The 288,358-nt window shown below is 40.3% G+C and overlaps 2 protein-coding genes across 8 annotated transcripts in view; both read left to right on the forward strand.

Moving 5' to 3' along the window:
* The first annotated feature begins 50,934 nt into the window (after positions 1-50,934).
* On the forward strand, positions 50,935-227,168 carry CHST8 (carbohydrate sulfotransferase 8). Of its 3 annotated transcripts, none has more exons than XM_057400180.1 (4): positions 50,935-51,336; positions 94,510-94,733; positions 223,466-223,503; positions 225,764-227,168. In XM_057400180.1, the coding sequence occupies exons 2-4, from the start codon at positions 94,625-94,627 to the stop codon at positions 226,910-226,912; spliced, it is 1,296 nt and encodes a 431-aa protein (XP_057256163.1). In that variant the 5' UTR covers positions 50,935-51,336; positions 94,510-94,624; the 3' UTR covers positions 226,913-227,168. The 3 variants fall into 3 exon arrangements, with proteins under 3 accessions (XP_057256163.1, XP_057256165.1, XP_057256164.1); XM_057400181.1 differs by lacking the exon at positions 50,935-51,336 and adding an exon at positions 51,558-51,611; XM_057400182.1 differs by lacking the exon at positions 94,510-94,733 and having other exon boundaries at positions 50,936-51,336.
* Positions 227,169-263,719: 36,551 nt separating this feature from the next.
* Positions 263,720-288,358, forward strand: part of KCTD15 (potassium channel tetramerization domain containing 15) — a 42,672-nt gene continuing 18,033 nt past the window's right edge. Inside the window, exons 1-3 of one of the 5 annotated variants that reach the window (XM_057400185.1) lie at positions 263,721-263,862; positions 264,198-264,324; positions 269,596-269,771. In XM_057400185.1, the coding sequence (XP_057256168.1) occupies positions 264,322-264,324; positions 269,596-269,771 (179 nt within the window). In that variant the 5' untranslated portion in view covers positions 263,721-263,862; positions 264,198-264,321. Of the gene's footprint in view, positions 263,863-264,092; positions 264,325-265,245; positions 265,324-265,995; positions 266,021-269,595; positions 269,772-288,358 lie in introns of those variants that run through there. The other 4 variants (XM_057400186.1, XM_057400184.1, XM_057400187.1 and 1 more) reach the window with 4 other exon arrangements.

Below are 288,358 nucleotides of genomic sequence, written 5' to 3' on the forward strand. Positions count from 1 at the left end.
TACCTAAGTGCTCCCTTCTTGGAACAAAAGCCCCAGTCGTTGCTCTACTGCTGGTGAGCAATGCCACTTATTTATTGTTCTGGCACTCTTTTCAAAAGAAAGTACTGTGATACCACAGAATATTTGCTAATGCACCTGGAGGGTCTACTTCTACTACAAGTGCTTGGGAAAAGAGAGGATTGCAGAGCAGGGAGAAGAGGTGGCAGAAGGAGGATCATAAAATAGATGGAGCTTCAAGTTTGTCATAACAAACTAGTGCACTGGTGTCAAGAAACGAGCGTGATTAAAACCATTTCTTGATTGGCCAAATCATCCACTAGAAGTTGGGAGAAAACTGCAGCTACTCGTGCACAGCTGGCTGTGAAGTGGTGTGTGAAGGCTGCAATTACAGGGAAAGTCTGACATCAGGAAGTCTGCAGAGGAGTGTGTAAATTAGGAAAACTAGAACAGGCAAGTAGTCATCCTTTAGCTCTTTATGTTTTTATGCCCAAGGGTCACAGACCTTTACTACAAAATATATAATGAAAGAATCAGAAGCTTCTTTCATGGACTGCCCATTTGACAAGGAACAATCATAGAATCATAGAATAGTTAAGATTGGAAAGGACCTTAAGATCATCAAGTTCCAACCCTCCTGCCATGGGCAGAGACACCACACACTGAACATGATCACCTAAGACTCTGTCCAACCTGGCCTTGATACAATACTTAATTTTGGCTCCAGATTAATGGACAAAGCCCTGTTTTAGACACTATCATCAATAAGCTGTTGAATTTCAAGGAAATTAGTTTATGCAGAATGAAGAATTTTTTTAATGTAAACTGGAGCAAAATACCACTTTCAGTACCCTAGTGGTGCTCCGTTCTGGTTAGACTTCTGCAGAATTAGGAGGAGGAGGCAGGGAAGTTAATTTTGCCTTTCCTTCTGTCAGGAGTAGAGAAAAGACTAGATCCTTGAAGGCAGTCTTCCAAATACTGCATTAGTGGCTTCAGGCATTCATTTTTCCCAGTTCCTCTTTGCCTACCCATACGCTTGCTCTTCTTAGAGAAAAGGTCTCCTGCATTGTAGTATCTGCTCTTTAAAATGGTAGTTCTGGGTTTCTTTGTCCTGTTTCATTTCCTTATTTCTTCCCCTTGGTGATTTTACTCACCTTTTAAAACCAATTGCTGAGATTTAGAAGAGTTACCTGCATTGTATTAAACCTCAGCAGAAAATAAGACTCTGTTCCTTAGGAAGAAAAACAAAACAGAAAACCACAGCAAACATGTTTGTTGGTTGTTTTTTTGTTTGTTTGTTTGTTAACTAAAACACTCTCTTCTCCTGTCTTACGATCTGAAAGAATGAAACTTCTGCACTGTGCACAAATTAAACTCATTTGCAAGGTGGCTATACTGGCAGACAGTTGAAACGCAAGCCACAGGAAGGACACTGGCAGCCAGACTGGAAGCAAGACCAGCTTTATTGCACACATAGATAATTCTGATTCTCTCTGCACCGTATTTGGCTCTGCAACTGAGATAATACAGGGGTAGACCTTAATATCTCGGAGACTGTTTAACGCATTTCTCTCGAAAACAAGGTTTGTCTGACCACTTATCTCCCAGTAAGATTTCTCCCCATGCTCAAGAGCATCCTCTCTCATGTTGAAGGCTTGGTTTTGCACTTTTGTGTCTTCAAAATCCCCACTGTAGCAGTCAGGGGGTACAAGAGACATAATACTGCAATGTGTGACTGGAGAATATGGCACCACAATAAGAAATCCGGAGCTGCTAGGATTATGCCATGAAGTGGGGAACAGGGTCTAATGCTGAGCAACTAAGGTCACCATCGGCCCTACTTAGTAAATCCTGAGCTGGATATATGATTTCACCATAAGTTTCAGCTGATTTCCTAAATATCTAGAAAGCCTCTATATTATACGTGCCATCACAAAACCAGAAATAACAGGAAATGCTGATTTATCAGCACAGAAATGTTTCTAAGTTCAGCTTGATCTGATTTTCTGCTGATTATTCCCCCAGATTTTTGGAAGATGAAACATTGCTGGCTTGAGATGCTCTGTGACCCTCTTCACTTGGATGGAATAGCATTGGCTAGGCAAAGAACAACAGAGTTCATAGGTATATGGGTGAAAGTATTTTATACATTGCAGGATCACCTGTTAGTTCAAACTAACTTGTTTTTTTCCCAAAATTACTATACATGGATCCCTAGCATTTCATCACTAAGAGATACATATGCTGCCTTTGTCTGATTAATAGCTATGAGTCTTTAAATTGGAATTAAGATTACAATGTCCCTTCAAAGTACTGGATTGAACAAAAGCATCTGCCTTTGGCATTTTCATCATGAAACAATTCTGAGTAAATTTTCCCTTAAGCACTAAATGTATACTGCTTTATTGATCTTTGGGATCTTGAAACAAAAGTGTGATTTTCCCAAAGCTTCTGTGAACTAAGTTATTATAAAAGACAAGAAAGGTAAAGCATTACATTGCCTCATTACTCTCTCCATTGACATTCACTTCAGAGTGAGAAAACCTCGTACATTCACAATGTCCAAATAAAGCATCAGACAGTCTAAGGTAGCTACTCACTGATCTTCACAAAACTTTATAATTTTATTTTTTGAGTGGTTTGTGTTTTGGGGGGCTTTTTGTTGTTTTGTTTGGTGTTTTGGGTGTTTGTTTTAGGTTTGGGTCAGTATAGACTGACATTGTTTCATTTGAAGCAATCTGCCCATCTGCATTTATAAGTTGCTGCCACAGGAACTATTATCTCATAAAGATATATTAAAACAGCACTATAAAACTGCTTGTAAGACTCCATTCTAGTGGGGGTTTTGGCTTGTTAGTTTTTTGAAGATTAGTGGTCAATGTTATGATCTCAGTAACGTTTCTCTAATATCTCTGGCAGCTTGAAAGAATCAATTTTTTGTATATTGCAACATATTGTTTTGTTTCAATAACAGCCAACTTCTCAAAGACTTTCAGTCTGTTTGCTCATATATTGATTTTTTGCTAACCCATGGCCATGTAGGCACAGTTTACACCTGTCTGCATGTCCTTTGCACAGTGCCCAGCACCATGACTCCTTTTTGTTTCTCTAAGAGGTGTGTGCCCTTGTACTGTGTAATACCTGCACATATGAACATACAACCAGTTGTGCAATGGGAAAGCATCGCTTCCCATGCAAGTTCCCCATGCTACCACAAATTTACCTGAACCCTTGCAATACATTGTACAGTTACAATACAGAACATGTTCACAAATCTTAATTTTTTGCTCATTACTGTTCATGTAATATATTCTTTACCCCATGCATAACAAATCCCCCAACAAGCTTATAATATGTTTATATAAATATTTTCTCAAAAGATTGATGCCTTCAGGATTTTGAAGATTATGATTTGTATCGTCACACTGATTTAATGTCAGATTTCCCACTTATTTTTTCTAAGAAAATCCTCTTTTATTATTTACTGTTTAGATGGAGAGTATTTTCTACTCTGAGATCTTGCATTAAAATTTTAAGCCACTGGTTTCTCAAGATCTGCATTTCATTGATAATGAAGAAATTGCTTTCTCTTACACAGATAAATTATCTGAAATGAGTTCTTACAGGCTTTGCATGGGCAAAATTTCCTTTTATTCTGCTTGAAATAGCCCTACCCTGCTTGCAAGGAAAGAAAGACCAGCTTCTTCCTATGCTGCCTTCTAATGATAGAAACCATCACTTCTTCAGCTTTTCCTTTCTTATACTGTTCCATTGTGTGGCTACAGTTGGTCTGAGAGGGTCGAGTGACAGCAAGGTTGCCATGGAGCCATGTCTGCCACTGCGGTGAACTTGATGGTGTGACTGTACCTGGCCAAAAGTCATAAGAAGGGGCTCCCAGGGTCAGCCTTCAGTGCCAACCACAGAAGACGAGATACACAACTTCCTGTCCATGCACAGCACTCACCTAATCTCCACTACATCCAACTGGAAATTTAACCCAGCTGGCTCCTGGCTTCAATTTAAAGCCAAAGTAATAAGCAACTGCCATCAGATTATCTAATCAAAACTTATATTCTGTGACTGCAGCACTGTTTCAGTTAGTCAGACCAGGTAAGCTACCTAGTGTCCAAAGCCAACTCCCATGAGCAAGGTCTAAGCTGGGAGCTTAGGAAGTAACAGAGGGCTTTGTGCAGCAACCTGCAAGAGGACAGAGAGGATAAATACCAAGAGCTTGTGAATCAGGGAATTCAGCTGTCTTTTGAACTGTAAAGAAATGGCTGGTTTACACAAATGCTCTCTCCCCAAAAGACAAAATACAGCTTTTGTCACAGGCAGTGGAAACTGTGCCAGCAGTACAAAGTGCACTATGGATATAATATGCCTCTTCGCCTTTTAATGAATCAACTGACTAACACTTATTTTAAAAATGAGTCATATTTATAGGCATTTTTCAAAGACTACCAGTTTTATAAGAGTGGGACTCTGTTTATTGCAGAGACACTCAGCCCTTGTTTCCAGAGCATGTACCTGTTCATCCTTTGCCCAGCTGCCTCATGCTGGCAGCCTCCCTGCAGCAGTTACACTGGGCACAGGTATCTACAAAGTGACTTGGAGGCATGCATAAAAATTGGGCTGAATGAAATTCGACTTGGGCAACACAAATAATACCCACAGTCACCATCCTCTGCTGCCTATTCAAATACTAACATTGGCTTTAACTTCACAGTCGCAAATGTAGATGTGGCTTCTAAGAAGTGGTTATTTTACATCTCAAACTGTTTTGCTAATCTACCCTTTGGTTCTGTAAAAGTTGAAACTTGTGAGGACAGCTTCACTTGGTTTTTATCACCATTAGCAGTGTTAATGCAATTTGTGCAAAGGAGGTTCAGAAAGGAAGTTCAAAATAATGTGTGTAGTTTAGAAGCTCAAATAATGTGTGTGGTTTAATTGTGTGTGCACGTGTGGTATTTTTAAGCATCCCATGCTGCAGGTGGCATCTGTCTGCATCCTAGAAAATAAAAAGGCTCATACAATTTCACTAACACAGTGCTACATCTGTGCCATTTTTTCTGCCTTAAGCCCTGACAGTCATCTTTGTTTGCTTGCATGCAGGGGCTCTGTTTGAACTGCTGCCTGGTTTGCATGCAGGCGGGAGAGGTGACTTCTTTGGTTTGTTTTCATTTTCAGAAGATGTGGTAACTTCATTGTTGCTACTGCTGCTGACAGCAACAACTCTTCTAATCCAGGCTGGTATCATAAGATGGCCAGAGATGAAGAATTCAGCTTCAGAAAATAACATGGGTTCTTACTGAGTTCCAGAACTGGGAAGATGCTGAGCAGAAGCCAAGAAGGTGCAGGCATCACGCTGGGATGCTGTCAGCTTGTAGCAGTCAGCCTGCTCTCCTCTAGCCCCAGCTTCCTTCTCAATGAAAATACTTAGGGGTTTATATGGAATATAAGGAGTCATAAAGCAGGTATAAACCAGAAAAATTCCAGGATTAAACATGACACAGCAGTGCTCTTTTATGACCTGACTGTATGCTGATTTACTTCCTACTAAGTGCATGTTTCAACTTTGCAGCACCCCTTTTGTGATAGCACCCTTTTCACTGTATGGAGTGGTAGACAGACAACCAATAACATTTGCTGCTTTCCCAAGACTGACAGGAGGCAATTTTCACTTGTTTTCAGAGATACAAATAAAAGAGAAGGAGAAACCTCTTCAGCCTCAGCCTTCTTTCCAAAATCACGTTTTAGGGCATTTTGGTACCATCCACCAGCTCATCAGCAGCTCAGGGCTGTACACAGCTCCCTCACTGAGTGAGGTTTTCCCAGTTTCACTTTTCTGCAGTAAGTATGGAAAAGCAAATCTCTGAGTCACACCACAAAGCAGGCCCGATGACAGGCTGACTAATGGTGCTTTGACAACATCCAATAGATTTTACAGAGATTAAGGTCTCGTCAGAAATTTGTCAGCAGTAGTTTAGGAAACACTTACTGAAGATTTGCAGAGTTAACAACTCGGTGGGTGCTTGCTGTTTGGCTATCTACAAAAACAAACAGCTGGCGTAGCTGGAATAAAATCAGCAAAGTTGTTCCTAATTTAGACTCTTTGGGCATGTCTGTGCTCCAGGCACAGCAACGACTGTGCTGGGACATACTGGAACCCCAGTTATTTTTAAAGTGCTTAGCTTGATACTGGAGGAAGCCATCTACAGCAGCGCAGAGCTCACCATGGATTCATTTACACATCTTTCTGACTCCAGTACTAGGGCCAACAAGATTAGCTAAGCCCTTTTAAAATCAGAAAAAAGAAGATATAAAAGACTTTTAGCAACAGTCTGATTCAAAGAGAAAACTCTCAGCTGCTCACACTAGGAGCAGTGACAGGCTTCACAGATGAAGACAAGCTGTAGTGGACAACAGGGAGGCAGGAAGCCAGTAAATGCAGCGGCCACTGTGGGGAAGGGTCTGGCCTTCACTGAGAATCCTTTATGACATTGCAAATGGAAAATGTCACATGGAAAAGAAGGCGACTCCTATTAATAAAGAGTCACTGGAGTAATGTGCAGTAGAAGAGGAGGAGGGATTGTGTCTGGACTTGTTTATCAGTAAAGAGCTTTATATGATGCAACAGCTCTGACTTACTGCTTCTGGAAGACTTCTGACTTCAGTGTCAAAGTTCAAGAACCCTTTCCACATCCCCAGTGCTAGCTGGCAGAACTATCCCTTTGTTTGTAATAATTCCTTGTCAACAGTGACTTGTTTTATGCATGTCACTCTTGCTCCTTAGGGACTGGTCAGACAAGCAGGACAGGCAATTGCCCAAGGCAGTCAAATGCTCACTGCGTCGTAACTTCTGGCTAAGAGGAAGGACATAGTCCCACTTAGCTAATAACCTGTTGACCTATCCTTAATCTTAGATTTGTTCTTTTCACTAGCTTGAGAGTCAGTAAGATTAAAAAGTGCAATAAACAAAAATGTAAAGTATGAAATGAAAATATGCAGTAAACTTCAGACTTCCACCAAGAGCTGTACTGCTTGCTGAAATCGCAGTCTGTGAGAATAAGACTTGCTGAGAAAAGCAGTTCCTTGGAAGAGGCTGCTGCCTTGTTCAGAATATTTAGGGCCATGGGTAAGGCACAGATCAGGGCTAGGAACTCAGAAAACCAAAATGAAGACTAGAGAGCTGTACGTTAAGAAGCTTCCTAAAGCTATGCCAAGCTGAGCCCAAAGCGGACTACAGTAGAAAATGTATCCAACTATTAACTGAAGAGGAGCACAGTCCCTACAGTACACTGAAGAAAGAGCGAGGAATGTCATTCCTATGGCACAGTATAAGCCTGCCAGACTCTAATGAGACAGGCTGACTAACGGGGGAATGATATGGGAGATGTTCAGCAGGAGCAGGCCTCAACCTTGGAACTGAGCCCAAATTCTGTAGTGGAGAGTAATAATGAGAAAGGCAAGATCACAGGAGACAGCTCTAACAAAGAGGCAAAAGAGATAGGTAAAGAGATGAGAGCACTTACCAAGTACATGGTTTCTCAGTCCTTTGCTTTGGCCTTGACTTCATATTCTCATGAGTCTCTCTGCTATTGTCTCTGTAAGCCTGAACCCAGTGAGCAGGGACATCCTGTAGCTGGGCTGGTGTGGCACACTGTATACAGTACACTTGCTTAATACATTCACAGCCATTATGCATGGGTAATTTTAATTACCCACGGGCATTTCTCTTTTACATATCCCTAGCTGCAATTTTACTGAAATCATTTTCTTTTTTATTGGTCTCTTACATTGTTAGAGTGCCCGTGATTTCCCCAAGGTTAGATGATGAATGACAGCACATCATACAAAGACAAAATACAGGCATTTGCCAACTATAAAACCAGATTTCTTTCATTTGATATGTTTCCTTTTCTTGTGCAACAATGATAAGCAACCTTGATGAGATGAACAGTACAAATAGAAGTTAAACAAGCTCTCTTCTGAATCCAGGATCACACAAAACCAGGTTCAGTAAAGATACTAGATTTCTGCTAACACGATGGATCTTCAGAAAATGGATTAACCATTTTAAAGACAATTTCAAACATAATCAGCTGTGTTCAATCCTGCAATTAGTTGTGTCTGGGCAGCCAGCTGAGTCCTTGAGAGGTTCCAGTGACTTCAGGAAAACCAGTGGGAATGTAGAGAGACATAACCTTAAATCTCTATACTATCAAATGCAGGCTCAACTCATCAGCAGCTTAGGGATCTCTTTTCCCCAGGCCTCTCCCTCAGCACAGAGGGCAGCACAGAGGCCCTACCAGTCACTCACAAGCAGGCAGTGTGCCTCTTTCCCTCCTACCCTTTCCTCACACCCTTCCCTCTCCATATGAGTGTTTGGTAGCAGCAGTAGCTCCTGGCCAACCCCATGCAGGAGGCAGCTTTTGTACAGACAGTATTTTCTGTTCAAACAGTCATTCCCAGCTGCTCCCAGGGAACAGAACATGAATATCATTGCTTTTCTGGCTGAAGTTATGTAATCTTAGCCAAGCTTCCATCTGACCAACAGATCTTTCTTTAAAAAGCCAGTAAAGAAGCAGCAAGCAATGTGTGGGTGTCCAGGCAGGTACCTGGTGTGGCAGTGTTGCCATACCTGCAGATGAAAGGAGCTCAGGGACATTCCAAGAAAAGACAGAATTGATCCAAATGTGCAAACAGATGTTTCCTCTAAAACACATGCAGACTGTATGGGCAGCAGTGATTTGGACTCAAAAAAAAAGAAACTTAAATTCAGATTAGAAAAACACTGTAAAAGATAGATGATCAACACTTTTAATATGTTAAATACTTCCAAAAAATCCAAGTATCAGAATCTCAAGGTGAACATTATTAGGTTCACCAGACTGAAGATAACCATTTTGGTGGCAGAATGGAAAGATATAGGAATCCAAGTGCTCTAACACTACAGAAATACTTCAAGTCAAATACTATACATCTGGTGACCTACACAACTCTGGAAGGAGTGCAGGTAGCCAATTTTATCTTCATAGAATCACAGAATGGTTTGGGTTGGAAGGGACCTTAAAGCTCATTCAGTTCCAACGCCCCCTGCCATGGGCAGGGACACCTTCCACTAGCTCCAGATTGCTCCGAGCCCAGTCCAACCTGGCCTTGAACACTGCCAGGGATGGGGCATGGGATGGGGATCTTGCTTTCTTCACTCCTGGCTTGTTGCCCAAACAACCATGCTGAGGGCGATGAGCTGCCACTGCAGTTACTTCTAACTCCCTTTTTCAATATGTTATCCAAAACTCAGTGAAGTTCACCGAAGGACTTCAACTGATCCAAGGCTTTTGGTTGAGCCTTGTAACCTAATTTCTTCTATTAACAGGATGTAAAGAAAGTGAGTCTGTTGTTAAAAACAAAACCAAACAAAAAAACCCTCAACAGAATAAATTTTCAAAGCATCAAATTTAACAAACAGGGTTTTAAAAAGGAAGTCTAAGCAGAAAGCATAAATAACATGTAACCCAGAAAGAGCTTAGCAAGGAGTTACGTGCCTGAACTTTTGAACTCAGTCTTTCCCCTGTGCTGTCATAGAAATGACGTGACTGATGGACTAGAAAGCTGCATTTCAAATTTTGCAGATGAGATTAAATTAGAGAAAACATCCAAACCATTTCTGATACAATGGAGGTGTTAGATTGATTACACTCTTGGATTAACAGATGGTAATTGCAGATACGCAAAGATTTTTAAGTCTTCAAGCAAAAAACTTGCAGAAGAAATAGCTATTATTTGGAAAGGCACTGGAGCAATCTACCTCATAAAACAGATAAAACTTACAGTGTAATATTGTTAAGGTTTTCAGCCAATGTACATATGAAATGAAAAATAGAGAATCAGATTGCTTAAGGAATAATGGAGAGATAAAAGGAGCGACAGTTTTATTGTGTGAAGCATTGGTTAGAGATCACAGAGACTTCAATCACCTAAATGAAAAAATATTTTCACTATACCAGTAGCGAGCAGAGAAAGAATAATGTAATTAAGGGTGTACTCAGACACGCAGTGTCAAACCTCTGCTATCACTTGGAAAAGCCAACACTAAATAAGGTTGTTCCACAGAGGGAGTCGAGGCTAAGGTGTGTGACTCCCTAGGTACAGCCAGCTCAGCACAGTTCGCTCACCGAAGAGCAGTAACTCAGGTGCTTGTGCCTGTCTTGCAAGTACAGGATTGATGGCTTTGCATCTTGCAGTATTTGTACTCTTCACTAAGACCAGATAGGGTATTAGGTTAGCACAAAGTATCCAAATAGTGTGCAACTCTTTTGCTAAGTGGGTTTTTTTAGACAAAAGGGAAAAGGGAATCCCCAGCATTTCAGCATTAGGTGGCAAGTGAAAAGGATCCAAATGTAGTAGCTATAAAATCTCATGATTGATCTAATGTTTCTGTGCTTGAAGTAGGCTTTTATATCCAAGGTTCTGCCAATCATACAAATTGCTGACAAAACCATGAAAAGCAAAACTAAGGGTATAAAAATGCAGTTTTTCTGGAGTGATCATAATATTGATAAATAGACAGGCTGGGTGATACAAATGCACAAGCCTCCCCATCCCAGGTGCAAGATTTCTGTTCTCGCCTACACATACATAACCATGGCTGATTCTCTCACCCATGTTCCTTTGATTAAAACTATTTATTGGGGATTTTCTAAACTCTTCATAAAAGCAGTGCATATGCTGTGGAGAAGGGAAGTGATCAAAGAATTTGCAACAGCTACTACCTTGTGTAGTCCTGGAACAATCACAATCAATATGGATCATAGTATGATCCAGCATTACTGTGACAGACCTATGTTGTGAAAGCTTAAAGAAAGGCAATGTTGGATCAGTTCTCAGAGCCAACAGGAAACAGATGCTGCTCACCAGATTTTTTTAAATCTAAAAACTGGTGTCCCTTTTTTCACATGCAACAATGATTATGAAGTTTTAAATCTTGGCCTTGAGCATCCTGGTCTAGTGGAAGGTGCCCCTGTCTGTGGCCGGGAGCTTGGACCTAGGTGATCTTTAGAGTCCCTTCCAACCCAAACTATTCTGTGATTGTATGATCTGTTTATTTCAAAAATGCTATGTGATTTCCAAAACCTTCCCTACCCTGGTATTTGCAAAACATATACCAAGGTTTTGTGTAAAAGTAGGAGCATGCAAGCTTCAGGAGTTTGAATTCAAGCATGGCCTTTATTTGTTCACATGTGGACAAATATGGAACCTGCTGAGAGAAAGCTAACTGGAAAATACCAGCTTAAAATACAATCCTAAACTTACATGCCTCAGACAAACATCTGGAATGTAGGAGATGCGAGTTCATACCCTTTTGGGGGTGAAGAAATCCTTGTCGCCACGCCAACACCATGTCATAAGAAGAAAATTGAAGTGGGTGGCATTTTGCTGGGGACATTCTGTGGTAGCCTTGCCTCCTGCTCTGTGCCTTACCTGTCTCTGCAATAAGAACTACCTGGGTTGAGACAATGCCTGCAAATCCTGCCTAAATCTCCCCCTCTCTCCTGAAATCACTCCTGTCTGCTAAAAATATTTTAGCAGTATCTCAGTGTGAAATGATTTCTTGTGCAGTTTTCTAAGCACGAGGATGACACACCTGCACTAAGGACTTGGGCTGTAGATGTTAATCAGGAAAACCTCCTGCCGATGTAACTGTGTCAAGACCACCAGATCATACTCTAACACCATGGATTTCTTCACAGCAGCTAATGGAGGGGTGTGCACATGTGTAGGCGCAGCATTGCTTTATTATTTCCAGGGTTCAGTTGGGAAAAAACCAAACAAAACCCACCAAAGTCTTAGATGACTGAAACTGATGTTTATTTTTTGTTTCCTGTTTAAATATAGGTTTAATACAATTTCCCCCTGTAAAACAAACTCACAGTCTGGAAAATAGGAATCTTCTTATCCTCCTTTATTGCTTAAACCAGACCTTCTGGAGACAGGTCTTACTTTGCAAGAAAAAACATGTTAACGCTGACAATAAGACTGAGATCAATGTTTTATTAAGAATAGACTCCTGTTACAACCTGCACAGATTATTTTAAATCATGCCTTTGTATCTAAATTACAATTTTCATTTGAATAGTATTTTTGGATAGAGAAAGGGATTTGTTCTCAGTGTCTTGAGTCCCTGTTGGAGTACCAGAAATATAGCAGGAGCTGTCAAGAAAGTCTGCATTCTTATATTAAAGCTATTACTCTGACCAGAGCCTGCATATATGCAAAGTACTTGTAGCTATCTTTATTTCCATTTAGATATGGTCTATAGCAAAAGCACCTTTGTCCTTCTAGCCACTGCAGTAGCATTGAAGAAGTTTTGAAACAGGAGCAGACATAAAGGATTTAATTATTCCTACCTCAGCTGCATGTTCACACATTTCTCTCTTGAGAAAACAAGAATTCTGCACATACAGTTGTTTGCAAACTAATGTTTTAAATACATTTCTGAGTGGAAGTTAATTTGCTTGCACATTTGCAGTAAATCATAGCCAAACCTAAGCTTGGATTTTCTGAATAAAGCAGTGTGTTTCAGACGCCTATGTATGACACAATAGCAAATACTAAGTTATGTGCACTCATGCCATATCAGAGGGCAGGTCATTATGGGAGTCTGCACAGTAGGAAGCCATTTCAGATAACACTGTACTTGAAAAGTTGCATAGATTTCAGAGTGTAAAACCAATAGGTATTTACATTTTTACTTATTTATAAAAGGCATCTAGATCACATCTAATATATTAAGCATGGCTAGCTGCTCATACAGTTACAAGTATCAAGCCTCTGGTTTCCTACCACAACTGCATGGCTGGAATGGAATAGCTGAAGAAAACCTGCCCACAGATTAGCTCCTGGTTTATTTTGGGAGATGGACAAAAAACTGGGCTCTGCAAAAAAATCACTGTCCTTGCAGGGGGATCCCTTCATGTTATGTGCTGTACTGCTGCACAGATACCAAAGCAATTGGTGACAGCCAGCAAGGTCCTACACCTGGGTTGGAGCAATCCCAGGCACAGCTACAGGTTGGGCAGAGAAGAGATTCAGAGCAGCCCTGCGGAGAAGGACTTGGGGGTGCTGGTTGATGAGAAAATGAACATGAGCCGGCTTCAGTGTGCACTCGCAGCCCATAAAGCCAACCGTATCCTGGGCTGCATCGAAAGCAGAGTGACCAGCAGGTCGAAGGAGGTGATCCTGCCCTTCTGCTCTCGTGAGACCTCACTTGGAGTATTGTGTGCAGTTCTGGTGTTCTCAACATAAAAAGGACATGGAACTGTTGGAACAAGTCCAGAGGAGGACACGAGGAGGATCAGGGGACTGGAGCACCTCCCGTATGAAGATAGGCTGAGAAAGTTGGGGCTGTTCAGGCCGGAGAAGGGAAGGCTGCGTGGAGACCTCATAGCAGCCTCCCAGTATCTGAAGGGGCCTATAAGGATGCTGGGGAGGGACTCTTCATTAGGGACTGTAGTGATAGGACAGGGGGTAATGGGTTAAAACTTAAACAGGGGAAGTTTAGATTTCATATAAGGAGGAAATTCTTTCCTGTTAGGCTGGTGAGGCACTGGAATGGGTTGCCCAGGGAAGTCGCAAATGCTCCATCCCTGGCAGTGTTCAAGACCAGGCTGGACGGAGTCTTGGGTGACATGATTTAGTGTGAGGTGTCCCTGCCCATGGCAGGGGCATTGACACTTGATGATCTTAAGGTCCTTTCCAACCCTAACTGGTCTATGATTCTGTAATTGGAAAGGTGCAACCTAGGCAGGCAAAAAGATCCGTGAGGTTTGAGAATGACTGCTTAAAGGGAAACTGGGGCAGTTGCATGCAGGAGTGTAAGGCCACAAATCCATCCTGAACTGCATCAGGACAGTGTTGTCACTGACAACCAACTAGAGATCTCCTACTTCCACCAGTGACACAATACTTCAGTTCAAAACACATGAAATCTGGGGAACAAGGCTGAGGGGGCTGTCTTGTCTGTGTGCAGATGACAGAGCCACACCACCCTGCTAAACAGCTTAGTGAATGCACAAAACTTGATTTGAACTGAGAAGTGCCAAAACATCACTTCAGATTTTAGGACTACAATTTTAAAAGCCTGGTTGAGAATTATATCAGAATATGGAAATTACATGCATAAACTTAGTTGCTTTGCAAAAGTGGCACATGCTTCAAAAGCCTGCTATTGACATGCTTTCTGTGCTGAATTCTCTCTTGAAGTTGGAAAAAAGAGAGCTCCCAAATACAAGTTTCTGACTTCCATTCTGCTATACATACTATATTTGTGCAGATTATCATAAATGCAAACTAACATTTTCATAAGCGAGAAAGATTGTATTAAGGTCATGGAATGGGTATTTATAGTCTTATTACTCATCAGTTCCTGGTAAATAACTATGGTATAACAACCACCAAAAATAATCACATTATGTGACCTTATCACACTTCTACTAGTTACAGCATGGAAAGTGATAACAACATGCTTAAAACTTTATCCATGGAAGCTCTGAAGAGAGGCCAGAAGAAGGACAGAGGAGGATGATAAAGTACAGATCTGAAGGCACAGCACATTCCACTGTCTCTCTGTGTGAAGATTAGTGGCCCACCATGCCCCAGTGGAATTGCTTCACAGTTGTGCTGTTCAGAGAGAAGAAAGCAAAGAAAATTAGGAAAGTGCCATTTGGATTTGTATAGTGGCAAATAATATATCTCAAAAACTTCTAGGCTATGATTCTGACTTGGGTTATGATCATGTGAACAAACAGTTCTTCTGGTCTCTCATGGATTTGAGATATCTCCAAACAGACTCTCTGAGGAATGAGATGCTCACTGTGAGCAGTGAGGAGGTGTCTCCAGCTCTGCTAGTTATATTCTTCATGAGATGCTTTTCCTCCCTTCCACAGCACCCTCCACCCCCATTTTCTCTCCTTCTTTGCACATATGCATACCAAACGACAAACTTTCTTCATCCTCCCATTACGATACCACATTGTTTTGCTACTTATGTGGAAAGATGGAGCCAAGAGGCCAAAAGTTTAGCTTCACTCCACAGCAGAGAGATGGGGAAAACAATAAATTTATGGCAAATCACGAAGTGTTATCCTGCAAGCTGAAGAAGGTGCAAAGAAGAGCCATCTGGCAGTAACTCCTTCCTCCCTCTGAATCGCTGTCACATTTCAAGATCAGCCTGTGTTTTCCATCAAAAATTATGAACCCATAGGCCACAGGCTGGGAAATATCTATAGAGTAGGTGGAATGGAGGGGGAGGGGAGTGCAGGAAGCTTGAATGCTTACTTGATACTTTATTTTGTCTTGAATTACTTCCAATTACTTCCAAATCTGCTGCTTCCACTTCTCCTAGGAGATGAGCTGGCAGCCAGCAGGTAGGCAGGCAGGCAGTCCATCCTTTGGCCGACACCTTGAGTGCTGGAGTTGGGAGGCAGGATCAAACCCTAAAATTTCCTGAGGGTCCTTTATTTCTCTAAAGTCATGAGACCAATGCAGTCAGTCTAGTGCAGGAGACCTCTTCTCTAGGGGAAAATCTCCCCCCCCTCCAAGCAGCAGCTATGCTGACATTTGGCTCTGTATTACTGCATTTGAGTAAACAAGCTTCTGCAGAGAGATGGGGAGGAGAGTGAGCACAAATTCAGCTCTTTCAATGAAAAGAGAATTTCTCTGTGTGTAGGTATGTGACTGTTTAGGCCCCATTTGAACAGAGCGCATTGATAAGCATGTGTACCCATGACAACGCAGCACTTAGACCTGGATATTCTACATGGGGATGATGGGTTAGGACATCCACAATGAAAAGAATCTTATAATGAGGGATGACGGCAAATCACTTCCATCTGTGATTTAAAAGAAAACCTTGCCATTTCATTCTACATGCTTGATCTCCTTTAAGTACCTTCCCATTTGTCCTATAAATGAATAATTGTTTTATTTTGAGTATGCTGTTCTCGCAGGTGAGTGGAAAAGGCCTGTTCCCTTACCAAGAAGGAAAAATATATTTGCTGCAGTAATGTCGACAAAGCAACATTTATACCCAGCAAACCCTGGGAAAGAAAAGAAAATGGAAAAATGCTAGGTAGAGTAGCTCCACGTTTACTTTGCTGTTCTTATTCTTCTGTTAACAATCCAAAATTCTTGAATCTTTAGGGGTAAAATACTGGCTTAACTAGCAAAACAAACCTACACTGTAATCACAGTCATGACCCAATTATTTCACTCTGCTTGGCAATCATTCCCTTCCCACAGGTGAGGGCTGCAGTGTAGAGCACTTTCACTTTCTGGAGTGAAAAAAAAAATAAATAATGCACAAGGACAGGATTATGCCCTTTTTTTTTTTTTAATTTTGTTTTCCTATACATGCAATCTCCCTAAGAACTGTCTTGATACAAGTCCTTGGGAGGATGCAGTAAATGGAGGCATGTACTTCCATGCATTTGCTAATGAGTCACAGAGGACTTACATCATATCTTAGTTCCATATCTCTTCCATAGGACCACCATTATTTCACTATTTTCTTTCTTATTTTCTTTTTTAAGCACAAGCCCTAAAGTCTTGATCCAATTACTGTGTTTAAATGGACTTGCTCTTATATCAGAAGCTACATCACAACATAAAAAGACAGAACATGTCCTTTAAATGCTATGGAAATACTGCCCTAACAAAGATGCACAAAATGCCACAGAATGTAGAATGCACTTACATCTCTCTTATTCGTGCTGAGATCTTTGAATAGTTTTCCTCTTGCCATTTATTTTATTGGGGCAGCATTTACTGCAAAATATTCATGCTAATTTTCAGGCCATTGCCTCAGACCGATTTATATTACAAGTTCTTTCTTTTTTTAAGCCATTCATGCAGGCTTTTCATTAAAATAGAAGAGAATCTATAATGGATTCAATATGTAATGCAAAGATTAGCTTTGAAAATAGACTTATTTCTGCCCAAGTCATCAAATATTACATGTACATGAGTCTAGGTTTGAGAAAGCCAAGTGAAATGAGAAGCTCTGAAGATGATACTGTGGGTGCTGGGTATTAGAGAGATTTTTCCATTTGTTCAAGGTCTCCTTTCTACTTCTGTACTTGGATCTTCCTTCCCAAATCTGTATATCCTCCGTTTCTGTTTCTTGCAGTCTCTTTGCTGCCTCTGTTCCCTGAGACTCCCTGAGACTTTGATGATCTTGTGAGAAATATGGTTATATGGCCTTCAGTACTACTGCAGCATCAAAACTGGTAACTAGCCAAAACCTTTCATCCTATTCAGCAAAGCTTCCACTGAAGTTAACAGAGTCAATGAGTGATTTTGCCTGATTTGGCCTTAAATGCTGCTTTTATTAAAATGGAAAGGAAAGCAAGGAGAGTCTGTCAGTTAGCATCCCCGTATTTCGATGCAAAATTAAGAATCAAAGTCTCTTCTCAAATTAGAGCAGACATGCATTCTTAAGAATAGGGCAGAACCTACCAGCAAAACAAACAAATGAGTTCTGAAAAGCTATTTCTAGTAATAATGAGCTGTCAGTCCATCTGGACAAGATTTTTAATTTCTCAGGGACATTTACAGGCTAATAACTAAATCAACATGGGTAACAAGAAGACCAAGGAACAGAAATCTTCAAGGCATCAGCTACAGTAAATGTAAGCAAATGGGAAGATATTCACAGAAATTATTTTTCAGCAAACAGTTTGTTATAAAGGATCTGCCCAGGGCATAAGGTAAAATTGAACACTTCAGGAGTAAACCCACCAGTGACATACATCTGTTTGGTTGTCTAGCAATGTATAGCCAAAATGAGCAAAAAAAAAATCATGAAGAATCTGAGCAGTTAGTAATAACTGGCCTACAGAATTTCAAGGCTGACACTATATGCACTAGTGAGCCAGGCTAATGCCAATTAAGTGTGCAGCTCTCTGACATACTACTACAGAGGACCAAACCATTGCTCAGTTCATATTTGACAAATAATTGATCTGGCAACTTTATTTATTTGGAATAAGGTGTATAATGATTCACCTTCCTCCTTCCCATCTTTATTTTTAGCTCATAGAGCTGCATAAATGACTAGTGGATATATTCATGGAACATTTTATTGGATCGATTTTTCAAAAAGGCTTATAGACATCCAATGTTTTTTCCTTTTCATTTTATTGCTCATGTCATGCCACTACACTGAGAGTTATGGATGGCCAGGAGCACAGGAATCGGAGCCTCTGGGAGCCCCCAGCCTTCTTGGTTACAAACAACAGCAGCAAGCACCTCTTCATTAGCAGCTAGGAGAGGACTTACGACACACAAGTGGAAACCCTGACTCCATCTATCAGGATCATCCCCCTTTTGCCTTAGGAACACCCAAACCTCTGCAATAGCCTTGCAAACAAGAGAATGCATATTCGCATACTGCCAGGGTCTCAAGTATTCCAGTGACTGAAATTTTAGGATGCTTAACACTCTGCATTTATTTTTAATGCTACTCTGTGTAAAATCAGAACCATTCAAAATCTTCATGTAAAGGTGTTTCAGTAAAAGCTTTTCTGGTAAGATGAGAAGATTCCTGTTGTTTAACCCCCCACATCTCCACTGTATTTTTCCTGCTGTTCTTGCTGCTTTCAATGCTTTCTCTACTGGCTCAGTAAAGCAAAGCATGATGTTAGTAGTTGTTTAAATATATTTTGGGGAAAAATATAAACCCGCTACAAAACCCTAACTAACAGGATTGCTATAAGCCCTGAGGAGCTGCAGCATTGCCTCTGCGTGTAGGTGGCCTGAGCAAATGCAGACACCGCAAAGCACCAGAAACCTAAATAGTACTGCAGAGCTGAGGATCAAACTCTGTTCAAGTGTTCAAGCTACATCCAAATCTACATCAGTAGCTGTGCCTGCTTTTCCCAGAATGGTTTTCTGCCAACTGCATGTACCAACAGCATGTCTCTGCAGTCAAGGCTGGCCAACCCTCCAGAAGGCCCTGCTGACCAACAAGGAGAGACTCCGCTGGAAAGCTCTGTTAGCCAAAACGGGCCATTTTACAAACATTATCATTTAGCAGTACTGTTAATCCTCCTGTTCATTATGAACTAGGAGTCTGTACTGCTTGGGAAAGGCTCAAAATGATTCATTCCAACTGACATCTTTGCATGACATGCTTACATGTCACCTTTCCTCTGCAGGGAGTGAGGTGAGGACCAGATCAGAAGCTGGAACTTCAGTAACGGGCAAGTTCCCCCGAGATTCTCCTCTGAAGCCCTAGCACAGCAGGTACTACATGAAGAAGCTTGCAGGATGCAGAAAATCAAACAGCAGTACAAACCTTATCAAAGCCCAGCTCAAAATTGGTGAAGATTGTGCCATGCTCTTTTTAAAAGCCTTCTGTTCTGCATGGCGGAGATTACAGTGACGTTGGGTCAAATCCTGAAGCAGATCAAAGCTCAGAGCAACTGTTCTCACACATAGACCCTACTTCAAACAGAGAAATCAGAGAAGGAGAGCAAGTGATAAAACATACTCCAAATGCCAAAATTCATCCCCCAGCTACTGCTGAGCCAGAGGCGCAGATTAACTTGCCATGACATACAGGGAGCCACAGCATCACCAGAAAAAGCAATCCAACTTCAGTGTTTGATATTGCTTAATCAGAATGAAAGATGTTTGGCCTGTCTACCATGTGTCCCCCAATCAAAGATTCTTCACACTTTTACAGCAGGCCTACTCATCTTTCTTCCTAAAACAAATAATCTCTCAGTCTCACTGTAAACCACCAGTGACACTTAGTATTCTGATCACTCCATGCAAGTCCACCTGGTATATAGCGTTTTAAATCCAAACACTGTTATGGCTATGCATTTTCACTAGCTCCATCATACAACACAGTAGCTCTATTCACTAAGAAGTAAATCTAAATTCCAATCCTCAACTCATGAGCTTTATATAGGTATTTTATTTTTTTTTTAGACTTTTAAGCATCTTGAAGCCACATCTGTCAAAACACGTTAACTAAACAATGGGATACTTAAACACCCGCTGCAATATCAAGAAGCTTTTTCTTCTTCCCATTTCACTGGTTACAAACCTTTTTGATCTTAAACAGTGACAAAGGATCATTGAAAAAGGCCCCACTGTCTGGTAATGCCTGGAAAACACTATTTATCCTAGACAGGTTATCAATGCATCATTTAGTTCAAGAGGATTATAAAAAGGGATGAAACAACCAGCTCCAGAGAGACACACCCCCCTTGGCTCATTGCTTGTGTGCCCCCACATTCCTGCAAAAGATGATCCTACCAAGATTTCTATTCTGATGCTATATGGATGGAGCTGTGCAATGCACCCTTTTGCTTGGCAGTGGATGAAATCTCCAGCCCTACTTCCCCAAGCATGAGAAGTGTGATCCCAGGCCAAGAGGGACCAAGAAGCGTACAACACTTCAACGGCGAACGGAAGCAAAATACAGGGTCTACTCCACAGACCACTAATATCACCTGGAGTTTCTATTGAGTCCTTTGTGGTTTTGCTGTTCTTTAACCTGATAAAAGCAGAAGGATAGATGTGAGCCTGGGTATGCCTAACCTGCCATGTCTAAATGGTTTCATGATAAAACGATAATAGTTTCCTGTAGTCCTAGAGGCTCTCCTTACACCTACCTTACCTCATTTACCACTGCCCAGGTTTCCTGGTTGTAGGTACTGCCCATAATTCCCCATTAGCCTCTATAGCAAAGAGCAAACTTTTGTGTCACATAACTCCTTGCTGTGATTTATAAAACTATCTAACCTGTTTTCTTCCTCTCGTATCTCATGTAACCTATTTGTCTTTTGATCACAGCATCTTATCTGCCTTTTATTTGCTGTAGCCATTTATCAAGGGCTTACAATACCTATTTCTCTAACTTTGTTGATGCGGGTGCCACCACAGTCAAAACCTAGGTTTCATCACAGGCTGGCCATACCACCATGATTCCTACAGAAGAACAGAAGACAGACACCCCTGTGGAGCAGTGGCATCCCTGACCAACAATCCCATGGGGTACCTTCACACATCTCCCACCTCCACATAAGCAGCTTGTACACATACACCTCGGGTGAAACATCTCCAGTTTGCTCTGTAGGACACCAAGCACTGGGAGATGCCCACCAAGCCTGTTCCCACAGAGATTAGCAAGGCAACAGGCATACACCCACCAGCAGCCATTTTCTGCAGCTGATGAGAGTTCACTTTGATGTTTGGAGACTGACTCAGACTCTCTCCCTTAGCTTGTCCATTGTAAATGAGTTATACTGGTATTTTGCTGCATGACAGAACATTTACAAGGGTTAGATCATTCAGTATGTAGAGCCCTCTGGAGATGCGCTTAGTTTTATTACTCTATTGGCAATACTGTTGCTGCAATAGTTGCACTTATTTCCAATCAAATAACGTGCTATTCTGCATCAGTCAGCAACAGCTTTTTGAGGCTGGTTTTGGCTCTAATTTGCTACTTAACATCAGCTTTAAAGACGTAATGAAAAGCAAAATAGTGACAAAAATGTTGTTTAACATTTAAACAAGGTAACAGAGAAAATGCTTCTTAGAACACATATATATTTATATACATGTACACATACCAGGGGGCATAGAGATGTTTCAAGGTGTGTGGTCAGTAAACCATCTTCCAGGCATTAGCTCTCCCAGACAGAAGGACTTTGTGGTGTGTGCTGAGAATGCAAAGCACAAGCTCTTTCAGAGGCTTATTCTGCGTGTGTGATACTGAAAGTTGTCTAAAACTAAAATCCATCTAGCTATGTGTTCACATTACAAGATCTCTTGAAGCTTCTCCATAGTACAGAGATGTCAGTTTTGCCATCCTGAAAAAAGCCAACAGGCACCTGCAGTCAGGCTGCCCAAGATACCCTGCACTTTGACCAGCCAAGAGATGCTCCCCCAACTGCCTCAGGCACCAGGAACAAATCTGGCAGTTTTGGGATATGAAAGGACCAACCTATGTGGGAATTTGCTGCCATGCCAATGGCTCAAATATCCTCCAGGATGAACTTCCCTGAGAATCTGCAGCCAGCCAGGGAAGCTAGGGACAGGGCCATCATTAGCACACATGACCTCTGGGGAATATAGAGTCCCACACAGGGTGAGATGGCTCCTAGGGCATTTTTGCTGGAAGGAAGATGAATCAGACTGAAGTGGGACGCTGGAGGATGTATCCCACTGCAGTTGTGAGAGGCCAGGGGCTGAAACAAGAAGGGGCATGTCAGAACCTGTGAGTTTGTCTCCTTTAAATTCTCCAAAAAGGTTTCCTCATGCACTGGCTGAGCCCACAAAAATTGCAGTGTCAGAGAGATGTGGATGGCAGGGCAAAAGGAGAGGTCAGGCCTGAACAAGGAGAAACAAAAGGTAGTATTTTTTTCTGCAGCAGAAAAGCAGTGGGATGCTTCAGGTACCGAGTGACCTGACAGGAGAATACAATAAGCATTATTAAGTATGCAGTAAGGAGGGAGAATAATTTCTTCTTTTCAAAATCAAATTCAAGTAGAAGCAGCCTTAGCCAAAGCCACTTTATATAAATCGACACAATTCTTCCATATATCACAATGACCAGTTAGGCCAGAGGACTTTCATTGTCTTCAATTTCCTCCCAGCTGCAGTCCTTTGGCTGCAACATGCACAACAACAAACACAATATAGTGGCTCAGCATGAAGACAAGGGCTGTCTGTGATATTTACCAGTTCCCTTCTGCCTCCTAAATGGCAAAATGAGGGTCAGATTATCTAATTAGTCTGCACGGACTTAGCATAGACCTAGAACAAGGGATGGAAGAGACTTTAAGACATGCTTATTTCTGTCTGATTGCTGAGCAACTCTGGACAAGCAGGAGGGAAGCTGGTAGCAAACCCCTGGTGCACCCCACCATGGGTTCTTTACAAAGTGCCTGACCCTACTAGGGCAGGCATTGAAAAATTGCAAAGTAGGCTGAAACAAGGTCAGGGAAATCACAAAACACAGTACAATTACAAAATTTGGTAAGTAACAGACTAATCAGAGGAAAATCAGGAGTGTCATACTGCTGTACAGCAGAGGTGAACCTAATGATCTCCATCAAAGGGTCAACACCATGGAGACAGTTAACAATTAAGACCTCTGATGGAAGTAACTATGTTCAGCTATGTTAAGGGAAAGGAAAAAAGCAATCCAACCCAATCTCAAAGTTACTTAAGTTAGATCTTTCTGATTGCTTCAGCCCATTAGTTCCTGAGGTAAAAGCCTCTAGGTCGTTATTCAGAACCAGTCAGGGGCATCATTAGGAGTTCACCTTTGAGAAGTCATGAAAGAGGCACAGGACAATTGGAAAATGACATTGCTCAGTAATGGCAAAAGATGGTAGTGTGAGGAATAAAAGGGCAGTCAAGAATGCTGGAACAAATAAACAAGTGATTTGTAAGGCCATGGAAGCCATGAAGGAGATAAACAGCACTGTGCCCGAATCTGTCACATAAAAATAATGTCAAAACAATATCATTTAATTTTGCAACAAGGTAGCAGACCTTGTGCAAAGAGAGAAGGATAAATATACTTCATCTAGTAAGTCTCTGACACTGTTTCACATGATATTTTTATATAAGCTATGGATACACAACGTATATTACACTACTGTAGGTGGACGTAAGAAAGACAGGGTGACTTAAGCCAGGGAGGAGTTATTGATTGTTTACTGTCAAAATAGAAGGATGCACAAACAAAGGTAATTCCTTGGGGATTTGTCCTGAGCCAGCTCTGTTCAATGCCATATTATAGTGAACTGGAAGGTAGGATATAGAGTATTCTCAGTACATTTGCAAATGACCCCCAGCCAGAAGGGACTGCAAATGTGCAGGAGGATAGGATCAGAATTGCAAATGGTCCCAACAAGCTGGGGAACTAGTGCAAACAATAGGGTGCATTTCAATTAGAGCATGCAAAAATACTCCACTGCAGAAATACAGGATGGAGGAAAATTGATAAGTTGGATGCTTTTTAGAAAAAGAATCTAGCAATTATAGTAAATTACATGGAGTGGGAACCAAGAATGCCACAACTTTGAAAGAGACAAGCATACATGAATATATAAGGGGACAGTCTGCACTTTGTGCAGGGTAACAAGGCTTTTGTTGGGAAAGTTTAGCCAAAGCGTGGGGCATTGCCCTCCAGGAGAAACCTGGACCACTTGATGTAAGAGTCTGAAGGAGAGCAGCAGGAAAGGTCAAAGTCCAGGAAATGTGCCTACATAGAAACTGTGAATGAGTATTTCTGTTTAGCCTAATGTTCTGGTGCAAAGACACAAGGAATTAAATGCTTTCTTTGTCCACAGCTGACAGAATAGGAAGCAGTGGGAACCCAGCGTCGCTGGCCCTGCACAAAGGAGGCGGCAGCAGAGCTGGTTAATACAGACACTGCAGAGGGGACCTTTTCTTAGAAGAAAAAGGAATCAAACCCTCTCAGGTAATCTGAAACCGGCTTAGCATGTGCTCACACAACTACTTCAGACTTCAAACAATCAATCCTATGATGAAAAAGGCATAGCCAAGATCCGCATACAATGATCAGGGAGTATTAACCACTGAATACCTGAGTTCAAGGTGTGCCAGTCAATCAAGGGGAAAAAAATAATGAAAAACATATCGTACCTCAAGGATAAAAAAAGCTCCATGATTTGTATGTTCAGGTGATTGCAATATTATTAGAGGTCATCACATTGGATATTCATAGATTGCCCTAGGCAAAGGCTTAAAGTGGTCAGAGAAGTCTCTGACTGCCCAGCAATATAATTTTATTTGTTCTTAATCAAATTTTAGGATCAGACGAGCTTGTGTAATTGCACCTAAAATGCTCCCTTGCTGGACATCTATCCCTTTCAGCCTCACCTCTTATTGTCTAACCTTGTTTCTTAGGGACTGCTTTTTCATTGGCTGCACAGACCTACTCCAAATCCTACAGAAAACAGCTTCTGAAAATTCAGGCAGTGGCAAGGAGCCACCTCAAACTCCTGCAAACCATCAAAAAGGTCAAGCTCCCACCAGCCCAGCCGTCACTGTTCTGGAGCTGTATTAAACCATCTAGACACAACTGTAACAAGTCAAACTCAAGACAAACCTTGATTCCCAACCACCTTGCTTTTTGCTGCTTGTAGCTATAATGATAATATTCACCCTGAGGAACTCCCACATCTTATTCTTTCAGTAGTACATAGCACTGTAACATTAATGAATTAGCAGTAGAAGAAAACTACTCATCTGGAAGAAGGCTTCTGGAGCAACATAAAGCTGCAGGAAACCTGCCTGATTTGTCTTTTGGCAGGTTCTGCTACTAGCTTTAAATTAACACTGCAAGTTTTAGCAACTGATTCTCAGTTGAGTGAACCTGAGTGCACCTGTAATTGCATGTTGAAGTTACACAGACCTCAGTTTTCTGTCTTAGAACAGATTAGTTTTATTTTTAGGGTTTGCCTCTACCTGAATCCAAAGCTCCAGCCACAGCATTTTAATGTTAAACACACAAAGGTCAAAAACCAGGGGAAAATTATTGCAGCAGCCCTTATAAAGTGAAACATGCATTTTACAGAGCTCTGTTAGTAATGTTTTGTTCCGCTTCTTTGTTCTTTCACAATTCTGTGTGCAAAGAGCATTTTGACATTGTCACTGTATTCTGTCAGTGCTGACTAGGAACAGCTTCTCTAAGCTTACACAAGCGTTTTAGGACTATGACGGTTTTTTAGTATGATCTTCACTCCCCCTATGTCAACTTAGCAGTGATTGGCAAGAACTAATTGGGTTCTTTGGGTTTTCCTTACCTCTTGAGTACAATAGCAGGGAACTATTTGTTTTACCAGATTAGGGTGGTTTAAGACATGTCATAAGAGCTAAGGAAATTTTTAAATTATTAAAGCTTCTGTATTCTTAGTCATATATGATGAACAGAAGGAAACATAAACACAGGGTAAAAATTTTGTGAAAATCTAATAAATTTTAGAAGTAAAATTAATAACATCCAATATGCTTGCTACCATTGCCAAGAATAATCTGGAAGTCAGAGTTAACGAAACTCTCACCTCAACTTATACGTGCCTCAGTCACTGTCAGAACCTCTCAAGTATATCAGATTTTCCAGTCAGCTCTAGTTAAGAGTATTTTGGAGACAGAAACAGAATTTTATTCCTCCTAGTCTTGATAGCACAGAACCTGCATTTTCTCTCATCTTCTCTTTACATGTCAATGCTCTTTCACCTACCAGCTTCATGGTCCCCACTGCCTGCTAGCCTTTGTGGCACTCTTCCAGAGGGTGGCATTCACCATAAACATTCAGAACAACCTTCAGACTGTTTTTACTCCCACCAAGCAACCTACCTGATGCTAAAGAAGCAGAAAATTGGGCAGTCATTAGCAAGTAATTTGGTTAAGCTGGAGTGGGTTCAGGAAACCAAAGCAGCAGGTCCTGAGACCCTTCATATCTCCAGCATGTAGCTTCATCACCTAGAACAAATCTTCCTGTTTCTCAGGGAATCAAAGCTTTCTGAAGAGAAAAAAGCATTAGGTATGCTTTTAAATAATCTTATGGTCCATGGAGCAGCTCAGATCCCAATGTGCCGTTAAACGCGAGAGACCATAGAACAGCATACCTCAAAGCACACCATTGCGCCTACCTGAAACACCATGTTAAAGTCCTGTCATCCTCACTTCTCTGTCCCAAATCATTGGAAAGTTTCTTAAAGTATTTGGGCTCATTTTGGGAGGAATATCGCAGATGCCTTGAAAAATGGTATCATGCAAATCTAGCAATCTCTGTTAGGAAGCACCTTAACTATGCACCACTGCTCTGCATTACATAGGCCTAATTCCCATTTGAAATGCACTCAGCTTCCAGCACAAACATTAGATTCGATTACCATATGACTTTTAAGAAATGGTAAAGCTACCAACTAGCAGAAGTCTACCTGAGCTATTTCAACTGGTTTTGCTTAAAGCAATAGTGCATGTCTTCCTTCTCTATCCATTAGAAACTTCATCCACCTCCTGTAAGTTACAAAGTTGAGATCTAAAAAGGCAAACCCCCCTAAGTTTATATAGAAAACCACCTTGCCTTATAATGTGAAGATAGGAAGAAGCAAATTTCCAGTGCAGCAAGTTACCCACCCATCTGCAGTTATTGCATGTTAAAACTCTGTGTGCACCAGGCAAAAAATTTGTCCCTAAACAATTTTAATTTTTTTTTCATCATGCAAACTGCCAGAATACTAAGCAGATTTTTAGGAAATTGCTCTCAGTGGTAAAAATGCACCATCTGATCTCCAAACAGAATTATAAGCCTGAAACACAGAGGCCAGATACAGCTCTCTAATTAGGAGTAGGTAGGGATTTTCTGGCAAAACATACAGCCCAGCAGTTCTGCTCCTCTCTTTGAGGAGCAGCAAATTAGAAGGCTGTCTCCTCTACTGCCCTAAAGCCATCGGGACTGGGTGCTTAATACTCATCTACTGGTGTGTGGCTCAGTCCCAGTCTCCTCAGTGTGAATTGCTAACTAAGTGAAATCATTTTAAGTCACCACGAGGTTTGGCTAAAACAGAGGGTAGCTTTTGACTATGGCAAGTTATTTAAGAATAATAAATCATACAGATTTGCCATTTCTTCTGCAAAATGCGAGAAAGGCTATCTGCCAATCTCTCCCCTGCTCGCAGCACTATCAATATCCTACTCTCTTGACTAGACTTTGGCCAATACATCACAAACTGATGTTCGTAGTTGAAATTCATTGAAAGAGACATGTCTGTGTTGCTTCTTTGGTAGGAATGAGATTTTCTTCTGCAAACTGAGAGCTGATAAAAATTCCCTTTGTAAATATCAAGGTTGCTTGAAATTTTTCCTTCTATTTTTCTTTTATGAATGTGTCAGAGAATTTTTGCGCAGGATGTCTGAGGAGAGGGTTATAGAACAGATAATGGCAGAAATGTTGGGGTGTTTTCCCTCCTGAAGCAGTCTGCTCTTTATGGGAAAGCTGAAAACATTTTCATTTTATCTGGTTCTGAACTAAAAATATTTATTTTTTCAGCTTCTTAAGGCTTCCACAAGAAATCAAATTTTTTTTTCCAAAAGATAATCATTTTACCAAAGCAGGCAAGTGTCTCCCAGAGGAATGAATAGCAGCCTGTTACTCACAGCTGCGCCTCTCAGCCATGCTCAGCACATTCTGCACATCAGAAAGAGAGGGAAATGTGAAGAACTATTGATCGCCACTGCTTAAATGCACTGAAATTCGGAATTTAACAAAAGCACAGTTCTGACACTAGAAACTTCTGTATGTTCCCAAGAAAAGTGCTTGGTATAAGCACAGTTTGTGGAGACTTGCTCATGGTGCCCCAAGTTTAGTTATTTTCCTCAGAAACAAACCTGCCTTGGTCCTGTTGCAGGTCATAATCAGAACCATCCAAACAGGCTGTCAGTTTATGTTCAGCTTGGGAGATTTTTATCATGTCAATAAAGAATTAGATGGTGGCACTTGCATGCCAAAACAAATGCGAATGATATACAGGCAGAGTAAGCCTGAAATAATGCCTTGCTAGTAACTTAGCCATATTCTTTTAATTCTTTCTAGATCTCTGTGCTCATGGAAGTCCCAAAAGAGAAAATCTAAATAAATGAATCATAAATATAAATGTTCTTTATGTAATTGGTAAATGATGCATCAATAAGTGAGCACTGCTTATTCCTACACAAACACAAATTAAATATGGACACTGCAGCAAAGACATGCACTTTGGTACTCCAAATTAAACACAGTTCAAAGATTAAGCATGCTTGTCTAATGGAAGGTGTCCCTGCCCATGCCTGGGAACCATATGAACTTCAAGATCACTTCAAACCCAAACCATTCTGTGATTCTGTGATTAGAATCACAGCCCACTCCTACAATTTGCATCTCTTTCTCTCATACCAACCCTTCCCATCTAGGCACACCCACATACCAAGGGACCCAAACTGGAATTATGGATTAGGTATTTTCAAGAAAGCAGACGAAGTACATTGTTCACATTCAAAGTAAAAAAGGAAAGGGCAAGATAATCCGTCAGCAAACTGACCTCTTATTGGGATCATACTCAGTCCCATTACTGCTGTGACAACTAGCTCAGCTGCGAGCCAAATGCCTGGAAAAGGCCAGCCAAAAATCCATCAGCAAAACCTCATTTATCACTGCTAAAGCTCAAACCGGTGCTGCCATCCAAGGCCCGCATCCGCAGAGCCAGCCAGCCCCTTTCCACAAAGGCCAGGCTCCAGAGCACAGGTCCACGCCGCAGAGTGAGCCTTCAGGGCTCGTCACAGAGCTGCTCCGGACTGGAAACAGCCGTGTTTCTATTCAAAGCAAAACCTATTAAAGCAGAAATAATAGTGCAGGCTATAGTAATTTGCAAAGTTCAGAGGTTAGCGTGCTGTCACTGAGTCACTCTGAGCCTGCTACACAGCAAGGACCTGCAATGCATTGATTTTAATATTTTACCAAATGAACTTCAGAAATTCATCAGACGGATTATTTGGTGGAGCCTATAAATAGTAGCAAGTGGAGGTTTTGAGAACATCCTAGCCTTTTTTTTCAACTCTGTACTCTGAGGAAGCACAATGCAACCATACCTTTCTTTTAAAACATCTTTCTTAGAGACCTCAGTGCTGGTGGAGGTGCTGGATTGACAGCTCCACAGATTCATTCTGCTGTTTACCCACTGAACAGGCATAACGCAGGCAGCACAGACTTCACTGAGCCTGCCCTATCCATGTGCCTTTGGCACTTATTAAAAAATTTAACACCTTCAAATACAAAGTATGTGTTACAAAGGGAAGCAGGCCAGAGCACCCAGTGTCTCAGCTGGCAGCAGTGACCCACTTTATTGCAGCGTTAATCCCACACGGATTGACATCCTATGGGCATTCCGCACCCCAGTGTTTTCACCTGAGATCACAGGCAGTGGGAGAGATGCAGATATTCTATTTCTCAGTATTGCTGGTGTGCTAATGTTAGTGTTGATGCACTGCCAAGCCCCAGGGAGGGTTTGGGATTGGTTCTTTGTTTGCATCAGACTCAGACCACAGTGAGTCCCTCTCCACAGACAAAGCTGCAGCAATGTTCCTGAGAGGCAATAGCATTTCTTCCCTATTTGCCCAGACACAGAGCACCAAGGATACAGTGGAGAAGCAGTGGGACGTGGCCTGTCAGGGCCAGGGATGTGGGTGCACAGCCATGTCCTTGCTCCTTGTCCTTTTCAGAAGAGCACTGCTGCACCACTGCCCTCCTCCCTCATCACACTGCTCAGGCCACTTCCAGAGCGTATCCCAAGTCTGAGCAGGACAGAAGGGCACAAAAGCCACACAAATTCATAAGTCTGCACTCTCAGCAAGTACCCACGTCTACCCCCTTAAAACTGTGTCAGGCAATTTGCCCAAGGGACCTTGTACATAGCAAATTCTCAGATTCACACGGTTTTATTTCAGCAGAAGACTCACAGGCATTACAAAAGCAAGACAGTGACGCAGGAGTCGGCAGACAAGAGCAGGAGATGGAAGTCTGCTATTTAAATATCTTCTGTACGCTGTGTGTAAGCAGATACAAGCTCAGCTTCCTCAAATTGCTTTACTAACCATATTAACCTCCGGGACTCCCCTTTGTTTCCTGAGGTGAGTGAGTAATAACTCAGGGATACAACAGTAATGGCTGAGCTCACTTTCCAGTGAGTATTGTATGCAATGACTGCTATAGCATGCCCTAGATCTAAAGCTGTGGGTTTCAGAAATGATGTATTATTAGCCCTGCATCTGAAATAACCCAGTAATTACTTAATGCTTTATATTTACATGGGCTGTACATTATGTTTGCTCTGAGAGAGGGAAGGAGAGCTAAGCAGAAAAGGAGTTTGCAATAAACCTACAGTAAGCAATAAAGAGCTATAAATGGTAATCTGTCAATAGCATCAGCTTCACTGAGGGCTTGATTCAGGAAAAGAGGAGCATTCTCAGCTCCCAACATATCTAAACCAGCCCAGATTGGATGTAGTAGCTAGCAGGATTGAGCCCTTCCTGAAGGATGAGCTATTAAATTTAAACATATATAAAATCTTATTTGAAAGATCATATTCATTATTAACAACAGGAAAGATGATCCTTCACATAAAGCACCACTGTGCTGGGACTCTGCAGTGAGCTCTAGCTCTTCCACAGATTCTGTGCTTCATCTTGAATGACTTCCTCAAGGTCCCTGTTCACATCTTTACCCTCACAATGGGGATAATTCCTCTCCCACACTGGGATGTACTGTCATTCTATGAGTGGGTACAGTTCTTGAGTAAAAGCAGGCCCTCCAGTTCAGCTGTAAAGTAAAAAAATGATTGGTAGTAATAATTTCTGAGTATTTCTTCTTTGTTTCCATCTCAGTAATTGCTTCCTACAATACCATACATCACAGTAATATTCTACTACAGTGGATTGGATTTATACAGTGAGAGAAAGGGGCAAGAACCCATTTTATTTCATTTGTGTAGCAAATGAATAATTCTGCAGGGTTCACCATATTCCCTAAGAAGCTAAGACTAAACCAGCTACTTGCTAGGTTGTCATTTTAATGTTTGGTCTCTTCTGAGTTTGCTCACTGGGAAAAGAGGAACAAAGTCACATACACCGACTTGTAGGTGCTCATCTGTTTTATACAACAAAAAAATCTGCAGATTTTAATAGCAAAACTGTCTGCCCTGAGAAATAAACAACCAAACCCTAGTAAGTAAGCATGTACATGCACATGTGTGTACAGCATAATGTGAATGCAAACTCAAAGAGGCAGAGGGTAACCAAAGTTTGCAACCTACTTGTTTTCCAGGTCTTCAATTTATGTCACATTGAATGCAAAATGAAACAGCTCTTAGCTGTGCACGCTGAAGAATGCCTCTGAACTTAGCTGTAACAGGTAAGAGCTATTAGGTCAGGAATTTTTTATGCATGTGCAATGGTGGAAAAACCCACTGGAGAGAGTACTCTGCATGAGCCAGCAGCTGTGATAGAGGGTGGAAGGGTAAGTAAGACAAGGAGCACTACTCAACCTCCCACCAACTACGCACTGCCATATGGTATACAGTACTGCATAGAGAAACTTGTATAAGGATATAGGAAAACTGGGAGCTATAAAACTGTGAGGATATTATACAAGGATTACCATGTTACACGTATCACAGGCTACTTTTGACAAAAAGGAAAAAAAAAAAGAAGAGAGAAAGAAAGAAGAAAACCTAGCCAAAGCTAATTCCCTTAATTTACATACAGTTGTGTCTTGCAAGTAAAATACAAGATTCAGCTACTCAAAGCTTCTTGTGATTCCAAGAGAAAAGCTGCTTGAGTGGTAAAAAGGTCACACAGGGGTGAGCAGCAACCAGAGCAGAAGGAGAAGCCATGATAAAAATAAGAGTCTGGGGTAGGAGGGAGAGAAGGGCACAGATCCAAGATTATAAAACCCAGGCAGATCTTTCATTAACATGACAATTGCTTCCTCGAGGGCCTGCTGCCTGTACAAATGGTGCTGGGACAAGAAGGGCTGGTAGCTCACAGCTTCCCCATGCCCATGGGGCCAGGGTGGGCAGCACCCAAAATACACAAGCAATCAGCACGATGCCAGGGCACAGTCAACTAGCCCAAGAATGATTCCTTAGTACTGGCTCACCTATTCAGGGGTTATCTCAAAGTATAAACTTCCATGCAAAATAAGTTACAAAACAAAATCACTTTGGTCCTGGTCTTTGGGCTGCCCCACTGGTGCCCAGTGCTCCCCATGGGGATGAGCCACCAGTCAGCCCATCCTTCGTGCACTCAGGCAGTCTCTAGGTTGAAATCCAGCATGATATTATTCAGGACTTCGGTAGTACAGCATAGGAGTCACAGCCCTGGCTCCCCTGACATCAGAGATCAGGATAGGAGTGACAGCTTAACTGTAAAGCAGAGCTCTCCTTTCACACCTTTTTAGTAAGTCACACATATGACGATGACTACAGAATAGCCAGGAGAGGTGACAGGACTCCTTTCTATGGGATCATGCAAAGGACTTCCACAGCAACAGCACTGTAGGAAACCCTGTGGGAGATGCCAGCATACCAAGTTACTGAGAGAGATTTATCAAAATTATAGGAAGAAGGAACTAATTAGCAGTGAGTGGTAGGAGCAGAGGAACTCTTTTTAAAGGGAAGACCTTTTAAAAGGAAGACCTAGTTTTATACCTATGGCACCTCAGTAACAAGCAGAAGGGAAGAGAAATATAGAAAGTATGTGGGACTGATGAGAAATTATTTGAGAATTCATACAGCAGGGCTAGGCATTTAGTTATAACCAATAAACAAGAAATGTGTTAGCTGCTCCATCCCAAGAGTCACTGCACAGAATGAAGCCTCTCCGGCTCCAGCATGTCTTTGCTGGGGCAGGGATTTTCTGCAGGCATAGAGACAAGAAAAGGAACATTTCTAGGTGTAGCACCCTAGAGAGGGTGCCTGTATCTTTTCTCACCAAGGAGGGGCAATAGCTGCAAATACCATCCAGTGCTCGGGGAATGAAAAAGGGATCGTATCGACCTGACCAATCAGCCAAAATCAATCTGGGCCCTAATAAAATGTGTTATGGATTAACCCAATGCACAGCAAACACAAAGCAAAGAACTCACTGACATCAGTGGCCTAGTTGCACGTGGCATTTCCCAGGGGAAAATGGAGGAATATCTCCTCAAAACACCTATTAGTGGGACAGTCAGCAAGAGTCTGCACACAGTTAAAGGGGAAGCAAACTGGGGCCTTCCTGGTGAGATAGCAATGGCGATACTGAAAAGCTGCCTTCCCAGTGTACTCTGGTCCCAAGGCAAGGCTTCCTGACAGTCCATGGACAGCACTACAAAGAATTGAAGAATCTGGCTTAACAAAAAGAAAAATATTTCTTGGAAAAAAATCCTCAAGCCCACCCCACACTAAAAGCTGTGCAAGAAGACACCATTAAAATAGCTTGCGGGAAAATCTTCCAGTTGGTCAGCCCAAGCTGGGGATCTGAGTAGCCTGAAAAGTCTGTATATATTTAATTTATTATTTTCACCATGGAAACGCTCAACAAAACTGACCTTTTCAGTTTCAATAAAACTGGATTTTCCTGTAGGTCCCCGGTAAGCTGCTGCAATAATAAGTGGAAGTGCTAAAACCCGGGGTTATTAAAAACAGAAGAAGGGTACAATGGCGTCCAAGCCCTGCCACCCTGGATCCAACTGAAATTGTTCTGCCGGCAGATGCATACTCTCCTTCAAGCATTTCAGAAGCATCACCCCATTCCACCTGTGTTTTTGCTGATGCAAATCTGGAGCATATGCTAACTTCCAAGAAGTTAAGCCGGGCTTTCTGGGTCCCACTCAGAGCAGGATATGACCAGTGCTTCGCTGCTGACACACTGCAGCTATGTTCATCTAGGGCATGCCATTTATGGGGTATCCATCTTTGGTACTGCTGACTATTCTGGATTATTTATCCTTCCCCATTATGTTCTTCATTTACTTGGTCATACACAGAGCACTAATACACAGTCTGCAGGCACCAACAAAGATGTCTTTCTTCTCTCTCTGAGATGCTGTTTCCCTCTGGCCAGGGCAATAATAGATAGGGGTGCAGATGGGGGAACAGAGCAGGATGGGGGAGATGGAAAAGAGCATGGGCTATAATAATTCGTGGAATTATTTTTTTGTTATTCTTACCATTAGTAGTATTTCAAACCCCAAAGTTTCTTGTACTTTTTACCAGGGAATTTTGGCATGCCTGTCCGTCAGACTATGACCAGTCTCAAGAGCAATAGCTATAAAACATGGCTAGAAAAATATTGAGAATGTTTGTTTAGTTGTGTGCTTTGTTAAGTGTCCCTCCTTTGGCAGCAGTTGAACAAAGAAATTATTTCTCTCTTTTGTTTAACTTCCTTCAGGGGGGTGGGCAGCCTGTCTTTGTTCAGGAAGGTATCGTCAAGCCTGATGAAATTCAGTTATTCACATCTGAGTCAATGCTCCTGGAACCAGGTGGTTTTGAAGTATCCTGATCTATATTTCACATGTCACATTTTTAGAAAAATATAGATATGGGTAGACAAAACGTAAATGCAGCTTTTAATAACCCTCTCAGATCCCAGGCAAACCACATTATTAACAACAGCTACAACCACCTTCCAGTGTGTCACTCTCTTCCCCCACGCTGCATGCTGTATTAGCTCAAAAGGCTGTATTTTCTCTTGAGACTGGAAATGAGTTGTTAACACGCCAGGTGTATTTGATTCAGTTATTTCATGTGTCAGACAGACAACAATATCTGACTCCAAACAGGAGCCTTTGCACACAAGCAGGGTGAGGAGTTGCTGGGTGGCTCCGGATGGCACAGAGAGCCCCAGAGACACAGCCCCACTTAAGCAGGCTCACACACCGCTGCTCTCTGTGCCTCCCTTCCCCTTCCATAAGACACGTGAGACTGCATTAAATCAGGACTGCGCTTTGCTATGCTTTCAGTAAAACACTGCCCGGCTATGAATGCAGTATATTACAAGGACAAGATATGGCAATTATTGGGTATTAGCGATGACATTTCCATTTGAAGTGTGCTTTGAAGCAGGCTTCCATGCTCACTACCTGCTTGCCTAGAAGAAAGGTGCAGAATCAGAACGAACCTTTTTTCTCAGCAGCTTTACTGTCCCTTTGGACTTCCCAAAATACAGATCATGCAAGTTTCTGATCTCACGTGATTTTCTTTCTTTTTCCTTTATACAGAACTTTTGGTCCTCCTCATTCCCACAGTGAAATTAATCCCTGAAGGCACAACCTCAGCTGAACCTTATTCAATATTTGTTGGCTGGGGCAGCAACAACAGAACATGCTGCTCATTAGAGAGGCCACATCTTTCAGTGGCACAACTCTGCTTTTCATGTAAAGCGACATGAAAAGAGAAATACCTTCTGCTCTCAGGTACCATGGACCAGACTGTGATGGAGCACCACTTTGTATAGATTCCTCTTGTCTCTTCCCACTGCCTCTTGATATCCAGGTCTCCCAGCCAACAAAACCAAAACCCCTTTTCCTGTTTCTCACTCTAATTTCTGGAAGCATTTTACAGCAAAATGGCTGAGGCAGTTGGCATGGGAATAGCTCTCAGCTATACGATTGCCTGAATGTCGCTATCATGTCACTGTGGTTACATAGGTGCACATGCTGCAGCAGCTCCTAGAGTGCAGCAGGCAGGACACATCACAGCTCCATGGGATGAGATGGTCCATTCCCTGGAGAACTTAACAGTGCAGTAGTGTCATGGCACCCTTGGGGCTGCTGGGATGTCTTCAGGAAGGTCTGGGTTCAGAGAGGCCGAAATAAAAGCAGCTTTTAGAAGAGTTAACTCAAAATTTTAAATTCACCAGAATGAGTAGCTTTACGTGGCCAGCCAAGAGCCCCATCTCTGCCTGCCATGTCTGCACTTACCTTCAGCAGGTAAGCTATCAGGCTTTGCCAGTGCAGGGCAAATTACAGAGATAAGGATTTAAATGATTTCATATCCCCAAAACTTAAAGACTGTTCCTGCAAAGCTGTAGCAAAGGCAGCTGAAGAACAAAGGAAATAAAGGAAGCAAGTGAAAAGCTAATCCTGAAGTAGGCATGAGGATGAGCCTATCCAGGAGCTCTGAGGGACATTTTATTTTAGACCTTTCATCTTTTGTTTTGTTCTGTTTATTTTAGACCTTTCACCCTACCATTGCATTTGCTAAAGGCACTATGGATGATTACATGTAATACATTTCCTCTACTGGTGACATTCAGACACCTCTCCGCCATACAGCCAGCAGAGGTGTGAGTAGGAAGCTGGATGGGAATGCATCAAGAGATTGCTCATCCTCTTGGAAAGTCCACCTGGGACAGTGGTGTGTCATTAAACCTCACACCAGATAGAGAGACCAGGGCACTGTGCACAAATCAGGAATGTGGTTTAACTGTCATAGTTCACAGTTTAGACAGGCATGAGGCTGGAGGCTCATGCTCTGATAAGAAACGTAAGAAAACAACCCAGGGGTCTTTAAAATAGGCATGACACCCAAGGCAAACACCATGGCAGAGAGAGGGAAGATTCCAGAGCCTGTACATCCCAGGCTGCGTGCACTCAGAGAAAGGTTTTTCGAACAACACCAGCCTCTTTCCATAGCAGAGATGTTAGCACTGAACTACCTACCAGCAATCTGGCAAGTGAGTCAGAGCTAATTTTAAGCCAAGTGCTTGTGGGATGGGGGTGGGGTAGAGGAGAAACCTCTTCACAGTTTATTCTGCAGAAATGAAAGGTCTAACATGGTTCTTCCTTCCAGCCCCGCTTGGCAAACACAGCATCTTCAGAAATAGGTTTCTTCACCTACACAGCCAAACACAGTGCTGGAGCCACCCCATTGCCCCTGAGGTACACAATAGTGGGCTGGGCCCCTCTGTCCCTTAGGAAATGGGATGACTCTTGACTTCCCAAGACAACTTTATATGAAGCTGGGCTCAAAGAAACTGTGCAAAATCAAAGTCTGCCTGGGGGAAATTAAGCAGGCCCCTTTCTGCACGTCATTAAACCCAAATTTGAAGGAAACAACCTTGTGCATTTCAGTTTCTTTCACATCGCTAGTTCTTCAAATGATTTTTAATTACATATGCTCAAATAGAAAAAGAATGGCAGTAAATAGAATGCTGTAACTAAACATTTCTCCCTAACAGTTAGCAGATGAAATGCCAGCTATACCATGCAATGGCATAAAATCTAAACAGATTTCCCTCATATTTCTCCTTCAATTTGATTCAAGAAAAAGAGGACTCCTATTTGCAGCCTATCATGGATTGCTCTGAACACTGCTTGTTTTTTCCTTTGGGTTCCTTATTATTTATCTAATTTTCTAAGCACATTTCTCAAGAATCATCCATGGACATGTTAAGTTTTTATATATTTACTCCAGTTTTAACTCAATCCCAGTATTCCTATAGGAATTGAAGCAACAGAACACAGAATCCTCACCCTTGCTTATCTTGATGGTTTTGAAGTGACACAGCTCTTTGGATGCGCAAAGAGAAGACTCCAGACATTTGTTCTACACTGCAACCCATCCTTCTCACCCCTCTGTGTAGTCATTAGCTCTGGTCATCTGTTACCTGCTCCCTGGGTAAGTTTACCATGCTGCATGACAGGGCGGATACAAAGAAGGTGAGGGTTTATGTGATAACATATTGTTAGCATAGACAAGGCAGAAAGGATGACCTGGGCTAAGAGGAGCCCTAGGTGAGAAAGTCTGAGTCCTTGATAAATCCAATTACAGCCACTAACACCTGCTGGTGAAAAGGCCCACACAAGGAGGGCCACCACTAGGATTACAGTGGGAGAACCTCTAGCAGTGTTTTGGCATCTTAATGCCAGCTGCCATTGGAAGTCTGAGCAGCCCCTGCTGCCACAGGCACGTTCCCTGAAACAGAGATTTCAAAAGTGCCCCAAAATAAACGCTAATAGCTGCTGGGTCTATTTGCTGGCCCAATGGCCACTGCTATCCTGTGCCAGACAGCGGGGCTGTGTTCTGCTACCTTCTCTACTTTAGCTTGACTACTTCATTAAGCATGCTGAGGAAAAGACACTTCCTTTTATAAATTAGGCTATTAGCTCAGATTCACTTTCTCTCTTCACTTAATGAAAAGCAAGTTTCTACAGCATGTCAAATAAATAGCTCATAAGTACAACATAGTCAAGTTCTTTTAATGTATTTCTTGGAAAATGGAGAGTTCTCATGGTAGGCTCAGGCTCTCATTTGTATCCATCACAACCCCCAGCAAAAGGATGACCAGTATCTTTGTATACCAGTGCAAAGCACCACCTCCTTCTTGTTACCAGCTGCACCTTCTTTCAAAAGTGAGCAAGGGGGAATGGCTTTAAACTGACAGAGGGGAGATTTAGATTAGATCATAGGAAGGAGTTCTTCCCTGTGAGGGTGCTGAAGCACTGGCACAGGTTGCCCAGAGAAGCTGCGGCTGCCCCATCCCTTGCAGTGGTCAGGGCCAGTCTAATGAGCTTTAAGGTCCTTTCCAGCCCAAGCCAGTCTATGATTCTGTGGTTCTTGCTCACTGCTCATATCCCCTTTACATTTTTTTTTTATTTTTTCCTATTGATCCATTTTTCTCTTCTCTCTCTTCCCTTCAACTCCTTGCTCCTCTTTTTTATTCCTTACCCCATCCCACTGAAGCTTTCTGGCTAGATATATTACCTACTGTGGTGAGAGGAAGCAGAGGATGAGAATTCAGGTTGCACTATAAAGCAAAAGCAATACTCTGTATGCTAGATACCTACAGAAACAGCAATACATAAACTTAGTATTCTCCCCTCTCTGTGCTAAATTCCCAAGTCCAGAAGCCTCCCATTACCAACATGATTTTAAATAAAGCTAAGGAGAGAATTAAATGGAAAATAAATTGGTCATTAATGTTCTGATTCCAGAACACTCGGGTCCTTTCACTTCAATCGCCATACCACAAACCTTTCATCAGGCTCTGGCTCTGCAGATGTTTTGCTATTTGCCTGCATGTTCCCCATTCTTCCAAAGATGATACAGACACCTTGTATTGCCAGATAAGCAACACATGTCATTCTTCCTTGCCTAAGATCAAAACGAGTATGTTAATTTATTTTCTATTGCAGGCTGCAGCACAAATAAGAAAGGGAAAGGGAAAGGGAAAGTGTTCTGCTCTCGGCATTCTGCTCAGAACCACACATCACCCCATGGGCAAGCTCTGCCTTCCTCCACACACATGGTTGACCAGTCTCTTGCTTTCATGGTAAACCCTCAGATACTTCTGCATAAGGTGGGCATCAATGAATTACTACTTTGAGATTACATGATTTTATGTTTTTTAGACCTAAAGCAACTGACCCCTAAACTACCTTCTATTCACAGCCTTGTGGGATATACCCTCATCAGCTGGTGTGCGGGCAGAGCACATCAGATGACATTATTCCCAACATAACCAATACAATATCATCTGTGAAGTGAAAGTGTTTTAATTGAAAGCCATGTCAGAAAAATCAGAGTGATACTGAGAGAACAATTTTTCAGCCCTAAAGACCATGAGAATAAAAATGTAGAAAATAGTTGTTCAGAGGGTGAAGGAGAACTAGCTAGGAGATAATACTGCAAGTTTATACCTTCTGTGTATTTCCTTTCTGTTTTACAGAGAATCATTTCTAAACTGGCTGTCACCCGTGTGTGAATTATTGCATCAGGCTCAGGAGGTTGTAGATACAGACAGACTAAACACACGTACACTGCACCCATACATGCTGATATGTAACTTACTTGCACTGCTAAACGGATGCAGAGAAAGTAACAAAGAAACACGCCTCTCACATTTAAATTAAATGTCAGAGAAGGAAACTCTTTCTGCCAATGAAAAACTAGAGAATATTCATAGAATCATAGGATCATAGAATAGTTAGGGTTGGAAAGGACCTTAAGATCATCTAGTTCCAACCCCCCTGCCATGGGCAGGGGCACCTCACGCTAATCATATCACCCAAGGCCTCATCCAACCTGGTCTTGAACACTGCCAGGGATGGAGCATTCACAACCTCCCTGGGCAACCCATTCCAGTGCCTCACCACTCTAACAAGAAAGAATTTCCTCCTTATATCCAATCTAAACTTCCCCTGTTTAAGTTTTAACCCATTACCCCCTGTCCTATCACTACAGTCCCTACTGAAGAGTCCATCCCCAGCATCCCTACAGGCCCCCTTCAGATACTGGAAGGATGCTATGAGGTCTCCACGCAGCCTTCTCTTCTCCAGCCTGAACAGCCCCAAATTCCTCAGCCTATCTTCATACAGGAGGTGCTCCAGTCCCCTGATCATCCTTGTGGCCCTTCTCTGGACTTGTTCCAACAGTTCCATGTCCTTTTTAGGTTGAGGACACCAGAACTGCACACAATACTCCAGGTGAGGTCTCATGAGAGCAGAGTAAAGGGGCAGGATCACCTCCTTCGACCTGCTGGTCACGCTCCTTTTGATGCAGCCCAGGATACAGTTGGCTTTCTGGGCTGCAAGTGCACACTGCCTGCTCATGTTCATTTTCTCATCAGCCAGCACCCCCAAGTCCTTCTCCTCAGGGCTGCTCTGAATCTCTTCTCTGCCCAACCTGTAGCTGTGCCTGGGATTGCTCCAACCCAGGTGTAGGACCTTGCACTTGGCATGGTTAAACTTCATGAGGTTGGCATCAGCCCACCTCACAAGCGTGTCAAGGTCCCTCTGGATGGCATTCCTTCCCTCCAGCGTATCAACCAAACCACACAGCTCGGTGTCATCGGCAAACTTGCTGAGGGTGCACTCAATCCCACTGTCCATGTCACCGACAAAGATGTTAAACAAGACCGGTCCCAACACCGACCCCTGAAGGACACCACTCGTTACTGGTCTCCAGCTGGACATTGAGCCATTGACCACAACTCTTTGTGTGCGGCCATCCAGCCAGTTCTTTATCCACTGAGTGGTCCACCCATCAAATGGATGTCTCTCTAATTTAGAGACAAGGATGTCATGTGGGACAGTGTCAAATGCTTTACACAAGTCCAGGTAGATGACATCAACTGCTCTACCCCTGTCCATCAGTTCTGTAGCCCCATCATAGAAGGCCACCAGATTGGTCAGGCAGGATTTCCCCTTGTGAAGCCATGCTGGCTGTCACCAGGCACCTTGTTGTTTTTCATGTGCCTTAGCATTCCTTCCAGGAGAATCTGCTCCAAGATTTTGCCAGGCACAGAGGTGAGACTGACTGGTCTGTAATTCCACGGGTCATCCATTTTCCCCTTCTTGAAAATGGGGGTTATATTTCCCTTTTTCCAGTCGTTGGGAACTTCACCTGACTGCCATGATTTCTCAAATATGATGGACAGCGGCTTAGCAACTTCATTCACCAGCTCCTTCAGCTGCAGATGGATTTCATCAGGACCCATGGACTTCTGCATGTTCAGATTTTTAAGATGGTCTTAAACCAGATCCTCTCCTACAGTAGGCCCAAGGTCTTCATTCTCACAGTCCCTGCATCTGCCTTCCAAGACTTGGGTGGTTTGGTCAGAGCCTTTGCCAGTGAAGACCGAGGCAAAGAAGTCATTCAGAACCTCAGCCTTCTCCAAATCCAGTGTGGCCAGTTCTCCCGAGAGCTTCCTGAGGGGGCCTACATTTTCCCTAGTCTGTTTTTTATTTGCTAAGCACCTGTAGAATCCCTTCCTGTTATCCTTAATACCCCTAACCAAGTTAAATTCATGAGTGTTCATATACATGCGTACACACAGAAACACATGTACCTCTACATGCACTGTGGGAGAGAAGGAGGGAGAATGAGACATGGAAAAACCCACTAAGATCTTCCTGCTGCCACTAAATCACAGTAGTCCTGTTAACAGGAAAAAGATCCAGTACACAAGCAAATCTCTCAAGATGCAGTCTAACACGTATCTTGTGCTTTCTATTTAGATGTACCCTTGGACTACTGAATTATAGATTTAAAACACGCAGAATCAGCATAGGAAACTATGGGGAAATGCAGAAACAGGTTCCTCCTGAATACTCAACTGAATTACTCTGAAAAGATTAATTAAAATTGAATTCTGTTTTGACACAAAATCACCTGTTTTCTAGTTGTTGGTATGTCTATTACCTGGTTTCCATTAGGAGATATTATACTCTGTAATGAAATAAACTTCAAGGATACTGTGGGAGCAAACAGAAAGTTTATTGTATTCTGACAGCAGTAGCAGTGAGGTTACTATGCAAGCTGGCATGCTTAATGAAAAAGGGTTGACATAGTATCACTGAGCCCCTACCAGTGATCTCTGTTATTGCTTTTTAAGGTACAGAAGGACAAATACTTGAATGTTTTGTTGATTAGGAAACCGCTTGATTTGCAAAGTGACAACCTAGAATGAGGTCTTCATTCAGTCTCGCCAAAAATCTGGGGAGAGGGGAGGGAAAGGAGGAGAGTTTTTTTCAACCCTAAGAACAGCTTTATAACTAGAGTAGGAATTGTTAAAAATGAAAGGCCATTCATTAGCCTTTCCAGAATATGGCTGTGTTTTTGCCATTAGTACTTGGGGAAGCCATGCAAGGGATCACCTGTATTAGGAACCAGCGTGAATGAGTTACATACAATAGTAAGAGCATTTACATTGCAATTGGTGCCTCAGGTCTGCCACTCTATAAAATAGTGCTTCATGCTTTACCATATCACACTTGGAGCCTAACAAGACATTTGACCATCCAAAATGCATGTGAAGGCAGAGTCTGGCCCTAGGTGATATCAAGAAGAATTTCAATGCAGTGAGAATTAACAGCAGCACAAAGAGTCACTGACCACTTTCACTGTACAAGGAAAATCAGTTTGAGAGAGCCAGAGCAAATATTTTTTGTTTCTCCTCTATTTCTGCATATTCTCTGGTATTTACAAAACCAAATTAAAATCCCCAGAGCCATAAGCCTTTGCCCCAGAAGCTGGCACTCACATCAGAAGGATAAATGTTTGTGTGTTGACTGCTCAGCACACTAAAACAGGGTCCACGGAACAGGTACTAGCCACATCCTATATCTGTGCTTCCAGCTACACAGCCAGCAGCCTTGCAGTGGAAAGTTAACATGTAAACACAGGCTGCTATTTTAGGGCAATCTCACAAATGCAGCAGCTTGTATTCGCTCTTCCTTTATTTCCAGAACAGAGAGAATGCTTAAATCATTTTTCTTTTTCCTCCTGTTTTCTTTTTCTTCCTAAGTGCCTGGTCAATTAAATCTTGCTCAAACAAGTAACTCTTACTTGCCTTATTCCTATAGTGACAGTTGACAGTGTTCAGACTAAAAGATGCCAAAATCTGTTTTTCCCTACATAGTAAAATCAAAACCAAGCAGACTACTAAAGGATTATAAGAGCTGATAATGCTTTGTGAATCTGAAGGGTTACATTGCTTGGTTCAAAATAGAACTGAAATCCTGATTCTACCCTGAGCTTTTGCCTCCCCTTTTCACAACGCTTAAAGGGCATTCTTCCCCTTGTCATATGGATAGTTGTTCACACAGGAGTTCACTGATATCACCTTGGTCATCTAGTCCAGATGGCCCAAAGTGATGAAAATCCAAAGGTGTTCCAGAAAGTGACCTTGGAGATGCTTTTGTGATTCAAAATCTGGGGAAGACTGGAAGCCTCATGCTGGAAGCATCACTGCTTTAGCTCTAAAGAACACCAGTGCACCTAGGCAGCAGCTAATTTCTAAAGGACAACAGCGGACTTTCCCCAGTTGACAAGACATCTGCTACAGTATTCCGCAATCCCCAATTTACAAAGGAAATAACAGCTAGTTTGCATCATGTATGTCAATAGCCAGGATTTTTGTCTTTTTACCCTTCAGATTCTATTACCTCTAATGAGACACAATGACAATGCCTGTTCAGAAATGAAAACTGAGAGGGAATAATCAGGGGAAAATCTACAGGACAGTTTCCTTTTTTTTTTATATTTTTTTTTTCCCCTAAATTTACCTGCCAGCTTTCCTTGGAGAAGTTGGCCAAACTAAAAATCAAAGGTCTGTGGTGCTCTCATCTGTGTGTTAAAATATATAATACCTCTGTCCAAACCACACCCAGCTCTGTGAAATAAAAATTAAATCAACAGGGTTTTGCAACACAAACCTCTCGCTTTTGCTGAGTACTATTTGAAATAAAGATGGATCATAATGTGAGTCATTTATCTCTCCTCTCTGATGCATTCACACACACGCCTACCACTGCAGGGGGATTGAGAGAAGTGACCTGAATCTCAAGCACCCTTGGGTTTGCAAGCAGAACCCAACCAACAAGGTTATGCAAAAACCAGACCTAAATCTACAGCTTCCCCTTTACCCTTTTTGTCTCCCCTCAGCATTTCAGCCAGTGAAAATACAGGAGAAACAAGGAACGATATCTTATAATGAAACTGTGTACCAAAAAGTGGTTCCAGTCATTCCCATTTCATAGGAGGGATATCCAAGCAAGCACACTAGGTGAAATCCCAATTGACCACACTACTTGTACTTATTTTAGTTGTTTATTAAAAACAGCATGACAGATGTAAAAGAAAGATAGAAGGAAAACTCAGAAACATTGGCTTTGTTCACAGGCTCAGCCCACCTCCCTGTGAAGTATGCACAAAATCAATTCTTCATATTGTATGGTAAAAAAAAAAAATAAATAAATAGAACTCGTAATAGTAACGTGGAAAAGGAAAGACAGCAGCAGCAAAGGGAAAGAGAAGAGGTGGAAGGGAGGTCTGGTCAAAGGTGGTTTTGTTTTTGCAATAGGATGTGGGACAGATGGCGCAGAGGCACGCTCCCTGGTGTAAAAGAGCAGAAGACAAAAGAGGCTGCAGAGAGAGAAGGTCCATAACGGAGCAGAAGCCAGGCCTAATGTGAGGCTAGGAAGAGTATTATATGTTACACTCTGTAGTTATTTTGGTTTGGTTGATCCTCAGAATAGTTCTTCAGAAACAGCCTTACATGCCTGCGCTGTGCTCCCTCTCTGCTGAGTCACACCACCAACTTACAAAACATATAAAATCAAGAAGAATGAATGCAAGTGCCAGGAAATCTGCCCCTGTTCTTGGAAGCCTAAAAAGAACCTTGTTTATGTTACCTATGAAAGAGCTGTGACACATTTCCTCAGTGATGGAGCGATCCCTTTAGGATCCTTTTTGCTGGCCAGCATTAAGCCTATTTCTCTCCAATTAATCTTTCCAGTATGATTCATTTCACTTACCCCCTTGGAAAAACATGCTCAGGGTCATCCCAACCACTGCACTGCAAAGTCCATCCCTACACTGATAGATCAGAGTTCCATTTCTAGCCCAAACATGAACAACAAAGAGCTGCATATGAGATGCATACAAATTCTCTCCCTGAGGTTTAATCTCTCTGGAAATGACAAAGTTAATCCATCCAGGAGACCCAAGTCATTTTTAAAGAGCCCCAAGCCCCAAATGCCAAAACTGGATGGAGTGGAGACCCAAAGTTCGAACACTGCATGGTTTCACTCACCATAAATTATCAAGCCCTTCAGGTTCAGTCCTTCAGAGTGCCATCAACAATTGCTCCATCTCAACCACCATTCTTCCAGGAAGGACAAAACAGAAGCAGTAAAATACTCCAACCCCCTGTGACCTTATATGCTGGTGGGGGTGGGGGGTGGGTAACTCAATATGCATCTTTGTATGTCCTGAAGAAAGAATCCCTTTCAGCACCTTCCCAGTGTAATGAAGACAAAAGCCACAGCTCCTGGTTACTCCAGGTTATCAATGGAGTTTCCAAAGAGTAAAAAGGCAGTTTTTGGATTCTGAGTCTGGTAGGTCTGGCTGTTCTCACTTAGACTAAATCACATGCTTCTCAGGCTTCCTTGTCAAAATCATATTGTTCCTTCTGGGCCTTTTGGCTATATTTTATGAAATAACTGATGTTCTCTGTCTCTAGGGGACAATTTGCTGTTGCTACCAAAGGATGAACTGTATGATCTAATACAGCTCTTCCAATTCTGTCTTTTGAGGTTTTTATAATTTTTCCAGAGATTTTCATTTTGTTCCCAAAGAATGGTTTGTGTACCCAACAAATTGTCCCATTGATATTCTTCAGCCTGGTAGATACTTCCTCTCTGTAGAAACTTTGCCACTCCCACCTTCCAGATACTACCCATGCAGAAGCATTGCTCCAGGAGCAGAGTGTATGGAATTATTTCATATCTTCTTATTTTTGGTAAACTCCCACAAAATTCACTTTTATTCTGCTTTCTTTTATCCCTAGCATTACCTACCACTGCTCTTTTCCCCGTTCCATGACGCTAGCTGACACTAGCATTCCCCAACCTGCCAAGCTCACCTTACTGGCTGTCTGCAGCATAAGCAATTCTCAAGAAATGATCTTTAGAGGAAACCCCTGTTTCCAGTCAGGCATAAGTACCCCAAAGCAGCATCGGTAAAATAATATCAGATCCTGGGACTGCTCATAGAAGAAATTTAACTCTAGTCCAAGTGTCTATGTAGTTCCACATAGTTGTTTACCGTAGTTTCACTGATCATCTGGGATGCACCTATTTCAGCTGGGCATCAAAATGAAAGGAGCCTGCAAATGAGCTTGCTTCCCAATGAGTTTACATATGGGACTCAATTCCAGGTGCATTAGCATCCCATTATGAACTGCTTTTCCAAGGAAGAATCCAAAGGGAATGAAGGATTAGAGATATGGGAGGCAGTCTGGCCTACATTTGCTTTAGACTTTCCTATCAGGCTCTTAATTTGCTGCTTTGTTGCACTCTTCCGGATGCACCATTCAGGGAGCTTTATTCACAGGGTCTGCCTTTGGGTCTCTGTCGTGTTCCACCACTGGGGGGGGGGAAGGAGAAGAAGGTGTAAGGAAAAAAAATGAACACTTAGGTTTTTCTGGCCTGAGGATTTGTCTGATCTGAGGAAATCTGCCAGGTTGCAGATAAATACATATATACACACATATATATACACATTTCCCTCCCCCAAAACCCTCCACTGCGTTTGCTGCTTCTGTAGGAGGTTGATTTTGAAATATCCCTTCCAAAGCTGGGATGGATGTTTCCAGTGTTGAGGTTTATTAAGTTCCTATGGCAGCTATTTCCAAGGCTGCTTTGTCATGTATTTCTTTGCAAGAGACTTTAAGAACGGCAGAGAGGCTTTGCAGATAAGGATTTGAATTGCAACCTTTAGACTAGAAGTGTAATAGGAACATCAGGGAATTAAATAAAATTATATTTTTCCTAGATGTCTGCTTAAAAAGGAAATTCAGGATTTTATGGATGCCCCAGAGACAAACTATTACATTACATTCCCCGCAGTTCTTATTTGAGTACTGTCTGTTTGAGCACCTCAAATAGCTCAGAATCATTCATAAAGAATGGGCAAGAGAGACTGTGTCCCATCAATATTTCAAGCTTGGCTATCAAATCAAGAGAAATTCATGAGTTCTGCTCCAGCTCAACATTTGCAGGTTTGATACTATTGTTTGACAGTTTAGGGGGGTTTCCCACTTCATTCTCATTGTCTTTAATATTTTATATGTTCTCCCAGTTGATGCTATTGTAATATTTATTAATTTTCTTTCCTCTTTCTTTTTTTCTTACTTGGCTGCACTAACCAGTTTCCTCTTTTCTCTTTCAGCAGGGAGAAATTCACACTCATTTGCTATTTGTGGGGTGATGACACAGTGTGAAGAAGCAGTAATGATGACTGACTGATAGAAGACACCATATGTTCTCTTCATTTTTCTCTGTGATATTTTCTGAGATGAATAGAGACTCAATATAAGATGAACTTTCCTATAATACTTAATAATAAAAAGATTTTTTTTTCTTTTAACATAATTGTCAGAATGGGGGAAATAATCTTTTTTAAAAACATTCAGATAGTATTACTATAAGTACCAGGCTCTAAATCACCAAGATAAATAATTTTCAGTCTTTTCCACCAGAAATATGCTACATGTGTCTAAGCACCAAATCCAAATTTATAATTAATTTCCCCCCCCAAGTGTTTTCCAGCCTTTCACAATGTATTTTGTAAATTGCATTTACTTATGAGAAAACAAAGGTAAACAATTCCTTTGCATTTTAAAAGAAGTAAGATTATAAATAGGATTCTGACAATTTGTAACAAATGATAACCACAAATCCTGATTATAAGCACAGTGCTAGTATCACTAGATCACAACGAAAATAGTAGATTCTATGCTGGGATGTTTCCTTACACCCTGAGTGGACGAGTCTGTCCAACTAATGCAAAAGATCCCCTTCAGTAAGTATTACATTCGCTTTAATATGTTTTAATCTCAGAATAATAAGAAATCTCATTTCAAATGAACACCTGTATGAAAATCTTTTACTGTTACAGCATAGATACTTACCAGGTATATTTTCTTATATATAATTATTAATTTTTTTCCATTCTGTCCTTTTATTTCATTCTACTATCTCAAAACCAAGGCTTTTTGATTGTTGCTCCTCCTCCTAACTTCATAATAGCCACTAACTAGCACCAGCCTACAGCCAGAGACATACATATAACTGCTCAATTTATTAGGCAGTCAGCAGCAGAAACAAAGAAGTAAACAAAAGGGATTCACGTTGCCTTCTGTTCCATTGGAGACAGAGTGGGGAAAAGATAAAAATCAATCCTCTCAAATACAAAAATAACCCCCAGAAATCCTTGTTTTGAATACTTTATTTATCAAATTTCCAAGAATGCTTTGCAAGTGATAGAGACAAAAATTGAAGAAAAACGTAACGGTGAGTCCTGCCAGGGCTCTTCTTTGGGTTTTGCTTTCAAGGTCATTCATTTAAAGCAATTTTCATAACCCAACCAGAATAAAGGATACAGAGCCAGCTCTGCTCACTCTATTCACAAAAGAGAGCACCATGCATGTAGCAGGTGCAAGTTTCCTTATGTCACACGAACAGAAGCCAGCCCTCGGAGGACAGTATTATCCTTGGTCACCTGCCATAGCAACAGACATCTAGGAATGTTTGACATTTATAATCTGTAACTCGATGCACTTTCCCCAGTTAGACTATTTATTTGTGCTGTTAAAGCATATGCACCCTGCATCAGAAAGAATATGACAGAAGATGCTCAAGTCAATCGATGATTGCAGTTTTCACGTAAGGAGCATGTGTTATTCTTCCACTGAACTTCAAGTGGCATGAATGCATCTCCCCCTGGAAAGCTGTATTGTGTGCACTTTTCTTTCCTATGACAACAGAATTACATAAAGTCTGATCTCAAATCTCTCAACCAAACATTCCATTCATCAGCAAAGACCTGGCTTACTTAAAGACTACAGAATTGGGTCCCTAATCAATACTTTAATAAATAACACCTACTTAGTGGGAACAATTGATTGCTAGAGAGCAGACTGAGTATAATGTATTTCTGTTAATCTAGTCAAAGGATAAATGTCACAGTTTATTTATAAGACACACCTGGAACTATTCAGAGGCTTGTATGTAGGATCCATCTTGACATGCATTTAGCACTGTATGTGCACAACATCCTGTTAAGGACAGGGACATCAGTGTAATACACTGGCTTTTTCTGCTGGCGATTCCTGATGCTAAAGCTCAGCTCCACGACCCCTGGCACAAAGGGCAGCCTCTGGGACCCGCTGCTCCAGGAGCTGAGGAGGGGGCGCAGAGCACTCTGGGAGATGTGGGAGGCTATGGGAATACTATTTCATTTCATCTAACTCTAGTGTTTCTTGATTTCATCCGGTAGCCACTTCATTACACTAAGCAACAACAAGGTGTGCCGGAGAGGCCATTCTGAGAATTACAGGTTTTACTGCCTTTACTCTTACTAGACTGCTCATTGTGCTATGGGAGAAAAGCCCCTCGGTATTTTAGAGTGGAAAATAGCCAACAGAGAGTGCAAGAGGTACCTTCTGTGCAGTTAATCCACAGTCCACATCCCAGCTCTAGCCAAAGAACCTCAGTCTCCACCATGGCCTGACCACAGCATGCAATTTATTGCTCGGGAGCATCATCACTTCAATTCTCTTCCAAGTCCTAATTCCATTTCTCCGTATGGGGTTTGTGTTCACAACAACCTTCTTTTTTGGGAGTAAGTGTGGGCCACCGATCTTCCCAACTAGACTCAAAATACGCATATTTCCCACGGTATTGTTAAACTGCAGACCGGAGGACATGCCCAGAAGGATGCTTGTACCCACACCGGGGATAGGGGACGTGTCTCCCTGCCCCTTTCCTCCCAGGAAACGCCCGCTCAAGGACGCAGAAGCTTTCCCGGCGCCTTGCCGGGACCTTTCCTCCTTTCCCCGCAACTTCGCGTTCGGGGATCGCAATATTTGGGTCAGAGACGCCCAGGCACCCGCTCCTGATGCGGCTTCCCGGCAAGGAGCCGTCTGCGCGCCTGTGCGCACACACAGGCTCCACTCGCAGCCCCGCGCTCCGCACGGCGGTAATTTGCCCTTCAGACAATGCATAATTCAGCAGCCTTCAAGGCGGCCGGAGCCGCCGAAACGTGTCAAACTTGAGAGGCGAGCGGCATCCCGGAAAGGCGGCGGCACCGGCACCGCCCGCGCTGTCCCCGGGCCGCGGCGAGGGACGATGTGCCGAGGGCGCAGCAGCACCGGGCCGCGCTGCGCTCGCCGCCGGAGGCCTCCGCACCGCTCCCGGAGGTGCGCAGCCGGGCGCGGCGGGTGGGGACCGCGCTGAGCCGAGCGGAGCGGGGCCGGGGCGAGGCTGTGGAGGGGGGGGCGGGAGGCGGGGAGGGGGGCGGCGGCCTCCCGTCTCCGGGCGGGCTGTCCCGCTTCGCTCTCTCCTCCCCGCCGAGGATCTTCGGCTCGGAGCCGTGGCTGCGTCGCGCAGAGCGGCGGCAGGCAGGCAGGCAGGCAGGCGCGGCGCGGCGCGGAGGATGCGCTGAGTGCGGGAAGACAGCACGGCCGCGGTACAGGTCAGTGGCGAGTTTCCCGTCCCCGGGCAGGGCTGTGCCGCCCCGGCACCCCCGTTCCCCCGCATCCCCCGGCTGCTCCCCAACTTTTCCCCGCTCCACTTCGGGAAAGTGCCCAAACTTGCGGCGGGGCATCCCTTGTCCCGCGTTCTCCCCTGACCCCGGCGGCGCGACACCCTCACCTCGGGGCTGCCCTCCCAGCCCGCAGCGTCGGAGAGAGCGGGCGGCGCCGCAATTAACAGCGCCGGTAATTGCTGGGGTTGCGGGGCAGGTGCCGCACCCGGGGCTGGGCTCGGTGCGGGCTGCCTCAGGGCTGTGGCTCGTCCTCCCTCCCTGGTCCGATTCCCTCGCTCGGGCACGGGGCTCCGAGAGGCGCCTCACAGGGAGCCCAACTTCAGGTGAGGGATGGAGCCGGGGATACGGGGCTGGCTTGAGTGCCTGGAAGGAAAAGAATGGGATCCAAAGCAAACTAGTTAGTGAATGCCGGCATCTCCCTAGGCTGGAAATCCAGATGACCCGAGTTCTATCTGTGCGCAAGCAGGGGCGGGTGTTAAGGCACTTTCTTATTACGGGAGTTGATCTCCAGTAATGGGGAAACGGGGTTTGTTTTAGGTGCTGTTGTACCACATTCCCTTATAAGTGCACCGCTCAGCAAGTCACTCGTTCCCCTGCCCAGTGACACTGACAACTCAGACCTTGCAAAATGCCACCTTACCCTTAAGAGGATACGCATTCAAAACACGGCAACCATACAGCAAAGAATAATTTTGCATAAGTGTGTTAGTACTAGTATGATACCGCTGGGCAACCAGACAGCCCAGGCACCACGCTGGCATCTGGGGTTCCCGGAGTTGGCTGGGAACAAGGTGATGCCCCGTTGTAGCTGTGTGGTTGTTTTTTTTCAAGCCTTTTGGGGGGTTAGGAAAGCCCCTTATTGTAACTGTGTTCTAACGTTGCTTTCTGGCTGCAGCTGACTTGTGTCGTGGGCAGATTAACACGCTTAAAAAACCCAGAGATGCTCACTTTTTTATGTTACCCTGCTTACCCTGAAATGCTCATATTTTATTGCAAGATTTAAAAGTTGCAGCTCTTCAGAGAATAGGCTGTATATACAGTACCAGTGAGGGGGGGTAAATGGTAAACCCAGATGGCCTGAGAAGTGAAAACACAGTCGCTAAATCCATTTTGTTTATTAAAGATGGTCACCCTCTGATGAGAAAGCTACCCCCAGCTTATCCCGGGAAGATTTCCTTTTGTTAGATGCCTCGTGTCTCATCAATTCCTTTCGTGTCCTCGGGATTTTCTCTTTTCCAGGAGCAGGCCACAGCAGCTCTCTGTGTTGGGGATAACCGTTAAGCTCTTCTTTTGAATTCATGAGCTTCCAAATTAAACTTTTGCTGACACCTGCTACCTACCCTGGTTTAGCAGAATGACAGCGTCACCCAGGCTCTGCCACCAAGTGAAGTAAATCACAAAGAGGTGCAAAGTGCCCTGGTTAGGTCACACAGTGATTTGGGGGAGCTCTGGGAAACCAGGGCTACTGGAAATCTAATCAAAGCCTGCTTCTAATGGAGCAAACTTTCCAACAGCAACCACAAGCAGGAATTAAATCCACAGAGAAGACAGCAGCGGAGATTAATCATCATCATCATCAATTAGCTGATGGAATCAAACAGAACCAAATGAGGGTAAACAAAAATCTGGCTCCCCCTCAGATCTAGCCCCACCTTTATTTGTCCAGTGTCAAGGATCCCTCTGCTTTCCAGTGCCAAAAAATTTAGCAGGTGTCATAACATAAGGTCAAGACTTAATTATTTATATGGAGACATCAATCATCATGTGGGGATGATTTATTTATAAATCACCAGAGCTGTAAAATGAGACAGTGAATTCTGATTTTCTCCTGCGCATTGTGAAAGGGGACCAGGAAGGTCCAAGCTGTGGCTGAGTGACCTTTGGAGCCTGCAGAAGTTTCTGCTTGGCCCCACATGGAGGAGGGTTTTCTGTGCTCTTTAAATCATGTAACCAAAATGTCACTAGGGAAATCTTATGCATATTTGCTACATCTCAGTAATGAACATTTACTGATTATGGATTATCTGGAGAATTTGGCTTTTTAAACATTATTCAAATTTTTATGTTTATGTAAGCTAATAAGACTAAGGAGATTCAGTAAGTACTCTTTGCCTTATGGTATTTGAAAAGTATGTCCGTTGGGCTTAGCTCAGCATCTTCCAGAATTGCTTTTAAAATACTAAAATAGAATTTTTCTGCCTAAAAAAAAAAAAAAAACCACCACCCTATCTGTGCTCAATATAATGCTCCTTCCTCACAATTAATGCCAAAAATCAATTTTCTAACATGCTTTTTATGTTTCTGCTGATCACAAACAGAATGGCACAGTAAAAGCTTTTACTGCCGTCTGATTAGTCCACAGTTGTGGTAAGTGAATAGCTTGGGCTAGTCTGACTGCAAGGTTCCCGAGCTGAATGCAGTGGATACAGAGAAAAGCATGGGGTGCAAAGCACCAGGAATGATCCTGCTCTGAGTCATTCAAGGAAATCTTTATCAACCATATGAGCAGAAGCGGGATCAGACCCATAGGTTTTCTGATAGCTGGACAAAGTGACGAATATGTGCTTGGGATGTTCCTGAATCTCCTTCTCCTCCAGGTTTCTGAGGAAAGGTTAATGACAGCCAGAGTTTCTCAGAGATTTGTCATTTATTTATCTGTTAATAGAAATGGTGCTGCTGATCTTATTTACATGATTGAATTTCAGATAGGGAGGTGATGATTAAGTTAGACTGAGTCAACCTTGTCAACCAGATAAGGTCCTTTCTAACCCTAATTTTCCATAATACTGTGATCTCAAGTTCCCTCCCAACCCAAACCATTCCGTGAAAATGGTGTTTTTTTTTTTAAAAAAAAAAACAAAACAACAACCAAAAAACCCCCAAAAAACTTAGAATATAGGAAGAGAGAGATGGAAAGGGAAGCTACAGTGAAGATGAGTACAGCTAGGATGGAAGGTTTCCTTTGATCTCCTCTCATTATCTCAATAAAACTCTGTGTAGCACAAACCCATAAGCTTTACCATTCAAAAGGACTCTTCGAAGCATGAGGAGTATCCAGGGCAGCTCGTGATCCTTCTGAACTTCATGGCAGGACTCCATCTTGGCAAGAGCAAGTCAATAAGCAATCCTGCACATCCATTATACTGTTCCCAGGGATCTTAAAAGATGACCATTTATCACTGTATTTCAGTGATAGAAATACTAAAATAATATCTCACTGGGTTTGCAAAACCGTGCAGATTATGGGTGAAAGGATGGATGAGCTGACATCTTCAAGAAACAATTAAGACATTAAGAGTGGGGGAAAATATTTTTAGACATCAACCAATCAGTGAGAAGATTGGAATTTAGAACAGGATTCAGTTATGAAATGTTCCTCAAGCACCCGCTGGATCTTACCCAGAGCATATGAAAAATGAAAGATTAATAGTATTTCTCGTAGGCAAGACCAGTCAGCTGCTTGTGTATTTTTATGGTATACTGGGTACATTTATAGCAGTTAGTAATGCCAGCAAACGTTCAATATGAAGAGTAACAGATGTATCATGAAACAAGGCACTGGCAAGGCAGGTGGGAAACGATTTCCAAAATATTGCAGCAACCAGGCTGCAAGGAATGTAGTAAGATGGTAAACATAATATAATAGACCTAAGCAGCTTTAACCAAAGCCAGGGTTAAAGCCTCACGTTGAGTCCCACTGATGCAAGACTGAGCCTGACTCTCACGTTACACAGAGGAGGAAAGCCAGGACTTGCTGCATGCAAACCCCAGCAAAAGTGTCTTCCACACCACACCATCCCCGGTGCTTCAAAAGGCGAAAAGTGACAATGAAATCACCGTTGAGCGCAAACAGGAGAAAGGAGAGGAATGAAATTGCATTGGCTCAACAGCAAGAAACAAATCACAGACTTCCTTCATCAGACAGACGATGCCTAACTAGGGCACAAAGTGAACCACGAAGGAAGGTGCCAGATTTCACAAACTAGTCATGGCAAAAAACGGTGAATTTCACAGCTTGAAGTGAATTCATGTTATAGGATGAAACAGCATAAAGTGATTAAGAGTTCTGACTGATAGAAGTAATAAGCATGTGAGCCTTAGTCATCACACAGCAGCTGACATTTCTCCCTGGCTTCAGCTGAGCCATAGGAGCAACACCTTCAGCTGTCTGTTTCTGATGTTGAGTGAGGGCTAGTGGGGGACATCCACAAATAAGGTATTTCCAAGAGTTTTCTGTCTCCAGGGGGCACAAGTACAGTAGTCCAACGGGAGTTGGAGCCACTGTTCTGAAGGCACAGTCTCCCGGTGCCACAACTGAAATCTGGAGCTGTGGCCTCAGCGGTAGAAAGCATGCTTCGAGAAGAGGTCAGGAGACAGCATGGCCCTGTATTTACAGCATCACCCCGCTGGTGGAAGAGCAAAGTGGGAGGACAGCTGAGAGAGGTTGGAACAAGGGGGTAACTTGCAGCACACTCCCTGCCATGCTGGGGACAACCTTCCAGGTCTGACAATGCCACTCCTGGAACCGTTAGGTGCTGGCATGTGCCACCTCATGGTAAACACGCCACAGCATGCATCCCTAGTAGTAAGCAACCATTAAACAGCCCATTCATTGGCTTTCTTCTGAAAGCCACCCAATTTCCATTCTTTTGGGGATAAAAACCAAAGTCACAAGCCTCTCCCACAGGTGCTGTTACCCGACCTTTTCTGGCAAAACATTTCAATAGTTGTTACATTGTATTTTCAAGGAAAACTCTTAATAGGTACTGGAACACCACCCTAACTTTTGTATTCCTACTTAGACAAGGATAAAAATTCTGGAGAAATATGTCACCATTATATCTTAATTCTTTTGTTTCAATGCACGCCCTTCTATCATAGTTCTTGAAAATCAGAGAGCAAAATGGAAGCAAAGTGAGCTAATACCAACCAGGATGAGGCCACCCCAGAGGATTCCTCCTCTGGCAGCATAAGCCTCCTTCTAACTCACCCAGTTCAAGGCACACCATGGGGCAGGCTCTGCCAGGCCCCGGCATCATGCCCCAGAGCAGAATGGCTCTGCAGGCTGCCAGGAAGGTTAACAAACCCTAGCACTGGCAGACGGAGCCGAAACTGCAGCAGAGTCATGAACCCTTCAGAGAGCAGAGCGTGCCAGCTTCCCTCTGTTTATTGAGGGTGTTCCAGCATAGTCGGGTCCACTGAGCGCAGCTGTATTAACATCACACAGGGAGAAGGGAAGCTGAGCAACTTGCCAGGACTGAAGCCATAGAGGAATGTAATGGGGCAGTGCCAGTTCCTTCAAATCCCACCTGGAAGTTATTAGCCATGCGCTGGAGGCAGTGGAGCACCTGCATCCCAGAATATCGAATGTGCATCACTTGCACAGAGCCCAGCTGAACCCTGGCTGGGCACTGTGTGGCCATAGCTCCAATATTCCTGACTCAGAGCAGGACAGGATTTTAAATTGTGCACCAAAGAAACACTCTAAGGATAGGAAAATAACGTTTGAAAAGATTCCTAAAGCATTTCTGAAGGAATGCTTTTGGACTCCTGGTAGGGAACTAGACTTTAAAAAGGCAGGATGGAGGGAGAGGCCCTCTTCTCCCAAACTGATTTCAAAACTTGGCAGATTTAAGAAACCTTTCAGTAACATTTTGCGGATCAATGCTAATTTGATGCATCGGAGCTCAGCACGGTGCCAATTCACTGTCAAACTGATATTAACTAGGCATGTTTATAGCTCAAGGTCCATTAAATATGCAGATGTGACAATTATTGCACCTCCCTTATAATACTTCATTTGATATGTGTATCACAGCATCCATAAATGGTCTTTCAGTCTTCATCAGAAAGATGCCTGTCTCACTCAGAGGAGTGAGCCCTTGCTGCGGAGGAGGGCTGAGGCTGTGCCTGTGATGAAGACAGAAGGCAGGCAATGGGGCTGACTACTGCCTGCAGTGCTGCCAAGAGCAGTACGACCACGATAAAATCTCCTAGGGCCTGATCTGCCAACCCCTATTCATACAGTAACCAACCCCATGGAAGTCAGTTAATGTAAGTAAATGAGTAATTACTCACGCTGGGAAAGGTGGCAGGATCAGTTACATAAACTTTCAGAGTGGTTTTTGAACTCGAATGCCTGCAATCTTACATCCACTTATAGCTAGGAGCTAAATAAAAGTTGCTTTGTTTTTTAACAGTTGCTCATATGAACCAAAGCCCCAGGAGATCCTGGGTTTAAAACCTGGGTCCCTTTAATATCTGCACAGAAACAGTTTAAGAAATGTTGGTTTCTTATTCTATAAAGTGTGACCCTCAAATGCAAAAATGATTCCCTTCTGAGTTGTGAGAATCAAAGCAGTAGTTAGCTGGTGACATGTATTACTTAGATGATTGACTTTATGCACCTACGTTTGAATATTTGATTTAATATGCCTTCATTTTTACATCCTGGCATAGGGATACTACTTAGCTCAAAGAAGAACAATTAATTTTTCTGTTGCTTTTAAGTTCTTTAAAGGAAGGTTATATAAATAATTATTTAATATACTTTAACAGCGTTTTTTGGTGTGGTTCTTTTTTTTTGCATGAGCTGCTTGATCTGCTTAAAGCACATAAATCAGTATGAGCCGAATTAGAAAAATAAGTTCAGAAATCTGAAGGGTGCATCAGAAGTTAGACTAGTGCATAAGAAGGGATTAAAACTACATTGCTCTTTCATTTCAAAACAACACAGATTGTTTTGTGGACCTTTGGACATCTCATTTCTTAGGAATCACAAAATCCATTTGTGAAAAGATCTATGAAATAAAGGAATAAATTGTAAAAGTGGTATCCAGGTCAATAACACATGAATTTGCAGGCACATACATGGGAGATGCCGTGAATCTCCTCTTTGTGTTACCGTTCAGAAGAGCAGTTATTTTCTTCATTTTTACAGATGCCAAAGGCTCAGAGAAAGGAGTACTTACAGAATGCTGCCCTTCTTTTCTTGCAGCAGAAATGTATTTGCCTGCTTTCTCACGTAAGAGAAGAGACAATGCTGTCCTATTCGGCACTGACTGAAACCTGCTCATCTGGAGGTTATCACAGCATCAGGTGTAAACCAGAACATGACCAACTATTATTTCATCCTTGCATCTCCTGCTCCAGAGCTTACACATTTCCACACCACCAGTTCTAGGGAAAGTTGCCTCCCTGCCATTTCTATGATGTCTTACAAATACTTAGATGCTTTTTCCCAGCTTTCTGCAAAAGTGTATCACACATCCAAAAATCAACTCTCCAACTACAGAAACTGATTTATTATTTTTCTGGCTTTACAGCTATACAGATCACAGTGTTAAGTGTTTCTTGCTACTAGTACCTTCCCTCATTGCAAACCCCCTTGACAGTGTTTCAGAGAATCAGTTACAACTTACTATCAAAATGGTTCACATCTACTTAGTTATGCCTGGATGATCCATCTGGGGAAGCTGCTGTCCAATGAATTACTACTCTTGTCTGCGTTCACACAGCCATCCCCAAACTCCCCAGCATCTCTTCTCTGCTTTCTATCACCTAACTTAGTGCCAAGATGGAAGGGTGGCAGCTGTCTCAGCACTTAATGCCAGTATTCTTCCTTTGCAGGCAAGGGGAAGGGATTTGCTTTCAAGCTGCCCCTTTTCCCACTGAGACAGACAATGACATTATCTCACATCTTTAAATATGGGTCTTGAAGTTAATGGAGTGACAAGAAGATGCAGAGGTTTCATGTTTATGATACAGAAAATTTACATGGATTATTTATTTCTTCCCCCCCCCGATATTTAAAATCTAAAGAAACTTTTTCATTCTTAAAATAGTTGCATGTAAAATATGGGAACCACTGCCCAAGGAGCCTATAACTCACATAAAGCTCTTTGAATTCTGCATCTTACACAGAAGGTCTACAGCACTGATGGCAATCTGTACATAATATCTACACATAATAAATAATCACACTTACCTGCACTGTATTGTTCTAACTACATTGCTGTTAACATCTCTTGCACTGCTTTCAGTTCAAAATACTAAAATCAGCTTGTTGTTTAACCTATAGTTTACACTGGGAGAAGCCTGAGCTTAGATTAGTGTCAGGAGTTTATCTGAGGTCTCTGTTATAATATCAGCATGTCACTAGCACAGGAATTCATCTGGTTTTCATAAATATCTGATAGGGCTCTATCACCATCCTCATCATCATTTTAGGCTGGTTGGAAGAGGATCTCCCCACGATTGCAACCCCTTTCCGAGTTGTCATGGAAAGCCAGTTGGTGGGTGATATTTCAATCAGAGTGTTCTTATAACAAATTCCATTCAAATTCTATCTGAAAGGGAGTTAAGGTTTCATCCTGCTGCTTAGAGAATGATATGCTAAATGCAGCTTCCCATGGGCTTGGCTGCAGTCCAGCGCTTTGTAATTTATAGTTCTCCTTCCCAATTCTGGCTGTGACCTTGGGACCTAACAGTGAAGTTCCCCCAGCCGATGGCATCATTGTAAAGACGGGAGTCTTCACCCACTTCCCACCTGGCACAAGGCAGGAGCATGGCAGCAGATCACCAGCACTCCCACAGAAAGGCAGGTGGGAGCAGGGAGCCGAGGGGAGTGCTCATTTTCTCGCTTTTACTAATAGGAGCAAATCATGGAACATTGTTCTTAAATGACAGAAATTATTAGCCAACTTCAAAGCATGAAATGCATTTACAGAAGAGGTCTAAATTATGTTCGCCAAAGGCATTTTCTGTAGAGACAGCCACAAAAAAAGCTCTAATTGGAGATCTCCAAACAGCTGTTGTGCCCAATGTATTTATATTGGAAAATAACTTGAAAGATTATGTTAACATGCAATTAAAAAAAAAGTTTAACATTATTACTGATCTTACTGATAGCATCCTGAGAAACATTGATACTATTTTACTGAGAAATATGTGTGTCCATGGCCAGAGGAGCTGACAACCCAGATTGTAACACATGCCATTTTTAACAGAAAAATTGTGTAATTGAGATAAGTTATTGCCCCTTGAAGATTACATTCATTATAGATTGTAAGAGAGATATGTCTTTAGAATAGTGTAGTTCCCTTCAGTTAAATAGCTATTCAGAAAGATGATCATTTAAGCCTATGTATGTAGCTGTAGATTGTTTTAACAGTTATTGAAGGAGGGCAACTTGGAGGAAGGTGAGTAGACCCACACAGCTCTTCTGTTCCTTTATCCTTTCCAGGTTTTTCCAAGGACATACCTTCTGGAAATACTTGTTTGCAGGTACCTATCTGAATACCTCAGGATAGGGAATACTACTAAAATAAAAAAGGGTGACATTTAAAAACCATGATTTTAAAAGTCTTTTAGATTTTTTATTTCACCAGTAATTGTCAGGTATTTTCAGCACAGCAAATGTTACAGATATAACTTTAAAACCAAAGGAAAGCAAAACTTTTCACTGTTTCTGGTCTTCAAGGTAGTCCTTGTGATAGTTTTAGTGATTGGCATTTTCCGTAAACAAGCCTTTTCTGTAACCCAGTCAAAACCCTGAATTTATACAGATCAACCTTGAAATGCTTCTTCTATGATCTGTGTTGTAGACATCAGAGAATCATTACATTAATTAGTTTTTTTGTAAATAAGAAACCAACAAAGACAAGAAACTCCCTCTGCAAGATGGTGTCACTAAGATACCACTGGCAAAACATCCTTCAGCTCTCTGGATCGGTCTAAAATGTGGTGACCCTCAACTGGAGAACTTCAGCACAGATTCATTAGGCTTTTCTGCTTAACTACAACACAAGTCAAATTAAACCATTAAAATGGTACAAAATTGTTTCAGATACAGTGTTGGTACTCCAGTGCTTCTTCTGGCCTGGCATTAAAGATGCAGCAGGTTCACATTTAGCATCTCGTTTGCTTTTGCACTATGTGCTGCAGCTCTTGTTTTCCCTCAGTTGCACAGGCACTGGAGGCAGCTGCAGAGCAGTCCTGCAATGATGTCCCATGGGCACTACATTGCAAAGAGAGCACTGGAGAGAGGCGTCTCCTGCAAAAACACATGTATTTACTGGCAAGTTAGGAGCAGTGCCCACAAGTGAGCTTTATGGAAAGGACCTTAGATGGCAGCAGCACTGTGTGTGCAGGTACCTTCGCTGTGGTTCCTTGAAGGCAAGGGCGACCAGCAGTGTTTGTGGAAGGTTTCTGTGGAAGAAGTTTTTTTTGTGCTGTTCACTGAGTATTTATTCTGGCAGTAGCTCTGTAACTGTGCTGTAAACCTCCCTGGGTTCTGGTTGCTGTGTACCCAGGAGTTTGACTAGATGCCAACCAACAGCAAGCTCTGTGATAATTGTATATCATGTCGCAGTGGGAGCCCTATGCCTGTGGGTAGCAACAGTCTTTATGCTTCCCACCACACTTCTCCGAGTAACTGAGCCCCACTTCCAGAGTGTCCTCTGGACTGTGAACTCGCTGTCATTTATAATTAGCACACCTCATAAAATGTGCTGGGCATGTGTTAGAAACACCTTTCCCTCCCATGTTAGAGAATTAATATCAGCTTGTCTCAGACCTGGCTGACCCCATTCCCTTTCATTTCAAGGGCAAAGTAAAGTAGTGGGGAGGGCTTGTGCAGTGGGGACCCACCACTAGACTCACAGGGTCCTGCTCGCTCATTTCCTCCAGGAGAAGCTTTCTCTTCAAAAGTTGTCTGTCAGCCCTGGTAATCCTCCCATTCTTTCAATGCAGACTAGAGTTGGCTTTTGACGCGCTCTGAACAGAGGCAGAGGTTTCCTCCAACTTTCAGTGTTGCAGAGAGTTTTTGATACGAACACCAGTATTATTCATGCAAACCTCCAGCTCCTCATCCTTAAATGACTTTGAGATTTTCTTCTATAATCCGTCATATCAGCAGCCCTCTTGGCTGGACTTGCCTTAGTAACACCTGCTTCTTCTTCCTGCAGTTCTCCTGACACCTCTGTCAGCAGGATGGAAAGCCAAACTTAGTAAGAGCGGATGACACGGAATTCATCCACATTTGGATGGGAAAGAGGGGTGCATGATGGATAAAGGAAATAGTTAAGAGAGAGCAACAAAGGAAGCAGCTGAGCTAGTTCAAAAAACCAATTCTGCCTTGTAGTTCCACGTAGTGCTCTATGACATTACCCAGAACGTAGCCTGTGAGACCAAGAAGTACTCTTTCAATCTGATCTGGCTCTTGTGTGTCTGATTAAAGTCTCTCTCTCTTTTCCAGTGATATGCCACCTCACTGGTTGCATAAACCTGGCAGTTATGCTCCACTGGGCTCCTTCCCTGTTCAGCTATTAAACTGCCCTGTCACTTTCTTCTGCCAGGGCTTCTTTCCACCCCCCTAATATCTCACCTAAACTTTTTCTTTCTTAGCTTCAGGCCATTGCTCCCTGGCCTACAATTTTCTGAGACTGTGAATAATTCCCTCCTTTCATTTCTATTGTTACATTGAAGGTATTTATAGACGGTGATCATGTTTCCCCTGAGCCACCTCTTTCAGTGGACTATGAATTTAGCTCTCTCAGCCTCTTCACAGGTTATGTTCTCTAATCCACCTATCATTGCTCTCCTTTGTTTTAATCTTCTTCTTTTGAAGGTTGGTTACTAGAAATACACAGCATCATGGTTTTACATGGCCGTTATTTATATTGATTTACATGCAGTTCCCCCAGTTAGTTGTATTTTCTTACCCAGTGGAGCTATTTTTGTTTATATTGGTTTACTTTACGAAATTCTCTCTCTCCTCTCCAGATTTAATTTTGCAAATGAAAATATACCAAATAACTCTCCATTTTGCTGCCAAGGTATCAACAGAAGGCAGTAAGGCTGAAGAAGGCAACTGACCGTGAAGACTCTTAAGATCAATTCTTGTTTGCTGCAAGCACCTTTGCCAGAGTTAGGTGCAGCCTGCTGTGCAGGGGAGCTGCTCATGCAGCCTCTTTCCAGCTTGCTGCTTTTTCTAAAGTTTATAACTAATCTACAGATGACAAATCTAAAAAGCAAAAAGCCTCAGGAAAAGGCTGATTCATGTCATAGAAAAGGAGACCATGACTGGGAGTGAAACCTTTATATGGGGAAAGAATCACATCCTCCTCAGAAGGTTCAGATGAAGGGAGAAGGTTGAACCTAATTTTTTAAAATTAGGCCATACTAAGATTTCTAACAAAGTCAAAGTACTGGAAGATGGAAAAAAACTTCCCACACCGTAGCATGTATTGCTCTGTGGATATGCCCAGGATTAGATTGCTGGGCACCTCACAATCACTCTGATGCCTGTGCAGAACCTGACACTAATGATGCCCCTTGTAAGAAAGAATAATCGATCAAACTAACCAGCTTCTTCCTTACACTTCCCCATCACTTTGTACCAGTCCTTTGGATTTACTTAATTCTTTATTGCCTGAAACAACTGTCCCTCTTTGTACTGGATTTGCAATTACAGTCTCGGTTCTGAAAAATTCTGAAGAAAAAAAATACTTGTAGTAATAATATTGTGTTTAAAATAAATATTTCTTATTTCTACATGGGTTTATTGAAATAAAACAAATCCTCCAATAACTAACAGTAGCAGTGTGTATGAGGACTGCAGGCATAAATGATGTGACAAACTTTCTAAAATATCTTCTATCTTCATACTGGATAAATATTTATTCTTAGCAATACTGCCAATTTTTCTAGCACTTTACCTCACTCTGTTTCAGCAGAGCCATAACAGGCTTCATGCCACAATACAATGTGGACAACTAACGTATGCAAGGCTTGTTCCTGTGAAAGGAATTAAACACTCTCAGTTTTTCTGTTCAGTGGTTGAAACAAAATTAGTGGGGGAAGGAATCGCTTTAGGTATATCCAAAAGACAAGTGACTGTTTTGTTTTTATCACAGAAATCTTCAAAATTTAAAATAATCAATACAAAGATTTTTCTTTTCTTAGAAGTATCAAAATGAAACATTTGGTTGGTTTTGTTTTTTTGTTTATAGTAATTGTTTAGTCAGTTGCTACTCTCATTTAACAAAAAAGAAACCTAAGCAAGCTTTAGCAAGAATGCAAGAAGTTATAATCTGCCTTTCAGAGAGTCAGTGTTTATAATGGACAGCAAAACACACTCTGGAAATCAGCTGCTGCTTCTGTCTTTTGGGTAATTGTTAAACTCAAAATGTTTGAAATATGCATTGTAAGATGACTTTAATTTTCCCAAAGACATTGACAGCTCCTGGATGATACCACACCAAACTTTTCTTTCTTTTTCCTTTTAATAACCACTGATCCACACAAATTTGTTAATTCCTAAATAGGAGTTCATCACTCACATTGCTTGTGATACCTCTGTCAAGGGCTGAGCGTGGTGCAGAGGATTTCCAGCTATGCAAGTTTGCCATGTAATCCCACGATATATTTGATATGATTTGGATTCTAATTTTTTGTGGCTGTTCTAAATACAACAGTGTACCAAAATAACACATCTTTCCTCCCTGTGCACTGACAGCATTCAGAAAGGAAAGGTAAAATCCTGTGATGAAACATAAGCAAAATAAATTTGGAAAGCAGTATTTGCTGTCTGTCTCCAAGAACAAGAACCTCTTCTCCATCTCCACCCTCTCTGGGCAAAAATGTCACCTAGTTCTGAATTTATTTAAATATTAACCAGCCCACTTCTTCATGCAATAGGAATACGAAGGTCTTTGTCACCCTTCAGCAGGTGACAGGGATGGCTTAGCTTGGGCAAGACAAAGCAGAAGCACAGACTGGGACCCCAATGCAAGCCCTGCACTGAAACCCAGGGAGCAGGCTGTGCCCTTTGCTTATTGAGCAGAAGGAGCTGCCTTGTGGAAGGCAGGGAGTGCAGGAGGCCAGGAAGGGTCCGGGGAGCACATGGTCTGTGGTAAGACACCAATCCATTAATGGGTTTTGCTTCTTCTGACCTGCTGTCGCTGAACATTACTCTCAGCATAGCCAGTCCTGTATCCCCTCCCAGACACCGCGCTGACTGCAAAATATACAAAATAAAATCAGGCAAAGACAGCATATCGTGCAACTGCTAAAGGCAAGAAAAGAGGGATCTGGGCTGTCCAGAGGCTCTAGTGAGGCCACAGACACAAGGCAAAGGGAGAAAAGTGTGCAGGAGGAGGGTGTACTGAGACTTAAATGCAAGAGTGAGGAGCCAGGTTAGCTTAAAGGACACCCATCATACATGTTCCATGCGATTCCTGGAGAATTGGAGGCTGACTGGCCATGAAAATCTCCTTTCAAGGACAGGAAAACAGTTTACAACAATTCTCAGTGGTTTGATGAGTTTCCCAAAGCCTGGACCTTGGATCAGTCAAAGCATAGCAAAGCCTTTCTCTTCCCTCTCATTACCCTAGGTGCTGTCGAGAGTCACGAATGTTATGAAAGCAAACACCTGCTGGAAATTAACTCATAAACTGTGGTATGGGAGCATACATGAAGCCCTGAAAAACCACTACTGACATTACAAATTCGTGTCTTAGAGGGTCTATGCCAAGAGGCAACTGTGGCTTCCAGCTGTTTGTACAGAACCTTCTGGGACAAAATCTTCTTTACAACTTTAGGAAGAAAAAGAGATCAGCATTTTAGTGTGACTTCTTTCCTGAGTCCTATAGGGAAAAGAGGTGGGGAAGAAAAGGACTCCTAGTCCATTCCCAGAGAATCCTCTAGATTAGGGGAGGAGAGTCCTTCAGCATCCCCACAGAGACCACTACTGCATTTATTCCTTTTCCAGTGACTCCCAACAATCTTCACAGGTTACCACCCCCTTAGGACAGTACTGTTTGCAGACTCATAATGCTCAGTTTTCTCGTTCCTTCCCTCAGCATCTCTTCTGAGCTGTTATTTCTGGGCAGGAAGAAGGTTTACAGTTCTTTCCCCCTTTTCATCCTGTAAACTGTACCCTGATCTCATTCTCTGCTGCTATGCAAAAAAAAAAAAACAGGCACCTGAGCATGGTTTATCTTAGTAATATTCCATTTCTCTGTCAGACTTTAAGGTCACGTGGTAATTTTGGGCGAGGTATTGTCTGCAAAGACAACAAATGCAAGAACAATATTTCTCCCAGCAAAGGATAAACTGGATGACCCAAGTGATTTTCTCGGTCACTACTATCTATGTTCCTATTATGGAATAAACTACTGGACAAGGAGAAGGATTTAATGCTTTGAATATATTGAAAGATACTACCAAAAAGCTCAACTTAGTTCATCTCCACACTGCCTTATAAGGGGCACTATGTGGCCAGCAAAATAGCAGCATTTCTCTTCTCTGCAGAGGTGACCTGTAGAGCATAGCATATCTCCCAGAAGGGTATCAGGATTGCAAAGATGCTTGGCTTGGATGGCTCGGTATTGAGTATCTGTCTGAACAGAAGAGGTAAATTTTTGGCTTTTCTTTCCTAATTTTTAGTCTTTCTGAGGTATATTTCAGTCTGGAATGAATTTTTAGGACTTCTGTACTGTCTATACAGCTCTAGAAATGCTAAAGCAGGGAAAAGAAAGTTCAGAAGAAATGAAAAAGAGGTTACAGCATTTCCCATCCCCAAAGCCTGAGGACTACCTCATGCCTGAAGCATACTCATACATGTTCATTACCCACCTCAGGACAGGAAGAAAGTTGAGCTCCCGATGCCAGCAGAAAATTCCTTAATCGAACAGTCTATTATTAATATCCTATTCATTATAGGGCAGAGGTCTTACAGGTCAGTCTGGTGTATTACTTTTCAAACAAGAATACCATTGTCCAGCTCTTACCAAGAGCAAGCTACAAGCCCTCAGCCTTGGATACTTGCTTTTCTAGGCAACTGAACTAAAAAACCTTTCTGAGTGGGTTTTACAAAGGCAACCAAAGATAATTAAGTTTATGAATATGAAGGTGACTCGTGGATGTTTATACTGCCAAGACTGAGAAATGTTTTTAAGGGGAAAAAGACGTCCAGATTCTACAGCATCCTATTTTTTTTTTGTGAAGCATAACTCCAAAACTCCATAGTATCAGAGAGTGAACAGCTTTATTCTGCTGTTAGTCGCTCAGTTCTATTAAGAAATTCTGGAATATTACTTCCCTTTTTTCTGCCTCTTCTCCCTCCCCACCCCCACCCCCGCTTTTGTTAACCAACTAGAGAAATACTTCACTCAAAAATCCATTGTAGTCAGTGAGTGTCACTAGCTGACACTGGATAACACTGTCATTATGATTTAGGGTTTCACTGATTGTGCTTTATTATTTTTGTATTTTGTAGAAGGCTTTAACTCTCATTTTATGTGTTCATCAAGTTGTTTAAAGTGAAGGGGCTCTCAGTCTCCATTGCCATACTAAAAGGAAATAGAGGAGCTTGCTGTTATTACCATGCAAGCTAGACAGTCTGAACGGTGTCTTTTAGCCAGACGTAAATCCACAATTATAAGTCACCATGGAAGGGGAATGGCAATTGCTGCATTTTGATGTATTGCCACAATACTTTTCATATAAATATAGTGACCAGAATAAGGAAATTAGATTTAATTTGTATGCCTTTATGCAGTAAAGATATTTCTTCAAAGCATCATTTTGTGCTAGAAGTCAAAAGAGTATCTCTGAATAAGAACTGCTCACAGAAGAAAGAAGAGATAGTGCCAGGGTTATGCACAGCAGAGGGATAAAAAAAATCTGCTGCGTGGCATAACTATGTAGGGCTGTATAATTTCTTCAGATTGGGATGTACAGCATGTGTAGTTGTGTTCATGTAATGCACAAAAAGTTTGCCCTGCTTCACATAGAAGGGCTATCCTGGGAGCTACAGGGCAATCAGTCTTAGTTTCTACTTTTCCATAGACTTCTGTGGTATTTTCTGCAAGTCATTTCATTGCACCTAAGTTTCTTCATCTGTAAAATAAATCTTTCAAATACAATTGGATCAGCTTCATACAGCAAATTACATCTGATGCTGAATCATGTCTTTTATCTCTCTCTCTGCTTATTTTTATTGTGAGGTCCTCAGGGCAAAGACTATCACTTGAAGTCTCATATATAATAAAAGTCTCTTTAGCAACACAGATCCCATTCTCAGGGACTGGAAGCTTACTGCAGTAAAAATAAACAAATGTGTTCACCCACTGGAATTAAAATAAAGCCACCAAACCAAAGAAAATCTATACTTACGACCCTTTCTCATAAATATACTGGCCCCAAAACCAGATATACTGTTTAGGTACATCCCAGGACAGATGTAAAACACTGGCTACACTTCAGCCTTTGGCCAATTGGAAGTGTTAAGAAAAGCTTTCCTGCCACAGCAGAGCCACTTAGGGATAAAATAACAAAGACCAAGGGCTAGGAAACAGGGTACTAAATAGTTCAGTGGCCTTAACAAGGGACTGGAAAGGAATGTTGAAAACTGAATTTTCAGTTGTAGGAACAGGTTGGCTAGTCCAAACGTACCTAAACTGGAGAAAAAACTAAAGAGGGATTTTTGTGGTGATAGAGTTGCACGGGAGAGTATCTGGAAAAGAATCAACAACACAAACAGGTCTGACTGTTCCTAGAGCCAGGGCTACAAGCCAGGTTTTGTGGCATGGCCACACAGCATGGAAAGACTCATTAAGAGTGCTTTCTTAGAAAACTGAAGCTAAAATCTTGTTCTTACTGAAAATGTCATCTGATACAGGTACAGAATAGAGATGCAAAATGAATAGAAATTTGAAAGGGATTTGGTCTGCTGAGCAGTTTCAGAGCATGTTCACCATACTTCACCTGGTTAAAAATAAGAATGGCAAAGACAGATGTATTTTCTTTTTTAATGCCTAGATTTGATAGCTTTGAGTATTAATTACAAATAGAGGAGATAATAGGGTCATTAGGCCACAGAAACACTCTTGAAAACTGTGGGAGGAGGTGCTGAATTGTTGAAGTCAGTCCCTTCCACGTAAGCATGAGCTTTTTGCTCAGACAAAACTTAGTGTCTCCCACCAGATTCTGGTTGCAAATCCTGAGCCAAGGGTTGTGCCCTAATCGTAGGTTTGTGATACATAGCTCGTTACTTTTCATACATATTAAACTCATTCTGTTCAAAGAAGAGGTGTCTGGGGTCAGCAAATGCCTCATGATGCTCATTCCTTTTAATGACGTTAACACCTTATGTGGCAGTCATTGCGGTTTTGCTTGCTGTGCCTACATTTTAAAGAACGTTATTTTTTTTCCAGAAAAACATTTCAGTTCTTGCAATTAGTGCTTATTTTTGTAAATTAAGAAATGAAATGTGCCAAATTGTTCTCCTCTTTTTTCTCTCTTTGAGGGTTATTTGCAATGTAGCTTATGTTACTGTCTGTGTATCTACTGTGTGCTTTACAGGAAAATGAAATCATTACACAAAACACAAATTACTAGACCTCTTTCATAATCGCAAACTCTTAATTGTCATGTAAGCACTAAGATCACTGTAATACATGCAGTAAAATGTCTCTGACTAATTTTTTTCTCCCAGGTTTAAAGGTCAATGAGAATATTTTTCTTTAATTTGACAGGCACACAAGAAATAATGCAAGACTCATTTATGGTCAGGTAATGCACAAAGAAATCTATAAATCAAGCTAAGGGGAATATTAGATCATGCTCATATCTGAACCCATCTGGCTTAGTTCACAAAAGAATCAATAAGAGGCAGAGAGCTCAGTACTACTTGTGATTTATACTCTTGCATCTAAGGGGAGAAACATTTGCAATTTTTAAGTCGCTTCATCTGAAACGAAAGGATATGAAAAAGAAGCTACAGATGGCTATTACAACATATGCATTAGGTAAGTAATCTGATGACGGATTATAGCTGCTGGAGGAAGGGATGGTTCTAGTGGTTCATTCCACTTAATGACTCAGCATATTGTTTTAGTATTTGGATCTTCCTCCCCCAAAGTGTATTGATACATAGCTGTCGAGAAATACAATTAGCTGGGTTTCCGTGTGGTTGATTTTCGTAAATGAATTGCAATTGATAGTTCTCAGGCACAGTACAGCTTATTGCAATATACATAACACCTAGCTTTTCTTCACCGTCTTCTTCCAAATACTACTTTCACCAATCAACCCCGCACCAAAAACATATCATGGACAACTATTAATCCTACCCCACACCATATTATGCACGTAAGCTTCTGATCTTTTTGTTAACATCCAGGATTTACATGAAAGCTTTCTACCTATATAGTACATCTCTCAACTAAATAAAATCTCCAGCTGGCCTTAAGTTTAGTCTCCCTAAGAGGCAGGATGAAAAGTGTCAGACTGTGTTGCAGTATGCTGCATGAATGCACAGGGGTGGGAGGCAGAGGAGGAGCGAGAGATTTTGCAAAGCAATTAGAGTATGAAAAACAGATATTGCAGTGATGGGTGCCTTAATAGTATCAGGGAAACTGGGCAAGTAAAACATCCATTTCAGCTACAACGATTTGTTTTACATACAGTGCTAATATCCTTCATACAAATACTGACTGCAGCTTAATTCAAATCTAGAAAGACATTTAGACTAAAGGGAGAGCCTGACATATTTTTCTCCCAGCTAATGTGTACAAGTAGAATCAATAATTTTCCCAGTATATGTTGATAAATTATTACATCAGACATTATTGATCCAGCCAAAGAAGAAGGAGGTCAAAATAATGGAAATCAGATGATTGTGATTAAAAATGCTTGGGATATTCAGTTGGAAAAGGCTGATAACTAAAACGGTCTATGGGCTTTACGCTTATTGATTTAATAAATAGAATAAGCCTTGCTGATCCAAAACAAGGTTACTTGTATAGGTATTTCAGGGAGTCTATATGTTTTCTGTATGTGTTAGAATTACATTTTAGCTCAGCACACTGAAAGCATTCATTTTAAACATCTGTTCCTTTCAGCCACAATTTTCTACTGCATTTTGCTGCTGAGAACCCTTAGACTTCATTCTGGTTGTAGGCTTAGTACTCTTTCAAGTACTTATTTACAAGGCTTTCATATGTTTTTGTTATTATTAATAATGAATATGTTCATTAGTTTACACATGCTTTATAAACACTGGGCAGGATCCAGAAGCCTCCCATGTGAGTGGTGATGTGCTGAAGCTATGCTATTGATTCTTCCTTGCGTATATCCTAGCAGAGAATAATACATCAATGTTCCACCTTTCAACCCAAAAGATCCAAAATGTTTTCCAAACCAACGAGGACAGTGTGCCTGCTAGCAAAGATTTCATCATCCACCCCTGGAAGGCACCACCTTTAAGGCACTGTATGGCAATGGTCTGGTAATGCAAAGCATTCAGAGGCTGCACAGGCAGAGAACAGAGAATGCCATTATCACTCACCACACACAGCAGAGAAAAAAGTAGATGCAATTTATGTGATGGGTCACAGCCAGCATACAAAATCCACAACCTTCTCGCTCCTTGTCTTCATACCAATGGAGTCTCTTGTATTTTGGGAGTCCTACTTGTCTCTTTTTTTTTCTTCCCTTATTAGCTTTACAATCCAGGCTCTATTGCCCTACTGGGGGCTCAGTTTCCCTGTTGCAATCTCAGCCACCTACTTTCACACTTTTGTGGTTAACATGGCCTCCAGGTGCCTCTTTCCCATAGCACTCCTGCACCTTACATCCTCCAGCCAGCAATCCCCTATTTGCCCTTCCCACCTCCTCTGGGGTTGGATGACCTTTTTGCAGTACCACTCACCAACACCAGACACAGGGGTTTTGCTCTCAGTGCTGCTGTCTCTACCTTATGGCCTCCGGAAGTGAAGAATAGAGACTAGCGACAAAAGAGCTGCAACACAGACAAAACAACTTCACCCCACACCTTGCAAGGACTTAGAATGCTTTTGGTTAGGGCCGTACCTACCAGCTGGGGCTCGTAAAGGTGGAGTGGACCAGAGTCTGTTTCACCTGTTCCCTCACAAGTGCCATTTTCCCTGATACCTATAGAGGCAGGCTGGAGTGCTGCCTCTGGGAAGGGTAATTTAGCTGAGTGTATAATGCAAGTATTATTAAAATAGCCCTGAATTACAAAAGAGAAGCAGAGCTCCACTACATCTCTGGGAAGGGTGGGGGGTGGTCATGTCTCATCAGTTTCAAAAGTTCTTTTAAAATACAGTACCACAGGAAATGTGTATGTGCAGATGTGGCTCATTGAAAGTCAAAAATTCTCGTTCCATTTTCTTTCCACACTTGGGATTTTTCCAAAGTTTCTCTTGAGCATGAGAAACCAAGAATACTTTCCATAAGGTCTTCAGAAATTCCTTACTTTAGTTCTGGTGTAATGAATACCAAATGACTGTTGATTTGACAGTAGTTACAAAGCCTGGGCCACATGGGACAGCAGTACAGTGTGAAAAATGAAAACATCCATATGTACTTCTCATTTGCTGCAAGTAGAAGGTGATCCTGAAAATGAATTCTATATTTCTTCCCAATCATCTTTCATCATGGCCAATGCCTAAAAAGCTGTGTGTTATCCCTTGCCAGGAGCACATCTAGCAGTCACAACGGCTGCTAGGCTTTACATTGCCAGGGTGACAAAAGTCATCATCTGGGTAGAAAATGATACAAGCTCCAGAGCACATGACTGGATCTGTCATACCTGTTCTGCATTATTTAAAGGTGTGATAGCTGAGCACAAGTTATATTGGCTAACTCAGTAGAGAAGCATCATAACCTTGATACTGGGTTATAGTTATGAATCTCCCTTAGACAGTACAATGCAAATGTTTCTTTCGGATAAGACCTACTATACTTGTTACCTGCTCTATAAGATGAAACTTCGACCAACATTATCCCACATCACCTTTATAGGTTCTTTTGCCTGACCAGGTTGTTTCATCCTAAAACTCTCCAAAATGAGCAGCATTAGAATGAGAAAGGCTGTGAAAGAGAGCAGAAACACTAATTCCCTGTGCCTGTACATGCTGTAAGATGAAGCAGACTCTTGAGTTACAGTAGTGGGATATGGCAAAGTTTTCTAGTCCTTCTGAAACAGCCCAAACCTTACTGCTGTGAGGCCAGTCTGTAAAGTATATGATGACATAGGGTGCTTAAAAGGCCATTGCTAAACATTTCCTTCTCTTTCCAGGCACTAAATTCAGCTTTGGACATTTACATTCCATAGTAGTTTAGGATTTGAGTAAGAAGCACTTCATGTCTGGGATTACACCCAAATTCAGGGAAGTCATTTCAGATCTCTGAGGAGGAGTCATACCCTAAAGAAGAAATGCAGTTGTCCTGTGCGCAGTGAGATGCCGAACACTGAGCACTTACAAGGCAACAGAGAGTAATTTAGTGTCCCTCAGCTGAAATGAGATATGATTTCCCCAGTGGGGAGTCCAGTATTTGTGCTATATTCAGGTGATAGTGTTTATGTATTGCTGTTGAAATGGTGTATTATGCCCAATGCTGCTATTTTTCTGGCCGAAGAGGCTAAACTATTATTTCTTGTTCATATGTTCTTTGTTTTGGTTTGACTTTTTTTCCCATGCAAAACCTCACTTCTTTAATGCTTGTTATTTAGAAACTTTGTGTTATGTAAATAAAAGCTGTGACCTTTGCCTTTCCAGGGGCTGGAGCTAGGTTAATGGAGAACAGTGCCAAGAGAGAGTAGGAGCAAGCAGGGTTAGAACACATTTTAAAATGCCATTTCTTGCTTGTAATTTATTCTTCGTACCGCTAGCGTTTCTCTGCAGAGATATTTATAAAAATAGGTGTTCCATACACTGTATATCACAGGTTTATTTAGGACTCTTGTTGAAGATTTACACTGCTCAAAAGAGCAGTCATACCAGATAATTCCATTTGCAAGCTTCAACAGAATGTTCCAGGAAAAGTGCAGCTATCACTGTGGAGAATTTTAATGATGGCACAGTTTACAGACAACTTATTTGGCAAACAAGTCTGCAGCAACAGACTCTTCAGCAAGTTCTTTTGCCAGTGGTGGTTTTCTCACTGTTTCTGCTGCCTGTTAAAACACACCTCACATCTACCTCCCAGCCCACTCCAGAAACTTCAGAACTGCATTTATCCTGCTAACTCTGCTCCTCATAAAAACACCTATCAGGAACTCAACTAAAAATGTTGCTGAGCAGCTCACAGACCTGACTGAGGAACTCGGCCACTGCTTGTTCTCTCATGAAATTTGTTAAGTAAATGGAAGTTTTGGCTTTGCCCTTATAATAAGGAAAATAAATAATAACTTCACTAATAATGTCATGTATGCAAGGTGACACTGGAAGAAGCTGAGTTAAAGTATTTCCTATTTTCTGGGAGATGCCTCACTAATTCACATCTTGCTAACCACAGGATTCCCTATTGCAGGATGGTGCTTTAGTAATCTGTTACCAACTGCTGGAGGGTGTGAGGAAAAGGGGAGGTGGTAACTCCCTCTCCTTACAGTTCCCACTTAACAGAGACCCTTTCTGTGCACATTTAGACCTGCAGAGACTCTCCAGAGGGACAGCCGCGATATCCTTGCTATATACTGCACATAATATGTAATAATAATAAAGTGCTATATATTGCACTTACGCAACTTAGATTCCCTTCTCTACAGGGAAATTGCTTTTCTGTGCCACAGCCTTAGTAACACCTAAGAACCTCCTCGCTTGACCACCTCTCGGTTACCAGTGCAGCAGGCTGTACATCCACTGAAAGAGAAAGACACTAAATGTACATGCCCTTCCCTTCACGACCATTCACTGGTGTCTGGAAAAAGAAATCTGAGCTACTCATTCTCACATTGTTCCTTTTCAGTAAATACATCAGGTTTTGCTGTTGCCAGTGTGACACCCCTTCATTAGCACAAGAAAAGCTCGTCAGTGTAATCCTATGTATATTGCACTGGAAAGCTTGCAAGATGCCACACTACTCCCCAGTGATTTTCTTCCTTTCTCTCGTTGCTTTTATACTGTCAGCTAGAACAAAAGGAGTTGCAGTTAATTATCTGAGTATTTGCTGAAACCACTAACCTACATCCCAGATAGTGTGAAACAGTTGCTTAACTGAAGTGCTTGGCAGATTTACACACCTTCTGGTTGTAAGTTAAAAAAAAAAAAAAAAAATCTATTCCTGTTTTCAAATTTGCATATTCAGTTGGCTCTTATATAAAAAACCAAACATTTTACCATTTTCATTATTCTCCAGTAACTAAGCAAAAGGAGGAGGATTCAGTAGCTGGAATATTAAACTGAACCGTGGAAGGTCCAAACTCAGCCTCTTCTTGTGTACAGATTTCCCACTTCTCTAGGCAAGTTCTTCAGGTTCCTCTGCCTCAGCTTCTCATTTGTAAAATGCAAACAATAATATTGTTTTCACAACTATAGACTGTGAAAATCTCAGCTATGACAGTGACAGGGACGGTGCTGGTAACTATATGGATAAACTGTACTGCAAGAACAGAACATGGAGGGGTTTAATTTAGTGCTTTTGAGAATATATTTATCTCCATGAATATGGCTTACTTTCAGTGCCATTCTTTTGTGATGGACTGTTTCTCAGCTGAATCAGTTTTCTCAGTTCACTTCAATACCCAGCTCAAAGACATTAGGCTGGTATAACGCAGAAGGCAGGATGAGACAGCTAGAAGTATTAACTGCTCGAGTTGTGTGGCCACCAAACAGCAAATCATGGCCCTAGAGTTTCATGGATCTTTTTTTTTTCTTTTTGCACAGTAGCACACATGACCTAGCTAGAACTCAATTAATGTGTCCACAATAAATGTGATTTTGCATAGGGCTGTGACCTTGCATACAATATCTAAACAGATTGCATGCGAAGTCACAGCCACCTCACTGGCAGATACAAACTGAATGTCACCATCTATGCACCCACCATGTTGTCCTCACCCTTGATGATAATTAAATGTGATTTTTTTCCTCCTCGGCAAAAATCAAACATCTGCAAGATGTGGAGATTTTATCATGGGTATGGAGGAAGAGGGTTCAGATGTCTCTCTTCTTGCTGATAATTGCTTAGTTTAATGAGGAAATTTTGCAGGTTTTTTAACCACTGCTTCTGTGCCTTGTTTAATTATTTGCATATGGCATCATCACGTTAAAAAGAGTGTGCATATACAGCACTTCTTTTCATTCTTGTATTAGACATTAATGAAAGGAAGCATGAGGATAAGGTTCTGGCTAATGATGATGGAAAATTAGTATCCAAACCCCAAAGGTGTCTTGAAAGATATACCAATGATAGATAAAGGTCCAAGGAGAGGAATTCAACACAAAATATTGCCTAGGCCCTTTTGAGCTGCTTCTCCTAGAGAGAAATTTAGTTTTGTAGTTACGGGGGAGGGTGGCAAGGAGCAAATACAGAAGGATCTAAGAGACTGCAACATGCACAGCAAGCGAGGCTGATAAACACAGCACAGACTAGACAATGGATGCCAGCATGGCATATACAGTAAAGGTTACACGCCTGGAGACCTACAGCCAAAGACAGATTCATGGCTTTTCTTTTTTTAAGTTTCAAGCTAGTGAAAAGTTGAGTGTCTGGAGAGGAACAACGGTTTATGCATTAGTCATAACATTTTGAAGGGTAGCAAATCCACAGTCAGAAGCACAAGGTAGGAGGAAAACAGTTGCTAATTCTTTTCCTCTCTCATTCTGCAAGATTTAGCCTCCAACTCCTCTCAGGCATTTCAGCCAAACAAAAAGCCAGTTCAGAGAGGATCACATTCTTCTTACACTGTGCTACTGTATGCTTCAGCATCTCATTTACGATCTTGTGTATTTCTTTTCTGATAAGACTGAGTTTTAGTGTGAAGGGAAGAGATAGTGTTGATCATTAAGACTTACTGTTTTAGTCAATGGTAAGCAAGTGTGTAACAGAAGCCACATTTAACAGTAAGGGACTTTTTTGCCCAGCTTCACCCTTTCCTGCAGCTAAATAGGGAAGAGTTGCAGAAGTGAGGGTTGGGTGATGCTGCTGAGAGGGCTTGACCATTTCACCACCTCAGACAGGTCTTCACTTTCGGCGGTTGTTTATTTTCCTGATTGATAGACTCCTACTTTTTTTTCATAAGTTTGAATCCCTCTACAGATAAATAAGTCTACAAAAATAAGGCTGCTTTTTTAAGATACTTTTCAGAACAGTTTAGAAATATCTTATGTACACTCATCTTGAAAACTCCTCCACCACACAGCTGCTGTTCTCTGCCTGTGGTTGCTGTTTGTCTGCATAGTCTACCAAGTCCCCTGGGTTATCGCTTTAATGTCTTTAACATTAAAACACTTTAACAGGAAGTTCCTCATTATACATATGCAGAATAGGAAGAAAAAGGGTGAGGCAAGAAGGCGAAAAAGATAATGGAGGCAGCAAAGAAGCTACCACTAGTGGTTCAAGCCCAAATAGCTTTTCTTTATGTTTCAGTAGGTCCCTAAAACACAAATACATCCTAACCATTAGCCACAGGATGCACAGATTACTTACGTTAGTCTTGATGCTCTCAATTCTTTCTGGTTTACTGATCTCTGACAATATTTTGCACACAATTATCATATTGCAATTAAAGCATTCTTATGTGGGAAAGTCTTTAGTGCTTTCTTCACGTGCTGTGTGCTGGAAGCATGTTTAAACTGAAGCTAACGGTTTGAAGAGGTCTCAGATCCTCCCTGTTTTGCAATGCAGCATTTAATAATAAAGTCATTATGCTACTGAAAAGGGATGCAAAATTTGTATGTAAAAACAAATTATAAAAAATATTAACTTTTCTTTTTTCCTTTCTCTTTTTTTTTTTTCCAAAGTAATGGAGTGGGCTGGCTGGAAGCTGGGGAAGTCCAGAATGAAGTCTAAAATGGTGCACTTAACCCCTCTTTTATACCTGGTTATTTGATGGATGTAACACTGTGGTTCAGCCATTCTTAGCCTCACACAGCAAGATAGACTATGGGCAAAGCTGTAATTTTCACCATGGTGAAGGTACATAAACTCCAGTCATTGTTAGCCCTGAAGAGGGCTGCAGAGCTGAAACATTGCTATCTGGAACCACAGGAGTGCCTTTAATGGTTTCTCTAGTTTGTTAGATTAAACTTTTACAGCAACATGTGAAACCCAGAGCAGCACAGCTAAGTTTCAGTTTTAACCACAGGTTATTACTAGTGATCAGCCCACACATTGCTAATTGCAAGTGGGATAGAAATAATGTGGAGCCTGAATTGACTTTAAAAAAAATGTATTCTCCTCAAATCCTACGCTGTTTTTCCTCTGTTGGAGTGACACAACCATGAGCTGTCATCTGATGAGGCAGCAGGACATACAGTAATTACCAAAAGGCAGATTTCAGGCTCTGGGTATTTCCGTCTTGCTAGGGTAAGTAGAGGCATCGTTCTGGAGAGAAACTGCTAAGGAGCCAGAAGCTGCTTGAGCAAGAATTTTGACACCAGCTTAAGGTATCAGGAAACATCACCTGAGAGACACCAAGAATGCTAAAATTCATCGCCTAAACCCAGAAAGATGAAGGGATTTCCTTGTGAGTTACCACACAGAAAAGCTAGGAGGATGATCAGGGGGCTGGAGCACCTCCTGTGTGAAGACAGTCTCAGAAAGTTGGGGCTGTTCAGCCTGGAGAAGAGAAGGCTGCGTGGAGACCTCAGAGCAGCCTTCCAGTATCTGAAGGGGGCCTATAGGGATGCTGGGGAGGGACTCTTCATTAGGGACTGTAGTGACAGGACAGGAGGTAACGGGTTAAAACTTAAACAGGGGAAGTTTAGATTGGATATAAGGAGGAAGTTCTTCACTATGAGGGTGGTGAGGCACTGGAATGGGCTGCCCAGGGAAGTTGTGAATGCTCCATCCCTGGCAGTGTTCAAGGCCAGGTTGAACAGAGCCTTGGGTGACCTGGTTTAGTGTGAGGTGTCCCTGCCCATGGCAGGGGTTGGAACTGGATGTTCTTAAGGTCCTTTCCCACTCTAACTATTCTAAGATTCTGTGATTCTGCCAGACAAAGAATGAGACATCCTGAAATTATTATTTCAGAAAACTACATGTGCTTGGAGTATAAATTACACTTGACTTGGTAAAAGGAACATACAAAGAGGGTTTTGTTTTCGGTGAACCTGTTTGTATGGTTTGTCATTCGTGCATTTATGCTTATTTTACTGTATTTACTCGAGCAGAAGGTTGGCTTCCAGTAAAAACAGAGCAAAGTAGGGCTGGTGGTGGCTGAGAGCTTTCAATCGGGGGTGTAGTTCCTTTCACTTTCTGTGGCATCGTTTTCCCCCTTTTCTGCAGTTCTGCAGTTGTGCCTGTTCAGGTGTTCATTCAGCAGGGCTGTCATTCAGGGCAAGTGGGAGCAGTGGGAGCACAGGAGCTTCTCCCAAAGAACATGAACTGTGTCCACTAGATCACTCCTAGATCACATTCCCTTCCTGGCACGCTCATTGCTTGGTGTCTCCTACCTTAACAAAGTACAGTATTTGACACACTGTTACAAAATATTTCTGTCTTTCAGAGTGCTATTTGTTTTCCTGTAATAAAATAAATCATAATTTTGATAACAGCTTATAAAATTATTGCTTAAGTAGAAACATTTTTCCTTATCCTATCAATAAAATGCCTGGCTGAGCAATTTTGGAATCAGTCAAATGATTCACATTATTCTTTACTGTGAGAGTGGTGAGGCACTGGAATGGGTTGCCCAGGGAAGTTGTGAATGCTCCATCCCTGGTGGTGTTCAAGGCCGGGTTGGACAGAACCTTGGGTGACCTGGTTTAGTGTGAGGTGTCCCTGCCCATGGCAGGGGGGTTGGAACTGGATGATCTTAAGGTCCTTTCCAACTCTGTGATTCTGTGATCATTATTAGCTGTACATCCTTCTAGTATAGTGGAGCCCCACCATCTGAGAGCTGACATGCTCTCTCTGGCATGTTTAAATAGACACACTCTAAGGAATCCCCAGTAGCCGTTACATGGTGCCTGTGCTCAGGCAATGCAGATTTAGTCCTGTTGGCCTCAGTGTTGAGACTGGAAGGCATAAAATGTGCTGTATATCCAGAATTAATCTAGCTAAAGACTGTATAGCGACAGGGCAGGATCTGGATCAACCTAATGAAAAAATAACAGGAAGAATGTCCTTCCTTCTTAAAACCTGGACTTCCCTCTGCTGAGAAGTGTTACGGTTTGCAGTTACTGCATCAAACTGATACAGCTCCATTTTCTTCCCTGGAGGCTGAAGTCCTAAAGAGTATTTTGTATCAATACTGCACGTATGATGTAACATGTATGTATTACAGAATTACAGTAATATTCACCATATTAGTTTTGTCAATATAGGACACAGAACTTAACTTTATCAAGGAAAGCACCTCTTACATCACAAAATTATGATCAAAGAACACATTTTCTGAAAGGTATCATTTTGTTAAAAAGCCATTTTGCCAAAGAAAATTGACTTGTTTTAATCAAAACTACAATGCTATTACAACATGGAGTAATAGAGGTGACTATACTTCCATGGGTATCTGGGTATAAAACGGTGAAACAAGATTACCTGTGAAATGAAGGAACGCAAGGACACTTGCTGTTACCTACCTACTACTCTACCTATAGGAGGGAGAAATCACATTGGAGAGATCTGTGTCAGGGAAAGAAAAGTCACGTGTCATTCAATTTTCCTGTTTTTCTGATTTCAAGTGTTCAAAATTCTTGAATGATGCTCTCCAAAGTAATGAGGTTTAAAAATAGTAAATGTCATAGCGCTTTCTGGATTTTATTCTACAATCAAAATAATTACAACAGTATTCAAGGTTAAGTGCCTTAATATTATTAATCATTCATTACATATGATTGAACTAAGGGCCAGCAGCATTCAAGCCAGTCCTGCAGACGCTTGCTAACTGTGTACTACCACTTTCCTAATATAAGTAGCATAACTTGGCTGTCTCTAGGGACTCTAGCAAAACATTAGCTTTTGTAACATGACTGGAAAGTCACCAAGTTTGGTTATTTTCAGTCTATGTGGGTGTAAGTTCCAGAAAAAGAGCTGGTTGGGGAATTCTCCAGCAGAAGGATATTCAGTAAGAAAATGCCCTTTTCACAGAACCCAAGTTTACTATGTGGAAAAACAAAGTCTGGAATTTTTCCCTGGGAGAATCAAAATGAAGGCTCGCCTGGCTGCTGCCTGCCAAACTCTCCTCAAAGCCCACTTTCGGCAAGAATTGAGTTTAACAGTTGCTTTCCAGGGAGGCTGCTGGAGGTTAACAGTCCCCAGCCCTCTGCCCTTCTGGAACGCGGACAGCTGTGAAGGGAGAGGAAGGGGATGAAGTGGGAAGAATGAGAGCCCTCTGTGTGCCTAGAAAACCCTTGGCAGTTCACAAGTTGTCCAGGTGGTTAGCAGCCAAACACAATGAGAACGCCAATTAAGGCCCCAATAAATTAATTTTTTCTGAAAATCTATTTCTTCAAAAACCTCACTTTGACATTTTGTCCTGATTCAATGCACCCCTTTTCCCCAAGGGAAAGGGTTTCTGTTTTCCAGACACTTCTGTCCAGGTATTGCAGGGCTCTCTGGGGACCCCCTTGCACCCACTCCTGTGTGTTGTAATGATGGCATCTGCTGGAGAGACCTTTCTGGCCATGGCTGCTGCCGCGTTGCATGGGGAAGGTCTGTCCCCAGGATGAGGCCTCCAGGGATATGTTGGGGTATCTGATAGCTGAGATCAGAAAAGTTCAAAACCACTATACCAACAGAGCTATGAAATGTTTGTTCCAGCCGCAGCATAGAAGCATAGTTTTAATGGCACTTAAATAAATGGGCATCCTACAGCATTCTAGGCCATGAATATATTCATCTTTTTGCTTAGTTGCAGGAAATTGCAGTGATGGATTGACATCATTTTATAATTGCACGCGATGCATAACCAAAACAGAGGGCTCAGGCAGTGAGCTGCATTCTAACTAAATTCTCAATATTTGTTGACAACAAAAGTTCAGCTAGCATGATATAAGAACTGCATGTATAGTATGAAATATTAATTTACTATGCTTCAGTTGAGATTTTTAAGGTAGTCATATTTTCCTTGAATGCATGGGTTTATCATTATCAACCTGAACACAACTAGCACTCTTCAAGGTTTCTTGCTGAAAAGAAATTGAGCGTGCAAATACTCTTTCATCATAATCACACTGGCAGTAGAGGGTAATTCATAAAAGAGCCAGAAATATATTGAAAGTCAATATTTTTTTAGTTCAAATCAATATTAATAATTGCTTGCATTTTTAAAGTGCAATTTACAATTTAAAAATGTAAGGAGATCAACGTATAGTTGCTAACACATCAAATTTTCCTATTAAACATAAAGGCACAGTGAATTTACTTAAAAATGTTTCTTATAAAGCAGGAGAAGGCATTGATCTGTGAAAACAGCTATCTATTATTTATATCTACAACATTAGAATGGCTTTTAATTATAAATGAACTAAAAGGTCAGTAACTATTTTATTTTTAAGGTCTTGATTTTAAATTTGGATAGCTTAATACAAATATTTATGCACAGAAATATTTGGCTGTGGCCATGTGGGCTTAGAAATTCCTTTCAGTGATGGGAGGCCTCACAGTGGAAAGCACACAGAGGGATCAAGCACACAATGCAGCATCTACAGTCAAAACCCAATTCTTTTGGAACTTTTTACAGAACCATTGGAGTGACTTTGGAAAAGTTACAATAATTTTTCTAATTTCAGTAAGGGTCTTTGAATGCAAATGCCTCAATTTCAGTAACAAAGGCAAATATTTGTGTTTGTCGTAACGTCCCCTGTGCTATCAGCCACAACTTGATGAGTGTCAATTCACGGGGACAAGACAGTAATGCCAGCCCTGAAAGCCAGCCCCTGTCATCTGAGTAACCCAGCATGGTACAGGGCTAAACATACCAGACAGGAAAAGATTCCTGGTTTATATTATCTTTGCTGTTCAGTTACCCGAGCCTAATTCACCAGTACCAACATGCTGGTAAGTGTCTCAATAGTACAGCCAAGAGCACACTAGTGCTGGGGAGAGGAATACCAGAATATCCTTTTTCTACCCCAGAAGGATTCCTCTGTGTCACAAATACATTGGCAATAGCTCAGTCTCCTAAAGGTGGAACATCATTATGCCTGTCCACATTACATAAAAAAAAAAAAAAAAAAGAAGAGGAACGCACAGAAGATTGAGGCTGTGTCCACCTTCCCCTCACTGAATGCAGAAGCTGAGAAAGGATGGAGTTACAAAATGAGTCTGATGTCAAATGCACCGAGTCAATAGAGTATATCCATTCCTACAGAGTATCAATGTAACAACAGGAACATTCCCAGTGACATTTAATGATCTCCGATATTTACAGCACACAAGTATGCCTAGCAGCTAGTTGCCTTATCTGTTCTTATTACAAATCTGACAAAAAGTTTTTAAAAATAATCGAATAACAGCAAACCCAATAGTAATATTCTCCCACTGTACCAGCATTACAGAACTGGTTTTAAACATAGTTCATGCCCATTCTGGGTTCTTGTTATAGCTCAATATTGAAAACCACCTTCTGTTTCATAGGCTGAGTAGCTGCTCTGAAATCCATGTGTTTCCTCTGACTACTCTGAAATTTTGAGTGTCTGATATCCTGGTGCACAGTAGCATACAGAGAAGAACTGGAAGTGGGTTGCATGTAGGCATCTCAGTTCCTTATACACACACTGGTGTTTCCACTCCCCTGTGTAAATGGGCACCGATTGTCCTTTGCCAGACCACCTTGCACCTCCTTTCTCACGCAGTCCTGCAGTTACAGCAACCACCACCTAATGAAATAGCCACATTTCTGAACACAGACTGTGTGCCTCTGCTAGCAGATATGCACTCGTGCCTTTCAAAGTATGTATGTGCTGAAGCTGCAGGTGGTATTGCACCCCTTCCCCAAAGCTGACCTCTCGAAAAACCAAAACTTTCAGAAGTCAAGGAGCACAATGGTGTGGCAAATGCTCATCACCATATGTAAGCAATGCTTCAGTATAATCCTGATAAACTTACCCTCATGCTGCCTTCAAATAGGCATCATCTACCCCACATGCATCTTCTCCAGAAAAGTCCTGACCATGCCACAGCTCTAAGCCTCTGCAACTCCACCAGCTTCCACAGGTACTTTCCCTCAGTCACCATTACACAGAACCATTTCACTCCTGTTTAAGTGATGGCAAAGCCCTCAGATACTTCTTTTTCCCAATACACACCTAGGAGATGTCTCAGCTTGCAGATCTTCCCTTTAGTCCCGTGTGGTATGAGAAATGAAGGGGCTCAGTCCCTGCCACAGACTTGCTAGCCCATGTAACAACTATGTCTGTGCACACACAGCCAACTAATCTTTCAGTACGTAGTGCAGCTTTCCTTTATACATTGCAGTAACATGATAGCTGAAGTAAATATAAAAACTCCATTTCTTTTTGTTATAAATTACACTTCAAAATCAAACACAAGCATTTGTTTTGATTTCCTTTGCAATATATCCTAGGTTAAAATTTTCATCTGGTAAGAATATGTAAGAGGCATTTCAGAGAAAAAAAAAATATTTTTCCAACTAGATCTACTTACAGAATATTTCCTTTCAATTAGCTGCTGTGCTTCAACCGCCCAAATCAAGAAATAATTTAGCTCTGACATACGAGCAGTCTAAATGAAAAAGGACCTTGACTCAACATCTTTCATTAGGGAGAAAGCATTTGTAAAATTTCAGTAAGAACAAATTAGTCATCATGGCTCGGAGGATTAAGACGTGAAAACAGATGTACACCATTACAAAAGTTGTTCAAGTCAATAAAGGAGCCCTCTCCACTGCCCCAGCAAAATGTTCCATTGCAAAGTTATGAGAGCTATTTTCTTCTTTCTGGAGTAACCACAGTAGCACCACAATGAACTAGACGAAGTGTGAGCAGGAATTTGTTTTCTTTCTGCTTTTGCAGAAATTTTGCTGTGTTTTGCTAAGTGCTGAATTAAAACCACCCTCACCTGTGACAAAGCTTTTAATTCCTAGCTTACAGGGACTACTTCACAGTTTTCCTGTTTCTTTTGTTTGATTACAACTCCCAAAGAATCTCCTCCTCAGATACTTCTATTTTTTAGGAAAAGGAAATAACACTGGAGAATCAGGAATCTCCACACCATGCTACATGAACTGTGTTAGATATGGCACAAAGTTAAACCATCAAGTTGGAGGACAGGGCACTACACACAAACATACATAAAGCCACTTAAAATTCTTGTTACAAGAACTGTTCAAAATCTCATGATGTCAAGAAGGTTGGAATGTGAATAAAACTGTAATACAATGGATAGGAGCATATTGTTTATATATATATATACATATATATAAAACAGCTCATAGAATCTCTTAAGTTCTATCATCTTTTTTTCCTTGCCACGGCACCTCTAAAACTGCAGAGAAAACACTAATTTATAAAAGCAAACTCCAGTGTACATTTGTTTTACACTGACATAAAGGAAGGGACATATCTGGAGTGATGACTTGTTCGGTACTTATGAAAGTCCAGCTTATTCTAGGTGCATCATATCTTTTGAAAGAAGGTGTTTTCTTCTGGAATAGACAGATGATTCAATGGAAGAGACAAATGAAGCAACTTATGGACAACTGAAGAAGAGTATTTCAGGGATGGGCAGCCACCACTGTCATATGATGGTGCAATGATCTAAAATTCCCTTTGAAAATGTGATAGTTACTTTAAACAGAAGAGAGATTGAGGCAAGTGGAGAGAGGGGGAAGCACTTCAAATCAGGGTCTAACTAGAACCAAGTGGGCACTCAAAAAACTAGGAACTTTTCTGCTGTATTTTACAAGAGTTCATTGCTTTCAGCACAGTTTCCTATACCAAATACTGGAGGCGGGACAATATCCCTATAAATCCTGCTGCCAGGTAGAGACTGGGAGGGCAAGGCTGCCTGTGTGCAAGATCTGCCATGGAAATTGTGTGCCTCCACTCTGGCGTGGAAGAAAGCTGGACAATTTCATTTCTGACACTGACTATTTACACTGTCACAGCACAGCTCCTGTGAGATGTTAATTTGAAACAAAGCAAAGAAACCTTTTTTCATTCCAATTGCAAACCATTTTAAATACTATATTATAGCTTAGGAAAAGTATCATAACCCCTTTAGGACCTTGGAGAGGTGTGTCTATTAACTTGCTAAGGACCTGCTGCAGTACTGAGGAGATTAGTAACACATGACTCTACAATTTGCACCCAGAAGGACAGGAAAGAAATCTTCTCAACTTTGAAAGGATTATTTTGGTTGTTTACTGAGTGCTGTCCTTTTTGGTCTTAAACTGTAGATAAAAGTGGAAACCAGAAGTGCCTGTTTCCTATTGCAATGTGTGATGGAAATTAGAGAAGCAGCTTTAGCAGCTTTGCCAGGGGGTTTGAAATGGGAAAAAGGGGTCATGCGTTATCACTGTGATTTCAGCCACATAAAACAATGTCATAGCTTTTTGCAGTTATGCCAAAATTCAGATTTTGGCACATTATGTGGGTTAATATACCTTTTAGCAGGATTGAAGGCCAAAACTGGCATATGCAGCAGAGTAGAACTGGACCCACTGACGCTTGACAAAACAAGTTTCCATCAGAATAAAAGAAAGCCTCTAACCCCCTTTTGCCCACTCTTTGTCGTATATGGATTCATATGCATGTGAGCAGAAGAGGATCCTTTAATTCTCAGGATTCTCTTCATGTTGAGAAATCCCTATCTTGCATAATCGGAGGAGATGCTGAAAGCTAAGATGCATAATGACATCAATGACTGGAGAAAAGAATAGTAAGGCAGTAAGTTCTGTCTAATTTCCTACAACACTGATGGTGTGTGCTGGGTGGCTTTCAACATGGATGGTCAGCTCTGCATGTTCCTTCAGGATCGCTGGGACAGAGAAGAGTCTAATTCAGCTGTGGGGAGGAAGAGATGCCAGCTCATTGGGCAGGTCAGTGGGTCCAATTCCCCTCAGTGCCAACTCCTGCCTTGATCAGAAGAAACTTTAACTTCACCGGTGACTTCATCAAAGCAGGTTTCATTCTTTTCCCTGTATGAAGGAAAAATGTGAATCCAGATCTTTTCAGGAAAGAATTTTAGGGAGAATTTAGGGGCAGGGCATTTTGAACAGATCCAACTTAAATTTCTTATTTTATTCTGCTTCAAAATACCTTTTTTATTACATAGAGAGGAACACAATTATATATGAAGTTGCAATAAGCCAGACAAAATGTTTTGATTTGAAATACCAGCTGGAAACAAATTTGTCCTTTCCAAATCTCAGGGAAAATCAAAGATTTTTTTCTATTGATACATGAGCAAGAATTACAGTGTAAAAAAATTCAGCACCCAAAGATAACTGTTTGGGGAATGGAAGCAGCCACAGGATTAATAGTTCCCTACTTCTTTTTATACTAAAGAAGCTAGAGGATTTGGGACATAATACTTGAGATTCATTTGCATTTCCTATTTCCAAGAAAAAGTGCTGACAGATACAGAATAATATAACTTTTAATATCTCCACCTCTACTACAGTGCCTGCCTTTGTAAAAACTGCCATGAAAAGTCAAGTTTACTGGTGAATATGAGTAATGTTTATAAATCCTTTTTTCTTCGGTAATGTCATGACAAACCTGATCTAGGCAGACAGTGGACACTTGAGTGCCATGTGTGTGAAGGCTTTTTGTCTCTGCATGTACTTTGAAGCAAGGAAATGCATGGTTGGCTCAGCTGCAGAGATGAGAAGCAGTCGTTGCTCACCCAACTCATAGAAACACAGCTAATGTATCTAGAAGTGAGCGTTTTAGTAACAACAGCAAATCTTTTTCTTATGTTCATGTAGTAAGAGTATTCCCTTTTCTTTCTATTCAGCTAATTGCCCACTGTCACTGTCTCAGTCTCTTGACTACATTACACAATCTAAGTAAAATTACCTTAATAACGCGTAAAGTGCTCCATTACAGCACCCTTTCAGAACACACAAAACAAAACCCAGAAGACAGCAAAAAACCCATCACAGCTCCCAGCTGCCAACAGCTCCCAGTTAAACTTCCCCAGATCAGCTACAGCAGTCCTGAAATTTAACAGTGTTTTATTTCTATCAGGTAATGGTTGACTTACACTTCTGCATTTATAACCATCTCTCTCTGAACTGGCAGTACTACCAGTAAATGAGTGCCGTTAACTGGGGTCACTTGATTGAACATAAAAGGCACTGCTGAGGCTGTGCCTGCATAGGGCCATGTTTCTTCATACAAAGAGCCTGGGCACTGCTACAGTGGACCCATACTTCTCCAGACAGCTCCACACCACCATGGAGACAGCTCAGTTTGCCTCTCAAGAATGGTATAACCACAGCAGCAGGAGCCCCTACCCAAGCTAATCTCTGCTGCTTAGGACCTGGTTATTCAACAGCACACAGAGCACATCAATCCCTGCTTTCAAAAAGCAAAGATATTCAAAGGAAAGCAGCAGAACACTGCTAAACAGTGGGCTTTGACTCTGCTCTAAACCAGCAGCCTGCTATTAACTAAAGGAGTATCAACTAAAGCTCACACAGCATGCAAAATGAAGTTTACTGTGCGTGTGGTGGGCATTTACATTCATTCATAGGTGATTTGTAATTGTCCAATTTAGCAATCAGTAGATGTTTGCAAAGAACTTGGGTGTTTTGTTGACTTGCTTATGTATATGGTAATGTAAACCTGACGCTGGCATTAGTTTGCATTCCTTGATTCACTGGGAGCTGCATTTGCACCTTGCAGTGAAATCCCAGGGAAGGGAGAGTGTAAAGGTGCCCTGCAGTGGGCATGAGTCTTACAGTGTCTCTGGCCTACCTCCGCCCTTCACTTCCCCTGGTCCTACATAGGAAAAGAGCCCCTTCTGTTTTCATCTTGGCGCAGTTCCTTTCATCTTCAGGCCAATTTAGCTGGGCTAGTCACTGACTATCTGGGGTGTGAAAGCACAGCAGCACGCAGTTGGACAGGGAGTTTGGGTTCTACCGGGTCTCCATAAGCAGCCAACAGAGAGAAACAAGGGGCTGTAGCTATCGTGTGTGCCCTGTCCCTACTGCTCTCCATGAGTCACCAGGCTCTTAGAAAGCAATTGTTGGTAGTGCTGTGAAAGCTGCATACCCTGACATCATGCCAGTCTCAGATATGCTACCCACATAAAAAGAAGGTAACCTCAACTAAAGATTGACAGACCTTTTCTTGGGGGCAAGTTATCCTACGGCTTTACTCTGCAAGGCTTTTTACTTTACTTTGAAGCATCAACATAGCTCCTATAAGGGAAATACTGAGTTCTAGATGGACCAAAGGCAATCCTCTGAGTTCTCACATAAGAATTACACCATGCCCTTAGATTACTATCTTATCAATCCCATTCTTTACACAGGCTTGTGAGCAGACAAGAGAGAGAATGTCACATCTGCAGAACTCACGAATGAACAGCCGTGTGCTATCAAACAGCTTGCTGACCCACCTCAGATGAGGAATCAGACAACAGAAATGTTGGTAGAAAACAGTCTCTTTGTCCTTCTTGGACTGATCCATTATCATAACATCAAATTGCTCACAGAAAAACTGTTCAGCCCTTAGGCTTCCAGACAGTTACTGCAAAAACATAGGCTTGCAAAGCACTGCTTCCAGTGTCAGTCTTGTCAAAAGATTTAAATAAATCCTTCCCATCGTATTGGTTTGCAGTGCACTTCAGTACTGCTTAGGAGCAGGGGGAATCAGCCCTGCTTCTGTGTCTGGAAGTAAAAGGTTTGGTGCCTGGAAATTTTGCTATAATACTAGAATATTTTCCACAGACATATTTGGATGATTTTTCCTAAAACTATACATGTTTTTCCTTAAAGGGCTTGCTTTAATGATGCAACACCTGTTCTCCTACCTGATGCTAGTACTTCCTAACCTCACAATTCATAGGAGTACTGTGGTGATTAATGAATGTCTTTGAACTGGAAAGTGCTATCTGAGTGCTAATTATTATCCACATACACACTTACTTCTGCTGCTTTCAAGGGCAGAGCATACACATACCATGGTAATAAGAAAGCTTAGAAAAACATATATTGATACATAGGAGTTTTATTCACCCGAGAAATTAATAAAGGAAGATTAAATTAAAAGTTAAATATTTCAATTCATTATTGCACATTTTAGTGAACATTACTCCATCTGTTTAATAAGTTCAGGACAGCCAAAAATGGGAGCTTAGGTTGGAAGGTGCTCGCAAGCTTATCTTCTTGTGCTCTCAATAATACTAATAAGAATTATAAAGATATGTTATTGCTGGTTGTGAGGAACACAGTTAAAGTGTGTGACTGCAAATCCAAAGTGTAAGTTGAAGGCTCAGAAGTTGTTAAAATCCTGCCTCCCAAATGCTGGGGATCAATCAAAAGCTCCCACATACAGCATCCCACTCTCTCCCATGCCTGAGGAAGCATTGCCTGAAGAAACTGTTATCTGATGCTCCACTAAGGTTTTTTTGTAGGTTTTTTATCTCATCCATCTCCAAAATGATGTGATTTGAGTGTAAATGATATTTTCAAATGTTTCCTTAATGAGGATATTTGTTCACATTTATCAGCCAGTGCTAACTGCTTTCAGAGTTTCTCTGCTCCTGCAACTCAACAACCAGCCTGGGAGGGCTTAGGAAGCACATGCTCAGCATGTATAAACCAACCATTCCCATTCACCAGCTTTCCTCTCATAGGACACGTTAATTAAAGTCAACTGATTGAAAAAATAATTACAGGAGAATAGAAAGTGGAAAAGCCTAGACCCTAATTTAAAGATCTCTGAAGTTTGTGTTTTGTTGAGAGTAAAGAGGTTCTCTTTTCTTTTTCCTTCTTGGACTCCCTCTATATTCACTGCTTGCAAAGACATGTAGTGGTAACAGGCCATAAGCAGCGGTCTTTCTTTACAGTTATAAAGCATATATTCTTTCAATACATGCTTTCTTCTAGCTTTTGGTACTTCTGTGTCTTCAGATGCCCTGAAGACACTGTAGTATCTAACCTAAACAGTTATGTGAACCTGTCTGTAGGATGTGGAATAATGCAAACATTTTAACTGTTTAAAACTGCTACTGTAGCATTTCTCACACTAATTAAAAGCTGGCTAGGGATCTTCTGTCTTGATGCTGCCTCTACTTCAAACAAGAACACTTCAACAAATCAAAACCAGGGAAAACAGTTTAGCATCTTAAGCTAATAACAGTTGTTTTAGAAACCCTTATTTGCTCAAGGGTATAATTCATTCAAAAAATGACCTTAAAATTCCACGTTAAGGAATATAAACCCCTTGTTCTTTGCAAGTGGATGTTTTCAAGCTGCTCTTTCTCAAATTATGATGGTGAGTTTCTTGCAATCTCTCTGTTCCGCCACATGCAAGGGCATTCCCAGCAGAGAAGGGCAGCACTACCGAAGCCAGTCTCAGGGCTGAGAGACCCTTCCACTCTCTGCTGCACCACAGCCTTTATTGTACAGCCTTGGGCAAGACACTCCCAGTAAACTCAGGTAGTGGCATCCTCCTCCCATGGACATGCAGAGACCATAAATTCATTACAAAAAGGGAAAAGTTTCTATTAGGTAATTAAATACAGCTCTTAGAAAGCTCTAACTGGATGGTTTCACAAAATGATTGTGTGATTTTGGTGCTGTATCAGCCTTGCCACAGGTGGATTTGATTGAAAGTACCCATTTACCTATACCACTAAGTAGCACAAATTCCATACTGAAACAGAGAGAGGGGTTCATGTTCCCTAATTGTTTGCTTATAAGAGCAGTGGTTTGAACAGCAACGCAGCTGCTTTGAAGGCTAATCCTCCTTCCCTAATCTGCCTCCCCTAAGGCTTTAGAGTTAGTATTTGACCTTTAAGCATATATATTAAATATATGTGCAAAATATACACATGCACACAACAGGCACAGATGGACCTGCACAAGGACCAATAAGGACTTGGCTTTGTTAGTGCTGGAAAACATTAGTAACATTTTCATTTAGCTTTACTTTTAAAGGGTGGGAGATATTTAAGGCAAAAAGAAGAAAAAAGAGAAGTTAAAAAAAAAAAACAACAAAAAACAAACACCAACCCAAACCCACACAGTTAATGTCTGCCATAATTTTAACAGAAAATAAAGCTGAATTCACCTATATATAGGGAGAACGTAGTGCTCTGCATTCATTTAAGATACAAGCATCCACCAGTGCTCCTGGCCTGGAGGTCAGGCTGCTTTACACATTAAATAACCATAGCTGCCATTAGATAACCTCACCAATAAGAGGCACAGAAATTACTTCATCAGGACTGCACAATGCGTATTCTTCTTTGTTGCATTTTAGAATTTTGGAATGCCAGTTCACTGCAGAAAATTAAACACCTGCTATGGAAACCATGAAAAGCAAACACTTTCTCCCCGACACCAAATATTCCAGACACATTGAGAACAAATCTTTAAAGACTTTTTCTGGTATAACTACTTTGAATTATCATTTTTCCACAATGCACCCTCCCTGAAAACTAGTGTTACACAGTCTCTCTGTCCTTAAAACCTCCTTTGTAAAGAAACACCACCTTCAGAATCCTTCCTTCAGATGAGGTTGCATTTACAATTGAAAGATGAGAAAACTGAAGTGATTGCCACCCCTGTGACTTCTGCTGATCTCCAGCCTGAACTCTTGTGTTCAAAGATTTGCTGGTAAGAAATCCAGTTACATTTTCAGTAACCAGTTCCACTGCCTGTGCTCTAATGCACTTTCCTTCATGTTGCTAAAAAACACAGGACCAGCATTAACTCTGTGACAAAAGCATTTATTTTAACTGATAAAGCCATGTGGCACACTAATGGTATTCTTCTCTGGTTCCCTTCTTTTATTTTTTCACTTCCTGGTATCTTACCAGAATGGACATTGGTTCCAGTGGGACTATTCATGTGCTTAAAGGGAAGTATTTGCCTTATGGCTGTGCTCAGCAAGAGGTTTAGAATGACCTACTACCGACCCACTTGGGACTGGCTGCTGCCCTTTCACTGGAGCTGCACATAATGGAAAGTGTTATATTGAATAGTAAGAATTCACTGAACCAAGCCCAGAAACGTGCTGGTTGTTCCCAGGAGAGGAAAGGCAGCCCTGCCCATCACCTGCGCAGACGGTCCACTTACTGCCCACTTTCTGTTTTCTTGTGCGTTCTGCAAGCCAGGAAAGGAGGTCCAAGCACTGTGACCAGTACTTCCCTTGGAAATCAGTACATCTGCAGAGCTTTTTCAACAGGCATCATGGGGACCTGTAGGGTACCAGTTCTGTGTGACTCTTTTTACCAAGGGTGAAGCAGGAAGCTGCCCGCTGTTCATCCTTCTCCTCAAGTTTGACATGCAAGTGCAGCAACTGTGATCATTTCACCCACATTAGATCACTTTATGCTTTCATATTGTTTAACCAATGAAAAATAGAAAGCGACACATGCTTCACTTGAAGCAAGCGAATGGTGGTGTGATTATTAAGAGGGGGTTTTGTGCAAATTGCAACCATGGCATGACCATTTCTCCCAAACTGTGCTCTTTAATGATATTCTACATTGCCTTTTCAAGATGTTAAAAACAGTGACATACAATTAAAGACAAACTGATGGGGCAGAAACTGACTGGATAATTGCAATTAACTGTACCAAAGAAATTCTAGAGAAATCAGTTATTTGGTCTAAAAAAGGACTTAAATCTACTAACCTGCATTGAAAAATATAAATGATCTGCATGTTAAGTTTTAGGTTGCTTTTTTACCTCTTGTAGATGTATTACATCAAACTTCCAGCTGAGAGGATGAGACTATGAGTGAAAAGCGTCCTGGAGATTGTGTGCAGTTCTTTTCCCGGGTCAGAACTGGATTGATCTGAGAACAGTAATTATGAGGCTGACATGTATGTTCTCCTTCATCTTGCTGTTTGGAGCAGCTGGACTTGTTGTCTTCATTCACCTGCAGGATCCAGAAGAAATAGTTCATCAGCAGACACCAGGTTAGCATTCGTCTTTCTATCTGACTCACCCACTCCTTCATGTTCAACATTTTGTACTTATACCCTTAACATGTTTTACATATTTCACAGAGGTTGCCTCAACAAAGGTATGTAATTTTTTAATGACGGGTATTTTGAAATCAATTGAAAAAAAAAAAAGAAAAAAAAAAAAAGAAAAAAAAGGAATTTGCTTAAAAAATTGTTCCAAGAACCAATTAACTGATTATGCAGGGATCTTTGCCAAGGTGCACAGGGTCCAGCTGGATGGAGTCAATTTTCTGCTGAAGTTGAGACGAACTTCTGCTGCCAGCTATGCCACTAGAAATATGAAATTGGGAAATACCACCAAAAGTTCAGTTCCTGCAGACATGTTTTGGAATCTACCTTTGCCTGTATAGGGTATTCAATGTGACAGGGAGATGCAAAATAAGAGATGCATAAATGACTCATGCAAGAAACATACAATATTTTGGGATTCATTCTTTTAATGTGCTTAACTTCCATTAAAATTTTCATAACTTTCATCCAGACGCACACCATCTTCGTGTGCTATTCACTTTAAATTGTGAAGAGCCACAAAGACTACATCAATGTAAGAACTGAACTCGTGGTTTCCGTTTAAAGGAGAGGCACACAAGAAGTATGAGAAAGCACAAGATCTCTTGATTTACTTAGTCACTATCTCTTTGGCTAAGGCTGTAACAAAGGCTGGTTGGGAGCCTAGACAAATGCCAGCACAGTTACTCCAGCTCATAATAATGCCCCTGTGTGCCAAGGTCTGGTCACTGTTTGCTTTTATATACACTGAAATTCTCTTTTGACTACGTAAGTACTTTATAAAAGTCCTGTTCAATAGATACCTTCATTGTACAATGAACACAACTGTGTAGATTTTAAAGTATTATTAATATTTTTAATAGCGCTGAACCCTAACAGGGAAAACTCTTACATAATTACATTAAGGCTAATTTCTGTGTCCAGGTTTATTAAGTACTTGTTTCCATGTCACTAAACAATCTGTACATTAATATGTTTATTATTTAGTCCAACTGCACACCAATTTTTAAAGCAGCCACTCAGCTGAAACTGTAGAAATAATGAATCATCATCATTGTGCAAAGCAGAGAATTAACCAGTCACTTCAGTGCTTTTGCAATTGATTTTTCTATACTTACATATATTTGACTGAAATTGGACAGTAGGTAGAGGGTGAGGGGAAAGACATATGGACAGTAAACACAGGTAGTACTCTAATGCAACTAAGAATGTGTAACTTTACATTGGAAAGTTAATTCTTTGCTTCTGAAAGAGAAGGAATTTCTAGTGGTGTTTCCAAATCAGTACATTTTTTTCTCCTTTTTTTTCATTGTTGGTCCCTCATCCTGACCTGTCATACCTCTTGAACACCAACTGCTGATTGTAGTACACTGTTGAGTGATTTTTGAGAGCGATATAACCGCAGAAACGGATGGCCAAGAACATTTAAATAAGAGTGAGTTTGAACAGTGCTCCTGCCTCCAGCAGGTAAACTTTAACGGACTTGATTGCCGTGAGCAGAGTTCTGCATAGATAAAACATGAACATCCCAACAATGCTATTATTGCCAAAGGTGTATAATCAATTGATCAATTCTCACATTCAATTACTATTTATGTTAATAGGAACCAGAACTGCACCCCTGAGTAAAAGGTGCTCAATACAATTACTCTTATTTCTGTCTGGCTGATTTTTGTGTGTGTTAAGTGCTTTGAACTCCCGGTGGTCTCAGATACTACTCATAACCATTGCTTCTGAAAATGATGCCAGTTATCACTACAACCTATTAGGTGTTTAAAGGACACAGGAAAAGAAATATTCATTTCATTAACTAGAGTGGTAGACATACTTCATTTGCAGACAGTCTCCTGTGAATATCTGTCAATCACAAGTGACATTTTTGGCATGCTGAGAAGGATCCTTCCCCTTAAAAGGGCCTGTTTTTAATGGAGATCGGATATTGCTATAATTTGCTTGTCTGATTGCTCCCTAAATAGAATTGAACAAATGCATGTGTGATTAAGCTACATAGGACAACAGATTCTGCATGGCAAAGTTCTATTGAATTAGCCTTGGCTTTTGTATTTCCCGTGCAGTCACTATATAGTAAAACATATTTGCCAGATGCTGGAATCTCATCAGGAAGACTACAGAAAAGTCAGAAACATTTATTTTCCACAGAAAAGCAGAATAGGGGAATTTTGCATTGTCCAGAAGAACATTTTTCATTGTTAGTGTGTTCAGTCATTTTTAATTTAAGATAGTACAATTTATGAAACAAGATTAATAAAAATACTTTGGTGCTTTAGTTTTATCAGTCTGTTCCAGAAACTGTTCTTGATTGTTTTAGTCCTAGCAAGCATGATGGTGAGACCTTGATGTACTACTTAAACCAGTATAAAATCCACAGCCATAAAACTTTAAGTAATGCTTACATTACTTTCACTGAGCAAAGTACTCCTGACAGTAGCTGTTTGTGTTGATTTGTTACTATTCATTTATTCTTTCCCTGTGCTTCACATTTCTACCTAATTGTGATGCTGTACTGAGAAAGCAATATCAAAGTAATTTTCCACAACATTAGTTACAATTTTCTTCTGATCTTTCAAGTGAAAAAATCCCATCCTGTTGGCTTCTGTGAGCATATAAACCTTGATTACATTTATCTGTTGGAAACGAATGCTTACAAAGTATATGTGCCCAGGATAGTGGGTGTAGAGCCTTTTTTGCTGATTGACAAACATGCTGTCTGTGTAGTTTTATTTATATAATGCACATCACTCTGAGCAGATATATTTAAGACAGACAGCCATTTAGGGTTGGCAAAACAGATTTCCTAAGCCAATATATTAAATTCAGTAGGTATTCCTGTGGTCATTAAAGAGACAATAACTTCAGTTACGACAGTCATTTTCTCAGCATCTATGAAGAGTGGTATTACTGTGGAGAGTGCAGGATAAAGCAGGGGTGTGGGGTGAGAAGCGGTATGAATTATAGTCATACACCATACAGAAATGCAATGATCTTGTAATAATTCTCCCTGTAAAATATATATATACACCCCTGCAAATCAGTTGGGGCAATTCCAAGCACAAGGAGAGGCTGGGTAGACTGGATTGAGAGCAGCCCTGAGGAGAAGGTCTTGGGAGTATTGCTTGATGAGAAGCTCATCACAACCTAGCATGCATCCAGCTGTGGAGCTTCCAACACAAGTAGGGATAGGACATAGCTTTAAACTGAAAGAGGGTAGATTTAGGTTAGGTATTAGGCAGAAGTTCTTCCTGTGAGGGTAGTGAGGCACTGGCACTGGTTGCCTAGAGAAGCTGTGGCTGCCCCATCCCTGGCAGTGCTCAAGGTCAGGTTGGACAGGGCTTGGAGCAGCCTGGTCTACTGGAAGGTGTCCCTTCCCATGGCTGGGGGTTCGAATTAGATGAGCTTTAAGGTCCCTTCCCTTCAGTTTGTGAGTCCATGATACAAAATTTGGCTTCTGCAGTAAAAGCATTGGGATTTTGCTATATGGTTACTAAATTCACAAACCTGCAAGAGTTTTCAGTTAGAACTTTTAAGATGAATATGTATGGGCACACACTCCTCTGGGAGCTCGTAAAAAGTGTAAAATACATCTCAAAGGATGCATGTTGTGAGAGCTACAAAAGGGTGAAAACAGGGAGTAGAATGGAAATGGCTTTGCAGTCTGACTATATGAGAATTTGAAAGTCAAGTACGACTATAACCAAGTCTGAAACTCATCTGACTGAGATTCTGCAGTGATTGCTGTCCTTACCTCATCTACCAGTTTCTAACATAATACTGTCATCTTCTTTATTTTCTGCTTTACTCAGGGTGTGATGGGGAGGAGAGGGTGAAAGGGAAGATGACGGTCTGAAGGGCACCATGCAAATGCTATTGCAAACATGATGCCACAAAGGAGCCACAGCATAGAAATCTTACTGTATTTTGCAGTAGTTTTAGAACAAATACCAATATTATAGCTATACTGAAATTTTCTTATTTACTTATTCAGAGCACATACACCTTGTTACTCACAAATTACAGTCCTATGCACATCTCCACGCTCCCTATACATTTCCATAATACTATCCTAGCACACAATGCACTGGTTGTTTGTCACACCGGAAACTTTTTATAACTACAATTGAAAATGAACTAGCATTGATATATAATTTCAGAAGGAATTTTCTCACAATTTGCAACTTACTGCTTTTTATAAACTGGACACTGTTTAATCTGCTTTTCAACTGACAGCATCAGCAGAAATCATGAACAAAAGAAGCTGGTGACTGTAGCTGAGGCAAGCAAGGTCACTGATACTCTTTTCAAGAAGAAGTGGCACACTGTTCTGTGTGTAAGGTCAGCTTCCATCAACTCAAGAGTGAATGAACCTTCTGCTCTCATTCTCTGAGCCTTCTTTAGCTGAACTTCCCCCAGCAAAAAATTCCCTGTGTGCGGACTCAGTTCCCAAGAGTCTGCAGTTACTGGGACGAAAAGAAAGAGATCTATTTCCTAGTCTGCAGTGGCAAGGCACTTACATGAGGGAAATGCAGTCTTACAATATATCCATTTTGTTGGTTAAAATGGTTGTTGTTTAGTCTGACTGTGACTGTGAACCTGGATATTTTTCCATGAAAGAAGTCCTGGCAATGACTTAATCAGTCTGTTGCTATAGGGGGATCAAATGCGGTCCAGGTGGTTACAAAAGAAACCCTACCCCACACTGTCAGTGCAGACCTCTTCAGAAGTCATTTCTAGTGCTGAAAGCAATCACGTATAAGCTGTTTTATCACTAGTAATGTATAGAGATTGTCTCCTACAATGCTTTTCCTCTGCTTTCATGACTATGCTGTATCTTTGGAAGTCGTACGAAAAACACAGCATTTATTTATGACACGCTATTGGACAGTGACACTTTTTTTTTCACAGTTTCTGTTAACATGCTTTAGCCTAAAGCCCATTAAAGCAAATAAGCTATAGCACTGCAGGCCACTATTTATAAGACCCAGTATTTCCTGTTGACCATCAGCAAGTTCTTCACAAGAGTCAGAACACTTTGGTGTTAGACTTTGCAATTGGGATCCAAAGCCTCTGCAGTTTCTTCCTCTCCTGCCATACAACTTATAGATTGTGCTGTATTGTGTTATATGAGGCAAATCACCTGCCAAATATCTCCATTTCCTATTCTAAAGGAGCTTCTCTGCAGGGGCTTCAAGATACCTAAGGACTGCTAGATCCTACTACAAAAAGGCAAGATGAAACCATATTAACTGTGACATTATCACAAAATCCAGTGCATTGCTAGCAGCAGTTATAATCCTACTGCAGTGGTGTACACATACATCAGATGACTGAACCAGATCCACTGCCCATTTATTTGATGGCATAAAGTCCATGTCACCTAATCCCAAATGTATTTATCAGCATAAAACTGGAGTGATGCAGTGCTAAATCACTCGCATAGTGCAGCTTCCACTCCCATAGGTTTCCCTATCCTCTCTTTTTCTGTGAGCACTTCTTCTCAGGTGCTGACTGGTTAAAAAAGAAAAAAAAAGGTTTGATATTTCTTTTAAAGCCTGCTTTAAAAAACTGTCAGAGGTTGACACTTCTTTGTTGTGTCTGGCAAAATAAAAAGTGACCTGCCATCTCAGAGCTGCATTCATTTATGGTGCTTGGCAACATATCACAGGCAAAACTCAACCGCACTGTGATATGTCAGCAGTCCCAGAGTGGCAGCTTTATGAAAGTATATTCCTAGGCAACAAGCCTGGATGCTTCTCAGATTCCCCTGGAATTTTGCAGAGGAATTACAGAAGCGTGCAAAAGTTGACCAGCAGACTTTCATTTCATTCAAAATGTTTATTCTAAATGTAAGACTATATTGAGCTTTTCACAGAAAATGTGTGAGCACTAGATAGCTTTCTTTCATAAGTCAGCTATCATTCAGTTTGCTTGATTTTTAAAATTTGATACCACACTGAGGAACTGAGGTAAGTTTAAAATACCTGCTAGATTTTCTAAAGTTTATGCCATTTTAGACGTGTTTTATTATATATGTTTCCATTTCTCAAAGTTATTAACGTTCCCCTAAAAGCTTAACCAAAACTTCCTCTCTCTAGCAGTATCATCCTTTTTCATTTAGTAAACATTAATTTTCCTTTCATGATTCTAGTGGAGCTTGAAATTAAAGGTGGCTTTCTTCTCTATTATGGCTTGCTTTGTGTATCAGCATCATAACTGCCATTTTACTGCTTTAGTACCAGTCAAGAGAGCATAAAAAGCAAATAACTGATCTTGTATAGGCCCTACACAAGAGCAACTTCATGTGGACGTGTTTATAATTTTCTCCAAATTAATTAGCTATTTTTGAAAATAAGGACTGGTTTTGGATCTGTCACCACTTGACATATGCAGGGTCATTAACTGATTTTAATCTTGTTACGTACAGACCCTATCCTACAAGATGCTATCTCATAGCATCAGTGCAGAAAAGCACTTCAGTATCAACTAAGTGGCACAACCGTTAGTTCTGCTCTGATGCCTGAAGTGATCTGCTGCCTGAGGGTCAGAGTATTCCTCACCTTGCACAATTAAGTCCCATCTTTGGGTCTCAGCCACTTCAGAAGACCTATGTGGTGATTAAGGGGAAAAATGCTCCAGCCAGGCTCTTCCTCATTGCCACTTCTGGACATAAGGGCAATTCAGACATGCTCTTTCCCTCCTTTTTTTCAGAGTCACTATCCACTGACTGTCTACACCTACAGAAATGGAGCCTTTCAGGGCTTCTGTCCTTGCTTTTTTGGTTCAAAACCACATGTTTTCTCATAAATCTCTTTGCAGGGGCTAGATGTCTGATGTTTTGCACTTTGTAGCACATTTGCCAAGAGATCAGTGTTTACTGACTTTGGGTACTCCTAAATGGTGAAAGTGAAATGTGCTGTGCCACCGAGTATGTATGATCATAAGCAAAGGAAGTTACAAGGTCTGGGAGGCAATCAGGGGACACCCAGTCCCTTTCTGGAGCAGTGGGAACTGAACAGCCTCAGGAGGGAAAAAAAGTAGGTTGTGAATTAAACTACTCACCCCTCAAAGGAGGTGCCTACGGTCCAGTGCCCTGTTCCTTCTCTGTTCTAATTCACTTACCTTTCTCCTTCCATTTGGCATGATGATTTGTAGCGCTGAGCTCTTTGTAATGATGGCACAGATAATGACTGGGACAAACAAAAGTGTATTTGGCTTTAGAATTACTTTAGGCTTGAATTCACAGGAGTCTTTGGATGGCCTGCACCTGCTGCAGTCAGAATGTCTGACACGGAAGCAGATGAGATGATACACGAATACTTATTACTGTGGCCAGGAGGACAGAAAGCACAAGCCTAAATAGAAGAAACTGGTCATTTGCCCAAGTGGCTATTTGAAAGGGGTGTGAGGGGAGACTCCTTTTCTCAAGGTTCAGGTAGTGTACAACGGCCAAGATCCTACATACCTGTTTCCAGTTTGTTGCATTTTTTTCTTTAGTCGTTTGACTTGACATTATTTGTTAATAAAGTTCTGCACAACTTAATACCCGTAAGTCAAACCACAGAAGAAATTATAGACAGCAATCACTGCTGCTGTATGTGAACTGAATGCAGCTTTAATTGGGTCCTCCTAATTGTGCATGCAGCTGCTAGGAACAACATGGTGATGCTTATCTCATACAAGAAAACAAACTCCTCTCACTGCTCCATTGTAGCTGGTGTACTTCAATGAAAAGGTGTGTATCCAAATAGACACAAAAGTAAACACAGACACCTGCAGGCAGATACCATGAATTTTATGCCATAGCAAAGCAATTCTGTACTCATTGAGACTTTAATGTAATTCACTGTAATTGCTTAAAACACAACCTAAAGACTGTGGTGAGAACTTAAGCAGGGCTGAGATGCCATTCACATGCCCAAAACAAACATCGGCACCTCAGCCACTAAGTTCATTTAGATACTGTGAACAGCCAAGTCTAATTGTGGAAACCAAACTGGGTTTTCATAAGCTGTTAAATTGAAACCTGCCCCTCCATCCATTTACTCAAGAGATGTTACTACCTGTAAAGAGGAGGCATCCTTAATTCACTACTTAATTAAAATTCCAATTATTCTGCATTTATGAGCTGCTCATTCTTATGCTATTGAAGGGAATTAAGTTACTCAAGAATGTACAAAGTCAAGTATTAATACCTACATATTGATGATGTATTCAGTGCTGCATGTTAAACCAGCTATGTCACTGCCTGTTCCACTACCACATTTCACCAACGCCTGCAGAATGCATCTAGCTAATCATTATAACAGCATTTGGAAAGAAAAGCATGTAAATGGGAGAGAAACAAAAAGGGAAAAAAAAATATGTGTGCAGCACAGAAAGAATGGTAGGAAAGGAAGTCTGAGAAACAAAAGTTGAGATAAGTTCCTTTTTTGTTCTTCACATTTGGAATTATTTAATGAAAGGAGCTTCGAGGGTTTTTTGGTAGAAAAACATCCAGAGAGACTATATACTTTAAACTTTTTTTTTAAAGGAAAATAAAAGCATTGTATTAAACCAAAAATGTTTAATTAAATTAGAATGTAAGAGAAAATTTACTGCAGTTTTATAAACCATGTTAATAAACAATGGGCCCACAATCAGTATGACTGAAGTTCCCAGAGGTGCTAAAATGGATACAAGGGAAGTAGTAAGGAAAATGAATATTTACTACAGTAAATTTACAGTAGTTAACAAACTTAGAAAGAACACCTTGAATTTTTAAGAACACTAAATATTCTTAATGAACAATAATGATCTAATTATATTTTACTTCCAAATACAAATCTTTGCGACATAACACGTTCTTAATGTCTACACATTTGCACACTATATTTTTCCTCTTGCTTGTTTCCAGATATCAAATTATATATTCAGTATATTCTGATTGTTCTCTGCCTTTTCCTCTAAAGGCACTGGCTTCACTTCTTAATTGAGACCCAGTGGAGATAAGTTCACCACAACATAATTTAATGAACGATGGAAGAGTTACCTTTTACTGCATGAAGTATCAAGCTGCATGACAGAGAGGGAGTATCTCCTAGGTGACGTTTCAGTAGATAATAATTAACTGAGACATCTCCTAAAATAATACCACCCCACACAAATGCAGTCCTTCCCCCCCAAAAGTGGACAACACATAAAGCAAATTAATTAGCCAAGGACACAGTTCCTAAAAGGAGTTCAGTGACACAGTTTTTTCCTCCATGAAATCACAGATTGGGTATTTGAGACCTACAGTACAGACGAGTGTATTTTACTCCTTTCCCCCCTTCAACTTCAAAGGCTGAATTGGACTTGATTTACCCTTCACATTAATCTTGAATATGCCATCACCAGAGTGATGATGATTCTCCTTTTTGCTCTGAATGGTTCCAAGCAGCCAGCAGCGGTACTCTCACCACACACAGCTGTCAGCTCAGCACCTCCTGACACCTTCACTTCAGGCCTCTGGGGAGACACTTCCGTAGCATCAGCCTCAATGTATTTTTTGTTTTATTTACTTATATTTTTGGGTAGGGGAAAACACTCTGTCTTTTAAATGTCTCACACAACACAGCCTGGGGAGCAGGACTGAGCAGCCTACAGTCCCCATTGCAGGGACATGGCTGACAGCACACTGCCATTCTTCTTCACTCCCTCATCCAAGCATTCTGCTTCCAGCCCTGTCCCTACCTTAAATAGCAAAGGCATCCTTCTGTTGTATATCAAAATATATCTTTGTATATTTTTGTTGCAATTTAATGTTACCTAGATTTCAAAGCCCTGAAATTAGGGAGCGTGAGTCAAATGCTGGCTCCGACTGAGTTCAGGGGGTGTGTAGATTTATAGGCATTTCTACAGCATTCAGCCACTTTGATCACAGCCCTCCATACCACCACAGTCAGTCATTTGATTATAATGAAAGATGTTTCATAAAGAACTGCTGAGACAGCATTTCAAAAATTCTGAATATTTGCATATTCATTGTTTCTGAGATTCTGTTCTTTTACTATTTCTTTACAACCACTGATGCTGTAAAAACATTCAAGTGAAGGGCGAATTGTTAATTCCAAGGGATAACCTATTTGCTATAAGAGAAGCTTTAATTAGCAAGACAAACCATCGTCTTGTAGTCATTTAGAGGAATCAGAGGCAAGCACAGCAACACAGGTCTTGGTTGCAGCGAAATACATATCATCTCCTGTCTCAGCAGAGAAGGTGCCCAGAGTTAACAGTTTACCTTGGGAAAAGGCAATTCTGTTTCATGGCCTGGACTTTGCTCCCTAAATGAAGCACTCATTAAATCTCTTGCATGCAATGACTGAATCTTCTTAGCCTAGTTGCATGAAGCTGTCCGTCTCTACTTTTTTCATCTGGCAAGCTGAAACATTCTGTAGTGGGAATTTCACATGACCAACATTTCTTGAATGCATAGCTGTGTTTGGGTTGTTGTGTCCATTGATGAGTTATGTCTCAGATGCAGGACACCTGCAGGGGAAATGGGAACCCAGGTGCAGGCAGCCAAGAGTGTTTTTTAGACTCAGAATGGGACAATCCGTAAGTCTGATAATGTTCCTGCCACAAGGAGAATAAAATTGGTATAGACTAATAAATACAGACTTCACAAAGTGAACTCACGGCTTAACAGCAAACTGTCTGCAACAGGTTTAATAATTGCGCAATTCTCTGAGCAAGATCGGGTCCTAAAGATGATAGGGTTTTATCCCTCAGCATAGAAGTTGTAATAAAAGACAACTGGAAGTCTCTCCATCCTCACAGTGGGCCACTGTTGTGTCAGTGTCAAATATAACTTGACAAGACAGTTGATACCAGCAGGATTCTCAGAGATGGCGAAGGTAATACAAGATGTTTCACCAAATAAAATCTATCATGTAGGTTATTTATATTAAGGGGCAAAAAAAACTCCTATTTTTATTCTCTGCATTTCCTGGACTTAATACATTGCAGTGTGTCTTTTAAAAATGGATGCTCAAGAGCTACAGAAACATTTTGCAGTTAGCATGCTACCCATTGAGGCCGTAACATGACTGCCGAGTGCAAATTCCAAATAGCTCATGTCACTGGCTGTCCCTGATAAATCACAGTTTAAAACAAATACCGCTCAAGCTTATCTTCTGGTAGTAGATCAATACCCTGGGGCAGTGCCATCTGATAACACTCTGCATAGTCCAAGGGAAGCTTTCTCACTGTTCCCACTGGACAGCCAGCTAAGCCCTTTATTCTTCAAATAATTAATTTGAGAAGTGTAGTTTCAACCAAAACCAATCTTTCTAAATGAATGTATTTGAAATGTAAATTTTGCAAAGTCCCATTTCTTGGAGGGGAGGGAGGGAAGGGGGAGGTGGCCATGCAGGGAAACAATAACAGTTAAACCACATCCCAAACAATAGGAATGAAACATTCTGGATTAATCAAAGTGATCCACACTGAAAAATAAGCATCATTGCAGCAGAAATTTCCCAACTATTTTTAGTTTAGCTGTCAGTTCAGAATCTTGACACAGTCTGCTTAAGTGGCATTTCAAAGGAGATCTAATATTTATAAAGTAAACCATCACCCTCTTCTAGACATGGCATTAAATAAAACTTGCTCTCCCGCTGTGAGCAGGAGGTCTTGTCTTTGCTTTCTACGATGCATGAGCAATAAATGGGTTTTTTGGGGACCTACCTGATATGAAGTGTGAGATGTAAAAAATGTGTCTTAATTTTAGTTAGAGAATTCTATTAAGGTAAAGGCATAATCCATTCCTCAAGCATTCTAGTTTTAAACAAAGTAATTACTGCGGAAGAATGGGTTTGTTTTGTTATTTCATAAAATATGTAAACCAAAAACCCACCTCCAATCCCACCATCCATAAAGTGTGTTGCAGATACCCCAAACACAGCACCACCACTGAAAAACTTTCTCACTGGTGCCTGTTTTCAAAAACAAATCCCTGCATACACACATACATACGAAAACTAATGAACTCCAACATACAACTTCAAAATGTTTATCCAAAGCTTTATAGAGAAGCTAATAGTTTAAGTGCTACACAGATTTATTGAACTGAAGAGCGTATTAACATTATATGCTAATGAAATCTTCATTTAATAAGATATATATCCATTCAAATTCTCTGTACCTTTCATCAACACAGCATACTGGGAAAATGAAGTACCAAGACTGCAGTTTAAGCTGATATAAAATCAAATGATCCATGTTAACAAGACAATTACATAACTGTTGGAAACTAAAAAAAATAAAAAAAATATCAGAAGTTCACCAGATAGAAACTGGTTTTGAATGATGTGAGAGCTCGGTTGTCAGAGCAAATTGATAGTTGCTACTGTGATTAGAATAATATCAGTGGTAAATTAGATTTCAATTTTATTATGAGAAAAGTCTAGCTCAGGTGCTTCAAAAAAGAAGGCAAAATTGCAAATTACAAGCAGTTTACGTTGGCCTCTTTCAAATGACTGGAGAATGCATTACAGGGAGATTAGCATTTGGAAAGGTTATTTGAAGGCGGTAGAATAAGAATTGTTAACAGCTACTCTTCTGATGGACACAGCAAACAAAATGATGCACATTTTGTGCCATGAGGCACATATGTTACATAAAGGTTTGGTAGATACTATTTTCCACAACAAAACATTGCCATGCAAAGGGCACAAACCATGGGAATTAACTCTTACACTTAAAATTCAACAGCTTTTAGCTAGTAATATCGTATACCTACAGTCTGAAGATGCAGTATAGGGATTTCTCCACAGCAAAATTTTATTCTAGAGGCAATACATAAACAGTCTTATACAGCTCCCTCACAGGCACGTTTGTCAACTTATGCAAAAACAGCCAGGAAGTAGGATGCTTGGGAACACTGTGGAGTTGATCTGAGTACAGCTCACAGCTCTGGCAGCCCTGCTTCTGTCTCTCCACAACCACTTCAGAGCAGTAGCTGTCAATAAGTCAGTGTGGTCTGTGGACCCCTGAGAGTCCACGGATTGCTTTTCAGTTAACTCAGAGGTCCAAAAAAAGTTAAGAGAAGTAAGATTACATCTAGCAAACCTCAATATAAAGAGGTCCGTACGTCCACAGAGTAATTTCAGATGCTCACAGGCTTGACAAAGGTTGAAACTACTGCTTTAAGGGTATAAGTACCAGAAATGTACCTAAAGTTATGCGTCTGGTTTGAATTACAAAACAGAAATGGTATCTCCAAGAGGAAGTCGTAGTAAAACACAGTCCTTCCTGGGTGTGTAAGTAACAGGAGTGCTCCACGCTAGATACAAATAAGCACACAGCTGAAAAGTTGCATTACCTCAGTAGGCAAGCACAGAAGCAGGTTTAGTAGTAAATGTGCCTGCACTTAATGGTCTTTTTTGCAGCCTTACACTGTCTATCCAGGAGTGTGCAGGGCTCTGCACAATTCCATGAGAGCCAGACACAAAAGCAACACATAGATGCTTTCCGGCTGTTCGTGGCAACCACATTTAACCCGTCTTCCAAATGTACATCTTTCAGATCTCTTATTCTAACATTTACTTATATATCTGAAACAACAGAAAGGGAAAGCTTTATCTAGGAAAATAACCAAAATAACCAAAACTTCAGAATCACCAGTTTGGTTTAAACTTCAGCTTCCCCGGAAGTAATGCACATAGACTCTGCTACAGCTGCTGGCAACCTCATCCTTTAAGCTGTGATTCAGTTCAGCAACTGTCCGTCTGTCCAGGCGTAAGCACTCATGGAACTGAGTGTGACTGGACAGGAACAGTATCTAAAAATTCCACAGGCAAGATAGAGTCTTCCCACTTCAACACTTAAAAGTGATCAGTCTCAGCAGGTTCCAAAATCACCTCTTCTTTCAACCTTTCGGTGCATTGGGCACACGGATCTTTCTAGGATTGCTTTACCCTCTCATACACATAAATAACTGTATTTGCTCAATGACTGTGTTAGCTCCTTGTGCAGGTGAAGATTCAGGTATGTAGGTGCTTCAAAAATAACTTTGGAAAACCTAATTCAAAGGCCACTGAAGTCACCAAGAAGTTTTCCACTGACTTGTTTTGGATTATGTCCCAAGTACTTATGAGTTCCTTCAGCCCTTATGCTTCAGTAGAGTTGAACTCAGCTTACTAAAGATGATACACTGCTTTCTTCCTTATTACTGGTTGAAATTCATATTCACAGTGCAGCACTTTGAGTCAGAGGTTTTCCCCAGATGCTTCTGATGCTTATCCTCCTTTGTTAAAGAGAATGCTACTTCATATAACAAAGCTGGTAGCCTCTATTCAAAATCTACCCTGCTGCAAAGAATGATGTTGTCAGACAGACGGATCTTTCTCCAATAACTTTTGCAGCAGTTTTGTTATAAAGATGTTAAAGATAACATTGAAGAGAAAAGGAACAGATTTAGAGTCTTGGGACAACAAAATACAAAGCATAACATAGAATCATAATACTGATACTTGTAATTGGAAGAGCTATTGAGAAAGCATACCCTGGGCTTTGGGGAAGAATAAGGAAAACGAGTAATGTAGGCTGCTAAAAGAACAAATAGTTTTTGTGAAAAGGGATAAACATTTTTGAAGCACTGCTAATTGTTTTTCTTCATTGTTGTAACTGAGATTTAATTGTGGTAACAGGAAAAGGCATCAGCCCAAGACAGCACACTCAAGACAGGAGTGATGCCCCCAGCTCACAATGAAGTTAATCCAGGCAACTACTAAGTACAATAAAAGTCCAGGAATAGCATGTATATCATGGCAACAGAGATTCACAGCAGTTATTCTAGCTCTGTGAAATAGAAATGATAATGAACAGATTTTAAAATGCATTGATATTGAGAGTACTTAGAAACATTACACTAAAATAACATTACAGTGATGCCTTTAAGGCCAAATTCTGCTTGCATAGTCAAGGCTTGTATGTAGACTGTTAGGTGGCATTTTCTAATGCAACAACAAAATCGCGATCTCCCACCATTAACGTAAAATTTTGAAGAGTAGAAAGTTACATAAAGGAAAGCTAGTTAAATATACCAGGCACAAAGTACAAGATCTATTACACAAACTACACATATCCAGACAGTTTATCCAAGAGTGGAAGGGATTATTCTTCATTGAAATCATTCTACGCTCTAACTAAAGTACAGGTTGCACTTAACTCATTTTGGTTAGATGTCCTATTTCTTGTAGTTAGCTCTTTTCCCATGAGAAAGACAAAAATAAAAATCCCAAACGACAACAAAAGAAACCAAAAACAAAAACAAACCCAAACAAACAAGAAACCCCAAGACTAGCTACTGTCAAATAAAACCTGGTTTTATTCATTGCAGAGTAATTGCCACGCTCTTCAGTGTGCACCAATCTGCAATACCTAGAGAAGGGTTCTTGGAGTTCTTAGTGATGGGCTGTTTCATGGCTGAATGCATTACAGAGTGCAACCAGGCTCTCTGGCATGCACTTCTGCAGTGTTTCTCTCTATCTGGTACACCTAATGAGCAAGTTTAAAAGGATCAAATCACCAAGTGGATAATGTACCTAGTGGGCTTTCTCCAAGTATGTTTTTTCTTGCTTTCTACCTTTGAAAACAAGTTAAAAATGCAACAGAGAGGAAAATTGCTCATGACTTCAGACCTTGCTGGCTTTCCTACATCACCACAGCTTGTAAAAAGCCACTCTGAACAGCACAGCAAAGTAGTTATGCCAATTAGAAGGGCTGGAGTAATAATTTTGAAGTAGCAGATGTCTGACATGTCATTCCTAATTGAAGTCTTCTAGCACAATTTCTGTATTTTTTAGTTTGTTTTGGGTTTTTTTTTTTTGCACTAAGTACTGTAGCCTCCAGAAGCTTTGTATAATTAAACACCTATCATAGTGAGCACAATGTAGCAGAGTTGAGGATTAGGTGATCTTACTCCTGTAATAGGATTTGTCAGCTAATTGTTACTGAAATGACAGCAGCATCTCTTAATAGGAGCACAAAAATTGTCATGGCGGTTCAGATCAGGAGCCTATCTACCCATTAAAATACCCTGTCTTCAGCAATGGACAGTATTGATATTACTTAAATGAAAATTCAAGGTAGACTGCTATGGAATAAACTACTATCTGGTATTCAATATTCTCATTAGTGAAAAATAGGTTATGCTCTAACCCAGGAGCACTCATAATTCTTACAAAGCTTCTTTCACTTTGGCTAAGATGCCCAACCTTTTTCATTTCATTTCATAAGATTTTCTTTCTGTGACTCCTGAACAGTCTCATAATTCAGAAGACAGACAGTGTGCTGCCTCCCCTTGCTCTTTAGTTTAATTTGTTTGTGGCATCACAGTCATACCCAGACCAGCTCATGGTGACTGCAAGGTTAGAACTCCAGGAAGCACAAAACCCAGAAATAGATGGGTTCAAAGAGAATAGAAATGTGTGACATGGTGGTGCAAAAATTGAGATGTGTAGAGAAGACTTTCCAACAGCCTGTTGCTGAAATCATCCAGTTCAAGAAATTTTGGAATACACAAGACAGCAGCAACGGCAGTGGAAACTGCAACTTAATTCAGTGGTAACTCATACTGACTTTAGAAGAACAAGCTGAAATCTTTAGGTAGGGCTGTCAAGAAAGATGTGAGAGCTACAGCAGCTTCCATGGGCAGCCTCTCAGTAGCAAGGGATCCAGAAGGAACAAAGAACCACCTTTGCTGCATCAGCATGGTCCTGCCCTGTCAGCCTATATGTATAATGTTCAAGGAAAGAGGATACTGAGGAAGGAGAGGAATAGAGCTGGGTGATGTGAGAAAAGCAGCTCTCTACTATTTCTCTCAATGAGGCTCCAAATACTGTTGCCCATGGGCAAGGTCACAGAGGAGTCAGCTTCTGACTTCACATGTAAGCCACAACCATTGAATCATTTGGTTTTGTTTTACTCACAAACCCAAGCAAACGTTCAGAAAACTTACACCGTGACTTTGGCATTATTGTTTCTACTGCAAGAATAAAACAAAAACAAGCTCTGAGAGCAGTACATTGCACTATCAGATAATTATATCGCAATAGACTCAAGCTCTTTCAAATAACTAGTTAGTCAAACATCTGCTGCAAATTAATATTGGGCCAAACTTGTCTCTTGGGTAATTCGATGGACTTCAGTACAATTAGGCAAGGAATGATCTGTTCCAACACATTTACTGTCTATGGATAATTTGCTCCTTCCTTGCATTGCTTTAGCTTGAAATCCTCTTGCAGTGCAGTTGCTATTTGCTAGCTTGTGCTGATGCATCCACTTTTTCTGGCTTAACTCAAGAAAATTCAAAATGCACACACTGCCAAGGAAATGAATTCATTCAATAAGCCCTACGATGTCAACTCTTAGTAATTCTGTAATGCTGGAATAAACAAAGTCAGAAATTATACTTGGCTTTCTAGCCCAAATAAAACCTTATAAACCTGTAAGGACTCATAAATTTCACTGTACAAAAACTGATACAAAGGTAACTCTTAACTTGGAAAATTGAAATTGCATTTTAATTCAGATCCAAAATTGTAACAAATGAAGCTAGTATGTATTGACTGCATTAACAATTCATAAATGCACCGAAATAGCTAAACAGACTTTATGATGTTGCCATGTCTTTGAGGCATTGATTAAAGCCTGTAGATGCCAGTCTGTCACTGTAGCAGCTATTCAGTATGTGCAGTGTTTGCCCATCAATGTCTTTTGTCATTGGTTTGACTGTTCTGCTCCTGCCCAGGTTGGCAGCTATTTCAAAAAATGAACTGTCACCATGGGATAATCAATTAATGAAGCATGAATTGCTTGACTGGGTCTTCTAATGAATGCTAACATGTAAACACTTGTCAGACCACAGGGTCTGTGTGGTTATATTCGTGTCTGTGAAGCTGACTGGCAGCAAAGCCATAAGCAAAGACTAACTTTACTGTGTTAATAATGCACACTGCTTACAAGTGCTTCTTTAAAATAGATTAGCTACAGCCAGAATGATTTTATTGATTTTAAGATCTTTTTCCCTTCTACGGAAATTGAATGAAACTTTGCAGGAAGAAGCTGGTACCCTACAGGAGTGAAGCGAGTATACACCATCTTATACTCTGGTGTGGAAGGTTTATGTATTTTCATAAGCCATTACCTCCTCTCACACACCTAAGTAACTTATATCCAAACCCTATAGTTACGGTACTGCTTAGCAGCACCTAGAAAATTCTATTACTATTTCAGTGATAAGCCTCTTTCTTAGGGTTTACATTTGTCAAATTAATAATAAAACTGCAACAGTTCTCTGTGAAGATGTACATTTTAATTATTTTATAAATACACTGGCTTAAATCATTGTGGCTGTTATTAGCTGAAGAGTGGAGGTAAATATTTCAGTAAGCGGTATTAATTGTCTCTAAGATATATGGGATTCTGAGGCACACTAAAATATTTGTTCCCCAAACTTATTCTTGAACCGTTACATAAATCATTTTATTATCTAAACTGGTAAACAGAAAGTGGTAAAGACTTTTTTAGACAAAAAAAAAAAAAATTTTCTTTCTAAGGTAACCGGATTTCCACAACAAAACACTAGATTTTGACCCTCAAAAGTTTCGTTTCTTTTTTTTTTTTTCCAACTGAAACCTCCAATAAACCCCACAAAAGACAAAATTCAGTATGTTATTTTTCTACATGTAAGCACAATAGTTTCACATATAAATACACATCTTTTTGGAGCACTTCCCTTCATGAATAATCCCCACTGAGCAAAACTACATTTTCCTAAACCAGAACACTTATTTAGATGAAGAATTATGGAATTCGGAGTCCAGCTTTAATCAGGCTAGTTGTAAATTCAGAGCTTCTAATCATGTATTTCCAATTAAGAGCTTCACTGTGCCAGTTCATAAGCAGAACTCCCTTCTGGTTAACATGGGGATGTGTGCTGGAGACAGGCTGAATGACACAGCCAAGCAGCAGTAAGACTTGCATACAGAAAGATTTTACAATATGTCCCTTTTTAAATTCAAAATCACAATTTATGGACACGAACTATCTTTGAAATATTTTTGTAAATACTACCTCTGCTCTGAGCACATTTTTGAAAATGCATGAAGCTAATTTAAACATGCAAAATGTGATTCTCTGTGCCACATGTCACTGTGTGCGCGTCTGCAGGAAAGGGCACCCATTAGGTACAGGAACGCACAGGATGGATTCCCTTCTTGTACTGGCACATATGATTTAAACATATGGAAATGTATGCGACCCACAGTATGCATATTAATGTGGAAGATCTGACATTTATAAACTTGGATTAAAATGCTTCTCGTGATTACAGATTCATGTTTCTGGATGACTTTACCAGGAGCGTCTTGGGAACCCTATGGGACTGTTTCACAAGGCACCAGAAGGGTAGAAGCATGCCTAGTATACTTAGATTTCTCCGTGAGTAAATGACACACAGCAATCATTCTAGGAAAATGCCATTTTGATTATAATGATTCTTAATTTAGCAAATTCCATTTATGAAAATGGCATACAAGTACTGTGGAATAATATGCTTAGGGCTCTTTCAGGTACTTAGGACTCCAGTAACAATGCATGGGGGTAAAAGCAAGGTTGCTTATAGTTACAGACATGCACAACCTAACTTAATAACTCTGAAGAACTCTAACTGTAGGCATGGCTATAGAGGCAAGTTTACATATCTACACGTTTGATAATTTTGAGAGGAAATGTATAGGTAGCCTACACAATTTAAAAAATAAATTTAAAATCATAAAAATCTTTGTTTCTAACTTGCAATCCTATGATAGTCAGTGACCAAACATTTGAATGTACTTTTGGGAAAATAATGTATTTTGCAATAACAGATCTGAGGTCAAGACTGGACTTCAGTTTAGGAAGTTAATCCCACTGAGATCCATGCATCTGCTTCTCTGCCAGACATCACTGTTCCCACATTTTGGCTGGCCAAAACAATTTCATGAATTTTCATTTTCAGTGCAGTCAGACAGTTGCTTACAGAACTGTTACAAATTAAAAATAACTTTTTTTCACTGGGTTAGAACAAATCCAACTCTTTTTCTCCAGCTGCTTCACCCTCCTAGATCTATCATTCTTTCACCAAGGTTAGCTGCTTGAACCAGCCCAGTTCCTGGTTGAAAAGAATCATGCAACAAACCTAAGGCAGTGGCAATCTGGACACAGCCCAGCCATGCCTAGGAATTCGTCTAAACTTGCCTTAATTTAAGCCACCAATAAAGGTGCTTTGAACTGAGAATACTGATTTAACATGAAAATGCCTGATGCAATCAAACAAAAACAAATGGATAAAGCATAGCAGCATCTTAAAATGTTGCGGTCTCTATTACTTATTATCTGGCAACTCAATTCCCAGAGGTGTTAAGAGATAAAACACTGCAGTGAGTACATGGGTTATTCTGTTCTGAAATGAAGCTGTATGTTCTTTTATGCCCCCCAAATCACACAGAGTAATTAATCTAATATAAACAGGACAGAATGAAAATGGCATTGAGACAGTACATATCACACTATATAAATGCTCTTAAAAGTGTAAGCTGGGCACTGAAAATACTTCCCAAGTTGTTTTAAGGCTTGTTACCCTATTTCATTTTTTTTTTTGCTACATTATTGTAGTAGAATATTTACTTACAAACACATTATTTCATTCATTGCAAACACCTAAATTCAGTTTCCAGAAAGAGATCAAACTTACAAACCTTGGGCTTTATCAACTTTCAGGTTTCCAGAGCTTGCAGTTAGATCAGCCAACGTGCAGCTATTTTGTTTTAATCAAAACTGATTTTTTAATATTATTGCCACTTCTTTTGATTTTCTGGAGCTGCATGAGTGATAGGGCAGAGCAGCATGTTTCATTCATTCCTTAAATTACAGTTTGTTATGTAAGTGCTTCTTCTGAATATCCATGAAATTAAAATGTATGTGAAGTACTACTTATTTTCTCAAGAAAAAGAAATGCCATTGGAGAAGTGGAAAGCTGGAAAATCCCACCCAGGCTGCACAAAATGCTGCCTACCTGTGCCTTCCTGAGTCTGTTCTTCAGGATAAAATGAAATAGAGAAAAGAGGCATTCAAGCATTACAAAGATGTATCAGTTAACACAGCTATCAAGTTTAGTTTGTTTAATGCCATGGAATCTGATTCGCTTTTATGTGTTTCCACTATAATTTATAGCTTGGGAAAGTCCCATGCAAATTGCTATAAAGTACAGAGGAGTGTTAATATAACTAAAGGCTCAAATAATGCGTTGGGTTTTTTTTCCCCATAGAACAGACTGGGATCTTCAGACATTATATACAGGTTTTATTTAAGAAACAGACATTTTTGCTACTTCCCTGGATTTAACAAAATCAGTAGAAGGTATACATGTAAAGGACTGAAAAGCCATTCCCTAAATTGATGAAGTCTGGAATCTCCCCATATGGGATTCTCAATCCTTACAAATTCCATGATGGCATTGCTGGGTTTATAATAACTGTTCTACAGTATTGTTCAGGTTCTGTTCCCAAGCCCAATAAAGTCTGCAATATCTGTAGAGTTGCAAAATAATTTTAAAACAGAAAGGCAAATTATAGCAAGTACATTAACTGAGTGACTTCAGTGGAACCACACTGCTGTACATCAGCACATAATTTAATCCACTGCCTCTCTCAGATCGTCTAACCAGACATCACCGTGCATGATTTCCTGTCCTATTGAGGTTTCACTCATTTCCAAGTGGCCCATAGCATGTGCAGATGTATTCAGCAAACCCAGTTTAGCCCTAGGTTTTAATGAAAGATGGCCAGATTAAATGTGCCTGAAACTACCTTGCACTGATACCTGAGAGTACCATCTATTTTCAGCAGCACTCACTTTCAGTCACAGAAGAGCAATGAGGTTTCTGACACATGCTCTGTTGCTGTCATAACATTTTTTCTTAACCTTTTGCCAAAAGCAGCTGGGGCTGGGAGCTCCGCAGTACCTACCACTGTGCCTGCTGCGTTAGACAAGCCATTCCAACATCCCCCTTTAAGCACCCACCCAAAAGGAGCTGCCTGGGAGGTTACTGCCTGTCAGCCTCCTACATTTTGTTTTCTAACAAAGACTTGACTCTGAGGAGTCTGTGAGGTGTATTTCATATGGTTTCAAATCCATTTCCATACCTTCTAAAGTGCTTTATCTACAGCACACCTATCATTACCTAACACCAGATTGCAGGGATTTTTTTGGGAAGACTTTGCCTGAAGCACTGATTTTGCAAGTCATACATGCTAAACCTTAACCGCGTGCCTACTCCCATGGAAATCAGCGAGACAATATTTGCTTTATACTTAATACACTATAGAGTGATAGACCAGGGACACAAAAGGAACTCTATGTAAACAGACTAAGGATTGTGAGAAACAAAAGCAGAGAAACATTACCCACACTTCTCCCTTGCACTGTTATTGCAAAAGTTTATTCTCTCTTGTGGTGTTGGTGTGTATTTCAGTTTCTACTCTTCTAAAGCTCTTTTTAATTCAGTGTTTTCATTTTAAAATGCTAGCTGAAGATATAAAGAACCCATAGCATCAACATTTGGAAGGCTATGGGAACCCACAGTACCAATTTACAAGATTTTTTATTCTTTTGTATTTATTTGGTTAATCTTTACATAGTAGAGGTTTTTTTTTCTATAGTCATCTCTCATATTTTTCTGTTAATATGAGGGCAGAACACTTACTTTATGAAAAATAAAATGAAAACTACTCACATAATCACTTGATTGCAGGAAAAAATATCATAATGTTTAAAATATGACATCTGGTGATAGTAATAACAACAACAACAATAATAATAATAACAACAACAGCAACAATAATAACAGCAATGTTTGCTCAGGCCTTGACCACAGAGTAGTGCGAGGTGCTTCGCAGCGCAGTGAGCTTGTGGGCAGAATGTTAGATTTAGTGTCCCACCAGGGGAAGGGATGCAGGAAGGATGCACAGACCCTGTCCCTACAGATTTAACATTCCCCTGCTGCTGCCTAAAAAAAAAAACTGGTTTGACACAGAGCAAGGACTGGACTCAAAGGTAAAGCAGGAGTCCAGCCTGTCAGGAGGCTGACCGCACCACATCAGCAGTATCCTCAGACTCCAGTAGCACGCCAGACTTTAATGTCAGCTTTCTACTGCTGTTCTGTGAGATAAATACAGTATGCTCCTTAATCCTACCAGTGCCTTAGCTGTGCTTTCCCACTACCTACAGCTCACAGGATCAAGCTTGCAGTTGTTAAACGATCCAAGTGAAATACATTTTGGGATTTTCCTACCTTCAAGCTTTGCAAAAAAGGCTGTTGGTGAAAAAGACAGTGAATAATCATATTTGTTCTGCTATTAAATGGCCAAATAATAAAAATTATCTATCTGAAGCATATCAATTCAAAATGTTTATGCTGCTACTGAATGCCACCTAAGTATAGCAGGGTAGATAGCTTGGAAGATTGGAATGCACCTCAAGTTCAGAACTGAAAGTACGGGCTGCATACTGTATGCACTTGGTTAATCCTCAGAAACCAGCCGCGTGTGTAGGCAAAAGGAGAGTCTGAAACAGCAGCATAGGAGAACTGACTCAGGTCTGAAGTTGTGCTGCTGGTACTCATCTCTAAGAGGAGGACATGCTATAGGAAGTAATGGATTGAATTAAATTTCCATTCAGAATTGCATGATTCCTGCCCAGCTGGTGAGGTGCACGTTACTGCCACTACCATTCCCTTCTCCAAGTTCACCCCAACCATTACTCAGCTGCACACCTTGTTAGGCAGGTGTCGTCTTCATACAGATGTTTACACAAGAATGTATTTTGGGCTGCTGTTCAGTGGAGCAGGCATTCCTGTTTGAATATACATCGTAAAATTTAGTTTAAAGTTTACCTAATGTGTAACGAGTAACAGGATCAGATCTTCAGTTACTACAAATCTGTCAAATAAGTTGTTGCTGGAAGCTAAGGAGCTAGTTACCTGCTTGATTTCTTCAGCTAATTAAGTCTTCTCTACAAAGCATTGTTTTGCAGACAACATTGCACACATGCTGAAGGAGTAATAATCCAGTAGAGCTGTTCCTGTTAAGTGTTTGTACTGCTTAACACATTTGTTAAAGAAAGCATAAATCTATTTAGGAGAGGAATTGCTGCCATCATACAGGAAGTTAGATCACAGATAGCTTATTTTTCAACTAAATATATACCTGCATATCTCATTCATTCTGTAGATATAGCTATAAAAGAATGAAAATAATCTTCTTTGTGGGTCCTTGCTCAAAGTTAACACCTTTGTGCCTTTCTAAAAGGAATGCTAGCACAGTTTATGAGCTAGTACCATAAACCTCAAGGATGCTGTAGCTTTTCACTGCAGAAGTGAAAGTTGCTAGAAAGACCTCTCAGTCAGTAATTCCACTTGCAGTACAGATTATAATATCAGCTGATTTCTTTTGCTTGTTTTGCTGCAGCAGTTAAACCCTTGCACAAATGCACAAATGCAATTTGAAGTATTAGGTAAACTCAACTGTTTCCTAGTCTATGCGCTTAAAGGCAAAGGGAGAAGTTCGTCATCCTCTTAATGACATGACAACAATGTCCCTCTGACTTAAAACTTTGGATAGAAGATTTTAGTACCAGTAGTGTAGAAGGTCTCTCAGTATCATTAGCAGACCTTCTAAAAACCTGAAATTAATGTTACCAGGGACCCTAGTTTTCGTAAATGTCACAAGTGCTACAGAAGAAAGGCTGCGTGCTATAGTTAACAACCAGCACATGTAGGCATGCTGCCAGCCTTCACATGGGCCAATGGACACACAGTAAATTCTTGCAGCTTTACTGTTTACTTCATGTCTCCTTTGAAAACCACAGTGGCTAACTATGTTGATGGAAGTCTTGCCTCAGGTCCCCAAACAGTCATTAAACTCTTAGCCTTCTGTTCAATATAAAATGACGTGCTCGTTCTGCATTTCTTTCACTGAGCGGCTATGGAGGAGCCATGATTCGATTGATATGCCTGGCTCAAGCCCAAAAATGATTGCATTGCACTTTCCTGTAGCAGGCTGTCAGTTCCCATTCAGAAAGCCATACAGGATGCAATTCTCTGGTCACTGAAAATAGCTTTGGTGCATATTTAAGCCGTTTCAATATGGCAATATGAGAATTAACTCTCTCTTTCTGGAAATTCACCATTTGCATGGCAGTGCTGTTCCATGTGCTGAAATCATTGCATCCCACAATATGTTAATATTTCAGTTTGTTATCTCTTCGTTTATTTTTAGCAGCCAACTGTCCTTGTGTGAAGCTCAGAACTGCAGCAAGATGCTTAGGCATGTTCTGTGCATGGTCAAGGACGTACCATCATACTTCTGCTCAGCAGGCTGCAGCCTTGTCTATTATTAAAGTGGTCTTGAATTGCTACTGTAACACATGTAATCATCAGACACAGGATGTCCTTTCCCACCTGCTTGCTATTTTTTACCCTGTAATCCTACAAGTTTTAACAGTAACTTGCTTTTCAGCACTTAGAACTAAGACCCCCTACAACAAAGCACAGAGGGTTTTGTGATTTTTAATTCTTTTTTCTAGTTTTTTTTAGTTACTAGAGCATATTCTCAACTTTTCAGTATGCATTTCTATTTTTACTTTAAGGACAGGGAAAATTATAACCATCAAATATAATTAAATAACAATATTCTGGATTTACAGGCAAGTATCACATTTAATGAACCAAGTGGGTAATGGATTCTATTGCTTTGTCCTACTCTTTGAAAACGCACAGGCTTTCTATAGGAACTGAATATTAGAATATCAGTTTGGAAATGGATTTATGCCAAATTTTATAGCTCAAAAGATCAGTGGTTCCCAGCTGAAATGTTTGCTGCTTTCTTGTGTCCTAGTAAAGGGTTCAACAAGATTTATAACACATTAGCTGCATATATTACTTGCCAACATAGTAACTATCATCTAATTTTTCTACTCCTTGAGAGCGGAACTGTAGCATTTTGACAAATTTAACTCAACCCATGTAGGAATTAAGGAGTAAATTAATTTTATTATTTCCCTCCTTCCTGTTCGATACAGAGAGAGAGAATGGGAGTAGTTGAAACTATCAGCAATCATTAATGTTACAGCTTTTGAATTTACTAGGCATTCTCTCAGAAAACAAGGGAAATAATGTCACTGGAGGTGCCTTGCAGGCTCTCAGCCTCCCAGGCTTCACCTTCAGGAACCAACCTTTCTCAAATTATGGCTTGATTCATTTAGCTACCTTGCCCTCCCCAGCTAACAGCATTAGAGTCACTGTTCTTTGGGAGAAAAATAAAAACAAAGGAGAGAGAAGATCGGAGCTTTCTGAGAATACGGAAGGTAAATTCTCATCTTCACCTTCAAAACTGAAACAAATGAAGGGTGGAGAGCTGCTCCATGGTTTTGCTAACACGTAATTTCTGCCTGGTCTTACTGTTCTGCATTTGCCATCACTGAGATGAGGATACTTCCCAGAAAGTACAGGTACCAACCCAGAGGAAACCCTTCACAGTCAGCAACAGCCCTTGCACAGCACCTGCTCCTTGCCTGTTTCCTGCATGGAAGCAGCCAGCCTGTGTGTCCTTGCCCACAAGCAGAGCTATGGGGACAGTCTGTCACCTCCGCACCTTGCATTCCCTCCCACCGTGTCATCCCCATTCCTGCAGCCTCTACTGTCAAAACATCCGATCCCGATAAAGCAGATAAAAGCAACATGGCTGGAATTGTTGTCCTTACACAGAGGTCAGAGCTAGCTGGTAGCCCTCCCCTGTGACAGCTGCCTGCTAGAGTAGTGGAACAAGAAATCTTTGCGCCAGTTACTCTCTGCTTCATACAGAGCAGATTTGCATCACCACTAAACCAGAGGCTGTGGCACGTATTTCAATGGATTGCTTATAAATGTACTGTCTTGGTTTAAACTAGGACGCATACTAAAGCCAAGGGATGAGAAAACAAGATTCAGAAAACAAATAATTTCTAATTCATGTATTTCACAAAACAGCTTTGTTTTTTCACTGGAGGAAAACCAAAGTGGTGGATCCTATAGATGTTATATGTTGTAGAGATTGTTATATATAGTGGAGGTTAAGTAACTATGTTACAGAAATGCTAATGAAGTATTGTTTATGCAGCTTTTGCAATTTCCAGCCAATTTCAGCAGGTTTTTATTCTTCTTTCTTCAGTTCCTACTTACAGATACATTCTCATGTTCAGCAGCTCACACTGTATACAATGCCTGAAGTTTTAAAATTAATATATTTTAGCAAAAAAAAAAAAAAAGATGTCTTCTATGTCTTCTTTCTGTAGTTATGATGTGATGCAACAAATACCACCAAACAGGTACAAAAGGAATTTAAAATCTGAAGCCATACTGTGCAAATCAAATAAGATGGCAGTTCTTCCTGAGCAAATCATATTCTCAAGGAAAGAGACTCACATTTGTACTATTTCCTAATAATAATTCTGTAATTATTCCATGCCTCTATAATAAATTACAAATTCAGAGGCTCAGTATCAGACTATCTATTCAGAATATAAGAAGCATATAACAAAGTTTTTCTACAATTGACTTAGCACAGTAATTTTCAGGGAGAATATGAAAAACAATTAATTGGTTCATAATTTATTAATTAAAAAGTAAGGAGTTGAAAGGGATGGCTTTGTTTAAGACACCTAGACTTCACTGTAACCAAATGTTAAAATCTCAGCAGGACTGCTTTTAAGAGGAAATGGGATAAAATCACATAATTAATTAACTCATAATTTATTCATAGGAAAAACGGTGGAAGAGACAGCCTTGTTTAAAACATCTAGACTCCACTGCTACTGAATATTACAGTCTCAGTAAGAAAATCAAGTCCTTCATTCCACCCAGTGTGCCAATTCCTGTGCAAGCATCCAGGTGGGGTGTGTGCCTGCACCCGCTCTTTACACAGAAGAAACTGCAACTAATAGTCTTGCCTGTGTTTAAATGACAAAGAGATGGCACTCCCCAGAAAAGGAAGATTGTGCTGCGGTACAGGTACAGGCAGACTGTCCCTCCCTCTGCTGCAATTCCCAGTATTTCCAGTGAAAAACGTGGATACTTGCTCAGTTAAGGTGTCAATGTATGAACTGTCTCAGGAGTTTTTAGGCTGAAAAAAGAAACCTGGGCTAAGTGCTTAAACCTAGATAAAAAAGCACAGCATTTATCAATTCCAACTGATAATGGCTGAATGCAGCTCTGAATCTAGCAAAGCACTTCCATGCATGTTAAGCTTAAAGTAAGTAATTAGTTTTGCTTAAAAAAAAAAAAAAAAATTAGCTGAATGACTTATGTAAGTAGCATCAGCTCTGGAAAACTAAGCTGAGGGTTACTTTGAAAAGATAGATTTCCAAAAGCACCCAGCATTTTTGTTTCCCTCCGTTTCTTCATCCCTCATATTTCAACCTCATTGTTAGGTCTTGTATAGCAGATAATAAGATATTATGACACTACATCTGAACACATCCATTCACTGTTTAAAGTCACTGAATGTCCTAAACAACCCAATAAACAAAAGGTTTCAGGTGCTCAGCAGCACTTTTCAGCATAAGGCTTGTAATGAGAAGCAGCTCTTTGTATGGCATGTTTGCTCAGTAACGAATGATAAAAGATGAAGAGTCTTGCTTATACTCATCTACAGAAAAATACTCCTGTCTGGAGACTTCAGCTAATTGCAAAATCAGGTTCCATTGTTGAGAACAGGTAAGAAAGCATCGGAGCCCTGCCTGAGAGAAGAGCTCTTTGTCATTTGTTTCTTTTTTCTTCTGACAGTGGTGGAAGTATGGCAAAGTTGAGTATTATATTAGACACCTAAAGTAATTCAATCAGTCTGAGCTCTTCTGTTTGAGTGTGTTCTGCAGAGTAGCTGTACAAAGCACAGAAAACGTCCCGTGAAAAAAGGGCAGTATTTGTCATGGCTTCAATGGCTTGCAAACAATGGATTCATGACTGAGGAGCATCAGTTGAAAGAAGTGTCATCTGCACCTCCCTACAAGCATATGCACATGCCATATATTGTCCAGGAAAGTGTTTAATACATATTTAATAGACTTGTTCTGTAAACACATACTAATGGAAGCAGCATTCACTAACAAGGCAGTCCCATCCATGGCTTTTAGCGGTAATACTCAACGAGTAAAGTGAGCTTGTACTTTTCCATGCTAGACAGATGGACCTCAATGCTGCACTGCAAAGCCTGTGATCCCAGGTAAAAGTACACTGAGGCTGGTTTTCATATCCCACTGTGAAGGCAAATGCCATAGTTAACACATGTCCCAACTCAGGAAAATCCAAAACTGCCCACAAAATCTCTGAGTATGATCTCCAGAGAGCTTTCCTAACCTTCAGTGTCACAGCCTTAGTGAAGTATCTATAATAAATTAAATAATTAATTTAGATTTATATAGTGCCATTCCAAGACCCGAGTTCCAGATAAAGAGGGGATTCATTTAAATGACTAACCATAAACATGGTGAAATGATTGTAGACCAAACCAGTTACCTCACCACAATGTGCCTGACCACAGCAAGAGTCCTACAGCCCCTGAGTAGGGGGACAGCACCATTCACAAAACTTGGAAATAGAGATACCCAGAAATACTACCTGGGCTAACTAGGAGGAGCTGCCCTAGTTTCATCCATGCATTGCAATTATGCTACATTTTTTCTCCAATGCAATCCAAACCAAACTCCACAGCCCTAATGAAACGCTCACTGAAATCTGGCATCCTTTTAGAGCAATCAGTGAGGCCTGTGTATTTCTGATGGAGCACAAGTTTATATTGAGTTTGACTTTCTCATGCAGATTCATTCCCACAGACTTTTCTTTCCTATTGACTATAACAATTCACAGCAACAATACCATGTGGCAACTTACGATACACTTGCAGAGTTTTGCAGCAGGAGCTAAATGAAACAGTGTCACCAGTGAGTGTTAGTGCAGTGTGATCAGTACCACTCCTATTAAATACACATATTAGAGTTCCCTTCATGTAAATTACTGCGAGACAAACTCTTCTAGTGCATGAATCACATTGGCATCAAGGGACAAACATGCAGACAGATGCTGTATTAGTTACTAAATCTCAAAACAGCCGCGTTAAAACCACTATGATAGGAGAACCAAACTTCAGAAAACACAGTCACCTGGCCATAGTATCTGCTAAAATAATGTTTCTTTCAAAACCAGCAAGCAAGCTTTTAGAAAACTAAAAGGAAATATAGTTTTCAAAGCATTTAAATATTTGTATATTTGCTGATTTAAAGGAAAAAAAAAAAAAAAACAAAAAACAAACCTGCCACAAAAGCCTGAGAAATGGTGCATTCAGGAGGATAATGTAAACCTCTGCCCTGCTATGTGCTGCTTGAGGTAACAGGGAATTAGGCCCCTGTATTTAACTTCCCCAGAAGGCTGTGCAGATCCAAACAAGGTCAGAGATGCTTTTTTAAGGAGCACTACATAGGACAAAAGGGGTAGTTTGCTCAACTAAATCCTTCTCTTGTTTTCCCTAGCAACCCGATACTTGCCTTTGATTTTTTTTTATTAAAGCCTAACAAGGGTACGGTGAGACAAGAAAGGGTTAAATAGAAAATCTGGTCTTCATACTTTTTTGATTTTGTGAGCATGAATCTCTTTCACGGAACAGCTGTCAAGTCAGCCAACGAAACAGGTCTGCTTAGGTCTCTTGATAATACCAACTGCTGTTGTTCATGTATCCTCAGTGACAGCAGCAAGATGAAAATCGAAATGAATCGCTCTACAAATGAGACACTTTTCTGCTTTGACTTTCCAAATGTGACAGTGTTGTTTGTTTTCTCAGTCAGCAACACTTAGAGATTTGAGAAGGCTTTGGTGTTAGAAAGTTGCTCAGGGACAGTTAAAAAAAAAAAAAGGAAAAATCTGCATAACAGTTCCTTGCACAATTATGTAATTACGTTTAAATTGCTGTCCATTAGTACCACTTCCATGAAATTGGACTGTAAAATATTCCTAGCAGTACAAACTACTGCAGACTTTGAGTGGCAACTGTTAACATTTCATGCCTCTCTACAAAGTACTTATTCAATATCCTTACTGTGCTACAGATGCAAAATGTTGATTCTCACCATAGAGCTAGCGCTCCACCTCAGCTCCCACTGAGGGGCTGCAACAACATAGGGCCACCAGCTTCCATCTCTGCTCCGGAGAAAAGTGTTTTCCAACAGATCACAAATTACAGAAAAAAAACATTTTTTAAATGTGCTTTTTTCTTTAATATGAGTTTGAAAAAGTAATGCTTGCCCTTCTATCCAAAGAACTGAAAACACCCTCCAAATATAAATCAATTAAGTTTCTGCTGTGTATGTGAAATAACTATTTCTCTCCAGCTTGCACAGGAAGAACCTAAGGCACAGGTTACCTGCTGGAACTCATCAATTACCCTCTTGTTTACTGCAGTATGCAGCTAGAAATAAAAATTAAAGTTGTAAAAGACTGATTTGCTTGTTAACAATTGCATTAAAACTCGTGAGCCATATTGAAACACTGAAATAAATTCTTATACATCCAAGTGAAAACTTCCTCTTAAAATATATCTCTACTGTATAATTGACCTCTGTATGTAACACCAATACAATGACTTAAACATGAAGCACAACCCAATGTCCAATTTTCCCATATTTTAAGAGCAGAAAAATTTCAACACTTATCTACAAAAGAAAAATACTTAAAATTAGGAGAAGGCTTTTAAAAACACATTGTGTATCTAGCTTCATCTGACTTCAAAGGAACACAGACCTGACAGATTTATCTACATGATGGTTACAGACATGCCTGGTGGAATAGATCAGTTCAGGGCAGTACTGCACCAACACAAAGAAAAATGTCTCTCACATGAGTACGGTTTTGCAGTATGCTGAAGGATTTCATGTATATCTACCCCAGTTACACAGTGATACCACTGGTCTCTAGAATCTTTTGGAAGTTTTTCTCTAAATGCTGAACAAGTGGCATTGTTGCTAGTAAAGGGAAAGTGCTGCTGTTGGAGATTTACCTTTTGTTCTCCTCATGCAAAGGTACTCGCATATGACTTCTTGGTCCCACCAAAGAGAATTTCTTTGTATTTCTAAGTCAATGAGCTGAGGATCAATCCAAGCTTAGGACAAAGAAAAACTCAGATCAGACAGCTAACAGGATAGTCAATTATATGAAATCTTTATCAAATGATTGATGATACTGCTGATAGCATGTTTTCGCTTCTTGATTTTAGTCCTAATGCTTGCGCATCACAAACCTCAGTCCATCTGTGGAGGATGCCATGGCAGAAGTATTAAGTATTTTGTTTAGGCACTCTGGATTCATGCATAAACAAGCCTGAGGTAGCTCAGTTAACTGACAGACAGACACAGAACAAAGTAACAAACGACCCTGAAGTGTATGCAGATGCTTCCAGTGCTGATCAATCCCTTCACGTCCCTTCCTGAAGAAAACAGAGCCAGTGCCACTTGGCACAGTGCTGGCATTCCCAACTGCTACTGAAATCATCAGCTCACATGCAGAACCCCTGCCTTGGCTGCTGCAGGGGAAGCTGGCAGTGCAACACAGGCACTGCCCACTGCCAAGGGGGGCTTGAACAGTGCCAGTGCTCCCTTCCGTAGTGAGAGGCTGAAGTGCTAGGCTCCCCACAGGCATGGCCATTCTCCTGGACACTCCAACAAGTGACTCTATAGGCAGAGAGATATGTGACAGAGTAATTCTGGGATTTTTGGCTCACTAAGTGAAAAACGAAAGAAAAAAGAAGCAGCAGGAGCTTCCTTGGCTGATAGCAAGAGAATACTGCTCTCCTCCATGCAAGCCCTGTCACAGGGACATACACATCAAATGAGCATGTAAGCCACTGAAGATTTCAACCTATTGGTATCAGGCCATTGCTTCCTACCCTCAGATAATTTCAATGTGTTGCAGCCTCCTTCCTAGATATCCAACAGCAATAGCCTCTTTTTTTGAAGCCTCCCCTATTCCCTCAATGCATATAGTCGCTTCCCATCTGACATCCCTACATGTGAAGCAATCTCAGCCTTGGATATCTCTGCCCTCTCCTCACCAGCTGGAGTAGCAGGACCAGCAATTGCAAATTACTGTGCCCCAAAACTGGCAGCCCAGCTGCTGGCTGATGTGTTGATCTACAGAGAATACTTCAGTCCTGGCCCTCTATGTGCCAGTCTGGAGCAGAGATGGAAGAGCAAGTTTGGCCAAAGCTGGTCTTTTACCAGGGTCAGTGTGGATATGCCAAAGGGATCACCCCAAGGACATCAGGTTTGCCAGCTTGCCCTATTCCAAGATATCAGTTTGGGTTTTTTCATAGCATATAAAACTGAAAGAAGTAGAAAGAAGTTGCTGCTGGAGAACCAAGTTGGGTCTGGGACTACAAAAAGGAGGAAATTTCCACATCTGTCAGATTAATTTAAATAAGGTTGGTTAGTCAAAGCAGTTCAGTGGTTTGGAAAGTCAAAATAAGTCCATAAGAGATGACTGGGGCCTCAGGGAAATTAATGATAAACATACTTATCAGCAGGCTACACAATTTCCTATAATGTATTATATACAAGAGTGTGAAAGCCATGTGTGTCTCCACAATTTGCATGTGCAAACACACATCCACAAATCAAACTTTGGAGTGAGGGGTCTTTTGTCCCTTAACATATTAAAGCTGAATGGATTTAATCAACAGGTTGATAAATGATACGCCTGCTCAATTTGCTCAATTGCCAGGGCATAGATTTTGTGCAGTGGCTCTGGAAAATGGACGAATGGCAGAACCACAGCCATGGAAATGGCATGCTTAGTCCCATCCACAAGTAGCTAACAGGCGTGCAGGGGTATGTGCTACCATGAATTTCCTGCTGTGTGGTCCTTTGTTCATTGCAGAATGCCTCCTTGCTACAGTGTAATCTCCAAAGTAGTCCTGCCTTAAACAGCTTTCACACCATTTTACTGCCTTGAACTAGGTATGCATTTGAAGAATCTGTATCATAATACAAATTTTAATGTCACATTTAGATATCATATTTGAGATAGAAAGATGTAACATTGACTTTTCCCCAGCATTTTACAGCATGCTTTAGAAGCCCAGAAAACCCAGGATCATCTCCTCTTCTTTCTACATGAGTATTTATTTTTCCACCCAAGATCTAGTTTGACTGCCTTTTCTGCATGTAAAACCATAAGAAGCGTTTCCAGGATTACAAAGTGGGTACTTCCCAGGGTTCAAGCATCAGCTATTGATCTTCGCTCTTACACTTCATTATAGTATTATGGCAGCCCCTAAATAACACAATTGTGTTTCTAAACTACGAAGATGCCATTTGTACAGATTCTCTGTGACAAAAATGTCTGTATATTACCGAAAATTAACAGACAGAAGTAAAATACACTAGACCAGAAGGTCAGACTGGACAGGACATGGGGACAGCCACATTCTCTTAAGCCATAAGTAGACCCTGATATATCCTGTGCAATTCCTACCTCCGCACTTAGCGCGGGCAGAACCTTACTTCACAGGAAAGAATCTCTTCTTAACTTTTGTTAAAGATACATGAAATAACTGTTAAATTTAAATGACTTCTTGCAGATATTCTGGTCCTGTGATATATTTCAGGTATGATAAAAAGAAAAAAAAAAAAGGAGGTACTGATCATATAGACAGCATACATAGTGCAGAAAAGTTTCTGACAGTGTAGGAAGCAGTGACTTGAATATACAGAAGATCTGGAATCATTACTTCTATTGCTATTCTCTTGATTTGATTTTACTATTCTCTTTTACTTTACTTTTGACATATACTGGGTAAACTGAGTTGTAGTAAAAAAATTGCAAATAAGCTACTGCCTCTGAAGCACAGCAGAATCCATCATGCTCGCAACCCGCTACCACCTTCACAAATGAGACATTTCTGGGAAGCTTTTTTCTCCTGTTGCCACTTCACTATTCTGTTGTGCTACACAGCAGCTGTTTTGGGAGTTGTGCTTCTGAGAGGAAGCTAACTTTTCTCAGTACACTGCACACTACATTTTTTGCACAATAAATTGAAGAGAAGGTAACCTCGTTATGCAATCATTCTTGTGAACATTAGGAAAGCTATTGAAATTTGTTGTGATCGTTTATCACAAACATAGTTATTACAAATACTGATGCAACAGATGTAATTATAGTTTATAAGTCAGTGCTACAAGAGAGGATGAGATGTTAGCAATTGTTGTTTGTCACATGTGGCTTAGAATTAATTCATATCAAATAATATTTTAAACACATTACTTTGTTTTTTCCACTGTGGAAGAACATCTCAGATGGGTGTTTGTATTCTAATAGCTTCCTGTTTAAGTTCCATAAATAGATATAACTTCTAATGTTAAAATGGGCAAATTACCAAACAACACCAAATATTACTGCTCCACTTGTCAAACACAGTTTGATACAAAGAATTGGTTGTGAGTTTTTTACAGTGCAGAGCACATTATGCAAGTTAACCAGCTTGACAAGAAAATGTCCCTTCTGGCTTGATTTTAGAAAATATTTGTTCTGAAAGGGACTTATTAATTTATTAACCCCCACCCGCCCACCACCACCAAAACAGTCCTATCATAGGGTTTCATTTCAGACATGCAACATCAGTCCTACAAGCTCTATTAGCCACGAATATTTGCTTGTCCTATGTCATCTACACAAATCTTTGTGTTCTGTGTTTACGTTTTGTACAGCTTCTTTTAGACGTACGTATTTGCTAATATCAAACTGCTAAATAGATCAATAATATGTCAGAGTTTGCACAAACAGATTGGGTGCCCCAGCATTAACCAACTCACATGATTGACAGTTAATCATTTCCTACCTAGAGATCTATAGGTAAGCTCATTTTTGCTTTCATCTAGATACCAAAGAATATCCAGACAGCATCAGAAATACCTCTTCTACATTGTCATTTATAGTGAGTCTTGCATTCAACGGAGCCAATAGCCTCATTCATAAAACACTATCAAAATTATGCAGCTAATTAGAGCACTTAATGAATTACCAGAACTAGTTTCTAAGGCCCTAGTTGTTACCTTTAATTATCTGTAGAAGCAGAAACATGATCACTGTCAAATACAGACAAATCTTTAAAATTTAGAAGATGTTTTTTGGTGGTACCCATAATTCAAGCAGTTTCCTATCCTACATGTTCTATCTGGTTTCCAATATTGGTTGCAATGTGCAAAATGCAGAGGTTCTTGAATGATGTCCTTAAAACCACAAGGAGAATGAGTCCAAACACCTGGCAGAAGGAAAATGACGTTTACGGCTATATGAAAATACCCCAGTCTTTGAGTTGCTAAAACAGAATACATCACTAATGCCCTCCCTGAGGCTCTCTGCAGTGCCAGCTGATGGTTACCTTCACATGCTCCAAAGCTTATAAGCTCTGCTCAGAAATATAATCACAGTAAATGTTAATATGCTTAAATACGTAATGATTTATGAAGCAAACGAAGAGGTAAAGCTTGGCCTTCTCATAGCTTTCAGTGAAGATAAATAAATTATAAGATTTTGTACCATAAATAAATTTTAAGGGTTTAGCCAAGTTTTTTCTAGTTTGTGAGACCACAGGAGTTACAGTGGATAAGCTGCTGCTTTCACTTCTGACAGACAAACACTGGGTAAAACACGGGTTTTGTTCCACCCAAATAACAACTTTAGGAGAAGAGAGGGCCACGAAGACTCTATGGCTTGATAGGTGTGGCATTCGCTTTGGGTACAGATGACCTCAGATCCTGTCGTTGCCCCAAATTAAACACAACAGGAGGTTCAGTCTGAGTGTTGTGCATCCCTGTCAGCCACACACTTTCTCACTGATTTTCTGACTCATTATTTAGTTCTTACAGAATAGGGAAACTGTTGAAGTGGATTCAGTTGAGAGCAGGAGCCAGTACTCAACGGGCATTGGAAGGCAAGCCAGGCTTGAATACTCACACCATTAACAACCAGTCAGTAGTAACCCTGAGAAGCTGAGCTTCTGACTGATCAAACTCTTATCAAGGTACCATCCATTACCACAGACATTAAAATATATTCTTTCAGCTATTTAGTACAGAGTAGACAGTACGCTTCCCTAGAAAAAGCCACAAACACTATACACAAATAAAATGACACTGATTTCCAAATCTGCCTGTTTTGCAGCCAGTTGCTAATCTGTACAGGTAGCTGAACGAGACCGTGTTGGCTGCTGCTCACACCTACCCACTCCAGCATTATGTGTATTCCATTCCTTCTCCCATTTGCCACAAGCTTCTGCATTCCATCACTGTACTCCACAGTCACCCCAGGAGCACAGGCAGCAGGGCTGGTGCATTTACCTGCATTCAACACGGTCTGCCTCAAGTAATTGCTGAGCCAGATCTCTCTTTCATCTGCCTCTGGTATGCCTAATAGCATCTGTTTGCTTTGGAATATACAGGTTTGGTGGCAGGACAAAGAGCATGCTTCGGTATTATGCAAATGCTACTAAAAGTCTTTTCAAAAGTCACTTCTGTGGAAAAGAAAAAAAAAAAGGAAAGGAGAGTTTTGTGAACAAAACAAAACCCTTTGAGATGACACCAAGCTGTGTGGTTCGGTTGATACCCTGGAGGGAAGGAATGCCATCCAGAGGGACCTTGACACGCTTGTGAGGTGGGCTGATGTCAACCTCATGAAGTTTAACCATGCCAAGTGCAAGGTCCTACACCTGGGTTGGAGCAATCCCAGGCACAGCTGCAGGTTGGGCAGAGAAGAGATTCAGAGCAGCCCTGAGGAGAAGGACTTGGGGGTGCTGGTTGATGAGAACCGGCAGTGTGCGCTTGCAGCCCAGAAAGCCAACCGTATCCTGGGCTGCATCAAAGGGAGCGTGACCAGCAGGTCGAAGGAGGGGATCCTACCCCTCTACTCTGCTCTTGTGAGACCTCACCTGGAGTATTGTGTGCAGTTCTGGTGTCCTCAACATAAAGAGGACATGGAACTGTTGGAACAAGTCCAGAGGAGGGACACGAGGATGATCAGGGGACTGGAGCACCTCCTGTATGAAGATAGGCTGAGGAATTTGGGGCTGTTCAGGCTGGAGAAGAGAAGGCTGCGTGGAGACCTCATAGCAGCCTTCCAGTATCTGAAGGGGGCCTGTAGGGATGCTGGGGATGGACTCTTCATTAGGGACTGCAGTGATAGGACAAGGGGTAATGGGTTAAAACTTAAACAGGGGAAGTTTAGATTGGATATAAGAAGGAAATTCTTCCCTGTTAGGGCAGTGAGGCACTGGAATGGGTTTCCCAGGGAGGTTGTGAATGCTCCATCCCTGGCAGTGTTCAAGACCAGTTTGGACGAGGCCTCGGGTGATATGATTTAGTGTGAGGTGTCCCTGCCCACAGCAGGGGGGTTGGAACTAGATGATCTTAAGGTCCTTTCCAACCCTAACTATTCTATGATTCTATGATTCTATATTTTATTTGCCAAGCAATGTACACAAAAAAAACTGATTAATTTAAAGTTACATTCATATATTTTAAACAGTCTTAAATTATTCATTTCCATTTTAAAAATATATCCAAGCACAGTTGCTTCAGTAATAAATTTTTAAGACAGTGGGACATTTTACATCATATTGTTCTCCAGAGACCTTTCTCTGCGTGTTGGGGTCCTCATTAAGTCAGTGTCCTGGGAAGAGTGGAATAGAAAGGAGTGGACAACACTGGGCAAAACATTTCTGGATCTGGGCAAAGACAATGGAAGTGGTTGAAGAGGAAAGAAGGAATTGGAGGCTCCGTGTGCTGTTGAGCTGTCACACATTTCAAGAATAAGGGCCAGCATTAAGTGCTATACCACAGGGGTGCCCACGGCATGTTTACTACTACAGGCAGCTGCTGCAGTAACTGTCTATGTAGAGCACCGTAGCTCAACACAGAGCTTATTGGCAGAAGCAGTGAATTTAAATTATTTTGCCCTGCTGCTGTGACCCTTGAGTGAGCCTTCCAACCCCAGGCCTAGAGAATGCTCACCTCCATGCCAGTCTGTGGACTGATATGAAGTCCCCAACACCACTTCTCTAAGAAACTGTTTATACTATACCGATGCTGGAAAGAACATTCTTGCTTAAGCTAAGAGGCAACTTATGAAGATTTCCCACTGTTTCTGTGGACAAACCAAGCCACCCTCTTACAGGACAGCATCTCTTGCCATTCTACAATTGTCCAAAGCATTAGGATAGATCAGTAAGCTACAAATCAGCACAGTTTTTAATATAATGACGCATAGTACTTTACTTTTTAAGCTGCAAATCCAGTCAAGTTTTACACACAGGTGATATTCAGAAAAGTCTTCACAGTCTGAGATTTAAATCAGCAAGCTCTTGCAATTTGTTTTCAAAGACTATGGACAATAAAAACCATCTAACCTGCCTCTCCCTAATGCCACAGAGTGAGCAGAATGCGCAATGAAGCACTGAGTTGGTATTGACATGAAGTACAGCTACCAAAGCTGAAGCTTTTAAGCTTTTGACAATTAGAGCCCTACCCTGCCATCCTTATTCAGTGAAGCTGATGGGATTTTTGCCTGAAATTGGTTCTGTGAAGCCAGCAATGTGAGACTGCCATGAATATTTTAAAGTAAAGGAGTTGGAATACTCTAATGATCTTATGTAAATCTAGTCTAAGAATTTCACTGGAAATCTTTTTGAATGGGTCATTAGGCAGGGGAGACAAGGTTGGAAAGCAGCCTGAAAAGAAGAATATTTTCAAAAGCCAAAATGCTCCCCACATTCTTCAGAGCTATCCAATTAGTCTAGCTTGGGGAAGTCAAAGAACAACAAAGTGACAGAGCATCAAGCATATGAGTAACTATAGGCAGACCCTCCAGTTCATCTGGAGATGGCAGAAAGTCAGTAATATGTAGTTGGCATGCTTAAATGCTAAATTTTAATCTTGGATGCACTAAAAATACCTAAGATTTAGCATTTTCCTCCTTATCATTAGATAAGAGTAGAAGTCCTGAAAAAATTTGAGATTAAGCAACAGTAAGAGGAGGGGTGGTGATACCACCAGTGAGAGTGCAAGTGCCTTGTGGTTCCCTTTGGGCCATGGCACCTGGCTCACCAGAAGCATTCACCAATGCAAAAGCTGGTGCAGGATACCTGCTTGATTAGCTGTTCAACTAATTCTGTTTTGTTGTTGTGGAGCAACACAAATATTTTCGTAGGGAATTGCTTTACAAAAAGAAAACAACCAAACACCTGTCCTTGGCTGATGAAGGACTTTTCATGCCTGATTTCCTTAATCTTTATGTGAATGCATACTGTTATTTGTACTGTGAGAAGAGCATATTTATGAATATTTTTGGTGAAGAAGTGATTAGGATAAAGCTATATGTGCACAGTAGGCAAACAATTTTACAGTATGTGTCTGGCACAGCTCACTCATTAAATCTCATCAGTTTTTTGTTGACTTTTCTCTTGAAGATTTATTCCAGAAGCAGTACTATGTCGGCAGCATCTATACTGCATTAGCAATTACTTTTATCTATTTGGAATGTTGCAATAAATAATACGTATTCAGTACATGTCCAGGTAAAGGGCATGTCCTCAGTAAAAGGTCTTACTTAGCTGTACTCAGACCCATAAATGCTGTCCAGCCTTATCCGTCTCCTGCACAGGTGCTAAAATAGCTTTCTGCTCAGGTTCATGAGTTTCAAGCTGAAGACTGATGGCACCTTGTGCCCAATTTTAATTTTGATTGCAAACATTGCTTGTTCAGGGAGGAAGAACATACCAGTATTTGGGATATGTTTAGATCCTCCCACATATGGATACAAGAGAATATTTTTCTCTAATTCCTGCTGAAAAAGTTTGCTTCCTATCTGGTGCTCATCACCACAGCACAATGACCAAGTTTCTCACAACCTCCAAGACACCACCTTTACATCTACAAAATAAAAAAGAGCCATTATCCTCATTTGATAGCAGGGAACTGAGGTTCTACAAGGTTAACTGGACCCACAAAGGCCACAGTGCCAGCAGAGAGTGTGTACCTCTGCATGTTCAGTCTGCATTTGCCTGGTCAAGCAGCAGTCACACAACCATTGTAAAAGAGGCCACAGAACAGTAGCAATGCATGGATTTAGGAGCCCTCCCTCTGCATTTCTAGTGATCAGCAAAATTTTCAGTGCGACAGTCATCTGAAAGACTTGCATCATTAGAGTGGATCAGCTATTACACATGGTTAATGCCTGAATTATCTTCAAAGTGGTAGATGTCTTTGAAACAACAATGCTAGTGTAAGTACCAAATGATTTTTTATGAGGAAAAAAAAAAAGTTTTCATGGTTTTACCTAGAGGTAGTGCTGATGGCAGCGATTCTGGGAAAAGACAAGTTTGGGTTTATGTGACAAGCAAAACCTTCCCAATTACACAGGCTGCTTCGTCAGAAAATGATGACCTCCTGAAATTATCCATGCAGTATCACTGGGTCATTCCAGTGATTTAATGAGACAAAACCAATGCCAAGTACAAACACAAGTAATTTGGAAGAAAACATAGCAGTTGAGCCTCCTACAAATAGCTAATCCAAATGATTAAGCCAGAAATCCACTAAAATAGGTAACATCCCGTGTAACATATTTAAAAACTTCACAAAGAACTCAAAGTACATGGAAGGTGGCATTTATGTATTCTATAGAGAGAACAAATATTCAAAAATGTGCTCATGATAGACAAAAGTGTTTAGGCTGTTTTCAGAAAGAATTAAGGGATCTGGACCACTAAGTAACACTCAGAAAGGTGAATAAAAAAGCAATTTCAGTGACATGTTGTGAAGAATACCTAAAATAGATCAGAGAAAGTTTACCTAAACCACCAATTATGGATTGGATATTTGGTAACACCATTCTCATGCCTTTGATTGAGGAACCCAAATTCCTTTCTGTCTTTTTTCCCTGATAGCAAGTGTCTGCTTTGGTCTCTAACTGGATACTCTCCTCTATGAGGCTTATTAAGCAAAATAACACTTCCCAGCCATACATCAAAAGGTAAATTTGTAATGGAAGATGGCAGTTGAACACAAAATGACTTAATGCTAACACGCTTAATACATTTTCTACATAAGTATTATACTTGAAAATACCATGCCTATTAGAATTTTTACATGCCATTAAGCATCATAAACTTTTCTTTCATTCTAGTTAGGAATTAGGGAGCAGGAAATGATTCTCTATACTGTTGAAAGGAATGGAAACTGTTGCCTATATTCAGACAGTAATCTCCCTTTCACATTCCTCTAAATAGGTCAGCATGTGTACTACTGGATATTTATAAACTTCATTAGTTGATTGCTTCTTTCCTCCCTCCCATATCAAGTTGCACAAAGAATGAACAGCAGAACTCACGTAGGGCCAAGTTATTATTGATCATAATCATAACATTATAATGTTAATTCCATACATTTACTACTATACTAAATATTAATAAGAGTTACCCCTAAGTTATTGGCATTATTAAAGAAATAGAATATTACATTCCTGTGTAAATTCCACCTTTTCATCCTGCAAATATCAGTGCTTGTTAAATATTTGAATTTTTACTGCATTAAAGTTTCTAAAGTTCAATGGTAATTAGTACAATCAGGTACAAAATGATTCAGTTCCCAGGACAGCAGTATTATAGAAGGAACTATGGCAAAATTCCAGGGACTGAGTCTGTAGTATAATTAGTATAAAACTTACATTTTTAGCATAATGTAATAATTATATAATTTGTTCAATGTACTTTGCAAAGCATTACCTATAAAATTATTTTTGAAGTACCTTAATTTGACAAAAATAAGAGTTAAATTACATCATAATGCTGATGTTAATGTTTGAGGGAGAATACAAATGACCTTTGGAAAAAGCCTGGTTAGTTTGGTAGCAAAATTCAGAAATTAAAATGCCGTTTAATTTTCCTTAATATTTACTCCAACTCTGATTTTCTTCCCACCAGACTCATTTCAGTTTCACATGTTTGATAATGAACAGGCTATCAGTGACAGGTAGTACTTCAAAAACAAGAGCATGCCTGTCTATTAACCAAATGAAAATAACTGTACAAAATAATTAGCAGCCATTGATGCAAAACCTAATTTTAGACACTTGATTCTGGAAATCCTGACAAATATTTATGATCTTACTCATATGAACAGCCCTAAGGGATCACTGAAACAACATAGTTAAGACCTTGCATGTTGGGAATCATGTATTTCTGGACATCATTTGATTCCAAAGGTAAATTCAAAGATTCTCCATTGGTTATCTCTTACTAAAATCTCCACAGATAATATTTTAATTAAAGCAATATCATACAGTAGGTGTATTCAAGGCTTCTATCACAGTCTCTCAGTAGTGGTCCATTTAGGCTGGCCTTAGATAACAGTGGTTGTATAGGGAGCATTTTGCAAGCACTAGGATTAACGAAGCCCTCGTTTCTTACAGATTTGTATGCACATCATGTTTGACTGAAGAACCGAGCTTCTCACGCTTGGTTCAGATTCAGGTAGAAGTTTTTCTAACAGTTGGGTCATTTATTAAGTCTTTTTGCCTTGTGATTTCTTGCACTCCTATGTGGTATGAGAGCTCACACTGCCACCTTCACTTGCTGGGGGCCATTTTACACAGTTGTGAGTTTCCATGAAGCAACTCTATGGACCATGCATGCAGTGACACTAGCTGGGAAAGACTGCATAGGGTACTCTCTCTGGTTTAGTGATATGTGCAGCTATCTGCTGTCAGTGTTACGATTGGAAACATGTAACTAACAGCTTCCTCCTGCCCTACACCCATCTTTAATCAATGTCCCTCAGTCTTGCTAGGGCTGTCCCCCATGGGAATCAATACAGCACCTTTGAATCCTATTCACTCCAAAAGCACGTTGCAGTTCAGCCATTCTCCCCAAGTAGCCTTGAAGGGGAAAATCATTACAACTTTATGATAAATGATGCACTGATCAAGGTTGTTCTTTATCATTTTGTATTTCTGGGACCCATCTTTTTAATCTTTCTCAGAAGAGAGTTACATCATGGGAAGTTAAATAATCAGCTAATCTAAATGGAACTGAACCATGCAGATACTTTGTGTATCACTTTATTGCCTTGCCCAGCTAAAAAAAATTGACTAGGTGTGCAGGGCTGATTAGTACTTAGAACAAACAAACCTGAACACTATTATGTCTGTCAAGAGCTGCATTTTTTATTAGTAAGTTTCACAAAAAAAATCATAAAATATATAATCTAAACTGCAATTTATTCGATTGATAATTTAATATGTTTTAGGATTTTTTTATTATTTTTTTTAATCTCCTGAAGAAGATTCACCAATTCAAATGAAGTGCACTGTGCTTTTAATCAAATGCCAGGTTTGAACATCTCAGCTCGAGTCCTTTGGCGGAGTGCATTTGGCAGTTCAAGGCCTGTCAAATTGAATAGAGCCATAAGAGTCTAGTAGAGGAAGAAAGCTCCCAAATACGTTCTCCTGCTTCAAGGTTATCTCTTAGATTGCAGATTAGATGTTCATTTGCCTTGGCTTATGTCAGGGAGTGCTGTCCTAGACTTAGAGAAGGACTTCTGTTCCCTCAAAGTGTAGACTATGCTATATTTAGGGCTTAAATCTTGAACAAAACTAGGTACCTTGGGGGAGAAAGGAAACAACTAGCCAGAATTTACATTCAGATACTTTCCTACCACTGCAAAACTTCAGTCGAGTCTCACAGTAAAAATCTCTCACCCTTCCAGAGAAGGTTTATCTAAATCTTAATTACCACATCCCAGTTTCAATATTTACTGACACACTGTAAATCCATTGTGTACAAAGCAGACTAGGATCCAATAATATAGAGGCGTTGTTTAATTATATGTTTATTAGAGCAGTAAAACTAATAATCCCTAGTAAAATCTTCGAAAATTATCCAATCATGATAGGGTAATCACTCACCTTTCAGTGCCGGGTAAAAGCACAGCACACAGACATTGCTGTATTACAAAGCTGTATCAGGCACAGTTACACAGTCCCCAAAGCCCAATTCACGTTGCCAGCCTCCCAAAATCAGCATATTTAAAAACATGCATTAGAAAAGCAACTGTTTTGATGCTTGTATCAATTTCGTTTCAATGGGTCTCACTCACAGGGAACAGATTCTAGAAGCTCATTTCATACACACAGCTCTGATCCAAAGCCAGCAACTGTGAGGGGAGTTTCTTTTGTGTCAGCTGTCCATGGATGAGGCCTCTCTGTGGCAATTCATCAGGTTTATGGCAAGGGTTTTTTCATACACACAGAATATGTCCCTGTTCAGACAGATAACATAAGGGCATTTCGCTTTTTGCAGGTTTACTGTGCAGATGTCCTCTTGGTTACAGTGTCCCACAATGCATGAGAGCCTGCAAGCTGGTCATGTAAAAGTGAAAATCTATTTATCACAGGCTTCCCTGTAATTTATTTCTAACAGGGAGGAGAACACTTAATACAATGTGCATGTACTTTTCCATGTGGAGACAAAGCATCAATGTCTCTTTATCTGCTTGTGAGTTAAGAAGCCATTCTTTAGCTTGTGGGATGTGGCTGTTGCTAAGACAACTGTGGTGCAGCCACTTACAATGTCCGTGATCATGCACCACAAGCTGTAATTTACCCACAGGTACCTCATTTATTAGAGCAGAGAAACAGCAGGATGGTTGCTGCACCATGTCCCACATAATGCAGGACGGTAGGGGTGGCTGTCACTACCTGCTCTGTATCTAAACTGATGTTGCATTTGAAGGAAAACCAAATGCTGCAGTAAATGCCTTGTCAAAGCAAAGTGTAATCTCTCTGCCTGGGAACAGGAATGAAGGAAAGCCCTTGCACTTTGCAATTGCCTCAAATAAAATACAACTTTCTACATTACATTTGAAGAGCTTTGTAGATTTTGGTGCATGCCTGTAATGATCTCATATGAGTGCTTCAGAGCCCGGGGAAACAAAACCAGCACAGTCTGGGGCTTTAATACTTGGTCACTCCATTGCATGGCAAGAAACAGCATTTGCATGAAAAGCAAACAGTACTACATATAGTGTGTTCTACCACTTGGGAGGATGAGCTAGTATCAAAACTTCTTTGCTCTGCGGGTGGTCTGTGCCATGCTGGTCACCAACACCGGTGTACAAACTTGTCATGAGGAGCACTCCTACAGCAAACCCTTTCTACTGCTAGTAGGTTTCTACAATGCAGAGAGTCAATTTGGCCATTGTAGTTTTACGTTCCTGTGCTGGCTAGCATATAAAATTGTTTGGGGAGCATTGCTAAAGCCTGTATGTTATGATCGTATGTCGAGGCAAAAGTAAACAGTAAGTCAATTGCTAGATGTTCATAAGGTCAGAGAGAAAGGTGAGAGAGGCAATGCAAGAGGCTAAGCAGACAAGAGAAACAGAAGAGCACATGGACATACACAGATTACTGTTCATTGGAGGAGCTATTAGGGCAGCAGCACCTCTATCTGAATCCAGTAAAGCACCTTGATAGATCTGAATTTCAGTTTTAAAAACTTCACAGCACTTGCAGTGCATAATGGTGTCACATCATCACTGCAATGACACCAAGACACGCAGAAAAAGCTGCTTCTTGTCTTGTTTTATATACCCAGTTTTAATAGACATGCACCTTGTGTTCAGTAACATGTCAGTACTGAGCAGTCATGTCTGCATTACTACTGGTAACAAGAATCAGTAAGGAAAGAATTGAAAGACAACCACAGAAGATAACTATGACATGCCTGTCAAATATTCATTTTCTTGTAATCCAGTACTTTCATTTCTCTCAGTGTGCCACACATTATCAAGACATTTGTAAGTACAGGTTCCTGCTCAGATTTTCATGTGGACAACAACTAAGCCAGTCATGTCATGTGAACAATGGTTCATACCCTATGTACAGAATGTAGGTCTTTTAAGAATCTTCTACCTCCTTGTCGTGTATTTATTCTGTGTATAACTATTTTAGTTTACGGTAATAAAATCCATTCTCCTTAAGGCATACTCTCTAATGAACAAATAAGAAAATGTTATTTTGTTGGGAATGTGTTATGAAATGCTTAGGATCAATTTTAAAGATGTGTGAGTAGCTTTTTAAAGGCTTCTTATTTCAGTTATTTCTAGTTGCAACTAAACCAGAAAAATGCTTTTAAATTATTCTTATTAAAGCATTTTGAGAGGTTTTAGCAATACTTCAATGTGCCATCAGTATAACATTTTAAATAACACACCTAAAAATAGAACTGTTTCTAGAGATCATACAGGAAACATGCCGTAAGGGAAATATGCTTATGATAAAAGAGAGTTCCTATACATATTCTTAGCTTCATAAAGCCACTTGAGAGTCCTAGCTTAGCGACAGGAAAGTTAGGTACCTTAATCCTTATTTATGTTGCTTTAAAATTGAATTGATGTTCCAAGCAGCTCATGTTTAAATGCTCCTGTTAAGCCTGTGGACGTTCCTAAAGGTTCAGCACTTGGGGAAAATTCCTGTCTTGAATGGCACCAATTTCAAATGTATCTTTTAGGTATTATTTTCCATGCTTGGAGTCACAATGGAATGTAGTATATCCAAACTCAAGTGACTTGCCTGAATCTTCCTGCAGTGATTCACATCTTCTAGACTTCAGCATATACTTTAATAAATCTTTTCATTCCCTGATTTCAGCTTCATAATGGAATTCCCCAAATTCCACTGAACTCCATGGGTTTGCTGAGCATGAAAGAATGCCAGAGCAGCAGATGAGGTACACATATATGTCCCACTGGAAGTCTTTCTCCTTCCTGCATCACTTGCCCTTTTGGAGAAATATCCAGTAGCTTAAACAAGTATATGTTAGGGCAACAGAAACAGACAGGCAAGTCTGTTGGGCTCCACAGATTCCCTAGTTCTTCTTTTTCATAGTAAGAGAGAGAAAAACTGGTTTTAGGTAGAGGAGAGTGAGTGTTTGACACTTGTTTGAACTCCAACTGGAAATACCTACCTCAGTAATGCCTACTAGTGAATGAAGACCCAAGCATATTCCAGTATTTCTGTTCCTTACATTCACCCAAAAGCATGCAATATGACACAGCATGATGTGAAAGGATACCAAACGCTGTCTAGAACGCTTTTAAAAACAACCATTAAAAAGGAATTTTCAGTTGTTTAAGAGCATGGTCCAGCTCCCCTTGAAATACACTCAAGCACTTGTATATGGTCCTTCTTTTTCCTGGTAACAGTACTTACAAATAAGCAATAGTCAGCTCAAGGCCTATCATAATGCCAAAAAAAAATTTAAAAAAAAAAAAAAAACACTTGCAAAAGGAATGTCTTGTGTGTGCCTGAACTGGGAGCTGTTCTTAGGAAGAAAGAAAGAAGAATGACTCCTGCTCCTTCTTCTACCTGGGCGGACAGCTGAAGGTGATGAATTTTGGCATGGGCAATAGTAATGATAGACTGCTTCTGTAAAAAGACAAAAGCTGACTCCTGTCTGCACCTATCTTTTGAGATTACAGTATAGATTGCTGTCTTTTTCCTGAAGGAAGAACAACAAAAAATCCCTCTAAATTCACTTAGACGTGTGTATTCAGCTTTCTATACATCACTCTGATTTTATTTCTTTTTAATTTTAAGCACAGTGTGTCATTTCTATTTATCAACAACTTGACTTCCCAGCTAAGGTGTTACATTTAAAAATCCATTCAAGAGTATATTACATAATTCAGTTTGACAAAACCTGATGCATTAAGATATTCTCTTAAATCCTTACAAGCACCTTGCCTGTCAGTACTGAGCATTATGCTGGTGCATCCTGACTTCCCATCTTCTTCTACTCAGAAAGGAAAGACCTAATTGCAGCTCAGAAGAGCAAGCAAGGTCCACTAATTTGATTCCTTTCTTATTGACTAGTTCTTTGGTTTAAATCAGTTTAAAGACCAGGTGCTTTGTTTCGAGACCTGAATCACAGTTTCTTCTTCAAAAGGAAACCCCTGTTAATCTTAATACATGTAAAGTGGTCATGAAAATTCATATCTGGTTGGATCCATATAGGATGATATTTATCTCTGTTGGGTCCACTGCTAAAGTACTCAGTGTGAAAGTAAAAAGATGTTATAAATGTCCATAAAGGCTGGGTGAGGAGCATTTGGAAATAAAATGAGATTAAATGGGAGTAGAGAGCCCCCAAAAGTGCAAGATTTCTTTATATAATTATACAGATTAAAGTTGTGTATATACAGATTTTATTTGAAGGGACGTATGTATAAGTAGTAAGTCAATAATTCAAGGAGGAGAGAGACAGCAGGGAGTTCAGGGAACTAATAGCCACCAAGGAAAGTTCATCTCCCAAGACTAAAGCTCAAACGTCTAAAGACATGCAAATTTCCAAAATTTGGCATCTTATTTGTTCCAGTCTCCTGTGTAAATACAAAACTTATTTACTGACAGAGAGGATTCTTTAAATGTCGATATGATTGTAAGTTAATTATTCATGGCATTTTTTTAAAAAAGGCAACATTGGTAACACTGGTGCACCTTGATGGAAGAAAGGAAAGAGTGACTATGAAGATCTATTTTCCAAGTGTTTTCTTTGGTGAAACTTTATCACTAACAAAATCCAGATCATCAAAGTGCTTGCTATGGGTCTGAAGTGTCCCAAATAAAAACAGATTATTTTAATTGCAAATCCCTTAACACAGTTAAGGATCTTTGTAGTTCAGTAAATCACTCCACTAATGGAGGAAATGTAACAAAACCGGCCTAAATAACTGCCACCAGTGAACTTTCAAAAGGCACTAATTTTTAAAATGCCTTAATTAAAAACAAATATAAAGTATTCCTATAGAGCAGTTGTAAGATTCTTTATATCTGATATGCTTTCACTAATGAGGAAAGATAATAGAGTTAATTTTTATAATTGTTCTTGTCATCTAACATTATTAAATTGGACCGGCTTTCAAGGGGCTCATAAGCAATCTATTGAAACTGAATTAAAAGTTTCGTGTACTGAATTGTAAGTAGTATAAAATTTGGTAACAGAGACACAGAGAACATTTCTCGTTCCTATTATTATTTGCTATGCAAAATGTGTACCTTGTATTACTCAGCAACAATTTATATTTGAAATAATATTGCTTCCCATGCAACAAATAAAATTGCAGCAAAATCACAATAATAGAAGAAATCTATTTTATGTGTTTATATGAAGGACATACACATTAGAGTCTGGTGCCTGAGGAACATTTAACAAGCCTATGCTCATAACATTCAAAAGGTAACTTCTTCTGATTAGCAAACCAAAAAAATACTAGATATTTGTTCAAATAAAGGACAATATTCTTAATAGTTACATTTTTAAAAATTAGTTTCTTTAATATTTATCATCAGTAGTATGGGAACTTGCTAGTATTTCCTGGATCTAGATATGAAATCCTGAAAAAATAAATTAAAGACAAATAGGTGAGATTTTCTCAATATCTCAGTGCAGAATGCACAGTGATGATTTAGGCATAGAAAGAAGTGGTCATGTGGTATGAAAACTGTTTCTGAAGTGGCTATTCTCTCCTATTTCTGAAGTTTATGTGTAATCGATGAAAAGGTTTAACTTACTTTTTTGATGTGGTCTCCTTTTGTTATCAACTAGGTAAGCATTTTAACAGGAGCATATTGTGATCATGAAATAACATTGGAATGTAAGAACAGCTGACATATTGCACATAAGTGTCATTCATTAGCATACAGAAAACGAAAATCCAGCCACAGAGCTGCAATTTTGCTTATTACAGATTCAACAGATTTTGGTTTTACTTCCAAAGATTCTGTGATAAACATTGTTATTAGTCAAATTCTCTTCCCTCCTGCCCCAAAAGTAGCTGATGCCAACAGGCTTTCCATGTTCCATCCATCTCCAAAACTGTGTAGCTCCTCTACGATGCCCTGGCCCACATAGACTTTACATTTCATCCAACCAAGTTTGGGAGTACTATAAAAAGCTATAACCAGGACAGTTTTGTACAAAATTGGGTTTTGTTATTAGAGATTTGTGCATCTGTAAGAGCATAAAACTGCCGTAATGTGCATACAGCTTTATAATTTTTCTTAAACTGATTTAAAACCAGCTCGTTTTCATCAGCTGTGGCAATACACAATGTGTATTGTCATGTTATCCTGCTCCCATCTTGCATATATTTTGGTGAGGGTTTTTTGTAACAAATTCTGTGCCCTTATCTTTATTTTTTCCCTTATCCTACTCTTTTTCTTTCTCCCACCCAAAAAAGTGTACAGTTTAATTTATTCATAGCAGAAAAATATGACTGAATGGAATTCCATGAGGTTTTCAATTTCTGGTTTGGGTTTTATTTTGTTATTTGAAGAGGGACACCTATTAAGCCTTACGAACTTTGACATTGTCACTTTAACTTAAGACCTGTAAGCAAACTGGTTGCCTTGCAAACAGCATATATGGCTGTTTTAAACAAAATGGACATAGTCAGCAAACACAGCCAACTGAAATGAAAACGGTCTCTGAAGGGCACTAGTTACGGAAAGAGAGCAATTTCAGACATCAGGAGCCAGAAGAAAGAGTGCTGTCAAGGTACCTGTAGAAAGGGGTGATCTATAGTACATTCATTTAGAGAAGCCCAGTACCCTACTGCTCCTTGAGTTAAAAATTTAGACACTAAAAAGTAGAGGCCGGGCACACAAGTAACTTTCAGAAATGAAAAGAGTGGTTTTCAAAGAAAATTATTAAAAAGCAAAGCTTGTAGCAGTAAATAGCATGGTTTCATCTTAATGGTCTTGCACTCTACTGAAAAGCATCCAAACAACAACACACTGCCCAGTATTCAAAACACAGCACTGTACATACAAACATCTGGGGATACCAGTTTTGTAGAGCTCTTGGAGAGGAGACATATAATCAGATGGTGATTAAACCATTTCTAATGACTTGATAAGCAATAAAAATGGTGCAGGAGAGACAGTTGAAGTGATTAAATGAAAAGGTGTCAGATACAGCACTGAGGGTATGAGAGAATAAGGAATTTAAGCATACACCAAGTATTTTAACTCTCTCTGGAGATGCACGCCCCTGTCAGACAATGTCTGCAGCTTGACTCCCCACAATTTAGCCTACAGATCAACCTCCGAGCAAATCAGCTCACTGTGGTTTAAAAAAAAAAAAAGGAAATGACTTTCTTCCCTATGCTGCAAGTGACAAAATTTACCCATAATGTGAATCATTTGACTGATTCCAAAATTGCTCAGCCAGGCATTTTATTGATAGGATAAGGAAAAATGTTTCTACTTAAGCAATAATTTTATAAGCTGTTATCAAAATTATGATTTATTTTATTACAGGAAAACAAATAGCACTCTGAAAGACAGAAATATTTTGTAACAGTGTGTCAAATACTGTACTTTGTTAAGGTAGGAGACACCAAGCAATGAGCGTGCCAGGAAGGGAATGTGATCTAGGAGTGATCTAGTGGACACAGTTCATGTTCTTTGGGAGAAGCTCCTGTGCTCCCACTGCTCCCACTTGCCCTGAATGACAGCCCTGCTGAATGAACACCTGAACAGGCACAACTGCAGAACTGCAGAAAAGGGGGAAAACGATGCCACAGAAAGTGAAAGGAACTACACCCCCGATTGAAAGCTCTCAGCCACCACCAGCCCTACTTTGCTCTGTTTTTACTGGAAGCCAACCTTCTGCTCGAGTAAATACAGTAAAATAAGCATAAACGCACGAATGACAAACCATACAAACAGGTTCACCGAAAACAAAACCCTCTTTGTATGTTCCTTTTACCAAGTCAAGTGTAATTTATACTCCAAGCACATGTAGTTTTCTGAAATAATAATTTCAGGATGTCTCATTCTTTGTCTGACAGAATCACAGAATCTTAGAACAGTTAGAGTTGGAAAGGACCTTAAGAACATCCAGTTCCAACCCCCCTGCCATGGGCAGGGACACCTCACACTAAACCAGGTCACCCAAGGCTCTGTTCAACCTGGCCTTGAACACTGCCAGGGATGGAGCATTCACAACTTCCCTGGGCAACCTATTCCAGTGCCTCACCACCCTCATAGTGAAGAACTTCCTCCTTATATCTAATCTAAACTCCCCCTGTTTAAGTTTTAACCTGTTACCCCCTGTCCTATCACTGCAGTCCCTAATGAAGAGTCCCTCTCCAGCATCCCTATAGGCCCCCTTCAGATACTGGAAGGCTGCTATGAGGTCTCCACGCAGCCTTCTCTTCTCCAGGCTGAACAGCCCCAGCTTTCTCAGCCTATCTTCATGCAGGAGGTGCTCCAGTCCCCTGATCATCCTCGTGGCCTCCTCTGGACTTTTTCCAACATTTATTTACAAAATCTTTTTCCTTCTTTCCCAAGATGCTACATGGTCGTATGGAGGCCAAGTTTTGAAAAACACTCAGAAAAAATGCTCAAATCTGCACAAGTTATGTTTACAAAGAATTTAAAAACTGCCACAATTTGTAACACTGCAAGATGAGAAACTCATGGGTATTAAAAAACAAAACCAAAACCAAAATAAAATAAGTGGCTGTATACTTGATGCCCCCCCAAAACCACACCTTCTACTGCAAAGCAAATTGAGGCCACAGGAAGCACTTCTGCCAGCTTTTGTGGGTTTTAATGCCAGCTACTGTAGCTCTGCAGCCTTTGCTGCAAAGTTGTAGTTGGGATAGAAATCATTAGCCAGTGTAACATCATTTTATTGGTTATATTTCATGTTTAATTGTCATTCTATTTTCCACTTAAGGGTTATCTATTTTTACCTTTCCTCTACAGTTCATTACAAAAAGCATTCAACAATGTGTTGTATTAATGGCACTGATTTTACCAATGCAGACTGCCTTTATGAAAAGCTTGCTTTTAATTTCAGGTGAGGGTAGACATTAGACTACAGCAGGCTCAAAAGCTTTTACAACAATGGTCATTAAAGGTGCCAGGTTGATACAATTAGTAACTGATATGTTGTATTTATCTGCATAAAAGATGCAGCTGAGAAAACAAACTGAGAAAACCTTCCTATACCATAAACCATGCCCCAGCTGCCATTCAAACCAGCCACTGCAGAGGCGAGGGAAGGTGGGCAGGCCTCATCTGCTCTATCAAAACTCAGATTTTGAGAAATGAAAAAGCAAGTGGGGTACATCTCAGCAATACCTGCATAACAAAAAGGTCTTCATTTGGGCATATGCAGTCAATTTTTGATTCCATGTGATCTCTTTTTACTATAGACACAAATTACATCAGTGATATTACAGTTTCAATTTACACCTTCTGAAGCAATTAATGTTGCTCAGTTTTTATCTAAGTGAAACTATACAAACACATTCTTGAAATACAGATGAGGAAAACTGATCTCCCTCATACAACCGAGCCTGTGTATTGCTAAAAGGGCGTTTCAGGCTACAGCAGGTACCCTCAGCAGATGGTAAGTCACTGACAGCTTCAGCTGTTCTAAATTAAATGAATCAAGATAGCACTTGTTCCAAGCAAGTGGGTGGTTAATCACATTCACCCTTTGTATTGTTGACAGATAATGTTGATTTTGGTAATAAGAAAACCAATAATTTTGCAGAAGATGGAAATGTGCTTTAAATGCAGAACAAAAGGTCAATTTTACACTTAGAATCAACTCTTTCATTCTCCTATCAAACCACATTTGAAATCTGAAGAAAAAAAAAAAAAGGGCAATTTAAAAGGTAGAAAAATCTGGGGTTGTCCAGAGTGAAGGCCAGGAAAAAAGTTGTTAAAAGTTTGTGTGCGACTGATTATTTGTTTTACTCAGAACCACAGCATAGATTATCATCTCTGATTTCAAATTTTTAGGCATGCCAATCCATGATGATCAATTACCATATGAAACATCATGGCACTCATTTGTACACATCTATTTCATTACTCTCAAGTTAATTACAGAAATTTGAACATAATCCTTCATACTTTACCTTGCATTAGAGTCCTTCATATATAGAAGGTTTCAATAAATCCAAAATTAAAAAATCATTATTTTGTTATTCATATGTTCACACACAAAAATGAAGCTATGAATATATAGAAGTCTTTAGCCTGATTTAGGTCCTTGAACAGTCAAAGGAATATGTTTCATGATCAATAGCATTAGAAGCACAGCAGACTACTCACTGTTATTCAGAATTCTCTTAATTGGGTTTTTCTCAAGGACAGCAATTCTGTTTCATGATACTGACAAAAGCTGCTGCTTGACCATTATCGAATAGTCTGCTTAATGGTGACATTTGGTCAGTATTGAGAAGTAATGTGGTATTTTACCAGGTGTTGATTAGGCATGAAATGTTCATCTCTGATCTTTTATCAAATAAGCTACCCTAAAAGGACTAAAAAAATACAAAACAAAGACAAAAATACTGTGGCTGTATTATGAACTTGTTTTAACTGATGCCGTATTTTACCTTTTTAGACTTACAAAACGCCCATGAATTCTTTATGCCACATATGAACATGCTACATCCAAAGCTCTACGGAATAAATTACTTTCCCGTTAAGGAGATAATGGGGTTCACTGTGGTGTCTCAATGAACAGAATTCTTGCGTACTAATTTTATGCTTCCTAATTGAGGCTCAATTATGGCTCTAGGAGGCTGGCCTGGACTCAGGTTGAATAACAGAGAATTGGAACTGCCAAGGTCGGAGACATTCAGCCTTCTAGGTTATAAGCAGCCTTAACATCTCCCCAGTGTGTACTTGCTAGAGCAGTTATGCTGCAGGTAGGGCAGATGTAGTACAAATGTACAGCACACACCCCTGAGACAGTCCTAAGCTGCCTGCCAAACTTACGTTATCTACACTCACCCTGAAGACTGAACCCAGCTCCAGCACCACTGTGACCACCAGTCCTTTCTGACAGGTTGAACAGGTCTGGTAAAAGCCAGACTCTCAACCTTTGAGATGGGTCTACAGGGAGGTGAAGCAGCCCCTTGCTTACATAGACCAGGGGGGGGGGGGGGGGGGGGGGGGGGGGGGGGGGGGGGGGGGGGGGGGGGGGGGGGGGGGGGGGGGGGGGGGGGGGGGGGGCGATGGGGACAGGACAGCAAAAACTTATACCTTTCCAGTGATACAATTCTAGCAATTAAAAATTTTTGTAAGAGACCACAAATAATGCAACATGCTCAGGAAAAAAAGACCAAGTAATCTGTTTCCTGTCACTTCACTGTAACAGTGGTAAACACTTTGTATGTTGCTGAAGGACTGCCCAAAAGAACACATCTGCTTTGTGTTAAGAATAGTAACAGGTATTTATTATATGTCTATACTGGAGACAAGGTCAGACACTGAAGTAAACTTCCAAGGACTTCACTGGTTTGGAAATGTGTCCCAGGCATCAGGTAACTGAAGCCAACTACAACCTTGGTAGCAGCAGAAGGCTAATGTTTTCACAAGGATGAGCTGTTTCTGAACAAATTCTCCTATGTATTAAGGCACAAGTAGGCACTGATACAGAATCAGCCACTTATGTCTTCAGCTCCAAACTATTTTCCCCAAGTGGACAGATTTATGGGGGCCAATACAGAATGTCACTGACCTTTTACATTTGAGGTCTTGTTCTTCCAGCAGCACTGAAGATTACTGCTGGAGGACATACGCACATATGTATTGAGTATGTACAGACACACAAGGGCACATCTATATGCATTTGCCACGTTTGGCATTACTGAGCCACAGAACAGAGGTCTGATAACCCATTTATAGGTCTGTTAACTTTTCCAGTGCCAGTGAATCCATTTACTCATCTATGTGATGCTAAGGAGAGTCTCAGAGATCACAGCATGTATTCCCCCAGCTCTGTCGATCCACAGCTCTCCATGTGCCTCTGCAGCTACCACAATAGTTATCATTACTGAATGTCTGACCAGCCTCCTGTCCCCTCAAAACTCGTTACCTCCTATGGACAGTTATTTCAGCAAAAAGCAGAAAATACTATAGCATGAGAAAAAGAAAAAATAGAGCTGGTAGGGTTACAAAGTTTAGATGGGTTTGTTAGACTGGGAACAAAATTAGGTTTCCTGTTACGAAAGAGAGAGTGAAGAGGCATGTTTCCAACCTTCATTTTAGCCCCTTCTGGAAAGGTTGTAATGGGTTTGGAGGAAAATACCTTCCTCAAAGTGTTTTCTACTGCTTCAGTTGAAATTTCACCAGGTAGTCTAGAATTATGCTACAGAGACCTGACACATTTAGGGTTTTTTTATGTTATAAATAAATAATATTATGAAAGAGAGAAAAATGCAAACTGAAATGTCTGTGTTTACAGTGCATGCATAAGAATTCGTGGGCAGAAATGGAGAAGCTGTCAAAGCATGGCAACAGAGATGCACTTCTTTTGCTGTGACACCTTTCTTCATTTTCCAAGCATGATAGGGGAGGAAAACAAGCACAGGCAGAGAAAACACACCAGTTAGTTATTACAGCTACAGTTCCAGTATGAATGAAATACAATGAAAATGTAAGCACCCAAGAGCAGTAAATCTGGTTTGTCTCCACATTAGTGTAACATAAAATGAGTACAAACTGTATCATTGTCATGTAACTAAAACTTGTATGTGCTTTAACAGATTCAAAGGGTAGCTTGGCTTCTAATACTCCCATAGCCCAGGAATATATTTTAATTAATCCTTATTCTAAGTCTCTACTTGGAAAAAAAATGGAGCAGTGTAATTCCACTACTAAAATATAGCTCATGACACTGCAGTTTCTCATTGTGCTTTGTTTTGCTGTGGATCCAAAGGTATTCACACCTTCTGATACGCCACCTCTTTGTTCCTTGAATACACAGAAAGCCTAGTTTCCTAATGAAAATACCTAAATTGGGTGCCTAAAGAGAGACACACACAAAAGATATAAATTTAAAATCCAGAACTCATAGTTCTGTGGGTAACTTGCATCTCTGGGAGTAGTACAGCAAGCACATATATATCCAAAAGCGAGAAGTAGTATGAGTCCCCAACCTACGAATAAACAATATAGATTCCCCCCAGATCTCCACACCCATGCTGTAACTTTTGCCGTCTAGATATTAAGTTTTTCTTTTAAGATTTTGAACCTGATGGAACAGACCTTTGCTCAGTGCCACATGGGGCTGTCAAAGGCACACAACCTCCAACAATCCTTGCAAGAATATCCAGCTGAAGGTTAGGATGCAGTTTGGCATGGGCAGTCAGTGACTGCAGTTTTTCTTTCGTTTGCTGCTGTATTTACATGTTACAAAATAACTGACTGTAGACTGGATTCTCAAAAACATCTTATTGACTTTCAAGTCAATGGTACTTATGGGCTTAAACTACTTAAGTGCTTTCGGAAATCCAACACAAGTCTGTAAATCACATTTGTTCTGTCCAGTTTGCCCAAGAGGCAGCATTTTCAAGTTTTCTTCCAATTCCCAGAATCAGTATTCACCACAACCTGTTTCTTTATTCCTAAATACTCTCAGTCACATACAGAAATGAAAACTGCCTGAATGAAGAAACCTGTAATACTTCAAACTTCAGAAACTTATGCTTCAGTTATGACACATGACTACTTTACATGGTTTTGCTAAAAATAAAAATTAGAAACAAATCTTTATGGAATAAAGAAACATTTAAAATGATACATTAGAGTCCAAATCATTGGTCTTCCCTTGCTAGGAAGAAAGCAACACTAACTGGGGGCACACTGAGTAATATTCCCATCCTTGCTAAGTACTTGAATTTCAGGTGTAATCTGTTGCTGTGGCAGAATGTGTCTGCTCACTACATGTTCAGGTAAGATGTTTTTCGACCATGGAGGGTCTGGTTTGTTTGAAATGTCATTTCCATACCATTTTTAAAAACCTGATCTGACCTTTCTGCTGTTCCAATGAGTTACCTGTGCCAAACTCCAGCAAAAGCAGAGCCACATAGGGAAACTGCTCTGTTTGTATGTGACTACCCTGCTGAGGGAGCAATACCTACACTGCCAGAACCAAGGTGATGGAGGATGAGGCTGCCAGAAGTGCTGCAGTGGCACAGTGATGCTCCCTTCATGTTCCGTATGGTGGCAACACCATCCCAGCCACCAGTGTGCAGAACTCCCCAGCACCTAGCATGGCTTTAGCAATACAAGACATGAGTCAAATTACATAGAACTGTAGAGTCATAGAATAGTTTGGATTGAAATAAGATTGGATATAAGGAGGAAGTTCTTTATTGTGGAGGTGGTGAGGCACTGGAATGGGTTGCCCGAGGAAGTTGTGAATGCTCCATCCCTGGTGGTGTTCAAAGCCAGGTTGACAGAGCCTTGGGTGACATGGTTTAGTGTGAGGTGTCCCTGCCCATGGCAGGGGTTTTGGAACTACATGATCTTAAGGTCTTTTCCAACCCTAACTATTCTATGATTCTATGCTTCTACTGTAAGGGTGGTGAGGCACTGGAATGGGTTGCCCAAGGAGGCTGTGAATGCTCCATCCCTGGCAGTGTTCAAGGCCAGGCTGGACAGAGCCTTGGGTGTCATGGTTTAGTGTGAGGTGTCCCTGCCCATGGCAGGGGGGTTGGAGCTTAAGTTCCTTTCCAACCCTAACTATTCTATGATTCTATGAAAAGGACCTTAAAACTCCACCCAGCTCCACCCCCGTGCCATGGGCAGGGACACCTTCCACTAGAGCAGGTTGCTCCAAGCCCCATCTAACCTGGCCTTGAACACTGCCAGGGATGGGGCAGCACAGCTTCTCTGGGCAACCTGTGCCAGTGTCTCAACACCCTCTTCCTAATATTAGATATTTCTTCCTAATATTTAATCTAAATCTCCCCTCCTTCAGCTTAAACCCATTCCCCCTTGTCCTATCATTACATGCACTTGCCAAAAGACCATTTCCAGATTTCTTGTCCGCCCCTTTAGGCACTGGAAGCTGCTCTAAGTTCTCCCCAGAGTCTTCTCTTCTCCAGGCTTAGCAAACTTTCATTCAGTTTTATGGGCTATCACTCTTTCTGATTCAGAAGGATTCTTACTGAAAAGCAATGTATGTGCAGCTGGATACACTGTTCCAAAGACCCTGGCTGCGCATTGCCCTGTAGACAAAGAATTGAATATTTTTGTTTTCTATGACACTTGTTTCATCCAATACACCTGCACTTGCACCATTGTATTTGCCTTAATCTGGCTAAAATGCTTAGTTTTGTGCATTTCTAAAATCAGTAGCAGCATCAGACAGCGGGTGATCCAGCTTTTAGAGCTCTTTCTTTCATGAGCATCTCTATGTGGCTTTACAACTAGCATTTGTATGTTTACAGCTATTTTTTCCTACTGCAAACATACTTTTTTTCTGAATTTAGGTTTCCTCTGGCCTCATAAATTAACTTTCTCAGGTATTTCAACATTTACTTTCTCTAAAGAGTTTCTGACTGCATATAATGATGACTGTGCTAAGGACAGCATGATGTAGACAACCTACAAACAGGCAGTTCCCACCTGCTGAAAAAACCCTCTTGGTCTCCAGACACTTGAAGCAAAGCTGCTCTTACTCATCTCAGAGGTCAGGAATCTACTTGAGCTGTGCCAGAAGCACATCAAATTCCAATCTGTGTGTTAAAATAATGCAACATTTTCCATGAGCTTCCAAAGAAGACAAAAGTATAGTCAGAATTCACTCAAAGCTTTGAACTCTCATAGTGACAAAGGTAGCAGAGAAGTAGAGCAAAGAATTGCAATTCCTACCAGCTTTTGTCAGCCAGAAATACTGGTCATGAAATGCAATTGGCAGGATGAAAGGATTTCAGATGAGTTCAGAAATTGCCAAGACAGACAACTAAATAATTGCCAAAAGGATACCTACCGCAGCACCGCCTTACCCTCTGTTCCCAGAGTGCTTCCTGAGACTCCATCCCTCTTGTACACAACTCTTACCAAAGCAGCCCTGGCTAAAATGCGTGCAACTGTTGGGAACATAGGTGCAAAATCCGTTACAAGAATCAGGCTTAAAAATGCCCTTTTAAAATTGGACTAAAACATGCAAGATTAAGGCTTACATCAGAATTCCTACTGCTCCTATCAAACAAAACAGGAATTACATTCACTAAGTAAATTACAGGATTGTAAATGGAAAGTGATAACTGCAATTATATATGGCAGAAAACAAGCTTGCAAATGCAAATAGGAATATTATGTGAGGCTTCCTTTGTATTTCCTGCCCACCTTTTCTTGTAATAAAGAAGCTGTTACTGGCAGATGAAATTAAGAATGAGATGCTTTGAATGCTTTTAGTCTGCCACTTGGCTTTACATTGAAGAGCTGACACTGAAGGTAACTCCCTTCTAATAACTCTGCAACATAATTCCTGAGTACTAGTTCTCTAATAAAAAACCTGTGGGCACTTCCCAAATGAAGTCTGACAGACCTTAGAATTGCAATGTCACTTTAAATACCAGCTGACAAAGTCTGTCTGCTGCATGTGAACTTCAGGGAGGCATAAACTTGTATTTTCTTCAGTTACAATTTGTGGATAACTAAAATCAAGTCCACAACGTTAGGATAGCTGATAGCACTATTACCACTAGCTTCTTGCATTTGTACAATGAAATAGTTTCTGTCCATGGAATTCAAAGCCCTTGGGAAAACGTCAGTGGGGTAGGAGCCCAACTGCCTGTCTGCCAACACTGGCCCATAAGAGAAAATAGAAGGAGCAACTTCTGCCTGCCTTTGAAAGCATCTATTGCTTTCTGTTAACTGCATACAGAACCTTGGCATGGACATGGAGGCCTGCTGCACTGACTGCCTAAAATACACGAATATATGAGGTGATACCTATGCTGGGGCAGGCAACACTTCTGCAGTACTGCATCTTGCCTTTTCAGAAAGGTTAACTAAAATGAATACTGTTAACTGCCATCACACAGGAAATTCCTGGAAGAGGTAGGAATAGGTCCTGGGAGTTCTGACTCTTGAAACCAACCAAGCTGTCCTTTTATGTCATCTGCATTCAGCTCCCATTTGATCACTAAGCAAGCCACGTTGTGTTGAGAATTACCCAAATTTTAAGAAGGTCATGAGATGTTCTTCTGGTGGACCTAGACCCCTCCATGACAACTTCCACATACAACATGAACATGCAGTGCCAGAGTCTGTTATAGCACCGAGCTCACTTTCAGAGAAACTCATGAGCCAGGCAAATCCCTTGATCTACACAGTCCTAAGGCTGACACCGCAGTTTTCAGCAGCCGTCACTGATAAAGAACTTTTTTCTTTTGTTATGAGACTGTTGCATTAAAGCATGATACAATTTATATCTGCACGAAGTCAACAGTGTAACTGTGCATTGTGTCACTAGAGGGACAGGCTGCCATGTATACCTGCCTGCGGATATCAGAGTATCGGCTCACAAGATGGCATTCCCTCCTACACTGACTGCTCCACACTTCATGCTCTGATGGAATATTGACACTTATGCTCATCATAAATCCTCAAACACTAGCTTATTAGTATTATGCTAGGCAAATGTTCTTACTTACTGAAGTTATCGAAGGATGGATATTATGTATACTCTTCCTGACAGCAACCAGTGAAAATGTTCACAGCTATGGCTGCAGAAATGAATATCCACAGCAGGTATGGCAGCTGCTGAACAACATCCTGTGTTGGCCACAAACTGCTTGAAGAAAGGGAAATTAGCAGGGATAAGCCAGTTATGGATACAGCAGTGACACAGCCATAACTGCATAAAAAACATCTCTAAACCATAAATTTGCTTGCCATAACCCTGGCAGGCTCCCTTCCCTTCTGCATCTGACAAGCTCTCATTCCTAGCATGGACAAGGAAGTATCTTCTCAATTATATTTATCCTTAAAACAATATTAGAAAATATCATGTGCCAAGCCTGCAGCAAAGAGATGAGATCACCTGAATATTCCTCAGTAGAAAATAACATTTCTGGAGGTAACAAAGTGCAGTGTTCACATATTTCAAGCATCATGGTACAGAATATAAGAAGTCAGATAGTATGGTAATTGACTGAGACTGGAAATCAAACTGAGCTCAGAAAACCTTAACTGCACTTTTTAGTTTCTGCCACAGATTTGAGAATTCAGAAGACTGTGATCCTACCACCACCACCAATTTTCGCAAAGATCCCTTATTTTTACTGGAAAGCAAATCCCTTATGTAGGTAGAAAAGCCTTATTTGAGAAAGGCATCTACAATGTATTTCATTTAATCAGATCCATTTTTCAGTCTATATATTTGAATACATTAATAAGTGCAGACACTGTCAAATTCATCAACATTCAAGAAAATGATAAACTTTTCCATTTAATTAAATTTTGATTATTTCACATATCTTTCACCTGGTATATTTATCAATCTCTCAGCAGCTGCAGGGATTTACAGGCTCTGGAAACAGTTCAGCTGGTACCAAAGATGCAGTTTGCACTGCAGCGTTTTAACACTCTGACTTCAACTTGTAGAAATATATGTGATCCTAACAGCTACCTAAATACTGGAGGTGTCAGTGTCATGGTGAATGTGAAGCCAAAGTGTTTTTGTATATAACACCTTTTTTATCTCTCAAGTTTCACACTTACAATCCAGAGCCCTTCCTATTAATCTTTCAGTTTTTAAGAAATTTTAAGTATGGAGATTTTCAGACTTGTTAGCAGACTGTTCCTGAGCAGGTGAAACTTGACTTGCAGCATAAATCTGGACTGATGGCTATGAGAGTGAGTGTTCTTTTGCTGGCCAGAAGCTCATGTGCTGACCAGTAATATAAACGTATGGTGTATCCCACCAGCTAATGAAGTTTCACATCATCAAAGATGTCTTGAAACTGGAGAAAGAAAAGACCTGCATGGTTCTCTAAGCTATCATCCTCAAAACACTGGACTATTCTTGGCAGCATTGTTTTGAAAAGCAAGTTTTGAAATAGCAAAGTGATTATTTTTTTCAGCACTTCCCTTGCAGCAGAGACAGGATCACCCCTGGCAAGCAGCATAGAAATACCAAGGTCCTTCATATTGGTATAATCTGGAGAGCAGAGACAGCCCTGTCAGCTACACTCATGCCAGGGATGTCCCTGCAGTACAGTGCCAGAGGATGGCACAAGCTGCCACCACAGGAACCTAATAAATATTTTCCATGGCATCAGTGAAATTTTAGCCAATGTAAATCCAAAGATGCTGTATTAATTGCCATTCCATTAGGGGTTTTAATAGGTTCTGAGTGGAAAACAAGGAGAGAAGAGAAAAATATTCATATAATGGGAAAGCAACTCCAGAAAATCTTCCAATATGGTAACTGCTAACCGAGTGACCACGTACTTGCCTCCTAAGAATATTCTTTGCAACCATACACATTTTTTAGAGACTTTCTGGTGTACCATAGGTTCCCTAAGGTAACAGTATAAAATTAATTTTTTAGAATTTTCAGCCACTGAAAGCAGAAAGAAAGAAGTAGAGATACAGGTGCATTTCAGACCACAATGCCCAAGTCTATCTTTTTAACTTTAGTGCCGCTCAGATCAAGTCTTTATTTTTTTCTTGAAGTATGGTAGGTGGCCACTTTAATCACTACCCGCTTGTGACATTCCTTTGTGCATTCACAGTATTGTTCCCTAATACAAATACAGAGGAAATTGTAGCTTAAAAATAAATGAACATTGTGCAACATGGGGAGCTGATGTCAAAGTAGACTGAATAGGTTTTTATCTAATACTGAAGTCTGTGCTTCCTAAAGCTCCCAGCTCAAGGCATAGTAATTCAATGGCAAATTAACATAAAGTAGACTCATAACAGACTTTGAAAATGAGCATTATATGCCTTCCACCATGTAGACAAAAGAAATATCTTGCTGTAATATGTGAGATTTTCCAGGTCTGATACCCTGGTGAGAAATAAAAAAATCCTCACATACCCACCAAGTAGTATCATAGCTTAGCCATAGCACACATGAGCGTGCAAGAAACAAATACCTCTGGCAGGCGGTGAGCTTTAGAAGAAAAAGGAACAAGATTGACTCAGAGTTGAAAAACATGGAGCACTGTTTCAAAAGCAGGAAATGTATTTGTAATCCAGCAATGCAAACCTACAAAGAGGAGTGTGGCACGGGTACAGCCACCTGATCAAGGCATCAAGGCTCAGGAAAGTGTTTAATGGATGCCCTGGTTGAGAGAACACTGTGGAGCTGAAAACACTTGAACTAACTTAGCAGGTAAAAAAGCAAAACTACCATGCAAGGGAAAAACATTATCTTCCACCTCTTCAGATGATAAACAGGAGTTCTGCAGTATGGCATTAATATAATTTACACTACTGCAAACAAACTGCAGTCCAGTCTCCTTTCAAGCCCCGTGCTCATGCAATCCGAAGACTTACTGAGCCCTTGGTTTCTGAAATCAGAGAAAATTCCTGCTTTGGAAAACAGTTTTTTCCATAGCTCCCTAATTTTACATGTGATTTTGCAGTCACCAGTGTTTGCAGCGCCCCACCCATGCCATCCACAGGTTTTAGTATATCTACTTCTTCCGCACACATCATTAGTTGATAGAATAAGCAGGCTTAAGCCAAGGCTGATCTCTGAAGAACATAATTAGTAATTTCCACCTGATACTCCTTTTAATAGGATCTGTTGCAATCCTCTCTTTAGTTTGTTCCCCCTGCACATTACAATCCTTGCATTGATCGATTTGTATCTCTTCAAAAGGAGAAACTGCATGTGTAAGTATCAGACTATCTGTAAATATTTCTCATTCTAGTTTTGTAAACCAAATGGCAAGCTTGTTAACTGCCCACAAAAATTCAGGATATGCGTTTAAAAAAATAATCCTGCTCCTTATTTGTTTGTAAAATCTGCAAAACCATTTTGTTGCCCAGAATTTTGAAGGTGCCTGCTGTTGACATTGCTTCAGCCAAATTTATTTCTAATTTAAAGTTACTACGGAATCTCTAATCCCATATTGGATTCCTATTACTGGGGGCTCTAATCACAATTGGCTTGGCAGGAAACATGTTTACACAGCTACAGTCTTAGTGCCAACCTAGCAACACACTCCATTAAAAATAAGCACCTTCAGCTCAGGAGCTACCTTCACACACACACAGATGTGCACTCACCCACAGTCAATTATTAGTTACAGTGTCCCTTGAAACAGTAGGGTTTTTATTGCCAACATTACAAAATCAGGACTTCTTGGGAGTTGTAAGATATTAATTGGAAAGTAGAAAATGTTAAACTTTTTTTTTTTTTTTTTGTTCTTTCTTCTTTTTCACCTGGATGGAACCTCTTTACAGATTATGTTTTATGAGTAAAAGCTAAAATAAATAGGAGAGCTCTAATATGCCATGTGAACCATGCAGGTTAAACTTCATCCTTTCAAGCAGAAACACCACTGTATGTGATTTAGCTATTTCTAAAAGTATCTCCTGTAGATATCTCACTTTTTTCCTTTCTTCACACACCCAGAGCTTCCACTTGCACTGTTCAATTCATTCATTATCTCCCTCTCTCCAGTATCAGAGTCGCAGCTGAATCTAAGAAACATTACATCTTTTCCAGACTGCTCCATGCATTTAATTTTTAAAATTCTTGATTGCATTAAAAGCAGTGTGACCAGCAGGTTGAAGGAGGTGATCCTGCCCCTCTACTCTGCTCTTGTGAGACCTCACCTGGAGTATTTTGTGCAGTTCTGGTGTCCTCAACATAAAAAGGACATGGAACTGCTGGAACAAGTCGAGAGGAGGGCCACGAGGATGATCAGGGGACTGGAGCACCTCCCGTATGAAGACAGGCTGAGAAAGCTGGGGCTGTTCAGGCCGGAGAAGAGAAGGCTGTGTGGAGACCTCATAGCAGCCTTCCAGTATCTGAAGGGGGCTTATAGGGATGCTGGGGAGGGACTCTTCATTAGGGACTGTAGTGACAGGACAAGGGGTAATGGGTTAAAACTTAAACAGGGGAAGTTTACGTTGGATATAAGAAGGAAATTCTTTCCTGTTAGGGTGGTGAGGCACTGGAATGGGTTGCCCAGGGAGGTTGTGACTGTTCCACCCGTGGCAGTGTTCAAGGCCAGGTTGGACGAGGCCTTGGGTGATATGATTCAGCGTTAGGTTAATTATTAATCATAGAATCATAGAATCATAGAATCGTTAGGGTTGGAAAGGACCTTAAGATCATCAAGTTTCACCCCTCCTGCCATGGGCAGGGACACCTTCACTAGATCAGATTTCTCCAAACCCCATCCAACCTGGCCTTGAACACTGCCAGGGATGGGACAGCCACAGCTTCTTTGGGCACTTCTGTGGGCAACCTGTTCCAGTGCCTCACCACCCTCACAGTAAAGAACTTCTTCCTTACACCTAACCTGAACTGCTCCTGTTGAAGTTTAAACCCATTACATCTTGTCTATCTCTACCATCCATGATGATGAGTCCCTCTCTGGCATCTGTTAATTTCAACTGGAAATAACTGAAAACTTCCTTCCTGAACGGGATGAGAAATATTTAAGCTAAAGCAAACTAATTCATTTCTAATTTCATGCCTGCCCTTTCCTTGAAGCTTGTTAAACTACCACAGAGAACCTCAGCTTTTCTTGAATTTACTGATCACATCTATGCTACTCCAGGTAAAGGTCATTTTACAGGTTTGTGTCAGTCTTCATTTAAAGGAGCTCTTGCTTATAGCTGCTCCACTGTACTCTCAAAATCCAAAATGCACAGCCTTGATGTTGTTTCTTTGTCCTGTTTCTCTTTCTGTCTTTGGCATAATTTTCAAAGCATTTCACTACAGACCTTCATGTCAGAACCACTTTCAGCATCTGTAGGGGGTTCTGAGAGGGCAGCAGCAGGGTCAAGTCTTTTAATCCTCACAGTAATACCCTCGCCATCAGACACCTAAACTATAAAATATTCAGATGTGCAGACAATACAGTTTATTGCAAATGTTATGTCTATCTCAAACATGCCCTCTTCTCCAGTGACACAGATGATCAATAGTTGGCTTAATAATCAACTAAAAACTCTATTCCAGCCCATGATTGATACGGTATGATGATTTCTTTCTGCCAAGACATTCAGTCCAGTACTGTATACACTCAAAATTCTCCTTCAGCCTGTGTTCCATTTAACAAACGCCTTAAAGCAAAATCTTGGAAATATCTTGTCCTTTAACAAATACATTGTTTGCATGATGAACATTATCCTGATTTTAAACGGCTCTCTATGAAGAGCTAAATATTTACTCTTGGTGCTACATACTGATTCATATAAGGTAATGGAGTAATTTTCATCCTGAAGAATAAGAATCAATACTTTTCATAAGTAATTTTAATCAGCTAACATAGTTAATAGAAAATGTTGTAACATGATTGGGGTGGAAAGCTGTCAACTTAAAATTTTAGTCCCTGCACATGGATATTACAATGCACGTGGTTCTACACCTATGTGAAGGAATTTTATTTATTGGATTGATGAAAGTTCAGAGGTTGGAGAGGGCAGGAACAAAACCAGATACACCTGAGTTCAACACAAGCATACTTTTTTCCAGCCAACATTCAGAGAAGGATGCAAAGAAGAGTATATACCTAAACAGAATGTGAACTGACTCCCTTGTCTTCAAGCATCAAATGAGAGGTTTTTTTAGTTAAGCATACTTGCACATAATAGAACTACTACATTATGTACTTACAGTCCTCACAGTACAGCATACTAGCTATATATTATTATTATAACCATGCTGAAGTGCCTAACTGTGCATTAAAAAGGGAAAAAAAGATGCTAGGGAATTTGTTTTCCTATTTAAACAAAACATTTGCTCACACTGGAAGAGAGATATATCATGGCAAATATACATAAGCTATTCATTTGCTAAGAAGATTTATACTTAATGTCTAAATATATTACTAGATGGGGAGCAGAGAAGAAAGGTCATCATTCACTAGGTAAAATGAGGAAGGAAGAATTCATCTGATTAAAACATTAGCATATAAATATGATAGGAATCCTGAACCTCAATGCATTCCAAAAACAGCCACAAGTTTTTAGGGGTACAAGTTACCCATGGCAAACATAATAGCAGCAATCAAAATGGCATAGATTCACTAGTAGGAAGGAAATAACACCAAGTTTGAGAAGAATGACAGCTTTAACATAAGCCTTTCCAAAACTTTGTGATGCACTATTGGAATGCATCATAAATTCCAGAGGCTGTAAAATATATTGCATGGAAAGAGAAGTGTACAGATACACAACTGAAGTACAATTGAATTACAAAAGCTTTATAAGTTGCTGCTCTTCATCTCACTTGCAACTAACTGCACAGGCTTTTAAACTGCTTTGGTGCACTGTAAACCTTAACAAAGATCCTTTCAGCAAATAAATTTCAGTTCACCATTGCCATGAGATGGAGTGCGTCCAAACACAGCAACAGCAGCTTAGCTGAATATAGGAACATGGGAAAACATCATAACCTGGTCACATGCAACTGCAAGCCCACCACCTTAAGGGGATTTGCTATGAAGTAAAGGTAAAAAGATTTCAAATCCTCCTTTGGATTCATAAAAGACTTCATAAAGGAAAATGTTCCCTTACCCAAACCCAACAAACACATATTCTACTTTATATCTAGTTGGTGACAACAGCCTAAGGTGAAACCATGTAATTCATATACATAAATATCTGATAAGAAAATCTCAGTATTATCTCCGTATTCCTTTTTTTCACTGTGATAAATTTACTGCTGCTAAGGAAGGCTGCGCATAAACCATAATATTTTCACAGAGAGTTCAGAAACAAATTCCATCTCAGCCTTTATTATCTTACATCTCTGCAGTAAGCAAACTCATCCATGGAATTGTGAGTCCTACTTCCTAGTAAGAGATTAGGTATCCTAATGATCCCTACATGCAGCAAGAAATAGTTTTAATTGCTTTATGCACAGTTCTCCAGCTTTCACAATCATCCAACAAAAACAAACAAACATTTCCATCTGATATAACTAAACTCTCCATAAATCCACCCCTACAATTATCTTAATGTAGAGATAAAGAAATAATTGCATTGCACTTCATGATCACAGATCCAGAGATTAAAATGAACACAATGAATAAACAAGCTGTGGTTTGCTAAGCACTGCAAGCCAAATTCCTCTTCTGTTTAAGGTATTGCCAGGAATATTGTCTATCAAGATACATTAACAGGAAAGAGGAAGTAATCAATCTTATCACTTGCAGAAGAAGAAATCAGTACCAGAAATATGCTGCTGTGGCCGTCACTGGTTAAAGCACTGGTTAAAGACACTGCCAATACAATAAAGCAAAATTGGGCTGATGCTAATTGCAAATAAAGCAGAAGTGCTGGGAGGGCAATGGGCAAGAATACTAAGTCACAGGTTCAGCATAGCTGCTCAGAGAGCAACACTAAAACTCCAAACCACGTTGTTGAAACTTAAATATTTGTTTCAGTTTGTTATTGTTAAAAATAGAGTTCTATTCACTTAGTTTCTGCTTCTGCAAGGAGTCCTCAATGAGCAAGGCCAAGGGAAACACAACTGCACAGCTTTGCACAAGGCTGTGGGACAGAAGGAACACACAGGAATCCTCCACGTGCACTGCAAAAATGAAGGTTTGTTTTACTGCTGACTAGCAGGGTACGAAGTGTACCTTGCTCATACCAGGGGTCTGTACCTGGAACTAGATTTGACTTTATCCCCTCATTTGTGCACTACTTCAAAGCAGCTCTTACAGATTCAATAATTGCAGAATATCACAGTAAGTTTCCTTCCTGCATAAAAAATAAGTCATATTTCTTTTTCTTCTCCTTTGCATAATTGGTAACATTTTTCTTCAGCAATTACATTTGTATGTAAATTAATTTCTTCAGAAATTAGAAACTGGACAGCCTCTTCAAGCTAGAGATTTTTATTTAAAGTATTTGATAGAACTGGGACAAAGCCAGAAAACACATTTTCTTTAACTTTCAGGCCTTTAATTCAAAGGTCTTCAAAAGCTTCTTTATTTTTCTCATATTTGTAATTTATGAAACATCTTTCAAAACCACAGTTGGACACTTAGAGTTTGTGAAAATTACACTTCCAACATAACGTTACAGCTACAGACAAGTATACAGATGGAGCCAGACCTTGCCTTTAGTTTATGAAGGACATCATCTCTCATCAGCTTTGTTCTAGAAAACATCAGTCTCAAGTGACCGCATCACCATACTGAATTTCCGCCTTACTGGGTGGGATTTTACAATTGTAACAGAGTCTGCCACATTACATAATGAGATTCTCTTCAAGTAAATCATTATCTCTTCATTTACAGATGATCTCAAAACACAAAGAATAGTTTAGTCACTTGGGAATTACAGCAAACCGTCATCCCTAAAGATGATTAATACCCTAAATGCAAAAAATGGAATGCTCTTCATACAGCCCCAGTGTTCACTGAAGGTTGTCAGTCAAAATGTGGGTCACAATAATGAAAAGAAATTCTTTGAAATATTTATTTCAGCATTTGTTGGAATATAACTATTCAGTGGGATAACTACAAGAGCAGGGAAGGAACTGGCTGTCATCATTGAAAATTTAATCATTTAAGAATTGCTTCATAAATTATTGACCAGGTAAAACATCTACATTCCATACAGTCCCTAGAGCTTACCACTGGCATGTGAATGCTATGGACAGCAGAAAAAAGTAGTGGTAGAAAACACGCATGTTTTCTACCTGACCCTGTGCAAAAATCTGCTTTTGAGGAATTTCCTTTGTTCCTCAACACCAGTCCTGTATACAGCTTACTGCATTTGCTGTCTCTGAACATTTTATAAATAGAGAAGGAGCAAACTTAAATAAAAAAAAAAGAATTAAAAAAAAACGCACAGTAAGGTATTACTGTAAAGACCAGTTACAGAAATTAAGATAATCCTAATTCAGGAATTTTTACGTTTGGCTCAGGAAATGTTCAACAGTGGCTATATGGGGATCATACACTCAGATTTGACCAAACTCACAACACAATCAGGAGAATCTTATTTCTGTCACTGGTTGCTAGGACCAGGCATCCTGAATATCTAGAGTCTGAGGAGAAGCTGATCTTTATGGCTGCCAGGCACAACTTGTCAGAGCAAGCAGAGCAGAACAGGGAGTTTCAAAGAAGTTAGTAAGAATGTTAAAAGATTTGGAAAAAAACAAGAGGGAAATTCAAGGATTCAGCTTTTTTTTTGCTTTTTTTTTTTTTTTTAGTAGAAAAGAGAGGATCAGAATCGCCATGAGACGAATCATCTTAATGTAAATGGCTCTTACTAAAAGGGAGTTTGATGAGTTATGCTCTGTGTCTGCTGGGGAGAGGACAAGACATAAGTGGCTTAATTTTCATTGAAAAGGACTTAGATTGGGAAAAACTCTGTACATCAAAAGATAATTATAATGGAACAGGCAGCTGTTGTGGTTTAACCCCAGACAGCAACTAAGTACTACGCAGCCACTCGCCCACTGCCCCTTATGTCCAGTGGGATGGAGAATCAGAACAAAGCTAAAGCCCAGGGTTGAGATAAGAATAGTTTAATAATTTAATAATAATAATAATAATAATAATGACAATAATAACATAATGGGGGAAAGAGAGGGATAAAACCCAAGAGAGACAAGTGATGCATGATACAATTGCTCACCACTCGCTGACCAATACCCAGCCCATCCCTGAGCAGCAAATGGTGGCTTCTGGTCAACTCTCCCCTTTTTATATACTGGGCATGATGTGCTGTGGTATGGAATACCCCTTTGGCTAGTTTGGGTCAGGTGTCCTGTCTCTGCTTCCTCCCGGCTTCTTGCGCCCCTCCTTACTGGCAGACCATGAGACTGAAAAGTTCTTAATCAGAGTAAGTGCTATTGAACAACAGCTAAAACATTAGTGTGTTACCAATATTAGCCTCAGACTAAAGCCAAAACACAGCACTGCACTAGCTACTAGGAAGAAAATTAACTCTATCCCAGCCAAAACCAGGACAGCAGCTAAGCGAGATTATGGAAACCCTATCATTCTTTATCTATTCTTTATACCTAACCTACAGGTTAGGTAGGCATCTGTCAGGCATCGTGGATGTATGTCATACTCTCAAGAGCTGCTGTTCTTAAGCCTAGAAAAACTTTTTACACAACTAGATTTCAGCCTGTCTCTAGATCAGCCATGTGACCCTTTATAAAGCATTTTGAAATTAAGAAAGTGTCAAAGAGGGATGAATTTATGGACCTCCTCTCTGGACCTTCCAGGCCCCTTTTTGCTATCTGCATGGGGGGGGGGGGGCGGAATACATATACATATATATATATATATATATATATATATATATATATATAGTAAGATCCCATAATAACTGATTAGTTTTACTGATGTCTTTGATTTCTTGCTGCTTTAGCCATAGTCTGGGGTTGTCAGGGGATCAGTCTGTTTCTGTCAGGGGATCACAGCCTCCTCCAGCTCTGCCCAGCTCTCTAGAGTGATGGCTGTGGAAGGGCTCCAGGCTCTCTAGTCTTTCCTGCACCTTTCCAGCACAGGAAAGGCAACATAGCAGAGATAGGAACCATTTCACTGAATCCCCTTTGCAACAGGCAGGACCAGCCCTGCCAGCCAGCACTTGCAGAACTCTCTTTCTATCCTGCTCGGTGACGTTAAGATAAGGTACTCAGTTCTGTCTGGAAATGGAAATGCCATAGAAAAAAAAGGAATCCATGGGATTTCCTCATGCCTTTAATGAGCAGATGGGCATTTAATGGTTCTAAGTCAATTTAAACTGGCTGGTTGGCCTTCAAAACCTTAACTCCTAGTACTCCCTCCTAACTGAATACCACAAAAATGATTATGAATGAAGTTGTAGCTCCAACACACCTACTTGGTGACTCAATATCAGACTACATAGGGGCAGTGACGAATCACAGCACAACACGAATATGTATTGCCTTCATATAATAGGTGGAATTTAAAAAAGAGTTTCAGTGACTGGTTAAATGCATGTGAAATATGGTACTAAACAACCTACCAACTGGCCTTGTTAGATATGCCAGTCAGTCCAGACTAAGAGAAAAGGAAATTTCCTTGTCAATTTCCTTTTAATTCATAGATTTAAAAAACAAAACAAAATAAAAACAAACCACAAACACAAAATGAAATACCACACCCTGAAGCTACTATCCAACTAGGAATTCAAAGTCAGATGTATAAACAGCCATTTATGTTGATATCCAAGGATAGATACGAAACAAGTGTTTCAGTAACAGCCCTGTGAGTAAAGACATACATGGGACTGTAAAGTGATGATGAAGTGATGGTAAATTTTTTTTTTAAGTGCCACATTATTTAATTTAGCTGCTATAATCCACATACACTGGTGAAACTGTACTAAAAAGGATTGTATTTTTTTTTTGTCCTTAGACAAAAATGACTAAAATCTGCTTTACTGATTATCCATTGTCTGAAAGAGGCCATGCAAGGATAAGAAAGCTCATTTAAAGCTATTTGTAAGAACTGGGATTTGCACTTTTGTCTTTGGTAATAATTATGACCACATACTTATCCTGCCACACATAATCTATCATCTGATTATTACTGTCCACTCACTGAATTTTAGTGATGCCAAATGCATCTCATTACCAAGGATGCTGGGACTGGGAGGCACTGTAAAAGCATAAGACAACACTATCATAAACAGTATCAACACCAGTAGGTTATTTTGTAGGTCTTGCACCCAACCCTGGTATCTCTTTATGTATTGCTTTCATTAAGTAAATCAGAGACGTGAAGTGATTTCGAAATTTGTAACTGTCAAATTAGACAGATTTCTGACCTTGATACCTCAACACTACAGCACCTGGAGAGCAAGCCAGAGGAGGAAGGGCAGAAATACTCTCCAGACATCTGTCAGTCACCTGCTGCACTGAAGATTAGTGGAACATCAAAACTTTTACTCTCCTCTTCTCTGTAAGGAGCCTTGCAAATCAGCCCTGGCCCTAGACAGTGTTGGAGCTCTCCCTCCTTCTTTTCATTGATCTGTTAAGTGTGCAGGAAGCAGAAAAAACAAATCACCTGTACTGCAATCACTAAGGAAAAAAACAGTTTTTAACCCATGAAAGAATAAATGTTTTGCTTGTACTCAGCTGAAAGAACTACTTAGGAATGATAATATAGGGTTTATGTTTTCACAAATGTAGGAAAGCCCCAAAGAATCAGAGAGCTCTATGTCAGTAACTGCTGTCTTCTGTCTCTTCTTGCTGTGGGATGGGTTTGGCCACCAGACTCTAAACAAAGGCTGAGGTCTTTAGTCCGAATGCAGTCTCTAAGCCCAGTTCTTGTGACAGCAGGTAACTAAGGTCCATGCAAGACCTTCTGGAGATTTAAATGAATGCCAGGGAACTGTCTAAAATATACTGTGTAGTACACAAGTCGGGACCAAGGTTACAGAGCTCTTTCACCACTACCAGGTTTCTAAATACTCTTCACTTACAAGATAAAGCAGAAGTAGAAATGAATTAGAAACCAATTAGGAAACACAAACCAGGGCCATCCTAAATTCTGGTGGTCAAGGCTTCTTTTCCCTTGCTTTACCAGACTTTTTCCTCATCTTGGGCTAACTATTTAGTGTGGCTTCCCTCTAGCGCATTGCCTTTACAGCCTCCATCCCTCTTAATTATGAATTCTCCTGATCTGACACAGTAGGCACTTGCAGATCTCTAATTCTTTCTCTGATGCTCAGAACTCTTTCCTTCTTAAACCAAAGTACATTCTTACATACTGAAGCACTCCAAGTAAACCAGCCTTCAGTGCTGGTTCTTTGGATCTTTGAGATAACAGTCCAGGACAGGGTTGAAAAAGAACAGAATAAAAGAAAGCAAAGATACTGGATATTCAAAATAGAGTGCACAGACTAACAGAGATGCCCAAAAATTACCTCAGTATCACACAGTATCCACGAGTTGTGCATTTCCTAAAGCATTACAATCATCCTCTTAAAAAAAAAAAAGAGCTAGAAAAGGGAAAAAGTAATAAATATACTGAAAGTAGTTCTTGTAAAACATAGTTCTGATAAGACAAGTCTATTTAAGTCTATTTAGCACTGCTGTAACAGATAGCAGACACAAGTGCATGACTGAAATTATACCATCCTTATTCACAAGCAATGTTTTTACACGTGATCAGTTGCAGCTGATCATGACACACAACAGAAGTATGAACCCAGCACTCACAGAAGATGCTTTTACGGGTGCTCTCCTTGTACCTCAGCAACAGGAGAGAAGCCCCCAGGTTCTCCTTTGATCTAAAGAGATTCTAGGAAAAACAAGATGCACCCTTTCCCAATACAGACACCAAAGGAATCTTACTTAACCAATTCTACTAAATGAAAATTAGCATTAATTGTGCTGCTTAAGCTCTTTTTGGGTTCAGTAGGAGTCAGTAAAAGCCAACACCTACTGAGTAAGGGTCAAATGCTTGGAACAGAACTGCTGCCAAGGGAATTGCATTAGGAGCTATATGCACATTTCTATGTCATTTATTAGAACTCCCTTTTGTTACTATTTTAAACATTGCCACAAGTGTCAGTCTAGGAAATAACTGATGTTCTATGAATGTTTCATTCCATTTGTTTCTAAATATCTAGAAAAAGGGGGGAGGTAGGAAAACAAATTTGCCAGTGTTTTCCTCCCACAGGCAACTGTCTTCACCTCTCAAACATCTGTATCTGTATTTGCCTGAATTAGTAATATGTTGCTGGATTAATCTTTCTTATCTTTACCTGGGTTGGTTCTTAGTAAAATCACTATTTCACCTACAGTCTACCAAATCCAGTGGAATATTTTCTTTCTCATCTGTATCAGTGGTCTCATATTGCTTGTGTCAAAGACTCAGGTTATGGTTCAGCATTTAACTCATTCCTAGAGAATTCTTTACTGTCATCTTCAGTGACAAGTGGGTGCAGTTTTCATAATCACAAGCAAAAGCTGTAGCTGAGAAAATAGATGTGTGACTTCAACCCACAGAAGGAACATCTTGACATTTAAATCTAATTACCCTTTCTCCTTCCTGATGAAAATATGATACCAACTTGTGGAAATTCTACTAGACAAATATATCATATTCTCCAGTTCCTATGAACTTTTCAGCATCACTTCTGGTATTATACATTTCATTCTTAATCAATCATTTTTGCAAAATAAAGGGTTACAAGTATGTAGTAATTGATAGGTGATGCCAAGAAGTCCGTAAAAATTTTGTTTGGAAAGTCTTCTCATAATGATGATCATCTCCCCAGTTGAAATCATTAATTACAAAACTGAAGTGAACTCCAAGGTATAACAGACTACTGCTCTTTGTAATAAATTAAACTGTCAATCACTCAAAGCACCCTTAATATCATACTATTTCCCCAAGCTCTTAAATTACAGGCTGAATTTCATTTATCAGTCTGCTGTATGTGAAAAAGGATTAATTAAACTCATTCCAGTATTACAGTAAGGCTCTATTTCTCTTAGCACTAAAGAATAATTGACTCCAAATGAATTGGAAAGTGGGTAAGTAATTGTAGTTATTATTCTGATGTAAATATTAGTTCTCTTCTGACATTGCAAAAGATTTAGTAGAGGTACTTCAGCGATAAGACAGTTCATTATCCTGGCTTGGAAGAAGAGATAGCACAGGGAAAGTGAAATTACAATAATTAGTTTATATATCTAAAAATACTCCTATAATTTTTTTCCCCCATATAGTTATGTATCTTACGGTACATTTTCATTAACTGTTGTTCCTGATTTATTGTATGAAGTATACTGCAATAAAGTCAATGCATTGTATCCTGCTGCTTTGGAAGGAATTCAGAGGTAATATGAGTTCTCATACTGGAAGAAGAATCAGTGGAAAGTTTGTCTCAGAGACAGTCATGACACTGCCAGTGCTACAAAATTCAAATAAATTGATTGTCATTGTGAATGTCTAGTTGCGATGAAAAAAAAAAATACCAACAGACACACCAAATGGCAAGAAATCACCTTTTAATTGGACAATCTGACAAGCTCAGACAAGAAATGGCAGCACCTTTGGAATAAAGAAAAGGTTTGGGCATTGAGAATTATGGATGAGATCACCAAAGCCATTTTCTAAATATAGCACCTCCTAATATTTCTCTAGAGATCAGGGCCACACATTAAAAATCAGCAGCCCAAAATTTAGTTTCTAAGTAAGTCTGCATTTTCATTTTGGGGTAGGAAGACTGATTTCAGTGGTCCTTTGACCACTGAAGACTTTTTAAAACCATGCTGGTAAAGCAAAACCTGAAAAAAAAAATACCTGATTCAAAGCCTCTGAATATTTATTTATTTATTTATTTATTCAGTTTTGCTTTTTTTCTCCTTTTACTTCTCAACTTCTCTGCAGTTTTGATTCTCAGCCTCTTGATACAAGATCACAAGAGAACTTCAAAGCAGTTTTAGTAATCTGGCCTTTTGTGCAGTGATTGAAATCTCGCATTTCATTCCCCAGGATGACTTAGGACCTGTCTGGTTTAACTGAATTGTCAGCACCAGTTCTGCACTGTTCAGGTTATTAGCATGAAGCAGCAGTTTAGACAGGCATGGCTTATTATTGTTTATTTCCTGCTATTCTTTTTCCAGGCTAAAACAGGCTGTTTACCTCACAGAACTTTAAATAAATGTTTCTTTCCCAACTGCACAACACACGAACCTGCCAAGGGATTTCATATGCCTTTGAAAACAAAGCATCATAAGAGATAGACACAGTTGACTATTTGGTACTGACAGCCTTTACAACAGATTTTGAATAAAAAGAACAGATAGACAAATGAAGGTAGCTTTGAATTATCATAAGCATGCCTGAAGGTAGAAGTGGAACCAGAAAACCATTTAAATCACTTAATACAGGTAGTCAACTAGAAGATTAAGACTGTGCAAAGAAGAATCTTGCACAATTAGCGGTAAAGGAACATTAGCAAAAAGAACACTTCTTCACCAAAATTTAAATATAAATGCAATGTTTATCAATAGCTCAAGAGAGTCAAGCTATTATTGAGAATAAATATATGAAAAATTAGTATACTAGAGTGCATAGTTAATTTATTTTCAGCTATATTCTAAAGACCATTAATATCAGTGAGTTTTGTATTGCCTCCTTACAGATATTAAAACTTCCTGCAACTAGATAACAAAGTTTGTTCATATTTTGTTATACATTAAGGTAGCAGGTCAATGTGGCCATTGAAGCAAAGTGATTCTTTAACGTTAAAAACAGATGTGTCTGTAATTTGTGTTTTGCCACTACCTTCCCTGCCTGACTTGTCACCAACTCTTTGGCACTCAGAGCCACCATGAGATCATTTAAAAACCTGGCTGAAGACAATGAAAATAACTCTATCCTCATTACATTAATTCCCCCAAAATACAGAAGCAGGCAAAAGGAGAAATCAGAATAGATTATAAAGAAAAAGTGATCACACAACTGATAAAACTGCTGTAAGACAAATAAGCCATAATGCTAAGGGCTGGTCATTTACACTCCATGGAAAGCTCAATACCTTGCATAAACTTTCCAAGGAGTCATTTAAAGCCCTACAAAACTCCTCTTACATAGCAGAGAGTAAGAATCTACTTGAAAGTACAAACCACAGGATCAGATTAATTTCACAAACTTGTGCATAGGATCATAAGTTTCATAAAAGTCTGTAGCACTCTCTTGGAAATTAGCCCCTATTCTTATTATGAGAACAAGGAAAAGGAAAATTCATAGAAATCCCAGAGAAAACATACCAAAGATGGATTGAAAAATAACATTAGCCAAATAAAGTTGCACTCAACATGCAGACATACAAAGATTAATGTGAAGGGTGACACTTCAGATAAATCAGTCATCACTCAATCAGAATCTTAGTGAAAGACGATGAAGAATATTTTCAAAAGTAGCTTAGTTTCTAGGTGCCAACATTTGGCTGGTAAAATAAAAATAAGGAGCTTCAATATTTTGCCTGAATAATATTTACTGGAAGATGGGTAGTAGGAAACATGGAGCAAACTCTTTGATTACTTTTCCTCAGAACATCATCTACTTTGCAGAGAGAAAGCCTCTGCATAACTTTCACAGCCTTGTGTCTTTTTTTAATACTTCAGTTGGTAATATCATGCAGCTCCACGAAGTCATAACACCCTGCTGCAGAAACCATGCAATATAAAACTACAAGCTTTAGCCAAATCCTGGGATATGTTTCTAGAGGAATAATTCAATCCAGTAAAAACTGGCCTATTTCATAGAGTATGTAAGATTTAAGACCCAAGTTTCTCAAACATCTGAGAAATATTAGAAAATGATGGAATTACGGCAATGAAATGGTAAAGCAAAACTGGAATATGATTGCTTAGTGGGGGTCAGGATTGTCAGGTCCTCCTCCTAGCTAAGCATCATTGTAAATTGCTGATTTCAGGTAAAATGTAAATTGGTGATTGCAGGTAAAACCTGTATCTTTATGCCTCTGGTTTCCAACTATGTAGTTTGGAGAAAATCTCCCTCTTAAAGATCCCGAGATACTTCAAACAGTGATGTATAATACAAGAGTGTGTTAGCATCTTCCCGGGTCTTCCAAGGGTAAACACATGGAAGTAGAAAGACAAATAAATGGATCTAAATGGAAGCAACAGTTACAATTGTGGAAAGCCACAAAAATGCTTTGAGGCTGTCCATGTGTAGTAACCAGGCAAATATCCAGAATGAAATAAAGAGTCTTTCTGGTCCAGAGTAGCTCAGGCATTTATTCAACAGAAGCAGGTATAACAGCATTCTCTTTATTTAAATAAGTTATCATAAAATTAAAGCAATATTTGCATGCCATGCTGATTCAAACTGTATCAGCAGAAAATAACTCATTAAATAGAATTAATACGTGGCCCATTTGATTTGATTTGATAGTTACAGTCTTGATTACATAGAACATGGTAGTACTACTGATGCTTATACCATGCATAGAGTTTGAATTGTGAACTATTCAAAACTTCTAAATTTTAGTAATCTTAAATTTTAGCATAACAGGTAACAACGAGAATCTGCATCTATCCACTCCTATTCCTTTGTCTGTTCTGAAAGCTTCTTCAGCAGGAACCTCTTGTGAACTTGTGAACAACCTTGATTGAAGTGTATCTATCTTTTTGCCTCCTATTACGCACACTAATCAATTACAAATACCAGATTAACAGATAGGGTGCTGCTGAGATTGCACAGCACGTTTCAAACCCATTAATGACATAGCTAAGGTTAATCACATTGTTTAAAATTTTCATTGCATAAAGAATTCAGGAGAATCTTCAGCCTGCAGTCAAAAGCGAAGGCTTAACAATGCCTGGCAGGCTTCTTTCTTTTGTAGTTACATTTTGTGATCTTCTTTTTAGTGACACCTCATTACCCAAATAAGCAATACTGCCAGCTTTAAAGTTTATCAAGCTTATGCTCATCATGGACTTTGATCTAATTGTTGTACATGCGCACAAGAGACGGGAGAATTCTTTTGTATTCAGCTGTCAGTTTTTCCTCATATCTCCCTTCTTGTTCCACAGTTGACTGACATACTCTCGCTTCTGCCTCTGAAGTAGCCCATCACACCCTTCTTATTTAATATTATATCCTTCTCCTGTGATCTTTAATAACACAGCAATATTATAAATTGTGTTTAGTTCAAACCAAAGAGAAAGCACCGTTCTTTCTTTTGCCTTCAAAAAGATGCAAGTCGAACAAATTTCTATGACAATGACTCATTTTAATACTGACTCAAAGTACAATTTTGTGTGTGTCTTTCAAAAATTGAATGCCAGGACCCTGCCAGGAGCTGAAAGACATCATTCCCTAGGGTTCAGGAAAGCCTATGTGTCTTTACAAAAATCAGTTAATCATTCCTTAGCACATATCTGAACTGGTCAAGTCAGTATTTCAAATGAGTTTCTAGCTCAGCATGTACTGCTCACTTCAGAAGAGACTGGCTTTCAGGAAATGCATGCATAGGCAAAGGCATCTAGTCACAGTTTAGCTATCTACAGAGTCACAGACACTATGAAAAATATTCCCAGAACTAAACAGTCTGCCTAGGTGTATACTAAATATATTGCTCTGTAAACTACAGAAGCCCATATTGAGTTCATTAAAATTATGCTCCCTTTTCTTCCTAAGTTTCCTAACATTTCAATATTGCTTCATATTCAAAGGAAGCCTGATATTGTCTCAAGAAGGTGGAACACACATAAACATTGCATGTGAACTGTTTTGCTGTTCCACTATTCCCCCAATGAGGAATATTCTACCAAGTGGTCTTTTCACTTATGCTCCTATTTATGCTACAATATTTCTTCCCACGTTTCCAGTTGTTTACCAGTCCAAATACTGAACTAATATTCTTTAAATATATTTCTGTTGCTGGATATTACATTAAAATATGATCACATTCAAATCCTGCTGCATTGCCTAGGCTGAAATACAAAACCAAGTTAACTTTCTCAGAACTCCAGGCTTCACAATGCAGGCAAGCCATGTACACAAACATAAACACAAAAGAGGCCTTGACTGAATTGCTTCCTAGTTATTCCTAGAAAAAACTCAAAATTAAAATGGTGCATGCCTAATAGCTGTGAAAAATAGTTCTTTCAAGAACTGCCCAAAGACAACATCAAAGTTTTTGTGTGTGATCAAGAATTTACATGGAAACAGGAGGTAAATAAAGATTAAATTAATCTTGAAATTGTATTCCACAGACTCATGCTTAAAAGATCTGTAATTCTACTACTATGAAACTGGGCTCCAAAACTACTTATTTGAAAATATCCTACAATAGTTAGAAGTTTTAGTAAGAATGGAACATCACATTAGTCAAATAATTGCAATCTCCAAGTGGTCTCTAGGTAGTGCACATTTTAGCCTTGATGCATTGTTGTGCCTATACCTGGCCCACAAGCTCTCTGGAGCCATGGCTTTGAATCCCAGCAAGATTAGCACAGTTCAAATGCCACATCATCTTTGCAGCAATCATCATGAAACTGATTTTATAAACTTACCCTACATTTGCAGAGAAGAAATTCCCAAGAAGGGATATCAAATGCAAGTACAAAACCCAGCAATACACCTAATTATTGAAGCATGAACAGTTCTGTTAGCAAGACATCCAAATCTCCTTTTTCTCCCCCTTACAATATACAGCACACAGTAACTGTTCCTAAAAAATCAGACCCTACAAAACTATTGGCATCTTTGGAAAGTTAAAAGCTAAGTCCTGCTCCTTTGAAATCAATTCAAATTTTGTCATTGAGTTTAGTTTGTCCCATTACCAAGTATTTCCTCCTCCCAGCCCATCTGAGAGATACCCAGTGAGTACTTTGGACAGTGCAGGCTGAAGAGATAAAGCTATGCAGTTACTTTTCAGATTCTGGGAGATGAAGGCATTATTTTTCACAGTGCTGTTTCAGAACTTTAGAAAAAAATTATTCAACATTTTGACTGCTAATATACATACATAAATCCAATAATCCAGGTGGCAGAAAAACTTACTACATAGGATCAAAACAAGGGTGGGGATTTTTGTCTGGGTGTTGGGTTTTGAGGGTTTTTGGTGGGGTTTTGTTTGTAAGTCCAAATTAAAAAAAAAACAACAAACCAACAGAACCTTTTTTCATGGGTTTAACATTAATCAAAAATACACAGATCTCTGCACTGACTGCAGTATGCTACAGTGATCATTTCTTTTCAGTATGTAACTTCATAATTTCCTTTGAGTCAGTTTAAAAGTCTATTACATTAAAGGAGGGAAATGTACCACTTTGATAATTATTCTGTTTACACTCAACCAAACCACACAGCTTTAACCACAAGATGGATAAAGATTATTTCCCAGGTGAAAAAGGGTTACATCCATGGCAAAAACTCACAAGCAACATGACAGCATTACATAATGCCTTTAGATCAATTCTATGTGCATGTCTGCTGCTATAAAGCAGGAATTACACTATTGAACTTACAGTGGAATAACACTGATGGATATTACATGTAACATTCATGTGTGATATGTGCCTTACTGAAATTAGTGTTATCCATTGCTGGTTTTGATGAGACAAAAAAAAAACCAAACCTGGGTCTTGGGACTTCTTTTGATTTTTAATGAAACTTCTTCAAACTCACAACCAGAAACTTCTGTGCTTGTTAACACAATGTGAGTTATAGCAATGCAAACAGGGAAGATACTAATCTTATTTTTAACTAATCACCTTTTTATTAAGTGACCAATTCACTTTAAAAAAAAAAAGAAGAAGATTTAGTTGTATAGAACATTAAAACGCCAGTGGGGATCTTTCTTCAAGACCCCTCTGGTTTATGATCTCTGATAAATTACAGGAGAACTTGTCTGTCCTCTCCAGGCTGATGTGACTAATTACAGAAGGTGTTAAAAGACTGTCAGCACTAAAACATTAACCTCTCAGCACTAACTTGAATCCTCATGAAGGGCCACAACAGTAATTAGCCAAGTTACAGTTACTTCAGATTCAGGGAATTCAAATTAAAAGCATTATCAGAGTAAGCTTACAGGATTTTTTGTGTGACTGTGACTCTGGTTAGGGATAAAACCATACTTATGAGCTCACTTCCCTCTTTCCATGAATTTATGGCAATTATACCTGATTCTCTCACAGAAATCCTCCTGAATAACTATTTTAAAATATTGGAATCTGAAGTTTCTTATGCTATTTCTAAATTCATTCTCTGAATTACTAGGAGGAGAAACCGAAAAATCCGAAATGGGAGGTGCTCAACTGCATTAGAGGGATACTTGTTACAAAGTTCAAAACAGTATTCTGAACTTCTCAAAACTGGTGGGAAGACAAAGGTCTATAGGAAATGCCAGGTGACCTATCAGAGAAAACGGATCCTTACTGGATGATTCCAATCTAGACACAGGTGGTTTCAACATTCAGGTGCAGACCATCCTTACTAATATGACTGTTGTTTGCGCACTGTTTGAGCGCTTATCAGTGCTGCACAGAAGGCTGACAAAGCTCCTTTGTTAAAGTCCTGATAACTTGCATGTAAGCTTGAAATTACTTCATTCTGTTTTTTTTTTCGTGGATCCAAACACCTCATACATTAAATCTTCCATAAGTAAAGCAAAGGCTCATGTCTGTGGCACTGCTGGCAGTTAAGTTAAGCCACTGACTTTTGTGGGTGATCAGGACGCAGACTGAGCACTAGCAAAGGGAATTCTATTATGTGAGCTATTTCATTAGTGAAGCTTCTTCAAATGGCAGAGGAAATGGAACAAAGTTAATTGGATAGAAGAGAATGTAGACTGAAATATGCAAAGCACAGAGAGATGAAAGAGGTGAGAACGATACAAAATCAAATTGTGAACAGAATAGAGGAGGCACGCTGATAAAGAGGTCAGGAACCCTGTGAAGAAAGTCATGAAGACCAGAGGGTAAAAAGCTTATTATCAGTTAATATACAAATAGATCTGAAATAATAAGGTAATTGTTTTAGGAAACAAGAGAGACTTAGACATACAATGATGATTCTGAGTACGGAAAACCCTTTGAAATGTTTAATTCTTTATTTTTTAAAGACAGCTTTATACAATACAAAGAACTAAAAGGGAAGTGAAGCTGTGATGGGAAAAAGAATTCAGAAATTGCAAAAGGCGTCTGAGAAAAGGGAAAGCCACAGGAAAAGATCCAAACGTGCAATGCATTTAACATCAGCTGCCCAGCATCTGCAATGTCACAGTATTGATGTTTGGTGTCCTGCAGCTTTCCCTTTAAACTGAAGGGGAAATCAATTGAACCTGAAATAGCAAAACTTTGGCTCTGCAGAACATGGCTCTAGGCACCACTTATAGGCAAAATTCTTGCAGAAAAGAAACAGCAGACAGGTAATTTAAATCATGCTCATATGGAACTGAGGAAGGAAGCACAGCTTCAGAGCAATCACCTCTTAAGTACTAGACTTGAACTTACATTTTTCTTTAGAATAGTCTCCTGTATTCACCTTCTCCTGCTGACACCCACCAGCTCTCTAAGCTCAGACATGTCTTGTAGCTCTGGTCAGAAATGCTGTTGAATGTAATTCATACAATCCCTTTCTAATTCTTTTGGGAATCATTGAAAGTGCAACAGAGACCTTAATGTTTCCAAAGGAAGATAAAGTATTTTACTGAGGAGCCATGAAAGGTAGCATTAAGCAGTACAAAATATGAACCCAGTAGAAATGTGAAGACCTGCTAAACTGCAAGGGTGTCACAGAATCACAGTAAAATTCAGATTATAGGGCACTTCTGGAGGTATCCAGTTCAAGCTCCTGCTCAAAGCAGAGCATGCTTCGAAGTTAAATCAGGTTGCCCTTGCCTATCATATCTTCATGAGTGACTGATTACCACAAAGATTAAGGATAAGCAGAGACTTCTAGGAGCCAATTTTTTCCATTGTCTTTGTCAGATCGGAAATAACTGTCTCTGAATTCTGCAAAGCAGCCTCACCCACCAGAGAAAGATTAGACTTCACTGGTAGTGGGGCAAATGCATTCATATTGAGTAGATGATGCTTCATATTGATGAGGCAATAGCCCCACTCTGGTCAATGGCATACATCTCTTGGATGAAAAACTGTTGGGCTGCAACAACAGTGAATGGAGGCTATTATAGCACTTCCTGCTATGAACTCATTCAAAGCTATGCACAAGTTCAAGAGAACTGAAAATCGCATTATATTGACATTTCTGCTTGGAAGAAGAAAGTGAAGTGCTGCTGAACCCAGGAGTAAAGTTTTGTAAAATCTGCTTCTCTCAGAGATAATAGATTCCTTGCTGTTGAATAAAGCAATGTCGTCATAATTAACATGACTTCAGAGGAAGATGAGAGTGGAAGAGGCAAATTCAGTCCCTGTACCATCAGAATCCCAGAGGATTTTGAGGCTACTTAAACTGTAACTAAGATGACCTTGATACCTGAACACACTAGTGAACCATACAGATGCAAAGTGTACTGAGATTTCAGCCCAGCACCAGACTCCCAGAAACACAGAAATAGCACAGCCTGCTGCTAAACATAGCCAAAAGGGGGAAGAAAGGAGAACAGTGGCTTTGGTAAACACCCCATCTCCCCATTAACTAACTAACTAACTAGATGGAGTCACTGTGCTCACTGAAAAAATAAAAAAAAAAAAAGTACAACTTTTGCAAAACAGCCACTAGTTCCTTGGAAAAGATGTTAAAAATAAGTCTTATTGAGCACAGTAAAAGCTATAGGAGAGCTCTTTTGCCTCTAGTTTTATCAAGACTTCCATTAAATGATGCTGTCATGCAATTACTGTACTGTTAAATAACAGGCTACTGCTGTGCTTTGTCTAAAGGCCACTAATGTTTATACTGGCAAATAGGCACTGGATTGTTGTCAGTGCTGAGAAAGGCAAAGAGAGAACTACAGCCTTAGTGAGACTGTGTTGAACTTCTATTTAGCATTGTTTTCACAAGCAGTAAAAGTCAGAAATAGAAGTACAGTGGCTTCCACCTCTCAGTCAGACTATTTGACAATCCAAAGTGATGTTTCATTAATAAGTCTGAAGAACCAGGGTGCAAAGGCTGCTAAGAAGAACCTGAACATTTCTCTGAATCTGCTACACTGTCAAGTGATTGGCATTGTTTAATAGAGGAGTACAAACTACAAACCAGTCTCAAACTTGCAATGATATTTTTACGCAGATGGTCCTTTGCCACCACAGTCCTCTGACCTGCGCTTTAACCCAAGGAGCTAACACAGCCTCTCTGCAATCTCTATTGAGGATAGCACAACTGAGCTGCGCAATTGCCATAGCTTGTGTTAAGAAGTAATTCCTCTGCCACCACCTGGAACCAGGACAATCTGGCTTCCACAGTAAACTCTGGCTTAGGAAAGAAGCTCATAGCCATTAATCACATATATATACACACAGGAGCTGAACATGCAGGTTGTGCAACTTCAGAAGTGCTTCCGCTAATCACTGAAAGACTGATAAGAAAAACTGGTGGTGAAGGAAAAATACAAATGGAGCCTGAGGGAATGAACAGTTTAGACACGTGTCACTTGCAACCAAAGAGAGCAGAGTCAGTCTGTCGGAGGTTCTGCTAGGAGATACACATAATTCCTAACTGCAGTTATTAATCGGGAAGTACATATCCCAGTGTCTGTTCATCCTGCAGATATCATCATCCATCTTGCAGTCTGTGATGGGGCTGATACCAATGAGCAGGCTCCAGGGAAGACTTCTGCACCAAAGGGGGACTGACTGAACAAGCTGGTATTTTAACTCAGGCTATGATGCTGTGTCAGTTCTCTCAAATTTAAAATGTTTTTGATCAGATAGAGCAGCACTACAAGGAACTGTTGCTCACTCATCAATGCCTCTGAAAGAAGACATCACAAATTAGTACAATTTAGGCTGTCAGAACTGTCACTTTCCTATGTGTTTTATTTAATGTAGATTTATTAATCCACATTAACAATGAAGAGAAAACCTTTTGTTACAGTGAGAAAGAGGAAAGGGATACTGGAAACCTTTCAAGCTCTTATGAAGGCTACTAAACATAGCACAATATTATGAAAACACTTATTTCACAATCCCTAAAAAATAATTAAGCTGTTTCTCATATGAAACACATTAAACTCTTTCATTATTTAAAGTTCAACATGAAAGAAATATCTGCCTAAGGCAAAATTTTATAAACAGACACTTAAAAATATTTGAGCAGGAATCCATGGCTCTCTTTACAGAAGCATTTTTGTTACAGACCCATCCTTGTTCCCTGCACAGACACCAAGGAAGCTGTCTGTGGGCTGGGATGCTGCCCCAGGCTGTGGACTGGAACAGCAGAGTCCTCTGCTGATGTTCAGCATCAGCCACCTCCCGTTCTTGGCTCCTCTATTTCCATTTTACAGCTCTTCAAGAGGCTCAGCAGCAGCAAAGCACAAAATGTCTGCCCATATCCCACATTTCCCTTAGGTACATTACAAATGCACACAAAGCCTTTAGAGCAGCAGGGTGTGCTACTGGGCATTATAGCACCTGCGGTTTACAGACCTCCTGAGGGCACACTGCTGCATCCCACTCCAACACTGACAGAGTCAAAACTGCACCAATCTGACTGTCTTTGGGATGCAGTTTGTCCTTATTGGGCTTCATTGTCAAAGCATAGTTTTTGACGTAGATTTCAGGCTTGGGCTATTTTAGCTGGGGCAAAATGACCAGATATGTTACACCATGTAACAGAAAAAACACAAATTGCTCTGTTAGGCTTACAAACACTGACAAGCTAAATTTTATTCAAGTCTGTCATGATCCCTAAGAGTCACTGAATCTTCCCAAACACATCACCACCTTCAAACATAACCATGCAATGAGACACTCCAGCAGGTTTTTTATAACTCTCTTGTTGACTAACACAGGCTTCTCTTACACCGAATTGATTCCTTGTGTTGTTGGAGCTCTGAAATAAGCCTCTCACAGCAGCCAAATGTGAGAACCTGACCCTCTTCATCTGCCTCACAAACATACACTTTCAGTTTGCTGCACTCTAGCAGATCATATGCTGGAAATCACAGTGCTGCATGTAACAGCAGTAGCCTCGCTGTTCCATACTTTAACTGAAAGGCAAATCTACTGGAAGTAAGGGTACCTACTGTGCTGCACTATAGGATGCCTTTCTGTTCATGCAGCATAGATATAAAGACACCACCACCTTGCTCTGAGAGAATCCTGTGTCTCTGCACAGGCATCATGATCATGCGTAGCAGAAAGAAGAGGGAATCAAGCCCAGAAAACTGCTGCTCAACTTGCCATTTGACATGAGACTTGGCAAATGACAAGTGCTCTTTTTTGAGCAAACTGAGACAAAACTAAGACATAGAAGCTGGAAATCCTACAACATGAGCTGTTGAAGCTTTAGTTTTGTTTTGCCCTTCTTTTCCTAATCTCAGTACAGTCTATGAACCTATACTAGTCAACAAGCAAGCAAAGGGAATTATCATAAGGTTTTCCAAAGTTAAGTCAAGATTCCTTTAGGAGAAACAGGAATAAAACCCCAATGATAGATAAGCTTGCCTTCTTAATCTCATACTTGGAAGTCAAAGGCATGATGCTCTTCTGAACCTGAGTCCTTTGAACCCCAACCTGTTGTACTTTTGTGATCAGCCTTTGTTGCTTGAAAGAAAACTGAAGTTTGGGGTCTTTTTTTCCAACAGAGACAATAATATATATTGCAGGTCTACATTTATTAACCTTATTGAAATGACACACAAATCAAAATAATTCAGTTACACCAACTGGGTTTACTTCTGGCTTCAGCAGTTGCAAGATGTACCTGTATTGTAAAATGCATTTATTTTTTTCTTGGAGATTAATCGTGATCTATCAATCCCCATTTCAACTGTGTTTGGTTACTACTATGTTTTTGTAATATTAATAACATTATAATCTTCATTAGTATGCAAATCTATACCATCAGACAAGCCCCTGTTCTCTTCCATGAGTTCCTTTGTTGTCGCGGACTCATGAATTTCATTATCAGGCTAGATTATTATCAAACAGTAGAAAGGGGGGTTGTGAGGAATGGAGAGAATGACATGGAAATTATAATCTCCTGTTTTAACCATGAATCCAGTTTCATATTCCAGTTCTTTCTTACACCAGATGCTTCTGAGAGAAAAGGGAGCATTAGGAAGGAAATCCTTACAAAACTGCTTCTGCACAGTAACCTTTGCAGCAGATGTCACTGGAGCAGTGGGCTGGAGGGAGATGTTCCCCAGCTCTGTGAGTCACATTTCAGATAACAGCCATGATTCTATCCATGTATTTTTGCAATTCATAGCTTTACTGACAGCAAATGAAAACAAAAGAATTCCTGCCATTCAAAAACTGGAGGCCATTTCCTCTGCAATTAAACTGATACCAGCAAACAGTCTCGCTATGCAATCACAATAATTATCTTAAAAATATAATTATTCTTGGAGCATTCTGTGGCTGTAAAAATAAGGACAATTTGACAGAATAGCAAAAAGCTTAAAGGAGTGCAAACATTCTTTACTGTCTGAAAACACCAGTGCCCCACCTCTTGGGCACAGCACTGATTTCCAGATTCCAGAGCAGCTTCTTGAGGAACCAAGGTTGTGTCCCCCCAGTTCCTCTTGATGACCTGTCATTCCCAGCTCCACCTTGATGCCATTTGTCTCATCCAACACCGGGGTACTTTCAGGCTGTAGGGAATTTAGTTAGTAAACTCAACAAGAATTCTCAATTTTAAAAGATATTTTGTATTATTTATCAAAAAGAAGTATGAATTAATACATTGTGACCTACAGCATAAGATTTCTTCTCCTTTTTTGCTATTTAAAATATATATTCAGATGCTAATATAAAAAAAAGTTTAAATTTTAAAATGCAAACTAGCAATTCATAGTTACACATTAATTAAACCACTTCCAGTTTTCCTATTTTCCTAGTGGGTGCTGTCAAAAATCGGAACTTTTGTCATACTGAAGTCACACCAACACCCTCAGAGTTGTTCCCTTTGTTCTCCTCCTCATTAAGGAAAAACCTGTCATTAAGAGAATCTATTTAAAGCAGGCAGGGAAATGTGTTTGGACTTTGATTATGGCAATTAAAAAATACTGCAATTCAAAGATGGGGCTTTTTTATTTAAATGATGCTTTATATTCTTCTAAGACATTTTACTAAGAAGATTGTTAAATCAGGTGATAAAGGGTTACTTTTGTCTTTGACGCTGAAATATGTAACTATTATTTCTTATCTGTCTGGAATTAGAAAAGCTTCAGTATCATAATTTTTAAAGGAATCATTATCAAAATTTGCCAGGCTTCATAAAACAAACAAATGCTTCACTTCCTGCCCTTCTTTAATCCCAGCCAGACAATTTCTGCATTTTGAAAAGGAATATTTCTTTCAGTATTTGACAGAGCAATATCTTTGTATTTCAAATTGCAGAGACTGTGGTTGGGAAGCCATAACTGCCTTCTTTTCAAAGCATGAGAAATGGGACTGTTGTCAGGGATGTACTTTAGGAAGAAGGCTCAGATAGAATTGGGTAGGTAAAGGAAAACAATGTTCTTATCTTTTTTTTCTTTTCTTTTTTTTGAAGCCAGAACAAGACTAACATACAACTGAAAGTGGCCAAGTAGGTCAGATCACAACGCAGAAGGAAGTACCATGACAAAACCTTAATTCTCTCTGCCTCCTACAGATTTGAATGTTGGCAAATTATTCATACCACACACAAAGATTTCTACTGGCAAATACACTGAGCTGAAAAATCCCACGATGAATTACATTTTCGTATACTTTCAAAGTTCTGACAAGTAATCCATCCTGCTAAATTATATCATTCCAGATCTCTAAGCAGACTTGCAAAGTACTGTCAGTTTTCAGGTAACCCAACATTAATATTTCCATCAATGAGCTTCAGATCTATATTTCCCACTAAAATCCAAATGATGTTGGTCTAATGATGTCAGGATGCTGTTTATTCCCTCCTGGACAGATAAGTAGGTGGAATTATTTATAACACGGTTTGGATCAGAAGTAAAAGCACAAAATCCATACCCAACATATAATGAAAAAAGACAAAGCAAGAGTGTGAAGGATAAAGAATATACATGTACATCAACTATATTTATATTTTTCCAAATAAATGTGTGAACAGTCACACAAAAGAAATTACATAAGCTGTCTCATCACTGCTGAACTCCAGCTCCAGAATTTCTCACCCTCTGTTTATGTAAAAAAAGCTCTATACTGCAAAATAACGAAAATGTCATAAAAACATACACTGGATTGCCTTCATTGCCCTGCAGACATCACTGAAACACTTGCTGGTCTTCTGTCAGTGTCAAGAGAGTGATAGCTTCAAGAAGGAACATGTTTGTATTTGACACTGCCCAAGTCACATGAACCTAGAGAACTGGCAGCAGTACGCTTAACAGAAAACAGAGATCAGAGGTTCTGCTTGAGCCCTGTATCCACAGGGTCCTTACTGCATACCCTCAGAGCCAATCCTCACTCTCTCCATGGAAGAGAAAGGCGGGCACCTCTTCTGCTAGCCTCAGCTCAGCACTGTGGGCTCCAGCTACCGAAGGTCAGCACCACAAAAGAATTGCCCTGGCACAGACTCAGCTGTCATGATATGCTTCCTTTGATTTACAGGAATTTAGTACTCCCAGTAATACCCAGCATATGTGCAACTACCAATTCCATTATCATGACACCAGTCAGAACTGCTCAGCAAACATCTGAGTAGTATGCCCTTATCCAGCAGTCTGAATAAAAAAAAAAAGAAAAAAAAAGATAGAGTTTTCTTGATTCTTCTCCCTCTGCCTTATATCTTTCCAAAATGATCCACTGCCTTCCAGGCTTAACCATCCCAATCAAATCCACTGATAAGCCATTCCAGTGCTAACAGTTTTGCCTGTGCTGTTCTAGCATTTACAAAGGCTGAATATTCAGTCATCAAGAGATACAAATGTAAAATAGAAAGCCTCTAAATCCAACTGCTAGCCCGTATCCTAACTGTTTTATGGACTCTGAAGCATATGTGACTCCCAGCACATGAAAATTCCCAACATTTCTGAAAGAGTAACTAGAAGGACAAGAGCCTGAGTGTCAGAAAAGCAGGAACTGGCACACAGTCTGAAGAGAGGTAATCAAAAGTTTAAACTGATACGATTTTCTGGCATTTGTTTCAAAAGTTATATTTTCAGCCTTTTAGGGCTCACCCCATTTATAGTTTTACCAATGAAAAAGAGAAAAGAGAAAAGAGCTAAACTATTTTTCAGTGATAATGCAAATTAATGAGGAACTGCAAAACACATTAGACTATTCTACCTTTCAAACTTCATGCATTTAAAAGGCATAAATGGCTTAGCATTGCACTTTAGAAACTCAGCCCTTCTTAACAGGTTCTATTCTGCGAGTTTGAGTTAAATAGATTCTTCTCCCTTCTTGTTGACTCCAAAACTGGAGAATGCCAACCTACTATGAGTTTTTTTTCTGAATACTAGCAAAATATTTTCTTTTCGTCTGTGCTTGAATGACAGGACATACACCCCACTAGACACTTAATAGCAGGCAGGTTTTTGAGATCAAATACACTGAGATTGTCTTGCAGTGACTACATGCTAATACACATTAAAGATTACAGTGACCTGGTAAATATAGTAATTATAAATGACTTAATCATAGAATCACATAATAGTTTGTGTGGGAAGGGACCTTAAAGCTCATCCAGTTTCAACCCCCTGCCATAGGCAGGAATACCTTCCACTAGGCCAGGTTGCGCATGGGCAGGAACACCTTCCACTAGACCAAAATTCCTTGAAACCAATAGAGGAGAAATACTTCCTTTACAGTTATCAAAACTAAAGAGTTTTTACATATAAAAAGAAAAGAGTCTGTCTTCAAGAACTGTCTCCACATACAAAACCCAACACTTGATACTCGCAACGACAAACGCTATGCATTGGTATTGCACAGAAAATCCTACCTGTTCTTTTACTTTTGACCACAAGCCCAATATGCTTATTGGTATATGGTATTGACACAGCCCTACATAATTCAAACACTTACAAAAAAAAAAAGAAAAAAAATAGTAGAGAACCAAAGAAAATGGGAAGCTAACAACTTAATGGCTTGCTGAATCTGCACTTATGTTTATTCATTGAATTTGCCTGGGTAGAGCCCTCTCCTATAGGCAGTTAAATGTCTCTCTGAACTACAGTTCGTGCCAACTTCAATGAGAGACACAAACTGAAGTTCAGATCTAAGTTGCTCCACCTAAAAATCTAAGAGTCGGAGCAGGTAAGCAGCAGCCAGCTTATAAACATGATCTTGTATACTAATGGCAAGGAAAGATACTAAAAGGTAAATCTCATACAAAGCTATTTTGCACTATGAATAGTAAAGAAAATACTTAAGAAATACATAAGAAAGCCTTTATTTGCTCCAAAATCTCTAGGACAGACTCTAAAATTATAGGTAAAACACACAGTGTTATAGCTATGAAAAGTAATTCACAATTTTGCATTTAGTAATCATAAATGTGACCATAACTCTGACATAATTCAGACTTTGGCCATTCAACAAAATGTTAAGATTTGAACGCTGCGAGTTAGCAGTGATTGAATGGTAAATACTGTCAGACCCTTAACTGAGCTGCAGTCATAGTGCTGTGTAACGGAATTCAATAGTTAATGCTGACATTGTAATTTATTGTAATGTTAGACACAGTATATATCAATATATTGTATATCAATATATCAATATATTGCATTTCAATTAAAAAAAAAAGCTAAAATCACTGTGGCTGTAGCACAATATATTCACAACCAGAGGAAGTGGGGGAAAGAAAATAAAATCATATTTAGCAATTATTCAGACACAATTACCAACACTACTACACAGTCTACCCAGACAAACTTTTTCTATTACATCTCACCCCACCTATTTCAATATGAATTATTTACTAAAGCATTGGGAAAATAATACCTAGTGACAAGCTAAACACTTTGCAAAACTGTGTCTGTTTTGACAGAAAAACGTCAGACAAAATTAGTAGACATAAAAATGTATTTCTCAGTCTTAAATACGTTTCAATTTTCCTCAATAAAAAATAATTCTTCATTTCAAAAGCCAGTAATGATGATTTGTGAAAAAAATTTTGAAAGAAACATTCTGAATTTATAAAAATATCTTGCTTATCCCAAAACAATATTTACATAATTTTGTAAAAATTACAGTCTCTCTAAGCAGGAAGCTTTCTCTTCACTCTAATTATTTCAAATATGCCAAAGCATTCACATTTGGCTCTTGAATTTTGTGACTTTGCAATCCTTGCTCTTGCAACTGCTCCTAAACCAGGGAAATACAGTATTTGTTTAAAAGGAAGATAAGGCATAACTAGTAATCACACTTTATTTAGTAAAACCAACTGTTCTTACTCAAGTTATCAAAAAGAAAGCTAGCTAATCCCTGAGAAAATCTTGTATTAAATTGGACTAATTAAACCAAATATCATTATTTTACAAAAGGCATTTTGTCCTATATTTACATCCAGCACACTCCAATTCATAATTAGAACAAATGCAATAAGTGCATCAAATGAAAACAATTTAATGCTTAAACCTTTAAAAATTATTACTTCTTCCTATTAATAAATGGACCCAAGAAGAGTGTAGTCAGTAATATATGGCCTATGATCAAACATCTGCCATTAATTATGGTATTTTAATTCTCCAAACCAGAATTTTAGGCAACATCTCCACTTTCTGAGGGTGTTTTGTGAAGTTCTGACATCTGCAGGATGTGTTATACTTCAAAGGAAGCAGAAAACCATTTTGGGATGTCTTTTTTATTCCACCTCATTGTGACCTCCTGCTACAGAGACAGCTATCCATGAAACTGGACTGACACTGCATCTGCAAGCTGACTGCTCCTATTTCACACAATATTTCTGGAGATGTTACGGTAGAGACAATGAAATACATAAGCCTTAAACAGAATAGCTCAAGCTTTTGAAAGGCTCTCAACTTTATCATGAATTAATTTCTCATATAGTTTGGGAACAAAAAGTAATACAGTTAATGTTTTCCAACCTTTCACTGTTTCCACTGTCTCCAAGTTTTCTCTTAGACAGTAAGATCTGTAGAGAATAGACCCATCTTTTGATTGTGTCTTGAACTCCTAGGATGCCAGAAATAATATCAATAGCTAGAAGTGCTTAAAGGAGTTGCTTACATTAAAACAAGAATATCGAAGTTCCCTGTAAATGCTTACCTCTTCAAAAGTCAGAAATAATGAAGCGTATCTAGAGCTATATCCAACAGGTCTTTAAAATGACCACCTAATGAACTGCTACCAAGAACTCTGGGACTGAAAGGACTTAGTATCAAACTCCAGAGAAGTTGCTTACATCTGCTCAAGGGTGAGCACGTCTGAAAGACAGCATCAGCTAGTTCCAGAGACTATATTTTTTTCAGTCAAATAAGGAGAAGTTTACTTTGGAAATTTAAATCTGAGATGTGCCTTGGGATTTTTGACTGCATACATTTCTAATAAAAACAAAAAATCATCAGTATTTAAAGGGATTTCAATAAACCAACTCAGAATATTTTTTCATGCATTTGTTCCTTTCAAAAGAGCACTTTGTTTAATAAGCAAGATACCAGTGAAAAATAAAACAAATCTCATTTTAAATCCAAGCTGATGCATACTTTAAAAAGAAAAATTACTTCCTTAGACATGCTTATAATCAGCTCAACACCATTATGCAACAGCTCTCCTTTAAACATTATTCATACCACAGTGCCTGTTTGCTTTCAGAGTTTTGTCTCATGTTGACTTTGTTCCCTTCTCCCTGTTACTTACACAAAATACAACACAGACTCACAGCTACGTATCAACAGAGCAATTCTACATTAAGGATATCTGGCTAACTGTACTCATACAAAATCTTCAGGTACCTTTTCTTTGTGTTTAAGGTAGATGCAAATATATCCTTTTTTTTAAACAACCACCGATTTTATCAAGAGAAGATGAAATGCACAGAAAAATACAGGACAAAAGATCAACTTAGTCACCAATTCAAAGATATCGCTGCTTCAAACTTCATCACTTATGACACCAAATGAAAATATTTTTAATTGTATAATACTGACTCTAAATAGAGTTTAGAAAGCTTTTATGCCCATTTATTTTCCTATGTTTCTTGAGAAGGCAGAATTTTTCTGAGTTGTTACTACTTCAGGTACAGCCATTTTGACTGTTTGTAAAGCTAATAAATAAGGGATATGTGGAAAAAATATATACCAGAAGATGCACATTTTCTGAAGTGTGGTACTATTCCCCTTAGGTGGTAGTACTTTAGGAGCTTCCTCTTTCCATTCATGGCAACATTGTGGATTTCTTAGATTTGTGTGCTGGCAATTCGCGTTAGCTAATGGATCCTTCAGAACTTTTCCTCCTATGGCAAAGCTGCAATATTACTCCAAATTACCATCCCTCGGATGTACTCCATAAAATTATGGACCTTTAAAATTTCATTATTATTGATTGCTACCCCCTTTCTGCAATGCATAGGTTACCCTGCTGCCTCACAATCCTTCCTATTCTAAGACAGGAAAATGAGTTTTTAACATCTATCTTTGTCCTCATCTCAATTTCATAGGCAAAGGGAAGGAAAAGTTAAAAAGAAAAAAAAAGGAAGCAGAAAAAAAAAAGGCAAGCAGGCAAAAAAAAAAAACCCACAAAAAAAGAGGAAAAAGAAAAAACATATTTTTTGGTCAAGCTGAACTCCCAAGACTCCCCTTATACAATACAAAAATCTGAAATGCATGTTACTCTTGCTATTCTTCATATCTACATTTCATTTCATCAGACTTTCTTTCATGTAGCCATAAAGTGATTCAAACAACAGAAATGATCCGCATAAATACAGAGTTGGTTTTCATTTTATGCCAGGTAGGCTTGCGGATATGAAATTTCAGTTATTACATTTAACATAGAGAACTACAGCCTTTCAAACATACAAAGTTAAACTAATCTCAAACAAATGGGACACTGGCTCTCACTCAGGGTAAATCATCATGGAGTGCTACTTCCATAATAGCTTTAATTAAATCTGTTCTCGTTTTGGTCAGGTTGGAGACCACAGAAGGGCATTATTGGCTGTCTGAGCCTTTTAGCTATGAGAGCACTAATGGCCAATGCACTGCACAAGCCAGTGTCAGATTTTAGTACGCCTTGCTAAGGTCATTTCTACCTACAGTACAGTAGCAAGAGGCAAAAAGAAACATAACCAAGGGCAATGCATGTATTTGTAGCTGGCCAAGTGAAAAGTTCATTTTGTTGTTGCACCACAGGAGAAATAGCAGCTTTGCTAAATGTGAAAAACACCTTTTGTCTTAGAACTTGGCTAACAGAGCTGCCACTGATCATGGCTTGTATATAAGTGCTTCTTTCACTGGGGGCTTATCTTTGTAGTTTTTTCTATATACTCAGGTACCCAAAATGGATCTTTTTCTGCTCATAAATAAGCCAAATTCCATGGGCTCAAATGCAGTTTTAGCTTGGATAGAAACAATAAAAACGATTATGATGAACCAGATTTGGTTCAGCTCCATGATAGTCCTCCCCAACTGGAATCCAGTTTAGGACTCAGTGGAGTTAGTGTGGGTTAAAGAGCTCAAAAATGTTTCTCTGGCCAAAAGACTTTCCATCTGAGGCAGAAAAAAAGCCAAAAGAATCATTATTCACATTTGCAGGAAGGAATGACTTGCACAACATGCCACAGGGGACCTGGAGTAGAAATAAACCTCAAAGCTGATAAGCCCAGCTTGCTCCATCATCTGCCTGCAAAAGATGGTGCAGACATGATACTACTGTTTAAGACTCTGAAATTAAAAGGATTTTGGCCCCACACAGAGCCATAGGCATTTATATCCATGAGAAATAAGAACTACATAAGAAGGATTAAGCAAGACAGACAGAAGGAAAACGCATATGCTTTTATGGAGGCTGGTGAAATAGTTTAACTACGCTGTGGAGCTCAGTAGGAAAGCTGATTTATCCTGTGAGTGCACAGCAGTTGCTCCCTGCTAGAACTGCTGTTTAAGTTTAATTGGAATACACAGCGCTTTTATAACATTTATATCATAGAAAACATTTAAGAAAAAAGACCCTTTTCAACACACTTATTTCTGTCATGATCCTGATCATTGAACCCAAGTGGAAATATAAGCCATAGAATTATTTCATTGCTGCCTGTTTCAGTCAGTACCTCCAGAGGCAGAAGTGGCTGCTCGCAGAGAATTAAAACATGCCAAGATTGGCTAACTCAGGGAACTGCAATGGGATATGGAGCCTTTCATCTACAGGTCACTGCTCTGAATCCACAACAGGGCTGTAGCAACCAAAAAAGTTATTTCCATCAAAAACAGGTCCAGTGGCCACTTAAAGAAATCACTTAAATGGCTTCAGCTTCATTCAGGCACTCACAGCAGAGAAAGTATTATTACAGTTAGCAGAACTGCACAGTCATCTGCCACATGGAAGCTTTTGGTGGGTTTCTGCATTCCCCAAAACAGAATGTTATCAGTGAAAAAAATCTTAGAATCATAGAATCGTTACGGTTGGAAAGGACCTTAAGATCATCTAGTTCCAAGCCCCCAGCCGTGGGCAGGGACACCTCACGCTAAATCATATCACCCAAGGCCTCGTCCAACCTGGCCTTGAACACTGCCAGGGATGGAGCATTCACAACCTCCCTGGGCAACCCATTCCAGTGCCTCACCACCCTAACAGGAAAGAATTTCCTCCTTACATCCAATCTAAACTTCCCCTGTTTAACTTTTAACCCATTACCCGTTGTCCTGTCACTACAGTCTCTAATGAAGAGTCCCTCTCCAGCATCTCTATAAGCCCCCTTCAGATACTGGAAGGCTGCTATGAGGGAATCTTGTAATGCTTCTTTTTATTTATTTATCACTAACCAGCAGACTTGAGTTTTTTTCAATTTTTATCATTATTTTAGTTCTATTTAGCCTCCTTTGGTAGTTTTGCCTTTGTCCATGCTGTAGATCACAAGATAAAAGTCAAAAAAAAAAAAATCCTAAAATGTTATTTACACAAATATTGCAAGGTAAAAAAATGTATTATTTTCAAAGACCAGGGAAGGAAAGAATTCATCTAAGAAAACTTGCAACAGCTTCCTGGGAAACAAAATTATTAACCAAGTGTATCTACCTAAAGCTAAAAGTCCTAGTTAGAAGTGTAGCCATGAGGCCTGACCAGAGTCAACCCTCAGACATCTCACACTCCTCCAGCCATGAGCAGGTTAGACTGCATCTGCCATTCTGGTGTCTCCAGCCATGGTAGAGCATCCACATGAAACACCTGGTTTATCAAAAGGAACAGTGTAACACATTCAAACCAGAGCCTTCCATTGTTAATATAATTGCATTTCCTCAAACATTAAACACAAAGAATTAATGGAAAACTTCCCATTTTCCAGAGAATTGTACGTGTGTATGTAGTCTATAAAATTTCAACAGAAATTTTAGCAAATGCTCCTACTGAGCGACTGTAATATCAGAGCCTAAGGACTACAAGTGATTAGGTTTGTGCCTACCATATATCTGAAAACGACTTTCTCCACACCTGCCTGCCAGTATTCAATAGTCAGGAACTGTGATAATTGGGTGGCTCTTCAGGACATATGTGACTTCCTGCAGCGTTCGCATTGCCTGTCGCAGGCTTTAATGATTTTGCTGTTTTTCTTAGAATCACAGAATGGGTTGGAAGGGACCTTTAAAGGCCATCTAGTCCAAACCCCTGCAATGAGCAGCAACACCTTCCACTAGTCTAGATTGCTCAAAGCCCTGTCCAACCTGGCCTTGAACACAGCCAGGGATAGGGCAGCCACAGCTTCTTTGGGCAGCCTGTGCCTGTGCCTCAGCACCCTCATAATAAAAACAATCTTCTTTATATCTAGTCTGACCCTATGCTCTTTTAGTTTATAACCATTTCCCCTTGTCCTATCATAACAGGCCCTACTAAAAAGTCTGTCCCCATCTTTCTTATAAGCCCCCATAAGTACTGAAAGGATGCAATAAGGTCTCCCTGAAGCCTTCTCTTCTCCAGGCTGAACAACCGCAACTCTCAGCCATTCCTCTACAAGAGGTGTTCCATCCCTCTCATAGTTTTTGTGGCTCTCCTCTGGACCCGAACCAAGAAGTCCATATCTTTCCTGTTCTGAGGACTCCAGAGCTGTATGCACTTCTCCAGGTGGGGTCTCACCAGAGCAGAACAGAAGGGCAGAATCACCATCCCTGTTTACTGAAACAGTAACCATCTTTGCTTACAGATGTATGAATTGCTTCAGTCCATTGAAGTCCATTGAAGCCTAAAGCACTGCTTATTCATTCTCTAGGCAGCATAACACTGGTTGTCCCTCTGCTTCCATTCAGAGCACCACACACACAAAAAAATGGTTAAAAGCCTCCCTGATATTATAACAAATAAAGTGCCACAAACAAGCACCTTTCTCTCTTCCCCTCCACCGTTTTGAACATATCACAGAATCAGCTGTAGCAGTCTGGTAAGAATTCTGTCAACCCTTTGCATTTAATTATATCACTTTCTGTGACTAACACTAGGTCCAGTGAAGTGACTCTACCATGGCTTATCCATGAGACAGCAGCATCCTCCAGAATCTCTGCACAGCATTACCATACCCTTCTCAGCTGAGAAGCAACTAACCACATTCTGCCACCAAAGCTTTCAGGAAAGCTGAAGCCAAGACCTGATGCAGGCATACATGTTCCTGTTATATTTTGCATTCCAGTTAATATTCCTGATAGTATCAACCACAATTACGTAGGTGCAAATGTTACAGGAGAAGCTACACCGATATTCAGAGTTTAATAGCTAAAGAGATGCTTGTGCTAAATAAATTTGTGCAGTTCCATTGTGAAAACTCTGTTTTCAATAGGTCTCATCAAATTTTCTTTCCTGGTACACCTGGACTGGTTTAATAGCATGTTCAGCTGGAGAACAAAACATGCAAGGGCAACAGTTCAAGAGTCTTGATCAGTCCTTTTCTACCCTGTGGGTACATGTAATGTTTCTGCAGTTAGAAAACTCACACATATATACCATGCCCAGCGGATTTCTTTGTTGATGAAAAAAATGTTTCTGCATATTTATGATAACAGCTCTGCAAAGCACTCTGAGTATTATGCGATTTAGAACCTTATGAGTACCTAAATGTAAGATTATTTTTAAACAGAAATAGCTGCAAATATTTACAAGATGCAAAGAGGCTGTTGAAAAGCTGTCAGTATATGACAATAAAAATGCAATATTCACTGTGAAACTTTACATGCTTCACACTACAAAGCATTACACAACACTAAAGATATGTTAGATAGGGGTATGATAGATACCTGAGTCTATAAAAGTCACTCCAGGAAGCATCCATTTAGGTGCATCCACAAAGCAAATAATGCCTTTCCTATTTAAGAATAAGATAGAGATTACAAAAGAGCCAACCTCTAGTGAAGCATATGAATGGAAATCCCAAGGTTTCCTTCTAGAACTACAGAACTATTAAAGCAAGCTGGGATTTTGCAAAGGTTAGGCTTCACAATTCTGCCTTTGATCATTTTGCAATAAATGGTCCATTTGTTTGAACTTTTTGGTTTCTTTTTGACATATTAGTTAGGTGCACAATGTAGTTTGACCTATAATTCTCAGCTCAGCAGCCAGGCATACCTCATATAGCCATATTTCTTCACATTTAGGTATGTCTGTAGAACAACAGCCAGCTCTATTATATGAGCCAGTTTTAAGCACGGTAGATAAAAATCTGGTCCCAGTGAAGTGAGCATCATGGCTTCAGCAAAACAGGTATTTTACCATTTATTATGTAATTATACTCCTGTAGTGTGGAAGAAACAAATAGTATCCCAATGAACCATAAAAGCAATTAAGTTAATTGCTATCCTCTAATGTTTTAAGAGAATTCCATCCTTTTCCAAACTCTTTTGTAGGTTTCCACAGCAATGACTTTTTTCCTGTACTCAGCTTTGTAGGATAACTGTAAAAACCTACAGGAAATCACTGACTTGGATACAGAAGGAAAGACTGCGGACCTTCACTCAAGCAGGGACTTGTCTTTATTAAATTAACATCCGCGCTCATTTACATGACTATCCTTAAAATCCTTAACCTTCTGTTAAAACTAAATATTGAAAGAAACAGTATCAAGAGATGAGATAAACACCAAGGTAATAAGAATTAATGATACATGAAACTGCATCTTTTTGCTTTCTAAGTGATCCTGCAAATAAGAGGTATCAAACAAAGATTGGGAAAATCACACTTGGAAAGCTACAAAAATAGACCAGTTAGGGAAAAAAAAAATAATCAAAAATCTCACTATCATATCTTTGTTAAAACCCATACTTAAGTATCTATTGCAAGGGTTACACCTGAGTACTAATCTCCATTGATCTATAGTTTGCTGTCAGGAGCTGAGCAAGCCATAAATTTACTTAAGGTTTTTTTTTGTCAATGAGCAAAATACCTCAAAAGCAAGACAGCTGTCCCTATTGCTTAGAAATTCCTCCGGTGTCTTAGCATTTCCCACTTCATACCCACCAGGTGTACATTTCACACTCAGCAAAAGCATCAAAACAATGTTCCTACATTCAAAAAATCATCATATGTCTCAGCCCCTGGGAAAACAACCACCCGTTGGTAAGGTGTGGAAACCCAATTTTATAGAATAAAAGGCTTCTTAATGCCATCAATGTGTACAGTCTGATCCTGGCATTCCATGACTGAATGCAACAAGCATGGTCCAGAATTACAGGGCTTCCCTGTCTGAAACGTGAGGGAATCATACAATTCCAGACTGGTTTGGGTTGGAAGGGACCTTAAAGCTCATCCAGTTCCAACTCACTGCCATGGGTAGGGACACCTTCCACTACACCAGGTTGCTCCAAGCCCCGTCCAGCCTGGCCTTGAAAACTGCCAGGCATGGGGCAGCCACAGCTTCTCTGGTCAAACCTTCACTGGTGCCAGTATCTCACAGGGAAGAACATCTTCATAAATATCTAATGTAAACATCAGTTTAAAGCCATTCCCCCTTGTCGCATCCATCCCTACACGCTCTTATAAAAAGTCCCTCTCCAGATTTCACATGGTTCCCTTTTAGGAACTGGAAGACTAAATACTCTGCAGCCTGCTACAGTCAGCCAAATTCCTGAAATAGTTAAGAATTTACTGTGCATAATTTCTCCCATCATGTCAGAATAATCTAATTTTTTCCCTCAAGTTGTTTCAAAGTATTCGTGAGAAGGGAAAAATATTCAATGCTGTAGTTGCCTTGGCACTGTTGATCTGCTCAGCAGAATGCAAGGCAAAGTGTGAGCTGGGAGCACAATGTATGGCTACACAGTGTCTAAGAGTTCACCAGGTATTAAGGACAGCTAGGATGGTATCAGTAGCCTAACTACCTCATTTGCTCTGAAGTTCTACTAGGTAAAGCTGTGTGAGAACAAGGGGAAAACAACAAAAAAAAACAAACAAAAATATCCCAACAAACAGGAAGACAAAGAACAAGACCCTGCTCCAAATGAATCCATTATTTCATTTTCAAGTGAGCATCTTACTGCATTCTCCAGGGCACCAGAGAGCAAAGAAGCAATAGCTAATGCTAAAATTCTCATAAAAGCACAATCAATAATTGAGCTATAGCTGGGGTATGCTTCGTACACTGTTTGAGTTTCAAACTTGATAATTACTTTAGATCATTCATCAATGATTGTTTGCCATTTGCAAGTTTTCTTACATTGTCAGTTCAGTGGGATCCCTTCCTCTTGAAAAACAGGCTTTTCTAAAAAACATTTGGTCAGCCTTACATTAATGTTTGCCTTAAATTTATCCTATAGTATCAGGAAGAAAAAGAATTGGGCAATAGGTCAGATGAAGTACACTCAGACACCCTGAATTTTCCCCTGGTATATGCTTAGTATAAGAAATAGTAGATATACAGCAGCTGTACATAGTCATTTGTTAATAATTAAGTATTTATGATTTCATCTCTTTGCCAATTTTACACTGCATACCAAAGGAGGCAAACTGTATTAATCTGATACAAAGACCTACTGTTTGGAAAAATAAAATCTCTCTTTATGAGATATGCACAGCCATCTGCAATATTGTTTATTTACCTATTCAGTACTGTTTAATATATATTTGGGCCTGTAACATACCATTTAAATGCTCTCTCTCAAGTGTAATATTCTTTTCTATGTTAATTGTGGAAAACGTAGATTTTTGTGCACAATAAGAAAGTGAAAGAAGGTCATGACATTCTAGTGGCCTTTTTTATGGTTTATAAAACCTTCATTAAACTTTTAGAAGACACGGCCTTGAGCGGCTTGGGAGAAAGCAAAAACCTCAGAGTGATTCTAGGGAACATCACCTGTAATTTATTCTCTTTGAATGCTTTCTATGGTGCAGCTCAAGACAGATGCATGACATGATTCAAACTTCCACAAACCTGAGGCATGAAGTAATTGAATCCATAACCAGAAGCTGGTAAATGGGTAATCTTATGAGATACTCTGTAAGTGCTGCATGGAGAACAGCTTGCTTCACAATCGTTATTTTGCTGTAGCGCAGAAATCATGTAATGAGGACTTCATGCTGTTAGGATCCTAACCCTTGATTGTTAGAACATTTCAGTCATATTAAAAAAATGATATATTGCAAGCAGATAGGGAGAAAAATAGTAATCGGAAGCTCAGCAGTGGGTTAAAGCCACAATTTATTTTCCATTTCCCTCACATTAGATGAAACATTAACAGGATTATTAATAAGGATTCAGCATTGAGTTTGTCACATAGCAGCAATGTATCAAACTATTCTGCTACCAAAAGCATGTTAGTATACTTTTCTTAAGGCTACAGAGAAATCTTATCTCCCCTAAAATTACTGAGAAATGTTAATTTTTATAGTTGCTTGAATTAGGATGAGACCTTTAAAGTAGAGAAGCACAAACAATACATCCATCCAATGGTATTGATTTCTCAGTTACACAAGGTGAATGCATTAAGGAAATTGAATTACAAATGAAAATTCAGCACTGATTTATTATAAATAAGGTGCTGATGAAAATGATTATCTTTACAAGATGCTTTTCTAATTTTCACTGCAACTGCTATCACCACTGTAGTCACAAGGTCCCAGAAAAGCTGGTTCTATTTTTGGTCATGGAGTTATAATTCAGAACTGTTTCAAGGTTTTTTGTGTTACTTCTCCAACTAATTTAGCTTGTTTCTTTGACACTTAAAAAAACAAACCAAAACCAAACACACCCTCTTTCACCAGTTGCTCAGATGCCCAGAGCAATTTCAGAAATGGGAAGGGAGATTGATAACTTTGACCTCTGCAAATGTGAGCATATTTTGCTATGGTAACATAATACATCTTAATAGTTCACTTATGCATTATTTGCCACTCGGACTTTAAAGACAATTCCCTGTTTTAGGATAAAAAGCAACAAAAATATTCCTCTTGAATATATCTTAAGTGAAATCAAAATGATTCAGGCTTCTGTTGGGGTGTCTTCTCAAGATAACGTACTGCATGGCTTTTATTTTTAAATTCCTGAAATGAAATCATTAGAGAAACTATTCATTTTAATAGCTCTGAATTAACTGAAAGACAAGCTCATAAAAATGTGTATATAACATAATTACATATAAAAAACACCCTGTAATTTTTAGCTATTCCCAGTTCGTTTACTTGAAGGAAAAATGTGCTTTGGAACAGATTTTGGTTTGTTACTTTTATATATGTATATATATGTGTGTGTGTGTATACATATATATACACAAACACACACACAGAGCCTCTTTTTAAAAAAAGAGTAATACCCTTTAGGTCAGTCTAGAACACTAACTTTTAAACATGAACCCAGCTGCTGCAGATAATGATTAGTTGAAAAGTCACAAAACAATAAACAGGAAGACTTCTGATCTCAGGTTAGGGATGAGAAGGAAGCAGCTTGCTTTGAAATAATTATTTTACTGCTGAGCAGAAATGGCATAATGAGAACTTCACGCTGCCAGAAGCTGTAACCCTTGATTGCTGGAATACAGCTGTCACATTAAAAATGACACATTGCCAGTAGACTGGCATAGCTGCAGTAATCATAGACCTCACATCTGTGCTACGCTTGGCCAATTAAGGAGATTCTTCATGGAAGTCTAGGCCAAAGTAAACGGAATTATTTAATATGCTTTATTGCAGCAGTGCTGTCGAAAGAAATAAATGGAGAAGTACATTGGGACTTACTATTCTGATTGACAATAGAAAAAAAATTGAAAAGCCAGGACCTGTTGCTCTAACAAACCATCTTTAAGAAACTATTGCACAGAACCACAGGTAACTTAACCAAAACGTTCAGTTACAGCTATATACGTCAAAGATAAATGCTTAAACCAAACCAACCAGTTTTCATCATGACATGGATTAGGGAAAACAAACTTAAGCGCATCTTCAATGGAGATCACATTTCTATATAAAATTCTTCATTTCTGTAAGAAATCCTATTCCTTTGAGCAGGAGTCAGGCAACCTTCACTGTATCTCAGCTCTTTATTATACAACTCCAAATATAAAGAATATAAGTGATACTTGAAAGCCTGGAACTGCAAACGGGATTGTAGCTGCCAAAAAGAACAACGACTGGTCTAAGACTGAGCTATAGTGGTTCGAAACAAATGCAAGTCCTTTCATTGCTGATGCTGTCTGCTTAAGAAAATACCCACTTACAGAGAAACTGCTTGTAAACTTCCACATTCCAGAAAGAGGGGAATAAGACACTGAAGTTTCATCCAGCGGTATTTCCTTAGTGTGAACATCTTCATTATCATGATTATAATTGTTTTAAATATTTGCATATGCTTCTCTAACTTGAGGACGGGACAATCCTTAGCTCTTAGAGTTAACAAATACCTTAACTATAGTTCCTACAGACACCCCTCATTTGCAGCACTTCTTCTACATCCCCACACCCCAAGACAGACAGCACTTACCTCTGGTATCAATTCCATCTTCCCTGCCTGCAGGAAAAAAGTACTGGGTTTCACAGAAGGAAAACAAGAAATGATCATGCAGTTAGATATCCAAGTGTCGCATGAGAGGAACAGAAAGAGATATTGCAAATATAGACTCATAAAAAGGGCTTGGTTTGTAAGGGACCTTAAAGCTCATCTCATTCCAAGTACCTGCCACAGACTGGGCCATCTTCCACTAGACCAGGTTGCTCAAAGTCCTTTCTAACCTGGCCTTGAACACTGCCAGGATGGGGCAGGCACAGCTTCTCTGGGCAACCTGTGCCAGTGTCTCAACACCCTCACAGAGAAGAATCAAATATCAATATCAAATCAATATCAACTATGAAATACCTTTGTGAGGCAAAAGATCATTTACTAAATGTCCTGCTGCAAATTTCAACTGGGCAACTTGAATGGCTCCCTGATTTCAAACCTTGAAGTCCATAGTAGTTTACTGGATTCACCAAGCAGTGGGTTGGACCTGTTTACCTGGGGAATGTAGATGCTCTGAATTGCCTGAAGAAATGCAGACCTATTTTTGTCCTATGGCATTTGTTTGTCAAGTCTGCACAGATAATTCAACAAACAGCTAATAGATACATTTTTGGTAGGTTGGTCTAGATACAGAAGATAGCTTTTCCACTGAAAAATTATCTTTTGAATTGTAGCAGGCAACAGGAAGCTTATTAGTCTGTTATTGGGGGGGGGGGGGGGGGAACAACACATGCTTGCAATGAAAAAACCATGCCTCAAATTATATAGCCCAAAATTTATCTTTCTGTGTATATACTTACCTAGACTGAGTTAGTACTATGTGCAAAGCATTTCATGCCCCCTCATGATGAATTCTCTCTCTGTCTCACTACAACTTGGCAATAACTGAAATAACTGCTGAATAACTTGAATACCAACAACACCTATCAGGATGAATGAAGAACCTCTGTAGTACTTATCTTGTCATAATGTGAGCATACTAACATGCAGTGAATAAAATCAGCTGCAGCATAACTGCGTGTAACTACACTAATTTTCAAATTATTTGGTCTTGAACCCATTACCTGGTACCAAAAAAGCTTTGCGAAGTAAGGAAATTCAGCACAACTGTGCTTCCAGATGTTACGATTTTTATGAAGATATTTCTACCAGTATGGACTTAGCTCACAGAGCAGTCTGGCATTTGCATGCTTCATTAAATGCACTGAAAAATGAGGTACTTTAAATATTTTCTAACCTATAGCATCAAAATGTATCATGCATTGCCAAATAAAAATAGTGTTATCAGTCTTTACTTGATACGGTGCTACAAACAAAGCAGTGCCAAGCCCAGGGCACAAAGATGCTGCCACCTTTCTGCTGAGCAGCCTGCAGCTATTTGCGGGCAGGCTGTCAGTCAGGAGCATGTGTTAAAACATTCTTTACAATGTGACAAGGAAGATCAATGTTATACTCCATGTAAGAGATGATGTTTTCTCCAATTTCTGTTCCTATTACTTTATTTTTCCTATATTAAGTGTAGAGAAGGCTATCTGGGCAACAAGGATTAATAAAGGGGTGGGGGGGGAAGACGCATTTCCAATGTTTTGCTATTAGGCCTTACCAAAGAATTTAATAGGTTGAATTTTCCTATTAATACAATTGAAAATTTAATGAGCTTCTTAATTCATGACTTCACTAGGCTTGAATTATAAAACAATAACACAAGCTGCACTCTTATTGCCTGAGTGTGCCCGAAGATGACAGCACGTTTAAGCTTTCACTTTAGCATCTAATCTAAATATATTAACAAAGAGCACAAAAATCATCCAGTTGTTCAAAGAGACAGGACAGAATTAATTATTTTTGTAACAAACCCATGCTATTAAAGCATTATCCTTACTGATATATTCCACATTGTGGTAAAGAATCTCCAGGCTCTTTGCTTAGTATTAATAAAGTTTTCTGGCACCCATGAGAGCTTGTTAAGAAAGATTATTCCCAAAAAGCCCATAACTGGAAACAAAAACCAGCTGGTAGTATCATGAAAATGTAGGGTCTGAGCCAGGTTTTAGGAGGTACTGGATGTACTCAGATCTTCTAAATGTGCCTGGAGATGTAGACACACACCTTTTCAGAAGACAGAGCCTGTTCTCTGCACTGTTCTGTGGTATTGCGTGTTTTTCTTGAATGACTTTACAACTCATTTCAGAACTTCCTGGGGCTGTTCAGTAACCGAAAAGGTCACTTCCTACCACAGGTCAGCAAAAGCATTACAGCTTGGAGTCTCTGTAGGCTAACAGAGGTCACTTTCGTGCCATGTCTTAAGCTCTACCTGATCTACACCGCACAGCATATAAATAATAAACTGAATATTCCCGAAAGCTTCCCAAGTTAATATGGTGTCTTCGTTTCACCAGAAGTTGTGTTCAAACCCTGAGTCAAAATCCTGTTTTTACCTGGATCTGAACTGGAAAAAGCAGTACAACAAGTTTTTATGTTGTTCTTGGGAAAACAGCTTAGTGCTTAATTACATCTACCACCACACTTTGATACCAGGAGTAATACTATTCATAAATTGGAGTTGTTATTGTACCCATCTGCCAGTCTTCCCATCAGGTGGTGGTAAAGTTGGGGCAGACCCAAAAGTTTCAGAGATCAAGTTCATTCCGGTTCAACGCAAATCAGCTCCTTACCTGACATATGTTAACTCTCACTTGTTGTATACCAATAGTCCTCTCTCCAACAGCACAACTGGTAACTTTTTTTGCCACAGAGGTCTAGAAATTTTTAAAAGGAGCAGATTTTTGGACTTTCTGATTGCTGTAGGACTGCATCCCTCTTTCAGTCATACTCACTATGCTATCAGATTTATTGGAAGAATACAATAAACTTGTTGCAAATGATCTCAAAGGCATAAGGTAGTTCCTGCTTCAGGAGACAACCTACCTTCAGATGTTTACATGCATCATTGTTGGAACTAAGTGATCTGGAAGGCTATGGATCATCAACTGATCATCTAATACTGCTTAATTTACTACAAAGACAAGCAAATGGTTTGTACCAGTCAACTTGCTGTTGTGTTTAGGTGTTGTTTATTTTAAATGGTAACTTCTAGTTTTTGCAGACAAGCTAAGAGTTCAAGGAAGGGGAGGAAGAGAAGGATGCCATTTATACGCATTAGTATTCAAGCTGTCTTCCCCAGCTTGTCCCTTTTCCTTCCTCCTTCCTCTAAAGAAAGCACTCAGGGGAAGAACATGAACAGAAGTAGTTGCAAGGTCTAACAGTGCCATTTGCCTCTGCCGATTCATCAGTGATATAGGATTGTAAGAGGGAACAACTGAAAGGTTAAGGATTTATCTAGATCATCTGAAGCAGATATTGAACTGAGATTTATAGCAACATGCTTGATGAAAATTAATGTTTACTGCCATAGCTATTGTACTACTGGAAACGAAGAAACTCCTTTCCCAGGAGCCACCACTGACCTGTTCCACTGGCTAGCACACCTAAGAGCTGGTACATCTGTTTAACGTTTTGCCTGTTGGCTTTAGTAGGCAGAAACTCCACAAGGGTGGAGCCCCGTAAGTGCAGGGGCAAAGGCTTCTGGTGATGCCTGTGAGAAACAGTTTTTAAGTGCCTAATTGTGGTTCACTGCCTGCCAAGACTAACATCCTATGAGCAATAAAGACTTATAAAAGGTAATAAAGGCAGCTTTATTGGTTTTGTACAGTCACCATCAGCATTTTCCTTTCAATATCTATCTAATGGCGTACTTTTAAAAAGAGTTATAGGCTTGAAAAAGCATTAAGAGATATTTAAAAGACATGTAGTTAGGGACACAGTTTAGTGGTGGATTTGGCAGTACTGGGTTAACGGATGGACTCAATGATCTTAAAGGTCTTTTCCAATCAAAATGATTCTACGATTCTTGTAAAGATCAATATAAAAATAAAAGACCATGACCAGAACCATTACAAGCCTGACATCTTCACGCCCATGCTGTTATGCAGGCTCACCTTAATCTGATGAGAGATGGTGGTACTATCACACAAGCTTGCTTTTAGGAAGTGAGCCACATAAACCAGAAAGTTTTTAGCTTTCACTACATAACCCAGTTATGAACTGCATAAAATTTTAGAAGAGTACTTTTTTTTTTTTAAAGTATGAAACTGCAAAATCAAAGGCTTCCATGTACATTAAAAAAGCAGCTTCTGCTATGAAAACAAAGAAGAGAAAAGAAAGAACATAATCATGGATTTCCATGTTGTGCTTTCTGCAATATACCTCATGTATTTTTCGCCAAGTTTAGACAATGAAAATCACTATATTTTCTGCTCTTATTTAACTATGCTTAATAAGATTTAGGTTCTTAGTGCTATAGCTTACTATCTAAAACACTACACAGATTTTTGTTTAATTTAAAATAACTTTTACTTGCAATGAAATCATCTGTATTCTTACTAAAAAAAATAGAGGAGATGATGGGCTCATTACTACCTCCCAGTTTCAGTAAGAGTGATGCACAGAAGAAGGGAATTTTTATTCAATAGTTTTAAATGAGTAGCAGCATTTTACATGCCATGAATATCTGGACATTCATTTTCATTAAAGGAAACATTAAATACAGATAAATACAATTAAATAAAGTTGAAACAAATGCAATTCTTCACTTGACCCAGAGTTTCTGTATTACTTTATTATTCAATAGTTCTTTAATTCAGTAACAAGTAAATTAGGTATAGTGTTAAAGCAAGAGAAATCCCTATCTGGATTTCTAGTTATTTGCAAGTTTATTTCTTAAACAAAGCCACATGCAGATAAGGGAAGGCAGAAAAATGTTCAAAACATTAGAAATCCTAATAGGCACTTTTTTTCTTCAGGTATTTGCTTATATTAATTTTGGTTATTGTGATACCTTTAGGGTGTTGAAAGAGAAGAAGGAGAACCCTGAGAACAAGGAGGGGGCACAGTTCTATGGGGACAATTGTTACACAGCAATAAGATACCAGTTTCTTTTGGAGGACTCACAGAGGAGTATGATTTTAGCAAAGATACTACAGCTAGTTTTAGATCTCTGTAGCCTTAATATAACAGGGAAGAATTTCTTTGCATTATTTGACTGATAAAGGTGAAATCATCACAAAAAATTACTGCAGTGGGTTTCTTTTTAACAGTTAGGAAGATTTTCAGAGTATAACCAGAAAGTAGCTTGTCAAAACACATTAAAAACTCTTGATTTAATAGCCACATATCCTATCCACATACAAATTCATTTAAAAGACTTTACAGAACCAAACAAAGCTTCCAAGCCCCCACACTAAAATCATGCAAGGGGTTCATATAAACACAAATCTCACTTTTACAAGGAATACTTAAATTCTATACCAGCTAGTCCACTGTGACACTTCAGGTGAAATAAGATGCGAGGCCAATCAACTGCATAATGATATTTGAAAACCTATCCTATCAAAGGTGTATGCAGGGTCAGAGCATTGGGAAAATATCAACACTATGTCTATCAACATTAACATATAAACACAGAACTTTTAGGAAATTCCAAGACAAAGAAGGTAGCACAAAATACAACAGGAAAACCTTAGTACTGCTTGTGATAAGCAATATAATCCTCAGTTAAGGAGACCATCATTAGGTATGCAGATCACCAGCCATTTATGTTCTTGGCCAATCAGTTAACATGCTCTGCACTCTGAGGTAGGCACATTCTTCCTATTTCTTAGCTGTGGAGACTGAAGCAGAGAGATTTAGTGATGAACCAAGCCTACAGACCAACTCAAGTATGCTAAACTCATAATTTTATTTTACACAGGCTTTGAAACCTAGCACTTTGCAAACTGTTGAAAACTAAGCCCATTTAAAACACAATCAGAAAAACACAAAACTAGTGTTACCTCCATTGAGTAACTGCTGTGATTTTAATCCCAGCCAACAATTAAGCCCCACACAGCTGCTCACTCACTATCCCTTGTGGGGATGGGTTTAAGAATCAGAATAAGAATGAGAAAACTCATGGGTTGAGATGAATACAGTTTACTAAGTAAAGCAAAAGCTGAGCACATAAGCAAAGCAAAGCAAACCAAGGAGTTCATTCAGCACTTCCCATTGGCAGGCAGGTGTTCAGCCATCTCCAGGAAAGCAGGGCTTTAAGAGGTATTGGGGAACACAAATGCCATCACTCCAAATGTCCCCCCTTCCTTCTTCCTCCCTGAGCTTTCCATGCTAAGCCTGATGCCATATGGTATGGAATATCCCTTGTGTCAGTTGGGGTCAGCTTTTCTGGCAGTGTCCCCTCCCAACTCCTTGTGCTCCCCCAGCCTCTTCCCCACTGGTGGGACGGGGTGAGGAGCAGAAATGTCCTTGACTCTGTGTAAGCTGCTCTGCAGTAACTAAAACACCTCTGTATTACCAACACTGTTTCACCAGATTCAAAACCCAGCCCTATGCCAGGTATTGCAAAGGAAATTAACTCTATCCCAGACAAAATCAGCACAGCAACAACCTCAGAAACTGCCTGACACATACTTAGCCATTTAGTAACTGCAGATTAATTTTTCTCCTATTAATTCAGTCCAAGACAATACCTGTCATCTTGTGATTTGACAGAATGGGTTTTTAAGAAACACACCATTATGAAATACAAAATTAGTCACTACAGAAAAGATCTCTTGAGGACCCAGTGTTGCAAAAAAAATATGTTCAGACTCTATACCAGAGGTTCTGTCTCTAAACTTCAAAGATATTATTGGCTCTCTGTAAAAATAAGGTATGCAATGAATCATTTAGTCTTTCAGTGAGTTCCCCAAGCTAATACACCAGTAATGAAGCTGGAATGGCTGGCAGCTGATTTCAGTACATCAGCAAGAAACAAGCTCACTAAAGACCGCATTGCCTATCTTTCCCACAGTGTATTTCTGTTATTACAAATGTAGTTTGAAAACCTTGTCTCAAGTTTTTGACAGTCACCAAGGAAATCACTCACATTGCTTCTCCCAGCACTTGCTGTCAACAGCTTTGCAATTACCACTTTCTTAATAGGGGGTAGGAGGAAAATTATGTCAATTTATAGTCTGGAGTCTCAATTGTTGACAAGCAAAACAGAGCTACGGATTCAAATTTAAGAGGTAGTAAACTGAGACCAGATCAAGGTTCTTACAATTTTATTGATTTGTTTTTATTAATGTAAGATACATTCTTTTATAGGATTATCAGCCCTGCACCACATACAAACCATAAAAGTGAAAATGCAGGTTTCACAAGTTTCTCTGTGGAACTGGCATGAGAGATTCTCTGAGGAATATACACTGAATTTCACTTCTGTGCAAAAAAAAAACCAAATGCACAAGCAGTTATGGGACAGGATCCAAAGCCATGCTATTACGTATTTTCTCAGGATAAATGGAATCTCTATGTCCTGTATAGCAGAAGGTACAGAAAAGCTATCTAAAATTGCACGTACTGTGCCTTTGCAAGGTTCAGTTTGCTTTAGCTCCACCAAAGAAAGTTCAGAGCATCTGCAAAAACACGATCTGAGATTGCATGAAAATCCTGCCAGAAGGCCTTAGATTTCGGTTTTCGTCTTAACGTGACTAAAAAGGGTCAAATAAAAAAAAAAAAAAAAGAAAAAAGAAAGGAAAGCTAGATAGCTACTTTTGCATCAGGAAACAAAAAGAGACATTTAAATTCATTCTAAACTATGATGCAAAAAATGTTCCTATCTCACTTAAGTCCTTATGTTACAGTTTTTGATCTTCACTTTTTTGATAATTAAAGCTTCTCCTACAGGGCATTATGACAGTTTAAAAAATGCAGTCCCCTTTTATGCAAGGAGGACAGGTTGGAAACCAGTGAGAGTATGTGAAATAGTGATGTTCTTTTCCAAACATCTTCCCAATGGCTTTAATTCTTCTTGAGGCATAGACACAATGAGATGAAAACATGTGAACAAGAAACTTGCTTTTTGCAAGCCCACTCCAGTTTTCCAAAATACATGGTTTCAGTAGAGCAGCACTAACATCCTAGTCCTTTTGGGGAAAAGTACAGCAAGAAGACACAGCATGAGTGAATAGATTAGGAGAGCAGTTTGCCATCACTTGCAGAAATCGATAATGCATTACTACTCACTCACTGAGGAACTGATCCTGTACCCACAGAAGGAAAATGCCAAATTTTTCATACTTGAAAGACAGTGCTATACACTCAAATAACTGTTGCTTAAACAGGAACTGGTATAATACTGTAACAAATTTTTTTTTAAATCTGCACTTCCAACTCCAGTTCTCAGAGTAACAAATCTTCACACACTGGAGTACAGAGGTTTAAAATATCCCATTTCTGAATAACGAGTAATTATGTTGTAGAGAACTCAGCCATTGGAACAAAAATACAGATATTATTTTCCCCCAATAGATCAACTGTAAGACCATGAGAAGACCACTAAATGAGATCAGCTGGTGAATGAAGTTGCTAAGCCGCTGTCCATCATATTTGAAACATCATGGCAGTCAGGTGAAGTTCCCGAAGACTGGAAAAAGGGAAATATAACCCCCATTTTCAAGAAGGGGAAAATGGATGACCTGAGGAATGTCAGTCTCATCTCTGTTCCTGGCAAAATCTTGGAGCAGATTCTCCTGGAAGGCATGCTAAGGCACATGAAAAACAACAAGGTGTTTGGTGACAGCCAGCATGGCTTCACAAGGGGAAATCCTGCCTGACCAATTTGGTGGCCTTCTATGGTGGGGCTACAGAACTGATGGACAGGGGTAGAGCAGTTGCTGTCATCTACCTGGACTTGTGCAAAGCATTCGACACTGTCCCACACGACATCCTTGCCTCTAAATTGGAGAGACATCAATTTGATGGATGGACCACTCAGTGGATAAAGAACTGGCTGGATGGCCGCATGCAAAGAGTTGTGGTCAATGGCTCAATGTCCAGCTGGAGACCAGTAACGAGTGGTGTCCTTCAGGGATCGGTGTTGGGACCGGTCTTGTTCAACATCTTTGTTGCTGACATGGACAGTGGGATTGAGTGCGCCCTCAGCAAGTTTGCTGATGACACCGAGCTGTGTGGTTCGGTTGATACGCTGGAGGGAAGGAATGCCATCCAGAGGGACCTTGACATGCTTGTGAGGTGGGCTGATGCCAACCTCATGAGGTTTAACCATGCCAAGTGCAAGGTCCTACACCTGGGTCGGAGCAATCCCAGGCACAGCTACAGGTTGGGCAGAGAAGAGATTCAGAGCAGCCCTGCAGAGAAGGACTTGGGGGTGTTGGTCGATGAGAAAATGAACACGAGCTGGCTTCAGTGTGCGCTCGCAGCCCAGAAAGCCAACTGTATCCTGGGCTGCATCAAAAGGAGCGTGACCAGCAGATCAAAGGAGGTGATCCTGCCCCTCTACTCTGCTCTCGTGAGACCTCACTTGGAGCACTGGCTACAGTTCTGGTGTCCTCAACATAAAAAGGACATGGAACTGTTGGAACAAGTCCAGAGGAGGCCACGAGGATGATCAGGGGACTGGAGCACCTCCTATATGAAGACAGGCTGAGGAAGTTGGGGCTGTTCAGGCTGGAGAAGAGACGGCTGCATGGAGACCTCAGAGCAGCCTTCCAGTATCTGAAGGGGGCCTACAAGGATGCCAGAGAGGGACTTTTTATCAAGGACTGTAGTGATAGGAGAAGGGGTAACAATTTGTAAATTGTAACAGGTTTGTTTCTGAGGAACACTATTCATTTTAAATGTAATAGTCACAGTTACAATGAAGTCAACTTTGAGCATGTTAACATAATCATAGAATCATAGAATAGTTAGAGTTGGAAAGGACCTCATCAAGTTCCAACCCCCCTGCAATGGGCAGGGACACCTCACACTAAACCATCTCACCCAAGACACCATCCAACCTGGCCTTGAACACTGCCAGGGACGGAGCATTCACAACTTCCTTGGGCAACCTGTTTCAGTTCCCCATCCCTGGCAGTGTTCAAGGCCAGGCTGGACAGGCCTTTGAGCAACCTGGTATAGTGGAAGATGTTCCTGCCCATGGCAGGGGGGTGGAAATGGATGAGCTTTGAGGTGCCTTCCAACCCAAACCATTCTATGATTCTGCAATAACATCAAAAGTGGATATAAAGACTGAAATGACTTGTCCAAGGTAAAATACTCTCAATAAATGCAAAAGATTGACACTCAGAGGCTATCTAGTAAAGCTGCATATACTACTCTAAGATTTAAAAATAGGTCTTTTCTACACATACCAGTGCAACCTGTATGCATTCTCAACAAAAACTCAAAGAGGTATTAAGTTAAATGTCCACATCTAAAGTGAAAGATTTGCATTTCAGATGAAACAGTCACACAGATAAAGTCATCCTGTATGTGCATAGTTTTCTGCTACAATCCTGGGGTTTAATTAGCATTAGAGCAGAGGCATTGAAAAAAGAGTTACAATATGAAATTACACTGTGTAAGCCACATACCCAGTCAGCGGTGTGCTCTGTGGTCAGGAAATCAGTCCTGTTGTAAGATGATTGTCTCAGAAGGCTGAATTAGAGCAGCAGATTACTTCAGAAACCCCTTAGCCAATGCATAATGGAGAGAATAAATTGTATACACCCAGCTCATTGTATGCACTTAGTACATTACATGCAATGTACTGAGTAAGCCACAAATACCTTGAAATGCTCTGAACAATGATCATGAAAAGCTTTCAATGAAATCAGACATATTCACACACTTTGATCACTCAAATAAAAATTACATCCTTAGTTAACCATATTCACCAACCAATTGGCTCCTCACTGTTTGTATGCATCAACTTACAAAATCAGATGAATCAACTGTCATAGCAATTGTATGCCAAGGTTGGGTTGTCAAGGTAGATGCAAACAATTAAATCTCTCCATTCATATGGCTGCTTCTTGGGGTGATGCACCATTCTACATTGGAATACTAGAAAAATTAGGAAGTGCTATTATGTCCAAATGAAAAAAAAAAAAAGCAGATGTGGCCATAAAATGGCAGTGGCAGAAGTGCGCTCACTTCAGGTTCTATTAATGGTTCATAGTGCCAGAGAGTCAAATATACTAGAGCCCTCCAGGTTCCTGCAGCCAAGGCAGACAGCTGCACAAGAAGTGGCACCTGTAGGAAACAGGGAAGAGTGACCAAACAGAGAATACCTTTCTCTCTCATTTTGAGAAAAATGCCTTTCCTCAAGCACTGTCCCTTACACTGAGGTAAGAAAATATTTGACAACTTATACAGACACAAAGTCGTGCTTTCCAGGTGGCCTCCTACCAATTTTCATTGACATTAACATTGCCAAGGAGAAAACACAAATACCAAACTGCCACTTTACTGATTGAGAAGTGCCTCCTGATATGCCTGGTGGCCTCCATGGACAATAACAGTATCTGACTGCCCCCCAGACCTGCTGGCATTGTCTTGTCAGGCATAGACATCACTCACTCTGTATCTGATTTTTGATGAAGTTTCATGTCATCTGCCATCAAGCCTTGCATTCCTTTGACACATCAGTATGTTATTTGTTTTTTTTTTTAATTGATTTGAGAACAATTTAATTTGTATTTTGACTTGGTTATCTTTAATTCCTTAAATCTCTTGAAGTAATATTCAGAGGCATGTCTGCGTGGATCTACCTTTTAAGTTTTGCCTGCAGGCTCCTCTCTTAACATTTGCGCTTTCTCTCCCAAAGAAATGTCTTTACAGAATGACATGAAAGCAGTCCAAAATTCTACCTGTATCACTTTGTCCTCACTCCAGTAGAAAGACCACTGAAGCTTTAGTGTCCTGATCGCACAATTTCTTGAAATGTTTCTAGGTTCTAGGTGAGCTGCTCTAGCTAACTCCTGCTTCTCTACAGTCACAAATTACATCAGGTGCTGGCTTGAGATTCATTGAAACTCCTCTGGTTACCTGAAGAGTTCTTACAGGGTACTAAATATAAGTGCAGTGCTATATTTTTAAACCTTAGCTTTTACTTCCTAATAAACCTGAATAAAGCATAATGTCCTTGTCAAAGTCATGCTATGAAGGCAATATGCAAATATTACATGTATGAGAATGGAAAATAACTGAAAGGTATTAAATAGAAATTGCAAGTAACTGCTGACAGTGCCTGAAAGCTAATGATGCTAATTAACTGTATTCCCAGGGATAGGTCCACAGAAGGAATAGGGAATACAATAGCATAGGCTTGACTTTTCCACTTTCTTCATAGAATTCTTACAGAATATAAATTAAGCCAGAAAACGGCAGTCTCTAATTAGGATGGCTAAAGAGCAAAGAGAAGACAGAGTAAACAAGTAGTAGTACTTTCCTCATCATAAATTCACAAACAGCTTCTTGTATTCACTCGGTTAAACTTGCAATATAAAGATATCATGCATTTCCCTTTCCTTTTTATTAGCCTTCAAGAAAACAGACCAAGTGTAAGTTACATGATTATTTAGTCAAGGAGATTGATTCGGTATATTTTAGAGCATAAGAACATTACGAAAAAACACAGTAGCCTTTGTCTTTCTTGAAGGCTTTCTATTCCTGTTCTATTAACATGCTGCAAGTCAAAGTATCAGGGTTTTCAAATTCCAAGCAATACGAAAGTCTTCTCTTCAAACAACTTATGATCGCAATAGTGGAGTAGAGGACAGATAAAAGAAAGCCTCATTACAAAGTCTAAATGTAAAATAATAACTTTCTGGACAAGATTAACACCACCCTTTCAAACGCTCCAATAAAGTCACCGTAGATATTTTAAGGGGGGTAAAGGAGGGGGACGACTTACCAAGAAGTCAGAGCAACACTTTAATTGGGTTTTGATTCAAACAGAATGTAGTCCTCTAAAATGCTACCATTTGTTTTTCTGCTTCTCTCTTGCTCTGACCCCCACGAATCCTAAAATTTTCAAGGCAATTTTATTTCTCACATGAAGTTGTGTTTAAAATACTGAAAAATACCAGTTTCAGTTGCTGGTATTTCTTACTAGTACACTTAACACAAAAATATGTACAGCAGAACAGGTGCAAGTTCCCAAGAGACCTTATGAGGGGGAAACAACAGTAGGAGGATAGCCTGGGTATCCTGCCTGAGAAACACTGTGCAGACATAAAACCTATATTCAGGTGGCATCCACATTTGGAAACAGCAGTTACCAGCTCCATACTCTTTTACTCCAAGAATCTCCTACTGGACAAAGCAGAGAAAGCTGTGCATGAGGAATGGCCTACTTTAAAACATCAAGAGGAACATTATGCCAAGAGCATTTGTTACAAGGGAGTTCATGAGGTAATCAAGAGGGAAGCAATGGCAACATGGCAGCAGCCACAAGTCAGTAAGTGCTGTGCTTCAGAATGACGACTTCATGCAGTTTTGCTCAATTCAGGTGTACAAGATCAGCTACTGGTACCACAAGTGAACTGGGAATATCAAGTTCCTTGACAGTATAAAAGTCATCAAGTGGCAAATATTAAAAGTCAATCAATGTGTCTACTGATCTCTACTTCGGTTCCCTCATTTGTAATTTTTTTTTCTTTCAAACTGGTGGATGAACAAAATGCTTTTAACTATACCCGGGGTATGCCCTTCAGAATTGCAATTCAGCTCTCCCCACATAGCATACTTCTGCCCAGAGACTCCCTTACTTCATGAAGATGGAAAGTCATTTCAACCACAAAAAGCCACAGTAATCATGTTTTAATCAACTGAGGTGCACATAAGCTGCTACCATCCTAAGTACTCCATGGCACAAACACAGCACAATACTGTGTTGCCTGCTGCCAATGGGATGGAGAAACTGCAGATTTGCCTGGTGCAGAAATATGAAGCTAGCAGTTTCACTTAGGTTCAATGCCTACCTTGCTGAAGCTGGCTCAGATTGAAAAGCACAAGATCAATATGAAGTAATTCAGTTTGTGCACATTATGGGCATGGTAGATGGGAAAATTGGGATGAACGGCTATCTTTTGGGGAAGTAGAATACTTTGTCACAAACTGCTTAAGAATAAGCCTCAAGTCAGAGTTTAAAGTTCCTCATATAGATTACATTTAAACTATTAAATTGCATGCTGGGCAACAGTAGGATTGAAACAAAAACTTAAGAACTCAGTAACTGAGTTACCTGATTTAGAAAGGAACGTGCATATGAAAGGAGGCCTGTAAGGACATTAAAAGAACGCTTACCCTCTGTAGCTTGGCAAGCTATTTATGCTTTCCCAAACAAGGGAAAAAAACAAACCAGCTCTTTACTCAGCTATACTTACAGCTCCAAAGGGCTACTTTGGAGAATGAGAAATAACCACAGAAACATTCTATCCATCCCCTGGTGTGAGAAGGCCATAACCATCAAACCTGTTGAAGATTTCAGTTTCTTTAACTCAGTGAGATGGACTTCAGAATCAGGTTATTTGCCACAAAGTATAATGGGAGATTGATGTTGCATACCAGAACCATGGGCGAGTGAGAAGATGAGGTTTAACATCTGCACAGCAAACAAACATCATTTTATTTAACTGCACTCAAAAAAACCCCATAGTTTTTCTATAATTTTTACTTCAAATGCAGTATATTTTGTCAGCAATCCTGTCAGATGTTGCTGCTAATGAACATCCATCTGAAGAGTATGAAATATGCTGCCTAGGTTTTCCCTAAAAGAGACTTTTTTTTTGCATTAACATTGCTGGCAAAGACAACAGTAACAATAAAACTCAAGTAGGTTTCAAATTGAGAAGGATCAATTAAAAATTAGTTTATCAAATGCAGACATTTTTGTTTCTGGAAATATTACAAGCCACCTCAGAAGTGCTGGATCACAGAGTCAGAGCAGAGACAGAAATCTTTATACAGGGAAAGAAAGGGAAAGGGAAAGAAATTTTTGGAAAGAATACAAGCATGAATATTAAGAGCAGAAGTACAAAAAAGGGCTGTAATTATTAGCCAAAACCGGAGACTGTAGAAGCACAGAAGAGAAGCCAATAATTGCAGCTGGAGAAATACTAACATAGAATCATAGAATGGTTTGGATTGGAAAGGACCTTAAGATCATATAGTTCCAACCCCCCTGACATGGGCAGGGACACCTCACACTAGGCCATGTTTCTCGAGGCTCTGTCCAACCTGGTCTTGAACACCGCCAGGGATGGAGTGTTCATAGCCTCTTTGGGTAACCTGTTCCAGTGCCTCACCACCCCCCACCCCCCCCCCCCCCCCCAAGTAAAGATCTTCCTCCTTATATCCAATCTAAACTTCCCCTGTTTAAGTTTGATCCCATTACCCCTTCTTCTATCACTACAGTCCTTGAGAAAGAGTCCCTCTCTGGCATCCTTGTAGGCCCCCTTCAGATACTGGAAGGCTTCTATGAGGTCTCCACGCAGCCTTCTCTTCTCCAGGCTGAACAGCATCAATTTTAGCAGCCTGTCTTCACATAGGAGGTGCTCCAGCCCCTGATCATTCTCATGACCTTCTCTGGACTTGATCCAACAGCTCCATGTCCATCTTACATTGAGACCACCACAACTGCACACAGTACTCCAAGCAGGGTCTCACAAGTGCAGAATACCATCAGAGCAAAAAGAAGTACTCTGAAGTTAACAGCACTATTCTCCATAATGGCTTTTAAAAGCCAGGAGTCCCTAGGAACGCACACCACCTACCAGGGGCAAAATTGTATCTTTCTCACAGTCAGGCTCCTCAAGAAGTTGAAGCTTTATATTGCATACAGCCCATGTGCCCTACAATGGAACTTACAGAAGGATCCTTCTCTCAGCAGCTCAAGTCAGTAAACTACTGGCCAGCTTCACACAAGCCAGAAATGCTTCTACAGCCCACGGTCCATTGACATGTGGCATATTAAGGATATATGGCATCCAGGCAGCTTGGTGGGTGCAAATGAGCATTTGATCCAGAGATGTGCAGCAGAATCTGGGCCTCAAAACTACAGTGTTCAGTGGATAAACTGCATCTCACTACTTGAGAAATCATCTACAATGTGGTGAACTGAACACCGTGATTAGAAGTCAGATACCTGCATGCTAATCTAGACATTACTGAAGACTCACCATATGAGTCTGAATTTAAACTTTTCAAAGTAAAACTTGACCAGTAATATGGGGGTTTGAGACAATCAATTTTTGAGTTTGTAATTCAAAACATGACAACCTAAAAATCAGATCAGTTTGGCAAATGTAGCTATTAGTCTCTGCTTCTCACATGTGAAAAGCCAGAATAGTAGTAAATAACTTACTACACTTTGCAAAGTGAAGTTTAGAAAAAATCACTAGATGGTACATAGTGTAGGAATGGATATCAGAATAAAACATTCACAGTAACATATAATATCCTTCCAGAAAAGCTGCATTACAAATACATTCCACAATAATTTACTCTTACAATTCATACATAAATAAAATCTTTTTTCTCATACATATAATTATTCTGCCACCAAATAAAAAAAGGTGCCATAAAAGCAGTGGGTGCTATGGAGACTGCTTAACTGCTTTCACTTGAAGAGTGACAAACAGATTCTTTGGTCAAACTGCAGGAGGCTCAAGTTTTTCCTGCATGCAACCCCACATTGATAGAGAATACAGTGAAATCTGGTTGTGTTATCTTTACTGTCGCAACAATTAGTGTTAAACAGACATGAAAATACACTCTATGTTTGAGAAATACATGACTTCACAGCTTTCTGTAAAACACAGTGATGCATGCCCTGTCACTAAGCATTTTGGTTTGACAACAGCAGGAGTGTATCATTTAACCAAAGCATTCACTGTTAAGTTTACTCATATGTGGGAAATGACACCACATACTTATGGCTTCACCAGGGACATGAAGAGGTTAGATTATATAGATTCACTATATAGGTTTGCTTCTTGTTTGAGGCACAACTGAAGAGGTGCTAAAGTTTTGTTAAGCCTTCTTTACTTTATGTTATTGTGTGTGTTAAAATGAGGTTCTGTATATGTTGCTTAGATGGGGACTTCAAAGGGAATTTTTCCTAATCAGATAAACTCAAAGTTCTAGATATAAAAAGGATATATACATAGGATACAATTAAAAGAGGTACATACATATACATTCTACTAATTAAGAAACAATTTCAAAATAAAAGCATTTTCTTCCAAGGGGTTATATATTTTTAAAGTATTCCAAATACACATGCTACATGTATTTTATATATACAAGAACAAATAATTTACAAAAGTAGTAATCTTAAAAATAGATTTTTTTAATGAGCAGTTTCATTCAAATATGTAGAAAATTAGACACCAGAGTAAGTTAGGATCAGAAATGGGCAGTTCTTCTATACCGTACAAGCTAAAAGTTCATTTTAAATGATAAATATATATATATGAAAAAAGATGACCTGATATGACCAGTACTTTAAGGAAAATACTTTTCAGACTAAATTTTTTTTCATGCTCATCAGAATTCTGAGTGCTAGTCTGTTACTCTTTACTCTTTCTGCAATTAAGTATATGTTCCCGTCTCTGAGTAAAGACCTAAGACTGGAGTGCATGAAGACCAGATACTTGACATAGATATGCATGCAATGACAGTAACAGCCCTTCCAGAGTGTATTTCACACATCAGTTAGGATGAAGCAAAGAAGTATACACTACTCACAGAAGCCCATTAAGTCACAGCTGCAGACTTGAAGTTCTCATTTTTATTAAAAAATATTTCAGCTGTAGTGTAGTCTCAGAACAGAGGAAAATACCAGAGACAAACCAAAATTAGGTCTTCAAGAGAGACATAGGAGAAGGCAGACAGAAAATGCTATATAATATTACACAGGGAAGATGAAGGCCATTTTATTGTGTTGCTAGTAGCATTTTAAAAAAAAAAAAAAGCTCACAATGGGTTTGACTACAAGGTAGGACTGGCTGAAGCACAATGCTCGCGTTTCATGAAAGAAAACAAAAACAGACATAAAACATAGGCCAAGCTCAGGTCTGGAAAGTCATGGTTGCACAAGGGGAAGAGAAAAGAACATCATGAAAACTGACATAAGCAATGTAAAATTGATGGAATGATTCTGTCTCCCAGCTACTCTCTCTCTGAGCACTAATGAGATGTTGGTTGTTGCGTCTGGCACCAGACATTTAACGACCATTAATTTGCCTGTATGCGGAGGACACCAGTGGTTTATTTATGGCAAAAAAATATACAGCCATTTAGGCAACAACATCTGAGACCTGGCAAGTTAACATGTATAGTAAAGATGTAGCATAACATTAAATTTAGATTTGTATTAGTATAGTAGATCTGTACAACATAACTTCCGAGTTCACTGCACTTAAGAGGCTTTTTTCCTTGTAGCTTTAAATCTGAAGTGACAGACTGCATCATGAGAAAGACAGCTAAAACAAGCCAACTTTAGAAGTCAAACTCAGAAAACATAGAAGAGATTGGCAAGTGCTTCAGCAAACATTTACATTAAACATGAATTGTTGTCTGATTACATGTTAAAGCCAGTAAATGAAGAAACATTTCTTTAAACAGTTACTCATCTTCTACTAGCATTTGTGTTTAACTTCAAAAGCACAGCATATCAGTGTAAAGTATAAATCTCTCAAGTTACCTTTATGAAACACTACTACAAAAATGTAATTAGTTGTAATCAACCACTGCTAGATAAACTATAACAGCATAGAAATAACCATGACAATTTTACTTATAAGCACAAGTTTGTAGATTGGATTTAAAAAACAAAAAAGAAAAAACCCAACAAAACACCAAAACACAAAAAAAAAAACCCAAACATGACTGATCATGTGAGTTGGACTTGCATGAAGTATGCATGCACTGTGTTTTGAGACCTTTCATAGTTCCATGAAAATTAATCCAAAGGGACTGAGCTAGCCCGGTGATGCTTCCACTTACAATGCTCTGCAATACCTTTATCTGCAATTGCCCTTGTCAAAAAGGCTGTGGATTCATCATGTAGACTGATTAAACTGAAGTCTTCAAGCAAGTGAATTTCTCAAGCAAAAGTAGCAGTGATGACAGCAGTTGAAAAGCCTCAAAATAATTTCATAATTAAGAAGTGTTTTCCATTATACATTCCTGTATTAACTTATACTTAGCAGAGGTTAGAATAGTAAATAGTTCCCACACATCTGCTAAAGCTGGCTTCTAGGATTTTCACATCTTTATTATTACATTTTCAGGCAGACATAACTAGAAACCAGAAGATATGGCAAAACACAATTCTGCATTGTTTTGTCTCTTCAGAACTCCACAAATATGACTTCACTTACACATAACTTCACTGTATGTTGCTGTGGTTTAACAGCAAAGAATAATACTTAATTCAAGCTATTACTAAGATTAAGTACCATACTATCTGAGGTTGCAGGGGGAGAAACCACACAAGCTTTGGTAAGTGCAGAAAGAACAGCATTTTTTTAGAGCTCTAACCTAAGATAGCAGATTCCAGCTGCTTCTTGCTCTGCTACTGACCTTTTAGCTGAGGTTAAGCAATCGTTTTTCTCCATCTCAGTTTCCGTGTCTGTAAAAGAGAGGTAGAGCCATTCACTCCATTTCATAATTATTACATCTGTAAATAAATAGGCCTTCCATGAAGTATTGTTACTATGAAATACTTTTATTATGATTCAACAGTGGTCTAAGATTCTATGATTCTATTTAACTTTGCCTTAACAGAACTTGTTCCTATTTTCCTTTTAGTTACTGAGAGGACACACTGTTATCAGTCCAGCAGAAAATTCAACCAATGTTTTTATTTTTACTAAATATTGTCTTCAATTTCTTTTTTTGTTTAGGGATAAAACATAACATGGGATTCCAACCACCAAGAAAAGTAAGTTTTCAGAACTACATAAGGAAAATTATACACATATTCTGAGTATAGAGCATGGACAGAGATGGCTGAGATAAGGCCATCAGACTGGAGATGAAGTATTGAAAAGGAAAGATGCATCAAAGCTTTGCCATGAAGTGCAAATTTTCCTTTTAAAACATAAATATGATAAGATATGCAACTTCAATGTTATGAGGTTTTTCCTAGACTGGATACTGCTAAAAGATACCATAAACTTTGCATATATTAATATCCTGCATGAAATAACGCTGATCAAATTATGTCTTGAGATGCAGTTCGAAATAGGCGAAAGGGAAAACCTGGTAAAATTCCTCCATCTAGTGGCTGTTGGGACACTGACAGCAGCAGGGAATGGCTGTGGTGGGCAGCTGCTAGCTCATGGTTAAGGGTAAGTGCAAAATATGCAAAGGAGCAATTGTGCAGCTGCCAGCTGTTACCCAAAAGCCATTGCCTGGTGAAATCAGTGATGTGAGTGACATCACTCCATCTTTACAGCTCCAGCTTGACCTTCTTGATGAAGGGTCAACACTGCAGAAGACATTCAAATCATGGCATTTGAGTTCCTCAAAAACTCTAGTTTCATTGTCAGTGTCATCGTTTAAAATATGAATATCTAGGAAGTCTGGATTTTAAAACCTTGAAATATCAGTCACATCATGAGTAAATTAAATTGAATTTCAGCCACTTTGTAAAGGGTAATATTTAGAAATACATGTGTATTCTACATAAAATCTTCAATGCACCTCTGACTACCAGAAACAGCCTCTGAAGGTAAGCGCAAAGTACAACAAGCACTTCCAACAATTGAATACATAGCATCTTGCATGAAAATTATCACCTGGTTTCCCAGTCCACACATCATACACCACCCCCACTACAAGATATTTTAGAAGCCCATGTTCTGCAACAACTTGCATAGTAGTCTAAAAATTCTGCTTAGTACTTACCTGTTCTATCAGACTTTTGTATAATAGTTATCAATTTATGCAAGTCACTTAGAATATAGACAATCTGATTTTTTGTTTCTTTTGTCACCAATGCTTTTTATAATGAATACTGAGTCCCTTTTTGAGACCTTTTTTTTAAGCCTCTCACCTTTAAGGAAGGATGAGGCAGGATATAACCTCCATGACAGCACAAGTTTTTTAAGTTACCCATAGCATCACTTTGTTCAGCCAACAGAGACTTGTAAACACTATCACAATTCAGGTTTAACCTGCCACCTTGAGGGAACATGACCCTGCTTATCCCCATACTCTACACCTTAAAATTCATTCAGTATCTTATTTTTGAAGCCAGTTTTAAATACTATCAGGGAGAAAATAAATACTGAAAATCAGAAATTTATAATTTATAAAACCTCTACAGAAACATCAAGTATTTTGGGTAAGCAGTAAATATTCTGCAACTACAATCTGCTTCCTCTGTCGAAATACTCCCTGGTGGTTCATATGCCAGTCAGCTCCCAGGTGAGCTCTCAAAACAGAAATGACATGTAGTTAAACAGTGTCCAGAGCCTAATTTTAGTCTTTGAGGCATAAATACGGAGACAGGGATTTAATGCAGCTCCTTTGGGAAGCCCGAAGTAATGGAGCACATCTGGCCAGTATGTCAGAAGTAGTATTAACTAGTGAGATCCAACTAGTGAAAATAAGCAGGTCCCAGAAAACCCTTGTCTATAGAACCCTGTTGCTTACTCTGTTTTCAGTTGCCTAATCCCAGCCACAGATTCATTCCCACCCCTTACTGCTTCTCATCAAGCTTCAATCGCTTTGGTCCAAGGCTCACCTCACTCAAGCCTCCCTTCAGGGTCCTTACTTATGCTTATTAACCCACTTCTCTGCAAATCCTCCATTTTCTACTTCAGTCGCTTCTGCTTCCCTTTTCCTACTCTTCACTCCCTCTTGCTCCCTCTACATCTTCACTCCACTTTACAAATATTGTAAACCTCCCTTCCCTGTCAGGCTTCCCTCTGTGCACAACTTCCCACCCAAATCTGAACTGGAATTTGCCAGTTCAGGTTCACCGCAGCCTTTCACTTCCCTGTAAGCACAGAACAAGATGACAACAGTGCATACGACAATGCAGGCCCAGCACTGAGTACTTGCAGCAATGCCTTTTGTTGTACAGTTCTGCTGAGCTCGGAGTCTATGAGAGATCCACAGTAAGTTGCACAAGCTGTTAACAGTGACAAACACCTTCTTATTTACTAACATCTTTCATCTATTTTTCTCATCAGGACTGCATTTCTAGCAACAACCATGATAGAAGTTTAAGAAAAAATACTGTAGACAGTGTAGCAACAGTAAAGCAGAGCGATTCATTACACTCATCTGAAAACATGGCCGCTAAGCTTCAAAGCACAGACAGAAGGCAAAGCAGCATAATGTTTGCTATGAAAGATCAACAGAACAATGAAGAAAATAATTCCATCAGGCTCCATAAACGAAGGAGGAGATTTATAATTAAAAAGAGCCCAATTTTTATTTCCATAAACAGCTCCGTTCTCAACCTGCCCACGCTTAAATCTGAGGATAGAAACAATGACAAATGGAAAAATCTCTATCAGATCCAAAGAGAAAGAAAGCAAATTATGAGAGAAACTTGTTCCAAGTACAAGAGTAATAACAGAAGAATAATCACTCCTTATCATGTTTCTAGAATATTTGTGGAAGATAAATACAGAGTTCTATACTGTGAAGTTCCAAAAGCAGGCTGCTCTAACTGGAAACGGGTGCTCATGGTTCTCAACGGGCTGGCTTCTTCCACAAAAGATATACAGCACAACACAGTGCACTATGGAAACTATTTAAAAAGACTGGATGGGTTTGATCACAAAGGAATTTATCATCGGCTCAACACTTACACAAAGATGCTTTTCATTCGTGAGCCTTTTGAAAAGTTGGTATCTGCATTTCGGGACAAGTTTGAACACCCAAACAACTACTACCATCCAGTTTTTGGAAAAGCTATCATTTCCAGATATCGTGTCAATGCCACCAAAGAAGCATTAAGGACAGGCGCTGGAGTCACATTTAAAGAGTTCATTCAGTATCTCCTGGATGTACATAGGCCAGTGGGTATGGATATCCACTGGGACCATGTCAACAGGCTTTGCAGCCCATGTTTAATAGACTATGACTTTGTTGGGAAGTTTGAAAGTATGGAAGATGATGCAAACTTCTTCTTGCACTTAATTGGTGCTCCACAAAATTTAACTTTCCCCAAGTTTAAAGATAGGCACTCCAATGAAGAAAGAACTACCAGTAAAATTACAAAACAGTATTTTGCACAGCTTTCTCCTTCTCAACGACAACAAAGCTATGACTTTTACTATATGGATTACTTGATGTTTAACTACTCAAAACCTTTTGAAGATTTATACTGATTTGAGAGCTGTGACATTTTCACAGTCATATCAATTGAATTGCATAACAAATCCAGGTGGCTTTTGTTTCTATATACTTGTCTGTTAGTAAACAATTGGTTGAAGAGCAAGAAAAACCCAATGGCTAGTGATGTTTACACCTTCACCTTAATTGCCTCCTTTTTCAAATCATATTTTTTCTATGATTTCTCCACATGAAATGTATGTACATATACGTATAATGTGTCAGGGTTCCCAAATAAAGCACATAATTTTCCATGCTGGTGTGGCCTGTGTTTGCACGGGGAGGATGGTTTGAAACTGGAGAAACTTAACTGATGATTCTACAGTGGAATCAGTATTTCAAGCTCTTCACCCTTTAGAAAATCAGTCTGAAAGTGACAGAGTAGCAAAAAACAAAACAACATATATACACACTGGGTAGTATTTACAGTTCATTGCAACATGCAAAGCAATACCCTAAACAGGCACCAGTTATCTGGAGTTGGTGGTAATTTGCCATTTACTGATATCTGAAGTCAGGTAAGGAGAAAAAGTCTATCACATACTGTTCCAAACCACACTGGTGAAAACAACTAATACTTAATGACCATGTGAGTGCAGTATTAAACCAGATGTTCCAATTCAGAGTGAGGACACATTCTCCCCCTTCAGTGTATCCCTCATGGCACATTCATCTGCAAAAAGATAAAATGCAGGCGAATATTTGCATCTTTATAAATGTAATTAAGATTCTTTTAATCCTTTCCATTAACATAAATCTCTGGTTTAATCTTCATAGTCACCAGGAATATCAAATCTTTCCTTCATAATAACAAGCAAGAGTAAATGCAACTTCCTGCCCAACAGGGTAGTTCTTTTCATTGCTGCAAACAACTTGCACTTGTTTATTGCAGTAATATTAGATCTGATTTAACATGCAAAAAATATTCCAGGTGGTTCAGTTCAGTTGTTAATTTAATATACTTATGAGAATATTAAATCTTCAATCTAATTCTGGACACAGTACCCTTATTTACATTCCATTTAACCACTGGAAATGACAACATTTAAATTGGCCATACTGGAACAAGACACAAGGTTCTTTTTCAGGGTCTGACCTTGTGAGCACATCAGTGTACCAGAGCACAGGGTGCTACCACTGCTCCTGCAGACTAGCACTAAACTCTTTAAGTCAGCAGGTGAACTTCCACTGCAAGAAGAATCTCAATTCAACTTAGTGCAGCACCATCACAGTGGAAGAGACCATGATAACTCCTAGGTTAGCTCTGTGATGCAATCAGAGGAAAACTGGGTATCATTTGTATTCAGACTTCTGCTAGCTAGAGAGATCCCTAAGGGAAAAGATTAAGGTACTTAATCCTACAACTAGATTCGTATCAAAGACCTTTCCCCTTCCTCCTCCTCCCTCACTCCAGTTCTTTTTCATCTTAATCTACATACCCACATTAACTGATAGAGCCACAAGGTCATGTTTGTACCTGAAAGACTTTGTTGGACAGCTACACATCAGCAAAGTGTTCCCTGTATGAGTAGAAAAAATACACCAGCAAAACTGCACTTCTGGTTGTATAAAACTGGTGCTTTTCCATCACTACCCTCTCCCCACCTCCCTAATCTATTTTAATTAAAAACCTTTACTATTCCAGTAAAAGCTAATGACAGGGGAATAATATTTTTAACAACAAATGAAGATGAAGACTTTGGCAGGGTTTTATTTTGTCTGGGGTAACAAGCACACTTTAAACAGAGACTGTAAATAAGTGGTTTGCATGTTTATGACAAACTGCATATGGCACGGTACCATCTGTTTTAGAGTATCTCAAGGAAGCCAGAAGTATTCTAAATACCTGAACATACTTAATACTGGCTAGTTGCATTAATTTGACTTTATTACTCTCATCACTTACTCCCTGTGACTAGTAGAAAGAAGGCAAGAAATGCTTTAAAAACAAAATCAGATCTGTAAAGGTGTATTTAAAAGCCAGAAGAGATGCATTATCTTGATCAGAAAACAGCTAAGACAACAGACAAATAAACTAATATTTTCATGTCAATCAAAATGTTTAAATAAAAAGCAACAGTTTTAACTAGATAGTGTTGTCAGGCCACTCATTTCTGTTTAAATTCTTTCTTCCCCCACATATAAAATCTTTACGTTTTCATTTTTGATAATGCAAGTGAACATTCTTCAGAGTTGTTCATTCTGATTTTTCCATATTTTATCCTTCTTTTCATATTTATTTATAACAAATTTATATTCTATTCCATATGGAAGTGGACATTCAAGGTTTATTGGTTTACAGCTTAGCTTCATAACCCCCAGTGGGGCAGCACCCAGTGGGGCAGCACTCCAGAACTGATGAAGACTGGGAGGCCTCCTATAATCCTAGGGTGAAATCGGTGTGCTCAGCTCGCTCCCTGGAATGTCTGTACACCAATGCGCGCAGCATGGGAAATAAGCAGGAGGAGTTGGAAACCTGTGTTAAGTCAGGAGACTATGATCTGGTGGCAATTACAGAGACGTGGTGGGACAGCTCACATGACTGGAATATAGTCATGGAGGGCTATGTCCTTTTCAGGAAAGACAGGCCAGCCAGGCGGGGTGGTGGGGTTGCTCTTTATGTGCGGTAGCAACTACAGTGCATCGAGTTCTGTCCAGGGACAGATGACGAGCGAGTTGAGAGTTTGCGGGTGAGAATTAAGGGGCAGGCTGGCAGGGGGTATACTGCTGTAGGTGTCTGTTACAGACCACCAGATCAGGGTGAGGAAGTTGACGAGGCCTTCTACAGGCAGCTGAGAGCGGCCTCACAGTCACAGGCCGTGGTCATCGTGGGGGATTTTAACTTCCCTGATGTTTGCTGGAAGGACCACTCGGCAACCCAGCCACAGTCCAGGAGGTTCCTCCAGTGTATGGATGATAACTTCCTCCTGCAAATGGTGGATGAGCCGACCAGGAGAGGAGCGCTGCTGGATCTCATCCTCACTAACAAGGAGGGTCTGGTCGAAGCAGTAAGGGTTGAGGGCTGCCTTGGTTGCAGCAACCACGAGATGGTGGAATTCAGGGTCTTGTGTGGTAGGACTAGTAGAATAGCAAGTAGAATTGCAACCCTGGACTTTAGCAGGGCAAACTTTGGCCTTTTCAAGCAATTGCTAGGGGAAATCCCATGGGCAAGGCTGTTTGAAGGTAAAGGGGCCCAAGATAGTTGGTTGGCATTCAAGGATTGCTTTTTCCGAGCTCAAGATCGGAGCATCCCGACACGTAGGAAGTCAAGGAAGAGGACCAGGAGACCTGCGTGGCTAAATAGGGAATTGCTGGGTATGCTCAAGTGGAAGAGGAGAGTTTACAGGTCATGGAAGGAGGGGCTGGCCACTTGGGAGGAATATAAGGCTGCTGCTAGAGCATGTAGGAAGGCAGCTAGGAGGACTAAGGCCTCCTTAGAATTAAACCTGGCAAGAAGGGTCAAGGACAGCAAAAAGAGCTTTTTCAAATACATGGCAGACAAAACTAACACCAGAGGCAATGTAGGCCCACTGATGAACGGGATGGGTGCCCTGGTGACAGAAGATACAGAGATGGCAGCGTTACTGAATGCCTTCTTTGTCTCTGTCTACTCTGCTGCAGGCAGTCCTGAAGAGCCCTGTACCCCCGAGACCTTAGATGAAGTCAGGTCAACGGAGCGGTTTGCCTTAGTCGATGAGGAATGGGTTAGAGACCAGTTGAGCAATCTGGACATCCATAAATCCATGGGTCCAGATGGGATGCACCCGCGGGTGCTGAGGGAAATGGCAGAAGTCATTGCTAGCCCACTCTCCATCATCTTTACCAAGTCTTGGGAAACGGGAGAGGTGCCTGAGGACTGGAGGAAAGCAAATGTCACTCCAGTCTTCAAAAAGGGCAAGAAGGAGGACCCGGGTAACTATAGACCGGTCAGCCTCACCTCCATCCCTGGGAAAGTGATGGAACACCTTATCCTTGGTGCCATCTTAAGTTATGAGGGTTATGAGAGGCAGTCAACATGGCTTCACCAAGGGGAAATCATGCTTGACCAATCTCTTAGCCTTTTATGAGGAAATAACACGGTGGATGGATGATGGCAGAGCAGTGGATGTGGTCTACCTTGACTTCAGCAAAGCATTTGACACAGTCTCCCATAGCATCCTCACAGCTAAATTGAGGAAGTGTGGTCTGGATGATCAGGTAGTGAGGTGGACTGTGAACTGGCTGAAGGAGAGAAGCCAGAGAGTTGTAGTCTATGGGGCGGAGTCTAGTTGGAGGCCTGTAACTCATGGAGTGCCTCAAGGGTCAGTACTGGGACCAGTATTATTTAATACATTCATCAATGATTTAGATGAGGGAATTGAGTGTACTATCAGCAAGTCTGCTGATGACACTAAGCTGGGAGGAGTGGCTGACACGCCAGAAGGCTGTGCTGCCATCCAGCGAGACCTGGACAGGCTGTAGAGTTGGGCAGGGAATAACTTGATGAAATATAATAAGGGAAAGTGTAGAGTCCTGCATCTGGGCAGGAACAACCCCAGGTTCCAGTATAGGTTGGGGAACGACCTGTTAGAGAGCAGTGCAGGGGAGAGGGACCTGGGGGTCCTAGTGGACGACAGGATGACCATGAGCCAACACTGTGCCCTTGTAGCCAAGAAGGCCAATGGCATCCTGGGGTGTATTAGAAGGGGGGTGGTTGGTAGATCGAGAGAGGTCTTCCTTCCCCTCTACTCTGCCCTGGTGAGACCGCATCTGGAATATTGTGTCCAGTTCTGGGCCCCTCAGTTCAAGAAGGACAGGGACCTGCTGGAGAGAGTCCAGCGCAGGGCAACTAAGATGATTAAGGGAGTGGAGCATCTCCCTTATGAGGAAAGACTGAGGGAGCTGGGTCTCTATAGAGAAGAGGAGACTGAGGGGTGACCATATTAGTGTATATAAATATATAAAGGGGGAGTGTCATGAGGATGGAGCCAGGCTCTATTCGGTGGCAAACAATGATAGGACAAGGGGTAATGGGTACAAACTGGAACACAAGAGGTTTCACTTAAACTTGAGAAGAAACTTCTTCTCAGTGAGGGTGACAGAGCACTGGAACAGGCTGCCCAGGGAGGTTGTGGAGTCTCCTTCCCTGGAGACATTCAAAACCCACCTGGACACATTCCTATGTAACATTATCTAGGTGTTCCTGCTCCAGCAGGGGGATTGGACTAGATGATCTTTTGAGGTCCCTTCCAATCTCTAGCATACTGTGATACTGTGATAACAACTGAAGCAAAGGGTTCTTAAAGTTTTTAAAATATAGGTATTGAGCTCTGGAGGTCCTGCTCTCTGTCCCAGCCTTGTTTCTGAGAAACTTTCTCAGAAGTCTCCTTTTTGGATGATCAGACAGCTGGGTTATTTGAGAGAGAAAGATCCACAGAGAGAGAAACATATATGGAGTACATGTACAACACAGTACATTAACTCTTAGTTTCTTCAACATATTTTTCCCATTTGGGTAATACAATTGCTGACAATAGAAGCAAGATCACACCTATCACAAATTCATGTATAATTCTCTACTTACATAAGTGCATATAAAGTACATCATAGAAAAAAAATCTGTGCAAATAGCATTATGCATACTAAGGTATCTATGAACAAAAAGATTTTTAATATAACAACTCACAAATGCATGGAGTGGAACATATAATCCCCCAAAGATTAACTGAAAATGAATACAAGAAATATCAAATATATGCATTGATTTTAAAATTGTTGTTTCTTTGTGCAATAATACAAATTAATTACTCAGGCTGATTCAAACAGTAGGTTACCTGGAATTACCAGATAAAACTGAAAAGAGGTTTCTTTTTTGTTGTTGTTTTGCTTAATTACGATTGCTTTGTTACAAACTGCTTAAAATCGCTGAGTAGACAGGCATCCTTTTTCAACCCCCAACAAGAAATTGCACAGGTAGTTGAGCATAATCCAGCCAACCACTTGGAAGAGAAACATGATTGTACAAAGCTCAGCCTTATCTGTTCATTTTAATTTCAGCAACACCAGAACAGCATCTGCATGCAGCAGTAGTTTGTTTTCAGAGCACAACACAAAAGACAAGACATGTCACAGCCTGTTTGAGCTGATACTACTTCAAGGGATTATTTTCAGGTTGGCAGTGTTATTTGTGGAGACTTCAAACCCCCAGCATGCTCCTGTGCACTCTTGAACAATGACTTGAGAAGTGTCCCAAGTTCCATATGGCAAGACACATGTAACTAATTTTCATCCCAAGACAACAGCTACTGGTTAAAGAACAGCAAATTTCTTAGCTTTCATCAAGGGAACCTAGCAGACAAGCCTGTAAACAAACATGGCTTCCAGCATGCTGTAAGAATGCACTGGAGTATGAGAGAATGAGAATTTACATACCAGTGACAACTGATATTTACCACTGATAAGTCACTTTTGCCATAATTTCTCAGACTATTCATTCAAACTGAGGGGTCCAGAATTAAACATGCAGCTAGACTCACAATGGTTTCAAGTTTTAAGCATGGCAGGCACTCACCTGTTCCAGACTTCAATTTAATCCTGAAATATATGACTGTGTTATACATAATGCATCACCTGAGCAGTAAGGACAAGACAGTGTAGAACATACTGATACAGAATGGGAAGACAGATGTCATTAAGTCTTTCTTGCTGCCACCAAGCTATTTGGTACAAGCTAATTGATACAGTTAGGTTTCACTCATGCTAGAGAATAAGAATGTTTGCTTTAGGACTAGCCTAATACAAAAATTCAGCTTATAAAAATATTTTCTGGTCCAATTTAATGAAGAACTCCGAATATTTAGTTCAAAAACAACACTTTAGGTATCCCAATGCATACACAGATCTCAGTAGTAACACCTTGCATGTAGTGAGGAGCATACGTACATAATACCTTCCACATGGGCAAAGCTTTTAAGTATCATACTCTAGGCAGTCTGTGCCACAGTGATTTTTACACAGTTGCATGAAAAAGCACTTTCGAATTCTGCCATCCATTGCCATTTTTGCCACCAACTCTTTTTTAACTGAAGACACACATCTAAGAGAATTGCAGCACAGGTCAAGTTTTCCATTATGTACCTACCTTATATGAGACTTGACTTCTTTGTTCAAATTCAGATATTACTGCAGTGCTGGCCTATGTTTCACATTCAGCTTTATAGGATTCTCTATCAGTGATCTTTCCTAGCAGTGTCATCATTTTTTCCTGGAGCTTAAAATTATGCTGTCAAGTTATGAAAAATGAAAGAGGTTTTCACAAGCCAACTTTTCCACAGTTATTTTCTCAATCTGGGATTCCTGTCCAAATTTATTTTCACTTAATATAGGAAATTTCCTCTCAAACATATCCAAACATAAGTAATGTCACCAGCTGCAAAAGGTGTTAAGATTACATTGAAGCAAAGGGAGGAGCAGCATGGGAGGCAATGGCCTAAGGTGACTGGCCCTAAGAGCTTGTCCCAGTCCATTAAAGACTAGTGGAGGTGGCTTGTTTCTTAAGAAACAAAAGCTCCAGGCTACAGTTCACCTTCAAGTTTATAGATACAGACTAATGTACACTATGATCACAAGTTATTTTATCTTTGTTTTGAGTGTTCATCCAGTCAGCATAACCCTTTCTGAGAACCATGATGTAGCCAGAGAAGTCACATGAAGGAGATGCTAGCCTATATGCAGATACCCATGCTGAAGACCACAGGGCACAGTTTTAGTTGTCCATTTCCATAAAGTGTCAAATAGCTAACCTGTTTTTACAGTTTTCATTCACAACAGTTCTACACCTGGTGGTAATCAGGTATGCTAATGCTTAGGGAAAGTAACTGGGAGATTTGGTCTATGATTTATCCATTATCTGTTTTGGGTCTCATCCCCTAAAACTGCTCCACTTATCTTTCTCCATCACTGGTGTGGAAGAAAATTCAAGAATTATGTGATTTTAGTGGTTTTCATCATATTTTATTTACTGATCTTAAATTCATTTAATTCACCTATAGCAATATATAACAGAATTGGGTTTAGCCTGGTATTTTCCCCCCACAGTATCTCTTTTTCTTATCAGTTGGGTTTGTTTGGGGTTTTTTACACTACCTCAAAAAAAAAAACCATAGTCACTACAGCACAGGTAATCTCACCAATAAAAAAATGTGATAGAGTAAGAGGCTACAATATTTATATAGTCTCACATTATATTTCTACACTGAAATCCATACAGACATGAATCCTGCTCAAGTGACACACTGTGTACTCATCAAGGTGATATTGTCTATATAAATCAGGCATACAGTGACCATTCCAAGCAGTGTGAAAAATGTTGCAGACACAATACAAGACGGGTTATGAGTCTGACAATTTATCCATGTTCATGAAAAAAAAAGGGGGAGGGGGGAGTTTATTTTTATTAGCTAAAATAAATCTGAGGACTTCATCAGATCATCCCACCAAAACTGAACGTCAGGTTTATATTACAGTCTAGAAAGCACATCGCAGCTGCTAATGATCAAAACCATTTTACCTTGGAGCTCTTTCAGAGGGAGTTTCAAAATCAACTGTTTAGAATAAAACACTATGCCTGCCATATCTGACCAAAATATACAGCTTAATAAACACTCAAGAATGACCATGTGCAGAAGTAAAATCAATTTTAGAAAAAAATTACAAGATAGATGGATGATAAATAATGAAACTGCATCTATCTGATTACAGAAAGAAGAAAGAGAAGCAAATAAATACAAGAACAATGACATTCCAGTAAGTTGTATTAAAAACACAACCCAAACATATTTTCATTTCTTCACCACTAGCTCCAAAATAGCATCATGACACTCACCTAATCATTTTGCCCAATCCTAAATGGAACTCAGTTGCTCTGGAGTAACACCAGCTGAGCAAAAAAGCAGCTTCCTAAAGCCACACCTCAGCAAGGCCAGGGTGAGGATGGTGAGGAACAGTCTGGTCAGCACCAGAATAACAGCAAGTTGAGTCCACTTCTTACAGTCAAGCTAAACAGGCAGAGGTAGCCCTGACTGCACAGGACAGGACAGCCCAGCAGAGATAATAACAGAAATCACATTCTCATCTTTGATTAGCAAGACACCGAAGACAAATTTGACTCATACAAAAGCTGGGAAATACTTGCAAGTGGTAATCTTCTGATGAAAGGGATTTCCAAATCAATTGGTTTTCACTGGCATCTTATTAAGTTAGAGTGTTGCATTGACTTAATTCAGTAATAAATGAGTTTAGTTGAATCTCTGCCTCCTCCAAGAAAAGATGCACCATCAGTTGCCTTCTGCATGGTTTAGTGCCCAGGGAGGTCCCAGATAGAAATGCTATTTTATTTTTTTCTCTTTCACAAGGAACTACTTCACTGTTCATCATTCTAAACCATGAGAAATACATGGTACCCAGACTTATAGAATCATAGAATAGTTAGGGTTGTAAAGGACCTTAAGATCATCAAGTTCCAACCCCCCTGCCATGGGGTGGTAGCCATCACACTAAACCATATCACCCAAGTGTCATGGTTTAAACCCAGTCAGGCAACTCATTCACCCACTTCCCCTCCTTCTTGCCCTTCCCCTGCTCCCGGAGGGATGGAGAGGAGAATTGAAAAGAATGCAACTCCCACGGGTTGAGATACGAACAGTTTAGTAAGTAGAGGTGTAACACAAATCACCACTGCTACCACCAATAATAATAATGATAAAGGAAATAACAAGGGAAGAGAATACATCACCTCAGCACCAGCCAACCGATAACTCACCCCCCCCCCAGCCCGACCAAGCTCTGACCGATACCTCCTCCAACCCTGCAGTCCTAGCCCTTCCGGGTAACTCTGTTACATCCTGGGCATGACGTGCTGTGGTATGGAATACCCCTTTGGCTAGCTTGGGTCAGGTGTCCTGTCTCTGCTTCCTCCTGGCTTCCCCTCCTCCCTGGCAGAGCATGAGGCTCACAAAGTCCTTGGCCAAACCAAAACATCATTGTTATCAGCTCTGTTCCCTAGCTGAAAGTCAAAATAATGCACTGCACTGCACCAGCTACCAAAAAGGAGAAAAATGACTGCTACCGCTGAATCCAGGACACCAAGGCCTCGTCCAACCTGGTCTTGAACACTGTCAGGGATAAAGCATTCACAGCCTCCCTGGGCAACTCATTCCAGTGCCTCACCACCCTAACAGGAAAGAATTTCCTCCTTATATCCAATCTAAACTTCCCCTGTTTAAATTTTAACCCGTTACCCCTTGTCCTATCACTGCAGTCCCTAATGAAGAGTCCCTCCCCAGCATCCCTATAAGCCCCCTTCAGATACTGGAAGGCCGCTGAGGTCTCCATGCAGCCTTCTCTTCTCCAGGCTGAACAGCCCCAACCTTCTCAGCCTACAATTACAATAAAATTACAATAAAGACTAGTTTTGAACACATTTTTCCATTACCTAATTTCAACCCAGTGATCAGTTGCTTTGCAGATATATCTGACAAGCAAAACAACACGGAGCAATACCTTCCAAATCCCTGAGCTCCCAACCCAGATGACTTTGAATGCACTGACTCATCAGTTTTGTTTTTGCAGTAAAAAGGAAGCATTGATATGGCTTGCTATTTAAAAGCACTGCCCACTCACTGACTGTGTTGCAACCCAGAGGTGTTCAAATCTCTAAAGTACCCACTTTCCTTGTCTTTGATTCAGATTTTACACTGTAGTCTTGCAGATTAACTGCAACAAAATTTGTTTCAAATCTGATGTGCTGGTTTCTCGCACACCAAAATCTCCTATCCCTCCAGAAAAAAAACCTCAAGAAATGAGACTGAGGAGAAACTGCACTGCCTTGCCCAATTAGTGGTCTGGTTTTAAACAGGCTGAATCTTCTTAGCACTTTTAAAACATATCTGCATCTGGAATAACACTTACCTTTTGCAGGTTTAACATGTTGCGTAAACATCATCTGATTTGAAACAGACAGGTCTGCCAGTTTTGAAAATCTAAGCTCATAGCATGGACTCACATTCTTCCAGAGAGCAATTAAACTCTGCAGATACACTCAGCCTCACTAATCCAAGTCTGTGAAAGAAACGCTAATGCCAATTCAAGTATATACATCTGCATTCCAGATCATCCTTCATTGACTGACTGATTGGTAATTAAGGTATGTATTTGGTTCTAGAGATAGAGAAAAACTCAAATCCCAAAGGAAGATGTCAAATCTGAGCCCAAGGTTATTAATCATCCTGCCTCTAATTGTATATAAAGTATCTTTACTCCCTCAAAAATGTTATTTTTTAAAATATTATTATTAAGTATGTCACAATATTCTGGATATCTTGATTAGATCTCCTTTAATATACTGCTTCTGAATAATTCGTAATTTATTTAACACCACTATAAATCTCACAGAAATGAAGAACTCTTACTAATCATTAAGATTAAGCAGAATTTTTAGCCTGACTAGACTAGCAACAAAATTTGATAAGGGGATTTTTTTTTTTTTCCTTAAACAGTGCTTTTTACCCTCTTCTTGTAATTAAAGTCGCAACCAAGGTCCCATTAGGCTGATAGTGATCCCTCCTGTGAATCAGACAGGCCCTCAAGTCTTCACATTTTCAGAGTTAAGTTTCACTGTTAACTAGCATCTGGGAAGGTTTTGACTAAATCAAGCGAGAACTCACTACGATTAAAAGCCTAAAAAATCTGGCTCCTCACTGACATTTAAGAATTTTTCTGGATCATTCCCCTGATCCAGCAAGATCGCATGCCCTCACAAAATACCACATGGCTTACTTTACAAGGTTGACTGCAAGAGAAGGTAAGCTGTGGTGGCTATAAGAACCAATTTCATGTCAGGTAGCCAAAGTACATTAAAGCTTACTATAAATGCCCTCCATCATTCAAGATTAGGGCATAAAAATGGATACAAAGTCAGGTAGGGCACAGAACCTGTGCTGAGCAGAAAGTCATCTACAGGGCAACATGAAAGGAAGGACTATTAAGAGATCCTGGACAGAGGCAGTACTGTTTTGGGAGAAGCACTACAGGATGTAGCCATGAGAGAACACACTACCTACATATTTGGGCAGCTGGTCCAGGACTGGTCCTGCAATGGAACTGCTTTTTACACATTCCTCTCATCTACAGAAGCTGTAGCAAGGGCATTCTTGCTTCTCTTTTGGCTTCTATGCCCATTACATCTTTGTAGCCCTTCCACAAGCATCCCTACATTAGTAAAAGCCACCACATCCCTCCTGCCTCTGGCAAGAGCACTGCCAAGTTTTCATTTCCAAACTATGATCATACATGCTGTCTGTGGGGCTTCATACTTTTTTCACCTTCTGATCCTGGCTTTCATAGTTTCTTTTCTGCATTAATCTTACAGTTTCTATAAGAATCTCCCTTAGTCTTTCCCCTCCTCTCTATCAGTGTGCCAGCCTGAGAGACCCAGTTCAACCTTTCAGACTCTCCTTCATGGTAACAACATTTTAGAACTGACTAGACTACTGGTCTACTAGATCACACAAATCCTTTGTCTATTCCCTATTTTGTTCACTTTCTCTCCCTTACTGCTTATCTGTAGTTATGAAGCATAGATATTTGCATATCTATAAATAAGTATACATCTGCTGTCTTCCAGCTTACACTTACACCTCCTGAGGAACCTCAGCTTAAAAATCTTCCCAATGCTTGTTTCTCTCCATGAATCCAGAAGACTAGCTCACAAACAAAAGGACAGGCAAGAAGGAAAGATCTACTGAAAGGCTAAGAAGTGGATAATCAAAGCCTCAAACTTACAACATAGGCATATATACCCATCAAGGTCTTTAACTGTATTAAAGACAGATGTACAGTCTATCCAGAGGTATGGGTAGTCAGTGCCAAAGAGGCAATTTCTTTAAGTAAGAAAGGGACTCCAAGATGCAGGCAATGATAGCCTTGTTTAATTAAGTCTTGTTTAATTTAAAGTCTTGTTACCTTAAATATGTGTAATAGCTCAGTGCATGGCTTTTTTAAGCTTTTATCAAGCCATCTCAAAACAAGCATTAATTTTGACCAAAGGCAACTCTTAAGCAACCATTAGAATAAAAAGGACATTGTACCTTCTACCATATCATAACAGTGTGAGATCTTATGATATTTACCATGAATCAAAAATAACGGTGTTTACAGCACATGATTTCATGAATACCAGCTTTATGTGTTACTTTTTGTTCTCCTCCAAAGAACTGAAAAAAAAAAAAAAGTGACAGGATTGTAGCACAGTCAGTCAAGACAAAGGGAAATTAAATCAAAGCACCAAATGGAGAAGAGGTAGAAATCCACACATATCAGCTCTGCATTCAAAGTTACCTTCCTGCTTAGAGAAAGGTTTTTCCTTTTATTCCCTTCTGAAGTATTCAATATAGCTTAGTGCCAAAGGCAAGATTTCATACTCATATGAAATAGAAGAACAATTCTGATGTTCTATGAGAAGTCTTATGTAGCTTGTCCTAAAATATTTCCCTTGCATTCTACTGTCTGCCTGTAGCCTTAAAGAGTAAGGACATTTTATTACATAGGTGATCAGGTGACAGAAAGGTATAAACTATTCATGTAAAACATCTTGCTGCAGTTTGAATATCTGCAAGCTCCTATGTTCCAGTTTTGGGGGAATATAAGGTATCCTGGTGGAAAAGAAATGTCAAGATCTAATTAAATTCCTTAATGAAAAATATTTAAGTTATGATGCTTCATGCTGCAGGCACTTAATTGACCTATTATCCAATAAACACTTTTTTTTTTAATATAGTCTAATCTTACACTCTTGGTGATTACTCAACCTTACTCTGTCATTCAACCTTATAAAACAAGAGGCCCATCTGAAATAACAGGAAAATTCACACAACAAATTAAGATATTTTATTTATCTATATAGAACTTTCCACATTTTAAGACAGCTGTTACCTCAGTGTGCTGCTCTGTCATTTCCACTTAATTTTTATCATGCTCTCCAGTGTCTCTTCCTTTACCTAGTTGTGATACTAACAACTAGTTGCTTCCCCTCAGCCATGATTGCTTAAATAGTAAATATCTGACTTGGAGGAGGGTGGCCTTCTCCTTTGAAAACTGGAAGCATTATTTTGCATCTCAGGCAATAGTGGTATTAAGTTTAAAGGATATGGGAAAAGAGAGAGAAAAAAAGCCCCAAACCAAACCAAATTTACCCCTCAGAAGTTTCCCCAGTGCTTTTGGAAGATCTGGCAGCTGCCTAAGAGAGAAAAATTGTCCCAGTAACAGAGGCTGTGTTGCTGGAAAACATAATTTCTAAAACTGTTGATCATAAGTGAAACACCATAGATCAGGATCTTTTCAACCAGCAATTCTAGGGTAACTTGAGAGGGTAACTAAAGCCAGTGAACAAGAGTTTTCCCCATAATTACTGAAAAACGAAACTAATTTCTTTTCACCCTGGATGGCTTTCACCTTTTGCCAGCAGCATTAATGTAGATTATGGATGTTAATAATGAGGAAAGTAAGAACTGGAAGTGTTTTAAGATTTAAAGGCTGACTTTTTAATGGTGTTCATGTGTAGCGTGGCATGCCATATACTTAACTCCTTTTTACCAATTCAAAATGTGTACTTCTCTACACAGAGCTGCAGTTCTGATGCTATTTAGGGCAACACTTGTCCCTTTTACATCCTCTTATCTCAGATCATTAAGTACTTCAGCTGAAATTATAGTAATGCAACTTACTTTCATCTTGTATGGTCTTTTACTTTCCAGAAATAAGGTAGCTAGACCCACAGGATCTTTCATGCACTCAACACCCCACTTAATGCACAAGAAGATTGATTGACAAAGTATATGGTTAAAATGGACTTTTTGTTGTGCTGCTCTCACTTAAAATTGCAGTCATTCTCATTCCAACTTCAAGAAAACTAGTTGCTACAAGCAACAAAAGTGGAGCAGAAGAGGGCACTAGCACAGAAAGCACAGAATCAGTGCCAAAATTTGGAACATTCTTGGGCTGCTTACATTGAAATCCAGACACCTTCATGTTCAGAGGTACTTGTTATCTGCAGTAGCTACAAAGAAGTTATCAGAGATTAACTGTCCCTGTCAAACCTTTTATCCAGTACACATGCTTTCAGACCTGAATAAAGACTGGCAGTTTCACCAAGCCTTTATTCTTTTGAAATTAAACTGGTTTGAATCACAGTAAGCCTTCCCTCTTGCAAGTTTTCTTGTGAAAACAAATAACCCGTCCCACCCTTCAAAAAAAAAAAAAACAAACCCCCCACAAACACCTGAAAGATAAAATTTTCTACATTTCTTATTTCTCTTCTATCACTCTAAAGTCATATTTGACAAAACCCCACAGTTTCGTAATCTTCTTCCAGCAGGAACATCTTCACAGATACATTCCACAGGCAAACTAAGATTAATGAACAGCCAGGCAGCCTTACCCACTTGACACTCAGTTCCTACCATTGCTCCAGCTCCCAGAACATTCAGGAAAGCCTACATACTAACTGAAGAATTTAAACTTTCGTGTCTTTTAATCAAAGAACTATGTTGTTGGACAGCTTTAAAATTTACATATTTATGACTACATTATTTCAAATTATAAAAATATTTTTCTTCATGAAGACAGTCTTGCCACTATCTGCTGCTCTGATTTCAAATTCACCTGTAGACTTGAGTCGCGATATATAATACAGGAATATTTTCATGAATTGTTTAGATATTCTCCTACCTAGAACAGAAATAGCATGAGCTTAATTTTATAATATTTGAGGATAGGAAAGAAAAGGAAAAAAACACCCACGCCATTGGAGAATATAAGCATGTTGTAAAACACCAGCATCAAATCCCTAAACATCTAGTACATAGCAAGGCCAACAGAACAGTTTCTAGAAGTCAGCTAGAAGCCTCACTTTTCCCATCGACTTTTACTCAATCACTTTTTTTTCCCTTTAAAAAAAAAAAAAACAACAAAAAAAAAACTACAAATGTCTATTCTGTATCTTCTATAAGTGATAACATTTCCATGAATAGCACAAATTGATGGGGAAAATGCCTTCTCTAATTACTCACTACAAAAGCAAAGAGTCCAAAACAGAATTCACAATCAGCTTAAATAATGATCAGTCTAATGACTGGGTTGGCAACAGAGACAGAAGCTTGAAGGAACAAAGTGAGTGGCTGCAGGGTTATCACAGGGAAGTTGTTGCTTACGAGCTAGGAGCTGTTGAAAAATCTCCTCTGAGAGTTTGAAGAGGCTTGCAGTGAAGAACCACAGATATCTTTCATACCAATGCACTTTCCTTATACCAGCAGCCAGAGGATCACCCCCACAGAACGGGAGACTGAAAACAACTATGCTCACTTTTTTAATATACTGCAGCAGGATAAAAGACAAGGACTGTAATAAACATTAAATTGTGAAGGTTACAAATAAGGCAAAAAGAATTACTTGCTGCTTTCAAACAGATATGCAAGCAGAGGCTTACATGGGGTAAAAACAATTGGTTTCTGCTTCATGATTCATGGGTATAAACACAGATACAGAGCCATATGCGTAACCCTGACAATGCCTGTGGCATGGAGAAGTGCTCACAACCTCTGCTCCAAAACACATCTGCTCTTTGTCTACTGCCTCTTGTAAAAGATACAGAACCTTTCTCCGCCATTTCTGTCAGTGGAGTTTACTATATATAGGCACTAAGTCTTCCAGTTAACAAAAGACATCACAGCTATGAACTAGTAATTTCTATCTTCAGGATGCTCCTGATGCAGTAGGGACTGAATTCCGTACACTTAAGAAACACTCCAAAGGTGCTCAAGACCGTGGAAATTTTCTTGATCTTCATATATATATATATATGCCATATACATACACACACAGTAGATAGGAAGCCTGGGGACAGTGTTCAGAAGCAGTCTTCTGCATCCACTCGCTCTAAAATGAACAAGGGAGGAAGCAAGCATAAACTTGGAAGGGAAGGGGGGGGGGGGTGGGAGGAAAGTGGCAGAAGCAGCTGAATGTATGCCATGCTTTTTCAGTCCTTCTCTGCCTCATCCTCTACATTACATAGCTAGCTAACCTCACCACAGCCTCCCAAGAATACAGCCTTGAATCCTGCTCTGTTCCATTTTCACCAGTTCACACTGCATTGAAAGACCAGAAGCAGGAACAGAGCAGAGAGTGGTAGATGAGGGGAGAGAGCACCCGAGTGCTCTGCATAGAGGTCTCACACTTTGATGACTACCAGGAAGTCTCAACAGACATGGCAGAGCACAGGCAACCATTCTGGAAAGGTCTATTAATAAGTACACTACATTACCATAATTTCCAAATTGGAAGCACTATGTATTTTTTGAACCCACATATACAACTCGTTCATAATGGAGCAAAGCCCAGCAAGTCCCACAGCCCATCAGCAGTGGGTTAGTTTCTTGGTAGATGGGGCTTAAGGGCAGGTACCGGGACACAGCTGGAGCTCTGCAAGGGGCTGCAGGAGACATTTATTCCTCCTGACACTGTAACTTACTGTGTCAGTCACAATGTTATCTGGGTCACCGCTACAAGTTTATGCAGTATCAACAGCAGTAGCAGCTCTGCAGGCAGGCTTCCCTTTTGTATCTACAACTATGTAGTATTAGCATCCACTGGAAAACGTTGATTACATCTAATCCAGGCAAAACTTCAGTCCAGGTTTCAGAAGAGAGAACAGAGTTATCAGTGAACAGCAGCAGAATTAAACAGCATTCTGGCTGTCAAAAAAACAGCACAGGGGTTGTGCTGCAGCTGCCAGTCTTTGACAACTGGTATATTTGCTTGTTTCTTCTTTTCCTTAATTTTCCTTATAAGCCAGTTGTGAAGGAGCAGAACAGATGTGCATTTTAACCTTCCCCCTCCTGCAGACACACACAGGTTGTGTGGGTGCTGCTGCCTCTAAATCCGCAGTAGAGCCTGGAGGAGGCCTGGGGAGCCGGAGGGATGTGATGCTCCTGTGCTGTTTCCATGGCACTGCTGAGGCCTCCGGGCTGGAACCCTGCCGTCTGCCTTCTCCAGTCCAGCTTGAGGAGAGAGAATAAACGTGCTTTCTCAGGGCTACGTGGTTATTGTTTCTCTTCCCTTCACAGCCCTCTCAACAGATAGCTTCCATTGTGCTTGCTTCTCACATTTCTATTGTCACTAATTAAGCTAGCACTTTATGGAACCCGCAATATTTAGAGTTTATCCAATTAAGCAAGCATGCAGCAGAAGGTGGTCCCTGTTTCTGAAGGAGCCAGGCTAGCAGGCTGCCTACACGCCACCACCACCACACCAAAAAAAGCTCATCTTTCAGAGCTTTTTCCAACATTTTCTCTTTTTCTCTCATAGGAAAGCATAGGAGACAGGGAAAAAATACAAACCCCAAACCATCTGAAAATTAGGCTTCAGTTTTTTGGATTTGATTTCATTTAATTATGGGGGTTTTTCATTTAATTATGGGGGTTGCGTCACTAAAAAAAAAACCCAGAACAAAACAAAACAACAAAAACAAACAAAATATGAAAAAATACACTGTATGACCTAGAGAAGAGCCCCAGAGTTACTAATCAGGTGGTTACAAACAAGCCTGTGAAAACAAGCAACAGCCATCAAAAATTCACCTGATGATCTTCACCTTCCTTGCTCCCCCCCCCCCCCCCAAGGGAAAAAAAAATTGTAATAAGCAAAAAACATTCTTTCAAGTACAAAATGTCCAACACTTGGGAAAGGAAATAAACAGGCATTTGTGAAAGTGACCTCCTGCCTTGCTCTCTAGGATGACCTTAAAACAGGAATAAAGGCTTCGTGTCCTAATCTAGTTGCGATTAACACAGGATTCAGAGGCAGAGAAGGAATTTAGTTACAAGGAAAATTGGCTGCTCTTTCATCTGAACCTTTCTTCTTTTCAAGAAGATGGTTTTACCTTAGAAGGGAGAAGAAAAAAAAAAAAAGAGAAGGGAAAAAAAAAAAGAAGAAGACAGAACTTTGTGTCATTCCCTTTTCTTTCCTGTGACAAGCTGTCACTTCTAGATACGGGAACCATATCATCATGTTGCTGGAGAGAATAAGTGGGGCATGATTTCTCTTTTCCTTTGATATGAACAAAGATTAAAGTAATAAAGAACCAAGAAGATGAGAGTAAAAGAAAAGCAAAATTTTTCAAATAAGCAGTATGACATTCCATGAAGCAACAGTGGCATCCAGTGGTATGCTTCACAAGCAAGTTTCATATCCTGCTTACTTTTGGCTTCCTCTGTTTTTTGTTTTTTTTTTTTTTTCCCTGCAACAGGTTCTCAAGGAACCCTTCCTCCTCTTCCCTTGACATTCACTACCAGAACAGCTACCATACCAGTCATCAAATCCAGTAATGGAGACCAAGGTACACAAATACAAGCTATCAGCTTTCTCAAAGGCTATATATCATATCTGCAAGAGTAAAAAAAAATAAACTGTTACTGAGAAGCTGCAACATTGATACAAACACAGTTTAAATTTAATCTCAGAAAACACAAAGGACATTTTTCCACTGGTGTCCACAAGAGTGCAGCAAATATTACTCTGTACTGTTTGCCTCCTCAGTCCCTCTCTCCATTTTGTTTCTCTTCAAGGCAATGTGTTCATTTTTTTCTCATTTAGTGACATTAAGATTATTTTCACTTTATGATATCTAAATAGATGCTCTGGGCATAAATGAAAGTCTTAGAAGTCTAAAAGTATACTACAGAAGGAAATCCATTCAGTTAATTTATTTTTTTTTTTCAGACTGAGATCATATTTACAGTTATGAAAGCACCTTGTGCTAGCACAAGCTCAGTACCATCACCAGTTACAACTTGCTAAGGAGAACTGTCTCCTCACCAGCTTAGCGCTGAGAACCAAAACTTTTCAGTCCTGCTCTCAGGTCATTCAAAACCCTTGATTTGATTTGTTTTTAATGTAACAGTTAGAGATCTTTTAAAGTAAGATCTCTACTTTAGGGCCTCACATTCAATAAAAATTATGTTTCTCACTTAGATTTTCAAAACAGCTAAACTACAGCATCTGCCTCTTTTTAATAGGACAATATCTCTATCTACACACCCCACAATAACCTTCAGAAAGCTACTGAGATGTAAGCAGGCTGTCAGGAGGAAAACGCAAGGATTGTTTCCCCCAAACTAGTAAAATGAAAAGCCAAGGATCTCACAAAGAAATGAAGCCTATATCTAGTCTTTGTATGACAGTACAGTAACTGGTAGTTAACTTAATTTAATTTTAAATGGTTCCACGAGTCTGCGAGTGCCTACACAATCTATCCCAGTAAACAAAGACAGAAAAGGGTAATTACTGCCACACTGATGAGGAGGAAGAAAGTGTTCAGCACTGAAATGAACCACACTATAATGTGCCAGTGAACTGTTTATCAAAGACCCTCTTCTACTCAAACCCATTTAGATTACCAACAGCTAATGAAAACTGCATGGCAGTTCTGCTAGCACAGCAGAAGAGTTTACTCTTTGGAGTAAACAATAAATTTTATTCATCAGGGTACTAAACATAAATATCAACGTTTGTGATTTAACAACCAGGTTTCTTCAGGTGACCTGAGGAACAGGTTATTCACACTGACCAAGAAGCCATCCACCTGAGACGGGTCTATCCCATTCCCATATTTCTTCATTTCAGCCAGGGCTGAATGACTGAAATGCCAGGTCTCTGATTTTAGATATTTACTAACTAGATTCCCTGCTTGAACCGACCAATTCCCAAAAAGCATTATTTCTGAGCAAGCAGGCAAAAGCTTGCAGACAGAGTCTACCTCCAAAGCAAGAAAAAGTCATTGCCAATACTAATACAGAACTTTTTAATAATATATTGTTCTAGCAAATTACATGCTAACATTAAAAATAGAAGAAAAACACATAAAGAACAAGACAAGTTCAAGACCTATTCCCTTTTGATGAAGTGGAATTTCCCACACAGAATCACAGAATTCTTAGGGTTGAAAAGGACCTTAAGATCATCTAGTTCCAACCCCCCTGCTATGGGCAGGGATGCCTCACACTAGACCATGTCACACAGCGCTATGTCCAACCTGGCACAACTGAGTTGGGCAGGCTTGCACAGGAGATGAACCTGAGCTACAAAGCAGAATTGTGATAGAACTTGTACTATGGTTAGGATAAAGCAATCTTTCAGTAGCTAAGCCATAACACTGAAAAATCTCAGAGTGACATGGGATGATCAGTATCATACAGAATGAAACTGCAGAAGAATCAGACACTTTAGGGTAGAACTGAAAGATTAAGATGGATTTTCTTCTTTTCTTTCCCCTGTGCTTCTCAGCTGACCCAGAAGCTTCCTAAACATCCTTAAAACAAAGATTTTCCAATGAATTGCAGACTTTTTTCCACAACATACTATAACACTTTGGAAATAAACATAACAAAGCAAGATCTCTGCAGCTCTGAGCCTACCCTGATTTGATGCAAGTTTTACTGGCTGAAGGAGAGTAAGTTCTAACTCTACCAATTTGTCACCAAGCAAGAGGCATTTACACTTTTCCCCCTCCCTTCTACTTTTCTCCTCCCTCAAGCATGCAATATTATGGTGATCCCACTCTCTACAGCAGAGCATGCACACAGTATCCAACCAGCTGTAAGAAAATACAAACCAAAGAGAGGTCCTAATGCTCCTGAGTTACGTCTGCAAGTCAGTATCAGACCAGTATCTCCAAGAGCAGCAAGCAGGACTATACAGCAGCACATGGTCCTGGTAACCTGGGACTTGTACCTGGAAGTAGTACTACAAAAAATTTGCAGAACTCAAGCTTTAAAACAAGTGCTAGGATATGACATTTAGGTAGTTACAATTTTTTTTTTCTGAAAAATTACTCTTGAATCTTCAAAGGTAGTTAAACCTGTACCATATTAATTTCTTTTTAATGCAGATTAAGGGCTTGAGGAAGCTACTTAATGATATAAGCATTATTTAGTACTTAGAAAAAGGGATAACTATTAAGAGTATTATCTGCTTGCCACCTACTGGTTAGGACATGAACTATGAGGTCACAAGTAAGTCACTCAACCTGGTTTCATCTCCAGAAGGAATACATGTTTTCAAACATCACATAATGCATTTTCATGTCAAATAATCCCATTTATCATTAACAGATCTCTTGCTCCTGATACCATCTTTCCACCAGATGTCACACTTCTCCTTTTTTTCTTGCCTACACCTATATCTGGTAACTTCAAACCCTATACACAACTGTATTTGTTCCTGACCACAGACCATTTCCAGTCTAACCTTAGGTATTAGCCCCTCTAATTGGTTTGCAGTAACAACACCTAAGTGACCATCAAAACATGCATTACTTGTGTAGTCAAGTTCCAGCCCTTACTTATATAGTAGTGCTTATACTGTCATAACCAGAAAAAAATTATTCCTCTGTTACAGTCCAAATCCCATCAACAGGTTAAGATGACAAAGAGCCCTTTCCTGATGTCCTGTTTTTAAAAAAGGATAATTTCTATGCAGTTTTATTTTTCAGGCCTGGCCATACTAACTCTAGAGAAAAAAAAAAAAAACCAACAAAAAGGAAAAGAAATAATTCCTTTCGTATTGGCCAAATGTACAAAGCAGGAACATTATTTTTCAAATCCAAATGTCCAAATCCAAAGTTAAATAAATGCTTTATGACATGATTTAATACATGAAAAATTAATTCTTTGAAATCTGTGATATTTTAAGAACAAAGCTTGGTCCAAACCTGCTACCTTCTGAGATGACCTCTGGTTTGGGTTACTTCAGTATTTTCAAACTATTGTGTCAGGAGTTGCTCATTAGCATTAGATATCTTTAGAGTCTTCAACCAGCCTTCTGCTATTCTGATAAAAGCAATGCTAGTATCACAGAATGGTTAGGGTTGCAAAGGACCTTAAGATCATCAAGTTCCAACCCCTCTGCCATGGACAGGGACACCTCACACTAAACCATGTCACCCAAGGCTCTGTCCAACCTAGCCTTGAACACTGCCAGGGACGGAGCATTTACCACTTCTTTGGGCAATCTGTTCCAGAGCCTCACCACCCTCACAGTAAAGAACTTCTTCCTTATATCTAACTTGACCTTCCCTTGTTTAAGTTCAAACCATTACCCTTTGTCCTATCGCTACAGTCCCTGATGAAGAGTCCCTCTCAGTATTCTTGTAGGCAGCCTTCAGATACTGGAAGGCTGCTATGAGGTTTATATTATTATTCTACATATTATTCTATATATTATTACTATACTGTTCTAGAAAAATGATCCATGGAAAGCTATAATTTTGAACACAGCACTACCTCATCTTCGAGTATGCTAGTGTGCTACCATACTAGACTGCAATAGTTTAGTTCATAAATTTCTATTATCCCTTCCCTGTCCTTTGACAATGACCTATTTTCAGACACACATCACACTGAGTGGGTATGTCACTTGATAGAATACCATCCTGAAGATTCAAGTCTGTCATAAATAAATATGTAAGACAAACTGGTACATAAAAGTTGCCTCTGAGACCTGCTTTCAAGTCCATTCCAGAATGCAGTGAATGAAAATCATTTCAAATGAATGTCTGCTGGTCTCTGCCATGTTTCTTCTCTAAGACTTGAACATCACAAAACAGCTGAGCATTTCCAAACAGACAGCTCTAAGAAGGTACAGAGGGAAAAAGATAAAACGCAAACCTTCCGCTAACCAGGTGCAACCCTTACCCACCTCTTCCTCCCCCTGCCTCTCAGAGGGGAAGGCTTCTATTAATACTGCAGAAAGGAGAAATTAACATTTAATTTTTTTAAACAAATTAATATCAACAGCAAGACAACTTGAAAGAAGTATTAGTCTGAGGAGACAGCAGTTGGGTTTTGGGGGTTCTGCCATTTGTTTTGTTTTGGGTTTTTTTTTTTAAACTCCACCTACGAAATATTGCCTAGCAACAATGGGATAACCCTCCTAACGAAATGAATCATGCAGGTATTGGCTGTTTATTCCCATGAAGGGCTGTTTCCACCCTGTCAAATGATATCAAGGCCATGTTGCCAGAGGCATTGGGAGTTTTGACCTCTAAAAGGCAATTTTCTCACTGTCTGCTCGGAAATGTAACATTTTTCATATTGAAGGCTTTTATATCATATCTTGTAGGTTTCAGATGTGTAAGTAACATACTGAAAATCTCCAACACAATAAAACCCCAGCTATTATCTTTTGCTATTAACACTGTAAACATTAAATAGCACAAAGTTCATAGTCTATTAGCTTGACTATCAAGCACCACAAAAAAAACCCACATTAAATTGCATAACCAAGTTTACTATGGATGAACAAAGTCCAGAACTTAGTTCATACAAATTCTGAATTTAAGAAATAAAATATCCACCAGATAATCAACGCAAGACTGGCTTTGGTCTTCCTTACTTAAGTATGTCCTCTCTTGATTTCTTAATAGAGCTATTACAAGGAAGTAAGTTACACAATGGACATTGGTTCATAATAGCATGTGAAAAGAAAAGCCAAGAACAGTTATTTGCAAAGAATGCAGCAAGTGTACTATATTCTCCCAAATACATGCGCATGTACAGTCTTCCCTTCCAGCACACCTTCCCCTCTCCCCCCAAGATAAAACCTTCCCATGTTTTCATTGAAACAGTTCTGCTTTGAGCAGAGCTGCCAGCAGGCTTTGGTCCTGAAATTATTGCTTCCCCAGTTGCTCCACAAAGGATGAAATATTCTTATAGGCAGTTTGTGACAAATAAATTTATCCAATGAACATAGTTGACTACAACTTTGTACACCTCTTGAACCAATACTATGTTTTTCAACTAGAAGATAATGAGAAGGAAGAGTCCTAGAACACTACAAGGACTGTTCTGCTAACTTTCAAATATCATCTGCACTGTTAAATACCACCAGGGGTTTTTGTTTGCTTGCCTTTGCCCACGTTAAGAGAGTCATCAAATCTGTAAGGGGATCTGCAAACCATGCAGAGGCAAGCAGTTTTCTCCAAAAATATCAGCATTTTCACAGAATTATTCTATCTTGATACTGTTGGCCTTATTCAGAAAATTATTCTAAGCAGCATATAGAGTCTGAGAATCTAGATGTCAAGACAAGTTACTTCTTGTACTTCCCTCTTGAAATTTTTTTAAGTTGCACAAGTAGATGACAAAGAGATTCGATTCTTAAGACTACAAATCAACTTCCACAATCAGAGACAATCTTTGCAAGAGACATTTGTGAAATAAGACAGAAACACTCTCAGTGTGTTGGGATTTTTTGGCTGTTCTCAAAATAATAAAAAGTAATCTTTCATGATTAAGTAATCCTTTTCCTCAAAAATGCTCAAGAAAGATCATGCTTTGCTTCCAAATCTGACATGCACATTTGCAAGCTTTCCCACCTGTTATTGAACAGGAATTTTTTTCTATTTGTAAAGTACAAAAGCTCAAGAATAAATACTGTTTAGATCTTTTTTTTTTGATAAAAGCAAAATACTGAAGTGCTTATTATCTTATTTAAGTAGTTTATGCCAACATTTTCTTAGAACTGACTCGTAATTTCCTATACTGTGTATTTTCTATCCTAGGAATGCAGTATTTCTCTTTTTTACTTATCATTTTACTCATCATTTTACTTACTAATCTGTTAGTCTGTATAGGCCACAGAGAAACTGTAATATTAATTCAAGGGTTTGAATCCTGAAAATAAACCTGTTTCTGGGAAGCAGCGTCAGCAGAGTTGACACAGAGAAAAAAAAGAAAAAAAAAAAAACAGAAGTTGAGGAAAACTTGCCATACTTTGCAATGCAGTGTGAAACTAGATCTTACAGGCACCTAGACGGCTGCATTTATTTAGTCACTATACATACTGAATCCAGATCCTGTATTCCTTTCACTTTAGTTTGTTGGGAGAGACCTTCTTCCTTATTATCAGTCTCAGAAAGTACTTAACTTCAAAATAAACATACACACACAAACTTGCATCAAGAAAAGAAAACACAACAGGGTTTTTAATCAAGTTGTTTGCTTGAACCACACAACTGCAAACAAGTCAGGCAGGCACATCTTCACTACAAATACGTACTTAGGTGCCCTTCTGCTACTGAATTTATACAAATTGTATCTTCATATAGCAAAAAAAAAGTGTATTAACACTTCTGTACATACTTGAAACTAGCCCCAGAAAAAAATTAAACTTACTATAAAATAAAATCAGAAGCTAATTCATAACATCATTTTGCCTGAGGACTGCTGACAAAACTTTATCCCAGCATTTAGCCATATCCAAAACCTAAAGCATGCTATAAACTTTAGCCCTACAACCAAGCAGTTCCAAGAGCAGTATAGCCCACTCCCTGGAAGCAAAACCCGCAGCAGAGATCAGCTCTGATACTCTTTCCAGAATCCACTTGGATGCTCCTCTACTGAGATAGCTAAAAGCAGGTATCAGTCCTACCCTCCCCACTACAACTACTTCAACTGACGGAAGAGGAGAGCAAGTATTTAGTATCCAATGCTGAATGACTGATACGAGCAGAGAAAGAGCTCTACAGGAGGTTAGTCAAACTAACTGAACAAATGTGTTCTTCAGTGGTACAGCCACAACAGCAATTTTCAGTTAAGTGCAAATAATTTTTAATTAACAGAACCTTAAAACATACCTTGTTGCTACAATACCCATGAGAGCCCCGTAACACAGATTAGGCTACCACACAGGCATTAATTAGAAGCAACAACACGTCCTACCTCTCCAAGGACCGTGCTCTCCCTGCATGTCCCCAGACACCTCACACTGCTCATGCCTGAGGGTTGCTGGGAGTTTCACTTTGCCCCGGTGTCCCATCCTGAGCCCTTCCACCCGCTCACACACAGAACTGTTACCCCAACCCGAGCAGCATACCCAGCACACGACTGCGCCCTCTCCCTGCCCGCCACAGCTCATCCCCTCGGGGCTCCTGCCAAGCCATCAGCCCCACAGGCCCCTCTGCCAGGCACGCACCCCGCTGGGCTCTCCATGGTGGCAGCCCCCCACCGTCCAGGGTCCCCCACTGTGCCAAGCCCTCAGCCCTGTAGCACCGCAGTACTTGCCCCCCCGCTCCCCAGCAGTGCTAGGACTGGACCGTAACCCCTCACGAGCCCCCCTCAAAGCGCCGGGCCCCATTGCCAGGCCCCCGGGGCGCCCCCCGCCTGCCAGCTCCCACAGACCCCCTGGAGCAGCCGCCGGTTTCCACGGCAACAGCGGGTGGCGGGAAGGCCATATGGAGAGCCGAGGCGGGGGCGCGGCGCCGCGGCGGGACGCGGGAGGCTGCGGGCGTCTTCCCCCGGCCCCCGAGCACTGCCTACCCGCCCGGCCCGGCGCCGAGAGGGCTTCCGCATACCCACTGGGAGAAAGGGCCTGCGGGTGCCCCGGGGCCAGCTCGGCTGGCCGACATGGGGGCACCCGGCTGACATGGGGGCACCCGGCCCTCAGGTTGCCTGATGCTGTCCTGCACGAAACCCCGACTTCTGCAATACAAATGGGGAGCCGCAGCTTTTGTCCTGCATTATTCAATGCTCTCAGCACTGGAAATGAATATATATATATATATATATATATATATATATATATATATATATATATATAAATTTATAATTATTTCTCATATTGCTTCAAAATTCAAATTAAGATTAATTAAAAATTCAATAAAAAAATAAAAAGCTCCAAAAGTGATTTTTATTTCACTTACATCTTTAATGTTGGAGTAACTCCAGTGGGGTTGGTATTTTTAGTTTCGTGTAGCGTAACAAGAGAGATGGGGACTTGCTATTCTACCTTGGCAGAGCTGCCAAGCGCAACAAAAATGTGGGCAGGGGTCTTCATTTGGGGAAATGAAAGGCAAAATACATGTACTGGGCCAAAGAGGGGACAAAAGAGGAACACTGTGGCCAAGATGTCCTCTAAGAGTGGCCACTAGTCCTTCTCCTTCCCCTAAACCAGGCCAATATTCTACTGGTTCCAACAGATGGAGAGAGACAAGAGGAGATGAAAGGAGAGCAGCTTCCATCTCTGCCATTGCTGACCCCTGGGAAGACACTGCAGTGGTCACCCACCCTGCTTTATCATTCCCCATATGCATGAAAGAAGAACCTTTAATCCTCCTGGAAGAACTGCCCTTTTCACAGTCAAAGCATCCACACACGCCCCTTGCCATTCTGGGAATATGAATGTAGATGCTTGTGAAAAGCAGGTAGTATCCGGCCCACAGCAGGGGAAATCTGCATTTGAATTTCAGGCCTGTGACTGAAGACTGAAACTCAAAAGCAGCAGCTGCAGAAGCAATATGGGATCCTTGTGCAGACCTAAGTGTAATTCTTACAACCCTTATCATTTAATCATCTCGCTAGAGCTGATGACATGAATCTTGTAAGCCATCATGTGGTGAGCACTGGCATCCAGGTGAAAAAGAGATTCCCAGTGTTTTGGGCCACATAAAAGCATTGCAAACCCAAAAATTCCCAGTATCATCTGAAATAAGACAGAGAACTGAACAGAAGAGCAGTGAAAGGAAGGGATTGGAGAGTCACAGTGATGTAAACAGGATTATGTGGCCTTGGGACACCTTCATGTTGACTGAAGATCATTTTGACCTGTTCACTTTATTTGCCCTTTTACTATTAAATCACCAGTTCCTCAGAGGAAATGCAATTGCTAGCCACCAGGTCCCTTGGTTGTGTCATTACTCAGGAATATCTCGTGAGGAACAGGAGATGCTCTAGAAGACTCACCCCAAGGTGAAGTTCTACAAGGACAGCCATTTCTGAGCAGGCAGATGAGCAGCCAAGGCTGGTTTCCTGTGTTAGAGATAATGCACTGTATTCATAAGTAAAGGATTAATGTGAAACTGTTTCATGCTTGGACTTTTTCCATAACTTTATTCACCAAAGAATATCACATCTGAAAATTTACTTTCACTTTTTTTTTTAAAAGGATGTCTTGACAATGGAAAGCTTAACTTAATGACATTCACAAAAATATGAAACATCCACAACAGTCCTTTGCATAAAGCAGAATGAGTATAATGTTCCAAAAATGGACAAAAACATAACCATGCAATTGCTGCTACAAACCATTTTAAGGCCACTATGCTGGGTCCAGTAGCATCAAGTAAGTTTTATTTCAAATTGTATTGAATTCATCTGTTTCCTTCTGCAAGTTCTACATCTCAAAGGCTACTTGCAGACTAAAAGCTGGATTTAAAAATACAAATTCTAGTTCCTTTAATAACCTTTCTAAATGAAGACTGACTACAAGGTGGCAAAACCTGTGGCATTGTAATGAAATACTTGAACTGAAGGTTAAACAAGGGTTTAACGAAGACTTTGGTTATTCTCTCATCTGTGCACCATTCAATATTTACTTCATGATGAGAAATAACGCCCCTTATTCATGGTGTTTATTAAAAAAAAAGTATCCCCTTCTTCTCCTAATCTTCTCTTTGTAACAATAAATCCATTACAAAAACTAAGAGTAATACACTGTTTAAGAAGTCAAGAGCACAAATCTATGAACAATGGTGGTGCAGCACGTGCATCCTCAAAAATAGAGGTTGGAACAGGTAAGTGTAATTTCTACTGCTTGGTAATGCTGTTCCTATGTTAGACTTTTGGGGACCTTTATGTTTATTAACTTCACATACTTGCACAACATCTGAGGTGATACCATGGATATCAAAAATTTTACAGTCAGGATTCTGAAATTTTATTCTCACAGAATATTGGTCTCTGCTTTTTCAACCAAAACACTGTTTAAGTAAAGAAGCATTTCCCCTGTGTCTGCCTGAAAGGATGCCAGGCAAGGGAAATGAAAAGCTCCAAATAGCTGCATATCTGAAATCAGTGAAGCAAAGGAGAAGAGACCATCAGGGAGACTGCTAAGGTCCCCGATTCTCAGGCCCAGTGTAAATTAGAGCCCAGCTGGCAGTGGTACTCAGGAGACCATACGCTAGCTGAGGATGGCTGGATCACAGCATGTTTCAACCATATGTCTGACATACTGCTTCCTTTCCAAGGGTCTCTGGCATTGCGGGATTTGGACAGGCTCTCGCTCAGCTGGCCAGGTTTAGAGCTTTTCTCTTTGTGCTAAAACAATGGCATGGAGGCTGCAGCTCAGCTCTCCTCTGGCAGCAGCACAGCTATGCATCACCCATTTGGTAGGAAATCATTCCCACCACAGCATGTGAGGAAACACTACACCTGAGCCTGCTTGCATCACAGGTGGGCAAGGATAACCAACAGGGGGTTAGGATGCAGAAATCCTACACCACAATCCTGTTATTGCTGCCTTTTCATACTGTTAGCAGTAATGAATTTTGTTCTGTAGTGTGTCTCAATCTGCAAGTCAGTTGCAGTTCCACAAACTTTCACAGTTTGTTTCATCCAATAGATGAACATCACAACCTCAAATTAATTTTTTTAGTTTGCAGCTTCCAGTGGTGGGTTGTTTGAGGGTTGGGTTTTTTTTTCTATTTTCTATTATTTTGTAATTTTCTATTATTTATTTGTAACATAAAAGTGCACTTAATTGCATCTGCACATGCTGTCAAATTCAGGTTCTGTTTTAGCAGCCAAGAAGTCATTCCCTTGCCTCCCAGGAGAATTTATCTACCTACTCAGCCTATTGTCTGAGGGTCACAACAGCTTGTACCACCTTTCGTTTAAAGTGGACCTGAAAGTTGAGCAGTTGAGAATATTTACTTCCCTGTCACTGATACTAGATTTCCCTTGCTCTTTCTTTGACTGCCCTTTCTGGAACCACAGAGGGCCTCCATATCTGGAAGAATTTGCTCTGTCTTCTTTTTCTGCCATTTTCATGTCATTGTCATGATGCTTTACTGAGCTGCTGCTCTCTCAGGTTCTGTACCAGCCATGCATGGTCCAACCCCCTCAGTCTGTTATTTGCCAAAGAAAAAGCACTAAAACACTGCTACATAAATAAGAAGCAATTCATCTATGATTCTAAGTGTGCTGGTGCCCAAATACCCTAAAACCAGTAAATTATTTGATGCAAAAAGGCCATTATGGCTTTTTTTCCTCCATTCTCTGTATTCTGTTAAGTGGTATTTTTGCAGCTTAACATATTCCAGACCTTTGCTGGCAGAAGCAACACATATAACCTCCCTTAGAAGTGCATTCAGTTGGGAGCTGCCTGGCTACACAGGATTTTATACATCGTTCAGCTAAGTCAGCGATCCATATGCAAAAACCAAGTGCTCAGGGACACCATGTGGATTTGTGACATTCTTCAGAGTACTTTGTGTTTCTAATAAACCAACGAATGGATTACAGTCAGACATAAAAACGTTTGTTTCCTCTCCATGACATATATAATATGGATAAGCTTAATTTAATATGATGCTAAAACTAATGCCATACTTGTTACTTGTTAAAAATACTTCTTGTTATTGTAACTGCTTAAGAAGAGGAGTGAGAGCACACAACAAAATGGCAATGTATAAAACTGAGAAACACTGAACTGAATGCTAACATGGGACATCTTGATTAAGTAAATTTTTGTAAACTACTTTTGTCTTGTGAGAGTTGGAAACAGAAGAGACAGGCAAACCTTTCCTATACCATATTTCCCAAAAACCTATTTCATCTTGGCATTCCAGTGTTTATTTCTTTGTATCACACTGTTGGCAGGAGTTAGGCACTGGATAATGGATAATTTTAAAAGCAGTCCCTCTGTATTTAGTCAATAAAGTAATGGTTTGTAAACTTACTCAGCACCAAGCTGTTTCTTGAAAAGAACAGAAGAGCATTCAAGGGAAAAGAGTGACAAGACTTGGTGATTTCCTAATAATCAGATTTAGTTCTTTGCATGATCATGCTTACTTGCTGCCAGGAAACCCCCTATCTGCTTACAAGTGGCAAAAAATTGTTTGACTTAATTAGCAAACCTTAGGTGAAGTTCCTATTCCAGGGTGACTGGCACTGCAACTGGCCTGAAAACTTACTTTAACTGGGAGATGTCCTTAATTTTTCCTTTTTATTATTCCTTATATGTCAACTGACTGTAACGAGTGTTGAGATTTCAAGGTGTTTATATTTAAGGTTTCTCACAAGAACAAACCTTTCTGGCAGCTCAACTCATTTCTAACATCAGCCTTCCACACCTTCTGTTTCTAGCTCATTTTCAGTGAGGGAAGCAATGGTGCTAGTCACAGGATCCACGCCTGCCTACTCTCTGTATTTAGACATGTTTCTCCCCTGTGCCTCTGCAGTGTAGGGGACAGAGCTAAATGCAGTCACATCCACAAAACCTCACTGAAGGCAATAAAGCCAGGTAGGCTTTGCTGACTAAAGGTACAGCAAAGTCCAACAACTACTTTGAAGTACCAATTTCTTTCTCAAATCTTCTCTCCCTGTATAAAAGCCCATCTAGGTTACAGTGGTGTCTTAATTGTGACTGCAAAGAGTATTAGTGTACATTTAATATCAATTCATTTGCTGTAAAGGAACAACCCCCTAATTCTCATTTATCTGCTTTAAACATCTCAGGAAATGATCAATTTTCTCTCCTATTTAATGCTTTATCTTCAAATGCCCAGAGTGGAGGGTGAGGCAGGCCATGGATTTCTTCCTGCACTTTTTGCAATCAGTGGAAATATCATCACTGTGAAGCCAGGATCAAGCCTTGGGTTAAGGTATGTAATGTAAGAAGTCTTTAAGTCAGGCTTAAACCTCAAGGTAAGACACGTAATATAAGTAAAGGACTAACTCAGGATGAGGCCTACTACCATAAGTACAGGGCCTTCAAGAACAATAAATACCAACTGGAAGTTGTTACTCTGATTTGAATAGTACAGTGTAGAAGAGGTCAGTGTTATTTTTCAATTCATGACACTTTCTTTCACACTGTCAATAAGTTTCAAATCTGATAATTTCAAAATATATTTGGAACATCTTTTTGATAGGAAATTTATATTCATTCAAATCTGCATCTTTTCACAATCTAGTCATCTTCCGTCCTGTAAAATATCCACAATTTGTTACTTTTGAAGAACATTCCCCCCCCCCCCCCAAAACACAGAAAAATGAGCAGGACTTCTTTATGGGCTTCTCTTAAGAATGTCAGTATTTTTTACCTATTTATTGAAAAATAAAAGCAAAATGAACTGTTGAATAATCAGATAAAAAACAGGTTACAGAAGGGTTCTGTCAGATTCTATTTTAAAACATCTGCATAGGATACAAAGAACTGCTGGCAAGAAAAAAAAATCCAAAGCATTTATTTTAAAGTATTTAGTCTCTAAAGCATAGGCTGGTCATTTGACCAAGAACTTTCAAAACACCTATGATAAGTTACAACTTATCACTTTTGATTGTAATACCCTGTAACCGAGCTCAGGAATCTCCTGTTATAAATTTTGTATTGCTTTATAGGGAGGATAATAGAGTTGTTGAGAAAATAAGTTATGTTCAGTTCTAGAAGTATTTTTTTTTTGTTCACTACATACTATTTAATACTCTCCTTTGTACACTTCTTAATAGTTGAGCTTTAAGTGAAACTCTGAAAAACATTAGGATTCAAAATACACTGGAAGATTTTATTTTCAGGGTCACAAGTAGCATAGCAAGATTTTTCTCTTAAACAATGACACTTAGTATCTCTGTAGTTCTATGAATACTTTTGAAGTTTCATATTAAAACCAATCTCTTGGCCTTCAGGCAAACAGAAGCAATTAGTCTTGGAGTTGTGAATAAATAAAAATCCATTTATATACCCGTCCTTGACACGTACCTTGCAAATCTTAGAAACTTCATCTAGTGGGAAAAGAAATGTTAAATCACGAACACCAATGCTAATCATATTGCAATGTTGCTTCCTAAAACTGTTTAGTTTGTATCAATCTTTTAAGTATTAATTCGTATGTATATATTCATGCACATTGAAACACAACAACAGAAAAGCATTCACACACTGGAGCGAGAAGAAAGGGAGTGAGTGCATGTAGAGCTGTAATGCGTACCTTTATTACCCTCAGCAATAATACAAGCAAGAAAAAACTCAAAGCTCTCAAGTACATTGTCCTTTTCTTCGATATTGTAAAATCAATCCCACACAAGTTACATACCCCGTGCGTGCCTTTTCCATCCCCAGTGCTGCTACGTCTTTGCTTTCATCTACAAACAAACCAACCAACCAAATCTTTATTAGACCCGCATCCTATTTCCACACAGCACAGTTAAATGGTACCTGTCACAGACCCGTTGGGATGAGTCAAAACACAATTTCTACTTCTTATTCAGCACCAAGACTTTGGATCTTCTTTTCCCTCTTTCCTGTGCCTGGATGCAGAAGAATTCTATTTTTATGATGCTCTGATTGCTGTTTCAGATTCTCGTATTTATTTTTCATTTAGCAGCTAGTAACTCACAAAGGAAGTAAAAATTACAATGTCGAGTCATCCCAAAGTGTCTGCCCACACTCCTATGGGAAAGCTGAGTGAAACTCGTGCTGTGTGACAGGTCACTGAGCTTCAGTGGAGTTTGTCTTCCCTGTACTCACTTGTTGACCCAAGAGCTGAGGAAATGAGACTACTTAGGCTACAGCCTTGTCCGGCAAACAGGTGAAGCAGCTGGTGTGGGGACACGCTGGTGTTCCCAGGTTATTCTAGAATAAAATCCACCCCTTTGTGCTGTGCTCACACAGGCAAATGGGTGTCCCAGCCTGGAGGTCAGAGGTGGGACAGTGACCCCCACAGTGTCAGCACCTGGTTGAGGGGATGGTCAAGAAAAACAAATTTTAGTCTGTTCTGGATGCAAATCTCTCTGCTGACCTAGTTCTCATTCTCTTTTTTCATTTCAGAAGCTCAGCTAAAAATCCATAAATTAAGGAAATTAACTGATGGAGCCTCCGGCATCTTTGTAAGCTATTTAAATCTTTAAATTTACAACATCTTCTGCATATATCAAGTAATTGAACTAACTGCAGGGATGTAACTTTAATGAGAAAATTTCCCTCTTCTCCTGTAGTTTGTACTCCAAAAAAAAAAAAAAAGCTACCCGTAGGAAAAAAGTTTCTGTTTATTCCTGCCATGGAAGAGAACTTTGGAAAAAAACACTCAGTTTTAGGGGGTCCTGCCTTTCTCCCCTGCTTCGGAAAGAGACGGTGCACGGAGCGCAGCAGGGGTACGGACTGCGGCCCCTCCGGCTGACCTTTAAGGGCCGCCGCGCAGCGTTGCATAACTGCGCTGCGCGGCCGCGCTGGGCACTAGTAGGCGCTGCAGCCCGAGCTGACGCCGCGGCTGGGCTGCCGGCCGGCAATGCGGACGGCAGCGCTCCGCGGGCGCGGTAGGCGGCGGTATCCCGCTGCCCTGGGCACGGCGGTCAAGCGCCGGGGTTACCCCGCCAGCTGTGAAGCACGGAGCGGCCCGGCTCCTTCCCCCAAACCTGAGCGAGGGGCAGCGCGGAGCAGGACGCGCATCCCCGCGCAGGCATCGGCAGACCCGCGTCTTTGGCTGAAAGTTGAGGGAGGGCTCTTCTGCCTTTTTTTTTTGGATTTCTGTGGGGGGGTGCCCTGCCGGCTCTTCCCCCCGCCGCGCGGGGCGGGCGCCTTGCGCGCCCGCGGAGCCGCCCGCGGAGCCCCGCGCCATCGCGCCGCGCTCTCTAATTGAAATGGCGCTTTTGGCCGGGGGCGGGCTGCCAGGGCGCTCCGCAATAGCACTATGCACGTCGATAGACATCATTTTCTTTTAATGACCTACAGGGAATTTGGCTGTTACAATGCGAGACATTAGCAAAGGGTGAAAGGGAGGGGGAGACAGGAGGGAGAGAGGCGAATAATTGCGCCCCCTCCGCCTTCGAGACCCCCCGTCCGCGCCCCGGCGGCGTGGGGTGCTGCGGGGGGGGAAGGGGGGAGTCGGGGTTATTTTTAAAATTATTATTTATTTTTGAACTTGATCTAGTTTATCAACAAGTGCAGAGTGGGTGCTACCTTAATTGTAAGAGGAGTCAAGAAATGTGAATAACGTGCCCTGTGTTACTTATTTGGAAGCTGAAAATTTATGCCTAGTTGAAAACGCCTGGGGAAATATTACATCAGACCAAATGACAATGATTAAAATCAGCTTTTTTCCCCCTTCCAGCCCCCATCCCCCTTTTCCTCCTTTTCAGTAAGTCTGTTGAAGGACGTGACAGTGGCCTGATCCTCCCCAGCCCCGAACCGTTATCCCCAGGGCCGGGCAGCGCTCCGCGGGGCTGAGCGGGGCTGCTGCCCCTATCCGCGCTTCTCTGCGCGGAGGGGCTCTGCGGGCGGCGGGGCCGGGGAGCCGGCCGCCTTCCCAGCCTAATTTCATTTTCAAGGGTTGTGTTTTATTTTATTCCGGGGGGGGGGGGGGGGGGGGGGAAGAGAGAGAGTAAGAATAAATCTGGAGACCTTCACCAAAAGGAGGGGAAAATATCCAATTTTCATCGCAAAATTAGCTAGGGCGAGAGCAAAGGGCTGAGCTAATTGTAGCCTAATCCTCTGCCCTGCAGGCGTTTGCAAAGCCCTGAGCAAGAATTCGCTTTTTTTCCTCCTCTTCTCCCTTCCCTCTGTTATTTAGAGACGGGATTATTGCCTTTCTTCTCATAACAGCCTCGGCAGTTTCATTTAAAGGTTTTTTTTCCCCCTCACACACACACACATCCACAGACACACAAAATAAATAGAAAAAGCAGCAGCAAAAACGGGGGGAGAGGAGAGACTGAGGAGCTTTAAAAATAATAATAATAATAATAATAATCACAGCAGGATCTGCGGAGCAAAGACAGTAATAAAAGCAAAAAGCTGAGCCCATCACACACAAACCCAACAGAGCCCAAAGCCAAAGGGGGGCTTGCACATCTCTTCCGTGCTCAAGGTAAGGAACGCGGCGGCGGCTCCGAGGCTGCCCGGGCCGGAGCGCGCAGTGCACGCCGTGTCGTGCATCGCCTTGCATCGCGGCGCACTGCGCTCTCGCCTTCTCCCGCTTCCCCCTCCTCCTTTTTATTTAATTTTTTTTTTTTTTGGAAAGTGCCTCTTCAAACTAACTCGGGTCTTGGCTCCGCAGGAGAAGCGGCAGAGGGGCGGTTTTTTTGTTGTTTTTTTTTTTTGTTTTTTTTTTTTTTAAAGCTACAGGACCCGTTTGCAGCCGCTCCGCTTTGATAGCGCCGTGTCTCCGTCTGTGTGTGTATGTTTTGTTTTGCTCCGCTCCAGCATGGGCAGCGCCGGCGGAGCCCCGCGGCCCGGGGTGCCCGCGCTGCCGTCCCGGCCCCGGCTCTGAAGACGACGGCCAAGCCCCAGCGCGGCGGAGGCAGCACGGTTCGCTCCGCGCTCTCGCATGGTACAGCGGAGCCGCGGGGGTCGGCCGGGCGGTGCGCAGGGCAGCGCGGAGCGGGGAGCGGGGGCTGGCGACGGGGCGGCTCGGCACAAAGGGAAGGCGGGCGACAATGGGGAGCGGCGCGTATGGAAAAGACGGGCGGGCTGTGAATGAAACTCTGGCGCCAGTGAGAGTGGAAGGCTTGGTCTGGGGTAGACTTCAAACCACTCTAGGCTATAGTTTGCATTTCTGCTCCTGCATGCGATGTGGCACACTTCTGCAAAATTAATACATTAGCCTGGCTAATGCTCACCACCATTGGCTGCGCGGAAAATGTGCAGGAGCGGGGATTCGGGGCTGGCTTTTTGGTGGTTTTCTTTTTCTTTTTTTTTCCCCCTTTCCCTTGCATTCATCTAAGACATCTCCTCTCTTGTTATATGGGAATAAGTAAAGGACGCCATGTTGTGCCTTTTTTTTTTTTTTGGTTGAATTTTACCTTTGGGCACACAGTGTGTTTAAAAAGAGAAACGAAGAAGTTGAGTGACCGGGTGCGTTGCTTGCTGGTGATTTCCCTGGACATCACGCCTGGAAAGGCGTTTGGGTGACGTGAAACTTGCACTAAATAGGCTGGAGATAGGCGGGTTGGGAAGGGGGGAAGCCTCTTTTTTTTTAAAGGTTTTTTTTTTTTTCCGGCAGATTTCCTGAGGGAGCTGCCCCTGCCGCCCCCCCCCCCCCCCCCCCCCCCCCGTAAAAGTTTTGGGCACCATATCCTCTGTCACTCGGTCCAGTGTTGAGGAAAACAGCGAGGAGGTGTGGAGGTGTGCGCACAAACCTTCACTGACTTTTAGTGTTGGAGCCTTGGAGCCCGTGGCTTGCAGACCCCCACCCCCTTCCCCTTCCCCCCCCCCCCCCCCCCCCGCACCGCTTTGTCTGTAGGCCCGGTTCACGGCGTGAGCGTTTGTCTCGGGGTGGCTCCAGAGGCAGACCCGAGTGGTCGCCCTCCCTGGGTGTGTAGAGACAAAGGTAATTGCCGGGTCTGCAGACGCCGTGTCCCTCCAGTCGCGCCAGCGCTGCCATGCGGGTGACTTCTGCAGCCGGTCACCGCCCCGGGGTGCTGGGCTGCGTGGGGAGGCTACCCCGGAGCTCTTCAGGGCCTGTTGGCATGGGAATGGAGGTCTCGAGGGGCAGAGGGGGAGGACAGCTCCCTCCCCTTCCTCTTTCCTGACTTCGGCCTGGGAGCAGTCCCGGGGAGCGTGAGCCGGGGCTCTGCAGAAGCTGGACCGGGCCCTGGCCCCCCGGGGGAAAGGGCTGCCTCATGGCAGGTCCTTAAACCTGCCGTTCTCAGCTAACGTCCTAAATGTGCATGAAGGAATTAAACTGCGCGAGTGAATAACAGCATTAGTTTCAATTAATTTTTTATCCTGGCAACAATAAACTTTAGAAACAAAGCGCTTTTACATCCTTAATTAGTCTTGCTTCCCATCTGTAGTCTTTTAAGTGCCTGCTTCTTGATTTAACTTTGTCCCTCCTTCCGAGCCGCCTCCTTTTTCATTCTTCTCCCTTTTTTCTCTTTGCCCCTTCCAGCCTGCTGCCGGTTTCTACCCTGCAACCTTTCACCTCCCTTGTCCCTCTATGTCTGCTCTGCACGGTTTATTCCTGCTGTATTTTCCCAACATCCAACAGCAGTATTGGTTACCATGGCCCCGAGCTATGTGCAGAGGTGGGAAAGCTTCATCCGCCCAAAAGTTCTTACACTTTTGAAGTCTTTCTTTTAGTAGGATCTGAAATGTATCATCTAGAGTGTGTATTAAATGAACAGTATTCCTAAAGGCTTTAGAGCAAGAAAGGCAACACCCTGGAAAATTCTGCAGTCTTTCAGCATTCTCTGCCCTAGGGTTATAGCCCTGGGCACGGAGCTGAATGGAGCTCTTACAACTGCCTTCTGTTTACCTTTTATGGTTAAAATAACAGCTTAGCAAAGAAGCAACTTCATGGAGAAACGATTCAGTGAAATCATCTCAAGCTGTAGCAGCATAGCTAGTTTAATCACCCCTAGAGAGCTGAACAACTGTGAGCACAATGGGACACAAAATCATTTTGTGTGTAAATGAGCATGGCATTGTGATTATTTCACTTTGCATGGGCAAATAGTTTTTACAAGCAGTACTTATGCAGTTAGCTTAGAAAGGCAGAAAAAGATAAGCTGGCTCTGAAAGATCTTGGTGTGTAATGTTGGAAAAACTAAATATTCACATAATTTGGGAATCAGGCTCTATTGATTTTGCCTTCAGCAGGTTTCTGTGTTACTTATTAGAGCAGGGTTATTGCCTATGCCACCAGTTGGGATGCTGTATGCTGTTGTAGGCGACTTAGGAGCAAGGATTATTTTACATGGTTTAATAAATGAAGTTTGTTAGTGTTTCTGTGATATTTACCCTTAAGGTTTTAATTTTCACATCAGTATTAGAGAATACGTGCATAAAGACTTTTGCTGGATAAATACATTTAGGATTTTGCTTTGTGCATAAAGTAAGTACATTACTCAGTGTGATGAATTTTAGCTGCATTTCGCATTAAGAAGAGAAAGGAGTCATTAGAAATAGGGTTACGATACCTTGAGAAATAGGGATTTAATTTTTTTTTTGAGCAATAAGAGTGTTTTCAGAGCCCTTCTTGTGATGCTTAGCAGTTATGCCCCTGATAATTTGCTCATACGAAAATGATTGAATTCCACAACTTTAATAAAAACATAGGATTCATTTTTTTAATATGAATCCTCTCCAACCAGGGGAAAAGCCTTTACTTTAATTCCCCTTCTCCTCCTCTCCCCCAGAAAGCCAGTGGCACCTTCAGTAAGTACGAAAAGCCATAAAAGTTCGAGAACTATTTTAGCTTTCCAGTGATTTTCTATAATTAAGTGTTTTTTCAACACATGCTCTAGCTGAGAGATGCCAAAAGCAGAGGATTGTTCAAAAGGTCCCTCCAGTGAATAGTATAAATTAAATATCTACTGTGTGAGTATGGCCTCACTGAGAATCTCAGACTCTCTACAGATCAAGGAATTTACTGGTACACTAACATTAAACACAATCCTAAGATAGCAGCGGTGTTTAAATATGCACAAATAGATTCAGATCACTTGATCTTTAGCTATCTGTGCATATTTTAAAATTGAAGTCTGTGTTTCAAGACAAATGGTTAAATGTAAGACATGTTTTACAGAAGACTGGAAGTCCTTTGATTTCGTTTGGAAATTGTAACAAGGGGTGCATATAAGCCCTAATTAGGCACTTGTTTTGTGAAACTGCATGAGATATATTTCTAAGGCAGCTCTGTACCATGCACCTTTATCATTAGTGATAATGGTTAGGGTCTGAAGAAAGACAGGGTTGACATTTAGCCTGGATCTTCTGACCCTTTCATTTAAGTGAAGGAGTAGAGAGTGAACATGAGTTTGCAGTGCTCTTTGGTAAGGAAAAAAAAAAAAACCAACCAAAAACCTTTGTCTGTGTTGGCAGACAGATGAGGCACCCACAGATTAGTAAACACATTGCTAAAATACTGCAGGTACTTACACACCAAGTTGTTCTTAAAAGTTAGTTCTGTTATTTATGCTCTATGACATATTGAAGATTGCCCACAACAGGCTCTTGTGGGAAACAAGAAAGCAACATCTTCAGCCATGAAAGGATTCAATCACTTTCCTTGAAGGTGGTGCTGTAGTAAAAATGTTAATGCCCAACTTTGCATCGGCTGACACAGAAGTCCTAAAGACAGAGTTGGTATTTGCTTCGTGTTCAGTGCAGATGTCCGTCCAGCCTCTGAAGAGGAAAGGATGTGGATTCATAATGGGGTGATGTATTTCTGTGCTGTAGATTCAGGAAATTCTTAGGAGCTAACCAAGATGGAATACAGTAAATGGAGATGGTGCAGTGACTTTGTGAAGCTGTCCAGATGTATTAACGTTTCTCATTCCCTTTCTATACAGCTTAGATGTTTTGTTTTGTTTTACAAAGAATTTTTGCTGATTGCATGTTCATCAAGTGGGTTAGGCAGGCATCTTGTGCAAAATACTGCTAAGAGAAAGGCAAGACCAGCTTTAGATTTCTAAGAAAGACTGTCAAAGTAATGCGGGAGAAATGGGAATTCACTTTGCCATGCTGCATGTAAAGTGCTTGTCAGATACAAGGAAGAGCCTGAGTGCTTGGTAGCATGCTTGCAGAACAAAATACCAAGAAAATTAGATTATATTCAGAAATGTCTTCAACTGTAATGTTTTGCGTATGTTGCTTTACCCATAAGGGGGAGAATGGATGGATATTTTCTTAAACTTTTATAAAAGGGTTTTTTTCTGTTTGACACGTATGCTGTTTGTACTGATTTAACTGAAATCAGCTTTGAGACACACGTTTCATGCCGAATAAGCTGTGTTTTTCTTCCAGAAGAGAATTGAGGAATTTTCTTTTGCAATGGTTGTCCTGTTCATTTTTAAGACATTTCAGTATTTTGTGGTGTTTTTTTTGCCTTGTACATCAGCTGAGGATTTTTGGACTCAATTCAGAAATTTCACCAATTTTCAAGTATTTTCAGGGTAGTAAGCGTTAGGTGGATTGTTGAATTTGTAATTTCACATGCCAGATTGTACAGTACTTTTTCACGTGTCTTGCCATGAAAGCATGTGTCAGTTTACTTACCTTCCTGTTTTCACTGCTTCCAGGTATTAATTGCTTTCGGTTTGAAAGCTTATTAGTTCTTTATGTCTGATATTAAGGCTTAACTGAAAATCATACATTTATTTCACCATTATTGAAAGTAAACCAGAAAATTGATCTTAGTTTGATGTGAAATTTACTACATGTATAAACTAAATGCCTTAGGTACTGAGGAAGTCACTAATTTAGAGGTGTCTTGTTACTGAGACAAACTTGCAAAAACGCCTGAATCCCGATTCACAAATTGGTTATTCGTATGTCAGGGGATATTTCACATCTAACACATAAGCCCGCGACCTTTAATTAGAATTTTGCAGTTTGTTTTATGCCCCTTGAGGCTGACACCTTGAAAATTTTTTTTCTTGATTTCTTATTGCTAATAAGCATCTTTCTCTTCCCCTCTGGTACTTTGAAGAAAATGATGCAAATACACTTAATTACAGTGGTGGCAATAATTTGTTAACTGAATATGTGATCAGGCAGATGCAAAAATGATCTGATTAGATCTGTGATCACACTGGAAAGAAAGGTAACACACTGGTAGATTTAAGAGAAACTGTTCTTTTTTTCTTTCCTTTTGCAGGAGGGAAGAAGCATGTCCCGTCTGTCTCTAACACGGTCCCCGGTTTCTCCTCTGGCTGCGCAAGGAATTCCTCTCCCAGCGCAACTCACCAAGTCAAATGCTCCTGTGCATATCGATGTAGGAGGACACATGTACACCAGCAGCCTGGCTACCTTGACGAAGTACCCAGATTCCAGGTAAGACCTTGGTGTTTTCAGACTCGTTGCCCATTTCTGTTCATTGCATGGAGAGAGGCATGTACCTGTGAGGAATATTTCAATGAGAAATACGATTTATTCACCACTTATAAATAATTTAGTTTCTGATTTATACAGTAACTTCACTGGGCTTCTACAGAAAAAAAAGCCTGTAAAATTTATGTATTATTTAGAGAGTCTATTCATTCTCTCTCTTAATGTCTTCTGCACTCTGCCGTTGTGTTTGAAACACCTGTTGGTGTGCTGCTCTAGATTATTTCCAACTGTACCAGGAAACATCTTTCTTTCATATTTTAGAGGGGGGAAATCCTTTTCTCCTTCCTTAAGAAAACTGTATAGCTTTGTTATACTGGGACTCAGGAATGCTTCTGTTGGCTAGCCAAAATCCTAACGCCAGTGGTAGCTGTATGGCTCACTGTCAGTGGTCATTTCCTGTGCGTAGTGGCCACACAGCTGACCCACTCTGTCTGCTCTTAGCTGCAGACAGGATTGAATCTTTGCGTGCTTAAAGGTAGTTGATTTGTGCTGGACAGGTTGGTGACATATCTGGCAAGATTTATTTAGATCTGGCCAACATTATCATAGATTACACTCCATATATGCCCAATTACGAATAGGTGCGGCATGAAAGTATGTTTGTGTGTGCTCCCAGTCCCACTGGGTATGTGAAGGGTGGGGGATCCTGGACAGTATCAGCTCTGTGCTGATAGTGTGGAAGAAACTGCTGTGTTAATGGCTAAAGCACAGTCATTGGAGCAGTGTATTAAGACCTACCTGATTTTGATTTACAGTTATGATCACTAAACTAGTTGAGCTCTTCATCATTCAGACTGCTTGTTCTTCAGAAAGGCAAGTGCCTCGTATGTAACCAAGAGAAGGTGTGGATGTGCAGTGTCAGGGTGCCCAGCAGACTGGTTAAAGGAGGCACTCTTGACTCCAAACCAGAGCCCAGGTCAGCAGGTTTCATCGCCAGAGGTTTTGCTACCTGCATGGCCTTTTCATAAAGGACAGGTTTGGGTTGTTTTTTTTGTCTTTTTGTTTTGTTTTGTTTTGTTTTGTTTTCTATGACAGCCAGTGTGAAGCTCTAGTTTCATTTGAAGATTTTTCCTTTAAAAGAATGAGGTATTTTTGCAGATTTGGCAGGTTCCCAAGCAATAAATGACATTTATGGACACACCTTGAAATGCCTCTGATGTCATAAAGCATATGGCTGTGATTTCATTCTAAGGAATGGGAGTTGCTGAAATTCTGCATGGAAAAGAAACAATTACTGAAATACCTATATTTTATGATCAGGCCAAACAATATGATTTTTCTGGACAATGCCTGTTTAGTGATGCCTGTGTAGTACTGCTTTAATCATAGAGAAGAAATCTGTTCAGTGGGGAGAGATTTATAGCAGAGAAGCAGACAAATACTTCATAATATAAAAAAATACAGGGAAGATTCAGTAGTTGTAATAAAGTAGCACATCTGTTTCCACATTTTAAAATATCACTGCTGACAGCATTTTTAAAATATGCCCTATATCAGACTTAATGAAAACTTCAGTTATGGAAGCTTTGGGAAAATATATATAAATTCACAGATTTTATTTAAATAGTATAGGGTATTGATCTAAAACCTCCCGTTTGTAGTAACAAGAGTATTTCTTAAGATTTTGTACTATGTTAAAACTGAAAGTACAAAATCGTGACCAGAGCTAGTGTGCTGCCTGATATTTTGCTGTTTACTGTCTTTTGTTTCCATTGCTGTGTTATCTAATGAGGGTTGAATGCTTTTTCAGCTGCTCAAAAGCTGTTTTTTTCTGGAGTAAAAGCTTACAGGATGAAATCTTCAGATGACAATTTTATCCAGCATCCCAAGTAGGAATATTGCTAGATACATTATGAAGTTATTACGAAGGGTGCACCTTAATCTGTTTCCTCCCCCTCCCCCCTTAATTTATTTATGTGAAATCTGTTTCTCTGCAGTGCTGCATAGTAGACTTGGTTGGTTACCCCCCATTAAGTCTGGCCTGCTCTCATTCCTGTTTCAGGCAGAGTACTTGCATTGATTTCAGTGGGGATGGTTGAAGCTCCTGATGGTGCTTTGCTGCCATGGTGTGTATCTTCCATAAGGCACAGACTTATCTTCACAGGTCTTGCTGGGAGAGGAATCCCAGGTCTGTCGCAGGTGCAGGAGGAAAGCAATAGCTCTTCTGAGCAAGACATCTGGGTTAAAACTTAAACAGGGGAAGTTTAGATTGGATATAAGGAGGAAATTCTTTCCTGTTAGGGTGCTGAGGCACTGGAATAGGTTGACCAGGGAGGTTGTGAATGCTCCATCCCTGGCAGTGTTCAAGACCAGGTTGGATGAGGCCTTGGGTGATACGGTTTAGCGTGAGGTGTCCCTGCCCATGGCAGGGGGCTTGGAACTTGATGATCTTAACGTCCTTTCCAATCCTAAGTATTCTATGATTCTAATTAATGGCCGAGTACTGTTAGCTTGTGGTCAGTGATAACATGCATGGCCACAGACAGAGGTGTGACCATACTCATCCCACGCAGAGCTTCCTGGGTTACTTTGGTTAGCGTATTAAACTCTCGGTTTAAGGGTGAGTTTAAAACTCCAAATCTAAGAAATTATATTCGTACATTGTATTTCAGCAAAAGATGTAAGCTGATACTCTGAAGTGCTTTGCTAAATCGTAGCCCCAGTCACATGTAGTTTGTACCCACTAAAACTGGATGCTGTGGAAATAACGCTTCCTGTTTATTTCTGTTACAATGTCTATTTATCAGTGCTCCAAAATCCTAAGTAGGCTTTTACCTTGTAGCATGTACTGTACATGAATGTTAAAGGACACATACAGATTGTGAGCATGTGTATAAATACAGTTAGGGTGTGCATACACAGAGACATCACATGCTAATGGAAAACAGAAGAAAATAAATCGTCAAATCATGTTTATACTCCATAGTATTTTGAGGAGGTCCAGTCATGTGAAGTCCTGAATAAACTCAGTTTGCTTTGACTTTGAAGAGACAGAAGAGCTCCCAACAGCTTGCCAGATCAGACCCAGCGGGAGCAAGTATAGGTATGACCAGTTCCTGCCTATGCCTGCTCTCCAGTCACCCCTCTGGTATGATATAAATTACAGCTGACGGCAGTCAGCGTGGTAGATTTCTTACTGTAATTTGTTAGGATTGACTGTGCTTAGCCCACTCAGCTGGCTCTGCCTGGCTGTTCCCAAGTTAGGTGGTTGGCTCTAATTTGGAGAAAGGACCTGATTCTGGAAGTCGTACGTGAGTGAGTGAATGGCTGGTGATATGAAGTCAGAGGCAAGTTCTTGCATTTCAGTGATTCCAGAGTTGTTTCAGAGCAACTTTGACAGCCTTTGGTGTTGTTTGTATTAGTGCAGCTGCTGAGAGAAAAGCTTTTGTCCATTAATTAGATTTGCATAAGTGAAGGGTGCCAGATGAGGCATTAAGAGGGGCAGAGGCCCTCTTTCTAGTAATTTTTTATAGGCTACATAAATACACCTAAGAAGGGGGAAACTTGAGCAGTGCCCAACTGGTGTGACAAAGAAGAGGGTTAGACAGCCAGCACCAAAGATGGTTTCTAAACCACTTATGCTCATCTTATGCACTGCTCTTACACGTCTCATCAGTTGGCTTTTTGAATGAAACACAAGAAAGAGGGTGAAAGGCAAGAAAAATGAAAAGCATAGAAGAAATTATGATCAACAACAGCATAATGATGGTGGTCACAGAAATTACTTAAGAAACAATATTAATCCCTCTTTAGCTACTTGAAGCTGTTTTTTGTGCATACCCAAAATAGCCATTAAAGTTAACAAGCTTTGGAGGCACATGGGAGCTGATGTTGTCTTAAGAGAATCTGAGGCTTGGTTTCAATAGTTTACTGGTATAGCAAGTTTTTCCACCAAAACTCCTAATTCTGGTAGTTTTGAGTTACAGGTACAAAGAAAAATCCACTGTTGAATTTAGTCTAGTGACTCTTACCATCAGCATCTTATTTCTGGAGTAACTGGATAAGTAGACAAATTTTTCATCCTTGAGAGCATTTTCTCTAGAAATTCCATTCATGTTTTCACCCAGAGGACCTCTAAAGTATCCCCTTCACACATTGACACTTGAATGTGGATTTATATGACAGATTGTAAAGGCTGCAAAACCTCTAGCACATCTATGAAGCAAGTTGCAAAGTGTATTTATCCAAGGGAGTGAGACAATTATTACATTTAAAAAACCAACCCACACCAAAAGCCAAGCTCCTAACATGCAGTCAAGAATACCCAAAGACATTACTAGATCCTTCAGTCTTACTGAACTCGATGGCAGACTTGCAGTCTAACACAGCAAGCCCCAGCTTCTCAATTTCACTGGAAATTTCGATATCACTTTGAATTCCTATTAGAAAGCAGAACAAGATTTTTCATTAGAAGCCTGTCCTTTTTGCAGCCCTTAATAGTGTTTTTAACTCAGAGAATTGCTGTGAGCTCTTTGTCAGTTTTTCTGGTATAAAAGGTGAATGTATTTACCTTACATTCTTGGTGAATTAGTATTTGTTGCATAACCCTCTATTAAAGATAAGTATGTTCTTTTGTTCAAAATGTATTTATAAAACTCATAGTTTTTATGGCATTAGTTATGACAAAAGCAAGCAGGAATAAGACATAGTAGAGTTTTCCAGGCGTACCCCTGCCTCTGAACCCATGGACTTCTTTGGTCAAAAGGAGTCTCCTAAAGCACATCTTCTCCTCTTGAGTGTTTCTTGTCAAACTGTCGTTCCTGTATAGACCCACTCTCGGATAAGCTCTCCTGCCAAGGATGACCTTGTGATTCCAGATGCTCTGTAGGAATCTGCGAGGTTTAATTCTCCTGCTTTTACCTTCAGTTCCTCCATCTTTCTGGTTGCTGTAGCTCAGCATTGACACCTGAGATCTGCTTTTCCCCTGTTCTGCAGCCACACTGGGCTGGACTGAGGTCAGGGGAATGCTCTTCTTCAATTTTTAGGACCCCTCTGTTGTGCCTGACAGAACGATTTCTGACCCAGTATAGCCAGATACAGTGGTACAGCTCAAACACATTTGCTATTAAGATCTACAAGACAGATTTACCACATCATCTTTTACACTAGGGCTCTGTACCAGCTCCTGCTCTGCGCTTCGTGGGAGAGAACAGGGAAATTCTTAATTTATATATGTTTAGGTTATATAATTCTTCAGACTTGGCATACCTGAGAACATCTCGTATTTCTTGCTCATGTAGGATCAATCCAGTGTCACTCACTGTAGCAGTTGTATTTGTTAATTTCCCATTAAATATGTGTATTATTGATGTTATTGCCCAAACCCAATGTCCAGTTAGCAAATTCTGTCACTTGCCCCATGCTGGCAGTTTAGAGTGTCAGTCAGTCCTGAAAACACTGGGACTCAGATGGATTAAGCAGAGACCAGATTTCTTCATAACCAGAGATTGCTGGTGCCTGTGAAAGCATGGTGTGTTCAAATGCAGGATCCTGGTCTAGGGCAGAACCCGTGTCAGCTGTCAGGCCAGCTCAGCCTCCTGCCAGCCCAGTGCCACAGCAGTCCTGCACCACTGCAGATTAATAGAGTTCATCTTGAATAAGGTGTCTCCCAAACCTCTCCATGCTACTGCCATTCCACACTGCTCACCTTCACAGCATCCGTATAGTGTCTTGTTCCTCCTGAGTCCCTCTCTCATCCATGCACACCTACTAAATGACTCTGGTTTAAGTACAGTGTAGGATGTATGCAAGTGTGCTGCTATGGCACTTTTCACCATTCCTAAGGTACTGTGCTTCCCACTGAGATCAGCTGTTGACCACCCTGCTTGTGGGGTGACACCAGGTTCTGAACTGTTGTGTATTACCTAAAAAGCAGAGTTTCTGAGTAGGAGCCAGCAGCCTACATTCAGCCAAAGGGCTACAAAATGTGCCTGCGTGTGAGCTGCAGTGTTAAAGCTCACTAATTTTAATAGGTATTGTGAACTTAAACCATACACAGACTTTAAAGCAAAACACTTGAAGAGTCAGCAGTGTGTTTCCCTGCATGTTACAAACGCTCAGAGGTGCAGGTCATGGACATAGTGCACAATCACTGCCCACACGTAAGGACGCCACGCACCAGCGTAGCAGCTCTGCAGAGAGGGGTGAGCCTGCCAGGGCTCCCTGGGGCTCTGCCGTTGTTTAAGGCAATCAGGTGTATGCTACAGATGAGAACCAGTAAAGGAGCTGAAAACCAGAGGTTTTGGTTCTGTGCAGTGCCTTTTTTGAATTAACATAAGAATTTTCACGGAGATTAAAATAATTTTCAGTTTCATTTCACGCACCTGCAATTTAGAGATAAATCTTTTGAGTTTTTCTTACTTGGTTATTGACTGGGCAAATCTCTCTTCGGTTTCCAAGGGAATTTTGACCCTTAAGGAAAAAACTCTTAAAAAGGGTGTTTCCCCTTCCCATCCTCTGTCTCCCCCCAGCCTGCCTGTGGATGTTGCACTTACCAGAGATGGAGCTGGCACAAACGAAGGAAATTGTATTGCCAGATTGCCAGGCTGCTGAACGAGTCTTTCCCCATCTGCAAAGCCACTATGGTATAGGTGCTGTGTGGCTGAGGTTGCACAAGTCCATGCAGCACTTTGATAAGCTTTGGGGAAAGTGTTCGTTCCTTTGGGCAGATGAACATCGCTATTAGGATACATCCAGCACAGCTCCCCTGGGGCAGAGCACAGTGGGTGGAGGTGAGAAACTCTTTCCTCTTGCAGGCTGGCCAGAGCCACTATGGCAGGAGTCACACCGGTCCTAGATCTGTGAGTATGAGGGCATGACCTGTGCCAGAGAAGGGGCACGTGGCTTGGCATCTATGGAAAATAAAAACAATCTGTAACAGGGATGTAATTACAGTTGGGAATGCCGATTTTAGATACCCTGTTTCTAGCTTTCGCTAATGAGAAAAAGTCCTGGATTTAGGGTCTGACAGAGCCCATGAAGCTCAGCATAATAGCAGATTTCCACATGTTACCCAGGGCTGTTGTTCCACAGCTGCAATGTTGGCTTTGGTGGTAAAGGAGACTAGTCCCTGTAACCCTAAGTCACTGAAGTGACTTGGGGAGACGGGAGGAAGGAGTTTATATGGAAACTAATTCTTCACATGTGCCTGTGTCCACCTCTCCGGGATCTCCTACTAGCTGGCATGTAGGGAGCCACATGAGAGCTAAGCTGTCTGCTGTGATAAAGGTGTTTACTACTTCCTGGACTTCTTCACCACTGCCTTGCGCAGCACAGCACTGCCCAGGGAATGCATGCAGGCTCTGGAGAGGAAAGCAATTTACCTTTCAGGAGTACAAATCTGTAATTGGGTGATGACATTGGGCCCTGTTGATGTCTGACTTACTTGTGTGTCCACTTGGAATATTTGATGAAATGTAGAAGAAAATACTGCCTAGATAGTCTCTCATGAACACATTTTGGGAAATTACTGTTTCTCCATATGCATTTACAGCCTGGGTTGTGTGGAGTTCTAGACATAAATGGGTATACGGCATCTAGGAAGGGGCAGACCAAGATAGTCACAGAGTGGAGAGGGTAGCAAATCAACACTTGTCTGATTAAAATTATGGCTATAGTGCTATGCCTGGCACAGGCTTTTCAAAAAGCCTGAATCTGAGAAAACTGCACATTCTTTATTCAGATACTAGCTTGCTTAGCCCAGATAGTGGAAGGGAAGAACAGGTATCTCCATGCAGCCTGGCAGTGGTCAGGAGGAATGTCACTTACAGCCTCTGAGAGGAGTCCAGAAGATAAACATTTAACAGTGTCTCCAGTACCATTGGTGCAAAACCTAGCTGACCTTGTCTCATTTTCTTCTCTTCCGTTTCTTCTTCTACAGTGGTAACACAACTCTAGCTGATTTACACTAAGCACATTAGCAATTTCCACCCTTCCTGCTTACAACAGGTTGTAAACTAGTCTGGTTTATTAAAACTCACACAGAAATGCTGATGGAGAGACCAAAAATTCAATTTTTTGTGGGTCTTTTTTTTTTGTTTACCACTCTAGGAGACTCTGAGGTTAGTTGGTCAAGTACTCTGTCATTTCTTTCCTGTAACTTTTACTTACCACTCACCTGACAGGGCACTTTGGTGCCAGCAGCACAATTTAAATATTTTTTAGCAGTCATCTTCGCAATGTTAATATGAAAAGCATTAGCAGCATACTTTGAGAAACCACTCCCATGGAATGTGTGGAAGCAACATGTCTCCTCCTTTTATGTGCTGTTAGTGGAGGCTGTTTCCTGCCAATGTAAACTACTGCACCTATGTTCAGGTTCACAGTTGTAGCAGCTTTACACTTAAAGCAAAGGGGAATCTCTTTTCTTGATGGCTTCTTCATGCTCTGTGTGACTAGCTCACTCATCATAGGGAGAAGAGTTATGTAAAGATGTGGATTTGGTAACTTTGTACTGGAAATCGTGTCCTGAGGTCACAGGTAGCCACCAGACCAGTGGAGCAGATGAGGTACAAATGAGGTTATGTCTTCATATTTGGTCTTTGAATACACTGGTATTTGTCTTCTGATTTATAAAGACCCTTGCAAAAGCAAGTAGACCAAGTCTGCTTAGGGGGATACTTCATGAACTACTTAAGAAGTTTATAAAATGGACTCCCTAGATTATGAAGTAAGGGGGTATCTGTTTTGTAGGGAGGATGTTATGAAATGAATTTGTCTCTAGGCCTAACTTAATTATTTTAATGATCCCACTGGTGGCTGTTGTAGGTGTCGTTCTGTGTATATATTGTGACCTACATGCTTGTGATCATTTATGAAACCTAACATTTAAAAATACATTGGACCGTATTAATTTCTTGCCTACTTTCACTGAAATAAATAGAGGTGATTTGGATATTGATACGTTTTGTCAAACCTCTCTTCCAGTGAAGTCAATGGGAATTTTACTGTAAGATTAAATGAAAACAAAATAAGTCCTATGGGAATTTTACTGTAAGATTAAATGAAAACAAAATAAGTCCTATTCTTTTAGAAAACTGGCCTAATAATTAAACCTGGCCAAAATAATCCCTAGTGTAACCCTGTTGACCTCTGTGGAGTTATACCAGGGGTGTATACTGGTGTGATGTGTGGAGAGGAGTTAGGAGAAGCTGAACGTTGTAGTAAAACGCTTCTGCTAGGTATCCACAACACTGAGTCTCAAAACTAACAGGCAAATGAAGACAAAGCATCATGCACTTACGGGTCCAGCACATGTCCTTCCTGGTCAGATGGCCTTCTGAAAGAGATGACTGCTGGTTTTGAAGGAGCTACTCCAAATTTGTACCTGTATTAACTGTCCTGGGTTCAGCTGAATCAGAGTTAAACTATTCCTGGGCTAATAAAATCTTTAAGAGCAAGGTGCATATTTAAATGGAAGAAACATGCAGGTGTGCATACACAGGATTCTTGTGTGAAAGCATGAGGGATGCTAGATCTCTCAAGCAGAGTAACAGGATTGTGTGGAGGATGCCAGGCTATAGCTTAAGCAGGTCATGCTCCGTGGTGCTGCTAGCCACAAGAACTTTGCCAAGTTTTTCTGGTACATGGAATAATAAATTGATCAGTATCCCTAGTGCTTCCAGCACATCAGCTTGTTCCCTTGTGCTGTACTGACATTAAATACATAATCTGGTGACTGAAACAGTAAGTATTGTCAGTCACTCTCATCCCTGGTATAACTCCATTGATACAGAGTTACATGAGGCTGGTGGTTCTCCTAAACCAATTTGATAGCTGGGAGAAGCTGCAGAGCTGGAATTAAACTCCAGAATTATAAACTCCTCTTCATGCTCTATCGGCTAGCCTGCCTACTCCTTCACCTCATCTTCTGTGATTAGCATATAATTCGATCTTTTGATGATTAAAAAAGAAATGACAGTCTGCAAACATTTTAGAGGGATTTGGTCTTTTTTTCTAACTGATTTACTCTCACCTGAAACTCCAGGCAGGATGGCAGTTAGCTTCACGTGTGTGTGCGGTTGCATTCCTTATTGCTGCAGTCACTGTGATGACTGCCTGCCTGTCAGAGCTAGGTACCAGGACAGAGGCTGAGCAGAGGTATTGCGGTGTTCACCTGTACTGTCTTGATTTCACTCTACTCTAGTATGATATGTATTCAAAGCCTAAAATTGCTGCTTTTTTGTCTGCTGAGGACCACATAAAGCAAAATCTGAAAGGAGTCCTGCACTTGGATGCTGGGAAGCTATTATGCGGCATTTGCATCGTTACTCTTCGTCAGACTCTAGGGATCAGTTGGCAAGCATTGGAAACTGATATTTGTACCGTAAAGCTGAAACGCTGAAGGAATCCCAGTCCAAAGGCAGGCTCCTGTTATGCCGCTCTCCTAATGGAGTGCAGATGATGCCAGTGCTGCAGGTAATCCGTTTCGATCTGGTAGACACTTTTGCAGCAGCAAATCTGTCTTGAGAAAGCAGACAGTGAAAACCAGGCACTTGGGACTCTTTTTAACCTCTTTGGTGTCGTACTATGTTATGCCAACAAGTTGTACCAGGACAGTTTATACCAAAGGCTGCAGCTTTGGCATTTGGGGCACATGGTATGCCTTTGTAAAACTTAGAATTAGGACAAATTTGGCTAGTGGAACTCCGTAAGAGCTGGTATATGACAACAGAGAAACAGGGTCCTCTGCTTGTGCTGGGATTGTCTGGAAAGAAAAGAGGGCTGAATTTGGACCAGTAGTACATAATACAGCTGTTGACTGAAGAATTCAACGACGGCTTTTTAATCTTGCAGGGGGGGCAGAGGGGAATCACTCATGTATTTGTAACCAGTTCCAAACATATTTCTGCTTCTGTTCACATGCAGTTGTATTCTGTTCTCAGGCATGAGTGTTAAAGTAGGGGCCTGCTTCTGCTTTCAATTAAATCAGAGGATGTTTTGGCCTTGACTTCACTGGGACCAGAATCAAACTCATGACCATAATATTGTATTTAAGAATGAATCTCTTGCAGTCACATAAAAAGAGCCAGGTTCAGCTTTCAGTATCTCATCAATCCAAAAGTTAATATTTTCCTACTATTTTAAAGTTTTTACCAAAGTTAATTCTGTGTGTGTCCTCTGTGCAGCAGGTGTATTACTGTCTCCTTCCCAGGTCTGGGTTCCCTCTCCATAGTCAGTAGACACGGGCTCCCTCTTTTTGCTGGAATTTGGCCATGGAGCCAGGCTCTTCCCAGTGGACATGTCAGTGGGTCTCTTCCTCTCTGTCCCTGCTCTCCAGCTACAGGAACAGAAAACTATTGAAAATTCCTCTTTGCTTCTGCCTTGCATCTGCCAGCAGTTCAGGCTCACCAGCAAAAACTCTTACACTAGTCTTCCTACTTCGTGTGGGTATATGGGCTTTGGTGGTTGTTTTCCCTTCAAAATAGCTCTTTAACAAATCATTCTTGGTGTGTTCAGTTTCTTTAAATGACCAGCCAGGAAAAGTATGTTGGGTACAACTTAATCAAATATAAGAATAAACAGGAGCATTATTCATTTATCATACTCAAGAGAGGCTGGTATCATTCCTGTTCTCAGTATGAAGATGTCCCACTGCAGCAGAGGTCAGTGCGGGCACTGAGGGTGCTCATCCGAGATGGTGCAGTGCTGCAGAGTCCTGGACAGTCTGTGTTGTGGATGTGGAAATAAAAAGAACTGTAGAAAAATGAAAGAACTGTAGGAAAAAGCTGCTCAGCTTTTGCATGTCTGGGATCAGAAGTGAAGGGAGGCGGCTCAAGCAGAGTAAATATTCTAGCTGTTTACGGGAGCAGCGGGTTCCAAAGTGAATGTGTTAACTGTCACTATTTACACTTTATGAAAGATTGTGCAGCCCTTCAGTATTTATCCATCTTTCTCCTGCTGTGTATTGGAACATGCTGGTTTCACAGCACCCACACATGCAAAGGATGCAGAGGGCCAGACCCGCACCCTGAAAGGTAAATCAGTGAGTTACATTTGAAATTTTCCCTGCCTTCAACCAGTCCCAGTGGGAGTTTTGCTCTTTGCTCTTTCAATGAGCAAGGATTTAGCCCATTTATCTTAAAATACAACTAGTATCTATATATTTTTCAACTTCCCAGTTGTACAAGGGTGATGGTAATGTAAGTAATGTCCAGATCTAGTCAGATTTGCAAATCTTAGTAAAAATACTGTTAGCTTGCACTTGATGTTACAGCAAGTAGGTGAGCAGTAAGAAAGCTGGCATTTGATGCAGCTCTGTCCTCACCAGGGCCCTCAAAGTACCATGATTTAGGGGGAAGGGATGGTTAAAGGAATAGCAAGAAAAGGCTTGTATAGGCAGGCATGTTTTGTTTGACTTGTGCATCTTCTCATGTATTAACAATTTCATTCTTTTGAGTGCTCACTGCTCCCACAGATTTTGAAGTGAAATGCAGTTCTTGCAGGATTGGGACTTTTGGGAAACTAGGGAACACTTCAGTAAACTAAGATGCTAGTTTAGAAGTTTGTTTAGATTAAAGAATTTTTGTTCTTGCATTGATTTTCATAGCCAAAATTTAGTTTAAATTCTCTGTTGAGAAAACATGAAAGGCTAAGAATCCTTGCAGAGCTCAAGTCAGAACAGCAACACAATGGCATAATAAAATCAGAATACTTTTGCAGTACGAATTTGTATTACTATTTTTAATCTTCACCAGCTATTTAGACAAAAGGTCAATTAGAATGAAGTAAAAGACATGAGAGTAAAAGTAACCTGAACTTTATACCAGAAAAAATTACGGTACTAGAAATCCATCTAACATGTGCTTCTTTAAGTGTAAGTCCATGATTTAAAATAGAGAGGGATTCCCAAAGAGCTAAGTATTACCAGGAACGTGTGAGCTTCTGTGCAGTTACCTGGATTTAGGAGTATTTCACTGGAAGAATAGTAATTAGCTTCTAGTGTTAACAAGTTCTGTATTTTGGGGATTTGTATTACATTGTAATATTATTTGATTACTTTTATTAAGAATATGCGAGTCAGCCAGACTCTGACCTTCTTACTCTCCCCAAGCAGTTACTGCTTGGTAGGAACAGGGGTGGCAGAACTGGCCTGTCTTGAACTACAGTAACTGCAGCCTCTCTGCTTCCTTTTGGGCTGCCTTACATCTGCACACCTTCCATGGTCAAAGCCTCTGTTCTGGTGATGGTTGTTCCAAAACAGCTCAGCCAGACCAAATGAATGCAAACAGTATGGTTAAGCATCAAAAACTGATGGGGGGATGTTTGTCACTGTCCCTGTTACAAAGGATAAACAAGCACATAGGGAACTTTTAATGGAGAGGTGCAAATTGTAACTGTATCTGAAAGTTACTTTTTTTTCCTGTTAAGCACAGCAAGGCATTTTCTGACTGATGACTTAAATAAATGTGGTGGGATGCTAGTGTGTGTAGTGATAAGTGCTGTTCTGTCTGTGTCTATGTACTCTGCCTATAAGTGTGGTTACAGGCCAAATGCAGCGAAAAGGATTCGTAATACAGCAATTAACATAAAAGGAACTGTTTCTTCAATGAAGTCTTTTTATAGCTGTTAAAATAACACACTGAAATAGACAAATGCTATTTTCATAAGGCAAACTATAACCATTAGCCTGACAGAGAATTGGACTCTGCCACCATTACTCAGGACTAAGCAGCATTTTGCTCTTGAGCTGTTGACTCCCTGTGAAATGGGTGGTGGAAGGCAGACCCTGGAGACAAACATGCTGCTGATAAATTTGGGATGAGTGGCCAGTGCTGATGGGCCTAAAATCTCCCTATTGCAGTGAGGTAAAGGGCTTAATGTTAATATTCTTGTAAGTCTGGTGGGCATGGAAAGGGTTGAAAGGAAAACTCATGGGGGTTCCAATTCTTAGTTGCTGGTCTGCTCATTGTAGTTGTTTGAGCACTCCTCTTCCACCCTCAAGACCTGATGGGGTGCTTGGCTGCATGGATGCAGGACCAGCGTGGCTCTTGACTGCCAAGACAATTTTTTAATGCAGGAAAAGACACTGGCTTCTGTTGCTAGCATTAGTGTTCCCAATTTCTTGTCTTAACTGCTGATTTGTGTATAGGCAATACCGTCTCTACAAATTAAAAAATAAGTGTTCTGTATTAAGGTCTAAATATATATACATATTTCCATAAACTTATGTATCATAGTCACCTGCCAAAGTGTCTTAAGTGTGGAGATAGGCTGTTAACAATAGGTGGAAAAGAAGGAACTTTAGGATCTCTTATCCTTACCATGAATGCACTGTGGTATTTCAAAAGTAATAGGTAATTTCCACTTCAGTGGATTGTATTACTTGTTGCTTCAGTGGCCTTCAATTGATAGTAGCAGAGAACTGAAGACATGCTTGTCTATGCCTTTGTCTTAACTAGAAAATCCATTACATATCTAATTTTGCTTTTTAGTGATAGTATAAAGAACAGAAAAAAAGTCCTTCTAAAACTTCCTAAGACTGATTCTGTGTGGTAAATGATAATATTCTTTATGGATTATTGACTTGTAAAAATACATGTTGATACTATATAGACTAGCTCTGATTGTTGCAAAAATAGATATTCTAGCCTGAGCTGCAAAATACGAAGTATTAAATCTAGGTAATAGATCCTGCAGTTCCTTCAGGTGCTTAATAGTTAATGAGTGCAATATCCTTCAAAAGCACTGCAAAGTGAGCATATGGCTCAAAAAATCTCCTTTGGCATACCGGGATCAGTACTGGAAGGCAAGAACAGGAGGTTATAAGAATTGGAGATGGATAAACCTTGTGTGTTACCTCCTCCATCTCTGCTGAGGTCAGACCCTACTCATTTTTTGTTCAGATTGAGAAGAGGGGCTTTGGGTCTAGAAGCTTTAGTGTCTCCATTTAGTTCTCATATGTCAGTTTTGTACTTGAATATCTGAACACTTGAATATATCACTTGTGCCATGAGGATTGAAGGGACCAGGGCTGAGCGATGCCTGCACAGTGTGAGGCAGTTCCTGGAGGGTGCTGGACATCTGAGGTTGCTCTGCTGAAATGCGGGTGCTCACCCTCATCTTGTAGGAGTGGTGGGAGAAGTACCTGGTCTGGGCTTGTTTATGCCAGAAAACCCCTTTGGAGCATCTCTCTGTGTCTTCAGGCACATGAACTGGTCCCAAAGCACACATGGTTGCTTGGATTTACCATAGTTTGCAGAGCAGTAGTTTATGCTCCCAGCTGAAGACTGACACTCTTCCCCCCATGCTTTTTCCCCATCACTGTACAAATAAAACATTTAGAAGATGCTTAAAACAAAATTCTCCCCAGCTGAAGCATCCTCCAGTCTGAGTGCATGCCTAAAGCAATCTGAGGTGGTCAAGATGTTACCTTGGATTAAAATGGGAGCTTGTGGCAGAGCCGTAATGCTGAAGCCCACACAGTTTGTGCAGCCTGTCATCTGTGCACAGGCCTGAACTGCAGACAGTGCCCCTCCTACATGCTAGTTTCCTATAATTAGAGAAGGGCTTAAAACCACTGGTCAGGTAGCAGGGTGTAAAGGTATGGTATAACTATACAACAGACCTTTGTTTATGGATTTTCATGCTAATTATAGCTGAAGTTTTAAATTGAGGCAGATCAGAAAACCTACTGCAGCCAGATGCAACTTTTAGCCATGTTTGTCACTGTACAGGGTGTGAGGGAGCTTGTGTCCTGGCAGAGACCATATTTTAACATCCCTCCCTCATTAGTACTGTCAGGCCAGAAGGCAGAAGACACCTGCTTGCTGCTCAGCTGGGTTATCCCTGTCCTCCTCTGGCCAGTCATGCCTGCTTTTTTCTAGTGCATTGGGTGTTTTAACATAAATCCCTGGGGAGAGCAGCTGCAGGTGCTTTCTCCATGAGTTTGCTGAGAACTTGTGCACAAACCCCATGAGTTTTACAGTTAAAATAATAGGAATATGAAAACCAGTACTGTGAAGGCCTGGCAGCACTGTCCCATGCCTGCCCCAGACTGTGCTGCTGTGACTGGGCTGCAGCAGTGCCAGCAAAGAGCTGACTCACAGCATGCAGGCACTGGGTAGGCACAACTGCTCTAGCTGCTTTCCCATTCTTTCCCAGAAGTTACTTCCTTGTGATGGGACGTACAGGCTTGTAACACAGTTATGCCAGGCACAGTGTTAAGGTGCCCCAGTCTCAAGCACCTCTGCTCCAATTCACAGCATTTTTTCTTTTCCAAGCAGATAACAGTATCTATCCTACACACCTTGAGCAAATATTTAAGAGATAAGCAGCACTGTTTGTGCTCAGCAGCAATGACTCTGCTTGTGCACCTGGGATGCTTTGCTAACATGTACCATGGGGCAGTTTCAGGTCACGCTCAGTGTCCCAGCTCTAAACAATCCTCTTCCTCCTCTCTGTGGCATTTCCCACAACCACCTCTTCCTCCACCTCCACAGGAAAGCCCAACAGCCAAGAATGACTGACAGCCACCGGATAGAAGGCAGGGATTGCTGCAGAGCTTCTACCAGCTTCGCTGCATGTTTGCACTGAGTGGAGCAGGAGGGTGCGCTTCTCTCTTCTTCTCCTCTCCTCTCATAAAATTAGGAGAGAGACACATCTTGCTGACAGTTTGCTGAAATGTGCATTCCCTGCTGATTTGACATTGGGCAGGAAGAGTGTCTACAGAATCAATTTTTAATAAATGTAAACAACTAAATTATGAATGACAAAAAATATCACTGAACAGTTAAATATTAATCATGTAATTACTTAAATTAATACTTTTAATGCAACATTGTGATAGTGTTTTACTTACACGGTGTTGCTGTGCTGGCTGGGTGGGTGGGATGGGACAGAACCACAGTAGCTCCCCTTTGGTTGGGCTCGTTAGAGGAGGGCTCTGCTTGTACTTGCCACATTCCAACTGCTGGCTGTCCCACAGGTCCTGTGATACTGGGTGCTTGTCTGAAAGCCTCTGGAATCAGATTTACTCACAGAATCCCAGACTGGTTTGGGTTGGAAGGGACCTTAAAGCTCATCCAGTTTCAACTCCCTGCCATGGGCAGGGACACCTTCCACTAGAGCAGCTTGCTCCAACCCACATCCAGCCTGGCCTTGAACACTGCCAGGGATGGGGCAGCCACAGCTTTGCTGGGCAGCCTGTGCCAGTGTCTCACCACCTTCACAGGGAGTAACTTCTTCCTAATATCTAATCTAAATCTACCCTTTTTTCAGTTTAAAGCCATTCCCCCTTGTGCTGTGACTACACACCCTTGTAGAAAGTCCCTCTGCAGGTTTCTTGTTAGCCCCTTTAGGTATAGGAAGGCTGTTGTAAAGTCTCCCTGGAGCCTTCTCTTCTCTAGGCTGAACAAGCCCAGCTCTCTCAGCCTGTAAAGCCTTTGAACAGAAAACAGAAGTTCTTTCTTTGTAAGAGTTGCCAAGAAAATGGCTAAACTGTCCCAAAGCAGAAAGGAACCCACTCCACCCCAAACCTATCCCAAAGTGCCACTAAACCCGCTGACAGTGGTGTGTGAGGTACAGACCTGTGGCTGTGTGCAGTGATGGTCTCAGGAAGACTTGAGGGTGCTCCAGAGGGAACTGGGGATGCAAAAAGCCCTGGGTGCTTTTAAGATGGGGTTGGATGAGTTTATGAAAGAGATGGTGTGTGGTGAGCTCTGCTCTGGGGGCCAGAGTCTCTGCTCTGCAGGCCCACCCTTGTGTTCCCATCTTGATGGGCACTGCAGGGAGCTCGTATGGACAGTCAGTTGCCAACACTCTGGGGGCTGTGGGTAGCAGCAGCCATCGGTAGGTGCTCACACGCAGCTTCCTCCCCTGCCCAAGAAACTAAGAAAAGAATTTACTGGCACCCTTGTCCTTGTGGGTTGGCTGTATGCATTGTTTGTTTTTAATCTAATAAAAGGAGATCTTAATATTATAGTAAAATCAGTACAAAGGTAGAAACTCACCCCTTGGCGTTTTGGCGAAACATGATTGAAAATGTAAAAAGCCTTTAGCAGAAACAACAGAAGCACAAAGAAATTGTAGAAATAGGATCAACAGGTTGTGTTTTGGGTGTTGGGAGGAGTAGGGAAGAGCATCCAGACAGGATTTAGGTGCTGGTGATGCTTGCTAAGCTGGAGGCTGGACACTAACCCTGTTAGGGCTCTGCTCTGTTGGGAGATGGTACAGCAGTGGCCCGGAACAAGGATCCTGCAGGGGTCGGGGTGGGCAGCAGCACAGAGAGAGCTCACTGCTGGGAGGGCAGAGGAACTGAGGAGGAGGGATAGATGGCTGGGAAGAGACCATGCACTGGGAAGATGGTGTGAGCGTTGCAGGACTGGCCAGGGAGGTGGAGGCAATAGAAAGGCAAGTTTGCATCCTTAGGCTTGCAACTGCTAGGATTGATCTTGGCTCAGTCTGTTCCTGTCTGGAGATTAAATCTTGGACAGAAGTTTTAAGATGGTTTTAAAATTAGAAAGTGAAGCTTCCCATAACTTCTAGCTCTCATCACATGGCAGGGCGCTGGAGCTTCCTGAGCCTGCCAGCCA

The sequence above is a fragment of the Pezoporus wallicus genome, unplaced genomic scaffold, assembly GCF_028554395.1.
Source record: "Pezoporus wallicus isolate ANWC-B61680 ecotype Strahan unplaced genomic scaffold, APGP_CSIRO_Pwel_v1 contig_447, whole genome shotgun sequence".
Classification (NCBI taxonomy): Eukaryota; Metazoa; Chordata; class Aves; order Psittaciformes; family Psittacidae; genus Pezoporus; species Pezoporus wallicus.

Coding starts and splice junctions, on each gene's coding strand:
- CHST8 (XM_057400180.1), top strand. CDS start 94,625: ATGAGGCTGACATGTATGTTCTCCTTCATCTTGCTGTTTGGAGCAGCT. Junction 94,734..223,465: donor AGTTCATCAGCAGACACCAG/GTTAGCATTCGT, acceptor TTTTTTGTTTAG/GGATAAAACATAACATGGGA. Junction 223,504..225,763: donor GATTCCAACCACCAAGAAAA/GTAAGTTTTCAG, acceptor TTTTCTCATCAG/GACTGCATTTCTAGCAACAA.